Below are 264,960 nucleotides of genomic sequence, written 5' to 3'. Positions count from 1 at the left end.
TGGACCGATGGTCGCTCTTTCCCCTTCTTTGTTTCAGGGCTCACTGAGGTGCTTCTCTGCAGCTGCACATTTCCCATATCGTGTCTTCTATATCATCCTTTGCAGCTCCATGTTTAGTACAACCTAGCCTCACTAATTATACTTCAAACACCGAGGCATCTCTAGTCCTCCTATACCAAGATCACATGCCGTTTTTTTCCACAGCAAAGGCTTTTTTGGCCCGGTGGGATGGAAGAATATGCATGCGACACCCGCAGATGTGACACCGCCAGCTGTGAAGTATGCTCGGCAGCCCTATACATCTGTACCAAGGCAGCCTCCTTTAGCTACATACTTCCAGCTCATTGACGGATAATGTCTTTCCAGAACCTCGCATCATGGTTGAACCTAAAGCCAAATTGATTGGAGACAGCCGTGAGGGGAGAACTACAAGGATGTGATAAATCCTAGGCATCTCTCTTGCAACTCTCATCCAACAATTGTGCTATTTCCTCGCATAAAGCATGAAGTTTGCCTCGGCTGTCCTTCTGGCACTCAGTGCTGTTTCAACTGCACTTGCTGCTTCGTTCACCAACCCTTTGCGACCAAAGGATGGATCCGACCCCTTTGTCGTCTACTCTGGCGATGGATACTACTATCTGTTGACGACTGAATGGACTAACATCCAGGTAACCAGGTCTAAGACTCTCGGTGGACTCAAGACTGGTGAGACCAAAGTCGTCTGGCAAGACAGTACTGCCTCTCGCTGTTGCAATGGTATGTCACTCGTATGATAACGTGGTTGGAGGCCAAGTGCGCTGACCCATGACAGTATGGGCACCTGAGGTTCAGTGGATAAATGATGCATGGTATATCTACTACAGTGCATCTAACAAAGATGACCTCGGTACCCAGCGTATCCACGTTCTGAAGGGTAAGAACTCCCCAATGGCGCTGTCAGATTGCCAGAGATGACCATCTACACAGGCGGAGCCAACATCTTCGATAAGTACACCTATGCCGGTCAACTCTTCAACGAGTGGAGCATCGACGGCACTGTCCTTCGCTTTCCAGACAAGAACTACTTCGTCTACTCCTGCCAACGCACCGGTCTCCAATCCCTTTGCATTGCCCCCATGAATTCACCCACCTCGGCCGGAACTGCAAAGACACTTTCACAGCCTACCTTGCCATGGGAGAAGATTGGCGAATTCCCCGTCAACGAAGGCCCGGCTGCACTCTATCATGGTGGAAAAACATTCTTGACCTACTCTGCGAGTTACTGCTGGACCAGCTCTTACCAGCTCGGTCTCTTGACGTACAAGAGTGGTGACCCCACCAACGCTGCTAGTTGGACCAAGAGTGGTCCTGTCTTCAGCTCTGCCAACGGAAACTACGGTACCGGTCACAATGGGTATGTGTACAACCAACTACAGACTTTGATGTATTCGTGACTGACAAACTCCATAGATTCTTCAACAGCCCCGACAACAAGGAAGTCTGGAACGTTTACCACGCTACTGCAAACTCGGCAGGTGCTTGTGGTGGCAACAGATATACTGAGGCCCAGAGAGTCGACTGGAACGCTGATGGCAGCCCTAACTTTGGTAAGGCAGTCAAGCTTGGTGCGACTCTCAATGGTCCTTCGGGTGAATAGGTGCCGACGAAGAGGATATATCCAATCGTATTTCGGTTCTAGGTTTGAGTGTTGAGAAGTGTCTCGCTCCGAAGGCTTAGCACATAAGGAGTATATCTACAATCGCAACTATACTAAGTGCTAAGGCATTAAATAGTCTTGACTACCTATTAGCTGTTCTTAATAGATAAAATTAAGCTCGACCAATCCTTCGTTGATCGACACCCAGATGGCTGGAACGTGGATGTTGGCCTTGGCACTACTGGACGTTATACCACTCAAACAATTTTGCGGTTCGGATATGGATACGGTACTAAAGTCTCGGATCTCCTCGTTCCAGAGTCCTACAGTCCCGACACATGCTGTACGGAGAAAGCACAAGAGATCCAATCACTTCACTCATTCGACATGACGTCTCCCGAGGATACACAGTCTGCTGTTCAAGAAGACTCGCTGTCTTCAGCGCTTTCACGATACCGATCGCGCATCTACGCATTGAACTGTAAAATGCTCGAAAGACTGCTCCAGAACTTGCAAATCGAGCCAAACAGTGATAGCACTGCCGACATGCAACGGTTCATCGCAAAGGAATGGTTAGATGGTGAAGAGTTCGACCAATCATTCCACGTTCCGAATGACATATATCTCGTCCTATCTGATGGCACATCATCACCGTTATCGGTCCATGAAAGAGATGAGCTATTTAAGGATGTCGAGGACAACATGAACAGCTGGGTAGACCCGGAACTTCGTCCTGTACAACTTCCAGCGGATTTCAAGGCTCTCTGTGGCCTTACGAACTCACTTACTGGACCGGGACTTCCACGATCGAACACTGCCGATGTCCCACAGCCGTTTGCTTCATTGCAGTATCTGTGTGGCATCTTTGGCGAGCCAATGTATGGTGGCTGTCGGAATCTGGAGGAATTTGCAGAGAAGATCAACCTGAAGGGGTATGAGATTGCAACAGGTGTTCAGACGGGAGATCTCGAAGGTGATCAAGGTGGTACCTACCTATGCCTGTGTCGCAATCAACATGAACCAGAGAATACCTTCAAATGGCGCTGGATAACACAATTCGATGTGACTGACATCATTTACAACAACGTCGTGCAGTTGCTAGAAGAGTCCTGGAAGGATTTCTTGAATATGCTCACGTTGAGATACGGTGATCTAGGTCAGGACGAGATGTAATTTGGCTGCACCGGGGTGGTTACGCAGACATTGTCCAATTTTTGGTGAGGAACCCCTACGTGCTGTCAATCAATTTTTCGGCGGTTTTCAAAACGTCCCGAGAAGGAAGGTGCTGCCGATTGAGCTTCACCTACTTTACGTGGCCCTCTTTCCCACTTACTATTGCGAATAGATAGCGAGGTCATCAACACCTGTAGTAATACTCGAGAGATCCCTGATATCAGGCCTTTCGTCTACTTCCTGGCTATAGTGCGCATATAGAACTGAAGTCAATGATCGACCATACTGTGCCACATCCTTCGGGAACTCCACGAGGACAGCTGCATGAACTGATAAAGAACGGCAGATATAATACCAGCGCTTCCCCTCATCTTTGCAACTTCTGCGATCTGGGAAAATAAAAAATAAAAACCATAAGATCATCGTCTCCAAAACGTGTCCATACGAGAAATCATGGCGACGACAACCCTTACCAGCGACGGCCCCTTTGTCCTCACCCGCGCAACAACGCCCTCAGACTTCACCGCCATTATCGCCTGCGAATTCCGCACCTTCACCGACCCTTTCATCCGCGACATCTTCATGGGGCCTGACACACCCACTAATCAAGCTCGCCTTGCATCCTACTATCAGTCAATTCTCCACACCAACCCAGCAGATGTATGGATAAAAGTTACAGAAAAGGCAACTGGAAAGATAGTGGGTGCGAGTAATTGGAGAGTGCATATGGGAGCAGTGCCTGAGCATGAAGAGGAAGATTTAGGCTGGGAGTGGTTGGAGGGTGATGAGGAGAAAACGAAAAAGGTTAAAGAGGTGATTGGGGGCATTGCGGAGACGAGGAGGAAGTTGTTTACGGAGCCTTATTGTCGTAAGTTGGGATCTTTTCTTCCTCATAATCTGATGCGTACTGTGCTGGTGGTGATCGTATTTGAATGATTGACTGGAGGGCGTCTTTACTAATACGATCGCAGAATTGCACATTTGCTTTACAGATCCAGAGTATCAGCGCAGAGGCATTGGGTCCATGATGCTACAATGGGGTTGCGATCTCGCAGATCATTTGTTCCTACCTTCATGGGTAGAGGCGTCTCCCACAGGCAACTTTCTGTATCGCAAGCATGGGTACAAAGATGTTGATGTGAAGAAGGGTGGAGACATGGCAGGAAGCTTGATGAGAAGAGAGGTCAAGGTGCAGTGCATTGAGGGCGGAGTAGAGGGATCAGTGGGTTAGTATTGATGGAGGTGATGTATTCATCGTGTATCAAGCATCGTGTATAAATTTGGTGCCAGAATAGATTTATATTCAGTCTGCCGTAGCAATGCAGAGCGTATATGGACGACCGTCTTCCCGAATGTACAATCTTTCCTATGAATACTTTGTTCAGAGCCTCTCGCCGCTGCGAACAAAAAGTCCCTCAGAAATCCTATGACCAACTCCGATGTTTTAGAATTCAGATACCTCTTATCCCGGGTGTTCTCAATATCACCGTGCACCTTCATTTCCAGGCGCCACAGAATCCTCTTTCATTGCTTCCGGCAAGTCGTGGTGGCGTTCAATCAGGGTTGAATTGCTGAAAGTTGTGGTTTCAAACAGATGTTTCACCCCTTTGCAGAGATGCAATGTAAGTGTCGATATCCTTCTTTCCATCGAGCGTAACAGGGGCCTCCCACATGGTTTTCGAGAAGTCGTATCTACTGAGACTGCGTCTCCACTTCAATTCATGCAAGTATTGTAGATCCAGGTGTTCGAGAGCAGGCAGCTCAGTAGACATCCACTGAAGCAGATCGACATAGGTGCCGCTGACCAGTCTGCAGGAGTGGAAGGATAGCTTGCGAATGGTACTGCCATATCTTGTAAGAAGGCCAAGCAGAGGCTTGTAAGACAGAATGGTGCCTGTAAGGATCACCTCGGAGAGACAGTCAGATTTGATACTTGAGAGGATCGTGCTGGCCCTTTCGCGCTCTTCGTCTTTACCAACAGTTAGCTGTTGAGCGGGCTCGGGCTCAAGGAAATTGTAGGAGTGCGCAGACCAGGTATCGTCTTCGTGCTCCGCTGCTGGGTTGAACTCGAATCTTTTGAGATGGTTGGTCAACAGCAGCAACCTTTTTAGAACAAAGGTCGAGTCTCTGTAAAGACGAGTCCCGAATTTGACGTTCTGAATTGCCGAGTACCTTGGATACACAGCTTCTTCCATTTTCGTGCTTCGGAATGAGGGATAGTGCAGGAAATGTACAGACGTGAGGTAAGGACCAAGTTGCGAGGAGCAGAGGGCTGCGAGACGCTCAAAATCGTTGGCGGAAGGGTTGAGGCAGAGAAAACCGTTCCTCATTGACAGTTCGGCGAGCGCTTCAGTGGCGTATGGTAGGAACTCTTTGCAGACGAGGCGGAGTTTGGCGCGGTCATCCTGGCGTAGTCCAGAATCTTTGTGAATCTTGTGCAATAGCTCGGCTGGCAGGGTAAGGAAGGAAGGCATCTCAGGTTTGCTGGGTTCCTGGAAGCACGCGTCAGGGTGGGCAAGATATGACGGAAGCTGTTTATGTGAACGAACCTCTTGAGGTGTGACTGGTCTGTTCAGAGAAGGACTTGGAGGTTCATCGCTTTCGAGACCACGATCGTGGGCCATTTTTGTTAGCATTGATGAGGCACAGGAGGACTGAATCGCTCGGGTGGTGGTCTGCAGAGGAGAGGAGAAAGCAGAGCAGGAGAATGCGATGGTTATCAGCTTATTCCAGGTGTGCGTGACATGTGTTGGCATTCACACTTGTGATGAAAACATAGCTTGCAACACAGGTCTTTGGTCCACGCAATGGTGAAGCTGTCTCTTTCTAGGTGGTTCCAAGACAGAACAAAGGTGGTGTTGCATGTACCTACCACGACACGGAGCGAGTTGGATCACAAAGACATAAGACAGAATAGAAGATAGCGAGGATAGCAAGACACCGTAGAAGCACAGCGTCTGGCGAGCCGATTAAGCATGATAGGTCGAGTCCCAGCTGTAATGTTGTGTTACTTAACCCAGGCAGGCATCAGAGCTGTAGAGTGCTGCCGTGATGGACTGACGATGAGGTCTACGCTTCAGTCTGTTTGTACACCGGATGGTGCAATTATTCTCGAGAGGATCCAAGTCAGGTTGCCTGAAAGGCGAACTCGAAGAAGCCGAAGTTCATAGCATTTTCAACAATTCGGAAAGACCGCGGCGTGATGTCGCCGTGATGGTGGGGGTTTGTCGGACGATCGGGAATTGGGCTGAACAGTTTCCGTGCCCGTCAGAGCAAGCCACAAGATGTTCACGAGACGATATGACAGTGAACGAGAACAGCAGAAGAAGCGGATCGGCAATTTAGGAGGAAACATGTCAACACGACAAGAGAGCAAAGCAAAGGCCGAAGGGGGAAAGTCAAATCAGGCTGAAGGAAACAGCGAGCTTGTGACGTCAACCCATCGGATGCCCCACACTGGACAACATCATCGGCGGGCTGGGAGAGCTACATCTGCCTGAACAACCTCTTCTGCTCTTTTTCTCTCCTAACAACAATCATCCCACTCGAATAATATAACCCTTTCCCCTTTCTCAACCCCACAGTAAGTTCATACCACTTCTTCAAGATACCACACAAGACACTAACCACTCTGTCAGCAACCCAAAACACCTTCAGTACGCCAATCCCGCCCTCCTCAACGCATTTCTCCATACCGCGATCCTAACACAACCTTACAGCAATGTCTGCCCCCAACGCCGGTCGCCAGTCCCCCGAGCCTGAGAACCAGAGCTCCAAGCAGCAGTCCGCCCCCACTGCCGGCAACCCCAACCAGCAGGGCGCCGAGCCCCAGCAGGGTTCCCAGCAGGCCTCCAAGGACCAGCTGGCTGGCCTTGAGAGCAACCCCACCGGCCCCCTCGACCAGGCCGCCAAGGACAAGACCTCCAAGACTGTCAACTAAATCCTCGCGCCTTTCACGAATTCGATCCCGCCAAAATTCTGCGCATGCACCATGGCGGAGGAATGTTTATGACATGATTATTTCCTCATCCGCGCTCGGTGCGGGCTCGTTACTCTAGATACCTTGAATGTATACCAAAATCAATTCGGTCTCAACATTCTTTTAGCCTCATCAACTCGTCATGTCTGAGCTGCGTCGACCTCGGGAGTATCTGGAACTGGCGTCGGGCAGGCTCAAGATGTCTTGGTTTGGGTCAAGTCTCCGATACTCAGGCGAACTTGTCTGAGACCGAACAGCCCTCTCAGTCTTTTCCTTTTCGCCCGAGCATGCTGACTCGCTCCTCATGTTTCTGCCTACTTCGAGATACCTTTTGAATCCGTGCATTTTATCAAAGCCAAACCGCTGCAGCAATCGCACCACCGTCGTCGTGATCCCAACGTATCGTGCGTCGCATTGACGTATTGTCGGAACTTCCAGCGGCTTGAATCCCTGAACGTAGATGTTGTATGTCCACTGTGGTCCCTGAGGATCATCGAGCCTGCGCGCTTCATATACTTTGTCCAACTGCAGTCTCTGCAAAAGGAACTTCAAGGCCCGGTGTGCAGTTGTGTAGGTTAAGAGATCTAGTGTGTTCTTTGAAGCTTGTGGTGAGAAACAAGTCTTGACCCTGGCTATCTTAGCTTTCGACTCGTAAGTGTCGACCACTCTAGCCAAAGCGCTGATATATGTTCGGGCAGACGCAGAGGCAAAGAGCTTCCACTCAGGTACGTCCAGCCTAATATAGAATGAAGCGCCAGGTCGATCGTCCAACATGCTCAACTTGAATCTCGGATGTAGGCCATACCGTGCAGCCTCCTCGTAAATCTGTATGTCGGCTTAGTATTTGTGCAAACTTTGGTATGGATCATCACCAACCGCCATAAACTTTCTTGACGCGATCGTGCCTTTGTAGATGCTGTCAAGTTTGCCATCCTGGTAGAGCCTCGAGACCAGTGCGATATTCGAGTTGCTGATGGCCTCTGGCTGTGATATATCAGTCTCGACAAACTCGAGAGCACACCTGGCTCAGACTTGCCCGATTACAGCCATAGGAGACTACCTTCCGCAGTCCCAATAGAGGAACATGGACCTCGGAAATACATTCGAATACTTTTATCCTGCCATTCGTCTGTTCTTTCACCTCAAAGGCCGTCCCGGGCTGACAGTCGCACCAACGCTCAACGAACTTGCGAGCTGTGAGAAGACCGCCAGGATCAGAGTCTCTGAGTGCCTTTGTCCATTTGTGCCAGTACGCATGGGTTGGTAGGATCAAATTCGCTCGCCACTCTTCCACGGCTCTCATAGATTCGACGGAGTCAATCCTCGCGCTCTGCTCAGATGAGCCCTGGTGTTGAGCCCATTCGTTCTTGAGAATTGTCTGGAAACTAATCGTCCCAGAACGTCTTTTCGGAACATCCACATGCTGGATATTGAATCGCCGGACAGAACCAAGTCGATGGTATCCACACAATCCTGCACCATGTGTCGTTTGAGGGGGGATTGATAGTATTGACAATTTTCCAGACGCGGTAGTCGCCCGATTTGCGGCACGAGAAATGAAAGTGATTATCACTACTTGAAGCCTTTGAGGTCACAGAGATGAGGATGCTTGCCAAAACAACGGGAATGTGATGCCAAGATTGGTGGTTTGCATCACTCGCGCGCGCGTGAGTCAGCGAGAACTGGCATGACTCGCGGCACAACTTGCTCTTCCTCACTTCTAGCACCGTCCTTTCAAATATTGTGTTGAGCGAGACTTTCTGGAAAACATCACGTATGCAAGGCCGGAATCACAAGTGACGATCTCCTCGCGCTCGCATCAAAACTCTGTGAACCACGCCAAAGACGCTGGATGTTCTCAACCTGCATCATCATTTTCAACTGGACTTCATCACTGTTAGACTGGACTTTTCCACGTACTTTGCCATCGCTCTGTAGTGTGAATCCAACATCTGATCAGTTTGTATCATCTTACACACTGTCTTGAAGGATCTTCAAGAGGGCTCTAGACATGGACGCCATCACACCAGCAGTGCTACTTCTAAATCTGCCACCCTCGGCTCTGGGCGGCATGGACCTACTCTCCTTCACCACAACCCCCAAATTCCAAGGCATCAAAAACATACCTCCTGGATTGCATTTTGTCTTTGTTGGTTCAACCAGCACACTCTCTGTACGACATGGCATCTGGATCAAGGTGACAGCACAATCTTCCGGACCTCCAGATTTGTTCATCCGCAAGTGGGATACCGGCAGCGAAGAACTATTAGCAGAGACCAATGTCGCCACAATCTTACAACAACGAGCCAACCTAGGCAGGATCTGGAGAGATAACTTGACGCCGTATCGACAAAGCGCTTCTCAGGACTCTGTAGCTTCAGAAGAGACGAATAAATGGGTGCAACTAACAGACTGTATATCTGAAGCACTTCTGGCGCGTGTGTTGGATACAGATCCCCAGACTTGGACACTCACGTCATCCTCAAGCGCCAAACAAGACTTCGACGACATCCCAGGGCTCTCCGCCTCCGATCTCACTGGCAACGAGCGTGAGTTGCGTGTTCTACCCGTCGACCTCAAGCAAACATGGCGAGCAGGAGCCACCGGACGTGAACGCACCGAAGCCGCCCAAGATCGCTCATGGGCACTCGCGGACCTCAGCGAACGCTTCTGCAACAACGACATGGACCAAATCATTGGCGAGCTACAATTCTGCTTCGCCATGGTATTGACATTGAACAACTATTCATGTCTGGAACAATGGCGCAGAATCCTCGATCTCATCCTCACCTGCGTGAGTGCAGTGACAAAACATCCAAACTTCTTCGTCCGCGCCCTTGCAACGATAAAACTTCAACTCCAACACGGTCAAGATGTTGAAACCGGTCTTTTCGATCTCAGTGACGACGGCGCCACATTCCTGAAGTCTCTTCTGCTACGTTTCAAGAAAGTCTTAGATCGACTTCCAGGAAACGCACACGAGGATGTGGTAGACGAACTCGACGACCTCCTTGCCTACACCCAAGAAACTCTAGGCTGGCAAATTCAACAAGGCTCTTTCGCGCGAACAGGAATGTTGCATCTCGAAGACGGTGAAGAGGTTGAAATGGACAATACAGCCTTTGACGAAGACGATGAAGCTGGCGAGTATGCGCCAACTATCGTCGAGCTGTCAGCCGAGCAGATGAAACTACTCGGTATCGATGAATCGGTACAGCAAGTCATGAACGGCAACAAGACGCCTAATCTGCGTGACCGCCTGCAAAAGGATCAGTTGGATGCCGGGCGTGATAGCTATCAGTATGAGGTGCAGAGTGACGAGGAGTCGGAAAAGGAGGTCACGAATTTCGACGATGATGACGAAGAGGAAGAGTTGGATCTTGAAGACATGGATGCTAGATACTGAGTTCGATGCCACGAGCAGTCAACAGCTTACCCGAACTGCATTTCGTGCAGACTTGCCGCCAGACATGAGATGTAATTGCCAAAGCTTATCTTCGAGCGAACCTCGCCTCTTTTGTGTTCACATCACCGGAGAGGGGTCTGCTCATAAGAGTCTGCTCAAGGCATCATGATCATCAAATGCAATAAGTCATGAGAGCAAGTGGAAAGATTATATCTGGAAAAAAGGAGGTTTCTGCACTCTCTAGTAGAGCCGGCGAATCTATACCTGTGGCACAAAGTATGTATCTAGACTACAAGCCGTTGTTCAGCCTCTGTGAACAAGCCCCCATTTCCCTTCTCTGTCATCATCGCCAGTGCTTTTGCACATATTCATCCCAGCCAGCGCTTTATACAACCAACGCCACCAAACTCCATGTGCTGATGAACAAGAACATCTCGCTCTTAGTAGGCACCAACGTCACCACCAACACGAGTGAGCACCTCGAAAACTCTGGGCTGCAACTTGTACTGGATCAAGCCGGCAAACACCATAGTGTCCTTGGCAACCTGCAAGATATCCTCAGCCACCTTTTCGCGACCGCGCTCTTCGAAGCCCGAGGGTGATGAGCGGAGGTACTCGCGCTGTTGACCACAGCAAGTGATGGTCCAGATGAGCAAATTACCGATGTTGCGAGCAACAGGAGGAGGAAGATTGCTGAAGGCATTGGCAGAGGCGCGGATGAGACTCATATTGCCGCCTGCAGAGATGGGGAGGCAGTTCAGGCTGTTGAGAGCGTCGAGAGCGAGGGCCCAGCGGCCTTCGGCGACGAGGGATTTGGCCTCTGCCATGCCAAGGAGGAGGGTGCAGGATTCGCGGTTGACCTGCTTGATCTTGGCGGCGTGGAGTTGGTTGCTCTCGTACAGTGCGCGCATGTTGCGAGTCAAGGTGTAAGGATCCTCGACAGCAGTCAAACTGAGAGATGCAGATGTCTCGACGGAGGTGGGATCGCGGGGTTTGAGGGGAGTGAGACGCAGTGGTGCATCGCCCAACTCCACGCTGATTGCTTCCGACAGAGCCTTGTTGCAAATGGTGATGACGTTGTCGTACTCCTCGGCCAGGTGGTAAAGCAGAACGGCATCAGTGACACGACCGTTGTCGTCGGCGATCTGAGCGGCGCTGATTGTGATGTAACGCAAGAAGGACTTTTCGTCAGCGATGCGGATGATCTTCAGACGCTGCTCAATAGAGCCAGGGATGCGCTGACCATCAGAACGAATGTCTCCGAGCAACTGGGCGAACTCGCGGGTCTCGAGCACAAGCTCGCGAAGGCCATCGTGGCAGAGTGCAACTTGACGTTGTCCGATCTCTCCACCCAGGTCTCCGTTCAAGCATATCAAAGCGATGTAGTCAGCAGCAGTAGTCGGCGACTGAGCGCGGAAGTCCTTGGTGTAGTAGCCAACCAGGTGAGCAAAGCTGATTTGCGGACGTTGACTTGTAGTGTATGACAAGAGGTCCTCGGAATTGCTGTAGTCGTTGACACGCAAGAGGCCGTAGTAGTTGAGAGCAATGGCGAAGTGTACGGCACTGAGGTAGTTGTTGGGGTACAACCAGGCAATAGCGCTCTCAAACTGACCGGCCAAAATCTGAAGGAAGAAGTAGGTGCCATATCCGGCGGCACCCTCGGCACCTTGGACGAAATGCCTCTGACCGACTTCGTGAATGACATTTCTGACATCCTCGAGGCCGAAGACCTCAGAAGCAGTCTCTTCGACACGGTTGACTTCGCGGGCAAGAGCGAACTGTAGCCAGACCCAATCTTCCATGTTTTGGTTGATGCCATCAAGAGTGCGTCTACCGAGCTCGCAACGACCGATGATCTTGAAGCAGGCCATGCGGTAAGGGTCGACACTGTTTTCGGGAGCGAATTGTGCACGTTGAGAGTAAGTGTTGTTGATTCTGATTTGTAACTCCTGAGGCAGACGGCGGTCGGTGCTGCGAGCATAGCTGGCAAGGAACAAGGGGAAGTTGCGATCGCAAGCCTTGATAGCACGTTCATTGTCGGCGACATACTCGGCAGCCTCGTTGACGAGACCGGCACGCAGAAGGTAGAAGATGAGGACCCAGGGGTAGTCGTCATTGATCATTTGTAGCTCGCTGGTGTCGGGACCGAGCTCCTTGCGAGCAGCACGTAGGCGAACATAAGCACGAACCTTGTTGATGACCGAAGGGACACCTCCCAGAGCAGCCTCCTTGGCGTTCTTGAGGATGGCCGTCTCGAGCTGGCCGAGGAACTGCTTCTCGAGGAAACGTCTGGAGCCATCGATAATACGTTTGCGGAGGTCGAAGGCGTTGCGCGAGTTGGGCGCCTCGTCGAGGTAGTCCTGTGCGAATTGGCGCTCCTTGATGGCGCGGGGGTCTGATGAGGTTTGGTAATCAGGGCTTTCACCAACAATGTCGGCGAGAGCCTTGTAAGCATCGACAAGCTTTGAGGTATCTTCAGCCGAGGGCTGAGACTCGACGTCGACAAAGTTGTGCAGGAGCGGGTATAGACGACCCTCGATGCGAGCAATGTTGAGCTCCTTGACCTTGTTGGAGTACTTGTCCTGCTTGTCTCTGAGCATGCGATTGTCGCTGACGTTTTGCAGGCCAGCAGGGACCTTCTCAGCCACGTCGGTGAACTGGCTGGCTCTAGAAGTCTGTCTGCCAGTAGCACCAAGCACAGACTTGGAGCCCATCCTTGAGGCGCCAGCTGAAGCACCAAAGGGAGCTCTGCGGCTGGAACGGCCAAATGCGCCGCGTGCGCCATCGGTGGTTGTGCCCTCGAAGCTGGCCTCTGCCTTGTCCGACTTTTTTGTGATGCCAAAATGCTCGTAGATTTCCTTGCGCTTCTGCTCCCAGTTGCATTGCAGATTGTCCTCGATGAAACGGTCAAAGTCCCTCTTGGAGTCCTCCATGAACTCATCAAACAGATCCTTCTTTTCCTTTTGGTAGAGACTCTCGACATAGGTATCGAGATCACCGTACAGGGGGTCGTTGGCGGCGATGGGGGCAGGAGCCTTTGCGACAGAGCTGTTTGTGAAGAGGCCGAGGTCGCGCAGAGCAGCGCCTGTGTTGACGCCGGAGGCAGCGAGCAGGTAGTGGGCCTTGCTGTCGGGTGTGTACTGTTGGCCCAATCCGCGCACCTTCTTTTGGATGTCGCCCAAGCCCAGTTGCAGTGTAGGTAGCTCTCCGAATGCGCCCATGCGTGCGGTTGCGGTAGCGTCGGCTCCCTGTCTCTTGATGCTGCGCTCGATCAGGTTGTCAAAGTAGACGGGTCTGGCGTTCTGCTCTTGCTGTTGGGCGGGTGCGGAGCTGGCTTGGTTGTTGGCGCCAAAGGCAGACTGCTGGTTGTTGGCTGGAGCTGAGGGATTGTTGGTCGAACCGAACAGACCACCTCCAGAAGTGTTTGCTCCACCGAAAAGACTCGGGGCAGTGGTTGCGGGCTGCTGAGTAGGGTTGGATGCGCCGGCGAAGAGGGTGGAGCCAGTGTTGGCGGGTTGAGCGGTAGGGTTCGAGGTCCCAGTGTTAGCATTGTTGCCGAAGAGCGAGAGTGTAGGCTTGTTGTTTTGCTGTTGCTGGGAGCCAAACAGACCTCCAGATGAAGGTGCAGCGCCAGTAGCTCCACCTTGCGGCGTGCCAAACAATGATGGTGTCGATGGTTGGCCTGTCGCAGGCGTGGATCCTGCACCTCCGAAGAGACCACCAGTGCCGGCAGGCTTGTTGTTGCCACCGATGTTACCAAACAGCGACATGATTGGTCTCTTTGTCGCGGTGGTAAATGTCGATGGTGATGGTGAAGGTGGAGGGCCTGTTTCTTCTCGACTAAACGCGAAACTGACTCGAGCTGGCAGCACGGGCTTCTTCATGACTCGCGCAGTTTGCGGCACTCGCGGCATCAGCATCCTCCGAGGCGTCGTCGTGGACATCACCTTGTCTTCTTCCATCGCGTTTTGCACGCTTACTTCTCTTGTCCTCGCGTTTTGTATTGGTGATTGGAAGCAATCAGTTCGCAGGACGCAGCGCTGAAGTTTCTACATGCGGTCCACGCTCGACAAGTCTCGGCATGCTGTGTCTTACAGCCCTGGCGGTTTACAGCGCAACCGCATCTCTGGCGATTCGTGTTGCTTGAGCATTCTCACCTCCTTTGACAGACATCTGGTGACGTTTGGGCGACAACAACACCCCTGGTCTTGGTACTGTTCATCTACTTGCCTACCACAATGGCTTGCATGTAGGTCTCGTCTTCGTCTAAGCTCTCGCGTCAGCATAAAACAGTCTCACTCTTTCCACCAACTAGCAACATCAACAATGCACAATGCCATTGAACAATTGCTTTGTTCTCCGGAAGATGTGTCAAAGCTATGTCTTTCTGCTTCTTTGGGCCTTCTTTGTCCATGTTCTCATGACTTGTTATGGCTTCCGATGCCAATAGTGCTGAGCATTGGGTTGCTGTTCGATTTTGTGTAAAGCAACTCGTTGATCTTGTTACTCTGCTTCTCCTCATGCGAGGAAGTACTTCTCGGCCTCAACAACGATATAGTCACCTGCCTTCTCTACTTTCCCTCACTGTCTTCAAATCCATCTCGTTCTTGTCCGCTTCTCCTCCTATCAAGCACCTCTCGCTGGTCGAGATCAGTGCCCACCTTCTTCATCTGCTTCTTATCAGTTGGGTTTGTTGTTCACCATGAAACAAGATCCATCCCTTCTGTCGACCGCATACTCTAATCGCGACAACATTGCTCCCTCTAATAGCCACCGTCGCTCTCTATCCCTGTCGAACTCCAGCATGACAAATCTCAAATCGCAGCACGAGATTGAAGGCGGATCATTCTCCAGCAACAACAGCGATCATAGCTCTACCTCAGTACAGTCCATGTCTCCTCGCACCACGTATGCTGGTTGCAGTACCGCTTCCGCTCGCAACACTTCATCTGTTCCTCCCTCTGTGGTTGGCGACGGTGCAAATCAGTTCTCGCCAGACCAGTGGGTCATATCACCAGAGGAGCGCGCTCTCATGACCAACAGTGCGCACTTTGCTCGTGACCGTCGTCGCCGTCGTACTGCTATTCAGCTCGAAGCTCCCTTGAAGTCACCTCTCCATTTATCATCGTCACCGCCCTCTTTCCCTCGTATTCGTTCGCCTGTTTCTCCTGTCGCACCACATCACTCCCCGGTTCCTGACGGTTTTCGCAATGACGGTTGTTCAGATGTTGCTCCTTCAACTACTCCGGATACTGACAGTGTACCTCCTCGTGGTCGTCTGCAGCGCTCATTCACACCCTCCGAGCGTAAAGATGCTGGACCCGCCATCCTACCCGGTCTTCTGCGTCGCCTGGGCCGCCCATTCTCTGGCCCATGGCGAGGCCCTTCATCACTACTTACTTCTATTCCCGCGACTGATACACAGGCAGCAGGTTCTTTGTCGCGTTTGCGTCGTATGTTCTCTCGTCGTCGCAGGGGTTGAAGGTAATCCGTGTGCTTCGCTGCATATTGTTGTATCGCTTTTGTTTGCTTCTGCTGGTGCTGGGTTGCTTTTGTTTCGCTTGACAGCCCGATTTCTTTCCATTCTTCCTTCAAGTCACAAGATAGTCTTGTTTTTTCCCTTGTCAGCTCTCGGTCTCTCCTTGCAAAGCTCAAGTAGTAAATGTTTTCATAATGATAGCACCACGCAATGAGATTTTCATCCATCAAATCGCAAGTACGATGAAGAACAAGCAGAAAAGTGACTGCTACGATCAGGAAGAAGTGATTTGAGAGAAGCAGACATGTTGTTAGTTCAAGATTGAATACTATACGAAAGATAGAATCTCCATGTACAATCCCCTCGTCAATCACCGGCAGCACTCATTGAGAGCAAAAGTCCCTATACAACTTTAGATTTCATCCTGTCCGTAAACGTGCGTCTTTTCTACCGAGCCTCCAACCTTTGACAGACTTTATCTTCAGCCATCACCCAGCCTCTCAATCTCGTCGTCACTCGTCCTTGTACCTTGCTATGTTTCGGCACCCACGGGTCCGTGGGCACGTATTTGTGCCTCGTCATGGCAGCAGAAGTCCCGACTTGTATTTGCCAGTGCTCATGTCCTGGAAGCGCTTGATCTTGAGCTTGCATGTGCAGATACCAGAGTGCCAATCCAGCTGTCATGGTCAGAGGGCCATAAGGGTTTGTATTGTTGTCCCTCAAAGGTATGCTGTCCGTGACTTCGAAAAATCCGAATATGGGGATGTGATGTGAGGATGTAACGTGGGAAGAAGAGAACTTTGTCTGGGCTTGTTCGCGCTCGGCGTCGTAGATTGTATCGTTGCCACCGTATCGTACGCACACCAGTTCAATCTCTGTGATGATGAAGCCATAGCGGCAGTTGTTCTCACGCAGCAAGTGCTGCAGGCGTGCTAAACCGTGTAAATACTTTATTCTCTCGTTCGAATCGCCAACTCGCATCTCGGTCTTCCACTGTAAATTAGGCAGTATCAATCCGACAACACGATTGTTCCCAGCAGGACTGAGCTCATGACTAGTGCAAGATGTAAAATCTGGAGTCGTCAGAGAGGCACCTCCGTGACGACTGTACATTTGCAGGGCCGGTTGAGTCATTGATGACTTCAAGGCCGCATTCAACTTGACTCCATAATAGTCACGATATGCGAGACGCAAATGCTGCTCTGTGGCCGGCTTGTAGGTGACGGGAGGAGGTGTTGGGAGCTCATCACATAGTACTTCTCGAAGAAGCAAAGATCGTAACTCTGGTACACCCAGCATTGTTTCTAGTTTGAAACTAGACCAACAGCGTACATTACGCACGTCAAAGAACCAGATCTTATTGCTGGGTAGGTCCCCAATCCGCTTCATTTTGTTCGGGGCAGGATTGAGCAGACCCAGGTATCGTAGTAGAGTTGTCTTCTTGGTTGATATGGTATACGAATACTGACTCGGACCCGTGTTAATTGATGTTGTTATCTGGGATAAGCTTGGCAAAGCGGTTTGAGCCAAGGCATGCATGGCCCTCGGGCGCGCAGAGGGATACATGCTGGGACGACTTGTTTCCACGAGCGGCATAGTCGTGCGAGACTTGTTTGCAAGAGGTGAGTCTCGAAAATCTTTGTAGGATGCAAAGGAGGGCAAATCTTGTCCATCATAGCTTAAGTAAGAATTATCAAGTTGATCGTGAAGCAGGCCGACACTTGACCCATAGATCAAGGGAACATAGTTGCTGTGGTCTTCGGGCGTATGCGGCAAAGGGTTCGATGGGGCAAGCTCGGAAGAATTGAGAGGAAGGGTGACATCCCGGAACTGTTCTTGAGTAAACACCTGTTGGGTGAAAGAGTCATACAGTCCATCGGTGGCCGAACAAAACGATGCAATGGTCTTGCTGGGATCCGTATATCGAGCTAGTGGTGAATTAGACGACTGATGACCTCCGTTGGCTTCGTGCTTCGAAGACGGCATTGGTGCAAGAAAGCGATCTTGCTCCCTGATCTTTGGTAACAAGCGTGGACCATTGTAGATTGGAGATGACCCAGGGGAATCCTCACTAGCGGCTGTGTCTTGCACATCCCACTCCGCGATCTCAACGAAGTCGTCGATCTGAGGTTCGATAGATTGAGGTCCGATATACTCTGTATCCGAAGGAAAGTCTGGATTTTGAGTAAAGTTCGTCTGTGACCAGAACTCATGATTGTCCGCAACGTCAAGCAACACACTCATCGCTCTGCAGGTACGCTGGTGGTATGAAGTACTCGATGTGATGCCGTGCAGATTTAATGATGGAGTGCATCTGTACATAAGACCAGGCAGGTCATCTTATATTTTGTGCTTCCGAGCCGACCGACGGCGGGCCGAGTGTAGGCTGTATAATATACCACGAGGACTTCTACCAACCCAGGGTGGTTGTTGCAAATCCAGTGGTGGAGAGCATGTCGATGCTCACAAGGTCCGCTCCAGAGTCAATCAGGGATTCGTGCGACACAACCTCTCTTCAACAGAGCCTGGAACGTGATCAATTCTTTGCCGCATCACAATCGATAGTTCTCATTTCCGTAGCAAGTTCAGACACAGATAAGGGTGCATCGACAAGCGCGAAGCGCTTAGAGAAGACGATTAATTGGTCGAGATGTTGCATCAATATGCAGAGCGGCAAAGGATCTACACTTTATGCTCTTGGCCCATCACATGGCTGTTGGTTTTACTTGCCATTGCTTGCGTACAACCCTGTAGCGGGACATAATTTTCTCAGCGATTCAACGTTCTGGAGCTTCTCAGAGTTTCCACAAAGAGGAGTGCTTTGATTAGCGGATGAGAGTGTGATTGTAGAGATAGCGATCAGACATCAGACTGCAGTTGGGTCAAGTGGGTTCTCCTAGGACAGTGGGAAAACGTTAGCCGTAACGTTGTCTGGCAAGACTCTTTAGCATTTCCATGGTCTTGTCTTCTTTGGCTCTGTGGTGTGCAAGTCGCTCCTCACGTTCGGCCTCACGAGCGCGAAGGATTTCCTCCTTTCTCAATTCACGTTCCGACTTTTTGCGCTGGGTGGCTTGAAGATGAGCCTTGATGCCGTCCTCGCCACCGATCAGCTGGCTCTCGCCAACTTCTTCAGCTCCAGGAGACTTTTCTTCGCGAAAAGCACGATTCGCACCAGCCTTCTCACGCTTCTTTTCGAGTTGGCGTTCCCGAGAGCCTGGCTCAGCGCGTGGGTTGAGTTCTTCTAAGCGCTCTTTTTGCAGTTTCCGATCCATCTTCCGGTCGAAGCGCAAGTCTTGTCGGCGTGCAGTTTCGTCTTCCTCGGCAAGTTCTATAGAGTGTAAGCCCTAAGTGGCATATGTGCACATGGTCAAGGCGTGAGCGTACCGTTCCTGTATTGCAGATCTTGGATGGATGGTACTGTAGGTCCAACGCGGCTTAGGTTAGTCGGCAGCGACGGCGCATACTCGTCTTCACTGTCGTCATGGTCTGCGAATGGCTGGCCAGCAGCCACTACTTGCTCGTGCTCGTGCTCGTGCTGGTGATGGTCTTGTTTTGGTTGTACGGCTGATGGTGGACTGTGGCGTGACGTTTTGGCCCCAGAGGTAGCACGATCTGCCTTCTCCTTGGTCACAGGGTCATACCAACCTTCTGCTAGTTCTGCGCGGTTCCTGTTGGGTGTCAAAAGACTGCATTGTTGGTACAATGGATAGGTTGAACCACTTACCACTTGCCCAAGAACGACTTCCACCTACCTTTGATCTCGGTCTCGTCCAATTCATCTATGTCGATCTGCTTCTGAATGTCAAGATAGAGAGCGAATAGTCTCTTGAAACCCTTCAAGTCATGTTTGACAAGGGCACGCGCGTTCAGTGGCAGCTGGATTGGGGCAGGGGAGCGACTCCGTCGTCGCTTCTGATTATGGTCACGGACTCGTCTCGAGCGATCCGGCGAGCGTGATCTCTGTCTTGAGGAATGATAGCGATCATCAGGCATGGTCGTAGAGTTACGATAAGATTGTTCGGATCGTTGTATGGTAGAATCGGAGACTCTGCGTCTTCGGCGAGAAGAATCCCATGCTTGGCGACCCTGATGTCATTCGAATTGGGGCAGCCGCGACCTCGGGGTATCTTGCCCCACTCCCCTCACCCTTGTCTCTCTACGAACACGATATATCGTTGGAGCTGAGCATCCCATCAGCCTGTCAGGACGGGAGTATCACTCTTCCTGACAAATACTCGAACCATAAAGTGCCATTGGGCTCCGACTGGAGTCTACAAGATCTTGTAGTGACCGATGATGTGATGGAAAGCTTCTGGAGTTATAGCGGAGATAGGCAATAAGCAGACGATGCCATCAGGCTAAGGTAAGAGGTAATATGCTATCATCGACGGCTGGTATTTAATTCAACATTGCCCCTCCCTCAACCGTCATCTTTCCCAAGTCTGAACACCTACACACATACAGCAAAACCACAATGACCCGCGTACTTTTGACTGGAGGCTCCGGCTTCATCGCCGCCCATGTTCTGGACATCCTGCTTGAGCATGGCCACTCGGTTGTGACGACTGTCCGCTCGCAGGAGAAGGCCAACAAGATCAAGGAGGCCCACCCTGATGCTTCTGAGAAGCAGCTTTCGTTCGCCATTGTCGAGGATATTGCACAAGACGGCGCTTTCGACAAGGCCGTCATCTCGGACCCTCCCTTCGAGGCCGTCATCCACACCGCTTCTCCCTTCCACTTCAATGTTACAGACATTCAAAAGGTCAGTCACATCTTTCTCCCCTTCGAACTCGGTCACAAGGACCATATGCGTGTCAATGCATGCTACCCTCTAGCTGCAACGGCCATGGTCCTGTACCGATGTGAAACGCTTTCGTGCGGTTTACTAACTGCGTTCCAGGAACTTCTCGACCCTGCTGTTATCGGAACCACCGGTATCCTGAAGTCGATCAAAAAGAGTGCACCATCGGTCAAGCATGTTGTCATCACTTCCAGCTTTGCCTCCATCGTCAACCCCAGCAAGGGCAACTGGCCTGGCCATAAGTACACCGAGGCCGACTGGAACCCCATTACCCACGAAGAAGCTCTTCAGAGCCCTCCTGCAGGATACCGTGCTAGCAAGACATTTGCCGAAAAGGCGTCCTGGGACTTTGTTGAGAAGGAGAAGCCCAACTTCACCCTCTCAACCATCAACCCTCCTCTTGTCCTTGGTCCCATCGTCCACTACCTGAACTCGCTCGAGTCGTTGAACACCAGCAACCAGCGCATCAGAGACATCTACCAGGGCAAGGCCAAGGATGAGATCCCTGAGACTGGCACTTTCTTGTGGGTTGACGTCCGCGATCTTGCACTCTCTCACGTCAAGGCGATTGAGGTCGACGCAGCCAAGAACAAACGCTTCTTCGTAACTGCTGGCTATTTCTCCAACAAGGAGATTGCCCAAATCATCAAGAAAGAGTACCCTCAGACCAAGGACTTGCCTTCCGACAGCACTCCTGGTGGTGACTACCCCAAGGATGGCGTCTACAGCTACGACAACAGCAGAACCAAGGAGGTCCTCGGCATTCAGTTCAAGTCACTTCACGACTCCATCAAGGACACAGTCAAGTCTTTCCAGTCGGTTGGTGCATAAACATGGGAAGGCAGCAATGAGCTTGCATTATGATTAAAAGGCTAGCTAGATTTATATCCCTATGATTGCAATGATGATGCCTGTACACTTTACAATGTTAGTCGATGTTGTGAAATTCAAGTAACAATGATTGAAGAGGCGAATGTTGTGCTGTGAATCAGGCTGTTGAGCTTTGTTGACAATCACGAAACCTCAAGTGGGTGTTTGAAGTCCATTGGTCTTGAGGCTCCATGGGTTTGCGTCCCGAAGGAGGGCCCATGGAAAGTCATAAGTTATCGTTTGTGGTGTTCATCATAGAGAGCATGTGCGGGACGTGATGAGAGAAGCAGACTTACAGCGTCGATACAGCTGCTGTCACGGTGCCTGTAACCGATGACAGCAGCGATTGTTGATGTTTGGCGCAGTCGTGAAGAAATGAAAAAGGGAAAAGCTGGTTGGGCCTTATATAGGGTGACGGAATTCGCCGAGGCTCTGACAGCCCCACCAACAACACAAGAGTCGACGACGCTCTGCTACAGGTCGAAAGCTTCCACAAGCCGCATACTTTTATTTCTTGTTACTCTCATCCTTTGCTATACACCTCACATCACAATCCGCCAACATGTCCGGTAAGTCTGCGCTATTCTCGAGTGTTCTCGGACAGCGAGCCTCCCCCTCCTCCTGCTCCTAAGCGCCTTGGGCCTACACGCGCAACAAAGACTATGGCTGACGCAGACCTTGAACAGACTTCCAGAACATCGCTGGTATTACCGACCCTGAGCTTTGTGTTGCGCCGCCTCGAGTCTAATGCGACCTACAGAGCAGTTCACTCAGTTCTACTACAAGACTTTCGATGAGAACCGCCCCGCACTCGGTGCCCTCTACGTACGGAACCACCACCAACTATGATTTCCAAGAGAGAAGAGCATGTCCTGATATATTTGGAACACACAGAAGGACCACTCCATGCTCACCTTCGAGAACTCGCCAGTTCAAGGCGCCGCTGGCATCACCGAGAAGCTCGTCGTATGTGTCGCAAATCCTGGTCCTTGAGCATACAGAAGAGAGAGACTGAGCAATCACACAGAACCTGCCTTTCGAGAAGGTCCAGCACGAGGTCTCCAGCTTGGACGCTCAGCCCTCCAACGACGCTGGTGGTATCTTGGTCCTTGTTGCCGGAAGACTCCTTGTACGTTGACCGCAGGCTGCGATTACACACTCGCAAAGACTGACCACCCCACTTCGTAGGTCGACGAGGAGCAGAGACCCATGAGCTACACCCAGTCGTTCCAGCTCCTGCCCGACGGTGCCGGCAGCTACTACGTCTTCAACGACATCTTCAGACTCGTCTACGCTGCCGCATAAGCGGTTTAGCCAGTATGATGGGAGAAACAGGAGGAGCGAGAAGATGCACCTGTGTCATGTAATAACCCCGATCTTCTTTATGCACAGCAGGCCATGTGGCCGACGGGCGAAGGAGGGAACTCCAATTGATGAGCCGATAGTTATAAAATATCAGGCCAACGATCTCTACGACTCTCGACCTTTCAAGATATCGCGTCCACTGATGAGACCGTAGCACCATCTACGTGACAATACATTCTGCGCTGAGACCAACAGGGCACATGCCGACCCTGTGGAACTCGGTAGCGAAATGAGCAGTGCAGTGTCTTTGGTGTTTTGTGGTATAGATGGCAGTGCACTTTCAAACATGAGACACGAAGATCAGACTTTAGCGGGACCCTGAAAGTGGTCTGTTTTTGGCAGCAGGTCGGTCGGGGAAAGCTGTCGGTCTTGACGCCGGTCGTTCCTGCTGTTGCGCGACGCGCATCACAACCGCCCTGCTCTCATTCTTCGTAGGCAACTGCATTTCGCTCTCCTCAATACAAGACCTTCTTCCTCCATCCATCAGGTCCTTGACCCTATCTCTGTGAACTTGACGCTGCACGACACCCAAATCAAACTTACAAGACTCTCGTCACCGTCCAAACGCTACTAGCCTGGTCCGAGCCATTCAGCACCTATTCCGAACAAGACAGCTTCACTATCAGCTTTGCAATACAAATTCCGCCGTCGCGACAATACAAAGCCCGCCAGCTTCAGCATTTGCTAGACTGACAAGATGACTATCGCAGAAGAGCTCCGGTCGCGTAACTTCAGTGAGTCGTATACATAAATCACACCGCCAGACAGACGCGCTGACTCGCGAATAGGTATATACGGTCAATGGTAGCATCCACCACGCAGCATGAACAGCGATCGCATTCACTAATCAAATACAACAGGGCTGGTATTATCAGCATGGTGCTGTGCTTCGGTCTCGGCATTGGCAACATCTTCCTCTTCCACTGGGTCATCCTGTTCGCCGTGATATGCCTGTGAGTAGCAGCCAGACGTGTGATGCTCACCCGCGCTGACATGATGCCTAGTATCTGCTCGTTCATCATCCTCTTTGTCGAAGTGCCTCTCCTCCTGCGCGTCTGCCCGACCTCGTCCACTTTTGATACATTCATCCGCCGATTCGAGACCAACTACATGCGCGCCGCAATCTACCTTGCCATGAGTGTCATCCAATGGATCTCGCTCGCCGTCAAAACCACCAGTCTCATCGTCGCCGCCATCGTCCTGCTTATCACAGCACTCTTCTACGCATTGGCTGGTGTTAAGGGCCAAGGTTTCGTTGGAAGCAAGACTTTGGGTGGTCATGGTGTCGCTCAAATGATTGTCTAGTGTGTCTCTTTACAGACTAGCATCATTTTGCGAATACGTAAAGATGGGAATCGGAGATGGCACAGCCACCCAAGAAAATCGGTCGCAAAACAGCACTGGTGCTGCTATGCACCTGGAAGAGATGTGTCGAGCATGCAGCAAAAGATCGCCTCGACAGAGAGATCAGGTGTATTTATACGAAGACTGCCTTTAACGAAGATATCTAATTAACATGGGAGTGCTCACTGCATCTGTGGTGATAGCAGGTCTGCTTGGCTGAGATCGTCAACATGTACAAATTGCAGGTGGTATGCACAAGCGCTAAGGACATCAAGTGATACAGTCAAGTAGCTGCCAAGTAACAGCATGAGAAGAGTGCTTACGACAGCAGTGCGTGGCGCATTGCAGATGGGGGAAAAGGTCATGGTTCCACGGTCATACCACCCAGCGATCGAAGATGGGCATACGAGAGTTTCTCAGACTGTCATGAACTCAGATGATGCCGTGACATGTTAGGCACCAAGTGACGGTCGAAAGGGCAAGTTTATAAGCATGACACCAGGAACCTGTTTAGCGAACATGTACCTGAATGGAGGGGCTCCAACTTCCAAGGTCCCGTCTTCTCGAATTGTATTGTGACCGCGGGGACGGCAGGTGTGGCACTGTGGCTTGGATGTTCCGAGGAAGCGCATCATGAGCAACCAGCCAGCCAGCCTGAGCCAGAACGGCATCTGAGCGTTTCCATGTCGGGCTGCCTGCCTGGCAACGTGTTGTCAAGCAGGTGTTTGTATGCTTGTAAGCCAGAGATAAGACGGCATGGGCTTTGTAGAGACGATGAGGGATATTTGCAAGTGGAATTATCTCAGGCATGCCTCTGTACCGTGACCATGCGGGCGGCCAATGACATGGCGGGTGTAGCTAATGGGCCTTCGTCACGCCTTTAGCGTCGATTCCGATCGGGGGCCAGTTCAGGTTGTCTCTTCAGACTTTCGTCACCAACTTGGACCTGTTTTCTCCTACTGTCCTCGTCTCACTAGTCTTTGTGTTCTTTCCGAGTCATCCCAATTGTTCCTGCTCTGTGACAGCAACAGCACACACGTTTTATCCCATACCCATACCCCGTACCTCGGTCTTGAGAAGTCGATAGCGACCATACTCGGGCCTACTGATTCCAGCGTGGTAAGTTTGCATGCATGCATTGGCTTATCGCACATGGCCGGATACAGCGTGGCAGACAGTCTCATTGGCGAGCATCTGCTGCTGCTGAGAAGGGCACTGTTCAGTGGGCCAATGAGACGTGTGCATCTTTTTGTAGTACCTATCTATCTATGCCCACACCCCCTTTAGCACAGAGACTCGGGTCGCAAGGCCAGCAGGACTGATGAGTTATTGCAGTTTCTCCTTGCGTCCAACATTTTCTTATCGTCTCACCTGATCCCAATATGAGCGCCGAACAACCAAAGGTGCCTCCGCGTCCAGCTCGCACCCAGGAGAGAGCTCCGGATCCGACCATGAATGCTCCAGTAATTCCTCCTCGTCCTCAGCGTCGTAACGACAGATCTGTCTCTCCCATGAGAGGAGAGTACACCCGTTCCCCTCTGAACGACATGCCTGCTCCGAGTCCCAACGCCATTGGCAAGATGTACAATCAGAAGAATCTTTCGGCCCAGGACCTCCCTCCTCGTCCCCCAAGTGTCAGCCTTCCCTCGATCGGCCAGGAAGGCAGTGAATATGCCAACCTCCAGGAGGAAGAACAAGCTGCTGCTGCACAGCACAGAAACATTTCTCCGGACTTGCCTATGCATGCTCCTACGGCATCTGTGCCCCAATCGACTGCCAAATCTAGAATCCAGACTGTGACCCGTACCGACTCTAGTCAGGCTGCATCCCATGGAATTGGTTCGCCTGGGGACGCCGTACATCCTTTGAGGGCAAAGGCGAGTTTCAGCCGCTCCAACCTGTCCTTGTCTCATGAGCCAACCGAGGAGGACGAACACGGCATTCCCGAGATTGGTCTCCAGGTGCCCATGTTGAAGTACGCTGGTGACGTTCAGGCCCCTACTCCGACTCCGTCAAAGGCTGGTACACCGAGTATTGCCTTCAATGATGCCGCACCTCGTAACCACCATCGCAAGCGTAGTTCGCGCCAGGACTTCCATGGTCCCCCCGGTAGCTACGGTATGCACGGCCATCGCGTGGATCCCACGGATCAATTCGAGAAGGCGTGGTATGCCAAACACCCCGAAGAGCTCGTCAAGGAACATCGTCCTTATGATCCTGGTCACGCTCCCGGCGACTGGGCTCTGAGCAGTGACGACCTCAACAAGCTGGTCCACCAGAACTCTGGTCGCGGCCTTGGCATGGGTAAGCTATCCTTTTACTGAGTCTGAGTGACTGGTCAAGCTGACTTAGTCATGTACAGGCTCCTCTCCTGCTGCCATTGGCACCCCAGACGAGTCAATTGGCTTCATGGCTTCCGAAGCTTACACCTCCCGTATGAACTCACCCAAGCCATTGTCAAGTCTGAGCAAGCGCCCTTCGAGTGGTGCCCCACCCGCAGTTGAGTCTCCCCTGAGAAAAGAGTCATTCACTCAGAAAGAGCTTGCGCAGAACGACAATGCTCTAGAAAGCGAGGCCGAGGACGAGGTCATTCACATTGACCCCCCAGCCCATCGTCACAGCAAGATTCACGGTGGCGGTTACGATCCTCCCACTGTGGATCTTGGCCCAGAGGGAGGGAATACCGCTGAGCGTGGTGGTTGGGTCGTCGAAGATGGTGACGGCATTCCCATCTTGGCCTCTGATGAAGTCGCCAAGAACAACCCTGAAGCCGTCTACTGGCAGCCCGCTGTCTCGCCTTCCAAGGAGAGAAAGGGCAACGATTACTACGATGCATATGCCTCGGATTCCTCAGCCACTGGTCCAACCCGCAGACGCAGCGGTGAGAAGCTCAGAACTAGCAGTGGAGGTGAATTGGCAAGATTCAAGTCTCGTGAGGCTCATCCTTCTGGTACTGGCACGCCACTCGAAGAGATTGAGGAATATGAGCCTCTCTTCCCTGAAGACGACGACAAGCCCCAGCCGCCTCTGACTGTCGCCGACAAGCTCAAGCGTCCCGATCTGGCTCGTCACCACTTCCCTAGCCAAGATATCTGGGAGGATACTCCCGAGAGTCTGCAGTACCAGACTGAGGTCTCTGGTCCCCAGGAGCCCGAAGATCTCACAAGTTCTGCTACTTTCGAGCCTCCGCAGAAGGAACAGGCACGAAAGGAGGGTAATAACCCTGAAGATCGTGCCGACTTCCTATCGGCAGAAGCTAAAAGGATGGCCAAGACCGGTTTCAAGCCTGGTGTTGCCGACGATATGAGCCGCCCTGCTTACAAGAACCGTTTCCCCAGCAGAGATATCTGGGAAGACTCACCTGACAGTCTGCAGCTTGAGACCACTGTTGAAACGCCACAGATGGAAGACGAGGATGTGTCAAGTCCTGCTGAAATCAAGTCACCTGTTATTCCTCAGCGTCCCATCCGCTCTTCGAAGCTCTCTGAGGTGTCAACCCCCGAACCGGAGGAGAGTGCTAAGCCACAGGTTGCCGCAAGACCAGCCGGTAACCAAGCTCCTGTGATTCCCGAGCGACCCAAGCCTCAGGTCCCAGCCAGACCTGCAAAGACGGAGAGCGCTCAAACACAAGATGGTGCGTCGACCGACAGGGGCATGTCGCCTCCAGCCGTCAAAGCCAAGCCTGCAGTTCCTGCAAGACCAGCAAACAACAAGTTCGCCGCACTCAAGGCTGGCTTCCTTGAGAACTTGAACGCACGTCTAGGTTCTGGCCCTCAAGCTCCTCCCAAGCACGAAGAGCCTGCCGAGGCACCTGTTGAGGAAAAGGCCCCTCTCGCTGATGCTCGCAAGGGCCGTGCTAGAGGTCCTGCAAGAAGAAAACCTGCTGCTGAGTCTGCCGCCGTTCCTGCTGCTCCGTCAGGGGTATCAAGTCTGTCCATCGGTACTACATTTACCATCTTCCAGATCAACGATCACGGAGACTTGTCAGTACCCACCGACAAACTTCCTCCTTCGCTTGCCGAGGGCGCCCAGGAGATGGAGAAGGTGGCTGCAGCAAACACCGAGGGTGCTGCCCCTGCCTCTTCATCTTCAGCCGTTGACGACGAGAAGACCATGCTCTCTGGTCTTCCCGCTCAAGCCATTGGTCACATCGGCGACACACCTGATCCCAAGCTGTCACAAGCGACCATGGAGCGTGCAACAGCCATTCAACCTGACTTCGAAGCAGCGCTAGCCGACTCGGTAAAGCACGGCGAGCAACCTGCCGACGGCGAGACGGACGTTGTTCCTGCGATGGCTGAACGCTCGTCCGAAGTGCCTATTCCAGGTCAAACCGCCACTCAAGATACCAGGGAACCAACAGGACTCAAGCGCGACGTCGAGGAATTTGAAAACACATCTACAGCCCCCAAATCTAGCAGCACCGAACAGCCCGACGACAGCATCGTCTCCAAACTCAGCCAATCCGTCAACAATGCCGTCAACTACGTCTCTGAGACTGTCTCGGAAACCGTCCAAGGCACCACCGCCTCTACTCACCAAGATACTGCTGCTCAGCACGAAGCGTCTCGAGCCAAACCCCAAATGACAGATACCAGCGTGCAAACCGGCCAGCAAGACATCACCATTCGAAGCCCCACTGGACAAGAAGAGAGTCTCACGTTGCATCTTGGCGGTCGTGCGCCTCAAGAGGGTAATGTGGTTGTCAAGGATGGACAAGAGATTGTGGGGGATATGGATGAGAGACATCGTACTGCTACCATTGGGCATGGTATGTAGAGAAAACAAGTGTGATTGCAGAGGATGAGGTAGAGAGACGAGATGAAATACAAAAGCAGGGTTGAGAGGGTCGTGTTTCTTTTGAGTGGTGCAAGGGTAGGTATACAGCAAGATTCGTACAGAGTAATACACACAAGAGTGCATTTGTTCCCAAATGTGTGTTTGTCTACATGAGTCTGTCTACACGTCCAGTTTTGCTTACGTTGACACTTCTACTTGATTGTGAGTGCCGCGAAGAGGCTTTCTTCGCCTCGGTTGAATAATGATCGGGGTTGAGTATAAGACGCAAAGCAGCGTCTTTAGTCCATGTCTGTCTGGCCGAGTTCTCGCCGTGAGGATATCAGGATGTGAATCCAGACAAGTGTAAGGTGATGTAGCTCGGGTAATTTCGAAGCTAAGGATTGCAAGAAAAGTATGGCATTAAATGACGGTAGGGCTCATTTGTACGAAGCTGGAGAGTAGACAAGAAAAGAAGAGGATGCGGCGTATGCAGAAGTCGGGGTATCGTTCATAACAAGCTGTAGAGGAGGATATGTTCATGGAAAGAGTCGGTCTGGGGTGGAGGCAGGCTATTCGCGGTCGACGTAGGTGCTAGCCAGACGGCCGAAGAAGGGAAGCTCGAATCGGTCAAGAGTCTCGGCTAGTTGTAAGGATCAGCACAAGAGATAGTAGTAAGCAGTGTAGGCCATCTCACCATCCCTATATGCTCTGAAGACAAGGAGCACAATCAAGCCAAGGTCGCCGATGAAAAGCAACCAGGACAAGAAACGCGACCAGGAAAGCAGCAGATGCAAGACGAACAAGGCAGCAAAGACCAGACTCGACTGCCAGGCGTGGAATCTAAGGGTATGTATCAGCACACTGCTCTCAAGCTCCAATTCCACCTGTCGTAGCGTGGGCATGTGCATACCGTACGTAATCGCTCTTCCTCTCAAAGATCAACATGGCGACACCTCCAGCAGGTGGTAGCAGTAAATATGGCAGACAAGCCTCTATGTCCATGCGAATCCCCAAGCTCGTTTCAAAGACATAGTAGCCATCTCCTCGTAAGCGTGAGGATTGGGTTGTGTCGGCGGCTTCGAGGTCATCGTAGGCCGAGGGCGAGGGTAGTTGAGAGACACGGGACGCAGCCCATGGATCTTCGATGCTTGATTGGGCGCGGCTGACTTGTTGAGGACGAGGTGACGAGGTCGATGTGCGGAGGGGTGGTGAGAGAGCGCGTGTTGACTCGGGAGGACTGCTTTGGTAGGGTGCGAAGTTGTGGGCCATGTCTGCGTGGTTGGTGTGGGTCAAGTCTATCGGAACTGAGGATGTTCGTCGCAGAAAGAAAAGTCGCAACAGAGGTTGTTTGTTTGTTGCTGTCTATTCAGCTATTCGGGAGCCTCGACTGCTCCGTCACCGCTGCTTGTCTCGCCGGAGCCCGTGCCGTCTCCAACTTTGCTGAAACCCACCGCTCCTTCTTCTTCTTCTCCCTTCTTCACCAATTCTCTGCTTGAGTGCTCCGGTCGGAACGCACAACTGACTTCAAGTCTTGCCTTGCTGTATTGGAAGTGTCGCTTCGTAAACCATCTGTCACTATCCCTGGCCGTCAGTCTCGCTGCTTCGCGTTCGGCTACGTGACCGTCAACTTCGACCGAGCCACTCCCCATCGACGCTTCCTGCCCATCTATACCATCGAAATGCACAATGTAATCAGTCTTCATGCAGAGTCCAGAGAGATCAAGTCGCTTTTCCTTTGCAGTGAACATTCAAACCCTCCTCGCTTCAAGGTCAAGTCCGTTCACCTTCCAATTACTCCTCACTCCAATGAGTTCACCTGGATTTGGCTTCACCTGCCTCTTGATTCATCTTACTCAGTCAATCAGGTAGTATATGAGTCCTCGCGCAATCATCCTCTCTCTCCCCTCTACTCACCACTCCGTCTTCATCTGTAATTGCTGTCTACTCCTACCTTCTACCACTACTATACACAGCCATGGCACCTTTTGACGAGGTCATCGAGAGCACTCGCACTACCAAGTTCGAAGGTCACGAATGGCCATGCTTCGTCTTCCCCGATCACTCTGTACCTGACGGCTTGATTGAGCCCAGGCCAAGCAAGCAAGCTCTACCCGTACTGATTCTCAGACGACACGAGTTCGTATGGCGCAATCGCGACGAACTGGCTGGCTTCGATCCCTGCGAACCTGAGATATTCGGCGGCGAGCGCAGAAAGGCCTTCCAAGAGGCTCTTGAGTACAGGAACCTGGACTATTACCACAAGTTGGTCTGGAGCAAGCAAGCAGCCATGAATCTGGCGTCCGAAGATGAGCCTATCGTTTTGAGTGACGACGATGACAGCGATGTCAAGCCACACAAGCATAATGGCTACGGTAACGACCTCGTCACTCCGATCACTAAGAAACGCCCGTACTCCTCAGCATTCAAACGTCCTGGTCTACCCACTCCCAGCTCAACACCCGCCAAGAAAATCAAAGCATCATCCAAAGTTGGTTTCTCCCTTCCCTTCGGTGAAGACGACGACAGCGACGTCGATCTTCCTCATCCATCAACCTTCACTCCCACCAGAAAGCCAGTTTCTAAATCAGCTTCTAAACCGGCTGCCACTCCATGGAAGCCGAGCGGGAAGAAGCACAAGATTCCAGAAGACTATGTCACAAAAAAGCAGCTCCAACTGGTTATGACGAAGAAGGGCAACGGCGAACCATCCCCTGAGGAATTGAAAGTTGTAGAGCCTGTCAAAGAGTGAGTCCCCTTAATTCACTATCATGGCCCCCTTACTGACCCGTTCGCAGCCCTCTGAAGGTCAACGTCTACGTTGGCGACGAGAACAAACTCTTCATCCTGGATCGAGCCGTTATTCAGAAGTATCCTTTGATCATGAAGTACATCACCGGCGACAACAACAATGGCTTCGAGATCCGTAACGAGATCTTCAAGAAACTCAATCCAGCAGCATTTGAGTCTTTTGTATCATGGCTTACAACAGCCGATTACACTCCTCGTTTGGTCCAAGGCGCCTACCCTTACCTCGAAAACGTCAAGAGTGCTGCCCAGTTCGACGAAGCTGCAGAAACAGCAAGCATGCTCTGGAACATCGCTCACAAATTCGATCTTACCAATCTCCAGCAACTCATCTACCGCAAAACCGAGGTGCAGTCTCCTTTGGCCACCAACTCGCTACTCAAGCTGACTCGCATGGTCTTCTGGAACTCGCCCAAAGAAATCGAGATTGATGAGCAAATGCGCCAGATGTTGAAACTGAACATCGCTGCTCGTCTGCAAGAGATTCTCGAGGAGGAACCTTTGCTCTTCAGTAGAGTCGTCAAGTCTGACACCGAGCTCGCCAATTACATATGGTTGTATCAGGTCGAGCATCCTTGGGAGGACACTCCCGAGCAGGATTCGGAGGATGATGCTGATAATGCTGAGGACGATGATGATGATGATGATGATGATGATGATGATTGATAGCACGAGCAATTGGATCATCTCACGTCGCAGATATGAGAGAAGCACGAGGTATACACAGGTCGCATCGACACTCAGGTCCCGAACGATGAAGCTATCGGGTCTCGAGGAGATAGGACCATGGGTATTCAGACAATTTGACTCAATGATTTTGACGAGATTCCAAGACTTTACGATCTCTCTCTGGACAGTGTTGATATGTCAACTACATTGTGCACTTTTATAGCTACTTTTGATGCTGTCATGGCAAGCTGAAGTGATCTTCAAGCACGGATGGTCAAGTATCCGGCTGTTCCTGTCGATGAACGCACCGATCTTTCTTCTTCTTTCTTCCCGACACAGCCACACAGCACCGTTTGGGTGCAGGCATGCACGATGACACGCATGAGCGATCTTTTCAAAGTGTCAAGCGCTCGTGCCCAGCAGCAATGAAGACAATTGACGCAGAAATGTCAACAAAGAGATGAGTCAAGGAAAAGAAGAAATGCAGTGATGTTGTGAATTCCCCTGGTGCCTTGCATGCAAAAGAAACGGCTGATTTGAACTGCTCGCATGCGTCGGTCGCGTGTGGTGTTCTTTTCTTCTTTGACAACAAGAAAGAAATCTTTTGCTCCGAGCCAATCGGCAAGCACGAAAACGCCTATATGCACGCCAAGGGCTGAAAAGCGACAAAAGGATAGACAAAGAAGGAAGGAGGATCCCTTTCTCGAGACTTTTCAACAGGCTTCAAGCCATGCGGAACTCATGGGGACGCCCCGACGGCTAGAAAGACCTGAAAGAGACGCATGGTTTGGCCGAAGAGCTCTTGTTTCGTTGTACGGTTGCTGGATGTTGGGGAGTGTTTCTTTTTATAGAAGCCGATGAAGTCTTGGGAAGCTGGGGGTATGGATGTAGATACAAAACAAATGTGATGTTGCTATCGAACAGATGAGTATCTATACGATCTGTTGAAGTGTATGGCTGTCATGGTACACATGGTTCATGAGCGAGCGAATGAGCATGAGACACAGCCTAACCTAGTTGCAGTGGAAATTAAGCCGCAGGGTTTCCAGGTACACGTTTTCACAAAAGCATGTTGCAGCAGCAAAGTCAAGGACAGATGTTATACGGCGCGTGTCGGATAACGAAGCGGGAGTGGCTGATAACACGGGCCGCTAGAGAACCGCGCGTCAGATGAAATGATGAATGGTGGGCAGCAACATTTTTGGGGTTCGTCATGGACCGTGGAGTGAAGGGAAGGGTCTTGAAGATCTGGAACGAGTGATGACCTCGCTGGCAGCCCTGGTGCCTTGGGATTGTGTTTTCTGTTTCCTGTTCCTGGTTCTGACTTGTCTTTTTGTACCAAACTCTCCGCTGTCACACGCGCACATCACAAAGTGTTGAGTGTCTGAACTTCTTTGTCCTACTCGTCGCAGCACTGTCTTCAATCGTTTCAGACTCGCGGCGGCCTTAAGCAGCATACGCCCGCCTCTCGACTACGGGTCCATTTTTCTCCTGCACACACTCGCTGCTGTTTTGATGCTGCAAGCCACCTGCGTTTGGCCAGCAGTGCACATCTATATCTCAGCCTTATACCGCTAAGCGCGACCGGTCGCCATGGACCTGCCGGCAAGAGCAGCCAATCTGCTCGCCCGCGACAAGCTTGATGACTTTGTTGATCTGCTGTTGGATCCCTTTGCTCAGTCGGCAAGTGCTCGCTCACATGTATGGCTAGGGTTCGTGTGTGGCTGACTGTCTCCTCTGCAGATCGAGAAAACGGCCTTCTGGTCTGCCTTGGGCACTTCAATCGGTGGCTCTGCCTTGATCGCCTGCCTGTTCTGTTTCGCTCGCCCGTACAACAGTGTCGTCTACGCTCCCCGCTCACGACATGCGGATTCCAAACACGCCCCACCGCCGGTCGGGAAGGGTGTCCTCGATTGGATCGCACCCGTGATAAAGACAAAAGAGTTGGAATTGGTCGACAAGGTCGGACTCGACGCCACCATATTCCTACGCTTCGCAAACATGTGTCGAAACATTTTTACCTGCATCACTATCGTCGGCCTGGCCATCCTTGTCCCCATCAATCTGTACGAACACCGCAGCTCCATCGGCTCCACCGACACGCAGAACTTCTTCATCCAGTTGACGTCCCAGGGCGTTCAAGGCCGTTATCTGTGGGGCTACGTCCTGCTCGCCTGGTTCGCCAATTTCACCATCGCCTTTTTCCTCTGGCGCAACTACAAGAGCGTTGCTCGCCTGCGCAGAGCTTACTTTGACAGTCCCGAGTACCAGAAGAGTCTACACTCTCGTACCCTTCTCATCACCGAGATTCCTAGAGGTCTGAGAACCGACGAGGGACTTGTCAAGATTGTTACAGAAGCCAAGGACACCGGCTCAAACCCGCGTACAGCCATTGCACGCAACGTTAAGGATCTGCCAGAACTCATCGACGAGCACAATGAGACCGTCAGAAATCTCGAGTCGGTGCTTGCCAAGTATCTGTCCAATCCTAATAAACTACCAGCAAAACGACCCACATGCTCCGTGAACAAGGCCGACCAGACCTATCGCAAGGGCCAGAAAGTCGATGCTATCGAATACTTGACTGCCCGCATCAAGGAGCTCGAAATGCAGATCAAGGAGGTCAGAGAATCTATTGACAAGAGAAACGCCATGTCCTATGGATTCGCTAGTTATGAGTCCATTGCCGATGCTCATACCGTCGCATACAAGACACGCAAGAAGGGTCCTCAAAAGACTTCGATTCGTCTCGCCCCTAGGCCTCATGATCTCATCTGGAAGAACTTGCCAATGACAAGCAAACAAAGAAACTGGCATACCTTCGTCAACAACATCTGGGTTGCTGTTTTGACTGTTGTTTGGGTTGTCCCTAACGCCTTCATCGCCATCTTCCTATCCAACTTGGCCAATCTGGGCAGATTCTGGGATGCCTTTGGAACCGAGTTGAAACGCAATCCCAAGACGTGGGCTGTCGTTCAGGGTGTGTTGGCACCCGCCTTGACGTCTCTTTTCTACTACTTCCTGCCCGTCATCTTCCGAAGATTGAGCAACAATGCGGGTGACTTGTCCAAGACCAGCAGAGAACGTCACGTCATGCACAAGCTCTACACTTTCTTCGTGTTTAACAACTTGTTCCTGTTCTCGCTCTTCGCTGCCATTTCGAGTTTTATCTTTGCCGTCGTTAAAAGCAGTGAACAAGAGGACGCATGGTCTGCTATCAAAGATGGCCAACTGCTGCAAAAGGGTATGACAGCGCTCAACGGTGTCTCGACCTACTGGATTACCTGGCTTCTCCAACGCAATCTCGGTGCCGCTGTCGATCTTGCTCAATTTGTCAACCTTGCCTGGGGATCGTTCTCTCGTCACTTCTTACACCCTACTCCCCGAGAGCTGATCGAACTAAGTGCGCCGCCAAAGTTCGATTACGCTGGATACTACAACTACTTTTTGTTCTACTCGACGGTCGCTTTATGTTTCGCCTACATTCAGCCCTTGGTGCTACCTGTTGCGGCTTTCTACTTCTGGGTCGATTCGTACTTGAAGAAGTATCTGCTTCTGTACGTCTTCATCACCAAGACGGAGTCTGGGGGTCAATTCTGGAAGGTCCTGTTCAATCGATACATTTTCCTCACCATCCTGTCTGATGCTCTGGTGGCTTTGGTCTGCGTTGGTAACACCACTTTTGGCTACACCGAGTGGCTGCCCAAGGTCTGTGCTATTGCACCTCTACCCGTTCTCATGTTGGCTTTCAAGTGGTGGTGCGCAAGCCACTTTGATAACAAGCTGACCTTCTACACGACTGGAGTGACTGCAGCGGACACTGAGAACGCAGCCGAGTTGAAGAGCAAGCGTACAGACCGTGTCGGCGTTCGCTTTGGACACCCCGTACTTTACAAGCCCCTCATCACCCCCATGGTCTCGGCAAAATCGAGACATCTGCTGCCGACCATCTATTCTGGCCGTACGGCAGAGGTCGATATCCCCATGGCTGGCTACTCGGACATGTATATGGATTCGATGTCGCACGACGAGCCTGGTAAGACAGCAAGAGGCGAGGCACCGGCACCATTCGAGTTTGTGTCCGAGAACCAGATGGACTTTGAGTTCTATAAGAACCGCCCAGAGTTCAGGGATGTGGCCGGAGGAGAGGGAGAGCTCTACGGCAAACCTCAAGATTTAGTGCGCAGAGGATCGCACGGAACACTGATGACACAAGATGGCACGGTCATGACGGGTTATGACAGTCGCAGAGGATCGGGTGACTCTGCAGCCACTCGAACAGGTGACGAGATGGGCACGACCTACCCTCAAGGCTACCACAAGACACCTGGAGCACTTCGTGATCAAAGCCCGGCTAGTAGTGTACGCTCGATGGACATCGGTAATGCCGGTCGCCATGCTGATCACGAACATCTCTTGTCGAGAGCAGCACCTATGTCGAGAGAGGGAGTGCCAGCCCCGACACCTGGAGGATACGGACCTCTGCGTCTGGGAGAGATTCACACGCCTGGCGAAAGCGACCAGGAAGACACGAGTTATGATTATTTCCGAAGAGGGAGGGGATTGAACTAGGTAGGCGATGTACCTAGGATAAAAATTCATGCATAGATTGGTTATTGGGGGTTTGCATCGGTAGAGGATAACTCTAATGGCTGGGGCTTTATAGACATGATACACGGAAAGTGTTCTCGCAATGATGTTGTTCTCAACCGAAATGTGCTACAACACATGATAACATATGTCGGTATGGCCAAGTGAACTTGAGGTCACAATGTTGGTGCATGATGACAGCACGGGACATGTTTGGCGTGACCCCAGACTTTTTGGCAAGACATGGACCCTTGGACGTCAGTCAGTTGTCAGTCGCGTCTTCCTGAAGCTGCTCAGTGTCATCGGCCAACATTCTTATCGCATGCCTAGAGACAGCGAGGGGAAGAAGAGTTTCTGGCGGGCATGTCATTAATAATCTATGTCGCGCACTCGGGCAACAAAATCGTCGCCGAGCCGACTAAGATCAACAACCTCGACGCTCTCCGCGCCTGGGTCCACCACACCGCTCACATCCCCGTAAACAAACAGGTCTTGCTGACCGCAAAGGGCAAGGCCGTGAGACCTCAGACACTGCTCACCGAGTCCGAGCTCTACGTCTTCGACTCCAGTTCCTTCTCTCCCACCAACACAAACCTCTCGCTCATCCCGGACCCGTCTCCTCTGAACCCTGACACGGCTCCCGACTCGATCGCCAATCACGACCAGCTCCCGTCATGGCACGATCTGTTCCGTCGCCGTCTCGACTGGGCAAGAACTCTGCGCGATCAGTATGCCGACTCAGTCGACAGCACACAGCGACATCATCAAGAGCAAGCCATCATCGAGCAGAGTGTCAACGTCGCCGTCACGAGCCTGCAGCTCCACGTTCGTTCTACAGAGCAGAAATACCACCAGGAGGAAGAGTGGCTTGATAGATTGCTTAAGCAGCAGGAAGCACACGTCGACAGCTGGGAAAGAGACCTTGAAATTCTACACCACATCCCAGCCAACCAAGACTTTGCTCGATACATCCAATCTCAGACTGTTGTACCCTTGCACCAGTTCGGATACGAGTCTACTGTCACTCTGCAACACTTCGTTCAAGTCGAACACGTCAAACAGGCCGCCTCATCGGCCCAGAATATCATGACCAACTTTGCACAAAGAGTCCACAACATCCAGCAGTCTCTTGACACAACGGCGAAAGATGGCGATGCTCTCCTTGAAGCTGTTCAGACCGTTCATCTTAGTCGCATCGACAATACAGATGAGCCATCTAAGCTCCTCGAAGAGGTCGATATCATTGTAAACAAAATGTCCAACGACTTGGAACATGTAAGATCCTTGCCGAACAACGCCCAGAGTGCTGCCAGGGCTTCCAAAATGGCTCTGCTGCATACTAGAAACTATCTGCCTAGTCTAGATGGTTTATGCCTCGAACTCAATTCATTGGTTCGTCAGACAGTCCAGCAACGTAACGGCGCTGCTCGAAACTTCCTACATCACATGCAGACTCTCTCCAACATCGAGTCTCGCTTGGCTCAAGTTCATTCGAACCTCAAGACTCTGAGTATATCGCAGAGTGACGAGCATGTCTTTGACACACTCAACGTCCTGTCTAAGCTCCCATTCGTCTATGGCTCTCTCATGATCGAAGCTGTGCGTCGTCGCGAATGGGCTGACAAGATGAAGTCCGACTCCGCTACACTCGCCGAAGAGATGGCTACTTATCAGGAAGAGGAAGAGCGTCGTCGGACTAAATGGCTGAAGTCCGTTGATGATGTCGTCAAAACTGAAGCTTTCGAAGGAAAACCTCTGAGTGTCGAAGTCAATCTCCAGGCAGATGACCTCGAGTGGCCTGTCGTCGAGAGACAGTCTTTGCAAGACTACATTCAGATATTGACTGACCTTGAGTTTCCCAGCTCTACCGTACAGACCCTTTCAACTGCACTGAAGGATCTCGATCGTCCTACCAAGAAGCAGATCAAGCACGCCAAAACATTCAAGAATGGAAGCATGCACGAAGCTGCTTTTGGGACTACATCTCTCATGCTTCGTGGTGAGGACGAGTACAAGGTCCTCAGAGAAGCAAACAGCAAGCTAGAAGAAGAGATCAGAGGACAGAAAAGCCGAGTGCGAAAGCTGGAAGACATCCTTCACCGCCACGCCCACATGAACCGCGTCACGACGGGCGATAGTTTCAAACCGTCGATCGAACTGATTTCCGACATGGTCAGCCCAACTCCGCCTTCACCCAGACCCTCGGAGGGAACAGTCAGGCAGACTACTAGCTCGAGACGTCCGTCCTCGAGTCTGGCCGCAGAAGAAGGTAGACTTGCAAAACGCATAGTGTCGCTCGAAGCCGAACTTCACGCTGCCAAGGAGCAAAACTCGAATCTCGCAAAAGACGCCGAAACCAGAAAGCAGAAGGATGCCGATGGCCAGCGCGAGATTGAAGAAGCTGTCTCGACCAAAAAGGATATCATGCAGAACATGGAAGCTCAGCAAAGAGAGTTTGCGGATGAACGCAGGGTCTTAGAGCAAGACCTTGACCAAGCACGCCACAGGATCGAAGAGCTCGAGGACGAGATCGACAGATTGTTGGGTAGTCGTGATCAAGAGGTTTCTGGTATCGATGCTAGGGCCAAAACGCTGGAAGCCGAAATTGAGAAGATCAAGCAAACGGCGGAGGAAGCTCAGTCGAGGCATCACGCCGATCTCGAAGATACCAAATCCTCTTTGAAGAAACAGCAGGAAGAGAACCAAAGATTGAAGGAGCAACTTCAAGCTCTCGAGAAGAACCATGAAGAGCAACAGCAGTACGAATCGGAAAACGTCCGAGTTCTCAAAAACACTCACAAGCATCTTTCACCAGAATCTTCGCCTCCCGAGAAATTTGTAGATCTGGTTACTGCTTTAGAAGGCCTCGCACAGAAGTCAACGGATCATGCTAGAGAGTTGAGTGACGCCATCGCACTCGCAAGGTCCGAATCAGATTCGCTCCGGTCACAAGGCAACACTCAAAGAATTGAACTCAAGACTGCCAAAGCAAAGCAGGCTGTCAACGAAACCGAGCTCATTCGCTTACAAGACGAGATGGAGGCAGAAAAAGCGCATGCCGAGTCGCTAGCAAAGTGCCTCGAAGACGAACGCGAGCAGTTGCGCAAGCTTCGCTCAAAGTTCGCCGACGGAGAGACTGGCGCAGATGTACTTCGCCAGCGTGTCTCAGAGGAAGAAGGTAGAGTCATTCAACTCTCGGAACAGCTCTCGGATGCTCAGACCCATGCCGCCGGTCTCGATGTGGAGATCATGAGGGTACAGAAGCAGTTCAATGATGCGAGATCCACAGCAGCCTCTGTGGAAGAACAACTCAAACAGCGTGGTACTCGGGCAAAGGAGATCGCGCAACGCCTGTATGCTCAAAATGCACGTCTTCTGCGTCTACTTGAAGCTCTAGGCTTTGTCGTTGCCCACAAAGATGGCAACATGATCATCGAGCGGGCTTCGAAGGTCACCGCCAGCACCACTTTCGACCCGACTTCAAGTCTCACTCGCGCGATATCGATGTCATCACCACCTCCGACACGTAAGACGTCTGCGGCTTCTGATGATGCTTCGTCGCTCGCCTTCCTGCACTGGACCGAGGCTAGCAATGCAGCTGAGGAAGAGTCGCAGTATGCTGACTACATAAATCACATATCACTCTTCAGCACCGATATTTTCAGCGAGGCCATTGGTAAACGCCTCCGCGATTTCGAGTACACGGCTCGCAAATGGCAGAAGGAGGCACGTGGATACAAGGAGAAGAATACGCGCTTGCAGGCCGAATCAGCTGCCAAGATTGCGGTTAGAGACTTTAAGGAAGGAGACCTTGCCTTGTTCTTGCCAACCAAAGGTCAGCGCACCGGCGCGTGGGCCGCATTCAACATCAATGCTCCACATCACTTCCTGCGTGAACGTGAAGGCATGGTTCTCAACCGTCGTGAATGGCTCGTCGCTCGCATATCAAAAATCGAAGAGCGTGTCGTTGACTTATCGAAACCAGCCGCATCGTTCGATGGACGCAGTATTGGTTCAACCAGCGTTGACGCCGCTTCCCTGGATGAGATGAACGACAACCCTTTCGACCTCTCTGACGGACTGACATGGTATCTAGTACATGCTTCCGAAGACAAGCCCGGTGCTCCCAGCACACCTGGTCTAGGCAAGAGCACCGTCGCCAGTTCATCCGTTGATGCTAGAGGCAGCATACGCATGAAGAAACCGAGCGATCTCAGCGAAGCAGCAAAGACACTTAACAAGAGTCTGGACAGCCGGCGCAGCAGCTCAAACTCCAAAAAGGGACTCACGGCAGGCTTCCTTGGTGAATCCGTGAGAAGAGGGGAAAGTGGGAATGGTGTTGCGGATGAGTCGTTGAGAAGAAAGGCCAGTGAGAGGGGGTTGGGTATTGAGTCTTCTACTGCTGCTACTGCTGCCACTTCGCCACAGCTGGAGCAAGAGCAACAGCAACAATCTCAGGTGCGCAAAGATTTGCTTTGGGGTCCTTGAGGCTTACATTCGCTGTATGCACAATTCATTTCACTACACTATTGCTTTTTTTGCTTTCCTCCTTCCGCATCTTCGTTGTCCGTCTCGCGCTCTATATGCTAACATTGCTGTGTGCGAAAAGTCCCTCTTCATCTCTCCTTCCAACCGCATAGCCATACCCCTTCCACCCACCGCCGCACCCTCGACATCCCATGCTCGCTCACTGAGTCCATCGAAAAGTATTCGTTCGCTGGCCCAACACCCTCAAGGTCCCTCCATGTCTATTTCACCGACTAAAGGTTCGCCAGCTAAGAGCAGAGTTGACATCTCATCGCCGAGAAAGAACATCGTCGATGATGCAGCGCAAGAGGATCGTGAAGAGAATGGTATGAGTGACAAGGCGAAGAAGAATAAAAAGGGGCTATGGAATCTTTTTAATGCCGAGTATGAGATTTAAACTTGGCAGAAGGAGGTTGTATCGCAGATGGAGGATCTGTAGGATCAGGGAGTGAGGACGGGACGAAAGTGTTCCAGGTTTTGTACGATGGGATAGGATATGCCGACCCCTAGCAAGTATTCAAGTGTTTGTTCCTGTGCCTGAGTGCCTCTCTTCTTTCTTTTGGCTTGAGCGTGATATGGACAGCATTTTTTGAATTGATACGAGGAGAAACCAAAAAAGGCAAGAGCGGAGAAGCGAAAAGAATCAACTGCGAGGGTAGAAAAAAAACAAGAAAGGACGAAATAAAAAGCAGTTGCGACTCTCCAGTTGCTGGTTGTGGTCTGTGTGCTCAGCACTTCCCATCCATCACCACTTGACACCTACCCCAGCAATAATCTCTTCGAACACAATTGGACAGCCCCAAAAAAAAAAAAAAGAAAAACTCAAAAGAGAAGACAGTAAAACGATCAAAATCCATCAGTAACATCAAGGGCCGTCAATCTTTACGGCACAGCTCTGCACCTCTCAACCCTCTATCGAAAACACAACATTTTGCGCAAACCGCCAGCTCCCCTCTTCGAAGCCGACTTGACAATCTCAGCCTCGAGACCAACGATCTGAGCCTGAATGTTCTTGTTGTGACTGCACAACAGCCCGTTGATCGAGGCGATGTTCTCAATCACAGTGCTGACATCTTTGTTGAAAGCGACCAAAGACTCGAGTTCCTTGCCAAAGTCATCAGGCTTGGAAATACGTTTGCCTTGCTGGCCAATGCTGCTTTCTTTTGCGTGAGTTAGGGTGTTTTCGTACGCGGCTTGCAGCTTGTGGAAGGAGTTTGTGGTGTCGGTGGAGAAGACGCGAGATTTGCTGATCAAGACATCATTGTGCTCGAGGACAAAGTTGCTGGCGTTGATGAGCTGGGTCTCTTTCTGAGCCAGGGCTTGGTGCTGGTCGATGGCGCGCAAGCACTGAGCTTTGAGTCGGTTGTTGCTTTCTGAGATACCCTTACAGAGTGAGATCAGACAGTTGTATCTGACACGTGAGGTGCTGATGGCGGCGAGATGGGTTTCTGTTTGGTCCATTGCAGTTCTGAGATTGACAGACAGGGTCCATTTGGTGAGCTTTTGGTCTTCAATATAGACTTCTTGCCATGTGAGGTCTTCGAAGGGCATGGTCTCTGTAGGTACTGGAGGTCTGACTTGGACGGTGCTTGCTACAGTCTCTTCCTGTGCGATCGAGTCGTTGGATACCTTTCTGATGGTCGGGGTAGTGGGGCTCTCAGGGGTGATGTCGTAAACAATCTCTGGTTGGGACGATTGAGGTAGCAGCGGCAGCACTTTGTCTGTAGTGAGCTTTTGCAGCTTCTCTGGTAGTTGGACTCTGGGCATTCTAGTGAGAACAACATCTGCGCTGCTCTGTCTCGATCCCTCTGGAATCGTGATCAAGCCCGAGTGCAAGAGACGCAAGTGTCGTGGTTTGGGAGATGTGGGGCAGCTGGATGCGCGGATAGGAATGCGCTGAGTAAGTTGTTAGGACGATAGTTCATGAAGTGTGAACAGTGACTTACACTTCGAGGTGAGGATGAGGTTGGCATTTTTGCTGGTTGCCTCCTCAGGAGGTGGAGTGAGATCGGCGAGTTTAACAATTCTTTGCTGCCTCACGCCGATGTGATGGAAGCTTTTGGTGATGGGTGAAGGGCCGTCTGTGACTGAGGGTCGCGTGAAACCAGTTTGTTGTGATGGATGTGGAAGAAAAAACCTGAGAGACGTGTTCAGCTTTGTTGTTAATATATTGCCATCCTCGGCGTAACGGGGTGACCCAGCAACCAGACGACCAATTCTCCGAAGAGAACTTTCCAGGTTATAGGAAGTCGATAAAACATCAAGCGAGCTTTGTGAGTGGTCAGGGAAGACCAGGCCGTGTTCTCGGCTTGAGCAAGATACATCCTTGGGGAAGAAGCTGGAAGATAGAGCCTCCACGTCGATGTTCATATATATAGAGCCCGAAGAGGCCCTGGATTTGAAAACGGCTGGGAAGGTGCGGGTTGTGTGTATATATTGCTGTGAACAAGACTCACTTGGCTCACTAGATCAACTAAACTCAGGGGATGCGAACGAAACAAATTCAAAGGGGATGGTGAACAGGCAGAATTGATGGCCGTGACTCTTTCGTGTGGAAAGGCAGAGACATAGTGGATAGGAAAGGCTGTTTGCTACATGCAAAAAGCATGTGTACGAAGAAGAATGAAAACTACCTATCTTACCATTGCTGTATCAACCACACCCGTTCAGGAAGCATAAACCCGAAACTACTCACCCTCTGGGAAGATGCACAACAACGAACCGTTTTCAAAGTGCCTTTTCGAAGCACATCTCTTCCAAGCAACGGCTACAGATCCTTGGTTACCATTTTGCTTTGTGTTGAGGCACGCTACCAGAGACAACATGTCTGTATGATCTCAGAGAGATATTGCTCTGCTCATACATCGTTGTGCAGCAAATCGAAGTGTTGGGTATCCCCGTGTGCCTCTGGAGACACCGACATGACGACCCAGTCTCCACTCAGGGGTCTGATATGGAGTCAAGTGTAGTATAGAACCGTCAGGTAGACAAGGCCAAAAGTCCACCACTGGTAAGTGTCTCTGAATCTACTATGACCTACTCTGACTGGCACGACTTCGGCTCATCCCTTGTGAAGGTAAGTGAGCGTAGTTCTCCGTGACTGTGTTTGTATCAGTTTGTTATACCAGCGCACGGACGATTAGTCGCCGCGACATATCACTGCCGATTCACAAAGGAGACGCCCTATGCTTAACCAACATGGCATCTGCAATGGAGCAAATTCGCCTCGCAGTCGGCGAGCTTGAACAGGGCAACGATGAGGCTTGCATCTCCACACTACAAACACTCCTTCTCCAGCCACGACTCTCTTTATTTTGGCGCATTCATGCACTTGCGCTGCTTGCGCACTCGGAAGATGGTTGGCTCGAGGCCAAGGTAAGTGCATCTTCCCGAACCCAGGAATGGGAACCGAGTCCAGTGCTGGGTGTAACAAGTCTGATCATGATATAGAACTACCAGATACAGGCCGAGATGCTTTGGCGACTGAGTCGTAGACTCCTCGCACGGGGTGTCGACGACGAGTTTGACAGAACTCTGCAGATCAACCGTGGCTTTCTGGACCAGATCGCTGTGATGATGGTCAACGAGATGCCCGACGAGCTCAAGGGTTCACAGGAAGAGGCCGAGACAGAGATCCAGCAAGGGTCAGATGGGGATAACGACAGCTCTGACGGTGATGAAGGACCTGGCGAGGGATTCGACAACGGCCTCAGCAATGAATCCGAGGACAGCTGTGGTGAACGTGGCGACGAAGATGAGTTCGATCATGAAGGAGACGAACAAGAGGTCGAGATTTTGGAGATCAGACACGGTTGATCACCACACACCCCTGGAGGAACTACTTAGCATCTTGACGACGACTCTCGCAGCAGATATCAGATGAGAATGGAGGTTGGAGTGAGCCAGAGTCAAATGCTGGGGAAGAACATTGGGTAGAGACCGGTCAGAAGCCGATTTGGGGAGGAACCATGGCACAACTTTGCATCGATCATGGTCTCTTCTCTCCAGATATATCCATCGAAGTCCACCGAGCGAGAAAGCAAAAGTCAATCTGGTTCTGCTCAGCTGGAAAGAATAATCAATCCAGTCCTTGTTACCAGTGCTATCAATCATGTAGTGTGCACATAATGTGGCAGAAGTCGACTGAATATGGTGATCTCGGTCGTTAATCTTCAGGAGATCCATGTGCCTGATAGCTTGCACTACTGTGGCACATTCGGGCGTTGTGTTCTGGACATTTGATAATCGATAGTAAGAGGGAAGAGAGAAAGCCTCCTTGGAACGAGGGTCGAGGTGGCAGAATGTTGAATAATAAATACTCCCGCCGAGATTGTCCCGTTACGCAGAAGACATTGTATTCTCCAAAATTTTGCAACCTGCCATCCAACAGCCACAGAAAGCGCAGCTTTCACATCTTCCGTGGCGCAATTGGCTAGCGCGTTCGACTGTTAGATTTGCCTCTGGCATCTCAGCTATCGAGAGGTTGACAGTTCAAGCCTGTCCGGGAGAGCTTATTTTTGGTTTGTTCCTTGCCCTTTCGACGTTCATCGAGGATGTATGTATGCTGTCTCGACCTTTTGTTGTGTGGTTTTTCGTCTTCTGGTCCTCTTCTCACTGCCATAGCCTTATAACAGTCGAACGCACTGGCCAATTGCGCCACGGAAGATGTGAAAGCTGCGCTTTCTGGCGGCGAGACTGTTCGCATTGTCGCAAGCGACAATGCAAGCCTGCATGGATGTAAAAGTGGTCATCAGTCGCCCGTTCGGTCTGACCGAGGTATAGAATATCCAACATGGTTTCAAACTCGACTCGGCTGTACAAAGACCGAAGAGGCCTAACTGACCTCACGCCCTGTTGCTCCCCCGCCTTTCGCGAGGTTACATTCTCCTTCGTATGCAGCGGCGACGATCTTTCACTGGCATCCTACAACGCATACTCTAAATTGTCCTCTATTTATCCGTTCTTTGGTATTTGCCTTGCTTTCCTCTATACGGGAAAATTCACACCGGAGTTGTATGTCCATCAAGAGGGGTAACTTTCCATTGCCATCCACTTACAGAAGGCGGTCACTCGTTCATGTCTTTCTTGCATAGGTCTGAAACGAGAATGATCGTCGAGAGTATGCGAGATGCATACATACGTACGAGAAGGGCACGTACAATGGAGTAATAGTAGGTCTGGTGCACACTTGCTGCTGATCTATAAACGCATCTCTCCCCTCTATCATACTCTCGATCTTCCAGTGTTATACTACTGCTCTCACAATGAAACTCCCTCTCTTCCTCCTTCCCATCTTGGGAGCCCTGGCCCAAGCCAACCCCATCACCTCGCAAGCCTCATCATGGCCCTACGCACCCTTCACCACCTCAGGCCGAGACATCAAGAACAGCCTTGGTCAAACTGTCAACTACGCCGGCGTCAACTGGCCCGGTGCAGCCGATGTCATGATCCCTGAGGGTCTACAATACCAATCCGTCAAGACCATCATGTCCAAGATCAAGTCCCTCGGCATGAATGTGATCAGATTGACTTATGCTATTGAGATGATCGACGATATCTATGGAAATGTGGACAGCAGTCTCAAGACCGCTTTCATCCAAGCACTGGGACAAACGAACGGAACAAAAGTTTTGAAGCAGGTCTTGGCTGCCAATCCATCTTTTACTGAAAAGACTACTCGTCTGCAGGTATACGATCCTCGAGACATTATATTGTACACCTGCATTATCTAACTGTTGTATCTCCACAGGTCTTCGATGCCATAGCCGCAGAAGCAGCCACCCAAAACATCTACATCCACCTCGATAACCACGTCTCAAAGGGAGAATGGTGCTGCAGCCACACAGACGGCAACGCCTGGTTCGGCGACACCTACTTCAACGTGGCCAACTGGAAACGCGGACTGGCCTACATGGCCTCCCACGCCGCCTCATGGCCAGCCTTCACCTCAATGTCTTTGCGCAATGAATTACGCACCACTGCAGACGGCACTGGCGATAACTGGGTTTCCTGGTATGCGAATATGATCCCTGCAGCCGATGGCATCCACAAAGCGAATACTTCACCCCTAATCTTTTTTTCGGGCTTGAGCTACGATACGCAACTTGCTACTATCGTCAATGGCAACGACATTGGCAACGGCACTCACTTTTCCAAATCCTCTCACTCCTACGCAAACAAAATCATCTGGGAACTGCACAACTATCAAAACAGCGCTACCAACTGCAACGATATCAAGGGAAGCTTGAGAAACCAAGGATACAATGCCATGGAAGGCGACTCGGCTGCCGTCAATAAAGCTCCAGTTTTGTTGACCGAATTCGGTTTCGATCAGAATACTGGAAGCCAGAGTGTTTATGCGCAGTGCATTGAAGATTACTTGACTACTCTGCCCGGTGGTCCTGGCGGTTGGATGCAGTGGGTGGTGTCAGGAAGCTATTACATTCGTGAGGGCGGCGAGGACAAAGATGAGTCTTGGGGTCTCCTGAACCACGACTGGTCGAACTGGCGCAACCAGACTGCAGTCGATTACACCAAGAGCTTTGTCAAAAAGACTCTTGGCTAGGGTATATAAGATCATATAGTCCGGCATATCACATCGCACTTGGAAGGCATATATGTTTTTAAATTCTTCCATTCTGGACGAAATAGTCCATCCAAGGGAAAAATGTTTTTTGAAGCGCAAAAGAACAACACAAAATAGCCCATGTGTGCAATAATCCATCTGGAAGACCAAGAAAGAAAAGAGCAACAAGATGCTAAAGATTGGTTGGTGAAAACATGAAGACGAGAAAAACAGGTCGAGTACCGAATGCATCGACACAAAAAAACAAATTGCTGTTTGAGGTATCTGTGAGTTTAAAAAAAGGCCAAACCCGGCGCCAAAACAAAAGAACGAAAAAAGGCAGGCAGCAACGGAGGAAAAGATAAAGCGAAAGGACGAAACTCAAAAAACAACATACTCGAAACACGCAAAGCATGCAAAACGCCTGCTATAAGCAAGTCTATGGCGTCAAAGCAGAGTGTATAGGACGATTGTTTTGTTGCTTGTGGGCTTGAATTGTCGCTTTTGAGGCGCGTGACGCGCTAGAATGACACCAATACTCCATGGTATAATACCTGCCGTTTGCTTCATAAGTCATGCTGACATGGGTTGATCATGTTGCGTGGATTGTGATCAGCGACGGCTGAAACCGCCTCTGACGGGACCCTTCTTCTTGAGAGGGGGACTCTTTGTGAGAGGACTTGTAGTGGTCATGGGAGAGTTACGTGCTCCAACACCCTTTGCCTTCTTCTTTCTGAGAGGTGTGATGGGTGTGTTGGCTGCAGCGCGACGACCGGTCTGCATGGCGTTCGTCTCGGACAGGGATGCTCTGAGGGCAGGGTGAGAAGGCAGAGATCCTACGTGTTTGGCGAACTGTTGGTTGCGGCGGAAGGAGCCGACAACGCCGTGGCGGTCGAGATGAGCAAGCAGATCAAAGCCACCAGGTTGAGATGATGTGGTGTTGGTGACTTGAGATGAGAACGATTGAGTAGTGGGAGAGGCGGCGTGATCAGACTCATCGTTCATGTCTTCATCCACGTCGTCGTCGTCGTCGTCGTCGTCGTCAAAGTTCAAGAAGCACATAGGGTCTTGTTCATCATCAGCACCAGGTATGGCAGCATCCTCGTCGTGGATGATGGCACCAGAAGCAGTGACATCAACAAACGGAGTAAAGGCTTCTGGAGGACCAATGACTTGGTCGGTACGAAGAGCACCGAATGAGTCGAAGAAGTCATTCTCTTCACCTATGCTCATGGCATCGCTCTCGCCGGAAGGCGTAAGCTGAACTGATTGGCGGGGGCTGGTGGTACGACTAGTAGCACGGCTGTTTGTGTTGCTCAGCATGTGCATACGTTCCCACAACTGCTTGTCGGCAGCAGATTGGATCTTTGCAGGCCACAAGGTGCTCTTTTGCGATACACCGACACCATCGATGGTGAGAACAGGGCGGTGAGGGTCTATGATGAACGTCCCCATCTTGGGTTGTGTAGGGGTGCGCTTGTTCTTGTTCTTGCGGAGAGCTAGCTTGATGCGAGTGGAGCTTGCAGTAGAAGGGCGAGGAGTGGCGAGGGTACTGCTTGGGCTTGTAGGTGCGGTAGAGGCTCTCTTTGGCGGGGGAGGCATGGGTTCTTCGTCAGTTGTGTCGCCGTCATCGGCTTTGGGAAACTAAGTGTCAGCTTGGATGTGGTCAAGTCTTGTGTCAGCGGCCAGGACATACATTCGTAGCCGCTAGAGCCGGCCGACGAGTCCGATTCCTCCTCTTCTTCTTCCATGAGTAGCATTCTCATCTCGTCGGCCTCAAAGTCCCATTCAGAACCGGCATTGCTACTGTCGTCCTGGTACAACTCGTGGTCGTCATCCTTCTCTATCAAGCGTCTGAAGCGGGGGTCGAGGTGGTCTTGTTGGATGAAGAGGTCGGGGAAGAAGTCGCTGTCGTTGTCCGAGTCTGTTTCATCAGACATGTCGGCTCTCTCTTCGAAGCGTACACGGCGTTGTGGAGGCACAGTCTGTTCGCTCTCGGTCCTCGTGAGGGGGGTAGCCTCACGGAAGAATTCGGGTGCCGCCATGATCTCGTCGGCGTCGAGCCAAGGCTGCGAGAAGGGGTCGTCACGTAGGAGGTAGTCATCGTTGAACTCGAGATAGGCCAGCTCGGCCTGGTTGCTGTTCTGGCTGGACAAACTAAGTCTTCGTGCCAGAGCTGCATTGTGCTCGTCGTCGTCATCCTCGTCCTGAGCCATGAGCTTCTCTTCGGCTTTTCTCATGCTCTTTTCTTCATCATCGCTGTTGCTGATCATGTCAACACCGTCGTAGTCGTCGTCACTATCGAACGACTCTTCCGGCGGTCTCCAGCCACTAGCTTGGAGCTCCGACATTTTGCGTTGAAGAGCACCTGACATGTTCACATGTGTGTTCATAGCAGGTGCGTTTGTGTCTGCGTCTTCCTTAGGACCGCTCTTGTCGCCATCTGCCTCTTCGTCGACTCCGTCTGTTGACGTCTGAGTTTTCAGACAGCTTTTTGTTGCTTTCCGAGGGCTGCCCTGGCTAGCAGCCTCGTTGTGGGTATTCGTTGGGGGTGGCATAGGTGTAGCCTGCATGGTGTTCAGGTTGATTGAAGCGGCCATTGTATATTGTTGAGTTGAATCAATATCGTATTGGGTATGTTGTAATGATGATGGACTCGAACTGGACTCAGGTGGGGTGGCCTCGTTCGGTTTGGACTCGTCGTTGTATGTCTCAACGGCTGTTAATCTTGGAGCCGTTTCCTTTTCAGAAATGTCGCGGGGTGAGTTGTTGGTAGGGGTTAATGGAGTAGAGACAAGCGTATGCTTGGACTACTCGTGGTAGGTGGTGTCTTGTCTTTTTGTATACAAATCTCGGTATAGAGCTCTTGAGAAGGACCGGTGACTAGAGGGCGCCGAACGAACAGGCGCCCCCTAGCGGGTGATTTAGTGAGCAGCGGCGGCCGGTGACATTGTGATAGACGAGTAATATGTGAATGGTGGTTGAGATTGGGTGGTAGTGATGGGCGACGTCTTCGTCTTGTATGAAAGCAGTTATTGACAGGAAAAGAAGGAAGCAAGAGAAAGATGTTTAGAGAGGCAGTCGTCCGTCTCCGTCAGTCGTCCTTGGCGCAGACGCTAGAGCCCTGCCGAACTTTGACAGCAAGAACTTCTCTCCACGCGAGCTCAATCTATTGCACTACAACAACTTTTTGCTGTCCCGTGTCTTTGATGTGCCTTGTGCCTATTCGCCCGTCTTCTACGCTTTCTTCTTCTCATCCTTATTGCTGCCTTGAGTGAAGAGTCATCCTGTCCGGGTCGTCGCTATACGGAGGCCTCCGCCCAAACGGGCCTTGCTTTACTTGACCAATCGCCGACTACCGCCCTTAGCGCATACCTTAATGCCCATGCTGTCATTCGTCAAACGCCCCTCACCACCACACAGCAGTCTGTGCACTCTGTTCCCTGAACCCAGAAGATTTTCTTTTCCATCTACCCCAGATAAAAATTGGCCTGCTCGACAAACAAATCATCACCGCCCCACTTTAGATAGATGCATGCCTCGATGTCTGGCGATGCATCGCCTTGTATCGGACAGCCCGCTCGACGGCGTATTCGCTCGTCTGTCCCCCCTGGACATGGTCAATGTGAGTCCATCCTATATCTTCACCTGACTGTCGAAGCGTTTCGCGTCTTCCTGTCTGCAACCTGCGGGTCCATGCGAGAAAACGTTTTCGTTTACAACTTCTGGCCTGACCGTCTCGTGACCATGGTATGGAGACGTCGGTTCCTATCCGAGTCTTCGAGGTCCAACATCGGCTTTATTTGCCAGACACTTTGACTTTGACCATGACACGTTTGTCAAATCTGGACCCTCGGATTGCCGGCCATTCGCTTTCTTTTGACAAAGTGGGTTAAACTGTTTGACCACGCCTACGTACGAAGCGCTTTATCGCATCAAAACATTGATAGAGCACATCACATGTTGTCATCCGAGATTAACGGGACCATATCTATCATACCCTGTTCAGTCCACGTCTCTCGTATTATGATCTTCAATGGTCGGGGCACGAATTGAGTCAACGGATGGTATCATCGGGCATCATCTGACGAGCAGACAACGCTGTATCCCATAATATGGAGTCGCGCCCGACTCCTGCACAAAACCCGGACAAGCAAGTTTCATAGGCGCTGACCATACATCTGACTACCAAACAGCGATCAGCAGAGGGTTCAAGTCCACGTCAATGCTTGAAGCAGCGAGGGCGGGTCACAATCAACTATAGAAATGAACATTTACTTCAGAACGGTCAGTTCAGTGACTACCTAGGGAGGTTTGACGAGCCGGAAGATGTTCCTCCCCCTTCGAAGGCTGAGAGCGCTCTCCCCGCTATAGGAAGGCACAGTGGTCTTTAAGCCAGAGATGTGACCAAAGACAGCCGTAAGTATGTCGCTTCTCGATTGATACTAGCCTGCTCCTCAAAGCTCTAGTACATCTTTCCAGCCGTACGTGCTAGATATCTAGCAAACAGGGAGGGAGAGAGGCACTGTTACGTACTGTTGGTATGGAGCCGCAGATGAAGAGAACAGAAATATTTTGCTCCACATCTCGCTATCCAGCAGAGTGTGTGCTATCGTAATAATGTACATGAAACTTCCTTCGTCTTTCAGTGCTGCTTCTTTTTTGTTTTCCCAACGCCGTGTTTTCAATATATCACAGAGGGGAGAGAAAGGGTGGAAAGCCCAGAGGTTGCGCTGCGCAAAGGGTGCAAAATGTCGAGATCTGTACAAGGTGCTGAGGAGGAAGGAATGGGAATCTCGAATGAACGCCGCGCTGCTTTGAAGATATGCCGAAATAGTACAGTAGCCTCGGAGGGGTCGAGGTATGAAAGATCGAGGGCGAAGATGGGGGTAACCTGGCGGAAGGCTGTTTTAGGCGACGTAATATGCAGTGTATGTGGGTCGAGAGGGTGGACGAGGCCACGCTCATTGCTGCCATGGTTTCAGCAAAAAGGTCCAACTGGAGAAATCATCGGCCTTTGTAAACCTTTGGCTTCCATCCTTCCGCCAACTCTGCTTCCCTCTCCGCCGCCCTCGCCGCCTCTCGCACTTCCATCTCAATTCTTTCTCTTGCTCTTAGCACCTTGCTCTGCAGGTAGAAACTGCCTCCCTTCTTGGGATCGTTTTGGTCGAAGAGTTTCTTGAAGCGCTCCGTCACTTGTTCCATGTTTGCCTTGCCGCCCTTGGGAGGGCCGACATTGAGGATCTTGCAGGCTTCATCCAGTGTCAGGCCTGCTCCGCCGGTGCTTCCCTTGATTCCGGTTGCGGCTTGGTATTTTTGTGAGGCAGAGGCGTGGCGCCAGGCTTCCGAGACGGCGCGGCCGAAGACGCGGGTGCCAGTTATGAAGACTTGGGTTACTATGCGGTGCGCCTATGAGAGAGAAGATGTCAGCGACTGCTATGGATATGCGCGACAGGGATACGCACCATTATTACTGTGTATTGGGTTTAGTGAATGGTAGGGAAGATGGTCGTGACAAGAGCGGCGAGTCGGCGACAATCTTTCTCGACTCTTCCGAGACCCTCCCAATCCAGCCCGCATCTCGGACTTGGCAGCCTCAAAACAGGGTCGTCCCTATAACAAGTGCTTCGAGACACATATCTGCCATTTCTACTCGGCCTCTGCCTCGATAGCTGTGTCCTGCTCCTCATATCTTTTTTTGGCCTCTAGGATGCACAAGATACTAAAAGACCTGCTTTGTTGTGTCATCTACGGATGTGATGTCTCTTTTTCTATGTCATCAACCGCTCACACAGCTGACAATGTCAACACCACTCAAAGTCGACCGCCTTTCGCAGCTATAAAGACAAGTGACACTCAACAATAAGATGAAGTCGTAAATTGATAGAACTTGGCTCGACAGTAGATGTTGGTTTTCTAGGTGTATCGCTATGAAACCATGTAGCGAGAATCGATATTGTGTCGCCCGAACAACTCCTTGCTTTGAAGCTTGTCAGCCCCGCTTTGTTGCCAACCTTCCTCCGACTCTCTATCTGAACACTCAGCCTCCAGAAATCTCGAGACACGCTGCGCGCTCGTGTCAGAGCCACTGCATCGCGATGGACTCGTACGAGACTCAAAATTAGCTTGTTGATATCAAAGTGAGGCTCCCGCATGTCGTGACAGGTCAATCAGGCAACAGCGCAGCCCCCCACGGCTCGCGTCAACCAACCATAAAACAGGAGCCAGACCTCACCTCTCAACCAGCTACCATGCTCAGAGCTATCGTCAACTAGTTTACAATGGCCAGCATTGAGAGCGATATCGTGATCGACACCAATTCGGCACTTGAACAATCCCAGTCTGCTCTCTTTTCGATCCTGCCTGGCGAGATTCGAAACCACATCTGGAATTACGCTCTTGCCGAGTACCAAGACGAGACTCAGTTGTACGACGACGCCACATGTTACAAGCGACCAGAGTACTTCGCACCCAGTAAGATCGAAACAGTGTTGCTGCAAACATGTAAGCGCATCTATCAGGAAGCATGGTTTCTACCATGGACCAATGCTGAGCAAGTCTTCTACCTTACCTCCTCGGACCGAAGACCCGCACGCACGACCACTCCGGCTGCTATGCAGAAGACTCTACTCGCCATCTCGAAAACGCAGACCATGCCAATCATACAGCATGTGCGTGTCTTTCCTCAGCTGTACATGTTGGAGAATGGACGTAGACTTCAGGAAATCCTCGACCTGAAGTTCTTCTACCCAAAAGTCATCACGATTACCATCAGACATACCGACTGGTGGTTTTGGGAGCGCGATAATAATCTCCACCTCGATGCTAGATGGGTCGACTTTTGCAGATTTCCAAATAGTCTGACAGAGCTGCGCATGGCCTTTGAGAGTCTCGAGCGGAAGAAAGACCAGATTGATGATGTAGTCAAGCAAGCCATGGAGGGCTGGGTCTTCCGCCGTAAAGACGATACTGAACTGTCGGCCAAGAATTGCAAGCCTGAGATCATGAGATGGAGCGGAAGTGCAACATGGGGACACCAACGTTGGCTCCGTGATGAGACTGGCCCAAACAAACTCGATTACTACGTCTCTACTGTTACATGGAGACCCAATAGATCAAACAACGACGAAGAGGCCGCTCCCGCTGCTCATGTAGCTGAAAGTCGACAGTGTCCGAATCTGGATGCCATCGGATATCCACAGCTGGACGATCCGACACCAAGCATTCACACCAGTTATATGCGAAACGCTGACATGCCTCTTGATGCTCCGATCGAGGATGTTCGTCGTTTGCTCGTACCAGTCTCCGTCGAAGAAGATGACAGCTCGGAGGATGAGATTGATGCACAAGAGAGCGATGCTGACTCTGGAGATGACGAGTTTATGGACGTCGAATCTGAAGAAGATGACCATTGAGGGAATGCTGCCGACGATCAACAGGAACCAACCAGCGTTTGGATACAAGCAAATCACATTTAACCATAACTCCACCGGAGAGCAACTGTCCCCTCAGCAAAACATATATTCTGCCAAAGTGTGAGTGATTGACTTGTGCCGCTGTCGGCCAGAGGCTTGCCGTGATGTAAACACAACTATGTAGCCTAGTCTGCATGGTTCCTGCTGATCGCCAAGGTCGTCTTGGTTGGAATGCTTGTCAATGGGCTTGAAGAGATCCAAAGCCACCCGCAATGCTTGAGCCTCGAGCGATCTCCTCACGACAGATCAGGCTATCGTCTAGATTCAACCCCAGCCAACTTAGATGATGTGCTCGTACAAGCTGTTATGCTCAAGAACTCAACAACAAAACTTTAGGCTAAATGATTGAGAAAGATCTGCTATGGACATCATCTTACTCGCAGCATGCACCTAAAAGCACCAAATCGATAGACACCATGCATACCGTGCCGTGGGTCCGTGGACGATCAGTCAGTGTGGACATGGTTGCGGGGTGGTTGCGGGGGAAGGCCTGTATACTCGTCCGTACTGATCCGAGAATGCTACCATTTATGTATAAGGCACAACGAATATCCGGAGTCCGTTGACAAAGCAGCATACAGGCAAAAACCAAAGGTACTCCGGGTCAAACGAGACCATGCAGAATATCACGAGGCTGGTCAGGAAGAAAATGAGGGGTCGACAACAGGTCTAGAGCTGGTCAAGAGAATATAAAGAGAAGCTCTTGCTGTAGGGAAACAAGACGTTTGACCCGATCACTTTCCAGCGGGCAACTGGTCAACATGCTCTCTACCTTGTCTCTGTTCTCCTCAGCACTGCTGGCGTCCACTGCTTTGGCATGGCCAAGCGCAGTTCCTGCCTCTTTCGTTCAGAACACGACCGTCTTCGTACCACCAGCAAACTGGCCAGACAAGGGAGGAAGCTATGCTCGCTCTGTCATGCTCAATCAGGACTGTGAGCAAGGTACACCCACCATCTTGGCCACTGCTGCCTACAACGCTCCTGATGGTCAATACTTTTTGATCCATAAGAGCACCGATTACGGAGCCACCTGGTCGGATCTCTCCAAGGCATACTTCAATGGCAATGCCAGCGTCACAGGGGGCATTATTCTGCAACCATTCCTTTACGAACTAAGCCAGCCGTTTGGAAAGTACCAACCTGGAACCATTCTATTGTCTGGTAACCGTATACCTGGGGACTTTTCGAGCACCAACATTCAGTTGTATGCCAGTACGGATAAGGGGTATGTTTTCTATGCACAGAGTCGTGTTTCCAGCCTGACATGTGCAGTGTATCCTGGGAGTACGTCTCGACGGTAGCCTACGGTGGTCCACCCAACACAGACAACGGCGCAGTAAGTTTGAGGTTCTGGTCACTCTGTGGCAGTGTACCATCTGGCACCCAAGAAACATGCTAACTTGATTGTATAGCCTTGTGTATGGGAGCCTTTTATTCTTGCATACGATAACCAGGTAAATGTGTTCTACTCGGACCAGCGCGATCCCGCATATGGCCAAAAGCTCGCCCATCAGTCCAGTGGGGACTTGACATCCTGGGGTGATGTAGTCAACGACGTCGCCTATGCAAACTACACCCAGCGCCCCGGCATGATCACCATGGCTCAAATCGGCAATGGAAAGTGGATGTGTTCCTACGAAGTCGGTCTCTGGCCAGACGAATCCGCACCTTACGCTACCCACTACAAGATCGCAGACTCACCTCTTGAGTTTGGCTCTGTTGGCGACAACGAGTTGAAGACTCCTGAAGGCATCTCCAGTGCTGGACCTTACACTGTCTGGACTCCTGCTGGTGGCCCCTCAGGTACGATCGTTGTGAGTGACTCTACATACGATCAATTTTTCCTCAACACACAGAATGGCGATCCCGGCGCTTGGAAGAACGTCAGTAGCCAAGGTCATGGCGTTGGATACACTCGCTCTTTGAGAGTCTTGCCTGGAAACGGCGGAAAGACTGTACAAGTCTACAATGGTGGCATGTACGGATCGAACATGACCGAATTCACTGTTGGTGACTTCATTGTGCCGGGACCTGCTGGTCATGGCCCTGGAGCTCAAGGTTTCCCTGCTTGCAATCACAACAGCGGTGGCTACGGGCATGGCTGGGGATGGGGTAGCCCTTGGTGGTGAAGCAATAATGGTATGACTTGAGAGTCAAGAGATGAGGTCGGTAGAGATGAAACGTGCCAAGCTCGCGTGCATTTGCCAAGAATATATTCAACCTGATATTAACCAACCTCATTCCATACCATTATCGCATCCTCATGTTACTACGAACAGAACAAGGTGACATCTCGGTCAGTTCACATGTCCTTCCAGACGTATCTTCTCCTGAGAAAGAATGTCGTCGACATCAGCTTCCCAGCCACTCTTCCGGGCCACAATCAGCCGAACCACGCCTTGATGGCTAATGTGCTCCTTGGCAAATGGGCGAATTCCGCATGAGTACGGATTATCATGCAGATCATATCGGTCACATTTTCTCCATCCAACGACCCCGTGGGGCAACGGAGTGGAGTTTTTGTGGAGTTGGTACGAACAAACCGAGGTCGGAAGGTGCGAAGGGTAAAGTTTCCCACCGGACACTCATGTTCACACGAAAGATCTTCGACTTGGCATCTACGAGCCCTGATGCATACTCTGCTGCGGATGACTACCAAGCAAAACTTCACCCGAGCATGATGCTGCTTATTGTATAGAAGAACGGTCTGTGTTGACTGTATAAAGAGAGGTAAGACCCATAGCATAGACAAACTCATCAAGCACACTGCCTAAACTGTACACTCCATCTCTCGACACATCCTAGCTCCTCATCCACTTCCGTCATCATGTTCTTCTCAAAACTAGGCCTCTTTGTCCTCAGCAGTGCATCTGCGGTTCTTGGTGCCAACTACTCCAACCCACTGGAGCCTAAGGACGGTGGCGACCCTTCCATCGTCTGGCACGATGGATACTGGTACTTCACCGCAACCAATTACCGCGATATCAGCGTTCGACGTGCAACAACCCTCGAAGGACTCAAGACTGCTCTGCCAAAGACTGTGTGGGCACCTTCTGCCGAGTTCCCATCTCGCCAATGCAACATCTGGGCACCCGAACTGCACCTCGTAGACGGCAAATGGGTCATCTTCTTCAGCGCAGGCGGCTGCGAGACCGATTCAATCCAACAATCTCAAGTCCTGCAAGGCGGAACCTCTCCATGGGACGCCTTCGACTTCCACGGTACCATCAATGCACCCGCATGGTCGATCGATGGCACGCCCCTGACGATCAATGGCCAAAACTACTTTGTCTACTCCTGTTTCCGCGACGACACCGGCGAAAACCTACAATCTCTTTGCATTGGAAGAAACTCAGACATCCTGACCATCGGGGAAGAACACCTCCTTGCCTCTCCCACCGAAGCCTGGGAACGCAATGGACAAATGCCAGTCAACGAAGGTCCCTTTGCCCTCTACAACCAAAACCGCACTTTCCTATCTTACTCAGGCTCATTCTGCTGGGATCCCTCATACTCGCTAGGTCTACTCGAATATGTCGGTGGAGACCCCTTGGAGCAAAGCAGTTGGGTCAAGACTGGCCCTCACTTTAGCCAAGCAAATGGCATGTACAGTACTGGTCACAATAGCTTCTTTAGCAGCCCCGATGGCACGGAGACTTGGATGGCGTATCATTCGTCGCCTAACCCTGCTGGCAGCTGTGGAGACAGGTATTCGAATGCGAAGAAGATTGACTTCGAAGCTGATGGATTCCCTATTCTTGGGGCTCCGATTGCTGAGGGTGAGGTGCTGTGTGGTCCATCGGGTGAGCCGCAAGCATAGTTATGGAGCAATAGAAGACAACTTGGTTCCACAAATAGATAGCTGTATCGACCTCCGATCTTAATGATAAAACAGAGCGAATGTTCAGCTCTAGGCCTGCGATAATAGCCCACCCTGTATCGACAACAAATAGTGGGTGTCTATGCTATACAAATGCACAGTATACTTACCAAGGTAGCTGTAGTCATGGAGACACCTTGATATGGCCTCTCTATTGACGCCAATCTATCCTGAACAGCATTATGCATTTCTGTGGCTAAGAGTACTAGACTCCAGACGTCGAGGTGCCGCAACTCTCCCAAAGGCTCCTGAGTTGATCAATTCCTAACTATCTCTCCTTCAACTTTCTTCACCTTAACAGTATCATCCGAGTTCAGCACTAAAGGTGGTATATCCCTACAAAATAGCTCTCTCTTGACCCTTCCAAAACTTCCCTCCTCTTCCTCACAAATATCTTCCAGGTTACCTACACACCACCATTTACACTGTTCCCTCAATCGTATAGTAAACACTCCATCCCCGTATTTACAAAGTACAGTACCAATATCCACATATCTGAGTATCGCTTGCCCAGGCTCCAAGGTAAGCAGGTTTTTAGCACTGGGCCGCGGGTCTAGGTTTCCTCGGGTGAGACCCATGCAGCCTGGGCGGGGCAGGTTGTCTGCAATTTCCTCTCTGGTCGTCGCATTCGTGATCGAGAAACCAAAGGACGAGAGTGGTAAGTCTGGTGTTAGGGTACGGTGCAAATGGGGTCGAGTAGTTGTGCGATCGCCGAGCAGATCTCTGGGTTGGAGGTATAGTTGTGGACGACCACGTGGTTCTATACTCAGAGACTGTGTGCTCATGTTTGTTATGCTAATTTGAAGGCAGGCTGGTGCAGTTTCCGTTGCTTGGACGAGATGTAGGCGTGTAGAGACTTCTGGTGGCCAAGGGAGAGATTCTACGACTCTAAAGCCAGCATGGCCGGCTGAAGGTCTACTGTTGACTATCTTTGCGGTCTCGGAAGGTCTCGATAGTAGATCTTCATCGATAGGAACTGAAGGATCATCAAGGTAGGTATACCATTTGATACCGAGATCCTCGCTGGCAAGATTGATACAATACTCCTTGCCTGGCAGAAACAGAGAGGCAAGCTCACTGCCTTTGTCGACAGGATGTTCGAAAACTGTAAAGCAATCTTTGTAATGTCTCGTTCTGCCCACTGGCGAAGGCAGTGTAATGTAGCGGTTCCCTTCTTCGACTGCAGAACATAAGTTCATATGCTTCAATCTCTCCTTGTCTCTTTGAAGTGTGTTGACGCCATGTGAGATCAGCAGCTCATTAGCAAGAGCATAAGGGACATCTAAAGCCGAGCCAGAAACATCGATGATCAAGCTCCTGGGATCGGTATCGTCTGGTGAGCGGCGACAGAGTCCGATATCGATAGTAAAGGGATGTTCGCCTGTTGCGTCAAAAATTCGGTAACGAGCTTGGATAAGAACATGAACCTTCAGTTCGGTCATGGACTTGATGCTTTGTGTTTGATATGCATGGAAAGTGCTTACACGACTGATATGATATATTGAAGGAAGGAGTGATGTATGACTCAGAGTGCATGCTTACCATTGGTCGTTGAAAAAGAGCCGTGTTACCGAACGCTCAATCATGCATCTCTATTGATCGATGAAAGCATGCTAATGTACACCACTGTAATCCACGCAGTATTGTTTGATGAAGAGTTATAGATTGAGGAGGTCAGCCGCGAGTGGTATGAGTGTTTGATAGCCGTTTAACCGATACTTTGGAACTTCGACGCACCCGAACAGAGCATGTTCAACAAATACGACCTCGACAATATATATCCTTCCTTATGCCGAAGTTTATGGCTCTCACATTCTCTTCAAACTTCTCCCGCGAAGGTAGAGAGAACGGCGTTCACTATAATAAGGCACAAGAGTTTCTGGACTAGAGACGATACCGAAGGAAGCCTAGAGCACACAGTCTCAGGATGAACACTATTCGGTTGACCGGAACTATTGTGAACTTCTACAGCTGTACGCACGACAAACTTGAGCACACAGGGAGGGTTGATGAGTTCGATCCGAACAACATTGTAGCGATGGTTGGTGCAATCTTTGCCATTGGCGACTTTATAGATATCCCAATCCTTCACCAGCAATGATCTCCAAATCACTCCTTGTACTCCAAACCTCAGCACCAGCTCTGCCGAGCACTTCAAGCCTCTTACCAGCACCCAACTCATAGATTCGGGTGATGAGATCTCCGTCAACAATGCCTCTGGCACCAAGTCCTTCGCTTTCAACCGCACGGTAGGCTCGCGGGTTGAGTCCAGCCGAGTGTTCGAGGATGCTGGATAGTGTTGTCTGCAGGGCTGATAAACGACGGTAGGTTGCTTCGTCAAGGGGTGTAAGCAGTGCAATACTGCCGGTTTGTGTTGTGATGAGGATGTGGTTGAGAGCGGATGTCTTGGATGGTTCGCTGTCGTTATCTGCCATGTCTTCATCCGGGTTCTGCTCGGTGAAGGGTGATAGGGTGGAAGGGAGCAGTGTCATCGAGGTGGGCATGTGTCCAAGGTGAAAGGTGCTTCTGTGCAGCAGACGCTGACCAGACAATGATTTGGGATCTATAAAAGTCAGCACAATGGCACATTGAGGAACACCGGGAGATACGTACGCTCAGGATCGTACTGCAGCACATGGATGTCAAGGTCTGCGTCAATGATAAGGATGTACAGCTGGCCTTCGAACGGCAGGAACTCAGCCGACACGACTTCCATCTGAGAGCGTGATTTTCCAAACAACGAAAGCTTGTAAGGCTCCTCCTATAGATGTGTTAGTGATACTTTTTGCGATGTTATCTTCATGATATCTTACTCCGAATCCACCAAACCAAAGACCCTTCCAAGCATCCGCAGCGATCCAGAGTTTGCTGCTTGCCAGCGTCTTCAGTGATGAGATGTAACATTGCGCATCGAGGAAGGCAACAGGTAAACACGAGCCATCTTCTCTCAGACCACGAATCATGAGTTTCTGTCCTTGAGCAGTGCCGACAAGACCGGCTATGCCCATCAATGCCGTGATGCCACTCTTAGTTTCTTCTCTGCCAAAGACACGGAACTTCTTGCCTGTCTCTGGTTGGCCAGGCTCTGGCACAACGTCGATGATCTCAAGTGTGTAGATGCAACCCTTGGCAGCGTAGTTTTCTGCTCGCTGTGAAATGGTACCCAGGGCGACCAGCAACCTATGCTGATGCGTGATCTCTGAGACTTCGAGAGGCATGACCTCCATCGAAGTGATCAATTCGTACGAGGGTATGTCATATGTGTCAATGAGTCGATCTGCTTTCGCGTCATACAGATGTACACGGAACTGCAGTGCTTTGGGCCGAAGTGTAATTTCTAACAAGACATGTCAGTGCTGCTTCTACTAGAATGTCTCAGCAAACATACCTTCGTCCGCGGCCGGGTGCCTCGGATCGTCTTCAGGGGGATAGAAGTCAACCTCCTCCTGCGTCGTAATAACATAGACGTCGCGCTCTGAATGGTAAGCAATCTTCTGGACCTCGATGTGCTCTGAGAAGGGTGAAAATTTGCGAACAGACCATCCATTGGAAGCAAATCTCGTGTTGGTTGGGATTTGCCCTTCACGTAGTGTACCCTAGTGCTATGGTTAGTAATGTCAAGAGACTCGAGAGTTCTTCGACGTACAGTAGTATCGACCCATGCAAATCCAGCTTCGCACTTGCGGCTGTTGAGTCCAGAGAGTCTTCGGACGCCCTCACCTCGCAGACTGACAATCCGCGGCAGGCTCGAAGCATCTTTGATCACAAAGCTTGGCGAACCACCTGCCATGAAGACGGCCGAATACCCTCCAACATTCGGTAACAACTTCATAGCAGCAGGCTTCTGGAGAGAAGAGTCTTCGTTGAACTTAGGCATGTGCAGTCCAGGTACTTTGCGGAATCGTAGATTTGTGGTGAATGGTGAAGGAGATGTGGAAGGAGCCGCAGGATGATGGAAAGGCTCGTAAATGATAAGGTCGTCCGCCGATGAGCGTAGCTAGATATGTTTATGAGCGCTTGATTCTCGAGTTCCAGAGAAAGACCTTACGATTAAATATGGCGATTTGGCTGTTTCATCGCCCAAGTCTGCGAAGATAAGCTCGGCCAGAGTCTCCTTGCCAACGTTACGGCGAGGCGCGCTCTCGTTTGAGACCACTGGCGACAAGACCGAAAGACTAGGAGCTTCATAAACTGGTCGATCAAGGTTGGGAAGCTCGAAGACCTGTAACATGGATTAATGATGTATATTCGTTGACACAAGCCGACACTTACTGCGAGACCACCTTCTGCATTGAGTAAGAAAGCTAATGTCTTATCGCCAGTCTTCTCTGATTTGTAGATACTACCAGACAACCATTTCGAGGCCAAAGCAGCATCACCACGCTCTAGTTCGTCTAGGTCACCACTCTTGTCGACTTGCAGAATCTGCAGGCTCGAGTCTTCCCTGAGCAATAGAAGGTAGGGGTCGCAGAATGACGAGTGTACGACTGTGAGCTCTGCATCGGTCTCCTCATCGATAATTGGGAAAATTTGTGAGAGTCCAAGATCTATGAACACAATGGTCAGTACACGAATTTAGACAGACGGATGTAGTGGCAAGCGGCAAGCAAAGTGAAGATGACAGATTTGTATTGGAAAGGCTATAGTACACTTGGTGACATATAAGACATCCTTAGTGTTGACGTCCATGAACGACTGCGCATCTGAGATACTCCATGAAGTCGCTGCTTCCAGATGAAATGCCCTGAAGCCGTGTTGAATGGTAGATGGACAGGAAGAATGCTTGAATATGGGCAATGTGGTTTGTGGTTGGGAAGATAATTTTGAGACTTACCTGCGTCGTAACTTCTGACTTCATGCTTCCTCACCTGGACGATTCTTGTGCCAGAAGCTAGGATTCCGACATCCAGGGTCTCACCTTCAACCTCGAATTCGGTTCCAGTCACCTCGGCGTAAATCGTACTTTGATCACCTTGTTTTGTGTCGGCAATCTCGTTATCAATCTTGAATACCTTTGAGCTTTCGACACCGTCTTCATCAGCGTGACAGCTGATCAAATACTGATCGTATTGCATGTCAGATGCAAGCTGAGCCTCAGAATTCTGGACGTCGTCTGTAGACTTTGTTTGGCCACGAGGGGCTGCTGCCTCCACACAAGCGGTCCAGACGGCTTGAGCATGAGATATATCCACTGCACGAACCGGACTCGGGGTTAGTTCACGGTTGATGAATGCAAGCTTCGACGCTCGCTCCCGACCGACGCTTGCGAGGAGCGAGAGTTGAGGCTGTACATCGGTGTCAGAAAGCTCATTCGCATTGGCATATTTGCCCAGACAAACATCCTTGATGGGCCCCAGACTGAAGAGGTTATCGTGCACTCTGAAAGAGTAGCTGTCGGGACCACTAGAGTCGGCAGCCTGTGAGGCCGCTTGCTTTACCACTGGAGCTTCGTCGGCGTACAGGTCGTCGTCTGCATCATCATCAAGGTCTTCCTCGTCCAGTGAGAGTTCGGCGTCTTCGGCGATCATCTGGGCATGACTACGTTTCCGTGTCTGCGCAGTCTTCTTGGACCAGCCAATCAGAGTGGAATCGCCGTCCTCACTGCCCAGGAACAACCTACCACGTCCCAGAGAGGCAGCGCAGTTTGCAGCGGTCCTTAAGTGATGGCCGCCGTGAGCGGAGTCTACCAAATGAACGGACAGACCAGATACTGAGCGACCATCGATACGGAATGACAACACTGCCAGACGGCCGGTGTTTAGAACGATCAGCATGTTGCCGTTAGTGTGATCCAAAGCCTCGACCACGCAGTCCTCCAGGCGAAGACCCAGGTCGGATTGATCAGCCATAGCGAAGTTGGAGCTTAGCTTGGCGAATTCGTTCACAGCAACAGCATTTGTTTTTCCAGATTGATCAACATGTACCAGCTCGTTTGCGCCAACGAGAAGTGCGCCGCCGACGGGCAAGGGAAGTGGGACGACACGGAAGATGTCGAAAGGCAAGCCTGTAACGGAGAGCAAAGTTGTGGAGGCGCGCTGATCCAAATCTAGAGTGAAGACGGTGTAATTCAAGATGTCCTTGCGCTCTTCGAGTAAACCGTGGCTAGGAGCTTTGTTGGACGAGACAATGCCAAAAGTGGGTTCTCTGTACTCGTGCAAGAAAGCGAGATGCACAGGATGCGTGAGAGCGGGATCGAGAGCGGTCAAGGGCAAGACGAACGAGGCCGAGTAGGGAGTCTCAGCTTGGGCGTCGGCACCAGTAGCAGGAGCTTTTGTAGGTGGGGGCGTGTCGAGGTCATCTTCTCCAGCCAGGTCGTCTTGCGATTGACGGAATGGGATGATTGCGAGGTGTTTGGTGCCAAATTTGAGGGCAGCGCATCTGCTGCTTGGGTCGACGCTAAGGTAGCTGGGTGTATCGGCAAGGGATGGCCCGAACGGCAGTGTGTTTGTTGTTTCGCGCTCGTAGTAATGGATAGACAAGGTCGAGATGCGGTAGTTGAGAGGATCCCATTCGATCAGACTGATCTTCGCGTCCTGGGTAGACACCAGTAAGGCTTCGGCGCCGGTTTTTGTGTTCAATGCCTTGACTCGCTGTAGAGAAGTGATGGTTCCAGACACGGGATACTCGCCCAAGAGGACCAGCTTGGCAGTGTGCTCGACGCGATGAATGCTCTCAGAGCCCTCGAGCGCAGCCGTGTCGCCATTGGGCGCCAAAGATGGTGGTTTGGCTTGGGATATGATGGTCTTGAGAGTGAAGACTTGGAGCAACGAGGTCTTCGCGACAATCAAGTTAGTCGCGCCGGGAGCGGTGAATGGCAGAGCGACGGCGTTCGACACAGCGGTCGGCGCCACGAGTTCGGTATAACATTGCATTATGTATCGTCGCGCATTGCATGCAATCTCAAGGACGGTATTGTTTAGCTGGAGCAAGCTCGCGCCTGAGACCACGCGGAGCTGCAGTTGCCGAAGTATTTCCTGCCTATATCAGCGCACGGACGGCCGAGCTGGAGGGAGATCGAGACGCCGAACGCCAAGATGACGTGTGCCTTCCAATCGTGGAGGGGGCTTGGAGAGAGCAATCAAGGAAGGAACCTTGGACTTGAGAAGTTGCCGTGTGAAGTCTGAAGCTCTCTCGACCTCCTTCACCTCAACAGCCTGTAATGCACCGTGTGTAGAGGTGCCTCTTCTTCACAATAATCCCTGTGTCGCCAGAGGAAGCTTTCGTATAGCTCCTGCCTAACCAGCCATGGCACTCATCCAGACTTCCCTTATCTGGGTCGCATATGCTGTCGCACTTGCAATCCTGCTGGTCGTAGCATCCATCTTCGTCTACCTCTACCAGGCCCCTCGCGAACGCTCTGCCGTCGTCTCCATCGTCTGCATCATCACCGTGCTCTCTCTACTGGCTACCGTCCTCCTGCTGCCCGTCGATGTAGCTTTAGTATCTTCGACTACTTCATCTAAGCTCGGAAAGAAGAAAGACTGGGCTACTCCTGACGCTGTCGACAACATCCTGTTCCAGCTCAAGATCGTCTACTACACTCTTTACAGCCTTGACGCTGTCCTTTGCTTGATCGTCGTTCCCTTTACCTACTTCTGGTACGAAGAACGTGATGAGGTAGCTGCCGAGGAGGGCACCCAGACTGCTGCCGCCCGTCTTTGGGGTGCTTTCAAGTACACAATCGCCTTCATTCTGTTTGTTGTCATCATCTTCCTCGTAGGCTTCTTCGTACCTGTTGCCAAGAACAGGCCTCAGAAGCATCTTGACCTCGACTTCTTCAAGGATCTCTTGGCCGAGAATCGTAAGTCTTCCGTATTCAATAACTCTGAGTTTCCCACTAACTCGCCACAGATGGAGAACGTGCCTTGACTTTCTGCGTTGGTCTTCTCTTGACCCTCGGAACGCTTTTGTACTGCATCTATACGGCTCCTGGCTTGGCCCTCCTTCCCTTGACCCTCATCAAGACAGCTCCTCGCATCTCTGCCCCTACATTGGCTGCCAACACTTCATCTCAGCTAACACAGAACCGCGAGCGCCAGAGACAGCTCGAGAACCGCAACGAGGGCCGTGACAGCGGTCTCGACACTCGCGATCGTCGTGAACTCGAAGCTCTCATTCGCGAGGAACGCACGCTCGTTCGCCGTGAACGTCTCGCTGCTGAAGACATGGGTGAAGGCTCAAACTGGTTCATCCGTGTGTGGCTCAAGACCGAAGCCATCTTCAGACCCCTGAAACTCCTCGGTGGTCTTCTGCTCATCGTGATCATCCTCATCGTCTGGGCCAGCATGCTGGTCACCGGCGTTGACAAGATCAAAAACTCTGTGTGCAAGACTGGTTGTGGATATCTGCTTGGTCACAACAAGATCTTCCAGCCCATCAACTGGCTCTTCGTCGTCACCTCAAAGGTCTTCCCCATCGACTATGTCATTTTCCTTCTTTTGACCCTTCTATTCTTTGCCGGATCAGTTGTCGGTATTGCCACGATCGGTATCCGCTTCTTGTGGGTCAGTTTGTTCAAGATTCGCAAGGGTCACACTGCTCCGCAAGCCCTTCTTATGGGAACTGTCATGCTCACCTTGATCGTATTCGCCATCAACTACGCTGTCGCGATGATGGTCGCTCCTCAATATGCCACCTTCGGCCCTCAGACCTACTGCGACAGACCTACCCACCACCCCGATGCGCAGCCAGACTGTAGCAACCACCACAGCGCTATTCGCTCTTGTCGCGAGGCTGCTGACAACCCGGTCGCTCGTATGGTCTGCACGCCCTCGGTAGTCAGTTCCTTTTTGAACCGCATCACCATCAACTTCCCCTTCTTCGGACTTGTCGATTTCTGGGCTCAATTTGCTTTCCTTGGCATCTTCTTCATTGTGTTTGTCGTCATGCTGTTCCGCACTCCCCGTCTTGATGAGGAGCAACTCGACGATGACCTTGCCGAAGAGGAAGAAGAAGGCCTCCTTGCCAGCACTGGTCGTCGTTTCGGCGCCACTTGGTCTGATATCACCGGTCGTGCTACTGGTGTGAAGCGCGTCGGTGCCGATTATGGCACTCGTGGAGGGCCTTCTGATGAGTGAACCTAATATGTAATGTATCATCTGTTCTATGCTTGCATTACGTGCTTTTCTCTCATTTATCTATATGAGTCTCGCTTTCTCTTGGAGGAGTGAATCTGTTTTTTGTACTGCTTAAGGTGGCTCTGGTTGATTTCTGGCTAGTCACAAGGCAGTAATCGATTTGACTTCCTAACGATATCCTCCTCTGACTTGCGCTCATCCTACTCGGACTCTTCCTTGTCTTGACTTTGCTCCTCTTCGACCAATTCAGACTCTGCAGTTCCTGCAAACATCTCTTCATCGTCCTCTGCAGACTGCATTGCATTTTCTTCTGACTCCTCTTCATTCTCCACATGCTCCAAAGGTCGATGCTCCTCCAGGTGTGCTCTGAGACTGTCGAGCATCCCGCGCAGTTTGTTCAGCAGCCAATTTGTACTTTCATTTGCTGTTCCGACGGGCCACATAATACGGGCATTCCACCACATGTTTTCTGCGATCTGGAACTCCCTCTTTCTATATGTTAGACATGACACTTACCTGTATTCAAGTGAAAACTTACTTCGGCGGCGTACCAGTCATCTTCACATTCTGCGAGAACGATATGGCATTTGATGCGGTAGTAGCGCGGTAATTCTTGATAGCCCAGGATGGTTGCGATTTCTCTCTTGCAGTCTTCGAATCTGTTTTCGTCGAAGAGGGTGACGATGAGTCTGGTGCGTGCACCAAAGTCGATGATGGAAGTTGTGGAAGCCATGGTTGATAGTGTGTAGATGAGAGAAGAAAGATTGATCATGTTGGCGAAAAAGAATTGAGGGAGGTGGGTGTTGTTGCAAAGGATATCAGTGAGTGTCAAGACTGCAGTGAATGTGAGTATCAGTGAACATTGGACTCTGTGTCGTGTACTTCACTTACGAATCAGACTCCTGGAGGTTTCCAATTCTTGCTTCTAGCGAGACCTGTGAATCAAAGGCCACATTCTGATGTCTAGCAGCGGGTCATGCCAGTTGCTTTGAGGCTGCGGAGACAGCAGACCGAAACACTCTCTAGATAACTTCAGGTAAACCGAAAAGTGCTTGTCAAAGGCCCTTGTTCCTGACCTAGTGAAATTGTCGAATCGTGATTTCGAATAACAACGGGTGTCTCAGTGCCAAAACGATCTTATCACAAGGCCGTAGTCATCGAGAGCGACAGATCTGCCGAATGCGAGAGAAGAGCTCGTAATAATATCAGATAATCCTGGATTATGGTGTGTGCAATCTATGCTCCGGAAACATATCTTACTTGGATGTAAGATTCTGGCCATTTTTTTATTGAACATATCTCACCTTCGATCAACGTACCATGACCAAGCTATTATACTGCGTGGTCTTCCAATTGTATGGCTATCATTGTCTTATCAGTGAACATATGTCTTCTGTGTCCGGCAAGATGATGTCTGTGTTGGGTAATTAGTGGTGCCTGTGTGACGCCGTAGTGATGGATCACTACGATTTTTGAGGTTGGTGATCCATGCAGCCACAGACTATTTAGGTCAGGGCAGACATTGAGGAGCGGGGAGGAGGGAAGGAGCATGACGTCCAGTTTCTACATCGGGAAAAGTTCGGAGAGATCATGCAACAACAACATTATTCCTTTTCCAATGAACATCTCAAGACATAGAACCAATTCCGCATAATCCGCAAAGATATGCCTATTTCTCATGCTCTGAAGTCCTAGGAAACCATCTCGCTCATCGGAGGAAGCATTACAAGAAACATGGATGACCGTCTCACTACCTATCACTACATTCCATACGGCCGTAGTCAACCCCTCTCGATACGTGAAGGATTCTTCGAACCCATCTGCTGGAATAGAGGGGGATCATCTTGTAGCAATAGCGGTAGCCATCGAGACCTGCGGATTGTGGCTTAACGCCATCCGTACTGCGCGAACATCTTTTCCTGATCCTCACCTAGACAGTGCCTCCTTTGACGGCCCTTCATCATTCTTGCCCGAGGCTACAGATCGCGACCGTATTCAAAGGCTAGTACCAGTGTTGGAAACTGGTTGTACTGTTCCGGGTAAGCATCTTAGGTGGCCAAATAGGTACCCTTGAGATGCATGAAAGTGGGCTCTCCTGCTGGCTACCTGATGAGATTCGAGTCTGTATGTGTCCAGCAAGCCCTATATTTTGCTTTGGAGTTTATAACAATACATGTAGTCGACGCCATATGTGTCGTGCGTACTACATCACCTGCTCCTTGAAGGAATGGTAACCTACAGCCCGCAATGCTGATCAGATAACGACGTCCTCCGTCGAGGGAGACAGCTTCGCCGTTCCTACAGAAAAGCAAGAAAGCTCAGAGTTCCACGGATGGCATGGTGGTACAGACACTGGTCGGTGCTCGAGATATGTGCTGGAACTGTTTTTTAGTCGTAAGAGTTGCTCGACTACATGTCTGGGATAGAGCAATTGCAAACAGTGGACCAAGCTCTGAAAGTAAACAGAGTGACCCAAGCGAGACCATGCTAACAGAAAGACTAACGGACGAGACAGACTATCGCAAAATCTACGGAATAAGCTTCACCAAGCCTCCAGAAGAGAAGGAGCGCCAGTCCGCTGATCGTGGAAAAAGAACGGACTGTCATAGGTCCAACCAAGAATCTCGAAACAGGATCATTGTCACCAATAGCGCAAAATTGACAGCGATCGCTTGAGGACGGGGACGTCAGGCCACTGATGACGATGCTGTATTGTACTGTCGGAACGGCATAAATAGATCGAAGGAGACCACCCCTTCTTGCTTCATCCCAAGTTTCTCCAAAGACATCTACCAACAAGTTCTTCTTCACCTCTTCTTGCACGATGACTTACGCCGTCAGACTTCTCCTAGCTGCGACCTTGACTAGTCTTGTGGTATCATCTCTGCAGTACGATCCCTTCCTCTGAGCATCGTTGACCAGTGAATTGTAGCTCGGTCAAAGCATCACCCTCAAAGACATTGGCACACCCACTAGCGGCGGAAGTAGCTCTACAGTTTGCATTCCAAACTGTGAAATCACCTTGTTTGGAGCCGGCGATGCGTGCCCGGACTATAGCTCTGCTGCCTTTATTGGTTCCTGCAATGATCTCAACACTGGTGCGGAATCCACTATAAGCTTCCGTCCATATGGCGACTCTGGCTGTGATGATTTCAAGGTTCACTACAGTAAGTGTGCTTGACAAGATTTGTTATCATCTGAGGACATGATTCCCCCAATATGCACCTGCTAACTGAGCGAAATCTTAGTCAACCATCAACTGTTTGTCACTGGAAACAGTGGCCAATTCAATCTCGGGGTCAATATACTCAAATGTTACTTATCGGTAGAGTCAGGCCAGTGCGCTCCAAACTCGCCCCCGGATGGCGGATGTGATGTACAGTAATGTACAAGGGGTGCTTGTTCAAGCAGCCGTGAAAATGAAGGATCAGTGTGATGGATAATGTAGTGGTGGAAGTCAGAACGAGCTCAATAGCACTGATTTGGAATATCGTACATGTGGTACAGCATGAAGAAACCGAGCTATCAGGCCATTGTACTGTAAAGATTGCCGTCGCATCATGTCCTGTTTTTATGAACCAAGTGTCTTATATTACATGAATCGTGAGTGAGGATATCCTTATGGGATAGAGAAAGCAAAAACGAGAGTAAGAGCACGAGTTTAGTACTTCTCGCCCATGGTGCTCTCCTGATGAGTAACACTCTTCTTGCGCATGGCAGTGTTCTCAATGTCGGCAAGTGACTGGTTGCGAGAGGCGCCACCGGTGATATCTTGCACCTCCTGGAAGGAGACAGTGGGTACGAAGCCTTCTGACTGCCAGGCCTTGGATACCTTGCCGTAGAGCTCGTCGACCTGCTCCAGGGAGAGCCCCTTGGTCTCGTAGATGAAGAAATACACAAAGAAGCAACAGCACACGCAAAAGCCTGCCCATACCCAGAAGACATTGGTGTGCATTCCGGATACCATGTAGGGGGTCGAGTACGCGATCGCCCAGTTAAGCAACCAGTTGGAGGCGGTAGTCATCGAAAGGGACTTGGCTCTGACTTTGAGGGGGAAAATTTCGCCGGTCACGACCCAGGCACAGGGACCCCAGCTGCCTAAAACGGAGGTATGTCAGCGTGATTTGATTAGACTGATGCTGGACAAACTCTGGGAACTCACATGCAAAGAAAAAAATGTACAAACACACGAAGGCGACGAGAGCCTTCTGGGCGGATTGGTTGGCGACTGGCTCGAGACCGACTCCAGCAACGATGAGTTGGCAGACAGCCATACCAATGGCTCCGAAGAGCAGGAGCTTTCTTCTGCCCCATCTATCGACCAAGTACAGACCAGGGAAAGTGGAGGCGACGTTGATGCAAGAGGTGATCAAACTGATGGTGAAACCGTTGGCGATACCAGAGTTCTGGAAGAAGGGAGTTCCGTAGTAGAAAATGAAGTTGACACCGGTCAGTTGCTGGAGAGCCTGTAGACCGCAACCGGTGGCGAGACGCTTGCCAAGGTTACCCTTGAAGCAGTCGACGTAGGTGGCCTCGCCGAGGGACAATTCGTATTCATGGTTGGCGGTGATCTCAGCCAACTCGGCCTCGATCGCAGGGTGATCGACGTCAAGACGTCTTAGTCTGGCAAGCGAGCAAGCGGCTTGTTCGTGCTTGCCCTTCTTGATGTAGAATCTAGGAGTCTCGGGAAGAATGAGTAGACCACTGAACAGGATGATTGCCCAGGCGAACTGAACAGCAAGAGGAATGCGGTAGCATCCGGTGTCAAGACGGCCCTTGGTAGCATTGCCAACGATAGAGGCAAGCAATAAACCGATAGTGATCGCGAGTTGATAAGCACCGCTATTCAACGAGTCAGTCGCATGTACAGTGGATCGTGGTTATTGGTACTTACACGATAGTACCTCTGATCCACTTAGGTGCAGTTTCGGATTGGTAGAGAGGAATCAGAGCCGAAATACCACCAACACCGAGACCAGCAATGGTACGGCCAGCGACGAAAAGTGGAATAGAAGTCGATGCAGTCTGGAGAATGACACCAACGGTGAACACAACCAACCAGGCCATCAGACCCAACTTGCGACCGAGAAAATCACCAGTAGGAGCAGCCATGAGAGCACCAAAAAAAGTACCAACAGAAAGCAACGAGACGATCTCAGACTGCTGGCCTGCAGTGATGTAGGGCTTGCCAGCAGCATCGGTGTGGGTAGCGAACAACCTCAACCAGTACGGCATGGCAAGGATGTCAGAGATGGTACCCTGCGTTGACTGTCAGATCTATTACATCTTCAGGAGGCATCATCTGTCCATACCGTATCGTAACCATAGAGAACACCACCGAAAGCAACGAATGCACCGACAGCGATGGCGGGCCAAACGGCACCGACCTCGCCTTCAGGCCTTCTAACAGCGAAAGGCATTGTGGTGTGTGAATCGGGTCAAGAGCCCTGTGTAGATGAAAGTAGTGGGAGTTGGAAAGAAGAAGTGATTGACAATGATGGAGAGAGATGAACGATAGATGGGCATTGGTGTTTATATAGCAGGAACAGAAGGTAGGAACTACCAGCTCACCCCATGGGCTCGACTCCTCCGTGCATGCTCTCCAGGCTCTGGATTGTGGAGACCGGCATCTTGGACGATCCGGATACGGCAAGGAAAGTCGAGGCGTGGGGAGCTAGGTAGGGGTTGGTAAGGAGGGTTGAGCTTCGGCATGCCGCTAAGGTACTTCTGACTTGCCGTTTCGCGACCCGATACATGAACACGTTGGTACGTACCTCGGACACGGAAGCTGCTGCTTGATGACGGGAATATGCCCGGCCCGAATTCAGCTCATGATCATCTTTGACCTGTATTTAGACAGTCTAGACATCACATGGCGACTCGTATCTCACTTCATAATAGGACCGTATGTGAAAAGAGCGAGACTTCGAACTCCCGAAGCAAAGAATAGAACACACAAGCATGGACGAACGCTTCCAAGCTCATAACCAAGCCTTGCACGGTCTGGGGTCGCGTGCTCTGAGGAGGACTAGTAGGGTTCCAGCCACAGCTCGGCGGTTCTCTGCACGAGTCGCGCCGAGCACAAAAGCCTCCCCGAAGGATTCATCTTCTGGCGGCAGACATGTTGAATGGTGGAAATAGTGTACTGATTTGTACGACTGTGTACCCCTCAACTGTGTTGATGAGGTACAAGCCAAGCACAGTCTTGTGTGGCAGAAGGAAGAGCGAGATGCGAAGAGAGCCAACCCAAGATCTTGCAATCGCCTGACGATCGTTCTTTCTAGTGCCAGGCTAGAAACTCGCATGGGTCTCGCGAGTCCACTTCGCACTGAGCACATTGTTGCATACGCGTGGCCATCTCATCTCCATGTGTCACCCCAGAAAGATCTTCGCCATCAGTCCAACGATACCCCATGTAGGTGAAGGATTCCAGACTCAAAAGTCCTGCCATCTGTCTCGTTCGAACGAGCATGCATCCTGCATGAGAAAGTGTGGCTATAGTGAAGCCTGTCCAACCTTGAGGTGTAGTTGGCTTGCCATCTCGGTCCGTGACTTTCGGCCGCAAGAAGCAAGCCTTGCGCAAGCCTTCAGACGCCTCCTTACAAGATCAATGACACGAACCCGCAAACCGTTAGAAGTCTTGGTAGAAGCTTAAAGCGCCGCGATGATGCCGGACCGAATACAATGCCACTACTGCAGGTCTGACACCAGTGCGTGCGGCATCGCTGTCTGGTAAGCCAGGATCATGCTATCATCTCGCGTGCCCCCCACTATGCCCCATGGAGACTCTCCGCTTCGATGTGAGTGGGGAGAGAGGTTTGAGCGATAGCAGTCAATGTTTACGATGGATCGTTGATGAGGGATTGCGGGATGCGTGGGTAGCAACAGCATCACCAGCGGCTCGGATACGGGACTGCCCATAGAATCGGTCTTGACCAGTGACACTTATCCGATTAATGAAACAGCTGACGAGGTCACCATAAATCGATCATCGGTAAATAGGATTGGACAGCGAATAGGACTGATTGAAGGATTAAAATATGCTATCATGCTATGCTATGCTATAAAATGCTGTGTCGTTAGGGCGTTGAGTTGTGATCATGTGTTGTAGGTTTGCGAGAGGTTTTTGGAGTATATATTGGCATGTCCTCGGCGTATTCTTTCATCAGCTGATGCTGTTGTTTGATCTCTGGAATACCAATCAGTAAGAGTCCTACAACAGTGACAGACAATGCAACATACCTTCTGCGCTGAGATCCAGGGGGTACCCAAAGTCTGGTTCTGGCTTGAAGAAAGGCGACGAGAGAAACTCGAGGGATTGTTGCATGTTATTGGTAGGTCTGTGGTACCCTTGGTCGGCACCCAGATCAATCCATTCCACGCCTAATGCATTTTCCACCTTCTTCAGCTCTAAATCGTACTGCTCAAGCAAGTCGGTAGAAATATGAGAGTCCCACAGGGTTGCATACTGTATGTCTCGCAGAAGTTTATGCCTCAGTCGACGCCGACAATCCCCGAACGATATGCCACTGTCGCGAAGCATCTCCCAAGCTCGGCGGGTGTCTCCCGAGTCGGCCATCATCTCGATAAATGAGTAGTCGCCTCTGAGTTTAGCTTCACATTCGCTGAGTGAAGATACCACCTTGCCGGTGCTCAGACGCATGGGATTGCCCTGCCACAATATCCACTCTTTCCAAATCTCGTCGGATGCTCTGCAGCGAGACAACACCACAAGCCATCCATACAACCCAGACCATTCACTTCGATCGAGAAATAGACCTAGGTGATGTTGGTCCTCTGGAGCAGTGTCTTCGAAGCCAAGAAGGACTTGCAGCAGATCGCGACGTGACCATCTACCATTTCGTATCTCACCATACCCATTACTTCCGACACTAAACTTGGCGATGATGGCCCTGAACAAAGTTTTGGCGATGGGGAAGTCCAGTTCGACATGCAGCTTCAGGTATCTTTTCATACCAGGCAGGCTGCGTGTACGGGCAGCAAATTTGATACCGACGGCCAAGAGGTGGCGGCCAATTGGTATGTTGACTTTTCGGAAACGACAAATGATTGTTGTTATGGCACCGAAAATTTTGTGGTCGGTTGTGGTGTCTCGGGCACGATAAAGAGCTCTCACGATGCAAGTTTCCATGGAGGCCAACTCACGGGTGGTCTCTTTATGCTGCAAAGCTACAGCGAGAACGCGCATGACATGTTGAACAGTTTGACATCTCAGGAATTGCTCCCTCATGAGTCTTCGGCGATACTTATCGTTCCACTTGACAGCCATATGTCTAAGCAAGTCAGCCAAAGCTCATGATACTTACTACACCAACTCAGGCAACAACAGAAAAAACACGAGCCTGGGGTGTTCGGACACATACTTTCGAAACTGATCGCTATCGAGCATTTGGCCGTTGATGGGAAAGTCAATTCTCAGAGCATTCTTGACTAGTGAAGATAGGTGCGCCTGTCGATACAGCGGGCGAGAATCATTTATGAGAAGACATGCCAGAGTGTCGACAGGAGATTTCAGATCGAGCTGGTGCTGGATCGAGTCAAGTTCGGCACGATCAACAGTAGGTTGAAGGCAAGTGGCGTGGGGGCGAGAGCAGCGGCGGAGGCTAAGAATAGGAGCAAAGCGAGTAGATATCTTCGTAGACAGAATCATGGCGCGGTCTTTCCGAGCTGTACAAGACAGTCGCCATGCTGAAGTCGAAGAAGATGCAGTCAACATATATGGATGAAGTCGGTATGAGGCACGGAACTTGTGTAACGTGGGGAGGCTGAAGCCGGACGCGGTGTTCTCTAGCACGTTGTTCTCTACGAGCACGTTTTCCCATGGAGTTGACAACACCACAGCGAGATCTAACTGTTGTCAACGAGCTGCTCTCATGCACAAAAGCGACCTGCGATGGTTGCATAAGATACCTAGCGTCCATGAATCAGGAAAGGCCGTTAGCTCCGCGTACGCGAGTAGAATTGACGCAACTTTCAGCCCAATATCTTTTCTCTGCGACTGCTCGCGACATTCTTTTGCCTTGTACATAACAACATCGATCATGTCGTCAAACGAGTCGCCAGCAGCAGCTCTGGAGCCCGCTCACACCTTTGCGCCAAACCAAGGATACGAATATGTCAACAACGACCAAGAACAATCTGGTGGCGTCTTGCTAGACGAAGGAAACAACCATGATGAAGAGGACGACTACTACGACGACTTGTTCGAGGATAGCGCCGATGAGGTCAACGACTCGGAAATCACCTCGTCCAATCCTGCCGACTTTACCAAATCATACAACCGCCAACGACAATTAAACGACAACCAAGTCCCTTCATCTCAAAAACCAAAGACCAACCCCGCTGGCCACAAACCCACTGCAAACACTCGCTCTAGCGTCGACGATCAAGTTCAGAGTTTGGCTCAGCATGCGTCCAAGCTACGTCTCAACAACCTCGACGGTGGCGGCAAGCAAGAAAGAGGAGGCGGCGGCAAGGACAAGAGCGATCGCGCCACCAGTGAACAAGTCCTGGATCCCAGAACTCGCATGATTCTCTTGCAACTGCTGAACAAGAACGTCGTTTCCGAGATCAACGGTGTTCTTTCCACCGGCAAGGAAGCCAACGTCTACCACGCTGCAACCGTCCCCGAGTCCCACGACGACTCCGAGGGCCCTGCTGCTCCCCTCCACAGAGCCATCAAGGTCTACAAGACGAGTATTCTGGTTTTCAAGGACCGCGACAAGTATGTCACCGGTGACTTCAGATTCCGCGGTGGTTACAACAAGAGCGACAACCGCGCCATGGTCAAGGTCTGGGCAGAGAAGGAATTCAGAAACTTGCGTATCTTGCACGCCGCTGGCATTCCCTGTCCCGACCCTCTCTATCTTCGCCAACACGTCATGGTCATGAGTTTCTTGGGCAACAAGAAGGGGTGGCCTGCTCCTCGCCTGAGAGACGTCGATTTCCAACTCCCCACCGAAGAGGAAAATGCTGCAAAGTGGAGAGAAATGTACATCCAATTGCTCGGCTACATGCGCATCATGTACCAGACCTGTCGCCTCGTCCACGGCGATTTGAGCGAATACAACCTCATGTACCACCAAAACCGCATCTTCGTCATCGACGTCAGTCAGTCCGTCGAGCACGACCACCCACGCTCCCTCGAATTCTTGCGTATGGACATCAAAAACATTTCCGATTTCTTCGCTCGCAAGGGCATTGATTGTTTGCCTGAGCGTGCCATCTTTGGCTTCATCACTTCCGAACAAGGAGGCGTCGAAACTTCTCAAATGGAAAACCTGATTCAAAAAATGTACGAGACTAGAGAACAACAGGGAAACCAAGATGATGAGGAAGTCGACAACCAAGTCTTCAGACAACAATACATCCCCCAGACCCTCGAGCAAGTCTATGATGTCGAGCGTGATGCCGCACGAGTACAAAAGGGCGAAGGCGACGATCTAGTCTACAAAGCCCTTCTCGCAAACAAAACCGCCAACACCAATGACGACGAGGCTGAGGACGGCAGTGAAGCCTCAGGATCAGAAAGCGACGAGTATGACTCAGAAGATCCCGATAGGCCGCGTAGAAAGCGCAATGAGGGCGAGAGGCCTCGTGGCAAGCGCTTCGAAGACAAGGATACTAAAAAGGAACATAAAAAGGCAGTCAAGGAGGAGAAGCGCGAGAAGAGAAAGGACAAGATGCCCAAGCATCTTAAGAAGAAGCTCATCAGCGGTTCTTCTCGCGGCAAGCACTAGGTGATTCTATTTCATGTCTTCGTTCTTCAGCCAAATGATACCACTTTTTGACGATTCGCAATACGCTTTCCACTGATCGTTTCAATCTTTGCATTTTTACTCGTACTGAGACTCATTGTTGGAAAATGCAAGGTCGTTCCTTCTCTGTTTACTTCGATGCCTCCTTCCCGTTGACGATGTGTTTGTTAAGTATTTTGAATATCCCTTTGTATCCCTCCCGCCGGTCGTGCCTTCCTCCATTTCCTCGAATCCGCATCTTCTTTCTGCTTCTTCATGTTCTTGGCTTCGTGTGATTGAAGTTTCGCTTCAGCTCACAGAAACACTAGTGAGCCGCTCAGAGGTGGCGCACGCGACTGTGGAGTGTTTCAGACGATGAAGATAGGCTGCCAGACTGGAGAGCAATAGCTCTATAGTCTACGGAAGATTCAAGCTCTTGCGTAGGAGGGCGTGCGAGAGCAGAGGAAGGTCTTTGACAGTCTGATCGATCTTGGGCTTCTTCATGAGATTGGTAATGTCGTTTTTCAGAATCTTGATGATGACGTTGCGAAGGTCCATGTCGTTGTCGATGGTACTGGTGTAGATGACCATCATCGAGTTGGCAAAGCCGGCACTGGTGTGTTCGTAGGCTTCTTGATACTTGCTCAGAGCAAGATCCTTGAGGCCAGGGATACCGTATTTGTCCCATAGCATACATCTTGGCGTGGTCGATCAGAAGACCTTCTTTGAGTACATGAGCCTCGTCATAGTTCTCTTCTGTACGCTTCTTCTCCTTGACCTTGGCGGTCTCGACCTCAAGATAGTCTAGGTGGTAGAAGTAGTGGATCATGAGTTTGACGCACTTGGGATCATCTTCATCCGCATCCCACTTGAAGTCTTCGGGCTCAGTGGTATTGGCGTCAGTCTTGTAACTAGGAATCTCAACAATACCAGACTGAGCTTCCTTGAAGTCGCCTCCGTCGTCTGTATGTTTGCGACATGCGAGTTTGAAGAACTCAGACTGGGAGCAAACGATGGCTTTGTGGACTTCGTAGGCGTCAGAACCGCAGATGATCATGAGGTCGCTGTGATCACCACGATCCTCGAGACTATACGGTGTGTCAGCGGTGTTCCCATTCCAGTCCTTGTAGTCAAAGAGGTCTCACTTGGCCAAGCCTTTGAGAAGCATTTGTAAAGCCTTTTCCGCAACCATTTTGTGGATGAGATGATATGCTGTTGGATAGTTGGCCGGTTAGATGCGTACGGGGCAATGTTGAGAGAGCAAGTGTTGACAAGCATCCAATATATAGACAGAGTCCAAGCAGTACCGTTGTTTGTGTCAGTATCAAAGGTGTCGTTTGGACCCTTGTTTGACATCCATATTTCTTTGTTTGAGCTTCCCAAGAGATCATCCATGTCATCTTGAATAATCAACAACGTGCGTGGCCATTGTGTCTCACACACGGAGTAACCTTCGAACAACTAAAGGTCTGAGACTGATGAAGTACTGTTTCTGGAAGCAAAACGAAGGATTCCATGATCAAAGAAGTGGTTTGTTGTGATGGAATTGATGTTTGGAGGAAAATCAAAGACAACTGTTGATAGGATATGTGTCAACAGAGGAGACGATTTGCAAACACTATCGAGAAGTCCAACGCTGAAGGAGAGGGAGCGATTGGGCTAACATAGAGTAGGTGCTACCAGAACTGGTTTGTAAAAATTTGATTGACTATATTTTATGTATGAGAGGGCAGAGTGAAGTTGATATGGTACCAGAAGTCGATATTGAGACGTGTCTATGAGAAAGAAGGGACCACCAAGCAGACATTAACAGAAGCGACGGCTTTGTCCCAAGCTGGTATCTCCACATATCCTGTAGAATAGTCGATATAGAAAGAAACCAAGACAGTGCAAACAGGTAGTCTCGTGAACTCTAAGATTGGACTGATTTACAACTTTCGATGGAATCCTTGCGGCTTCTCGAGATCATGGTGCAGTTTTGTAGTTGTGAGCAAGGCCTGATGTGTACCAGAGAGCTGATGCTTGTTGTCTGCATTGTGTACTTGTCTGCTTGTGATCCTCCCAACAGGACACAAGGCAATAGAGAGACCAATAAAATGGCACAGTGACTTCAAGGACGGGGATGCTTCCAGTGAGAAACAGGTGGTGCAAGCCTTTCAATGGATATCTGCCATTGTCTGGCTATCTCTGTGCATTTTGATAGCTGACATATCGCCCTGTATTCTGTTAGGAGAGGTGGTTCAAAGCAGGGGACGGGGAATCCTCGGAAGCCGAACCAGATATACAACCTCCTCAAGAGCAACCACCATCAATCAGATCAGCTTATAGATGGATGTATAGCAGCTGAGTGTAGCAGAATACACAAAAGAAAAGGATCGGGTTTACTTGTCTAAGTAAAGGTACATAATGCCGTGAAAACCGTTCCAACGGAAGAAAATTGATAGAACAACGCCCATATTTACACCACCAAACACTCCACGCTCTCTACATCTCGTGGATACTCTTTCTTGACTAATAACTACCTGTCTACCTCACCAAATACTAGGTCCATGGTGCCGATGATGGCGACGGCGTCAGCCAACAAGTGACCTCTTGAAATTTGGTCGAAGCATCCCAAGTGAGCGAAGCCGGGAGCACGGATCTTGCATCTGTAGGGTCTCTCGGAACCGTCCGAGACGACAAAGACACCCATCTCGCCCTTGGGGGCCTCGATGGCGGAGTAGGTCTCACCAGGAGGGACGGTGTAACCCTTGCTGTAAAGCAAGAAGTGGTGAATGAGAGCCTCCATGTTCTCCTTCATGGCAGCACGGGGAGGAGGAGCGATCTTGTAGTCCTCGACCTTGATGGGTCCAGGGGTGATCTTGTTCAGGCACTGGAAGATGATGCGCAGCGACTGGCGGAACTCCTCCATACGGCAGAGGTAACGGTCATAGCAGTCACCATTGACACCGACGGGCACGTCGAACTCGACCTGGTCATAGGCATCGTAAGGCTGGGACTTGCGGACATCCCATGGCACACCAGAACCACGAAGCATGACACCAGTGAAAGAGTAGTTGAGAGCGTCAGCAGCGGAAACAACACCAACACCCTGGGTACGGCCCTTCCAGATGCGGTTGTCGGTCAGAAGCTCCTCGGTCTCGTCAATGCGGTCACCGAACTGGGTGGCCCACTGGTAGATGTCGTCAAGGATACCGACGGGAAGATCCTGGGAGACACCACCGGGGCGGACGTAAGCAGCGTGGAGACGGGCACCAGATACACGCTCGTAGAACTCCTGTGACAAAGTGTGAGTAAATCTATCAAATCAAACTAAGCACTCGAACGTACCATGAGCTTCTCACGCTCCTCGAAACCCCACAGGAAGGGAGTAAGAGCACCAACATCCATGGCGTGGGAGAGGATAGACATGAGGTGGTTCAAGATGCGGGTGATTTCACCGAACATGGTGCGGATCCACTTGGCACGCTCGGGAACCTCAATGTTGAGCAGCTTCTCGACAGCGAGAGAGAAACATTGCTCGTTGGTCATCATGGAAACGTAGTCGAGACGATCAAAGTAGGGCAGGGCTTGGAGGTATGTCTTGTACTCGATCAACTTCTCGGTACCACGGTGCAACAGACCGACGTGGGGGTCTGCGCGGACAATCTCTTCGCCATTGAGCTCGAGAATCAAACGCAACACCCCGTGGGCGGCGGGATGCTGGGGACCGAAGTTGACAGTGTAGTGGCGGATCTTGCGCTGGTTCGGGTCCTCGTCGGCATCGTTGGCCAGGTTGACGTTCGAGTTGTCGGCATTCTGGGAGCCAGGAACGAAGTTGGGGTCTACGGGGATGAGGCGAGTGGCATTGGGGTTGTCGACGGGGGCGGCGAAGTGACGGGGGAGAGAGGTCGACAGCGAGCGGAAGGTGGTCGAGGGGCGAGGCAGAGCCGGGCGCTGGTACAGTCGCCTGGACGCGATACGAGCAAATGAAGCTGACATTGTGGCTCGTAGAGAGAGGCGGACGGGGAGTGGAGAGGATTGAGGGCGGACGCGAAGGGTGCAGGCGTGTGCTCGTCGACTCTGAGAGCTGCGGGCAATCAACGACGCATCGACAGACTTTCCTTTGGTCATCACTCGTCCGCTCCACTCCGCCAGCTTCCAGCCACTCCGCTCCGCCGCTCTGGTGCTTGGCAGCCTTTTCCCGGGCCGAGCTTCCAGAATTTCTTCGAGCTTGACTGACGCTGCTTTGGAGAAAAAGTCCAAGTCAACCAGACATGTCGGCCAGATCATTCAAGCAGCCCTCGCAAGAGGAGGTCGAGAAACGCAGAGTACGCGATTCACACAATACATACAACTACCCGCTAACATCTTTATAGCTCGTGGGTATCAACCCCGAAACCGTCTCAAATGTCGTCTCTACCGATTTTCCTGGCCACTATCCCGGTGAGGACAACTCGTGGAACCTCGACGCCTTCAAACAGGTACGCCCTGCCTCCTCCGAGTCCGATCGCATTCCTTTCTGACCTTTTCTCAAGAAACTTCAAGTGAACTTCCACAAGAATGACCAATACGACTCGGTCTTCTCGCTCGTCGGCATCGACGCCTCTGTCGCAAATGCATACCGCCGTATCATGCTCTCCGAAATCCCCACTCTGGCCATAGAAGACGTCTTCGTCTACGACAACACTTCCATCATCCAGGACGAGGTTCTCTGTCACCGTATCGGTCTGATTCCCTTCACTGGTTCTCGTGAAGGTCTCCGCTGGATGCAATGGTTCAAGAAGGGTCCTCCCAAGGACGATCCCGCCCAACAGCACATTTTCCAGCAGTCTGGCGAAGTCATCGATCCCAACGCTTCCGTTCCTCGCGACAACAACACCATCGTTCTCGAGCTGAACGTCACTTGCGAATGGCGTCAAGAAGGCAAGGGACTCGCAAGACAGGGCGAGCGCGATCCCAACAAGCTCTACATCAACAGCTCCGTCTACGCACACCAGTTCCAGTTCCATCCTCAGGGCCAGCAATCCGAGTACTTTACCGGCGACGAGGCCATTCGCCCAGTCAACCCCGATATCCTGATCGCAAAGCTGAGACCTGGTCAAACTATCCACCTGCAATGTCACTGCATCAAGGGTATTGGAGCCGACCACGCCAAATTCTCTCCTGTCGCCACTGCTTCGTACCGTCTCCTGCCATCCATCAACATCAAGGAGCCCATTCTCGGAGCAGACGCAAAGAAATTTGCCCGCTGCTTCCCTCGCGGTGTTATCGCCCTGGAGGACGACGCCGCCTCGGGTGAAAAGAAGGCTGTTGTTGCGAACCCAATGAAGGACACTGTGTCGCGAGAGTGCCTCCGTCATGATGAGTTCAAGGACAAGGTGCAGCTCGGCCGTATCCGTGATCACTTCATCTTCAGTGTTGAAAGCACTGGTCAGATCGACAGTGACGAGGTCTTTCTGGAGTCTGTTCGCGCACTCAAGATCAAGTGTGAGCGCTTCAAGAGAAATCTCAACGACTTGATGAGGTAGTCTGAGTGCTAGCTTCGAGGATTAGGCGTTCATGGGTCTGTAAAAAGAAAGGGTTGGGTGTTTATTTTGACGGGTTTCGCGCGCATAGCATTGGCGTTTTCATTCTGAGTGATGTATATTCACGCTGTTCCGAGATGTGGACAAAAAGGTTAGGGAGATTTCTGAGTTATCATCTTGATTCGTTACTCACTGCTTGTCATGGCATGAATCACACTACTCGAGTACGTGAAATGCCTAGGTACCCTTGGAGGTACTTAAGTAGTCAAGGGCGTCTAGTCGGACCGAGATGGATTCATGCTTCTGTGGCGACCCTGTCATTCTAATTGGTTCTCGATAAACCACGTAAACCGGAGCAAGAGTGAACATTAGGCCATACAAATTGTCTTCAGGGCACAGACTCATGACCTGAGCTGGGCAAGTATACACATGATCTGTTTTTGAGGTGGTTGCTGTGAGAAACGCAAGAGTGATGTATTTTCAAGAAGCACATACCAAAACCCAAGGTTGACCAAAAGGTGGTGATCGGTCGTTATGTTCAGACCAAGTCGAGAGGGCCTCCTCCTTTCTTGGTCTAATCTCGAAGTTAATAGCCTATCACATACTGTATAGATAACTTGTGCTATCAGCACTTATGAAGTGGCCCCTCAATGTGACGGCTGCAGGTTGGAGGCTGAGAGATGGGAATGACATCGGACCGTTAAGCCGGCCGCAGGGTATGATAACAATAGGACGAGAGATGCGACAATGAGAAACAGTATCAGATGGCAAGATATCGGCGTACATCCTGTCTCACGATACAACAGACAGTTCTACCCCGTGTCCAACAGTCAGTTCGTGTCTTATTAGGCAGCTGCGAACCAGACCGAAAGTGCTTTTTCTTCGGATCAGGTCTTTCTTTTGTCCTCGGCCAAAGCGTCCCCAGACAACGACGCTAGGGCTGCGCGTGCATCTTGCAGTAAACACCGCACCCAAACAACTGCAACCTGATCTCATCCCCGTCAACACCCAGCGACCCCTCGGCGACACCCAGCGATCGATTCAGAGCGACCCGAGAGAGACGGCGTCGCGATTCTTGCCAGAGCATTCTTACAACGCCCCTTACATCTCACCAATATCCTCACTGCTGCCCCGCCTCTCAACAAGCCTGGTTGCGCAAAGTCTCGACAGCGCAATCGTTGCCCCTCAACACCGCACACCCGGATATGACATCTTGATCTGCCCGCAACACAAGCGTCAACGATATGAGCAACCCGCCTTCGTCACCATTCCGCCACGGCACTACGGTCGATCAAGAACTAGCCTACTACAAGGCACAATATGAACAGCTGGAAGTCGAGTTACAGGAGTTCCAGCAATCTAGTAGAGAGCTCGAGGCCGAGCTCGAGAAAGATGTCGAGGCGTCCGAAAAGAGAGAGCGGAAATTGAAGGAGCGCGTCGAGAGTCTAGGCTTCGAGGTCGACGAATGGAAGGTGCGATTGCTGGCCTTGTGCCCTCTCTGTATGCCTTTGCTGACTGGCCGGTATAGACCAAGTACAAACAATCAAAGGCTGAGGCGAATGCGGCGCAAACCAAACTGCAGAAAGAGATCACAACCATGCGCGAAACCACCCGGACGCTACAGCTGAAACTCCGAGATATCGAAGTCGACAACGACGATTACGAGCGCCAGGCCCGCAACACAACATCATCGCTGGAGGAACTCGAATCAAAATACAATGTCGCAATCGAGAGAGGCGTCCTGATGGAAGAGGAGATGCGCGCTGGTGAACAAGAGCGAGAAGACTTGCGCATCCAGACACAACGACTCCGCGACGAGTTGTCTGACCTTCGCATCGAGGCAGACATCACTCGCGAGAAACTGCGCCTGTCCGAATCAGGTTCTCGCCGCTACCGCGATCTGACCCCCGTACGACGCCCGTCTGCACTGCACGCCCGCTCGCCCACTTCATCACGCACTGCTGCGTCCTCGCCCACTGTCTCCACCCCTCCACCTGTCAGATCCGAGATGTCCACACTCTCAGACACCCCCACACCTCCATCTCCGCCCCTCTCCGATGCGTCTGGCAATCCCATGTCCAGAATGCTTCCACCACCAAAGAAAAACCCGCTGGTACCAGAGCCGACTTCGACTCCTCGCGCCTCTCTCAACCCGAACACCATTAGGCCTGCACGCCATTCACGCGGTCCATCCTATGCGACTACTACAACCCCCTCAACGAAACGACGCACCACTCTCCAATCACGACCTAGCGTCGGCTCGGAAGGTGTACCGAGATCGGGCTCATTATATCAGATCAAGGGCTTAATTGGCAGAATGCAAAAAATTGAAGAGAGAGTGCAATCAGTACGTTCGAAGCTGCCACCACCAAACGCAAACACTCCGAGAGCAGCGAACACACCAAAGGGGTCACCACGAATCGGCGCGCTCACTGGTGGCTCGTTCATGGCCAATAGCATTACTGTTAGAAACAGGAGCAAGCACACAAGCAACAGCACGAGCTCATCTACGAGGCAAGAAGACAGCCACCTGCCACCTCCCACGCCGAGATCGACGAGCGCAAGTGGACACGTTAAACACCTATCATTTGGAGGTCAACGACCACATCCACTGGAAAGAGCAAGCACATCCATCGCATCCATGTCCACAGCCACTAGAGAGTCTAGCCGACCAAGCAGCCGGGCCAACAACGTGGGGGAGACAGGATCGTTCGCTAGACCACCCTCGCGCTCGGGCAATGCGCCATACGGTCAGTCGCAAAGCTCAGTCCTCCCTTCAAGGCCTCGCACTTCGATGGGAGGAACATTCGCCTCATCACAGCGCAATCGTGTGCACCGACAGTCTAACAGCGTGTCCGAGATGAGAGAGGCTGAGGAAGTAGTCACTCCTACGATCAAGAGAACAGTAGTCACCACGACCGGTGGAAGTGGGATTCCAACACCAGGCTTGAAACGGCAGAGCGGAACAGGCTTCGGGAACAGCGTTTCTGGCCGCCGGTCAAGCCTCGCGCCAAGTCATCAATCGCAACAATCGTATGATGGCGCGGCGTCAGACAAGTCATCTCGCAAGCTGAGCGACTTGGGAGAAACGTTCTAGTCATGATAATATTACGACGTTGGTCTTTTACGTTTCACGCATGATGTTGCTGGTGTCAGAGGAGGCTGAATATTTTATTTCTGTACGTGTCGCTGCTGCACACTGTCGATATGGCGGTCGCATTTCGAATTAGAAACTTGCACGAATTAATGCGCCCATCCACTTTCTTCATCAGACAGTGGTGGGAAATTCTCCGAAACATGCATTCCCGAGATATCCATTTACCGTCCGTTCCCAGTGAGTTGTGATCATAGAGTTAAAGCTCCGAAGCCTGCCAAGCTTGATGGTCGTGGGACAGCATCTAGACGACGGACGAGCAGCCACGGTCCCACAAGCGGCAATGCCGATCCAAGACGAGCGATTTCCCAGTATCATGGATAGGAAGGCTGGACCGGGAGTAGAACATGGCAAATGGCTCGTCTTTGAAGGCAGGAAGTAGACAATAGAAAACTCGACTCAGAGAGACATCTTTCATGGCATGTTCGGCTCTCCACGAGGGATTCTCGGACCCCGATAAGCGTCGGTCGGGAAAGGGACTGAGATCAAGCCAAAATTCTCCGTGCCTTGCGGTAAATTGGTGCTAAATTTACTGACCCGCACACTATGTGAGACGCTACTGTGAGCTTGTAGTCGGGGCTTATGTGGACATGCTACTATCATTTTTGAAGCAAAGAATGTCTTGAATACTGTCGAGTGCGTACGAAGGATGGTGTTGGGAAACGTCTGCCTACTTTGATGGCTGGAGAGATAACAGACCAAGCCTTGCGCGCGTATTACATTGAGATGCAGGCTATCTGCGTGTGTTGGTTGAGTTCTTGACAGGTCAGCTAAGGATCAACAATATGTTGTCCCCAGGCATGCAGTCCGAGACCTCAACACATGCACCGTCTGCGTGTCATCAATGAATGCCTCTTTGAGAGCAAGAGGCGTGCGGGCGGCCCCGTACTCTTGAGTTACCGGGAGCAAGCATGGGTGATGGAGCTCCGGACAAAGATGGTGAGCTAGCGCTTGTTGGCACAGCTCAACTGGTCGCCCCCTCGTGCCGAAGGCGTAGGGGCATAGATAGGTGGTGAGGGTAGCACACCATGTACAAGTAAAGAAGCACTCGCTCTGTCCCATTGAACCGACCTCTCGAACCTCTCCTTTCCCTCTCCGTCCCTCCGTCGCCTTCTCGTCGCTGGTCGAATTACCGTGGAACCAATTTCCCAGCAGCTCCAGACTAGCCTCTTTTCAGTTCCATGAGAGACGCATAGACTCGGACAATTGCTAATACCAGCCCCAACACTCGCTCCACGCACCAACGCCGCCGACGAGGTATTTGAAGAGCACAAGGCCGCTGATCATCACTCACGCGACCTCTTTCTTCTTTTTTGCTCTTTTTGTTTCTTGATACCCACACGGTCTCTTGTTCGGAGTTCTCTTGCTCGAGAACAACTGGCCTCCGAGTCCCGACCAGCTCAGTAGCGGGCCGGCCTTAGCTTCTTCTTTCTCCGCACTCTCGGCCCTCTTTTCAAAGTTCCCAGTTCAGATCCGTGAATGGGCCTTCTAACCACAAATATGGCGGACGCAGTGGGAGGAGCGTCAGCGGTAAATGGCAACATGAACGGTCAATCGAGTTCCTACGCCTCCAAGTTCAACTTGGCTCCACACTTCATTGGCGGCAACGAGCTTAGCCAGGCTCCTCCTTCATCGGTTAAGGATTTTGTCGCTGCAAACGACGGACACACAGTCATCACCAATGTAAGTGACAGACTCCTCCAGGAGCCTCCAGGGGTCTCCAGGGCCCCTCAGAGATCTCCAGAGGCCTCAATGCAAGCTTGCAAGCATACTGACGAGCTGTTTGTAGGTCCTGATTGCAAACAACGGTATCGCCGCCGTCAAGGAGATCAGATCCGTCCGAAGATGGGCATACGAGACCTTTGGCGACGAGCGCGCCATCCAATTCACCGTCATGGCCACCCCTGAGGACTTGGCTGCCAACGCCGACTACATCAGAATGGCAGACAAGTACGTCGAGGTATGTGACACTCCAAGACTCGAGAATTCGGACCTACGGAGTGGCGGACTGACATTGGTTCACAGGTGCCTGGCGGTACCAACAACAACAACTACGCCAACGTCGAGCTCATCGTCGATGTTGCTGAGCGTATGGGCGTTCACGCTGTCTGGGCTGGATGGTGAGTCTCGCTGTAGCAATTTTTACCCCTCAGGCCAAAGCTGACACATTCGTAGGGGTCACGCCTCAGAAAACCCCAAGCTGCCCGAGTCGCTCGCCGCATCACCAAACAAGATTGTCTTCATTGGTCCTCCTGGCTCTGCCATGAGATCGCTCGGTGACAAGATTTCCTCGACCATTGTCGCACAACACGCCGGTGTACCCTGTATCCCCTGGTCAGGAGAGGGTGTCGCCGAGGTCGAGGTTGACGCAAACAACATCGTTACCGTCAGAGATGAGATCTACGACAAAGGTTGCGTCCACTCCGCCGAGGAGGGTCTCGTCGCAGCCAAGAAGATTGGTTTCCCCGTCATGGTCAAGGCCTCTGAGGGTGGTGGTGGTAAGGGTATCCGCAAGGTCGATAACGAGGAGGAGTTCGCTGCCATGTACAAGGCCGCTGCGAGCGAAATTCCTGGTTCGCCCATCTTCATCATGAAGCTTGCCGGCAACGCCAGACATTTGGAAGTCCAGCTGCTCGCCGATCAGTACGGCAACAACATCTCGCTGTTCGGTCGTGACTGCTCGGTCCAGCGTAGACACCAGAAGATTATCGAGGAGGCTCCCGTCACCATTGCCAGCTCAAAGACTTTCCAGCAAATGGAGAAGGCTGCTGTGTCTCTGGGTCGCCTGGTCGGTTACGTGTCTGCAGGTACCGTCGAGTACCTGTACTCGCACTCCGACGACAAGTTCTACTTCCTCGAGTTGAACCCTCGTCTCCAGGTCGAACATCCTACCACCGAGATGGTTTCGGGTGTTAACCTTCCCGCCGCCCAGCTGCAGATTGCTATGGGTCTTCCTCTTCACCGCGTTCGCGACATTCGTCTTCTCTACGGTGTTGACCCCCACACCTCCACCGAGATCGATTTCGATTTCTCCAAGGAGGGCAGCACCCTCAACCAGCGCAGACCTCAGCCCAAGGGCCACACCACTGCCTGTCGTATCACCTCAGAGGACCCCGGTGAGGGTTTCAAGCCTTCCAGTGGTACCATGCACGAGTTGAACTTCAGATCCAGCGCAAACGTCTGGGGTTACTTCTCGGTCGGTGCTGCTTCATCCATTCACAGTTTCTCTGACTCGCAGTTTGGTCATATTTTCGCATACGGCGAGAACAGACAGGCTTCGCGTAAGCAGATGGTCGTCGCCCTCAAGGAATTGAGCATTCGTGGTGACTTCAGAACCACTGTTGAGTACCTCATCAAGCTGCTCGAGACCCCCGCCTTCGAGGACAACACCATTACTACTGGATGGCTCGACGAGCTGATCTCCAAGAAGCTCACCGCCGAGCGTCCCGACCCCATCCTCGCCGTCATCTCTGGTGCCGTCACCAAGGCTCACATCGCCAGCGACATCTGCACAACCGAGTACCGTGTCAGCTTGGAGAAGGGTCAAGTCCCCTCCAAGGATGTCCTCAAGACTGTCTTCCCCATCGACTTCATCTACGATGGCTCGCGCTACAAGTTCACTGTCACTCGCTCTGGCCTTGACAGCTACACACTTTTCATCAACGGCTCGAGATGTTCCGTTGGCGTGAGACCTCTTTCCGACGGCGGTCTGCTCATTTTGCTTAACGGCCGCAGTCACAACGCCTACTGGAAGGAGGAGGTTGGTGCCACTCGTCTCAGTGTCGACGGCAAGACCTGCCTGCTTGAGCAGGAGAACGACCCTACTCAGCTCAGAACTCCTTCGCCCGGTAAGCTCGTCAAGTTCACCATCCAGAACGGCGAGCACGTCAAGAAGGGCCAGGCCTTCGCTGAAGTCGAAGTCATGAAGATGTACATGCCTCTGATTGCCCAAGAGGATGGTATTGTCAACCTCATCAAGCAGCCCGGAGCCACCCTCGAGGCTGGTGATATCCTTGGTATACTGTCTCTTGACGATCCCTCCAGAGTCAAGTCGGCCCAGCCTTTCCTTGGCCAGCTCCCTGAGATGGGTCCTCCCCAAGTTTTGGGTAACAAGGCCCCTCAGCGCTTTGCCTTCCTTCACAACATCCTCCAGAGCATCATGCAAGGTTTCGACAACTCGGTCATCATGCAGGATACCCTCCAGGAGCTTATTGATGTTCTCCGCAACCCTGAGTTGCCATACGGCGAGTGGAATGCCCAGGCATCTGCCCTCCACTCTCGTATGCCCCAGAAGCTCGATGCTCAGCTGGAACAGATTGTTGAGCGTGCTCACAGCCGCGGCTCCGAGTTCCCCAGCAAGCAGCTCCAGAAGACCTTCGCTCGCTTCCTCGAGGAGAATGTTGCTCCCAGTGACGTTGACACCCTCCGCGCTGGACTTGGCCCCATCCTTGATGTTATGAACAAGTTCACCGACGGCCTCAAGGGTCACGAGTTCGCTGTCATGGCTTCTCTCTTCCAGCAGTACTACGACGTCGAGCACCTCTTCGCTGCCAGACAGAACCGTGACGAGGAAGTTGTCCTTGCCCTCAGAGACCAGAACAAGGATAACTTGATCAAGGTTGTCCACACTGCCTTGTCGCACACTCGTGTCAACTCGAAGAACAACCTCATCATCGCCATCCTTGACCTGTACCGTCCCAACAAGCCCGGTGCCGGCAATGTCGCCAAGTACTTGCGCTCTTCCCTCCGCCAGCTTGCCGAGCTCGAGTCCAGACAGACCGCCAAGGTCTCATTGAAGGCTCGTGAGCTGCTCATCCAGTGCGCTATGCCTTCGCTTGAGGAGCGTACTTCCCAGATGGAGCACATTCTTCGTTCCTCAGTTCTCGAGTCTCGCTACGGTGAGGCTGGTTGGGACCACCGTGAGCCCAGCTTCGAGATCATCAAGGAGGTCGTTGACTCGAAGTACACCGTTTTCGATGTGCTCTCTCAGTTCTTCGTCCACCCCGATCCTTGGGTCTCATTGGCCGCTCTCGAGGTCTACACTCGCCGCGCTTACCGCGCCTACCAGCTCAAGACCATCGAGTATGTCACCGAGAACGACACTCCTTACGTCTTGACCTGGGACTTCTCCCTCCGCAAGGTTGGTCAGTCTGAGTTCGGTCTGCCTATCGAGTCATCACACCCCTCCACTCCTGGCACCCCTGCTGGACCCGGAGCTTTCAGCCGTGTGCACTCTATCAGCGACATGAGCTACCTCAACGCCCGTACCAAGGACGAGCCCACTCGCAAGGGTGCAGTCATTCCCGTTCAGTACATTGACGAGATTGAGGAGTACCTGTCAAAGGCACTCGAGGTCTTCCCTCTTGCTGGCAGCCACGCTGGCAAGCAGCGTGGTTCAAACGCTGCTCTGATGGCCGACCTGTCCAGACAGCGCAAGCCCGCTGCCCCTAAGATCGACTCCACTGATGAGCTCACTGCTGTCTGCAACGTTGCTGTTAAGGATGCTGAGTCCCTTGATGATCGCGAGATTCTTGCCCGTCTCGTTCCCATCGTCAATGAATACAAGGACGAGCTTCTCGCACGCCGTGTTCGTCGTTTGACATTCATCTGTGGTCACAAGGATGGCACTTACCCCGGCTACTACACTTTCCGTGGTCCTGCCTACGAGGAAGACGCCAGTATCCGTCACATTGAGCCTGCTCTTGCCTTCCAACTTGAGCTCGGACGTTTGTCCAAGTTCAACATTGCACCCGTCTTCACCGAGAACCGCAACATTCACATCTACGAGGCCGTTGGTAAAGGTGTCGAGAACGACAAGCGTTACTTCACCCGCGCTGTTGTCCGTCCCGGTCGTGTTCGTGACGACATCTCGACTGTCGAGTACATGATCTCGGAAGCTGATAGACTCATGACCGACATTCTTGATGCTCTGGAGATTATCGGCAACAACAACTCCGATTTGAACCACATCTTCATCAACTTCTCTCCCGTCTTCCCTCTTACCCCCGGGGAGGTCGAGGAGGCTCTTGCTGGATTCCTTGACAGATTCGGTCGTCGTGCTTGGCGCCTCCGCGTTACTGGTGTTGAGGTTCGCATCATCTGCACTGACCCCAACACTGGCGAGGCCTACCCCGTTCGCGTGTTGATCAACAACACCTCTGGTTACATTATCCAGGTTGAGCTGTACGCTGAGCGCAAGTCCGAGAAGGGCAATGACTGGTACTTCCAGAGCATCGGTGGCAGCACCAAGATTGGTTCCATGCACCTGCGTCCTGTGTCCACTCCTTACACCACCAAGGGTGCCCTGCAACCCAAGCGTTACAAGGCTCACATCATGGGCACTCAGTACGTCTACGATTTCCCCGAGCTGTTCAGACAAGCCATCGAGAACAGCTGGAACGTAGTCACTGCTGCCCACCCTGGCCTCAAGGACAAGCAGCCCATCTCAGGCGAGTGCATCGAGTACAACGAGCTTGTTCTTGATGATACCGACAACCTTGCCGAGGTCAACCGTGACCCCGGAACCAACACCATCGGTATGGTTGCATGGCTCATCACCGCCAAGACTCCCGAGTACCCTCGTGGCAGACGTTTCATCATCATCGCCAACGATATCACCTTCAAGATTGGTTCATTCGGTCCCGCCGAAGATAGATTCTTCCACAAGTGTACCGAGCTGGCCAGAAAGCTTGGTATTCCCAGAATCTACCTGTCCGCCAACTCCGGTGCCCGTATCGGTATGGCCGAGGAGCTCATTCCCCACTTCTCAGTTGCATGGAAGGATGCATCAAGACCTGAGGCTGGTTTCGACTACCTCTACCTGACCCCTGAGAAGAAGGCCCGCTTCGAGGATGGTGAGCTCAAGCACGTCATTACCAAGGAGACCACCGTCAACGGCGAGGTCAGGCACGTTATCACCACCATTGTTGGTGCTGAGGACGGTCTTGGTGTCGAGTGTTTGAAGGGCTCCGGTCTCATCGCCGGTGAGACATCGAGAGCTTACGAGGACATTTTTACCATTACCCTCGTTACTTGCCGTTCCGTCGGTATCGGTGCTTACCTCGTCCGTCTTGGTCAGCGTGCCATCCAGATTGAGGGCCAACCCATCATCCTCACTGGTGCTCCCGCCATCAACAAGCTTTTGGGTCGCGAGGTCTACACTTCCAACTTGCAGCTTGGTGGTACCCAGATCATGTACAAGAACGGTGTTTCTCACATGACTGCTGGTGATGACTTCGAGGGTGTTTCCAAGATTGTCAAGTGGATGTCCTTCATTCCTGACAAGAAGAACAACCCCATCCCCATCTCACCCTCGACCGATTCTTGGGACCGTGACGTCACCTTCTTCCCTCCCCAGAAGCAGCCTTACGATGTCAGATGGCTCATCCACGGTAAGCAGGAAGACGATGGCTTTGCCTCCGGTCTGTTCGACAAGGGCTCCTTCGAGGAGGCTCTTGGCGGCTGGGCTCGCACTGTCGTTGTCGGTCGTGCTCGCCTTGGTGGTATCCCTGTCGGTGTCATTGGTGTTGAGACTCGCTCCGTCGAGAACGTCACACCCGCCGACCCTGCCAATCCCGACTCGATCGAGCAAGTCACCAACGAGGCTGGTGGTGTGTGGTATCCCAACTCTGCCTTCAAGACCGCCCAGGCTATCAGAGACTTCAACAACGGTGAGCAATTGCCTTTGATGATTCTCGCCAACTGGAGAGGTTTCTCTGGTGGTCAAAGAGACATGTACAACGAGGTTCTCAAGTACGGTTCATACATTGTCGATGCCCTCGTCAAGTACGAGCAGCCCATCTTCGTCTACATTCCTCCCTTCGGAGAGCTTCGTGGTGGTTCATGGGTAAGTTTTGACAATCACACTCCTCATATCTACAAAATGCTAATAAATATCACAGGTTGTCGTCGACCCTACGATCAACCCTCAATACATGGAGATGTACGCCGACGAGGAATCTCGCGGTGGTGTCCTCGAGCCCGAAGGTATTGTCGGCATCAAGTTCCGCAAGGAGAAGCAGCTCGAGACCATGGCCCGTCTGGACCCCACATACGGCGAGCTCAAGGCCAGATCGGTTGACAAGTCGCTGTCTGCCGAGGAGGCACGCGAGGTCAAGGCCAAGATGACCGAACGCGAGAAGCTGTTGTTGCCCGTGTACATGCAAATCTCCCTGCAGTACGCCGACCTGCACGACCGCGCCGGCCGCATGAAGGCAAAGGACACTATCCGCATGCCCCTGCAATGGCAAAACGCTCGTCGCTTCTTCTACTGGCGTCTGCGCCGCAGACTCGACGAGGAGTACGTGCTCAAGGCCATGGCCCAGTCGTCGTCCAAGGAGCTGGTGTCGCGCACCAAGAACCTCCAGACTCTGGAGTCGTGGTCAGGTGTTCCTCAGTTTGCCACCGAGGACCAGAAGGTCGCCCAGTGGTACGAGGAGAACCGCGCAGACATCTACTCCAAGATCGAGGGACTCAAGCAGGAGTCCATCGCTTACGATGTTGCCGCCATGTTGCATGCCAACAAGGAGGGCGGTCTCAAGGGTATCGCTCAGATGTTGAGCATGCTTCCTGTTGCCGAGAAGGAGGAGATTCTCAAGGTTTTGTCGTCGGCATAGAGGTGGTGATGACACCTTCTTTGTATATGTACATACCCTTGGTTCTTGCTTCTTTTCTTCTTTTTTTACAATATTCGGGAAGATGGGGTGTTTATTACAGCATTCTGTTAATGATTTTTTACTCTTTACATTATGTTTTGGTGTCTTTCGTTCAAGCATGTTTTTGCCTTTGTCGCATGATTGATTTTTCCATATCAACTCTACTCTACCCTACCCTCTTATACATAAAAAATAGTTAATCACTTTTCACCTTATTCTACATGGATACGTCCTCACAACTGTTTCATTGTTCCGTCCCTGGCACCTCATATTTCTCAATAGGGTCTGTTTGTATCAGAGCTCGAAAGTGAGCGATCCAGTGAAGTCGGTTATAAGTCCTGCTATTAACTCGTTGATGGCGAACGAGGGAAGGAGCAGAACCTCCAGTTGATCTCGAGGAAAGAGCAAACAACACAATTGGTAGCAGACAACTCGCCGGCGCCAGTCGATCGAGAAAACCACTACAACTCGGCAGCCAAGGTAAGTACAATAACCATCTTCCACTTCTCTTGACAGTGGTTCGCTGCATGGCAGTACCATACTGAGACTAGGATGTTCTGACACAAGCATAGGGCCAGTTAGAATTAATCCTCAACATTGACTGGGCATTGCTTGGTCGTGCTTGCTCCAAGTGAACTCGCATCTCAGCACATATCACTCACTTGCTCCTTCCGCTTGCAGTATCAAACCGCTCTCCCGCTTGCTCTTCTTCTTGACCGATCTCCAACCACTCTTTCTCTCTCGCAGGTATTTACAAAGGATCTTCATCAAAGTATGCCACTGACAACTACATACAGCACATATCAAGGCATTCACGATGACGAGTGACTCGATGAACATCAGTAACCCAGCAGGTGCTGGATCTTCTGCAAGCGAGACCACTCAAGCTGAAGCCACGCGATCTCATGCGTTCAGTCTCTCACTCACTGCTTATGACGACCAAACCGGAGACAGATCAGACAAGCGTGTCTTTGCGGTCGAATCCGTCAAGAAGATGGCAACTTCAGATGCCCGCCTCGCAGCCATAAAAAATGCAGATCCAGAGACATTGCCCAGCCGCATTCCCTTGAACGAGGAGCTGGAGCTCAATACCAATGACAAAGACACAACCACCGTCGTGTGGGTTGGAATGCTGCCATCAAGTACCGATCTAGAAGAGAAGACCAAGATGGCGAGCAGCAGAGGCTATTCTGTCAACAGCATAAACGACATCAAGCCCATCGAGATGGATCCAAAGGCAATGCGAGCTGTCTGCCCACGCGGAGAAGGCACTGCCGTCTACTACGCTTTGGTCTTACAAGACCAGAGACCAAGCTATGCACAGGAATCATGACTAGCGTAGACTCAGTCTTCTTCTTTCCGGAATTCAGGGACGACGATGCCACATCTGTCCAGAAACGCAAGGATACTTGGGGAGCAAAGGTCAGAGAGGCATGCGATAAGAGCGAAGATGCAAAGAGCGGAATCAAGCATGAGTTCGATGAGATCGAGGTCGAAGACCGTCTCTCAATCTCAGCTGAGATAATTGATCTCGCGTAAGTACCCCCATAACGAGTCACTACTTATGAAGCTCTGCAGACAACTACTGACGACTACACAGCCAAAGCTACGAGAAAACTGACGACATCTCATACATGAAAGAGATTGCTCGTGCTGCTAAACAGCACGTCTTGCTGATGACAGAAGACGATGAGGGTTACGTCAAGAAATCGGAACGTCGCAAGGTCGTCAAGAGAGAGTCTGATTCGGAGTGAACAGTACTTGATTTATGCTACGTCAAGTTACACGATCACGTCTTGCAGGGCATGATAGAATCGAAACAAGTAGCCTTTGACCTGACCTGGAAGACATCAAGTCACACGATGAAAGGGTTGTACCTAATACAGATTGAAACGAAAGCCCCTCGAGTTATCAAACTCTCAAACTAGTCATGTTATAGCCGTGCTGAGCCTTGCTAGTTTGCAACGAAACACAAGTGAAGAAAAGTAATCTCGAGAGTGAAGGTCACCAGGAAGTGATGAACCAGGGGTCACATCTGATCACATTCATATCGACACGCCGGAGCTCGCCTCATCCCATCATTGTATGACTTTGCCAAGGCTTTTGGCCTCGAAGTTGAGAAGGCCAGACCGGTTAAACAAGAAGAGTCTGAGCAGAAAGCCTGGATGCCGAAGAAGTACACACCTGTACGCTTCCAGGATGGCCGTGAGTACCATGCTGTCTTTTACAGCTCTCGACTGAGCTGACCCAACTCGAGCAACAGAACCTGTACTCGACGACAAGACACAGAAAAGCCCTGCTCAAGAACTTGATTTGTCAGACTCAAAATGATCTCGCTTCGTTCAACGACCAACCAACAAGCTCTGATCTAAGCAGTGTCCCCACTGCGATTCTGGCTCGTAAAGAAACACCCAGCATTGAGGAGAGACCGAGATTGAGACAAAAAGCGCTCACAGAGAAGGAAAGAAGGGAATTAGCTGAGGATATCGACTGTTGTTCCTGAGGCATGGTCACTAGAATGCTAAAACTTGACAAAGTTGATGACTCAAAGAACATTTTCTCTCCATCTGTGAACCGGGCCACCTCCTTGAAGGTTGCCAACGTGTGACTCGATATTTGGTAAACCAAAGACTGCCTGCTCTGACTCCAACTTCGTAGTGTCTCAATATGCAGGTTTTTGAATACAAAGAGAGCATGGGACAATTTGATTGGGTGCTTTTGCAAAAAAGCATGCTGGGCAATTGGGTTCGATCACAGTTTGTAGCACGACTGCATTACATTAATTCACGACCATACCTTCCTCGCATGAACACCATCACTTTTGCTCGATCAAAACCATTACACTCTTCCCAACTCAGCAAGTGCATCTTCAGCCAACTCAACATATCTCTTTGGCTCAAACCTAGCAATCTTCCAGCCTCTAGCTCTACCTTCCTCGATTTTGCTCAACTTCTCTTTCATCTCTGCCTCTTCATCCTTGAAGCTCCAGAAGCTACGTGACTGAGGCAACTTTGTGGTGCTTTGCATGTTGCTGGTGGATCCGCTTTGACGGCGAGCACGCTCTTCTTGTTCAGTGATAGTGGAATGCTTCAACTCGAGCAGATGATGGAGATGAGTGGTTAGTTGAGCGTGGATGGCGGTAAGGTGAGTCGAGTAAGCTGCATGAGCGCGTGATGCAGCAGTAGGTTGGACGGATTTGCAGGAAGGTGTTGGGGATGGAGGATGAGGTGAGTCGAACGAATCTGTGCTGTTCTTTGCCTTAAGATTGCTGGTCTTGATGGGAGTGCCCTGGGCTGATGTTGCGGTACTTGATGGTTCGGAAGGGGAGATTGTGAATGGGTCATCCAGCGGAGTGTCCATGTCTTTACAGACATTGTATTGGATGGCCTTGACTGTTGCGCAGGAGAGGGGCGTGAAGGTGCGCGGCCAGCTGAAGTTGATGCGCTCGGCGCGCTTGCTGGAGTTACTGTGTGATCGCTCAAGTCCAGGACCGAGATGAACAAGGGATGGTTTGCTGTTTCTCTTGCGCACACGAATTTGTTTCGACGCAGCAAGCTGAACCATGGGCTGATCGATGGCGAGACCTGGCATGGAAAAGGTCGCGCTCTCCACAAGGCGGTGCTCTTCTTCTGAGCATACGTCCATTGCTCTGGTGTAGGCGGACTCGGCTGCAGCTATCTTTGGTAGCCTCCACACCGAGTAAACGTGCATTGTTCTGGCAAGTCCTTCATGAGACAGTGCGGCATAGAGGTTGAGGAAGATAGCATGCGCAGGTTCTTCCTGTAATGCAGGTTAGATCAAGCTATCGACGTAGACTGTTACGGTCAGCGATGGCAAAACGTTACCTGATTGTGAGTAAGCAAGTTCTCGCATCTGCGTGCGCACTCTTTGTATTGATGGTTCAGGTATAGTGCTTTGATGTGGTGCAGCTCGAAAGGGAAAGACAGTGTAATGTGTACACGTGGGAGCGAATGTTTACACATGTTGAAAGCGCATGCTGTGAGACGATCACGTCGTCGAGGGCAGATATGGATATGCAGAAAGGATGTGTAGTTTTGGAAAGTGTAGTGTTATGATGGATTTGATATTGTGCTCGCGGGACGAACGACACGAAAGCGATGCCTCCCAGCGTGCAAAACACCTGGGCGAGCATACTTATCTGTAGACTTTCTAACCTGCTCCATGCGATCGTGTCTCTGACCTGGACACAACCGTGCATGGCGATGGTATCAGAAGGTGATGACATGCGACGAGAAATGCTCGACACTTTTTGAGCGTGCCCCGTCAGGTCGAGCCATGGCCGTGTAACTCGATCTCTTGGTCTCGCATCGAAGTCAACCTGAGCACTCGCATCAAGGGAAAGCAGAGAGGATGAGGTTGGCTGGAGTGGCTGAAAGGCGGAGACGAGAGCGAGTCTGTTGTCTTGGCATCAACTTTCTGGAGAGAAGCGTCACATACGGGAAAGAAGCACCATCTTCTTCTGACCACACTCTTACCCTCTTACCAAGGACCCAACGTTGCGCGCAAACTCCTCGTCGTTTGCAAATACTGTGTATTGATGACCCCTTGAATGTCCACAAAGCGACATCACCATGTCTGACGGTAAGCCCAGCAGTCTTTCCACAACGCGCCGCGCCGACACTGACGAGGCAATAGCTGAAATCCGCCGACTGCAGCAGGAGCGCGCCTCCACCAGAGCCAACCCGACCAAGCAGTCGCTCACTGATAATGCCGATACCGAGCTTTACGGGAATGGAACTGTCGACAAATATGCCGGATACAACATGTCCATCGCCGTCAACGACGACGACATGGACGATGCCGATGGCGAGGACCAGAGCAGAAGACTGGTCGGCCAGTACACCGCTACCACCGAGCAAATGAATGAATACGCCAACGGAGAAGGCGACATTCTGGTTGATCGCGAGAAGCAGGCCCAGATCGCCAGTCGCGAGTCGGACTACCAGAAGCGTCGTTTCAATCGCCAACTCAGCCCCGACGGTCAAAGCTACAAGGAGGTTATGAAGCAGCGTGAGATTGAGCGCGAGGAAGAGCGCGTACACAAACTCATCGAAGAGAAGCAGGCAAAGGGCGAGGATTCCACGGATGTCGTTGTCGAGCACAAGCCTACGCTAAAGGCCGACGTGGAATCGACCGATGTCGTTGTTCCCCGCAAGCGAAGGCAACGATGGGACAGTTCGGTCGAGGACAACGCTGAGAAGGATGCCGTCGCTAAGAGCGAGGATGCTCCTGAAAGCAAGCGCTCCCGCTGGGACTCTACACCTGCCCCGGCAGCTCAGGCCGAGCCCAGAAAGCGCTCCCGTTTCGATATGGCCCCTTCGCTGACCGCCGCCACCCCTGTTGGTGGAAATACAGGGCTTGCTACTCCTATGCACCCTTCTCAGACCCCTGCCGCTGGAGCTGGTTACGGTACCGATATCTCTGGCAGAAATGCTCCTCTTTCAGACGAGGAGCTCGACATAATGCTTCCTGGCGAGAAGGACGGTTACCGCGTCCTACCATTCCCCCCTGGCTACGAACCCACACGAGTACCCGCACACAGAGTTCCCAGCACTCCTGCTTCGCTACAAGGTGGCTTTATGATGCAGCAACCGGTCGACCCTCGATCACTTGGCAAGGATCTTCCGAGCGAGCTACCTGGAGTCGGCGAGCTTCGCCTAAAGCCAGAAGATATGGCATACTTTGGAAAGCTTGTCGATGGTGCCGACGAGAACGAAATGAGTGTCGATGAGCTCAAGGAGCGCAAGATCATGCGTCTTCTCATTAAGGTCAAGAATGGAACCCCTCCCATGCGTAAAACTGCGCTGCGTCAACTTACTGACAACGCTCGATCGTTCGGTGCTGGCCCGCTTTTCGATCAAATCCTTCCTCTGCTCATGGAGAAGACACTCGAAGACCAAGAACGTCATTTGCTCGTCAAGGTCATTGACCGTATCCTGTACAAGCTTGATGATTTGGTCAGACCTTACACCCACAAGATTCTGGTCGTCATTGAGCCATTGCTGATCGACCAAGATTACTACGCACGTGTCGAAGGTCGTGAGATTATCTCCAACTTGGCCAAGGCTGCTGGTCTTGCACACATGATTTCTACCATGCGTCCCGATATTGACCATGCAGACGAGTACGTCAGAAACACCACTGCTCGTGCCTTCGCAGTCGTTGCCAGTGCTCTCGGTATCCCTGCTCTCCTTCCCTTCTTGCGCGCTGTATGCAAAAGTAAGAAGTCATGGCAAGCGAGACACACTGGTGTTAAGATTGTGCAACAAATCCCTATCCTTATGGGCTGCGCTGTGCTTCCTCATCTCAAGGGCCTCGTTGACTGCATAGGAGACAACTTGAACGATGAGCAGACCAAGGTTCGTACCGTTACGGCATTGGCTATCGCTGCTCTTGCCGAAGCTGCCAACCCTTACGGTATCGAGAGCTTCGATGACATTCTCAACCCTCTGTGGACTGGAGCTCGCAAGCAGCGTGGCAAGGGTCTTGCTGGGTTCCTCAAGGCTGTCGGTTACGTTGTGCCTCTGATGGACGAAGAGTTCGCCAACTACTACGTCAGTCAGATCATGGAGATTCTGCTGCGTGAGTTCTCATCACCAGACGAGGAGATGAAGAAGGTAGTCTTGAAGGTCCTGTCACAGTGCGCCAACACCAATGGTGTCACTGCTGCTTACTTGAAGGAGACTGTTCTCGACGACTTCTTCAAGAGCTTCTGGGTGCGAAGAATGGCACTGGACCGACGAAACTATGTTCAGGTCGTTGAGACCACAGGCGACCTGGGTCGAAAGGTCGGCTGTGGTGAGATTGTGGAGAGAGTTGTTGACAACCTAAAGGACGAGAGCGAAGCGTACCGAAAGATGACAATGGAGACTATCGAGAAGTCCATTGCCAGCTTGGGTGCCGCAGATATCAACGAGCGTCTCGAAGAGCGCTTGGTTGACGGTATCTTGACTGCCTTCCAAGAACAAACAGTGGAAGACGTTACCATTCTGAACGGATTCGGAACAGTGGTCAACGCCCTCGACACTCGATGCACACCATACCTGCCTCAAATCGCCAGTACTATTCTCTTCCGCCTCAGCAACAAGTCAGCCACTGTCAGACAACAAGCTGCAGACCTGGTATCACGAATTGCTATTGTCATGAAGCACTGCGGACAGGAGAACCTTCTGGGCACGATCAGCATCAACCTGTACGAGAACTTGGGTGAAGAATATCCCGAGGTTCTTGGTTCAGTACTTGGTGCATTGCGCTCGATCGTCACCGTCATCGGAATCAATCAAGTACAACCACCCATCAAGGATCTTCTACCACGACTGACTCCTATCCTTCGTAATCGTCACGAGAAGGTGCAGGAGAACACAATCGACTTGGTCGGTCGTATTGCAGACCGCGGTCCAGAAAGTGTCAACCCTCGCGAGTGGATGCGTATCTGTTTCGAGCTTCTCGACATGCTCAAGGCACACAAGAAGGGTATCAGACGAGCAGCCAACAACACATTCGGTTTCATTGCCAAAGCCATCGGTCCACAAGATGTCCTGGCTACACTACTGAACAACTTGCGCGTCCAGGAACGTCAATCGCGTGTTTGTACCGCCGTTGCTATTGGCATCGTTGCGGAAACTTGCGCACCTTTCACAGTCCTGCCAGCTCTGATGAACGAGTACCGTGTCCCTGAACTCAATGTGCAGAACGGTGTGTTGAAGTCATTGTCCTTCCTCTTCGAATACATTGGAGAGATGGCCAAGGATTACGTCTACGCCGTAACACCACTCCTCGAAGACGCACTCATCGACCGCGACCAAGTGCATCGCCAGACCGCTGCATCAGTCGTCAAGCACGTCGCCCTCGGTGTCGTTGGCCTTGGCTGCGAAGACGCAATGCTCCACTTACTCAACCTACTCTACCCCAACATCTTTGAGACTTCACCTCACGTTATCGATCGCATGATTGAGGCCATCGATGCCGTTCGTGTGGCAGTGGGTACCGGTGTCGTGATGAATTACGTGTGGGCTGGTCTCTTCCACCCTGCACGCAAGGTCAGAACGCCATACTGGAGGCTCTATAATGATGCCTATGTACATGCTGCTGATGCCATGGTGCCTTACTACCCAAACCTTGATGACGAGGCTGTTGATCGATTCGAGTTGATGGCCATCTTCTAGACGTAAGAGAGGATACCATCAGGGAACAGGAAGATGGGAATTGCTTTACAGCGGCGTTTGTTGTTGCGTCGATATGGGATAGGGTCAGATAGTCTGTAGTTTTGCCGGCGAAGATACTTAACTCGATTTGGTTTATGAAAAAAATGAAAACTTTCTACAACACCACTTCTCGTGTGAAAAAAACCCAGACTTGTGTAGCCATCCAACTGTATGAATATTTTTCACTTGGAGAGAGCGTCCTCTTTCTGAAAACGACTCTAGTTTGAGAAATCACCATGTGTTCTATAAGATTGTACTTGTTGGTTCAGTTTTCGTAACAGAATAAGGATTTCGAGATGGAAAAAAAGATAGAGAATTGATATATACGAAGAAACAAAACAAAGAAAACCCCCCATCTCAGGGAAGCAAGAAGCTGGCAAAGTCGTCCTTTATTTCCAATTGCCCTCGTTTTTCCCCATCAAAAAAAAAGAGACACACAGATGATGGAAAAGAAGAAAAAAATAAGTAAAAAAAAAAACGCCCGCTTTCATTAATACAACAAAATCAGAATTGTGTTCTCATGAGTAAAACTGGCCCTTCTGGAAACTCTCAACACTGAGATCTCCAGCTTTGCCTTGCACACTCGGAGGCAGAGGCACCTCTCTAGGCGCCCCCTTGACGAGTTCCTTTTCCCTATCCACCATGGTGTTCGATCTGCTATCTGCACTGTTCGTCGTCATGGTCTGAGCGCGACTGCCCACAGGACTTGCTCCACTGGTAAGTTGCCCTTGAGCGGGGCGTCGTTGAATAGTTTCCAAATAAGGGGCTGGGAGGTAGCCTTTTCTGCCGTCGCGGGCGCGGCATTGCCACCATTCTGAGGGGTTACCCAAGGGGTCGGTTTTGCTGAGGACGGCAACCAAATCGCCTTTTGCGACTGCAAGATCCACGCCTTGGACACTGTTGGCGTTGGCTTCTGGGTTAAAGTCGTAGAGCACACGGCAGAAATCTAGTTTCGATGGGTCCAAGGGTTGCTGGGGTCCCTCTGCTGCGATGCGTCGTTGCTCTTCTTCTTCCTGGCTGCGGGCGAGGGCGCGGATGAGTTTGCCCATGAGGTAGGGGAGGCCGAAGACGGCGACTATGAACATGACAAATGGCTTTTTGCTGGCGCGGGGAGGAGCGGGGGAGCCGTCGGGCAGGCGGCCGTTGAAGGAGGCGAAGTTGGCGGGAGTGAGGTCGGTGCTGCTTGCGGGTAGGGGACGGCCGGTGAGTTTGGCCATGGCGGTGCGGATCCAGCGGATGATGGTGAAGATGCCTAGGACTTGGCCTAGTGTTTGCCGTAGGTTGCCGAACTGTTCTGCTACAGAGACCATTGCTGAGAAGTTGTTAGTACAAGATAGCAGTAGAGATGGCAGCACGGGACGTACCAAAGAAACTCGAGTGGGTAGCCATATACGTGCTCTCGAGCATCTGAGCAAAGCCACCAAAAGCACCAACAATGCTCTCGATGAGCTGGAAGGTATTCTGGGTGCTCTGGCTAAACGTCTGCGTCAAGCTCTGGCCATTGGGTCCGCCCATGGGACCGCCCATGCCACCGTAGCCATTGCCGTACATGCCGCCCATGCCTCCCATGCCGCCATAGGGACTTCCGCCGTACATGCCTCCACCTCCATACATGCCGCCGCCGTACATACCTCCACCATAGCCAGAACCGTAGCGCGAGTAGGGCGACGACATTGTGCCACCGCCGTAGCCGTAAGGCGAGGATTGATAAGGCTGGGCGCCGGCGAAGTTGGAGGCGGTGCGGTCAACGACAGAGTTGAGCGACTCGGGTCGCGATGGTAGCGCAGGTGTCGCGGCAGTACCGGTAGGGTTTACTGATGAAGGGGTAGGGGTAGCAGCGGTGGCGGATGTGGGTATAGCGGGCGAGGAAGTCAAGGCTGTGTCATGGCTTGTCAGTTTGGAAGTGCGGGCGGCGCTGGGCAGGGCAGGGCGATGGCATAAAACGTACCCGACGACGAAGCGGCGCGTCCTCTTTCCCACGGCTTTGGCGGTGATGGCGTCGCCATCTTTTCACCAGAGAGTTATGTCTGGTGTACGGGTTCGATAAGCCAGGCCTGCGCTTTTGTGAACCCCGGAGTTTTGATGAGAAGGTCGAATGTGACGAATGTCGTCGTTCTCACAGCATGCCGAGGCTGTTTATCGCCCGCTTGCCGCCGCCGCCGCCGCCGCCGAGATCCTTCCCTCGTTCACGCACGTGAGTGGGCACAGGACGTCTTTGTATTATGATTTCTCGTTGCCTTCGTGAACGTGCCCTCTAAAGGCCGATAGCCTTGATGAAGCCTCTTGTTATAATCAATACCTACTTCTCCGGTCTGCCATGTGTCTTGCTCGCTATTGCTGTTTCGGACTGGATCTCCATCCTTGGACATTGCCGAGGGATAACCGCATTTTCCAGGGTCTAGTTTGACCCGTTCCAAACGTCCTCCGCTTGTGTAGCTACAACAACACCCAATGGCTCAAGAAACAGTATGGAATCTATCGACCAACCATTTACTACTGGCTCTCTCAGAGCACATCTGTGGCCTAGACACCCTTGTGTATCTTTACAACGAGGACGTCGCTCTAGGCCTTCGTGCGAAACAAGGGTCCACAACTTACATTCCATTCCACCCAGCCACCTACCAAGCAAAGAGGCAAGAAAATACTGATGTTTGATGCAATGTCATTCTTCTGGAATTTTCGCTAAGTACAGTTGTCGCATGCTAATCACTAATTTGTGCAAGATCCGCCAACAACACCCATCTTCCCACGCCCAGCGCGTATGAACAATCCAATGCCTTTCTGTGCGATTTCTCCTCAAAAACAAGCTGGAAAGAAAAATTAAACAGTAATGGAAACATGACCTCGTCAAGAATGTTATAACAATGACAAAGAGAACTGCTTTGCCACCCCATCTATGCAACAAGAGCGAAGAGGGAGTTCAAGGTGTTTTGGATCAAGCCAGTTTCGCATTGGCTGGAGATCCACGAAGCATCGAGGCTGGTGGGGAGTTGGTAGTCGTTGTCGAGGACCTTGATGTGCATGTTCTCGCCGTTGAGGAGAACCATGGCCTTCATGCTGCCTGACACGGGACGCTTGAAGTAGTCCGAGTTGCCACCCTTGATGTTGCTGTGGAGAGTAGACTTGCAACGAAGATCACCAGGGGCAAGAACCTCGAAGAGATCGAACTCACCGCATCCGGTGGTCCAGCAAGAGCACTCGGCCTTGCCGTACTGGAGGGTGCGGGGGATCTGAGCGTTGAGCATCCAGATGGCGGGCATGTCGCCGTTGGTGGCAGCGTCAGTGTTGCCATCAAGAGGCATCTCGAATTCGAAGAAGAAAGCCTTCTGAGCACCAGCGAAACCGTGGTAAGCAACCTGACCATCACGAACGTAGCCACAGTCGCCATCGCACTCCTTGTCGGACATGATGATGACCTCGTCGTTGGAGGCGAGCTGGGTGTCGGCGAGGACCTGAGGAGAAGATGCACCAGCATCACCCTTGCTGTTAGAGTAAGAGAGCGAGTTGCCGAAAGTGTAATCGAAGACACCAGAGCCCTGACCACCGTTGTGGTTGAGGAAAACGACGTTGTCTGCGGAGCCGGCCTCAGAGTTGTAGTATGCCTTGCGACCCCAGGATCCCGAGCTGCCAGAGGAAGCAGAAGACGCAGAGGAAGGAGCCGATTTGGACGAAGAACTCGAGCTCGAGCTGGAAGCCTTGGAGCTGTATGCGGCTGGGGCGTTGACCTTCAGGAGCTTGGGCGCAAAGTCAGCAGAAGCAGACTCGGTGCTTGCAGCAGCAGGGGCAGCGGCGGTCGAGGTAGTGGCTGCAGGGGCGGGAGCAGCAGTGGAAGCAACACCAGACCACTCGTTGACCCAGGACACGGCGACTCCATCGATGATTGCGGTTACCATGTCGCCAACACCGCGCTTCTCAACGTTCTCGTCACGCTTGTGCTTGTGGACGTGTTCGTGAGCGTGGTTGTGACGGTGCATGGCACTGCGCTTGGCCTTCTTGGAAGAGTCGGAGGAGTCGGTGCTGGGTGAGAAGAAAGCGAACTGCTTGATCTTCAGAGGACCACGGAAATGGAGGGAGACTTCCTCATCGAGAGGAGACATTGATCCAGAGTAGCCATAAGGAGTGGAAGAGCAAGCACCAGAATTGCTGTCCATAGAGGTGATCTTGTTGTAGGAGCCCTTGCCCAACATTCCAGTGTAGGTGATGGCATCAACGGCCTGGCAATACCAGTTGCCGCCGTCGTCGACTGAACCTTTGCTGCAGAGATCGGCAGCAACTCCAGAGACGGAGGCAGCCAGGATGGCGCTGGCAGCGATAATGTTCTTCATTGTGATATATGTGGATTGCTTGGTTTGGCGTAAAAGATGCGCACTCGATTATATGAGGCGAAATAGCAGTAAAGCAAGGGGGTATCAAACGCGTGTTCAATGCAAACTGGGTAAAGATCGTGGCAATGTCACTAGGACACTTGAAAGAATGACTGCAGCGAATGACGAAGTAAAGGAATGGAAAGCCCTCGAGGCCGCTCGGGGGGCTGGGGCCTGAATTAAAGGCGAAATCGAACACCCGGAGTATTGAACAATGCAACCAACAAGGCGCTTGGAAGTTGGGGGTCCTGGTCGTGGCACGCCTAGAGTTCGTCTTTCCTGACAAGCGCCGTTGCAGTCGAGTCGCAGGGTGGGTCACAATTTCGTCCAACATTAGCGCGGACGCATGTGGCTTGATGGGTTGCCCTTGTGCTCTATTCCTCTAAACATATGTCGCGCGACAGCGAACAACGAGCGCTATTGTTCTTTGACCAAGCCAAAGTAGTGTTTAATGAGGTGCGGGTGCTCTTAATTCTTGTCGCATCACAATCTACACTCTGTACATTATACAAGACGATCATTGGCAAATCAGTTACCGTGCTTCATCTTGATCGAGGAGGATCTGACCATTCCCCAACTTGGTCCGAGGTGTAAGAAGATGCACGGCCGCCGCAGGTCCTCGACGTTTCACCATGGAACTGACTCTGTGCGCCACCCTGCATGTCTGTCGCGCCCGAGACTCAGGAAGCAGGCGAGAGACTACCAACGCTTGTGCTTTGACTGGGTATACGAGCCTGACATCAGATGCCTCGACGAGCGGTCGCCTGCTTGCTTGCGGATATGTGGTCGCGAGAATGACAGCCTTCTGTTGCTGCTGTCTCGGCTGCTGCAGGGACACCCGCAAAATCCAAAGCATCTGGAGATTTGGTTCCTGCAGATCTCAGATTATCAATTCATATCCACTATCGCGCCAATGCAAACATGGCCATCCGCCCTCCAAAAGCATGACACGGATATAATTCTTGTATCCGACGGCAGTTGATGCCTACCTAGGTGCAAGATGTGGCTAGCTTTTCTCTCCGCGTGCGTTGCATGTACGTGGGTACCTATAGAAATGCACAAAGCTTTCAGGAGATAGGATAGCATCGATCGAGAGACCATATACTTGGGGCGGCTCTCTTTGGAGACCGCTCTGTGTTGGAAACCACTGTGCCTTTTTATAGTGAATTCGTCGCCCTAGCTCTTCCTGGGAGGAGTTTCGTTTTATCTCTCAGAACGATGTGCACCTCCATGGTGCATATGTGACAGATCCATGCGCACGAATAGTGTTGAATTGGTGTGGGTTTGAGAAAGACGGGAGTAGAAAATGGCTGAATGGGTGAATGGATCATGGCACTGAGTCAGGAGTCAGAGCACCTCACGTTACTCAGATCCAAGTCTCAACGGCGCGGATAGCAACCCGATGCTGTGTTCCCCAATCAGGATATTCTCCGAACGGCCATACCGTCGACTCGACCCCGTGGGTACAAATATGCACGACCAGTTAACAAGGCTTTGTTCGCATCTGCCGTGCTCAGATAGGCGCTCGGCATAGCACAGATAGTAAGCACAGGTCATGGGCGTTGGTATGGCAAAAAAGTCAAGTAGCGAGAATATTAAATGTGGAAATAAAATATTTAAAATTGCCAGAACGCGTTTGATAACAACCAAGAATGCCATGCAAGAGAAAACTCAAGCCAAGATAAAAGGAAATCTAAAAGACAAATACTGCGCCATACCCAGAAGCCAAGGACTTAGCAGGGGTAAAGGGGCTATGAGCGTGTGCAACACTGAGCCACACCGCTGCCGAGGGCTTGTATACACGAGGCAGGTTCAACTGTTAGGTCATTCTGTCTGCAAAAGTCGTTCGTCAGCCAGATGTCTGGGAAAATGAAGCGACCAAGATGCATGGCATAGTTGGATAGATCAGAAGTCCGCTAAGATCATCGAGACTCGTGAGAGTCTCTGACATAAGAGGTACCAGAAAAATAGTAATTGACAAAATTCATCATAAAGAAAGGTGATAGGGATTGTCAGGGAAAGTTGAGTCTTACCAGTTCAGATGCTGACAGCGCCTGGAGCTGCACACGAGCGGCTTTGCACTCTGATTTAGAGCGCTCGCACGCTCAGCGAGCTATCAAGCACTGCCGAAGGGTGTCGTGGCTTGTATACAAAGTGTGATGAAAACAGTTGCGTTTGGTTGAAAAGAGAAGGTCGCTGCAAAGCAAGTGAAGCGCAGAAGTTTTCGCTAGAGGGACAACGGAAGAAGCTCGGGATGAGCCGCCCACGGAAAAGTCTTGGCATTCTCCGACGCCGAAATTGAATCTCAGCTTTGCAGACCTGGTGAAGACTTCGAGAACGACGAACGAGCATCCGACGACCCTTCAACCGACAACTTCTACTCCACACCGACATTCAAAATGGGCCGTCTTCATTCCAAGGGAAAGGGTATCTCCTCCAGCGCCATCCCCTACTCGCGCGCTCCTCCCGCATGGCTCAAGACCACTCCCGAGCAGGTCGTTGACCAGATCTGCAAGCTCGCCCGTAAGGGTGCCACCCCTTCGCAGATTGGTGTCGTCCTCCGTGACTCCCACGGTGTCGCCCAGGTCAAGGTTGTCACTGGTACGTTCCGCCCGTCGCATCGAGAGTCAAGTGCAGCCAGAGACTAACACAGCACGCAGGTAACAAGATTCTGAGAATCCTCAAGTCCAGCGGTACGGTCCACCCCGTGTGAAAGGAAGAAAAAGATGGAAGAACCGCAAGAAATTGCGACGAACCACATTTTCGAAACACATCAACTCTGCCTCTGTTTGGTCTTTGACTGACGGAGTGACTACAATAGGCCTTGCCCCTGAGATCCCCGAGGACCTCTACATGCTCGTCAAGAAGGTTTGTCTTGCACTCTTGCCACAACATCTCCGTCCGGCTGGCTGACACAATTCTCCCAGGCTGTTGCCGTCCGCAAGCACCTCGAGCGCAACCGCAAGGACAAGGACTCCAAGTTCCGCCTGATTCTCATCGAGTCCCGTATCCACCGTCTGGCCCGTTACTACAAGACCGTCGGTGTCCTTCCCCCCACCTGGAAGTACGAGTCCTCGACCGCCTCCACCATGGTCGCATAAGCGGCTTTTGACTGAAAAATGTCAAACGGAGGAACAAGCATCGATACCACATGGCGTTCACAAGGGCATGTGTATTTGGAAGGTCGCCAGGGTTTTCACTAGCTCGTTGCACAAGGATGAAAAAGTAAATGAACGATAAGGGAGCCACGTTTTGGACCCTTCACCAACAAATCATGTGTCTGATGCCATTTTGTCTTCGTCCTGTCTTCTGTAACCACGTTCGGTGTGATGGTGCTACTCCATCTCGACAATTGTAATGAACCTTATGAACTCCTTCGCTATGCATAACCCATAAAGTCCCATGTTCCTTTCCCATGCCCAAGTAATGACGATTAACCCTCAAGCTCGGCGCTGCGCTTCAAGAGAAACTCGCCCATCCACTTCAATGGCTTCTCGGGCCTGTAGACAGCGAGATACTTCATGCCCTCCATGAAGTACATGGCGACATCGTTCAAGTAGATTCTGGTAGGTGAACCGTGTTGATGGGCCTTCTCAGGTGGCAGCGAAACTGCAGGAGGGATCGAGGATGGTCTGGTTGGCGCAGGCGAAGGGGATGGTGCCAACACAGGCAGAGAAGCGGCGGGTGGTGGGATTGGCGCAGAGGCAGTGGCGGGCAATGGCGATGCTGAAGGAGCTTGTGCGACTGGTGGAGGTGCGACTTGACTGGCTGGCGCATCGTTCGAGTGGCCGTTGATGATGCCTTCCATGCTTGACGAGCCAGACTCGGGGTTGGGGGCTTCGGTGGTAAAGGACTGGTTGATAGGCAGACTTTCATCGCCCTGGGCGGCTCCTGCGACTTGTTCTGGAGCAGAAGGGATGCTGTGTACAGAAGGCTGTTGCTCGTTAGCGGCGCATTCGAACTTGTCTATCAACAAGTCTTACCTCTGCCACCTCCTCCTTCATCTCGATATCGTTGTTCGATGGCACAGCCATACCATTGGGTAGTTCGGCCATGTCGATGTTTTGTCCTTGAACGTGAGTCGTTTGCGAGAGCTGAGCAGATGCTTGATGCTTGGATAGAGCAGTAGAGTCGCTTCACCAGCGCACGGATCTCATGTCCGTGCACGGTCCACCCGCATTGGTATAGACATCGTCCAGGGCTGGCTGCGTTCTTCTCTTCTCGTTCCATCAACTTTCAACTCATCAGCCGGCCATGTGTGTGTGCTTGATACATGCTATAGCCATCTTCAATGGCGAGCTATCGCTCGTGTCTCCAAAGTAGGTCGTGAAAACTGATGTCGAAAGGTTTAGGAAGGTACCGTCCAGCTTTGATCTGGTACACAGAGTCACTTCAATCATGAAGACACAGAGCTGCGCTTCTCATGCGGTGCACAGCATGTGCGCGGTCGTAGAAAGTTACGTTATTCATGAGATCAATGCCACCTTCCAGAGAGCATGTTGCGGATGTTTGATATGCCTTGACGGAAAGTCAGCCACATTCTTGACCCCCAGCCAGTACAAGACATACCTCGCAGAGCATTGCACGCGTTTCTTTGCGTCGAGTGTGCCTTGGAAGGAAATCGTATCAGTCCGGTCACCTCGTTACCCAACCTGCAGAGACGCTTTGTATTCTCCCTCAGCAAAAAGAGGAACACCAGTAACAGATTCGAATCCACGCGCCAAGTACCCTACGTTCGACTGCTGCAAAGATTCGGCCTATCAGAACCATCGTTGACCCCGACGACCTGATTCCGCGGCTGACCGTGAGCATCCGCACCATTCGGCTTGTCTTGGACTCACCTCTTCACTTGACAACACGAACGACGCAGTCAAAGGTCTCAGACTTCTCTCACTTCTGTGCTTCCTTTTGCTACTTGCTCCCTTTCCACTCTTCTGTTCCTCCATCCTTCTTTTCCGAACATCAACACATCCAAGGCAAGACAGCCCAGCACTCTCCAAGTCTTCCAACCTCTACCAACCTCTACCAACCTCTACCATCTTCAGCAAACACGCACAAAATGCCTCCCAAGGGATCTGTAAGTCATCTTCTACACTTTTCTCAGTCGACTCTTTGCCTACCCCTACAGATCCTCCCTGAGCACGTGCCTCGGGTCGATGTGTCGTCGCGCACCGGGCACACAAGATCTCCCTTCCCTCCCTGCCTTTCCTTGCCCCTTCCCCTTCCCCCTCCACTATACCTTTCCTCTGAGCTTACACCCCGGGCCCATGTGAGCTTGCTCATCGGGTACACGAGATCTCTCTGGGTCCCTGTGAGCTTGACTTTCACCTCTGCATTTCTATGCTATCTTTCTACTGCTCCCGTCGATCCGGGATAACCTCGATCTTCTTCGTTCACTTCTTCTACCTTTAATCATCCACTCTTCACTGCCTATCTCTCATCTCTCACCTCTTACTCCTTACTCCTTACTTCTTACTTCTTACTTCTTACTTCTTACTTCTTACTTCTTACTTCTTACTTCTTACTTCTTACTTCTTACTTCTTACTTCTTGTCTTCTACTTCGCACTCCATTCCCTCCACTCTTTGACTTTGCTTTGCACACTTCGACATTTGCCTTTCATCATCTGTCATCTATACTCTCTTACTTATGCGTTCATCACAGAAGAAGACCGTGGTTCCTGCCACTCCCAAGGCTGAGTCTGATGAGGAGGTTCCTCCCACCCCCGTCACTGAGACCAAGAAGACACCCAGAAAGAGAGCTCCCGCCAAACAGTTCACCCAGCTCTCCAGTACTCTTGGTGCCGGCCCCGTTGATGTCAGCTACGAGAACGAAACCATCCATGGCAAGGTAAACGAGCTCAGGTTCAATGCTGTAGCAATTGTGACTGACAACACACAGGCTCTGGCCAAGGGCGCCGGTTTTGGTCAGAACATCAAGCTCGTTGCTCCTCAGCAATTCGAGCTTGTCGGCTCGTTCATGCTTGAGAATGGTCTCCAGGCCGTGATCATCAAACCTAGCCCACCCTTCCCATTCTTGAAGCTCCCTCGCATCGTCCGTACCAAGATCTTCCAGATGATCTTGGACCCTACAACCAACAAGGGCAAGATCGAGATCACTACTGAGGGCAAGAGTGGCGGAGCCAAGGCCAAGGATTACGCCAAGGAGTTCAAGCACAGAACTGCCATCGCTACCCTCAACAAGCAGGTGAGCATATTCCGTCCACAGTCCTTGTTTACCACACATACTGACCGCAATAATCTAGCTTGCCAGTGGGGCCCGTATGATCCTGTACGGTTACAGACTGCGCTTCGACAACACTACCACTCTCCTCAACTTTCTCAGCATGATCGGAGACGAGGCCCGCAAGGCAATGGTTACTATCACCATCACCAGCTACGTCAAGGCTACTGCTATGCCCTGTATGAACTTGCTTGCAGAGTGTCGCAACCTTACCAAGATCAACATCCTCAACGGTGTTGGCGCCAACTCCACTCCCCAAAAGACTGCTAAGTCCTTCTTCACCGAGGCCAACCGCCTTCTCCAGACTCTCGTCAATACCGCTGGCGGCAACAAGGATGCCGCGTTCAGCATCATCATCTTTGGTAAGGGTTGCCTGACCACCAAGGAGGAAGATGAGATCGTTGCCTGGGATGATGATGAGTCGGATGACTTCGTCAAGCAGATCACCGACAAGCTCAAGTAAGCGCACCCTGTCACGCCCTGAGCACAACACACCTCCCAAACTCCACACTCCACCTGCACCTCTTCTTGTTGCTGTTTTTGTTTCGTTTCGCCCTTGCTATCCAGTCATAGAACGGAGCTTGGGCGCATATTCGAGCAGAATGGTTCACAGCACAGCACACACAAGAAGCAGATCGGTCAAACACGAGATGTTTTTCCAAAGGTCTTTGCAGGAAATGGAGCATCAACGGCCTTTTTAACAAGTTTTCCTTTTCACGTTTTCCATCAAGCAGTCATCGGTTCTGCAGAATCCCCTTTTCCTTAAGTCTTCAGAGAAGCAGCCCCAGAGATACATACTTATCCCCCGAAAATCAAAAAGTCATCTCATCAATCGTTTGTTTTGTCCTTCTGCTAAGTCTTTTCTTTTTCTTGTGTTGTAGTGAAAGTAGTGATTTGCCCACCTGGGCTTGTATCTGTGGCAGTGCTGGCCTTGTTGGTCATTGCTGCAAGGAAGTCATGGCTTCGAGGATGGATGTTGATATACCTCCTCCCGTCCACCAGCGTGTTCTTGCTTTGCGTATGATGGATTAGTATTTGTCTCCAGGGCCTATGGCAATGGTTAAGCCTTGATGAAGATGAGATGCAAGACCTTATTTCGTTCGTCACGTCAGAGTTGTAGTAAACGATTAAGAGCTTTGATCCAAATTCTGTTGAGCCTTTGTTTGTATTGAACCTGTCACTCGTCGGCTGTGTCCAATCTCATCTGAGGGTCCATTCTTTATTTTGTCAAACATCAAGGAAACGAGAACATCGCATTGCTCAGATACGCTGAGGTTCACAGTTGATTAAATCGGGGTTGTTAGACTTCCCCCCATTCCTCAAGTTGAGAGCAGCAAGGATTGGTGTCCACACATGGTCGCTGCCATCCAACGAGCCACGTTTGGAGGCCCTCCGTCAATTAGCATGACTCATTGACGGGTCATGGTTGCAATGGTTATAATCAGTCGCGTTTATGACCCTGGAACTCAATTCTTCCATTGAAATTATAAAGAAGACATCCTTCGGGCAGGCTGCAAGCCTCCGACTATACCGCAGCTGAGCTTCCCGCTTGCTCAAACCCCACCAGACAGTGTGGCTGTTGTGGCTTCACTGGCATGCAGAGAGGTACTAGGGGTGGTAGACTAAAGCCATCATCGCTCGTGGATCGCCCAAATCGACACTCCGTCCCTCCCGTTTGGTGAGTTTCTATATGCGCCACGTCGCTTTTGAGCGCCCAAGGTCAACACTGCGTTTTAGCCGCGCGAGGCAATGCGCAGCCCCAACACCATATAAAGGCAAGAATCGCGAACGTGGCATGTTTCTGTAGATCGTCCCCAAACACTGCTGCTCTTCGCGCTTCACCAGTGAGTTTATCCACAACGTTTACATCGAATCATGGACGTGGCAGGCACCGCGGTCGGTATCGCTTCCCTTGGAATTCAAGTCTGCCAAGGCCTGCTGTCCTATTACGATGCCTGGAAATCATACCACCCCGACATCAGCAGCACCTATGAAGCAATCATCGACTTGAGCAAGACGCTTACGGTACTCAAAACCACGCTCCAACAACAAGCGGACGGAGAGAGAGTTGAGCGAGTGAGAACATGCGTGAAGGGTTGCGAGGATGCCCTTCGCCAGCTCGATGAGAAACGGCGCAGTCTGCAGAAGTTCACCGCGCCCGAGGGGTTTCGCCAAACAGTGCGCTCCGGACTACAGAGGTCCTGGTACCCTTTCAGGAAGGAAACTCTCGAGGCGCTGAAAACCAATGTCACAAATGTTCAAGAACGTCTTAAGCTGACGCTCCAAGTGCTACAGCTGGAAATCGGCACAGAATCGTACGAAATGGCGCTTAGGCTGTTGGATCAGACCACGGCGCAGACCAATTCCATGGCACAGATTACGGCGCAGAACCAACGCATACTAGACGTCCAGGGATCCGATGAGTTTCGAAAGATTATCGCTTGGCTCGGATCGCCCGACCCCATGACGAACCACGCTACCGCTCGCCAACGTCACGAGAGTCAGACAGGCACCTGGTTGCTTAAGTCGTCCCAGTATCAGAGCTGGAAGACTGGTGCGGTCAGTCATCTATGGCTCTATGGCAAAGCTGGCTGTGGCAAGACCATTCTCTGCTCCACAGCCATTGAGGACATCCGAAATACTTGTGAACAGGACACAGACACTTGCTACGCATTCTTCTATTTTTCTTTCTCAGACAACCGTAAACAATCCGATGGCGATCTACTTCGCTCGCTCGTCGCCCAACTAGGGTGGAGGGAGCCAGGTCTCTCTATGCTCCGGCAGGCGTACGAGGACTCAAGACGCAGCCCACCGGGCCCAGCCGAGCTAGAATTGATTTTGCTGGCTTCTATAAGGTCGTGCAAGACAGTTTTCCTCCTCGTAGACGCACTTGATGAGTGTCCCGTAGACGATGAGACTCGTCAAGGTGTACTACAACGGATTGGGAAGTTAGCACAGGATTCTTCAAACCTCAAAATCCTTGCAACTAGCCGCGAACAGGACAGAATACGAAAAGCGTTGCAAGCGATGACATTTAAACCAGTTTCGGTGGCTACGCGTGATGTGGATGCTGATATCCGGATCTACTTGTCGAACCAGTTGTTGAGTGATTCGAGTCTTCGCGAGCTCAATCCAGAAATGCGTACTTTGATCGAGAATTCCCGTGCGGCGAAGGCCGATGGCATGTAAGTATGCTACTCATTGATTGCCAGTCTTGTTACCATACTGAACTTGGACTTCTGCGTTAGGTTCCGGTGGGCGTACTGTCAGCTGCAGGAGCTGAAGAACCTTGAGTCCTACAAGCCCAAATACGTGAAATTCGTCCTCGAGAGCCTTCCACCAACCTTGGATGATATGTATACACGGATCCTTACCAGAATCAAAAAGATGTATCATACGGAGGCAGTCACGCTTCTCCATTGGCTAGCTTATGCACGATCACCCCCAACGTTGGGCGAACTTGTCGATGCTGCGATTATCGATCCGGCCAAGGAGAACAGTATAGACACAAGCGAGCGTGGCCGCTTGCGTGACGCACTCAACATTCTCTCCGGACTGGTCATGGTTGACAGTAGCGTGTCTGGTGGTTCCGCGTTATCTCCATACACCAAGGTAAGGCTTGCCCACTTCTCGGTGAAGGAATACCTGGAATCCGAGCGAATACTCGAAAGCGAAGCAAGAGGTTTCTATCTCGAAAGTGCGATAGGGCACGTGACTATCGCCCAGAGCTGCCTGATATATCTACAACATTTCGCTATGAATGCCGAGAAAACCTCGAGAGAGCAGGATCTCGAAGTTTGGCCTCTTTTGAAATATGCGGCTGAGTCATGGTTCTACCATTCTGCTTTACAGCCAAGTGGTGGCACAAATCGCGAGGTATCGTTACTCTTACTGAACAACGCAAAAGACAATTGGCTTCGCATCTTCAATCCGGAAGCTAGTGAGAGGGTTGTTGGAGCGTGGGGAGGTTGTCGACTCGCGAGGCGGTGCTTTTGGTAATCCTCTGCAAGCTGCCGCTTTCAATGGACACATTGAAGTTGTGCGAATATTGCTTAAAACTGGAGCCGACAGCGGAGCTGATATCAACGAAGAATGCGGAATATTTGGTAGTGCTCTTCAGGCTGCCTCGTATGGGGGCCACAACGAGGTGGTGCGGCTGCTGCTGGAAAGCAGGGCTGACGTCAAGTCTTTGAACGGCAGATATGGCAGTGCTCTTCAAGCTGCGTCGGCACGGGGACATACAACAACCGTACGACTTCTCCTCGAAAACGGCGCTTATACAAACTCTCGAGGGGGCTTCGCTGGTAGTGCATTGTATGCTGCTTCGGGAGGAGGCTTTGCAGAGATCTTGAAGCTGCTACTTGCCCACGGAAGCCAAGCCAAGAACGACGAGGTAGATTTTGCCAATGCCCTCCGCAAAGCCTCGTATCTCGGTCATGTCGAGTTTGTCCAGCTGCTCCTCGAAAGCGGAGCCAATCCGAATAGCCCGACATACAATCGTACAAGAAGTTTTGCCCTCGAGGCTGCTTGTCTCGAAGGTCACACGCAGATAGTGCAAGCACTACTGGACTATGGAGCCAATACCAACACCACAGGCGGCGTGTATGACAGTGCCCTTGAGACTGCTTGTAGCCAAGGTCATGCGCAGGTGGTTCAGATGCTACTGGACCATGAAGCCAATGTCAACACCAGGAGCGGCTCGTATGATAATGCCCTCGCTGTCGCTTCTTGTGGGGGTTACAAAGCAGTAGTACAGCTGTTGCTTAGGGAAGGCGCCGACGCGAATTACAAGGGTGGTTATTACGGCAGTCCTCTTCAAGCTGCTGCTAGATTTGGACACACGGACATAATGCAGATATTGATCGATGAGGGTGCCGACATCAATGCTCGAAGCAGAAAATTCAGTAGTGCCATCCAGGCTGCCTCATCCAATGGGCAGACACGGGCGGTGCAATTGCTGCTAGACGCAGGCGCAATCGCTGGTGCTCAATCAATACCATATGATATTGCGCGTTTTCTGGTGCGTCGAGAGGACGACTAACATCCCGGGTCATTGTATTCAACGTCAGGTTCATAGGAGGTCTCACGGGTAGAGTAGATAGGATACAAGTTGGATAAGTTTTGTGACAAGACAGACAAGATATTGTGATTATGGATAAACGTAAAGACAAATCATGTCATCATTTCCACCTACCAGAGGCAGAAAGACGCACTCACCTGTACGAGAAGGCACATAAAACCATTAACGACAACCGTTAAAAGCGTCTCTCAGATCCTCCATCCTAGCAGCTTGATTCTCGCGCCTTACATGACACAACAAATCCTCCAATCTCGCACCCCAATCTGCAGCAGTCTCCATAGTACTCATTTGCTCCACATAACCCTCCAACTCCCTGATAACACTTCCACGCTGTTGCTCAAACAGTGTCAATCCAGGGTGAGGATCAGGCAAAGCCGCAATCTCAGCATTGAGGATATCAAGATGTCTCTGGAGTAGATTGATACGAGAGAGCAACTGTTCTTGCTCAAAGAGGAAAGTCTCAATGGTTTCGGTGGCGAGATCCAAGATTCTGATGGCAGTAAGAGGGGGGTTTTGGGAAAGGTGCAAGTTGATGTGGCAGCGGTAGGTGACGGCGGTAGACATGAGTTGTTGGTGACGTCTGGTTGCGCGATAGAAGGCGATGGCTGGGATGGAAGTGCCGTCGTAGTCTGCATCGCGCAGTTCAACCAGGTTATACGAAGGTGAAGTGCCAGTTCATTCATGGCATCCTCATAACTAGGTAGTTCGTCGGCAGCACCAGGGAGGTTCTCGATATTGGAATATGATTCGTAGGCGACGGGTTCGGGATATTGAACTCTTTGGACGTCGACGACAGGCTTGATATCAGAAAAGCCAGGGTGGGTGTAAGGCTCTGGATGGACGTCGTCAGCGTAACCGCCATCATCTGCTTCGGTCTGGCAGGTTTGGCAATAGTGTCTTGAGGGTAAACTAGAGATGATCGGGTCCGGGCAGATCGGAAAGTCGACTGCACATACCTCGTTTTCGCAGCCTTGCCAGTTGACTTGAGTCTCCTCGCGGCAGATTTCGCAATATTCTCGAACACCCCAACACATTGCCGATATTGATGTGGGTAAAGGATTGGGTTACTGTTTCTTTGTTAGCGAGACCTGTCTCTACTTGCTGTGTATTGTTGTTGATCTAGTCTGATCTTCTGCAAAGGCATCTCGGAGGGTGTTCATATAGATACAAGGAACAATGCATTCAACCTCTTTGTTTGGGAACAATGCTGAATGGAACAAAGGCGTCGTGTACATGTCAAAGAACGTCGAGAACAAGTAAACCCAAAGGGACATAGGTAGATTAGACAAAGAGGTGGCGATGACAAGTCAATGGGCAAGATAGGAAGCGGTACAGTGGTTTGAAACGTTTGATTTCCGTCGTTAAAGTCGTATCTCGATATACATGAGGGAGGGCTACTTTCACAGCAGCCATTGCATCCTCAAGAAGTATGGCTCTTGCCATCTCCTTTTGATCCATAGCAGAAGATTCCTCTATTGCATTGGTCGTAAATGATTTATGCCCAGGCCATCGATTGATGAGTGGGAAAAGTATCGAGGTCGTGATTTGGTTTGAGTGGGGTCAAGCGAGTAGCTTAGGAAGAGTGCTTCTCGGCCTCCTTCTCGACGAAGGGCTCCTTGTTACCACCCTGGCCGGTGGAGGTGAGCTTGGCGCCAGAGAGACCGCCGCCGGAGGCGTTCAGGCCCTCGATGCTGTCACCCTTCTCGATCTCGGGCATGGGGGCAGCCTTGTCGCTGCGGTCGACACCGGTGGATGCGGCCTGACCAATTGTGTTAGCTTCTTGATACGTAGCAAATGAAAAAGCATCAGAGACTTACACCGCCAGCATCACCGTGAACGATGTTGTGACCGGCCTCAATGGCGTTGTCACCAGCTCCAGATCCGTCGCGAGGCATGTTTGATATGTGGTTTGGGGGGTTGGTGGTTTTGAAGAGAGATTGATGGTTTTGCTTGAGGAGAAGTCTGGCAGGAGAAGAGGATGTCTGGTGCCTTTTGTTCTTGCAAACTGAGTTGTTGTCGATCGAGCTCTTTGCTCACAAACTACCTCATCGGTGACGTCAATTTCTGTCTGCATCCCGGCGCTTTTGTGGAGAAAGCCTCAGAAAGCTCGTACTTGTCTCCCTCTTGGCATGCCTTGCATCGAGATGCTCGGTTGATGGAAACAAGTGCTTTGTAACAAAAATCTGTCTTGTTCTCACGACACCGCATAGGCGAAGTTGAAGATGTCAAGATATACAGCACGTTCTAGGCCGTAGCAAAGTCCGAAGAGAGCGGATAAGATCTCGACTCTCAGTGGATGCTGCCTGTCTGATAAAGACACTGTGCACCTCTACAGCTGCTCACGCGACCGACCCTGTGCAAAGGGGATTACGATATTACTATGCCAGTATCCCGAAGGACATATCTTAGCTTTTAGAGTTGTACGATGGTCGCAGGAACGCGTATGAAAAGCAAAATGAGAATATGTAAGGGTATAGACAGTATTATTATTAGTGTTTAATCTTTACTAAGAGTACACATGCCTAGCACTCGCTAAAGGCAAAACATGAAGTGATACTTCGTTTTTTCAACTCATACATATTCATGAAAAGCATCAGAAGATGTTTATCCACTCTGGTAGAGACCGAGAGCGACAACGTGGGGGTTGATCATGGTAAGGTTGAAGGGGGTCAGGAACATGTCGGTGTCGGTAAGAGCAACGAACATGGTACCGTTGACAACGGGAGCACCGCCACCGTAGACCTCACCAGCGGGCTGGTAAGTGTAACCAGAGTTGTTGGAGGTCTTGATGAGAGGAGTGTAGGTCAAGTTGAGCTGGGCAACCCAGGCAACGAACTGAGGCTCACCAGCGACGGGGTTGACCGAGGTGGTGTAGCTGTTGTTGGGGCCGACAGCGAGACCGGGAGCATCCCAGGTGAAGTTGACCTGCTTGCCGGGGAAGGAAAGAGGCTCAGAGCGGTTGCGGGAGATAGCAGGGCCACAGCCGTAGCCGGTGACGTTCAAGTGCTGGCAGCTCTCCTCCTCGGGGATGGTGGAGATGCTGGGGTCGGAAGTGCGGTTACCGGTGACCTCGTAGTCAGCGGTATCGTTGGCAGACCAGCGGTTGATGTTGGGCTGGTTGACGATGTGGAGGGCGGGGAAGTTCTGCCATGCGAGGCGGGTGGTGTTGGCAGGGCAAGACGAGATGTAAGGAGCGAGGAAAGACCAAGCCCACGATTGAGGAATACCGGTCTCGAACCAGACGGGCATGGGGAAGAGACCACTCATCTGGCGGAAGGCCATCTGCTGGCGAGCCTCAGTGGCAATGGACTGAGCGAGGAGCTGACCAACCTCGCGGCTGTCAAGGTGGTTGATGAAGCCCCAAACACCAGACTCACCGTAGCGGGTGAGTTTCTGGTTGAAGTCGAGGAACTCGCGAACAGTGGTGTAAGGGTAGTTGTAGGTGCACTGAGGAGGAGCAGTGTGACCGAGCATGTTGGTCAGGAGAGTAGCGTGGCCCTCCTCCTGCTGGGCCATGAAGCGGATCAGCTCGCGGTCCTCAGCAGTGAGACCGGCAGCGATGAAGTCCTCCTCGGAGAAGGTAGCGAGACCGTTGTTGAAGGTGTCGAGCTCGATCCACTCCTGGTAGAGACCAAGGGTGATGGACTCGTAATCAAAGTCGGACTCAACCATGTAGCGGGGAAGAGAGCCGTTGGTACCAAGGCCACCAGCGGGAGTGTAAGGAGCAGGCTCAGGCTGAGTGAGCTTGCCATCGGTGTTGTAGTAGGTGGCAGTAGGGTTGAGGGGAAGGGTGGAAACGGTCAGGCCAAGGGTGGCAGTGGTGACAGCGCCGACAGTGGTGGGGGTGCCAGAATAGGGACCGTGGGTGGTCGAGCCAGTAACCAAGCTGCTACGGAGAGGGTAGCCAGCTCCAGAGGCAGTGCCGTTGGGAGCAGCAGTAGCAATGGCGTTGACTGCAGAGTTTGTGCCGAAAGAGGTGGCAACGTTGTCGAGGTCGACAGAAGCCGAGTCGGACTTGTAAGGAGCGTCGGCACCGGTGTAGGCAGGAACCTGGCTACCGTACTCGGACGAGGCCTGGGAGGCGTAGACGTCCTGAGGAGCGGCAGGGGCAGCGTAGGCAGCTCCTGCAAGCAGGGCCGAGGCGACAATTGACTTGGAGAACATCTTGTCGATGGTGTGAGAGTTCAATGGTCGATGGAAGAGCAAGCAGAGTCGAGCATGGCTCTACATATATATATTCTGTAGCGTCTCTGCAGGAACGACATTTTCGCCATGCAGCGTCATGTCTGGCGGCACCGTGACATCAACACTCTCGACAAAGGCGGTGCTGATCTGGGACTGGCAGGTGCCGCACCGTTTGCCCTGCGAGCTTCGATCGAGGATTCCCGCTCGGTTGCAACCATTGGGGTAGTTTCCGGGCGTGCATCAATAAAGATTGGCGACTAGGATGAGCCGCACCCACCATCCAAGGCTCCGTAGCAGATGCCTGATCGATTCGTTCGACGCATCCAGTAAGGAACATGCCGGTCTCCTCATTCCTCGTGCTTCGGAGTACTTGGTACCTACATTTGTCAAGTTTACGACGGCAATTGCCCTCTCCGTATTGCCTCTGTGGTCTTGAAAAAGTGACATGCCATTGAGGTTTGGACCAAAACTTTGCGGCGTGGCGCTTATGCGGCTGAGAAGTCTCAAAGAGCCTCATTTTCACAACGTCATGCCATCATGATCGCGATTCCGCTGTCAGGCCGTGCGCTCCCATGCAAAATATATCGACATGCGAGTCGTGGAAACAGCACCAGCAATTTACTTCAACCAAACCTCGATATCTTGTCTTACGTTTGGCATACACAAGCCTACGGCAATGTCTCCGCTCATCTAGTTTCTCTGTGACGTTGGGGAGGTGTCGAAACCAAGGATCTTATCTGATTGACATCTAGGTACCGATATCACGTTGGAGCCGTCGGAAGGAAGTGGTTCTCTGCAATGCGGCTTCTTAACCTCCATCTAGAGCCTCCAGAAGAAACCCATCTCCGGGCGCACTTCACACGGCATGACTGTGTTGACTATCACAATATTGCTGTGTGACACAGTCCTGCTTTGCTCGTTCTCGACAAGAGAGGCCTGGTGTAGCGATATTTTCTGCTTATGACGACAGTAGCGGTCATGTCAATAACGGATATCTCTCCGTGTCTCACTTCGTCTGCGTAGAGTGCGAGCTTACCCCAGAGAAGATTGGTGCTTGGAGCCGCGTTCCTGATCCGTCCAAAAACGAGCGTGCATGGCCGCACGACCTCGTTGAATTCAATGTTTTGGCATGCCAAAGTCAGAGACACCAGTTTGCCAGTATCTCCCTTTGCTGGAACTTGCGTCCATGTTTGGACCAAGAGCGTCGATGGCACGGCTAGGGTCACATCCGACAATACAAGCTACCCATGCGATCCTCAGACCTTGGCAGACATGGGACCTGGCGTGAGCCGATCATGTTTCCGAACATGATGCCGATGGAAAGAGCCGCGTACAATTCTGATCGTGTATCATGATCATTGCATCATTGCCCACCTCCATGTTCGGGTGTCTCCCTGCCGCGGTGAGCAGCATACGCACTACGCAGGCTGCGCAAATCATGCGAACCACGCGCTCCGAATTGCCTTGAACATCGTCGAAACTGATCTCTACTGCGAGGTGTCGCCGCCGCTCACCGGCCGGAGAATACGTCCGATCTTCGTGCAGGAGCCATGACATTTCCTTGTTCATGAGATGCATACATAGTGCGGTGATTCCCGCAAACAAAACCACGCTGGTGGATCCTGTCACCTTGTTTTCTGGGGCCTGACAGGCCTCAACCATAATCTCTCACTCGTCTGCGTCGGTGCCTCCTTCGTCAGAAAGAGCCTCGTTCCACGTGCGAGAGTGCGATCACTTCCTTGATGTCAATCTTCAATCTGCTTAAACCAGGCCATCTATCTGATGGTGACCTAGCATGTTCTTGTTCACTTCGGTATTTGCACACGGCATCTTCGTCTGGAAAGCTCTCCTTATTGCCGATCAAATGTCGGATGGTGTTTCTTCGAGGTCTCCTCTCGACCGAGCACAGTACAGGGGTCAGTTTCTGTCTCAGCACTCTACGTCCTCCCCGTATGCAAACTTCCGTCACGCTGACAACCATAGAAATGCACAATCCTCTTAGTGGAAAAGAAGCATCCATAGAGAGCCCACGAGGGAACCATGTTACTGGGGGCTCTCAGTGGCTGTCGTTATCGTCTATAAAAAAAATTGTGCATCGTGATGGCTTCAACTCCGCCTTGTGGTTGATGTGAGAGTAGGTAGTAGTGACAAAATCCAGCACATGGGGAGGATGCGATACTCAATAATGCCATGCACAACGCTTTGTTAACTATATGAAATAAGAATTCCCTTCCGCCTTTTCGTAGCCAAGACGTTGCTGTGAATAATCATCCATGGTCAAATAGCCTGGTCAAATATATCGAGTTGTAAGCTTCTCTCATCAATAAATCCCAAAAAACAGAACAACAAACCGCAGAAGCAGCACAACGCACTTGATACCACTTGATCAAATCCCTTATACACTCTAAACGTACTCAGACTACTTTCAGGCCAAAAAGGAACCGATATTAGCATCGGTACTCGAAACAAAAGATATGGAATGATTATGACCGGGTGCTGCCCTCAGCAAAGAAAAAAGCAATAAAAAGAAGAAAAAAGAGCTGGCCTCCAATATTGTCACTCCCACCCCACGGGCCGCTCTCACGTCAACACAAAGGCGCAACTGGTGCTGTAAAAATGCACAGCACCTGCAGTGCGACTAGAAGCATCCATAGAGATACGGTGACATGAGGACTCTCGGTGGATGGCTTCCTATCTTCTATAAGAATTGTGCAGTTATATAGCACCCCGCGTGATATATTGTCGCGCCCAGAGTATCCTACTCGCATAGCTCACACAACAAATACAAGATCAGATGGAAAGAAACAATATCATTTGGTCGTATAATAAGAGATGATGGAGGGGTAAGGACTGTATAAAACATGTCCAGATCATTGTCTCTGTAACGCCAAATCACCTAAGGAAAACACTTCTCAATCTTCTTCAGCTTGACTTGTTGTCGTGATCAACCTCCGCCTTTCTCCCCTGTGTTGACTAATGATGGGCACGTTGCCAGAGCTTTTAGTTGTTCGATCCTGCAAGGGAGCTGGCATCGGCGCCGTCAGGATAGTAGAAAGCCGAGACACTGAAATAATGTTAGCAACTGATTATATGCTGATGCAAGAATAGGTAACTTACGCAATGATCACGTAGGCTGCAATGAGTAGAGCACCCTCCAAGTAGTTGCTTCTGCCGTCGAGAACCAAGAAGTTGACGACGAAAGCAGTAACGAACAGACTGATAGTCTCAAAGAGAGTGAAGTAGAGAGACATATCGCGGCCGATGATCCAGCCAAGAATGACTACTAGAGGAGTGACAAACAAGGCAATTTGGATACTGCTGCCGACACTGACACCAATGGACAGATCCATCTTGTTCTTGGCGGCTACCGTGACGGCTGTAACGTGCTCGGCAGCGTTCGAAACGATGGGCAAGATGATCAGACCGATAAAGGCCTGACTGACAGGAGTCGCCTCGATCATCTCAGGAATGGCATCGACCATGAACTCGGCACAAACAGCGACCAGAGCGGTGGCGATGAGCAAAAGAACGACGGCAGCAGTACGAGACATACGGCTATGCTTCTCCTCGTCTTCTTCCTCGTTCTCCGGCTCTCCATCAGGAGTTCTCGGGTATGGAGGCAGGTTCTCCTGCTGAGTTGAAGTGGGAGTATTCTGGCGGTTGAGACGGTCAGGCAAAGAGTTAGTTCTACGTATAGCGCCCACTCCAGTACGAGGTACCATGGGTGCACCAGGGACAGGAGAGCCAGTTGTTGGAGGTGGGGAGACGAAGACGTTCTGGGACAGCATCTTCGGGAGGGTAGGACGAGGGAATACCTGTCGAGAAGACAGCTGACGGATACCGAAGGGCTTTCTAGGCGAGTCGGTGGCGGCAGCAGGAGCGTATTGCACATCGTCAGAGAAGCCCACCTTAGGGGAGGACTCCTTTGCGGGTCGCTTGCCCTGTTTACGAACTGAGGAATTGTCGTCGACGGACTGCTTCTCGTCATGGCTGCCGTGACGTTTGTAATGATGTCTTTTCTTATGCTTCTTCTTCTGCTTGCGTTCAGGCTTGGCGTCCTGAAACTGCAACTGCTGTTGATGTTCGTCGGAGGGCCCGTCGACGAAGTCTCTCACAAGAGGGTGAGCACCACGCATCTCTAGGTCACCATCTGTGTCGGCCTCATCACCACTATTGATGGCACCGAGAGCAGATAGACGACGCTGAGGCTGGACGATGTCGGATTGATATGAAGGAGCACGCTCCACAGAGGGAGCACTAATGACCGAGGGAGTGGTAGTAGTGCTGGCACTCGACTTGCGGCGTCTGCGGTGTCTGAAGGCGCGTCTGATGCGCTTTGAAGTCGTGTGCGATGAAGAGTCCGAGTCGGAAGAGCTAGACGAACTCGAGCTGTCCGACGAGCTAGACGAGCCGAGCATATCGGCCAGAATACCAGGGTGAGACTCCTCATCGATGATCTGCTGTGGAGTACTTTCGTACAGGTAGGCATGCGACTTCAACTGGAAGAGAAGATAGAGAACGTAGATAATCAGCAGAATGACACTGGTGCCTCTGCTGACCTTCAAAACTCTGTCGTCGGCAGTGGCGCTGTCCGAGAAGGAAGCGTGGAAAGCCGTAGGCAAGACCAGACTGACGACACTCAAACTGAGAAGACAAGCACTCATTTGAGTGATGGTGCTGTTGTAGATCTGCTCTTGGAATCTGAGACCACCGAGTAGGAAGGCCATGCCCATGATGAGCAGGAGGTTGGAGAGGATGGATCCGACCAACGAAGCCTGGACAATACGAATCTCATTCTTGACCAATGCAATGACGAAGATGATGAGCTCGACAGCATTGCCGAATGAGACGTTCATCAAAGCGCCCAGCGTATCACCAAGGCGTGAAGCAACGACTTCTGTTGCGTAGGCCAGCATGCCGGCCAGAGGGATAATGGCAACGGCATTAAGAGCGAAGACAACCGAGGGGTTGACGTTAAGAGCCTTGGCGATGATACCAGCAGGGACAGCGACGAGGAGGAGATTGATCCAGCTGTGGGTGAGGGCATCGTAGGTATGGCGAAAGAACCTGACGGATCCAGCCTTGGCTCTCTTGGGTATGGATGGTTTAGGAGCGGGCACATTGGCAGTGCCGTCTCCATCTCCTAGGGTGGGTTTGTTCGATGATGCATACTCCGACTTGACGTGTTCAGGAGGAGGGGCTGGTCCAGGCAGAGCAGGCGATGTCTTGTCTGCGGTATTGTTGAAGGTGGTATTGTCATGGTGACTTGTGTTGAAGTTGTTGACATGGTTGGTACCATTTGTAGGGCTCGTAGAGGGTCCAGCCTTCTCCGCGTCCGGCAGATCTCGGGTCGTGGTAGGTAGGGTAGGGTTGTCACTGCGCTGTGGCGTATTGTTGTTGTGGTGCTTGGAGCGGTCAGAGGCGTGGTGTTTCGCCCATGAACGGATACGGTCTAATAAAGAAGGGTCAGAAGGTTCTCCCATCGGCGTATAATCCACAAGGATGATTGAAAGTGAAGTAAAGGAGGAAAGCAAAGTAGCAGAGAGAGTGGCTAGGCAGCTGGCAAGGCATAGATAACCATCATTCACTCAGGAATACCAAGGCACTAGCAGCCACCGGCGCGCGGCTTCCGATCCGGGGATGGATCATAGCAATCGCGACTCATCATCGCGTGCCGCAGTTCGAGACCTTGTAACTTACGCATTTTCGTGCTTAAGAACACCCTCTGCTTCAGAGCGTGTTAGGGGTTGTCGATGAGATGTTGATGCTATCCAATGGATGATAGAATTCCTGCTGAAGCTGTCGAAAAAGGCCTCCCTTTGCGTGTCAGTTAAAATGTTAAGGAGGCATATGGCTTTGGCCACAGTCACAGCAATCACGTACGCCAAGCGTTTGATCAACATCGTGGAGAGCGCTTGGTCTGGAAGCCCGTAGCACTTTCTCACAGCAAGCATTTTAACGTGTCGGGATGCAAGACTCAACAAGCAAGCATTCACTTCTTGGCCACATCTACATTCACTTCTATCTGCATGTCGTAGGATCTCATTCGTCACTTGAGGACCAGAAGGATTAAGTCGTAGTCCGTCAGCTCTGGGTCTCCGTAGCATGTATACGCAGTACGCTGCTCCTTACATCCGGGGCGAGATTGCCAAAGCTGTGGCGCAGCAGCACCGTCTCCTACGCACCTGATCATTCTTAGGACCTTACGCCCGAGTTGTATCTCTCATACATCGGCTCTATTATTACACACTCTAGTGACTGCTATGGGTAGCCAGGTGCTTCTATGCTACGCTCTCATCTCTCGTCATTTCGTTGCACCTGTGGCGTAGCAGCGTAATTGAGTCACTGCAGATTCAAGTTCACAACAGCAACAAATGCAGGTGGCCCACTGTGGCTTGCTGCAAACGCTGATCTATCAATCACGACAATCTGATTGCCAGATAACAAGAGTAGTACGCCAGTCAAAGCCTGAGCAACCGCAGCGCACCTTGACAACCGGTAGGCACCCGTGGCAAAAGCCGAGACAAGAACCTGATTTCGCAAGCGAACCCTTTAAATCCCCTCCTACTGGCCAATCCTGCTAAACCGTGCTGTATCATCATAAATACAGTCCCCACAAGTCTCAATTTGCACACGTGTAGCCTCCTGAAGTGCCGTAAACTTGTCCGCCCAAGTAACCTTACAACCGATGTCGTCCTCAACGGCAACAGGAGGCAGCGAGTACGAACACAGGTCCAGTCTCATCTTATCCCAAGGCAAAGCATAATCATGCATAATCCTCGAGAGCTGGAACAAAAAGTGCTTGTTCGCATCACTCATTGCTTCCAGTTTGATCTTGCAGGCTTCATGTAGTCCTGCAAGTCGTTGATTCGCATGGGTGATTGTGTACAACTTGATGAAATGGTGTGCTCGGGTGACATTGTCTCGTTCTTGTTGTGGGAGTTTTGATGGACGGGCTCGACATCTCGCATCGTGGCAGTTGTATTTTTGTTGGAGATAGCGGCTTTCGATGATGTCGCATAGATATCTTGCTTGCCCTGAGATTTGTCGGCATAGAGAGATGCTGTTTAATGTTCGTTCGAGCTTCTCCCCTTGAAGTGTATCCACGAGCACAATTTTGTATCGAAGTCTAGTGGTGAGCTTTGTTGCTTCGTAGGCCGCTGTGAGGGGTACCACCTCCTCGTAGCAAGGGGTCTGGTGGATGAGCAGAGACTTGCTCATGGATGAAGTGTGAGTCTGCCAAAGAGCATAGAGACTCTTGCATGTTCTGAACAACGAAGACATGTCCCTGAAGCTGTCTTGAGCTCCAAAGATGGTCAATAGCACCTCTGAGGGGAGGCTGACCAGAGAATCAGAAGCAAGGTGTGAGGTAGTCATATGTGCAAATAAGATACAGGTGTATACAGACAGGTTAGAGAGCTTCAAAGCACTCGACAAGAAGACAAAATGGAGTTTCTACAATTCAGAGAAGCTTGGGAGCTCGTCTTTACGATCCATCATGTGGACGTTTTCTCGTTGCTTTTGGCACCGGCCGATTCGTCATTCCTCAGCTGGCTTGGCTGCCATGATTGGACCATCAAAGCATGACTGTTATCAGTATCGAAACGAAATAATTGATCAATGGTATAGACCATTAAGGTCGAACGATGTCTTGTGAAACGGTGTAACAAGCGAATTGCCATGCGTGGTCCACGGCAGTCGATGCCGAGGGCTGCACCTGCACCGCCGGGTCTCCACCCACTTCCGAGCTCGAGTTACACCTGCGGACTGTTTCTCCATGGGCACTATCCTGTTCTCGAGACCATTGCGCATTTCTACAGCTACAATGTAACGTGCATACCCAAAGAGAGCCCCTGATTCATCAGCTTTCTCTGGACGTAGCCCTAATTATGATGCTACTATGCATTTCTATACAGAGCTTTAATTCTACATGTGCCCAAGAGAGCCATATGCTCTTTTGCCCGCCCTCTATGCAGAGGTATAACACGCAAGTAGCCACCAAAATGCTTAAAATTCCCTTGCGCGGATACGAATTAACCACTGAGATTCATACTATGATTGTCTCTCTATGGATTCGTCTACCATGTAGAAAGAACTGAGCATTGCGTAGCTTCACTTCCGCCTGAGTATACTCGTGAGAGTGTGTGAGAATGATAGACTTTAGTACACGGACAGGATATAGCCATCAAGTCACTCGTGGAGTGAAGCCTCAAACGAATCCAGTAGAGCATACAAATGAAGATGCGACCTTCGGATCACCTCCAACGAAACGCTGAACAAGCGGATACTGACACAGCTCTCTGACAGTGCCCTTTCCATGCTGATCGAAGGCTCTCAGAGTGTCAGGAGCGATGCCCTCCTCAACCCACCTGACCAAGTCCTTATGAGCGTCTGGCACAGGTCCAGCTCCTCCCGCGCAGTGCGCGACACCCGGAGCTTCGAAATATCTGTAGAAGTCCGAGACATTCGAGGTGGCGGCAAGCACTTGGTCGTAGTAATGTGAGGTGCCGTTAGGTGGAATACGGTCGTCGGCAAGACCATGCCATGTGATCATCTTGCCGCCTGCATCACGGAACTCGGATAGATCAGGCCAATGTGTGCCGAGAATCGAATCATAGTCCCTCTGTGAGGCCTTGAGGACGGAGAAGAACTCTGCGTCTGTCATCTTTGTCGTGTCGTACGCTGGATCTTTCTTGACAAACAGACTAACCCATTCCTCGGGAATGGTCTTGCCTCTTGTGCTGCCGTTGCCGACTACATAGGTATCTTCGGCTGATCGAAGGAGTGCATCGTGGTTGACACCAAACCAAGAGGCTTTGCCATCGGCATCAACGGGCCCGCTCCATGCTGCGTGAGCTATGGTAGCGCCTGCAGAGGTGAGTTCCTTGACGTTGTCGCAGTCGATTTTCTTGCCAACAACAGAGTGTGGATCGAATTGGCACAGACCGGGTGCTCCGATGATGCCGTCGGCCAGTCCATCAAGGTCATCGCAAGCCTCGACGGCGGCGGCTCTAAAGGCCATGAGTTCGCAAGTCGATGGGTACACCTTTATCTGGTTCATGCGTTGCTGGGCCCAAAAAGCAGAGGTGACAAAGGTAGGCCAGTCAACAGCAGGAGCAGCTGCTAGAATGCCATCGAGCAAACTAGGGGAACGCTGTGCAAGCATGAGACCCTGTCTACCTCCCGTCGAGCATCCATTCCAGTAGGAATACTTTGGTGCAGTATCATAGAAAGATGTCGTGACGGCTTTGCCAATGAGAACCATGTCGTCAAGCGCTCGGTATGCAAAGTCTTGCAGTAGATTCCAGTTCACATTACCAGGACTTGTTAAAGCCCAAGACGCCGCAGAGCGTTCCAATCCATGACCACCATCGGTACTGGCAGCAGCATAGCCCAATTTGATCTGAGGGCTCAAATATGGGTGACCAGTGATCCAGCCTCCGCCTCCAACAGCCATGAACCTGCCATTCCATTCTTCGAGCGGAAGCCAAACCGTGACATGTATCGTATCGTGTTGTCCGGGATGAGTGTAAGTAACGGTGACGTTGCAAAAGTTCAAATCGCCCGATTCGCTCTTTCCCAACGTTTGTTCATCACTGCTTGAATAGAGATTGACCTCGCGAGCAGAAACATCAATGATCTTAGCTCCGAAGATGTCGGGTTTCGCGAGAGTCGTCACGGAACATCGATTCGAAGTGGGTTGAAGACTTGCTGGGCTGAGAGGTGCTTGCAGCAAAGCGAGCGTACGACCAATAAAAGACTTCATGGTGTATCGACTCTTTGAAACGAGTCCAAGGGCTGTAGGTACAAGTCGATGCAAGTTGAATGGGATGTCAAGATGCGAAGTCGTACGACGTGGGATTTCAAACGCCCTGCCACATTCAATCTATTTCCACAATCACGTCAGAATCTAGTGCGGCACACAACTAACAAGCGTAAAGAATATTCTCATTGATGTTAGAGAGCACTCTTGTGTAGGAGGTTCTTTTGATTGATTTGTGTCTATAATTGACTTTCTTAAGCATTTCTCATTCCACTGATACCAGATCGCGAAAAGCCACCCCAAGAATCCTGGGCAAAGAAACATCCTGCCCGCGACTGTACTAAAAGAGAGGAGCGCATTTCGGCATATTTTCCTCTATCGGAAGATCATCGCCTCTCTGGCAGGACCAGTACCGATCCACTTGACGCCGACACCGGTGAACTTCTCGATGAACTCGATGTATTTTCTGGCGTTCTCGGGGAGAGCTTCGTATGAGTTGATGTTTGTGCTGTTGGTCTTCCAACCAGGCAGGGTCTCGTAGATGGGCTCAACCTTGGACAGAGCATCGATGGTGCCGGGGAAAGAGGGAAGCTCCTTGCCGTCGACCTTGTAACCAACGGCAACCTTGATCTCGTCAAAGTCGTCGAGGATATCCAGCTTGGTCAGGTTGAACGAGGTGTAGTGGTTGATGGCGGCCGAGTACTTGAGGAGAACAAGGTCGAGCCATCCGCAACGACGACGGCGGCCAGTGGTGACACCGACCTCACGGCCGATAGTCTGGAGCTTGTCACCGATCTCGTTGATCTGCTCGGTGGGGAAAGGACCACCACCGACTCTGGTCTGGTAAGCCTTGACGACACCAATGACCTCCTTCAGCTTGAAGGGAGAGAGGGCAAGACCGGTGAAGACACCGCCGATACCAGTGTTTGAGGAGGTGACCATGGGGTAGGTGCCCCAATCAATGTCGAGGAGCAGAGCGTTTGCTCCCTCAACGAGCATGGGGGTGTTTGTGGCCTCGGCCTGCTGGATCATGGGAACCTGATCAATGACATACTCGGCAAGCTTAGGGCGCCATTCGTCGTATTCCTTGATCTCAGCCTCGACGTCGTACTTCAACAGATCGCCGTAGCGCTTCTGGAAGGCGGCAGCCATGGTTCTCAGCTTCTTGTCCATGAGCTCCTTGTCGAAGATCTCGCCGATTCTGATACCAGAGCGAGCGGCCTTGGTCTGGTAGCACGGGCCGATGCCCTTCTTGGTGGTGCCGACGGCGCCTCTGCCGAGCTCAATCTCCTCGAGGCCATCGACGAGCGAGTGAAGCTTGAAAAGGGCGTGGGCACGATCACTGATGAAGATGCGGTCCTTGTATTCGAGGTTGTGCTTTTCGAGCTGCTCGAGCTCGTGGAAGAACTGAGGGACGCTGACGACAGTTCCGGAGCCAACAAGGTTGACAGTCTCGGGGTTGACCAGACCGGAGGGGAGGATGTGGAAGTCGTAAGTGACACCATTGACGACGATGGTGTGGCCAGCATTGTGGCCACCGGCAGAGCGAGCGGTGATCTTGAACTTCTCAGACAGGAGGTCGACGAGCTTGCCCTTGCCTAGACGTTGGTCAGAGGAGCTCTGGTTGAGCGCGGCGCGGTCTGAGTCACAAACATACCCTCGTCGCCGAACTGCGAGCCGAGTACTACGGTTGTAGACATGACGTTTGCTGTGTGATTGAATTCGTCCAATTGGTATTGAACGGAACTGGACAGTGAAGGCCAATTGCACTCGAAAGCACAAAGCGGGCGGTGACTGTTTAAATATTGTGCGGGTTGCGATTGCGACTGGGTCCGATGGCGGGGCGAAGGCCAAGGCCCCACGTCTGTTGAGCGCCCATCAATTACGCCTTTTCATTGGACCTCTTTTCCAATCCAACCTCTCACAAAAGCACAGAGGGCAGTGCTCCCTGTAGGAATGCACAGTAGTTTGTGAATCGAGAGCGCTGGACACTCTCTTGTTTGTCAAAAGTGCTGCGCATCGTTACAGCTACGTGTGTTACAGACTATTGCATATGGAGAGAGCTCTATGGCCAAGTGCTAAGGTCTTCATATCCTCTCCTTCTAGGAAGGTCTAGGGACTATGACAGCGGAAAGATGATGGGGCCACGATCATGCTTGTTGTTTCGTTTCCTCGCGCTATGTTTTAGTAAACAGTAAAGTGAAATGTAGTGATAGGCAAAAGGAGGTGTCAGGGTTCCCCAGAGATGTGTCAGCGGATTGCCGAGGGCTCCCCATGACAGGAGCTCACATGTCAATCGCGAACTCAACTCGCCTGCTCATCCAAACCGCTGCGGTAATCATCGACCAATCTACACTCGATCGCGACCAGCCCTCTACATCTCATTCCAACCAACCCACGTTCTCAGAACCGGCTCGGTCGCGTATTGACCCAGCGCCCCTACAACCATCATGGCACCCATCACGACGGCATCAGACGAGAGCAATCACATGGCGCTCCTCGACAAGCTTGACATGCAAAAGATCCACAAGCCGTTCCGCAACCCACGATGGAAGCCTGCTCAGCGCCGCAACAAGACGGTCAAGCAGATTGTTTCCGAAGCTCAGCGCAAGGAACACCAACTGCTGCAGCAGTCGGTCCAGCCCACGCGCAACAACAGTGCTGCCGCCACTCCTCAACCAGAAGCTGCTGCCCCTGATCCGCTGCCTGCGCAACCCATCGTCACCCCGACCTACACGTACACGTCCATTCAGGCCGCGCCGTCCTTCAAGCCCAAGCAGAAGTACTGCGACATCACCGGCCTGCCCGCCCCATACAGCGACCCCAAGACCGGCCTGCGCTACCACAACATCGAGGTCTACTCGCTCATCAAAACATTGAGCACCACCCAGGTCCAGGAATATCTGGCTGCAAGAGGCGCACACACAATCCTAAAGTGATTGGAACATTTGCAAGAGACACGATTTCCATTCGTCTACATCATGGCACAGCTTCTATTCTTCTATATCAAGGCCCAGCTATGAGCTTCAGAGGCAGCGACATACGTGTATTGCATGTCAGTCCAACCAAGTCAAGCCCACTCCACCCACACCGACCCTTTCGAATCGGCGCTCAAGAGTGCGCTCCGGCTTATTTGCGAACGACGGCATCAAAAAGACACCTTTACTCTTCGCCTTTGCAGATACCGCGAATCTATTTCTCTGACGAGAGATACACAGTTGCAGCTAGCTGTTGCTAAACTGCTGCATAGCGAGCCTACAAGAGGAGGAGAAAACACGTATACTTAACCTTGGCTGGTCGCGCAACCGCATTCTTATGATTGGCAAGCAGTTCAAGTGTCTCTCCGTCTCGATACGCGCGAGGTTTCGAGAAAGTCGCGACGCTGATATCGAAGAGCAAAGATCCGAAGCGCAAACAATAAGCGAGCGCTTTTGCAAAATCTTCGGGACTGCTCAGACTACCGACGTTCTTCCACTGAATAGGTGGGACCATGACGCTCGTTCATCAGTGACTGGTCGAATCACTAGGATATAATAGCTACTGAATTGTTCAACATCTGTTCTTCTTACATCTGAGTATTCCTCCTCTAAATAAACCTACTCACGCGCATCACTTGTTCATCTTGCTGCACCATGTCCAAAAAGTTTCTAGCTGCTCCCAAACCAGCTCCCGAGCTTGCCATACCGCAATCTGACAAGTTCGTCAAGGTGTCGATCATTGACAGGTATGAACACAATCACCAATACCCTCATGTGTGCGAAATTATGTCACGAGTAGCTATTACAATGCACAATTCTTTCCATATGGTAGACGCGTCCGCAGAGAGCCGATGATATCATGACTCTCAATGGATGCTTCCTCTTCACTCAGAACACTGTGCATTTCTATAGCTGCTCGCGCGACGTATCATTGCACATGAAGAGGTCGCTTTTGAATCACAATCTGACGCGGTACCAGCACATCCTATGTCGATCTGCCAATTGGACTGTTCCTAAAGCCTACTTATAAGGGCCACGATTCATTAGCCGGACCAACCTTCTCTTTCCTCATTGAACACGACTCTGGCAAGCGCATCTTGTTTGACCTAGGAATCCGCAAGGATGCTGACAATATGGCGCCATCGATTGTCCACTCCATCAAGTCGAAAGGCTGGACTGTAGGGGCCAAGAAGAACACGGCCGATATCCTGCAAGAAGCCGGCTTCGATGTTCAAGACGGTGCCATTGACAGCGTAATCTACAGTCATCATCACTTTGATCACGTCGGAGATATGACGACTTTCCCAGCATCTACCCAGCTTATCGTTGGTCCTGGTTTCAAAAAAGCTCATCTTCCAGCGTATCCCATCAACCAAGAATCGCCCAATCTGCAGAGCGATTTCGAGGGCCGTGAGGTTCGGGAAGTCGATATTGCACACGAGGGAGCGGGCCTGAGGATCGGACGCTTCAATGCTTATGATTACTTTGGAGACGGCTCGTTTTACCTCTTGGATACCCCCGGTCACGCGGTTGGACACATGTGTGGTTTGGCTCGGACTTCTGCACCCTCGGATACAGCAGCCACTTTTGTTCTGATGGGGGGTGATGCTTGCCATCATGCTGGAGAATTCAGACCGTCGGCATACCAGCCTTTGCCCACAGAGATCAATCCCTCGCCAGAGTCACTGCCTCAGCCGATTTGTCCCGGTCACCTTCTGCAGGACGTACACTGCAACAAGAGCGCCAACGAGCCTTTCTACCAAGTCACAGAGGCATTCTGCCACGATATGAAGCAGTGCCACTCTACCGTCGAGGGTATGTCGGAGTTTGACGCTTCAGACGATGTTCTCGTTATTATAGCGCATGATGCAAGTTTGTTGGGGACTCTTGACTTTTTCCCAGACTCGTTGAATAATTGGCGAGGAAAGGATTTGGATGCAAAATCGAGATGGAGATTCTTGGGCGACTTTGGCGAGGCTGTTGGCAAATAGTAGAACCTCCTCTCGTGTGCTAGAAGTTGGTAACACAATAGCTTTCAAATATACGGCAATGTTTTCGAGAACTGGATCGTGACTGTCGAGATAGAGTGTTCTCACGCTCTCTTTGGATACATCTCTGATCTCGAAATCACTGTGTCTTTTTCCAGCGAGTATTGCGCCCTATAGCTTCGTGAGAGAGATGAGTGTGGGAGACTAAGAGTTACAAACTTCAGCACATGGATTGACCATTGTAGATATCAAACTCGATTAGTGGTCAAACATTAAGCTGAAACGATAGTCGTCCAACTACCGAAAAAGAATGAAGCAATATCAAACTAGACTGCAAAGTCGAAAGCAACCAGGCCTGAGCCAAATCCTATAGCATCCCATGAACCCATGCAACCAGTGCCACAACGCCTCTCAGAGTCTTCCATGTCTGGCTTTGAAGATAGACACCTTGTCATCATAATAGAGAATCTCCCGCAGTCTCAATGCTGGTAACTCCTTTTCATCCGCAGAAGAGTCGAGGTCGCTATCCTCGTACGAGTCGCTCATGTCTGAGTCCGTACCCTCGCTGTCATCATCGTCATCGTTGTCGGCATCTGAGCCATCTTCATCTGCTGAGCCCTCGTCATCGTCTTCTTCCTCGCTCGCAGAGTCATCTCCGATGCCACGTCCATCGCGATTTGTGTTTCCAGAGCCTGGCTTTTGTTCGAGGACTTCGAAGCACTTCTTCATGATACCGACGTAGCAAATCTCCAGTTCTGGGCGAAGGGCCACGATATCCACGACCTGAAGGGCGTATTCTCGGGCATCAAATCCTTGGCTGTAGTTGACGAGGTAAGGTATGTAGAGCGATCGGAGCTTTGCCAGACTCGGAAGGTGCTGTAAGAAGAAGTGCTGACAAAACAGTTAGTGTTGATTGCGTAGAAACTCGTCTTGATCAAACATACCCAGTCACGCGAATCCAGTGCGGCTCCGAGCTCTTTTAGACAAGGCATCTTGCCCAAGAACTTGATCGTCTCACGATTGAACATCCATTGTCGCCAGATCACGCTAGCTCCTGGTAAGCTTTCGCTTCCTCTCTCACCGCTGTCAACCAACAGCTTCCTCAGGCTAATCCGATGTCTACGTATCACACCGTTGAAGATGGCATCCAGTGAAACACTCGTAGGATCAGATGAGCTGTGTAAAAAGAAAACTGACTCCAAGCTGTTTGGACGAAGTGTTTCCTTGATGAAAGAAATCAAAGAATGCGATACTGTGTCTGTGTGTATGTGCTTCAGATTCAGCTTGAATGTCTTGTCCGAGCTTGAGAGTTTGCGCGTAGGTTGCAAGATTTGTCCTGTTGTTCCAGAAACATATCTTTGCTTGGTAGGAGACGGATCAGATGGGAACTGGCGACGCAAAGCTTTCCACAAATGTTCATGATTTAGGCAGCGGAGCAATGTGAGAGTGGTCAAGACACTCCAATCAATCACGTTGAGCATGATCGGAACTGACAACTGCACATCTTCGAGCTCGAACGTCTCCAACGAGAGTTTTCGCGATGGTGAGGTTTGCTTTCCTTCTTCAATAGAAGACTTGCCATGTGTGTCTGCAGCATCTCTGACGCGAATCGGTAACATAGTTTGTGTGTGCTCCGTGGCAGGACTCAAGTTTCCTGGAGGAGTTGAGTCGGGCGACGAAGCTTTGGGAGTGGCTTGTACATGCTCAACAATGGTACTCGTTTCGTCGTCCACATCGTCTTCTGAGGATGCTGTGCTCGTCGTGCTTGGTGCCACTGTTTCGGAGTCTGGAGAACCAATATTGGCAGCTGCAGCTGATGATGTATCCGACGAGCTCGATATACCATTGAGATCACTATTTACTTGTGAAGTGCCGATTGTCGCGTTAGACCTTCGTCTGAGCCGATTTCGTCGTCCGGTCTGGGGATCAGCGGATCGCAAATCGTAGATCATGCCTGTCAGTGTACCAAGAATACCACCGAGGCGCTTTTCGCCGATCGTTATGCAAGACATGACCGGGTTGGCTTGATCGACCTGCTCAAAATTATCACCTTCCCAAACAAAGTTGAACTCTTTGTGTTTGGCAAGGCTTGCAATTCCGATGCGCAACTCACGCAATTTGTCGACTGAGCGATGGATCAGGACACTTAGCTCGTCAAGGTACTGAACCTCATCGATGTCAAGCACGCTGAGGCTCTTTAGTGCGGGCAAGATGGAGAATGATGGATTCTCGACATGGTTTATAGCACTCAAGGGGGGATTCAGGTTGCCTGCTCGATCTCGAGTATGAACGGGAGGGCTATGAGGATCAGCATAGTTGTCGTGCCAGCGAACCGCGACTCGCTCTAGGCGGCATGGTCTGTTGTCCTCGTGGTCATCTAACGAAGAGAGGGAATCCCAGACGGCACTTAGTACGCCTGTGGGCATGTCCCATGTGAAAGACTCGAGACTTCGCATCCGAGCGATAGCTAGCGCGACGAGCGTACCGAGCATTTTGCCAGCCTCTCTGGTGATGAGGTCTGTAAAAGACGATGTTAGCATGCTTATGGAGACATTACAGCTTGAGCTTGAGGATTCGCACAGTAGCACACATTGACTTGACCCAGGGTCGAAAGAGTTGATTGACAATAGATCACCGAAAGCATAGGAAGTAAACTTACAGTCTGAGCACCAATCCGGCGGTCCATTGCCTAGCGAGAACTTCTTGGTGAAGGAAGCGAAGTGGTTGCCACGACGTCGTTTGACCCTCTGCTCCATAGACTGGTTACGACGGCTGCCGAAGATCTCCTCGGCCATTACCAGAGTCGAGAGGCCATAGGTGAGAGCATCGACACCGGCTCGCGGCTCCGGACCGGAGGCATTGTCAGGCCAAACGATATCGAATCTGCTGTAGATAAGAGGGATGGCCAGAGTATGAAGTGTCGAGTGGCAGAGAGCAAGAGAAGTCAGGTCGTTCGTGTGGTTTAGCTATTGCAACAAGTCAGTTGACAAGCACCAATACTGCTGTGAAACGACATGCCTCTTTCAAGATGGCATTCAGGATCTCTACAGGCAGATCAAGCAGTTGCCTGGGCCGTGTCGCCTTGTCGGAGTCTGCAGTGACAACGCCATCGACATCCTGACCGAGCAAAGAAGGCGCATGGTTGGTCATAGTCGCAACATGCGGGCGTCCACTTTGGTGGTTCGGAGAGGCTGCCATGGGCTTATCTTATGAAGGGCGCATGCCAAAACACCACTCTAGGGTTTCTGTGCTCGTGTCTAGAGCAATGGGGCGCACCGCAGGCCAGGAATATTGTGGTACACAACCAAAACACCAATCCACATGTGAAAGAGACCAACACAGACCCTTGGACGCTCATTAAGGTGGCCTGCGCACGGACAATTGTGCGGGGACCAAACGGCTCGGCTCGGGTGCTTGTTTGCTACAAACCTTGAGAGACTCGTGTCACCACCACCTCACTACGAATACTCTATTGATCCAACGCATCTACATCCCATCTTCTCCAGACTCCAATGTCGACCGTATCAAGTGCGTCTGTGAATGTCTCAACCTCAAACAACTCCCTTTCGGAATCCATGGGCGTGAACATGCGTTCAATGACAAGCCATATGTTACCCATCTCTTGTGGAGCCAGATCAATCTCACCTGTTCGCACTCCAGCAGAAGAATCGCTATACTCACCGTTGGAGCTGGCGATCAAGATGCGTCTCTCAGGGCCTGTACCAATCTCCAGTGTGACCCGAACCATGCTTCTTTCTCGACTTTGACCGGCCTTTGTAGTCTGCTGTTGGCCAGTCTGCTGCACTTGCTTAACGAAAACATCGAACTTGGTGAGACGTCTGGGTGCGATTGGCGCTGCTAACGCGCGTTGCTGCCCTTGGAAGGTCGCTTTGGCCCAAGCGTGTCTCAGTCGTCCTGCACCTTGCCGCGGCAGTAGCGAAAGTTGTGTAGCCACCATACTATCAACTCGCAGCTTGAAGTTTCCCCTCTGACCAGCTTCAAATGTAGAGCAAATTATCGTATAGGCACCCGCGTCGAGCTCTGCATATTCTGCCAGAGCACATCCACGGCGATAGTCTTTCGAGTCGAACACAATGTCCTTCGATCGCACAGCTTGGACTCGAGCGCCTCGGCCGTGTACCAATTTTACGTGGACATGCAATTGCTCCACTGATGTTTCGAGAAGGAGCGCAATTGACGTCTTCGTAGGAACCACAATTCTGAACTGCGGATTCTGTGAGTATGTCGGCGAATGGGCATTACCACCTGCAGTCTCTTCCGTCCACGCTGCAGAGATTGACTTGTGACAGGCATATTTGCTGGGTGCCTCGTCAATGGCGATACGTGCATTGGCGAACACTGAGAGGGTGAATGTATGGGTGGTCGGTGTAAGGTCTTGCTCAACAGGGACGACTGTGTATTTCTTGTTTGCTTCCAACTTATCCAGTCGCAGGAGAGTTTGTGGGGAGTCGACAAAGGGTCCGCGTTGAACAGCGCCGTCACTCAAGTAAACCTTTGCGCCGTTGTTGTCGAAGACATACAAGCTGATGTATTCAGACGGATGGGCATCCTCTTTTCCATCTTTGAAGTGATGACTGAGTAGAAGCCACACAACACCTGAAGCCGACACGGAGACTCGGAATTGCTGGTTGTTGCTGAAACTCTGGTACTTGTTGCTTGATGACAATGCGGAGAGGTCCCAGGCAAAATGGATGTCCTGGCGATATTTGAACAGCCCTGGGTTCCAGTTCAGGTAGATGGACTCAAAGTACTGCATCACACTGTTGAGGTCCATCCAAAAAGTCCCAGGAGTCAGCTTATCGTCTTGGTTGAGCAGATCTCGTGACGATGGAAGAATTTCTTCGTCTTCGTCATCTTCGTTGTCGATGGCGGATCTAGGGATGCTTCCGCGCCATGACATTCCTTCACACCAGGGGTTCTTGACGAGCATCAATTTCTGGCCGTCAACTTCTCGCATATCCAACACAGCATAATCGTGCTCACCCGCAAGACCAATCGCACGCTCGGTGCGGCTAGAAATCTTGCCAGTACCCATAGTTATCAAGACGTCGCCATACTGGTGTGACTTGAAGATGCGCCTCCAAATATTGTTTGCGATGGTGTCATCACTAGATTACGTTAGTAGGCAGATTTCCCATTAGAATGATGGTAACCTACCTTTGTAAGAAAATTTGCTCTGGAATCCATCCACTGAGAATCCAGAGATCGGTTCCCGAGTTGCTGCCAGGAAAGTCGTAGCTGCCTCTAACTTTGAGATATGCCTTCTCTATCAAAGCAGGCCATAGAAGACTCGGGTTGTGACGGTCGATGACATGCAGCACCCTCGGAGATTTCGATACGGGCAGACGTTCGTCGATCTCGACCCTTCTGTGGGTTCCGTTGAAGTTTAGCTTGAAAACGTACTTGCCGTTCGGAGACATCTTGGGCTGTCCCTCGTTGACGTCGTACGGGGACATTATGGAGCCTAGAATCTGAGGAGGCGTCAACTACATGTTTTATGTCATATCCTCAACAAGGATATATACCTTCGCATGATTTCTTTCACCACGAGCAACCAGAGCACATAAACTTGCAACCACCGAACAATCGGTGGCAGCATCTTGGACCAGGTCAATGGTACGCGAAGAGCTCATCGTGGGTCCTGCTCGTCTTTCCTGAGGTGGATACCATGCTGGTGGTGGGAGAGCCTCGGCTGCACGCTTCCAACCATCAAAGACTTTGAGCTGTGCAGCAGAGAGGCGCAGTTCCGGCTTGTCACTGGGCAACGATCAGTATTGCTTTTCACGTAATTATACCAGCTAGGCTCACGTGAAACGCTCTTGACCATCCAGGAGGTGGAAGTCCGAATCTTGTGGTGCTTTGGTCCATGGAGGGAATTTGAAACCATTGAGTTGAGAGGCTTTCAGGAGTAGGATTTGTTCCGATGTGGGCAGTTTGCGATCTGACTTCGGTTCGACGAGCACGGAGATCTTATGGCCATTGCTCTCGAGTTGGGGTTTCCATTCGCTAACAGCTTTGATACGTTGTGCTTCGTCAAGGAAGAAGTCACTCTTCTTCCTCATGAACCTCTGAACCTCTGGAGTTGTTGATAGCCCCATACCACCCATGGCGAGCTGAGCGGCTTCGATCGCCATGTTAAGTGCATCATCTCGGGTGGTTGCAGATGGGATCCCATTCTCGAGTGTCTATCACCATGTCAGCATTGTTAGGCGAATTCAATACCTGGAGACTTACCTGAATCTTCGCCTTCAAGGTCGAGATTTCTTCAGAGGAAGTCATGTTCGGAACCCATCGGCGACATAAGATCTTGAACCGCACCGATGTGTTGATTTCAACTTGATTGGTGCATGTGATGTTGACGCAAGGTGGGGGCGTTTTTGGTTATTGAATCGCGCGGCTTTAAGCTTGGAAATGCCGCGCCCCCCAGATTTCAAGAATGAACTCGCGAGTCGCGGCGACCTTGAGTGAACCGCTTTCTTTGTGAAAAAACATTCATCTTGTTGCTCTCTTCGTTTCTAGAAGATGCCTTCTGTACAAGTTGACATCTCGGTCACAGTGTCCTAGTTCCGGAACGAGACCACTGTCTTCTCGAACCGAGGAAGAAGGCGGAAGTCATCTTTGCGTCAGTTCGCAACGATGTCCGCAACATGTGAAAGAGTAGCCGAAAGACCTCGGCAAAAACATTGATTTTGGCGGGTGACATCAAGCAGGTTATCACGCCGAGCTCGCCATGTATATCATTACGCTTTCTGCTTTGCCGACAGACCTGTGCTTTCAGATCAGAAGACTACTGCAATTGATTCCAGGGACCGAGTTGGAGGAACCAGTCTTCGAGGAATCCACCAGTCCCCTCACGCGTACCGAAACTCTCGCTGCTGCGTCTTTGTCTGTCTTATCGATCAGCCAACCTCACGAACCCGTTCGATCGAGTGATGGGAGTCCAATCCAAGGAAGTGATCCCGCCATGGGGGCTGGCAGTTGCTGGTGCAAGTGGTGCCGTTCTCGCGAACGCTCTGGTATATCCGCTGGACATGTACGAAGCCTGGTCTCTCATCAGAGATGCCTTGAACGCTAACCAGCCGGCAGAGTCAAGACGCGTCTTCAAGTCCAAGTGAAGAGGAAGCCCGAGGAAGTAGCAACAACTACCAACGATCGACATTACGACGGCGCCCTGCATGCAATCGGCTGTATCATTGAGGATGAGGGCCTGGCCGGTCTCTACTCTGGCATGTTCGGTTCGCTCCTTGGAGTTGCAAGCGCCAATTTCGCCTACTTCTACTGGTACTCTGTTGTCCGAACTCTGTATATCTCACGACGCGCCGTTCCCGGACCGCCATCCACAGCTATCGAGCTCAGCTTAGGTGCAGTCGCTGGAGCATTGGCACAGCTGTTCACCATCCCGATTGCAGTTGTTACCACGAGACAACAGACACAGCCCAAGGGAGACAAGAAGGGCATGTTGGAAACAGCAAGAGAGGTCATCAACAGTGAAGATGGGTGGACAGGCTTGTGGAGAGGCATGAAGGCGAGCTTGGTCCTCGTTGTGAACCCGGCCATTACATACGGTGCATACCAAAGACTCAAGGATGTTATCTACCCAGGCAAAGCCAGCCTCAGACCTCACGAGGCATTTTGTAAGTCGAGACTGGTGCGTCGCTACCAACCAGCAGGACACTAACATACGTAGTGCTCGGCGCAATGTCCAAGTCACTAGCAACCATCGTTACCCAGCCGCTCATTGTTGCAAAGGTTGGTCTGCAATCCAGACCGCCGCCCGCCAGAATGGGCAAGCCCTTTGGTTCTTTCCTCGAAGTGATGAAGTACATTATCGACAACGAAGGTCCCTTGGGACTCTTCAAGGGCATTGGCCCTCAGATCCTGAAAGGTCTGCTGGTACAGGGACTTCTGATGATGACAAAAGAGAGATTGGAACTCATGTTCGTTCTTCTTTTCAGATACGTGCGCAAGCTCAGAGCAGAGAAGCTACAGAAGGTTGCAGAGTACGCAGCAGAGAAGGCGAAGAAAGTCGCTCCTGTCATGATCAAGTAGACGAACTTTATGGGTGTTGGGGCCATGGCCGTATCTTTAGGCGTTTGTACAGACAGTATTTGATCATCGTACTTTTGAGGGTTTCGTCAGATTTTCCGGGCCAGACAGAAAAAGTGCCAATCTTGCGAGAGCAATGTGCGCAGATACAGTCATGTATGACTGTGTAAGGAGTATAGCATCGGTCTCGGCAAATGAAGTCCCCTTGAGGAGCCCGTCAAGTTCTGAGCCCAGAAGGTACGTGAGATGGTATTCTGTGACGGAGTTTGATGAAGAGCCTGACGACGTGCCTTCGCGCAAATGCAAGATGGTCTTCGATGAAGGACATTCATCGGCGAGACCGAATGGTTTGACCAGATCTGATTTGGGTTTTCCGAGGACCCAGGCCAGCTTACGAACCACATTGAAGCGTAGTCGAGAGAGGATAATCTGATCTACCTGGCTAGGCCACTGATAATCGTTTCGATGCTTCAAACCGAACTTGAGATCTTGGCCCAGTAAGCGGTGCCAGTTCTTCTTTTGGCCAAGACGGATCAGTAGTTCACGAGAATTGACAGCATAAGCGCGTGAAGTCTTTCGAGATTCGTCGACAGGAGCGAGATGTGGAACGAGCTTGTCGTTCTCATTCCGCCGGAAGATGGTAGCAAAAGGAAGCAAATGGTGTGAAGGTAGTCTGGCGCCCGTGTAGTTGCACTGACGAACTGGTGTAGCTAATGCATTTGCATAAGGGTTGGCGGCTACTGCTTTGCGGAAGGGCGTCAGAGATTCCAGCGACTGTTGCTCACGAGCAGGTTTCTGATTTCTTGGTTGCAAAGCAGGAGATACGGGTAGGCCATGCCGGTTTGTGAGAAGTGTACCTCGACCAGGGTGATTGGCAGGCGCAAGGTGAGAATTCCATCTACACCATTGTTTGCTTGACATTGTAGGATGAACCGGCTGAGTATATATAGATGCAGAGCCGTCGATTGGAGATTTAGAGGACGGGACTATGTCACATGTCACATGTCACGGATGGCCGACGGGAGCCTTTCCCGAACGGGTTGTTTAGAAAACAAAGCTCCATGTCGACTTTCGCGTCTGTGTGTCCATAGCTGTATATCGCTTTGCATTTTTCCACCGATCCATATTTTGTTCGAGTCGCATCCGAGTGATCGCGTCTGAGCCCAGCGCCGACTAGCCCACCATGGCTTACAACTTTGTCGACACTCCGCGCACCGACATGGCCGACTTGACGCGATTCGATGCCGATGCTCTGTCCTTCTCCATGGAGCAGCCCTTCCCTTCGCCCTCCAAGGATCCAAAGAATGACCTCGTACGCCAAATGAAAGCTCGGCAAGGCGCCGCACAGTCTATCAAAACTCCGCGCGCACGCAACAACCTGGTTAATGCCAGGAACGGGCCGTCGAAGAACGAGTTCACTCCTTTACTAAAGAGTGCCGCACACAACCGCTTCCGCTCAAGAGAAAACAAGGAAAATCACAACGACTTGCTCAACAGCGTTCTGAGTGGTCGCGCCCCTGCCACGCCTGCTTACCTCAAGCCGGGCTGGGTCGAGTCGCACACTCCGGGACTGCCTGTCAACAGCAGTATCATGGATCACGATCACACTGGTAGTTCGCAAGGCGAAGGCACACCAGTTCCACCCGCTATCGCAAGTAGTAGTATCATGTCTACGCCCATGCCAATGCTGCCACACAGAGACGGAGGCTTGGTCGACCAGGGAAACGTTCTCACGCTACGAGAGCAAGAAGCTGTATGTCCAATGTCTACGTGAAATCGGCCTGCGACAGGTACTGACCTTCGGTCATCTAGAAACTCGACGCCGTAACGAAAGAGAACTTCAACCTGAAGCTCAAGATCCATTTCCTCGACGAGAACCTGAAGCGTACTGGAACCGAATACCAACAAGAGGTCATCAAGCAGAACACCGAGCTGAAAACCGACAACACCCAACTCTCCCACGAGCTGAAGAAGCAGCGAAAAGTCATCGAGCGTGCCGAGATTGAACTAGAGCAATACCGTCAACAACTTCGCGATTATGCTGAGAAGGTCAAGAGGAAGCACACGGATGACATAGTCAAGGAAGAGATGGAGCGCTTGCGTCAACAGGCCGAAAAGAATCAAAACTTGGCGGACGAGCGAGAGGAGCAGATCAATGAACTACAACACAGACTCAACAATGCTGGAAGCTCCTCGAACGAGAAGGTCAAGGATCTTGAAGATGATGTTGCCGACCTCGAAGCGGAGATCCGTGCAAAGGAGATCGACCTAGACACAAAGGACGAGCAGATTGAAAAGCTGCAACAGAAGTTGAAGGAGGCACAATCTGATGATGGTGAAGTCAACGGTCTGCGCGACGACATTGCCGATCTCGAAGCCGACGTACGTGCCAAAGAGGAGGAGCTTGACTCGAAGGACGAACAAATCGAAGCCTTGAAACAGAAACTCAAAGAAATTCAAACCGACGACGAGGAGCTCAATGGTCTGCGCGAAGACGTCGCCGCCCTTGAAGCCGATCTCGAAACCCGAGAACGCGAGCTGCTGGAGCACCGAGAAGAAATTGAGGAACTCAAACAACAAGCAAGAAGCGCACAAAATACGGACCGTTCCACGAAAAAGCTACGAGGTAGTCTGGAAGAATTGGAGAACCAGCTCAGAGACAAAGACCAAGTCATCGATCAGAAGCACAATGAGCTGCGTGCGTTGGAAAAGCGACTCCAGAGTTCAGAAGCTGCCCATACCGCCGAAGTGCGCGAGGTCGAGAGCGAACTACAAGAGAAGGATTACTCGATCGAGCAGAAGGACGGTGAGATCAGGGCCTTGCAGGATCGTTTACAGACAGCAAGAGGTAGCTGGGACGCCGAGGCGATGCAGACTGACGCCCGTTTGCAAGAGAAGGATCAAATCGTCTACGAAAAAGAATCGCATCTCCGTGAAGCTACACGCATGATCGATGAGCGGAACCGCGAGATCTCGGACCTAAAGCAGAGTCTCAAATCCATCGAGAACGACACCAGCGCACAGGCTCAACAATATAGGCAGCAAAACGAGCAGATTCGACAGCTCCAGGAACGCTTACGATCAACCGAAACCAGTGCAGGTGCCGAGCGGGATGAAAAATCAGACATCATCGCCTCGAAGGACCGCGAGATCCGCAACCTGCAATCGAGACTTCGTAGCCAAGAAGGAGACGAGAGCAATGAAATTCGACTGAAGACGGAACACATCGAACAGCTCGAGAAGGACATACATCTGAAGAACCAGCAGGCCCTGCAACTAAACACTGAGTTGCGTGCTCTCAAGGATCGCGTGGCTGGCACGGAGTCACCGACAAAGAAGAACTCTATGCTTAGTCAACAAGCAGAACAGATTCGTAACCTCCAGCAAGCTCTTCGCGCTTTGTCTGGCGAAAAGGATGCTGAGTTGAATGAGCTTGAAAAGCATTTGCAGTCCGCCGAGACTGAACTGGACGCTCATACCAAGAGAATTCAACAACTGCAAGAACGTCTCAGATCAGCAGAAAAGGACCAATCTTTCGCCGGCCACATGGACGAAGATATGCAAAAGAAGCAAAAGACTATCGAGCAGCAAGAAGACCAGCTGTTGGACCTGCAGACGAAGCTTCGCAAAGCCTTGCAAGAGAGGGAGTCTGAGGTGATCACCTTCGAATCGCGTCTCCGCCAGGCCAAGCAAGAGGCTGAACAGGAGAAGCAACAGCTCAGTCACGACCACGAAGAGGCTTTGGAAGCTCTCGAAGACGAGATCATTGTTCTGGAGTCGAATGTTGAAGAAGCGCAAAGCGAGAGATCAGCTTTGCAGCAAAAAATCCAACTTCTAGAAAGAGATCTTGTGGCATCGAAGCAGAACGGCACACCAGTACGCGAACGCAACGAGCTGCGTTTGAAGCTGAGAAACGCCGACATGGAACGACAGAACCTGAAGAGTCAGATACAAGATCTCGAGCGCGAGCTTGATGCAGCCTGGCAAGCCAAGGAGAATGGCACACCCGTACGTGAGCGTAATGAGCTACGATCGAAGCTAAGAGAGTCGCAAACCGAGATCTCCAAGCTTCAAAACCGCATCCAGTCTCTCGAGTTTGACTTGGAATCCGCCCAAGCTGACAAGACGATGGCCGATGAGCGCATGGACCTACATGAGTCTCTCAAGGAAGCCAAGATTGAAGCCGAAGACCTACAGCTACAGATTTCAGATCGCGACAAGAAGATTGCCGCTCTGTCAAAGAAGGAGAGCGAGGCCAAGATCCACCTCGACGAGGCACGTTCGGAGACGGAACAACTTCAATCGGAAATCTCAGAACGTGATACCAGGATCTCAGGTTACATGGCCAAGGAAAAAGAACTTCGCACGCAAATTCAAGAACTGAGAGAGGCCAAGGTCCAACTCCAGGAACTAGAACTTCAGCTTGGTGAGCGCAAGGGTAGCAGTTCTGGACATGCAAGACGCGAGGCAGAGCTCCGTGTCCAACTTCGCGATTCCAAGATCGAGATCGAAGACCTGCAAGTCCAGCTCTCGGAGAAGGAAGAGCGTATAGAAGCACTGTCCCTCAAAGAACAGGATCTCCGCAGCAAAATCAAGAAGAGCCGCACAACATCGGACGACACGCACTTTCTTGAGCAAGATCTTCGCGCGCAGTTGCAGGATGTGGAGGACGAGTGCGAGAACCTGTACAAGCAACTCGAGGAGAGAGAAAGTCGTTTGCAATCATCTCTCAGCCGCGAGAACGAGTTGCGCTCCAAGCTCAAGAACGTTCGTGGCGAAGCTGATGATACACGCACGATCAACCAACGGGAAGTTCGCAGTCTGATAGAGACCAAGGAGAAGACGCATGCAAGCGAGCTCAAGGGACTTGCCAAACAGATCCAATACATGCGGGCCAAGTGCGAGCGCGAGGAAGCATTCCGCAAGGATTTGGTGTTTAGCAAACGCTGGTTTTTGATGCAGGTGGAGATGTATGGTGCATGGTAAGTTCAGCCCTCACGCTTCAACTGACTAGTAGAATATGTACTGACTTCTTCTACAGCAACAAAGCAGATCTCAAGCTACTGGAGGAGATGGGAGTAACACCAAAGACCAAGACCAAGGAACACAAACCTAGTCTAAAGTCGGTGGCATACATGATCATGGCTACCGTACGCATGCGCAAGATGCAGGAAGCGTGGTCGGGCAACAAGAAGCTGCACGAGACGTTGATGAAGAAGTTGGATGGCATGAGACGGAAGCAAGGCAAGACGCCGCTACGATGATTGACGAACATATAGCTTGTTTTGTGACGAGCACTGGTGGCAGTTCAATTTTCTGTGCCTATTTTTGGTTTGAATGGTGTCAAGGCATGATATGCTGGTTTTGGAGTATTGTACGGAGTCTTGAGCCGCCCAACAGGCATTGATAGCGACTGCCTGCATACGGATCACATGGTTTCATTTGCTCAGTATCTTTAACGGCATGTCACCACATACATGTCGCCTCAGATGTATTGTAATGATGTAGAATGTGAATGTGCTGTTTATATTATATGAGTTTGGAAGTAGACGACAGACACGCCAAGGCCGAGAAAGACGGAGAAGATTTGGCTGGCCGGCCGTCAGTCGTCAACAGCACGCACAGAATCTTTACGCCGTCGAGATCCACATATCACCAAAACTCACAATCATACCTATACACAACATGGGTGTCCCCTTCGACTACGCGCCCGAGAGGCCAGAGCACATTGATGCCATCCTGAACGGACTCGACCGCTACAACCCCGAGACCACGACTGTTTTCCAGGACTACGTCGTGTCGCAATGCGAAAACCAGACCTACGACTGCTACGCCAACCTGGCTCTGCTCAAGCTGTGCGTGCCTGCTCTCTTCTGCAGCGACTGCGCACCCTACATATGCGCATTGTTGGCCTTCTAGCGACCATCTTTACTGACTTGCTCCAGCTACCAATTCAACCCCCACCTCGGCCGCGAAGAGACCATCACCAACATCCTGGTCAAGTCGCTCACCGTCTTCCCCTCCCCCGACTTCAGCCTGTGCCTGGCTCTCCTCCCCCCTCACGTCCTCACCCCCAACCCCTCGGCCAACTCCCTCGCCGAAGCCGTACAAAAGCTCAACACCCTGCACAGCCAACTCATCGGCGCCTCCTACGACCAATTCTGGTCCACACTCGACGGCGATGACCTTTACTCCGATCTCACTGCCGACGTGCAGGGTTTCGAGGAGCTGATGCGCGAGCGCCAGGCTGTGGTCATCAGCCAGACTATGCAGAGTGTTGAGCGCGGCGTGCTCGAGTCATGGTTGAACTTGAACGGCGAGGCGTTTGAGAAGTTTGTCAAGGAGGTCTGCGGGTGGAGTGTTGAGGGCAGCAGTGTCACTATTCCTCTCAACAAGGAGAATGAGGCTAGGGGCACTGTTGTGCGTGAGAACGTCAAGTTTGATCGTAAGTTCCATCACCCTGGAGATAAATGGAAATCAAGAAACACAAAGGACTGACTTGACTTTGTACAGAATTCTCGAGAATGATCAAGAGAGCATACGAGCAGCCCGCCTAGATCAACAATGCGGAGGCATAGTACTTTACCTGACACGAAAGCACGGCGGCGTTCTACGGAAATTTCTCAAGACAAAAAGGGGAGCCTTGATGCACGGCAAAAAGCACGAGGCATGTATTGAGTGGAAAGGGGACACGAAAAGTTGCATTCACTACAATGACCGTTTCGTATCTCGTGGCAGTAGAGAGAGAATGGATGACATAAAACGCACATAATGTTGTTTCATATGCGCTTTCTTCTCCAAAAGGCAAAACATTAGAGGAACAAGAAGGACATGACTGTCAAACAAACCTTTCAAAATATCCTTCTGATGCTGTGCATGCATGTCTCAAAAGCTGAATCCATCATGGCCTCCGTGTTCTTACTTCTTGCTGCTCAATTCCTCCCATTGAACACCAACCCACTCCTCAACATAGCCAACCTCTCCTTCCTTCTGACCACGCTGCACGCAATCCTTGGAGCACACACCTAGGATGATGGTACCCCACTCCATGCCCTCCAAGCCCAACTCCTCAGCCTCAAGCTCCACAATAGCATAAGGCGTCAGCTGCAACTCAAACAGTCTGTCTCCGCCACAGTTTGTGCACTTGGGCATACCCGACTTGGCAGCCGCAGCAACAGTCTTGACTTTAGCATTCGCATTCGCTCCAGAATCTTGATGCGGCGCCAAAAGCTTTCCCACGGCGTCAGTCTTGCTGTACAGCAGAGGAGACCCGGCGAACTCGTAGCGCAGGATTTGCTCGGGGTTCTGGGACATGCGGTCTGCAAAGCGTTGGAAAGCTTTGTCCATTGATGATTCAAAGGCGTCTTTTACATCCATGTCTGCACCGCCAGAGGCGCCTTCGCCGGCGTCAATGTCCATGTCTACGCGTGTCTGGGCGGGGATTTCTGGTTTCTCGGCATTAAGGGTTTCGTAGTCGGCGTCGAGGTAGTAGGAAGGGTAGGGGGCGGGGAAAGAGGATTGTTGGGGCCATGGCTCGCGAGGGCCGGTGGGTGCAGAGGCGAGAGTGGGCTCTGGACTTGAGATGCGGGCTTTTGAGGCGAAGGTCTCGGAGAGAGATGGGGTGGGTTGTGTGGGTGCTGGTGTGGGAGCTGGAGCTGGAGATGAAGAGAAGGGGTTTGCAGGGCGTGATGATGCGCCGCCTGTGGCGAATGGATTGATGGCAGCGGAGGAAGCGGTAGGCGGTTTGACGCCGAAGAGAGATTCGCCTAGATTGGTCTTTGGCGCAGCGGGGGCTGGTGTTTCTCGTTGTGTTTCCTCTTGCTTGGGTTGTTTGGGCTTCTCGGACTCGGCATGGATGGCAGAGGCGCGAATGGCTCTGAAAGCCCTTACGCTGCCAGCTTTCCTTCTGCAGGCCTTTCTCTTGCATGCCCATAGGTAGAGTCGTCGTTCGTGGCCGGGGAAGCGGTCGGGCAGGTCGCCGTTGAGTTGCAATAGCAGAGTCAGGAGATTGTTGCAGTTCTTGCATTTGGCCAGGTCGCCTGGTGGTGCTGTCTTTTCGTCTAGCCATGTCTGCGCAGTGTGTGTCAGTGGGCGGTTTGTCTGGTTGATTGGGTTCAGCAGCATACTGGGTGGCCGCCCAACTGGCTGGTTGTGTCGTCGGCTACATCCTTTGTCGCATAGCCGAGCAAGACATTGGTCTCGGTAAAGTTCTCGTCGTCAAAGTCCGAGTCGCTGTCGTATGTAGCCATCTTGTCTAGTGGTCGTGTTGGTTGTCTTTGAGAAAAATTTCCCCAGTCGCTGAACGACCTGCGTCATGAAACTTTGGGCTGGCTCGGCGATCTACTCCGACATTTCACTGTCACATGCTATTGGAGATGCTGCAATTCGTGTTGGGTATTCATCATTGTGATTGTGTAGAGATGAAATTGCCTGAACGCCTTGCTATGCTTTGTGTAACCACCTTCCTCATGGGTGCCATTTAAGCATCCTTCTCGCGCTCCTTCAGCATTTGAGCAACCATCTGCTTGGCTTCTGCAATGAGCTCGGCTTCCTTGTCAAGACCGACACTGTTGCCTCTCGAGTTCAGCAGGCCAACATCCAAGGCTCCGAGACCGCCATTGATGATGCGATCACCGTCTTCGCCAGCTTGTCTCTGTGCTTGTCCAGCCGGTCCTCTTCTTGCCAGACCTGCTCCCTCAGGCGCTGCTCCCGTGGTGCTCAGTGTCGGTGTCTCTGCAGCAATGATACCTGCCTCCTCCAAAGCATATGTCTGACGCCGCAGTCGAGCCATGATTGATTGAATGTACGTGAAATAGGCTGTTGTGTTCTTGGTAAAGGCCTCCTTGTGAGCGGCCGGGGAGTTGTCGCCTTGCACATCATCCATGTCATGGCCATCGGTCGAAGAAGCAGTCGGAGGGCGGTTGGTCAAGGCATTGATTGCTCCTCCGGCGCTAGACAGCATGGCGGGCACGTCGGCGTTGATAGCCAGCAGTTCGCGAATGCGCTCGGCGGGAGTCACGACAGGCGGGGGCTGTGACTGCGACATTGTGATGACAGACTGAGCGTACTTGCTGGCCTGCTTGCGACTGGTCTCTCAGCCCATCTAGGGTTTGAAATTGCTGCTCGAAAGAGAGGTTGGTCGCAAGGAAACAACGTTTTGAGAGGGCCAGAAGCACTCACTCCACGCTTCACGTTCCAATCTTGGCGCGTCGCTCTTTCCTCGACCACTTTCCGTCGTCCCTCACTGTCGCATCTGTACGAGTATTGTCGCCTTTGTCGCATCTTCACTCAGCTCATCTGTTCACTTGCGAAATATCCTAATATGTCAGGACCACCGCCTCAGCCGCCGAGGACGGCCAGTGTTGGACCGCAAAATGTTCCTCCCACTCCTTCACATCAACCACCACCTGCGCAACCGCAGTCACAGCAGAATCTGAATCAAATTGTGAGTACTCTATTTCATTACCGTATAGTTTATTCATGAGTTCTGTCGAGGGTTTGAAAGCATGGATGTTTTGACCTTTACCTTGTCACTCTCTTGCATACCTATATCAAACAAAGAAGGGACCACCGCGTTCGCGTCTACTTCATATAAGTTTGCTTGCTTGTTTGAAAACTATCGACGTCTTGTCGTGGCGGTAGCTTTTGTCTGAAATCTTTCATTGAACGCTTCTCGTACTTGATATACATCTACTGCATCCACTCGCAACTTTCCCATCATCACCATCACCCATCACGAATCATGCGATCCTTCAACTCTGCTAGGCGCAGGACTGACGATGCTCAGGTACTCGAGTATCTTGCCAAGAAAGGCTACAACAAGACTGAAGCCATGCTGCGAAGGGAGAGCGCTCATGCAGATGCTGATGGTCGACCTATCATCCGCCGTGCCGAGGATGCTGGCGGAGAAATGTACGAGAAAGCCTACGAACTATTATTGAGATGGGTCGAAAAGTCTCTGGACATCTACAAGGATGAGCTCGGTCGGTTACTATGGCCCATCTTTGTGCACTCCTTCCTCGCACTGGCTGCAAACTACTACCCTCGTCAATGCGCCAACTTCTTCAAACAATACCGAGAACAGTTTGAGAAAGAACATCCGGACGATATCCGCGCTTTACAGGCCATCAGCTTGCCAGAGCATGTCCAGACTAATCACATCGCCAAACTCTACCGCGAAAACCACTACAGACTCACAATTACCGACCTGGCGTACTCGGCCTTGTTGCAATTCCTAGAAGCACACGACACCGAGGGAGGCTCGGTCATTCTTAATCTACTCACAAATCACATCGAATTGAAGCACGTGGACCGAGTGGCCTCAGGAGCAGAGCGCAGTCTTGCAAGGATTCTCGCAAAGCAAAGAGGCATTTCAGATGTGCCTGCTGAGGACGAGGGCATTCCTGGACACAATCCTGGTTCGGCAAACACAGACCGCAATGCACCACCAGTCTTGGCAAAACTTGCGCTTGCGCCGATGCCCATGGAGGCAGACTTGATGGAAGACGTCAAAGCAGAGCTACAAGAACACGATTCGCTACGTCCACCTCCGCCAGGCCGCAATACGCTCGTCGAGGAATTCGAGCAGCGCATCAAGCAAGAACCCAACGACGACGCGCCATCGCGCGATCAAATTCCATTCCCACCTTCGCTCGCTCGCGACGTCGCCATGGAGGTGCAAAGGATCAAAGAGAACCGTGATAGATTCAAGATCGAAAGCAGAACAGACGGTGTCGGTCCGGGCGTTAGCGTGACAATGTTCACCTACCACAACACCTTTGATAGGTATGTTTGTTATTACCTCTTTGGTGGTTCTTCGAGCTAACAGTATACCAGTATCAACTGCGTCGAGTTTTCGGGAGACGAGAAGCTTGCAGCAGTGGGAACAGCAGAATCATACATCCGAGTCTGGTCGCTTGACAACAAACCTCTCGTCTCTCCTCTCGACCCTCCTACACAACAACCTTCTTCCTCGCGACGACTAATAGGACACTCCGGACCCGTCTACGGTCTCTCATTCTCGCCATCGATTGCTGTTCCCTCGGGCTCCACGCAGGCCAACGGCAGTACCGACAATGACTCTCAAACATCGCCTTCCCACCCCCGCTACCTCCTTTCATGCTCCGCTGATAGCACCATCCGCTTGTGGTCGCTTGACACCTTCACCAACTTGGTAGTCTATCGCTCTCACACTTCTCCCGTCTGGGATGTCAAGTTCTCACCCTTCGGCCATTACTTCGTCTCAAGTGGCGCCGACCGAACAGCGCGTATGTGGAGCACAGCACAGATCGCGCCTCTGAGACTATTCGTTGGCCACGATAGCGACGTCGAAGCCATCTCATGGCACCCCAACTCAGCCTACGTCTTCACTGCTGCAGGTAGTCCAGATCGCAGTATCCGCATGTGGGACGTGCAGCGTGGCAGTGCCGTGCGTTTGTTCACTGGACACACCGGCAACGTGACGAGCATCGCATGCGCGCCCAACGGTAAACTTGTCGCCAGCGCTGACGACCGTGGCGAGATCCTACTCTGGGACCTGGCAACCGGTCGTCTGGTCAAGCGCATGAAGGGACACGGCCGCGGTGGCATCTGGACTCTCGACTGGAGCATTGAAAGCACCGTCCTCGTCTCCGGTGGCGCAGACTGCACAGTCAGAGTCTGGGATGTACAACCACCTACCGTGTCCAGCGGCAGCGATGCAAAGGCACTCGCCGACGGCGGTCTGAACAACAGGGACGGAGGCGCAGGAGCTGGAGGTGCGGCCAACAACAAGAACAAGAAGGCAAAGGACGTCGTTGTCTCGCCTGACCAGATCAGCGCCTTCCCTACCAAAAAGAGTCCGGTGTACAAGGTCAGATTCACACAGATGAACTTGGTCATGGCCAGTGGCGCCTATCTGCCTTGAGAAACAGTACTATAGCACATGGGAAACCGAAAAAGGGTTCATATGGACGGCGTTTTCGTGGTAACATGGATTGGAGGATTCTTCAGCTTTTGCTTCTGACCGCACAGAATATTGCTTCTTGCTGTAGCAGCAAAGTGCCAAAGTCTATACAACAGATTCAATGGGACATGCGAGTCAGTCCACATATTTTGCTGTGACCTTCTCATGCACACAAAGTCTGTGTAGTTTGTTTCAAAGTGTATCAAGAATGCAGAAACCACGAGTTGATGAGAGCAGCACATCACTAACACCAAGCACAAGAGAAACAAACCAGCAGCGAATGAAGAGTATGCAGTTATGATTATATCTGCTTGGTCATCCACATCCCATCTCAGGGAGTGGGTATAATAAAAAGGGGACGTGATGAAGTAAAAGTAAACATCAGAAGAAGAAGAGTGTGCTCATCAAGTCCTTGATAAGGGTTGGAGGCTGACAATGAACAGCCTGAACCAATCTCATGAAAAAGCGCCGTGTGAATGAGGTAAACCCCCCTTGTACCAGAAAACCCACGCCATGCATCAAACGTTCCCTCGTCGATATCGATATATTGTGTTTCTGTCGTATAATGTTGCCGTGCCATGCGCCATGGAGAAGAAGCAAAGAGTCCCAGAATGGTCAAAGAGTGTGGGAGATAAGAGAGCGTTGAGAAACAGCACTCAGCTCTCAGACAAACTCGTATTCTGCGTCTTCAGCGTCCATGAGCTTGGGCTTAACAGAGACATGGCCAAGGTTGTGAGCCTCCTCTTCGTCAGCATCGAGGATCTCGTACTCGTTGCGCACAAGCTTGATGGTTTCCTTGTCTTCGTATTGCTCGATGGCCTTCGCGAGCGCGGTGTTCAGGATCTGGCTACCGTGCGAAGGGACGCGAGGAGAGTCAAAGCCGTAGAGGATCTCGGATGGGGTGACAGTTTCATCACCCGAGGCACTGCTGCTATCTTCGGAGCTGACGGCGTACTCATCGGCGGCGGCGAGCATATCTTGCTTGCGAGCGATCTTTGCTTTGGTGGGGACGTAGACAGGGCAGAAGAGACCGCTCTTCTCGGCGTGACGGAAGGATTGACTGCATCTCACTGATCAGTTTCTGTCTCGTCCGCAACACGGTATGGTGCAGGGTGACCTACGTCTTTGATCTCTTCACGGGTATGGGATTGTCGCCATGGCCCTTTGTGAAGGCGGCGCCCATGCCCCACTTGGCTTTCTGGTCTGCATCGCGCTTGTAGTCCTGAGCAGCGCTGCGAAGGTCGGATTCAGGGAATGTCTGCTCAGAAGACATGGCTGATGATGGTTGTGTACCGGTATAGAGTGAGGGGGTGTTGTTGGGGCGGAAGGGTGATCGACGCAGTGATGGTAAACAAAGAGGCTGGAGAGGTGGTGAACGGATGAAGCAGGAGTGAGGTGTTGTAGGTGAGTGAGTGTTGGAAGTAGGTATCAATGACGGAATGTTTCAAACAAAGGAAGTCAAACGGGCAAACAACAAGGAGGAGGGAGTGGCAGTCAGATGGCTCCCGGATCGCTCCTGACTCACTGGGGTAAAGTGTGGAGTTGGTGAATACCCGAGTGGAATCCGATGATGAGATAAGGGCTATGTCCGCGCGCGGCGCCGTGGTTCAACGGCGTCAGTATAGAGTTTAATACAGCTGAGACGCAATAGATGGACACCGCAAATGAGTCACTGAATGAGGTTCAAAGAAGTCCCGAATAGATCACAAAGAACGAGTCTGCAAGGTTGCTTTGATGCCTACTGATGAAGACGACTTTGGTCACCGACGCTCCTTCCAGACAGGCTGACTGCGGGGAGTGGGCGATAAGAGAAGCCACGTTCGTATGTTGGCGAAGGTCATGCGTGCCTTGATGCGGCGTCATGTTTCCAGGCGCGGCAAACAGATCAAGATCCACGGCCCACGGGGGGTTCGTGACTGGTTGTGGGACAAGTTGGCGGCGGCCGCCGGAAACGGGCACCTTGTTTGATGTTGTTGTGGTCATCCAGGCAACAAAGCGCACGTCATGTCTCGGCGATAAGCTCGGCTTTTATTCGTGGCAGGTGCCTTTGTGCTCGTTATGCATATTATGCACGGCGTGGATAGCACATGGCTGCTCTCGTTGATCATTCTTCGTCCTCTTCGTCTTGATCATCCTCGCTGAGGTCGCTTGGAAGTCTGTCAGGGAACCATCCGTAGGTTGTAAAGTCGATCGTGTATTCTCCGAGTGATCCTCGCGTCACTTGAACTCCTTCGGCCTCTAGAGCAGTTGCCTGTTGACGAGCTCCGTTCACTCCTCTGCATGTGGTCAGATGTTGGTCATCATGCATCCGAGATCAAGGACGTGAGCAACCTTGGACTGATGGCACCTTTGGAGTTGATGATCCTCTGCCATGGTACATTTGAGTTGTTGTAGTGAGCATCTGGCTGTGCTGTAGCAGATAGAAGTGCCTTCAAAGATACACCCACTTGTCTACCTCAAGTCAGTCCGCTGATATCTAAATCAGAAACAATATGCTGACCTTGGGCATTCAGCTGTCCAGAGTGTCAGTAACCTAGACTCAGATAATGGTAGCAGGAGGAGCAGCTATACTTACGCTTTCCAAGCAGACGAGCAATATGGCCATAGGACGTGACTTTCCCATACGGGACTTCTCTCACTGCATTGTATACAGCATAAGTCCAAGCAGCGGCCTCTTCTGATCGGGCCATTGTAGTATGTGTTTACACGCTAAAGCTATAAAGCGGTGACATGTGGTTCGGAGGGCATGTGGTTTTATGCAACGCCAAGATTCGAGAAAGTGCTTTGGTCCGTCATCTTTCAGACCTGACCGAAGGCCATCCGTTCAGCTCACATCTACGACATGGGTCTTGCCGACTACTTAGCACAGAACTATCTATCCGCCGACAAATCATCCAAAGGCAAGAAGCGCAAGAGGAAGCATGCCGAGGACGCGGGCCTAGTCATCGCCGACGATGATGTGAGCGGCCTGAGCAAACCACGAAATGGCGACGATGACGAAGACACACCCATGTTCATCCCTGGAGGCGCAAACATCAGCAAACGAACAACGACATGGAGGACATTTGGCAAAGCCGCTCCCTCCAACAACGAGCAAGCTGCAGCTGATGCGATCCTCGCCGATGCCGCCGCCGAGACTCAAGCCCGTAATGCCGAAGACGAAGACGCGCCTGCTGTCGTAGGGGAAGACGAAGAGATGGACTACTCGGGACCAACAATGGCCTCAGGCGCAATGGCGGGTTTACAGACGGCGGAACAAGTCACAAAGGCTTTGAAGAGAAGAGAGCGTGAGGAGAAAAGGGCAATGCAGGAGATGGGCATGGATCCTACGGGCAAGGCACAAGAGACAATATACCGTGATGCGTCTGGTCGCATCATCAACGTCGCCATGAAACGCGCCGAGCTACGACGTCAGGCCGATGAGGAAGAGAGGAAGAAGGCAGAGGAGGCCGAGAACAGACGCGGCGATGTGCAAAAGAGAGAAAAAGAGGCGCGCATGCGAGAATTGGAAAAGGCAAAGACAATGTCTCTGAGTCGCTACGCAGATGATCGCCAACTCAACGACGAGCAAAAGGAGCAAGAACGCTGGAACGATCCAGCCTTAGCTTTCCTCAGCAGAGGTGCGACTACGAAAGGGACCAAGACCGCCAAAGGAAGGAAAAAGACATACACGGGCGCCTTTGAGCCTAACCGTTACGGCATCAAGCCCGGATACCGATGGGACGGTGTGGATCGTAGCATTGGCTTCGAGCAGAGATGGTTCGAGGCGCGCAACCAACAGCAAAACATCAAAGACTTGAAATACGCTTGGCAGATGGACGAATAGACGATTCATGACACTTGACTTATATTACCACAACAGCTCAGCGTCCACCACGGGCTCTAGGTCATCGTGGTCGTAGTTCATGCCAATCATCTCGAGCCGTCTTCGGTGCCAGTATTGTACAAAACTAAGAGCGGCGTCCTCCGTGTCGAAGCCAAAGAGATGGGACAATTTGGCCTTGCTTCTATCACGTCTCTCGCGAGGAGCCGATGATCTGTCTTCCGCCCCGTCTCCCGATTCGTGTTCCGATTCGTGTTCCGGCTCGTCCTCCTCGAATTGGTTGTTCAGCTCAGAGATTTCTTCGAGTTCGTTGAACCAGTCATTCTTTGAATTGTCTTGAATCTTTTTCTCAGGCTTGTCCAAGCGGCTTCTTCTGTCTAGCGGCGAGATGTTTTTTGGTTTTGGCTCACGTGTTCGATACGACAGTTCGCGAAACTCGCGGTTCCAAGGTACCCTTCGTGCTCGCTCGACCTGCATCAAGACGCCTCTGATCAAGGAGGCGGGTAGCTGAGGACCTTCCAGCCGTACCAAGACAACGTACGGCTCCTTGAGAGGGCCTTTGACAATATCCGGATAGCCCTGATTGTGTATGATGTCGACTACTGATGGCGAAACTTGCATGGGTAAAGGCACAAGATGGAGGAAGCGGGATGGTGGGACAAGGGTGTAGGTCTGCAATTGAGCATCGATATCTTGGCCCTCAAGATGATGCCCTGGTGGAGGAGGTATAGGCGATGTCAGACTGGATTGGACATGCCTTGAAGCAAGCGAGTGTAGACTCATAACGTGTGTACGGTAGGCGTTCATAGCGGAGCGTGAGTTGAAGAGGATAAAGTAGAAGTTTTCACGCTCCAGAGTACTTGTGTTGCGTCCTGGCACGACCTTGATGATATCGGCTTTGTCAAATGTCCAACCTTCGATATGCAATCCTTGGGGGATCAGTCTTGTGAAATCGTCTTCGACCAGTGTGGTGCTTGCGTTCCGGAGCATAAGTACACCTTCGACTCGTCGAGACTTTGGCATGTCTTGTGCCGGACTCTGCTCTGATGCACCGGGCTCAGTCCGATTCCCCCGGTTCTTGCCGCTCGATTGTACTGTCCTAACAACGTCACCTTCCTTTGGCACTGGTCTCCGAGTGGTAGATTGGGCTAGGGAGGCTTGAACATCTAGTCGCGGAATATCGCGTTCCTTGGTTTTGGTCGAGGATTGAGGTTTGGCCTGGGCTTCTTCTGGGAACAGCTCTTCCAGCAGAGAGGGCTTCTTCTCCTGTTTTCCTTTTGCCGTGGCGAAGGGGCTGAATCTCTTGGTACCGTTCGGGGCCCTGGAACTCGCGTGTCTTTGACCTCTCAGATCGTTGGCTGTGTATCTCGCATGACGTCCAGGTCGCAAGAAGGCAAGTCCAGCGTTGGTCGACTCGGAGCAGTGTCTGCTTTCACGAGGGAGCCATCTCAGGCATGACGCTCGTAGACAGACTGGTTGTGCCGCCAGCATGAATTGTCGCGCCTCGAATCTTTGGCAGAGTTGGCTTTGATTCCCTCCAGGCGTCGCTTGCATGTGAAATGTCCATCCTGCCCGCACTTTTTGCTGACTCAGCAGCTGTCTATACACAAGCATGCCAACCAAAACATGCCAGATTGATTCTGCAACAATACAGTTCTGATCCCGGTGCAAGTCCTGTTGTGAGCGTGTAAAGATTACTATGCCATGTACACAATCTCACACTTGGAAGCATAGAGTGATAGACAGACTACGGAATTGCACAAGATCATTCGGAACCATTTGAGCAATGTCCACCAAGGGCCACCATTATGTTGGCCCTCCTGGGGCACATCCCTAGTCAGAAATTAACTGTGCATCTCTTCAAGTATAAGTGCGATGTGATTTTCGGACTTAGCAGTCACTACCTTGATTCTGATTCACTCATCGATCTATCTCGGCTGACTAAGCCAAGACTTCTATACACTTGAATCTTGACAAAAAAAAATATTCGTCCGCGCAGATCGCGAAACGACAGCACTACTCGCTGAGTGACACCATGGTAGACTCCATATTATTCACTGTGAGGCCTACGCCTCCTACCACTTCCTTGGATGGCGCATTCCGCGTGCATCTTACAGCAAAAGACCTCGATATTCTTGGACTCAAACTGGGCGACCTTTGCATCTTGCATTCAGGAGATGGCTCATCTGCAGTCGGCATCGCTTGGAGATCCATGGATACAAGCGTAAAACCTCAACTTCACCCCGTCAAGCTATCTGAGGCCATGCGCGACGCCTTTGGTTTTAAGCTTGGTAGCCAGATCACCATCGAAAAAATCAATGCAAAAATTGTCCATGCTGATCGCGTTGTCGTTATCGATGTTTCCGATAGTGAGAAAATTGACCTTAGCAAGGACGACAAGAGCTGGAAATGGCGCTGTGGCATGGCTCTTGGTAATGTCGAGGCAATCACAACTGGAGTGGCTTTTGAGGCCTCATCCCGTAAGGGCCTGAGAAAGCGCTTCCTCATTGAGCACATCGAATCGAGCGAAGCGAGTAAGACTCCAGCCTTGTATCTATTCGATGACAGAAGTCAGATCGTTCTTCAGGATGAGGAGTCTGCTGTCACGCCTGAGGCTGCCCTGCCTCGTTCGATGGCTGTGACTCCAGAAGGCATTGGTGGTTTGAACAAGCAAATCGAAATTCTCAACAAGCGCCTGTCACGTTTGATCGGTGACATCAGAGGAAAGAGGCTGCCACCTCAAGTCCAGCGCAACGGAGGTATTCTGCTCTACGGTCCTGAAGGAACCGGAAAAACGTTGTTACTCAACCATCTGTCTACTCAAGCTCCATGGAAGAAGGTTGTCAGAATTGATCAGAGCTCCCTCGCCGGAACATCTAGCAAGAACCAACAGTCTGTACGCAACCTCTTTGCCGAAGCAGTGGCCCATCAGCCCAGTCTGGTCATTATGGACAACCTCGAAGCAATCGCTGGTACGCAACAGCGCGATTACACTGCAAACAATCTCGCACCTGCTCTGGTCGCCGAACTCGACAGACTACGAAACACACATGTCCTGGTCGTGGCTGCAGCACACACTCCCAACGACATCGACAAATCACTGCGTACACCTGGACGACTTCGCTACGAGATCGAGATACCAATCCCCGATATGAGAGCAAGAATTCAAATTCTCAAGGTCATGCAGGGAGAGACTGGTACTGCTGAGCTGGCCGAGACGATTGGAGAGCGCACCCACGGTTTTGTCGGACAGGATCTCGAAGCCCTTTTCAACAATGCCCTCGAGCATGCTCTCGACAGATATCAGGAAAAGCCTACGAACTGGCTTCCCATTCAGCGCACCGGCGACGACGACGAATCACAGCTTACTTTGGTCAACGGCATGCAGAGCTGCAGTATTGCCGACAGACCTCGGACCGCCGACACCGATGATACAGATGATGGCGAACTCGAAGTGACACTTGCAGATTACGAGAAAGCGATGTTGGAAGTCCGCCCGACAGCTATGCGCGAGATCTTCCTTGAGACTCCCAAGGTATTGTGGTCGGACATTGGAGGCTCGGGTGATGTCAAGAAGACGCTCAATGAGGTCGTTGAATGGCCTCTCAAGTTCGAGCAACATATGGAGGCTTTGAGCCTGACTCCCCAGAAGGGTATCTTGTTCTACGGACCTCCTGGATGTTCCAAGACTTTGACCGCCAAAGCTGTCGCAACTGAGTCTGGTCTCAACTTCATTGCTGTTAAGGGCGCCGAGTTGACTTCCATGTACGTGGGCGAGTCTGAACGCTCAGTACGCGAAGTGTTCCGCAAGGCTCGTGCAGCTGCTCCTAGCATCATCTTCTTCGACGAAATCGATTCTATTGGCTCAGAGCGTGACTCATCAGGTACTAAGGGTCTGAATGTCCTTACGACCCTGTTGAACGAGATGGATGGTATTGAGAGTCTTAAGGGCGTACTCGTCCTAGCTGCTACCAACAAGCCCGAAGTGCTGGATCCTGCTCTGCTACGTCCCGGTCGCTTTGACAGTCTCATCTACATCTCGCCCCCATCGCAATCCGCCCGCAAGGAGATCCTGCGCATCCGCACTAACAAAGTACCTCTGGCCGACGACGTGGATATCGACGACCTGTCTGTCCGTACAGATGGGTTCTCTGGCGCTGAAATTGTCGAAATCTGCTTGAACGCTTGCCGTGCTGCCATGCGTAGAAGAGTCACAATCGTCACTTCTGACAGCCAAGCGAACGATTCAGATGCCGAGCAGATGAAAGTGTCAAAGGACGACTTTGACACTGCTCTATCAACAGCAGTACGCAGAATTACTCCAGAGATGACCGAAAGCTATGAGCACTGGCGTGATGGACTCACCAAGAAGTTGTAGTGGGACAGCGACATTGATGCATGATGTATGATAGCTCTTAGCTTGTAGAAACCCGATCGCGAATCTATCTTCTGAATTCACTTCCACTTTTCTCCTACAAAACGATGTGTAGACTGCAAAGAGACACAGTAGCAATTATAACCAAGCCATGTCCAGAGAAAGCCGACCGAACGATGACTCTTGGTAGAAGCTCTCGAGTTCTCGACAGTATTGTACACTTGTTATGGCCATACGTTTAGCAGACCTCTGCCTGCATATGGGACAGACATCGAACACCATGCGACGTTGAGTACGGAGTACCTCGATAAGAATGTATCAGTAATCAGTTCATATACGACAAACGAGAAGGAAGAGAGCTGAACATTTAACGCCCATGCTGACAGCGCCATCAACGTTTGCATGCAGAAACCTCCACGGAACAACCACCGATTCGACAGCCACCGCCAAACAGACGCGTGTTTCTGGAAACTCGAGCCTCGAGTTGTCTCGCAGCTCAACAAGTTGCTCTACTTCATTTTCGGTGGCTTGTGGACTTTTGACCGGTTAAGGGAGAGCAGTTTCCCAGTGTAGATAAAAGTGCGAGGCTTTCAGCAGCGCCTTATATTGATTATAATTTCGTGGCTCTCGGCTTGGCCAAGGAACAAGCACTATGCCATGGTTACCGACATATTACACCTTCGGCAATTTGAGCGGGCCTTCTTCGAGAAACACCAGCAGGCCGGGAATATCGTGTGCTGCGGCGTACCTGTTCTCACCGTGTCCTCCTCCGCTTCATAGGCGAAAGGAGTGGTGGAGTGATCAGCAACCCGACGGACACGGCTGCTTGGTATAGCCCGTGTTGCGTGTGGAAGGATGAAGAGCATGACGATGCAAGTCAGTCATCGATGTCTTTCTGCACAATCCTTTGATCGCATGTGCCCTGCTGACGCGGTTGTGCAAAAACAAAGGGAACGGCGAGACGGACACGCCGACGGTCAGGCTTGCTCCTTCCTCCACCCCCCCCCCCTCCGACTCAGACGCCACAGAATCTCCGAGCTAGCCAAACGCAAGGCTGAAACGAGAAAATGATTGTGATACGTGAATGCCTCATTGTGGAATTTTTTGCGGCACGTTCGGAGCGATAGGGTGAGGATGTATAAGTAGGTCGGTGATACAAGCCATTTATTCAGGCTCTGGAGAATCACTACCGAACACTCTACATCAGGCTTCATCAATAACAGCGAACAAAGAACTTTTTGATAAGAATAGCTTTGCTCTGCTACTTTCAACCGGTCAGGGATATCTAGTCGATATGGACGCCAAAGCGAGCTCTTCGAGCCCAAACAACCGAAACAACTTCTTGCTTGTAGGTCGACCATCTCTCAAGCATAGCCTTTTCTCGACTAACATATAGAACAGCTTGTCAGAGACAACTTCTCCATCACAACGTGGTTGGCCATTGGAGCGCTAGCTCAATCCGCCGCATTCTCTTTGCTCGGCCGAACAGCTTTCTTACCAGCCGCTTTCCTGTTGCTGTACCGCATAGCAGATGCATATGCCATCAAGACCGGTCTCAAGCACAACCACTACCTGGACGGTGTCATCCTGGATCACTACTCTGCTCAGTTCCCTGGAGAGGCCAATGATGGTTTAGAATCTCCAGCAGAGTCGGATGTCTGTGTCTTCCTCATCGGATCAAAGGTCAACCAGTATGTTGGATCCATCTCCCATAAATTGTATGAGTAATGCTGACCACTCTCTAGCCCCTTCGGACTGTTCGCACCTGGCTACAAAGAGATGGGCTCACAGTTTGCAGGCATGGTCAAAGAGATCGAAGGTAAGCAGACCCTGATCCTTCCAGAGTAACAAGAGACTTACAAGGGCCCAGCGGACAAGGAAAAGCACGGATTCTTAGGATCGAGAAGTCTCGTTGGAGCCGAGTCAGCGACCAACAACGAAACAATGACAATCATGTACTTCAAGTCATCCGAGCATATCCAGGCATTCGCAACAGGACCACTCCATCGCAAGTCGTTGGCGTGGTGGGCCAAGCACGCAGCTGAGTACCCTCACCTGGGCATCTTCCATGAAACGTATCAGGTCCGGGCGAAGAACTATGAGACTGTTTATGCGCACACGAAGCCAATGTTGGCAGGAGCTACACAACACAGGGTGCAGGGAGGGTTTTCGGAGAAGGGCGAAGAGGAAGCGGTCTACAAAAACTCGCTGGTTTATGCAAAAGGAGTTCTCAAGACAAGTCTGGGCCGTATGGGTAGACTGCCGGGCACTTTTGATCGAAGCGCACTGGAGGTGAAGGAGGCTGGCAAAGCGGGACCCATGGATGGGATAATTGTGCTGTGATGACACTACTAATGATTGTGAGTAAGCAGATAGATACCAAAACTCATGATTCGTCTCTGAGAGCATAAGAATGTCCATTATTGAGGAGTGTTGCAGAGATACGAAGAAGCAACTGGAGAAAGCCACCAAGACGTCAATGGACTTGGCGTGTTCCGGGGCTGTTTGATTCAAGAAGTTTCAATTTAGATAGCGACAAACGCGACAGCTCCGAAATCACTCCCATCTACATTTCCAGGTCTTCTCAGCTGTCTAGAAAGGGTCGCGTTAGGACACAGAATGAGATAGTCGCGACAAACATGGCCGACATACAAGGAACCAGCCGCCCGACCGTCGACGACCTGACTGGCGACAACCACTATGCACAGCTGGCCCGCAAGCACTGGCTTAACAAGACCAAGCAGCCAAAGGTCCAGCGCGATGTGATTGAGAAAGAGCTGTGGACACAATTGGAACAAGAAGACTTTGGCTCGCTGCTATTGCTGGAACAACTGCAGCTGCTGGACCTATACCTCTGGCCTGGATACACCGACGATGCCTCGAATCACCACGTTCTGCTGCTGGTTATGCTGGTCAATGTGAAGCGCCGCGAAGGTCTTGCCGTATGGGACTGCTTCCAAATCTACTCGGAGAACTTCTCGTCCTTGTTCCGTCGCGTACTGTCCATGACCATCGACACGACCATCCCAACCACCCTCCGAACACATCTCCTCACCTTCATCATCATCGCATACCAATCTCTCGATAGTGGTATTGTCAGGAAGGAGTGCGCCCCGCTGGTCAATATCGCCGTTTGGCACAATCTGCATAGCGAACAAGCAAGAGATGCACACTTGGAAAAGGCTGTACAACTACAAAAGGCGTGGAGAGCGGCGAACAAAAGATATGATGCTTCAGATGCTCCCACTCAAGCTCGCCTACGCTTTGAGAGATCATGGCTGTACTCGTTGACCCTCGACTTCTTCGACCGCCTGTACGACACAACCTCCAAATCTCGTTCAGATAACATCCTTTACTGTGAGCGCTTTATTGAATTGCTGTCCGATCTGCAGAGTCAATTGCCAACCAGACGTTTTGTCAACACTCTGCTACAGGACCTCAATGCCTTGTCCGTAATCAAGCTCTCACCCATGTACGCCGATGAGGGCAATGCTCTTTTACGCGATCTTTACAACCTTCTTCAACATTACACTACCTTCCCCATCGAGGACCACAGCGGCCGACAGTACACCCCTCTCGAATTCAATCAACAACATCACGCCGCTTTGACGAAACTGCAGAGAGTCTCGTTCAAGCACTTCCAGAACAAGCTAAAGATTTTGGTTCTGGCCAACTTTGCCTCGTTAGCTACCAGAGACGATCTACAGAGCCATTTGACTTCTTTGTCTGACGACGAGGTCATTGAGCTATGCCGTCTGCTCGGCTCCCGGACCGACTACCCTAGCTCAACTCTCGTCACGCGCGACCGTACCTTCTACATGGAGATCCTTCTTTCTGCCCATGAAAGTGTGCCCATGTATCAGCAGATCATGCAAAACATGGCTGTCGTTCCTACTGAAAGTACAATCTACGATTCCGCCTTTGTTCGCAACGAGAGCTATAATGGAACTAGACCGTTGGCTATTCCAAAGTTGAACCTCCAATATCTGACCATGGGAGACTTCTTGTGGAGATCGTTTGTCTTGTACAGAGCGGAAGCCTTTTATCAGATCCGCAAGGATATTGAGGACACTGTCAAGAGGTTACAACCTAGAAAAGCCGGACCAACCACCAAGTTTGACGGCTTCTCCAAGATGGCTATCCCCATCACGAAACCTGCTCTCATTGATGTCGCACCTGCCAAAGTTTCGGAACTTCATCCTTCTAAGGTAGAGGTGGAGGTGACTCTCGATGTAAGCCGCTTGGGTCCCAACATTCGTAAGGAGTGGGAGACACTACGGTCAGGCGACGTGGTGTTCTTGGTGTCCGTCCAGGTTGCAGACACAACATCAGTCTTCAGTAATGGTGGATCTGAATTGGCCGATGTAGCAGACAGACATGGTGTCAAGCATGTACGTTCTGCCGAAGTTATCAATGTGCTTGACGAGAACGGTCGCGTGCTGCGCGAACAATCCCAGGCTCAAACTAACGGCGCGGCTTCGAGAGGCGGACGTCAACGAAGACTTCTGCTCAAACTCGATCCTGTCGCGTATCAGCAAGACAAAGAACGCACAGACAAGGGCAAGCCGGATGTTCTCGAGACTATCAACCTTCTTGTGCGACGCCAAGGTCGCGAGAATAACTTCAAGTCTATTTTGGACTCCATCAAGCATTTGGCTTTGTCTGATGTACCCGCTCCTCAATGGTTGCAGGAAGTGTTCCTTGGTTACAGTGATCCGGCTGCTGCAACTTACCAGCGCTTGCCAAACAGACTGAGCTCTATCGACTATCGGGATACGTTCCTGGATTGGCAGCACTTGGTTGAGTCATTGCCTGGCAAGACTGTCGAGCCGGATGCAAAGCTGAACTCGAGCTTTCCTCCGCCATATGTGCTCGAGACCACAGTAGTACCACCTGCAGAGGCTAGACCCAGTAAAAGGCGCAAGCGTGAACAAGTCGAAGCCACGCCAGCTCCTGCCGTGGAAGCTGTCAAGGTCGGAACTTACAAGCCTGCAAACCCTGGTCCATACCCTGTTGATGCACCTAAGTTAAACAGTGTACGCTTCACACCTACACAGATCGAGGCAATCACATCAGGAACTCAACCGGGTCTGACTGTCATTGTCGGTCCTCCTGGAACCGGCAAGACTGATGTCGCAACACAAATCATCAACAACATCTACCACAACTTCCCTGAACAACGCACATTGCTTGTTGCACATAGTAATCAAGCGCTCAATCAGCTTTTCCAGAAGATAACAGCTCTAGATATCGATGAGCGTCATCTTCTCAGACTCGGACACGGCGAGGAAGAACTCAAGACCGAGGCAAGCTACAGTAAGCATGGCCGTGTTGAGTCTTTCATGGAGAACGCCGGTGTGCATTTGTACGAAGTCAGTCGACTGGCTGCTAGCATCGGCGCCCCCGGTGCTCACGGCAGCAGCTGCGAGACTGCCGACTACTTCAACCAAGTCTACGTCAAGCCCGCCTGGACAAAATACTGGGACGCCGTGAACGCAGGAGCAGAACCGCAACAGATTATCGATACCTTCCCTTTCCACGCATACTTTGCCAACGCCCCTCAACCACTTTTCCCAGCCACTGCCTCTCGCGAAGAACTGGTCGATGTAGCCTCAGGCTGCAACAACCATCTCGACCACATCTTTGCCTCTCTCGCCGACACCCGCCCCTTTGAGATCCTGCGCACCGCCCGCGACAAGGCAAACTACCTCCTCATCAAAGAAGCCCGCATCATCGCCATGACATCTACTCACGCCGCCATGCGCCGCCAAGAAATCTCAGACCTGGGATTCCGCTACGACAACATCATCATGGAAGAAGCAGCCCAAGTCACCGAGATTGAGAATTTCATCCCGCTCGCACTCCAAAAACCTCGCGATGGAGAGATGAAGTTGCAACGTGTAGTGCTTGTGGGAGATCACCTGCAAAACTCTCCTGTAGTGCAGAATCTGGCGTTCCGACAGTATGCGAATTTGGAGCAGAGTTTGTTTTTGAGGCTGGTGAGGTTGGGTGTGCCGACCATAACTCTCGATCAGCAGGGTCGTGCGAGACCTTCGCTTGCTGAGTTGTATAAATGGCGATACCCAAGCTTAGGCAACCTGCCTCTGGTAACCTCCTCACCGCAATTTTTGCAAGCGAATGCTGGGTTTGCGTTTGATTATCAATTCATCGATGTTCCTGATTACAAAGGCAAAGGTGAAACTGAACCTTCTCCTCACTTCATTCAGAATCTGGGAGAGGCAGAGTATGCGGTTGCTATTTACATGTACATGAGGTTGTTGGGTTATCCAGCGGAGAAGATTTCGATACTGACGACTTATGCGGGTCAACGCGCGTTGGTCAGGGATGTGCTTAAGCATCGCTGTCAGAGTAATCGTATGTTTGGGTTGCCGGGCAAGGTTAGCACGGTGGACAAGTATCAGGGCGAGCAGAATGATTGTAAGTTGCCTTCGCCTTTACCCTGCCAGAACAAAAGGAAGGAATGAAGGGAAAGTGCTAACAGAGTAAAAACAACAGATATCATTCTCTCACTCACACGCACCACGCAACCTGGCTACCTCCGCGACATCCGCCGCTTGACCGTCGCACTCTCCCGCGCACGTTTAGGTCTCTACATCCTGGGTCGCCGCAGCGTGTTTACCTCTGTACCTTCCCTCTCCACAGCCTTTGCTTCTCTGCTTTCCCGCCCTGCTGCCCTCACTCTGTCTACGGGAGAAATGTTCCCTACTCAACGAGCTGTGGAGCAACAAGGAAATATCGCGGAAATGGAGGGAGTGGAGCATTTGGGGCAGTATGTGTTTGAGATGACGAAAGCAAAGGTTGAAGCTATCAAGAGGGGCGAAGGACAATTGCCGCCGGTTAGTGAGAATAGGGATCAGGAGATGGAGGATGAAGATGAGGAAGTTTATGCTGAGGATGAGGGGATGGCTGATGAGGAGGAGGATGTGGAGATGTTGTAGATGGAGAGGAAGGGGGTTTTGTATAGCTGTGAAAAGTACAGTTTTCTCGTGTCATGTCTTTTTCTCACTTGAGGAATGATTTTGTGCGCCAGCTTCGCTGATGATTCGAGAAGTTATTGATGCACTTAATTGAGTGGACATGTATACTCGGATCAAATTTGTGTCCGATGTTCTGGAGTGGAGAGTCTCGTGCACATGCGTCGTCATGGTCTTCTACAGTAAAGTCTGTGGAAGGAGCTTAGAAAGGAAACGAGTTGGCAAGAGCAATCAGCAAATAGGATACATGAATGTGTCTCTGTCAAGTAGCCATAGTAGCAATCGCCTTCTTGAGCATATCATCATCTTTCTCAATTCCTTCTCGGCGATATCGTCTCAGAGCAAAGTGCAGACTGCCTTCTCTGGCCCTCAATGGCTGTAGCAAAGTCTGTTAATGGAACTTTTGAGCGGTAGCAATGTCGACATCAGTTCATCATCGGAGTAGGTTGCTTCGTGTGTGCATTGGTGGGTTGATAGTTCAACGTCCGTAGTCGACTATGATTGTAATGGTCAGTACAAACTGTTATGGTTTTTCAAATCGCAATGACTGACCAAGATCTCCTTGGGCTTGGGCTTGTGTTTGTTGAGATGCGTAGGCCGATCCTCTCAGAGACTCATACTGTGAGGCGAGGTGCTGGAGGAAGGGGCAATACTTTCTCCTCGGGATGGACCCATGGTAGATGTGCCATCCTACGTGTTTAATGGAGGTGGGAATATGTGAAAGGACACGAATTACGAGCCCGGTGACTAAGGGCAGGTTCTCAAGATCACTCGCTCCTCTGATTGGAGGATCATTGGGACTGGTCGTCAACTCGATGAAGATTGAAAGGATCCAAAGTGACTTGAGCTTCAGCAGTACCTCCAAGCCACAGACTCTGAGCGTCGCATCGGTACTGGTGTTTATGCTGAATTTAATATGGAGATCCTGAATCTTTGCAATCGCTAGATCGTGAAGACTAGACATGGCAAGTGAACAGTCTAAAACGGTACTAAGTTCCGCTTGTTTAGGAGGGTGCGCAAAGGAAACTTGCCAGATCGCTTTCCAGAGCCACAAGCGCTGAGAGATTTCATTGTAGATTTGTTTTGAACATCTCAACAGGCCGATTCCCACCACTACAGGCTTGGACTGAGGCTGGACGGGCAAACAGAAGTACTGTGTGCCCCGCTTCTTTGGTACGCATAGATCGTATATCATCTCACGCAGCTCAAGTGGCAGGTCGAGGAAAGAAGTGCCGCCAACTTCGGATTTCTCAGCAGGATTGACAGTGCCAGTGGAAGATGGCTTTGGAGCAGACATGTCGACTTCAGATCTTGCCTCCTGTGGTCCAGAGAGTTTTCAGTGCTTGGGGACGAAGGATGCCGAGGAGTGGATTCGATTCGAGCCGGACAGCAGTTGCAGAGTGTGATCGAGGCTGAAAGGGCAAGACGGAAGAGGAAAGTTTGATGTGCGGAAGAGCGTACTGACTGAGGACGCGAGACGGAAGAGAGAACTCAAGAGAGGTTGAGGAAAGTTGAGAAGAGGAAGTTGAGATGGAGATGCTAATGTAAGTGGAAGGGACGCTAGTTGAAGTTGAACTTTTGAGATGGGAATTGGCTTTGGGTAAGGAAGGCTGAACTGGCACTTACAAGCAAAAAACACGCATGTGATCAGCGATCGGCGAGGAATATTGAAAGTCGCATGTAAACAAGGTGCATCGTCCCTACCTCTAGAAGGCCGCGCAGTCAGTGTGCCGACGACTCGCGCTTTCTGCTCCTACAAATGCTTGGTCAACTCCACAACAGCACAACTCAGGAATGCAGGTAAGAGACTAAAACGAAGAGTAAAATCATTCCTTATTTCGATCGTCTGTAGAAAGCACAGCTCCTCATCCGTATCTGCCACCACGCAAAAAAAAATCAAACGCTGCCTCGTTGAAGATGCCATAAAGTTCGTGATAACAGAAAAGAAAAACACCGTCCGTATGCAAAGATCTGCCATGGCTTCGTTCGAGAGCCAGGCATATGAGGTCGTTGAAGACCCGTCGCTGAAAATGGAAAGCAAAACAGTTAAAGATCAAGAAGGAGAAGATTAGGTAGGCATGGGTGCAGCGGCACCGGTCATGTCTTCGAATGTCTCTGCAGGTGCGCAGGTGCAGAAGAGGTTCATGTCTCCGTATGCTACTTCTGGTCAGTCATGTTTGCAAAACCACAAAACATCAAGTTTTGACTTACCATCATCAAGTCTGGTGACACTAGGCCAGAACTTCTTCTCCTTCAGCCAAGACAGAGGATAAGCTGCTGTCTCACGAGTGTATGGTCTCGACTCCCAGTCGGAGGTGATGATGTCCTTCATGGTGTGAGGTGCCATCTTGAGCACGTTGCCGTCTCTGGGCTGCTTGCCCTTTTCAACCAAGGTGATTTCCCTGCGGATGGAGATCAATGCGTCGCAGAAACGGTCGAGCTCCTCCTTGCTCTCGGATTCTGTGGGCTCAATCATGAGTGTGTTTGCAACGGGCCAGCTCATTGTCGGCGCGTGGAAACCGTAGTCTTGAAGGCGCTTGGCGACATCAATGGCCTCGATACCGGCAGACTCCTTGAACTTGCGAATATCCAGAATGAACTCGTGGGCGCAACGGCCGTTGTCGTTAGTGTAGAGAATGGGGTAGTGAGGGCGCAGACGAGAGAGAATGTAGTTAGCGTTGAGCAGGGTGATCTTGGTGGCATGTGTGAGACCGCGAGCGCCCATCATCTTGACATAAGCCCAACTGATGGGCAAGATGCTGGCACTACCCCAAGGTGCACCACTGATGGGTGCGATGGCCTGAGCGCCACCGGTCTTGACCAGAGGATGACCGGGCAAGAAAGGCGCGAGATGCTCTGCGACACCAATTGGGCCAACACCAGGGCCACCGCCACCGTGAGGAATACAGAAGGTCTTGTGAAGGTTCAAATGACAGACGTCAGCACCAATCTCACCAGGTGAGCAGAGACCAATCTGTGCATTCATGTTCGCGCCATCCATGTAAACTTGGCCGCCGTGCTGGTGAACCAAATCGCAAGCCTCCTTGACCTTGGGCTCGAACACACCGAAAGTGCTAGGGTAAGTGATCATGATGGCTCCAAGTTCTTCCTTGTGCTTTTCGCACTTGGCCTTCAGGTCTGCCATATCCAAGTTTCCGGTACCGGCCTCGCATTTGATGGTCACAACGCGCATGCCGACCATGGCTGCACTAGCAGGGTTGGTACCGTGAGCAGAAACCGGAATCAAACAGATGTCACGCTTCTTGCCTGGTTGTTGCTCGAGGTACTTGCGAATGACACGAAGACCGGTAAACTCGCCCTGGGCGCCTGAGTTGGGTTGTAATGAGACCGAGTGGAAGCCAGTGACCTCAGCAAGGTCAGCCTCGAGCTCATCGATCAGGGTCTTGTAGCCCTTGGTCTGCTCAGTAGGGGCGAAAGGGTGAATGTTCGAAAACTCAGGCCAGGTAATGGGGATCATCTCGGTTGTAGCGTTGAGCTTCATGGTGCAAGATCCGAGGGGAATCATGGAGTGAACGAGAGAGAGATCCTTGGACTGCAAGTGGTGGATGTAGCGGAGGATGTTGGTCTCAGAATGGTGTGTGTTGAAAACAGGGTGCGTCAAGAACGAGCTCTTTCTGCGGAGCTCGGTAGGAACATGAGAGACAGCATCGGCTGCTGACAAGCCGATCTCCTCGACAAGGCTGTCGACAGTAATATCGGACGACTTAGCAGCACCCGAGAGCAGATCGACGATAGCCTGGAGGTCTTCCTTCTCGACGGTCTCGTCCAGAGTGATACCGATGCGGTCCTCGTCAATGACTCTGAGGTTTGTCTTGTACTCTTGCTCAGCCAGCTTTGCAAAATCGCCAGCCTTTCCAGAGATGGGTCCTCCTGAGAGAACAACAGTGTCGAACAGTGGGCCAGTAGTTTCGATCGTATATCCGCTCTTCGAAGCAGCCTCTGCAACCACGCGAGTAGAGTTGATGACTCTGTGGGCGATCGCCTTCAAACCTTCGGGTCCGTGGTAGACAGCGTACATGGCACTCATGTTAGCCAACAAAGCCTGAGCAGTGCAGATGTTGCTGGTAGCCTTTTCACGACGAATGTGCTGTTCACGGGTCTGCAGAGCCAAACGAGCAGCCTTGTCGCCCAGTCTGTCCTTGGAAAGACCGATCAGACGACCGGGAATCTTGCGCTTGTGTTGTTCGCTGCAGGCAAAGAAAGCAGCGTGAGGACCACCAAAGCCGAATGGTACGCCGAATCTCTGAGCATTTCCGAAAGCGACATCTGCACCGAACTCTCCTGGTGGAGTAAGAACGGTCAGAGCCAGCAGATCGGTGGCTACGGCGAAGGTTGCCTTGAGCTTGTGTACCTTCTCGGAAAGGTTCTTGAAGTCCTGAACACCACCAAGAGTGTCAGGGTATTGTCCTAGAACACCAACCAAGTCTTCACCAATCTCTTCCACTCTCTTGCTTCCATCCTTGAGAATATCATCAACCTCGATCTTGACACCGAAGCCTTCTGCGCGAGAGGCCAGAACGGCGATGGTCTGAGGGTGGCATAGGTGCGAGACAAGGTAGACCTTGTTGGGACGCTTCTGACGTGCTGAAGGAAGGGCGTTGATGGAGAGTGTCATGGCTTCAGCTGCGGCGGTCGGCTCATCGAGAACGGATGCGTTGGAAATTGGCAGTCCAGTCAGATCGGAGACCATGGTTTGGTAGTTGAGCAGAGACTCCAATCTTCCCTGACTGATTTCAGGTTGGTAAGGAGTGTAACTCGTGTACCAGGCAGGATTCTCAAGGACGTTTCTCTTGATGACTTCTGGCACACGGGTGCCTGCGTAGCCGCAACCAATGTAACTTCTCACGACCTTGTTTCCACTAGCAATCTCTCTCAGTCTATCGATCAACTGACTCTCTGAGAAACCCTCTGTACTCGTCTCTTGAGCTTGACCCTTGATATACTTTGTGGGCCCTTCAATCTTGAGATCGCGAGACGACAGGATGTCTCCAGGCAAGACTTGGGTGACAAACTCGTCCAAGGACTTTGCTGGAGGATCCAGGACCTTGAGCATCTCAATAGTATCATCAGGCGAGGGACCGATGTGTCTACGAGCGAATGTGTCTAGAGGCGCAAAGAGAGTGGATTGGGCATTGCCTTCGCTGTCGATTTTTGTTTCGGCGGCGGTGCTCGAGTAGAAGGGTCTAAACTGCGCAGGGCGGACATGCTTGTTGGACTGGAGTACTTGTCTTCTGGCAGACAAGTTGAGGCATCGCCTGCTCGCAATAGCGGAGACTTGGCCTCGGCACAGTGTGGTGGATCGTAGCCTTGCGGCAGCGACCAGTGATTGCTGCATACTGGACTGATGTCTGTCAGACTGCGTTCTTGTTGGAAGAACGACCAGAAGATATACCTACTGTCTTTCGCCTCTGCGAATATTACAGATAGCAAACAAGCAATCGTGTTGGAGCAAACGAGTGTATGACGCGAGGCCTCGGCTCGAGCTTGCTTCACCCGAGTGGTTGGTTTGAACAAAGAAATAGAAGTAAGACGATGCAAGAGAGACAGAAGAAAGAGTCATTGATCTGTCTACGCCAACATTTTTTTCACGAGACTCGCCAAACGGCACCACATGCAGGTTGAGCCACCTTACTTTCTTGGTGCTCCTTCAGATAACGAAGTTTAATGGCTGAATGTGCAGGGCGCGCGACTCGTTCGCCGGGACACGGGCCGAACAGGTGCGTTTCCCGCCCCACATTCGTCGATAAGAGAGGGGTCCGGGGACCATCTTACTCGATCTTTTTACCCTTGAAAGGAAGGTCGGCGCGAGCACGAGAAACGAATTGCTTGTAAACCAGTTGATCAAATTGCGCTGAGATGGGTATTTGACGAGTACAGAGAAGAAAACAGAATCCGACATCTACTACGAAGAAGCCATGTAGTGGCCAATCAGAGGAATATGGCTGTACAGCGCGTCGTATTCGCGGCCAACCCATCCGCCAACTGCACCGCCGCGGCCGACGATGCCCATACCGCCAGCGAGCCAGAGTGCACTGACTACAGCACTGACAGCGTTGACGACATACCATCTTCTCTTCCTGAGGAGTTGACCCTCTGGTCCTCCCTGAGTGACTTGTGATGGTGACCAATTGAGCCACTTAGCCCAACCCCAGACAGAGTGGAAAACTCCAATGGTGACAAGAGCGCCAAAGCCGACAAAAGACACGGCGGGGTGTTTGGCGAAGCCGTGTGAGACATAGCCTAAGTTGATGCTGCTAGAGCCACCCTCGTACCACAGAGGGATGATTCTATTGACAAAGGCGTGGCCAAAGACCAGTGGTACCAAAGCGTATCCTAGGGCGCTGGTGCCGGACAGTTTTGGCCATGCGACCATGCGCCTGTCTGTCCTGTTCTCTGCGCCATATCTCCTGAGGTTCTGCTTGCGACGGTACAGGCGGAGGGCTACACCGCTACCAATGTGGGCGATCAAGGGCAAGACAACAATGAAGGGCTCGGCGATAGGCGACTGGTAGTAAGGACGAGTGAGCAGGAGATAGGGTTCGGAGCTGGCGACTGAGCGTGTGGCAAGGGGGATAAGAGCCGTGTTGGCGACATGGAAAGCGGTGAAGACGGAGAAGGCGTAACTCGAGTACTTGTGGATGCGTGTGAGATACCAGACAGGCGAATGTGCATCCAGACCTAGGGTAGAGGTCCGTTGGATTGGCTTGATTGTGTCATGGTCGAGCGGTTTGTCATCCGAGGCTGGAGGAAAGTAGGAATTTGAGGGAAAGTCTTCCTCGATGGGCGAAGGCTCGAGTTCGAGCAGAGACGGCTCCCGCTCGAGGTCGTTGACGTGCGTGTTCATCTTGCGTGAAACAGGATGGTCCACGAATCAGCGTTGCACATGTTATTGCTTACCAGCTGCACGCCTTATCTTATCTCTAGCTGCATCTGCGGATCTATCTGGGCTTCGGCCTCGCGATTGAGCTTTGGCTTCGTGTGCACGACAATCCTCTTCCATCTCTAACAACAAGCACATCAATCACTCGTCATGGGTCCAGTATGTCTAATATCTGTCGCATAATGTATCGGGTAGCTAACATACTCGCAGCGATCAACCGCCCTGCCCAGCGCGCAGGTACACCACCTCGTCCCCTCTCGCATTCGTCCACCCTAATCGTCGTCGCAGACCGAAAGCGCTCGCGAATTGCGCCGCAACTTTTACTGCGAATTGTGTAGCAAAGGCTACGACAGAATCACACAACTCGAAGTCCACGAAAACAGCTATGAGCACCAACACCGCAAGCGTATGAAGGAGATGAAGCAAATCACCAGAAACCCCACCGCCGCTGTTCGCAACTCACGCTCCGAGAAGAAGCGATCAGAAAACTCCGACATGATCAGTCTCAACCTGAACAAAGACAGATCAGATGGTGTCAAGAGGGGGTTCAAGGATATTGGACGCGATGCAAGCCAACAGCTACGGCCAACGCCGACAGCACCTGTGCCCGACGTCGTCATGAAAGACGCACCCGTCAAGGAGCAACAAGAGGTGAAAAGACCCCTCAGATGGGACGATCTTACACAACTATCATCTGTACTGGACCCGTCGACTTTACCTACTGAGTGGCAGCAGCAGGTCCCCAGTGCCACACAAACCTACTTCGCCAACATGGCTGGCGCCGAGAAGCGAAGAGCATACTTTGATGACGACGAAGATATACTGGACGAGATGGGTATTGCAGACGACGAATGGCACGCCGATGAAGAAAACATTGCGGACGAGAATGACATCGACCAAGACTGGGAGGACTTTATGCAATCTGACGATTGGAAGAAGCAGAAGAACTCGGCAGAGCAAGCACGCAAAGAGAAACTCAACCGAGCCTGGAAGGAAAAACGGATCTTGCAGCAGTCGGTCTGATACCATGATGTTGAGTCCGTTGGTTTCACTTTCACTTGCATTAGCGTCGGCGTTAGGTCAAGAGGGTATTTAATTCAGCACTTGGTGGGACGGAGTCAAAAGCATGAGTACATCTAAATCACAGTCCGTCTTCTCACTACCTTGATCGATGACAAATGATTCCGCGGCTCATTCACCATATGGAAATACCTTCTTGAACACACAACGCCAATACACTCTAATCATAAGGATGACTGTCGACAAACAGCATTGCGCTACTAACTTCGCTGCTGACCTCAGTCTTGACCTCTCAATTCTTGCACCATCCACCTTCGACTTGTCGTCCGTCAACAAATTGCCACCGCGCTGACGACCACAAGCAGACATGTCATATAGCCGTGGTGATGTTCATGGTCACTATTCTCACAAAGCAAGAATGGTACAAGAACACTTGCCAGGCAAGAAAGTCATCAGGCCCGTGATATGCAGGGCACGTCTCTCGAATTCCCCAGTGAGTACCTAATCATTGAGAAATAAATACAGCTCTGCAAGCCCGGAGAGCATATTCCTCGGTGCAGGCCCATGTACCTGGTTCTTGAGTGTGCTCTGGATCAAGCACGAACATGATTCATTCCGCACAGCGAACTCTTTTAACGCAGCTCATTATCTTCGGTGTCGTCGAAGAATGCCATGACTCGTTCGACATTTTGTGATCCTTCATGAGACCCCTGTATCTCACGCCTAAGATAATCACTTATCATTTTCAGCTTGTTGTGGATACATGATCACACTTTTGTGGTCCATGGACCCGAGGCCCCCCTCATCTCCGTTCTTCTCTTGGTAATTTCGATTCGAGACTACATCTCAGTAGCAGCACCATCCGGACCGAGTGTGGCAAATCCCTCACGCTTAGCTTCTCAATCTTGTACACGCCACGGCTGTGACAAGGGTGCTGGAGAGACGGCATTGTGATTCTGCTTCGGTATCTCAAGCGCTCAACGATGGGATGTAGATGTAAATATGGGTACTCATACTCGCCGTGTACAACGCATGTGCATCGATAAATTCTACATAGCCGCGAGACCTAGATTGTTACGTATCAGCATGTCCTTTAAGAGGCTTCTTCCTGGGTTTTGGTACGGACAGAGTTTGCGCGTTAGCCTATGTGGAGAGAGTGGAGAGGTAAAGGGTTGCTAAAAAACGTCTTTTTGGGTCTAAATGTTGCAACAACTATTGCTCTATACGCTCTCAGTGGTAGGGTCGAGTTTAGCCTGGTTATCCTCGCGCATGCTGACTTCATCTGGATTGGAATCTCTGACGTTGACATGCAGCACGTCAACGTGCTCGACGCGGCCCTCCTCAAGTACTCCGGCTGTCCTACGCTTCGGACGGAGGTTGGCTCGCTGTTTGATGGGATAGAAATAGGCACCCTTTTCAAGACGGTCGCCAGTGTCGTGCAGAGCGAGAGCGACCGTATCGGCATATGCGTTGTCGGCGTCACCGGCCTGTTGGTATGTCTCGTATTCACGGATACGCTGGAACAGGAAGAAGCTTTCACCGTCTGCCTCGTTGTCGTAGAGTGAGGGGTCGTCGTTCTGAGCATCGTTTGTATCGAACTTGCGCTTGATGCCACGGACTGAGCTTTCGTCCTCTGCCAGGAACAAGTCGTAGTCCCACTCGGGCAGGGGTTTGGGCATAGTTGGGTCAGCTTTGTGGGCATCCATGCGCTCTTCGAGCAAGGCGAGGTCTGCGCCAAGTGGTCGCAATAGTGCTGTATCGAGGCGGTGGTCGTAGGAATCTGATTGGGCGACTGGGTTGGTGCTGAACTTGACGATCTGGTATTCGCCAGTCATGGGTAAGGCGTCCATGTCGGGAAGAAGAGGGTATGAATCCAAAAGGGTCAAGTTGGGGTTGGTAGGGTGTTTTGGCTTCTTCCAAGCACTTCTGTCGGCTTCGGTAATGGGAGCACCACGAATGTTTGTTTCCGAGTCGGGGCCAGTGTAAGCATCTTCAGGGTAGGCAAGGTCAAAGCCCTTGACGAGGGATCTGATGATGTTGATGGGGTCGTCGCGATTGACGGTCGGAGGCTTGCGGCGCTTGGGATCGTTGCGCACACGCAGGAGATCTTTGGAGGTACTCGACTCGAAACGTTGGACGGCGGCAGCGTTGGACGAGATGTATTCTGTTCTGCGAAGGAAACTGACACCCGAGTTCATTGCTGTCGGCTTTCCGAGTGCTGACAGGGGCTTGAGAAGTGCTCGGTCTTTGGGGTGAAGCGGCGGCGGAGGATCTTGGGCCATGATAGCTGTGGCACGTCAGTCTGAGTCTTTGTGCTCGGGCAAAATTCGACTATGGACATACCGCTCTCATCTCCATCAAAGACACCTGGCAGACCGACGAGGTCAATGGGCATTCCAAGCTCGGCATCGGCCTCGATGTTGAGAGGCTGCTCTCGCGCAAGCTTCAAGGCATAGGAAGCTGATGTGTAGTTGTTCGAGGCGATGCCAGTTCCAGGGATGTCGAGAAGCTTTGGCGGATTCGGAGGTGGTGGTAATGTGTTGGAGTATCTGATGCGCGCAATGTAGTCTTGGTGATAGACGCGTTCTGTGCGTCCAGAGGCCATCTTCACTGCAACGACTCTGATCTACACTCGGAGTGGATGTATGTGGTAGACGTCGAGGATGTCTTTGAGAAAGTCGCAATCAACTTCACTTGGTTGCGACTGCCATAAAGTCGCGATGCGCCGACACCTGGAGGAGTTTCTATTGAACATGTAGTGAATCTTATACGACGCCAGCCCGCTCTACTGAAGTTATGATGCACATGCTATGCACAACATCAACTCAACTTATTAGTTCTATAGGAAACATGTCGCTACCGATGTGTTTTTTGTAGGATCACAATGCCCTTCGAGGCTGTGTTATATGTTTATATCTGCAGAAAAAGTGCAAAGGTCAAGGATGCTTGCAAGTCCCTCTGCCAATCGCGCATGCCAGATCGGTGCCAAGACAACGTGTCTTATACTGCGAGCAAACAGGCCAACTCCTATCTACCTGGGTCCATGTCACTCACTCTTCTTTGTAAAAGTGCCGAATCCTTTCTCCAAAATGCAGACTGTCATGTCTTGACTCTCCTTGTCACCATCGTCGGGCAATAACTCACTCTAATTGTACATCAATTGCTGCAACCCCTCTCGTTACCAACAACCCAGAATATATGGCTTCTGAAATGGCTTCAAATGCTTCGGACACTATGCGGGACATCTTACGGAATACAACTGTACCTGTCGTGCCATCTGTGCCTCCCGGTACCAACCCGCCATCTGTTACTTCGGCAGCAGGCTTGATCTTGGCCATCTTTACCACCTTGCCCAGCCTTCTTTTCTGGTTCATCGCTTTCTTGACCATCACTCTGCCGACATGGTTGTTTACTTTTTTGTCTACAAGTCTGACTTTGACCGTCAACATGACTACTGTCGTACTCATTCTCATCTTCTTCGTCTCGACCGCTAGTTGGGTCGTCCGCTATCGCTTCCTGAATATGTACTCGCGACTACCTCCGGAGCCACAACGCAAAGAACCCCAGGTCGAAGTCTTTCCAGATACTCAGGAGACAGACTCCAAGCAGGGTCTGGCCAACTATCTCGATGAGTTTTTGAGTGCTATCAAGGTCTTCGGTTATCTCGAACGTCCCGTCTTCCACGAGCTCACTCGCACTATGCAAACAAGAAAGCTCATTGCTGGAGAGACTATACTACTGGAAGAGGAGAACGGCTTCTGTCTGGTCGTGGATGGTTTGGTGCAAATCTTCGTCAAGTCGAACAAGGACCGTGACGAGGATCCATCTACTGGCCGGACTAGTCCTGAAGATACCAGCGTTGATGACGAAGGGCACATACACGGCAATCAAGGATACCAGTTGTTGACCGAAGTCAAGAACGGTGCGCCCATGTCTTCATTGTTTTCTATCCTGTCTCTCTTCACAGAGGATGTCAAACTGCGTCACGATGAGAAGGATGGTGATGTAAGCTCCAGCGTACGAGATAGTGCCCAGCCTCAGACACCGCGCTCGACTCGTCATAGCGGTGCTGCTACTCCTCTATCGCCGATTGTAAGCCCCAACCTTACTGCCGCCAGTGCAGAGCCTCGTTCTATCCTACAAGGACTTGATGCTGCATCCTTTGCTCAAAGTGCAGTCCCCTCGTTCTCATTGAACGATCCAAACGAACCAGCTCCTGAGCCAAAGTCGAGACAAGCTAGCAGCCATGGCTCTCGCAAGCCATCCGCAAAGCACATATCCGCGCATCCTGACATCGTCGCAAGGGCTTCGGTCGATACCACAATCGCTATCATTCCTGCGACTGCTTTTCGGCGACTTACCCGTGTCTACCCCAAAGCAACTTCGCATATTGTTCAAGTCATTCTCACTCGGCTTCAGCGTGTTACAATGGCGACAGGTCACCAGTATCTCGGCCTTACAGGCGAAGTCCTACGTATCGAGAGGCTTATGGATGGCTATACTGCATATGATCTTCCAGACTTCTTGAAAGGAGACGCCATGGAGAGGCTGAAGAGTAAATTTACCAAGGAAAAGGAACGCACTGGACCAGAGGAAATTACCAAAGGTATCGCTCTGCACAACCCGCGTGCTGGTCAAAGAAAGAAGACAGCAACCGGTCTACGAAAAGAAGCCGTTCTCCATGCACAGGCTGCGCCTAGCAGTCGTCGTGGTGGCGGAGGCAGAAGCGAGTCTATCCACACGCCGACGCGCAGCAGTAGACTCGGGCAAGAGCGAAGTCCTGGTTCGCCTGATCCAGAGAAGGACAGATCTGGTATCAGTGCTGGAGACCTGCTGACCAATAACAACAATGTCGCAAGACAAGGCGGACGCAGAAACATGGTACCATACTCGTTGCCCTTCCAGACCCCAAGACCACTCGGAAGGGATGGCATGAGCCCTCTGGCCAGCAAGAACTTTAATCCTTTCGATGCTCACATCAAGACTCTACGCCGTCAAGACTCCATAGACGAGGACATGATCTTCAGAGAATCCATCCTGGATTGCATGTATAAGGCCATTGGACTCACCAACGCAAAAGACGGGCTTTCGAGAACGGACTCCCTTCCACAGTCACCCAAGCTTGTGTCTTATGATTCCAGACGACAAAAGGCTGTCTTCAACAATGCATTCGGCTTCATCGATCCATTTGATCCTAATGATGGCGAGACTGATTCTGTCGCATCGACGGCCTTCAGTGCGGCCGGCAATATGCACATCTTGGAAGACATGAAAGAGGAAGTCGAGATCGTCTTCTTTCCCAAAGGGTCTGTTCTCGTTGAGCAAGGGGAGCGTAATCCTGGACTCTACTATGTCATCGATGGTTTCCTTGACGTCAGTGTACCTCTCGAGGAGTCTGAGGCTGCAGAGTCTAATATTTTTGGTACCTCAGCTGGTATCGATTTAGACAACGAACCTCAAACGATCAGATCAGCGGGTGGCAGAAACATGGGCACTGTCCGAAGACCTAGCTCGCTCAACCTCAACCCAAACCCTCCACCGAAAACACGCAATAGGAGACAGAAGAGTCTTTTCTTGACTAAGCCTGGCGGTCTCGCTGGTTACCTTGGAACTGTCTCCTCATATCGCTCGTTCATCGATGTCACCGCTAAGACAGATGTTTATGTAGGTTTCCTACCAAGAGCTGCTGTAGAGAAAATCGTGGAGAGATTCCCGGTCGTGCTACTTACCATAGCTAAGCGTCTTACTACTCTGCTTCCGAAGCTCATCTTGCATATTGATTTTGCTCTTGAATGGGTACAGGTAAATGCCGGTCAAGTCATTTACAACCAGAAAGAGGAAAGTGATGCGATCTACATCGTACTCAATGGCAGATTGAGAGCAATTCAAGAAGGACCTGACGACAAGATGAGAGTGATTGGCGAGTACGGTCAAGGTGACAGCGTGGGAGAGCTTGAAGTTCTGACTGAATCCACCCGACCGGGTACACTGTTGGCCATCCGTGATACAGAGTTGGCAAAGTTCCCCAAGTCGCTCTTCAACAGTCTTGCTCATGAACACCCTGGCATCACGATGAAAATCTCAAAAATCATCGCATCTCGTATGCGGGCACTGATTGAGGATCCTAACTCTGAACACGGCAAGGACACGAGCAGGATTGCCACTCGTACTAAGGCTTCTTCGACTACGAACTTGCGCACCGTCGCAATTCTGCCCGTCACTGCGGGTGTTCCTGTAGTCGAGTTCGGTCACCGTTTGCTCAATGCTCTCAACCAGATTGGTGCTACACCACAAAGAACCACTTCGCTTAATCAGGCAGCTATCTTGAATCATCTTGGTAGACACGCATTCACCAAGATGGGCAAGCTAAAGCTTTCTCAGTATCTGGCTGATCTTGAAGAGAAATTTGCGCTGGTCCTGTATGTCGCTGATACGAACGTCAAGTCACCCTGGACGCAGACATGTATCAACCAGGCGGATTGCATCCTGCTTGTGGGGCTGGCAGAGGGCTCGCCAGCCATTGGTGAATACGAACGCTTCCTTCTCACGACGAAGACCACGGCGAGAAAGGAACTCGTCTTGTTACACGCCGAGAGGTATTGCCATCCTGGACTTACACGCAAATGGCTGAGAGATCGTTCCTGGATCAACGGAAGTCATCATCATATTCACATGTCTTTCCGTGACAATGTCGAGCCTGTTCATCCTCAACTAAGAAGGCTTAGTACGGCCATCAAACAGCGTGTCCAGGTCATTCAAGCCGAAATTCAGAAGTACACTTCCAGGAAGGTACGACAAACGCCATTGTACTCGGCCGAGACTCCGTTCAAGGGCGACTTCCATCGCCTAGCTCGCCGTCTTCTCGGCAAGTCCGTTGGTCTTGTGCTCGGTGGTGGTGGCGCTAGAGGTATTGCTCATGTAGGTATCATCAAAGCCATGGAAGAAGCTGGCATCCCTATTGATATCGTTGGAGGCACTTCCATTGGTAGTTTCATCGGTGCACTCTACGCATGGGATGCCGATGTAGTCCCGATGTATGGTCGAGCCAAGAAGTTCTCTGGAAGAATGGGTAGTATGTGGCGATTTGCTCTGGACCTGACTTACCCATCGTATGTTTACCTACCTACGATGTGTTGAATACTGCTGACGAATCGACTACAGTGCATCTTACACAACCGGCCACGAATTCAACCGAGGCATCTTCAAGACATTTGGTGACTCCCAGATCGAAGACTTCTGGCTCGAGTACTACTGCAACACCACGAACATCAGCAAGTCGAGATCTGAGATCCATACAAGTGGCTACGCTTGGCGCTACGTTCGTGCTTCCATGTCTCTTGCTGGTCTCCTACCCCCACTTTGCGACGAAGGCAACATGCTGCTTGACGGTGGCTATGTCGACAATCTGACTGTCGCTCACATGAAGTCGCTCGGAGCAGATGTCATATTTGCTGTTGATGTGGGAGCTCTCGACGACGATAACCCGCAGGCCTATGGAGATTCGCTATCCGGGTTCTGGGCCTCCTTCAATCGTTGGAACCCTTTTTCCTCATTTCCCAACCCACCCACGCTTTCCGAGATTCAGGCTCGTCTGGCATATGTGTCTAGTATTGATGCGCTTGAGCGTGCCAAAACCACTCCTGGATGCTTGTATCTCCGTCCTCCAATTGACAACTATGGTACGCTTGAGTTTGCCAAATTTGACGAGATCTACCAGGTTGGCTACAAGTACGGTCAAGACTTCTTGGCCAAGTTGAGGGAAGAAGGTGTGTTGCCTGTGATGGAGGAGACGGAGGAGAGAAAGAACTTGAGAAGAACCATGGCACCCAGACGCGCGAGTATCTAAGCTTAGTTCCTGGTATGCTAGCGATGATCATATAATGCAGCGCTCTTACAGGCACTCGTTCAAATTCGCTTCATGTTGAAAGTGAAGGACTTCATCACAATAATCAACGTTTTAATCGTCAAAATGCAAGTCTGAAGATGATGTTCTCTCCGTAAGTACCGATCACTTTAGGTATCATTGTGCTTCTCAGTCGCTACACTATTGACATTTCTTGATCACGAAGATGTTTATCCAACGAGCCCTTGCGTATCAGATATCTGGCCGATAAATGCCTCGCTGCCAGACCTTTTTGAAAACGCCCAGGTTCTGCTGAGCAATTTCATGGGTTGCATGTGTATCAACAACGCGTATGTCAAGCCACAAGCAGCGTGAAAGAGGAAGCAACGAGTCCAGAACACCATGAGATTAGGGCTGTTGTTGCCATGAAGGCCTCAGGCTACTCTTCCAATAGCTTGATCAAACGGCAAAGTCAATTCAATTCATACAAGCATATCTTGCATAATTTCTGCACAAGAAATCTGGCTGACATGGTCTTCTGGGTGACACCGCATGTGCTGTACATCGCGTGAACGGAATAGGCACAGGCGGAACAAAAACACGCAAGAAGGGGGCTGGCAGTTCAGGAATGCAGAGCTGAAAGGTGGAGAGAAACGTCACTTGCCCATCCATTCGCAGCCACGATTCTCCCTGCCAACGGGCGTATTTGAGGGGCTCTGCCTGCCAAGACTTCAGTATGTCTGCTTCTTGGCGACCATTCAAGGGCAAGAATACTTCTGGATTACGATTTTTACGCGTGTTTGCATGTTATAGCATCGTGAAGAGACAATTCGCATGCCATACAAACGTGTTTGCCGTGAGATGGACGTGTCAATGGGTTGTATCAAGGTTTCATTGTTGCAAGCGACCAAGCTTGCGCGCGATCGGCTCATGGAGTCACGTGCAGCAGCTTGCGGAGGCGCTGCCAAACTGTAGGGTCTCTAAGAGTCCCCTCACCCAACTTCGCTGGAGTTCTCTCTACTGCTTCTCTCACCAAAGACCTCTCATACAAAATGTAAGTGTCGCGCTGCGCGTCTTCCCGGCTTCAAGCTGGCTCTACTATCAACAGCTTCACAACCATATCAAAAAACCACCTTCATTTCTTTCACACAACTGGAAAGAAGGATCCGATGGCTCCTTCAGTCACTCGTCTCGTTCTATTCCTTGCTTCAGACGCGCTCTCAACTTCATCCATCGCTGTCGTCTCTCTTCGCACCAAAGACTAACGCAATCGCTTTAGTCGTTCTCTACACAACCACAACACATCTAACTCTTTCAATCACATCGGTATGTCAATCTTCCTTCCAATCGACGCGTCGGCGTCCTCAATTGCGCCCGTGAGACGCGTCTTTGGAGTTGTGGTGTTTCCATCCGGCTCTCACCAAAGCGCGTCTCTCACTACTACATCAACCATCCCATCACCTCACAGTTGTCGCGTCACTCCAATTCAAACGTCAACTTGCTAACCTCGACTTCGCGACTCAGATTAAACCAAATCAACATGCCTAAGGAAAGAGCCACCACCCGCAAGACCGCCAAGAAGGACGGCGGCAAGAAGAAGAAGGGTATGTTTCTACTGCAATCGCTTCACTTTATGATCGCGCATCGTGACTAACTCAATCGCCAGACCCCAACGCCCCCAAGCGTGGTCTTTCCGCCTACATGTTCTTCGCCAACGAGACCCGCGAGAAGGTTCGCGAGGACAACCCCGGCATCAAGTTCGGTAAGTTCGGCATTACTCATTCGACCCTCTTGCAGAAGACTAACAAGATTCACAGGTGATGTTGGCAAGATCCTCGGTGAGAAGTGGAAGGCCCTCAACGAGAAGCAGAAGGCACCCTTCGAGGCCAAGGCTGCTGCCGACAAGAAGCGTTACGAGGAGGAGAAGGCTGCCTACACCGCCGTAAGTTCCTCTTGAGCATCTCGTTCATGCTTGACAATCATGCTGACTTAACTCCAGGGCGGCGATGCCGACGAGGAGGAGGAAGAGGAGTAAACCACTCACTTTCCCTCACATCCCAATGACATGATCAAAGTCATCAAACGTCACGTCTAATTTTTCGTTCATGGCCTTGTCTTACTGTTTATCACATGGAATTGCTTTTCAGTTTTTATCATTTTTTCTTATCGCATGTCTTCTACAACGGATACGAACTTCAAGGGGGGGCAAGGGGACAAGGCTAAGGGAGGGTTGCAGCTGGAGCAAAGACAATGAAGCGGATTTTCATGACGGTGCTAACTTGTGGTGTTCTTTCTTATCGGAAATACCCTCAGCGCAATTCATGTTTAGCTACTACTATATGCGCCTCACTCGATTGGAGGATGACGAGGCCTGCGGCAATTCAAAGCTCAATTGTTCTCATGATTTAAGATTCTCTCAGTTGATGTCTTGTGTTGTGATCTTTGCAGGGGTGGTTCAGGACACTACGACCTGTAGCCATTCATCAATTGTTCGCCCTGCTTGGCTCGAAGAAGCATGCTTGCAACTCTTCGCACCATTGTCCTAAGTCTAGTCGTATGCGAAAAGTAAATGTCACAAAAGACTTCAAGGCAACTATCGGGTATTCTGCAGTAGGACATAGCGTATGCTGCAGTAGGACATGGCAGCTCTGTTCCATTCAAGAAAAGGCATTACTTTCGAGTATGTGAGCCACCCAAGAACTCCCTCTTTATAAAATGCACTGACACGCTTTCTTGCTTTCTGCTTCCCACTCCTTCTTGTTTTCTCCCGGCATATTATTCCCTCTGGAAGACGACCGTCAAGCCCATGAACGCCAGCATCACGGTCTTGAGCCAGGGATACTCGGCCAACAGAATAGTAACGTAACCCACAAAGGGAATGTAGCCGACCACACTACCCACGACGTCGGTCTTGCGGTTCAAAAAGTCTTGGCCGCGAGCGTAGAGTTCGGTGTCGTCTGCTGCGTTGTTGTCGCCTTTGGTGAGGAGTTGGAGGGGAGGTGCTTTGGGACTGTTTTGCAGCATACCCACATTAGCATTTACCCCTTCTCAAAAACGACAGATGAAGAGAAAGAAGGGGAATCAAACATACCCACTACCACCACCAAACCTCCTGACAACCCTGTGCACGATGGGGATATCCTTGCCCCTGACATTGTACACCACCACCTCTCCGACTCTTGTATCCTGCCCGCGGTTCCAGAGGAACAGCAAGTCGCCGCGTTGGAAAGCTGGTTCCATCGATCCAGAGAGGACTACCACGATGGGCGACGAGGAATCGGTGGCGATGGACAGGCCCTTCCAGAGCATGAATGCCGTGCTGAGGACCAGGGCGAAGTTTAGGATTTGGGTGAAGAGTTGGCGGGGTTGGAGGGAGGTCAGGGAGGAGAACATTGTTGAAGGTGTTGACGGTGTGTAAGGTTTGATGTGAGGTGTGCGGTGTGCGTGGTTTCGCGGGAGGTTGTGTTGCTGCTACGGAGATGACAGCGGTCTGGGTGTTTGGGCGTTTGTCGTGATGTGGGTGGATTCGAGAGAGTGCAAGGGTTGAACGAGTCCAGCGTTATCTTGTCGGGCCTTGATTACAGCCTCCTTGTGTCTCTGGTCTGCTGCATGCGGGAGTGAGATGGTGGCAGCGCAGTTGCGGTTGTGCTGATTACTATCCCGAAAGTCAAGCTGTCCAAAGAGCTCAGTCGCGATCGGGGAAACTGCGGGGTCGTGCGCTGGATGTTCATGTCTTTTTGGAGGCTCTCAGCACCCTGACCTCAATTTTCCATCATCCATAAATGTTCGACAGCGAGGCCGGTTGGAAATTTGATATGCCCTACCTATAGCTTACTGATATGTTCTACTTCTCCAGGTCTTTATGGCGTGAAACCAGTACGGTGGTGGTCTCATTCGACATTTGAGATTTTGTGGATATTATGAGCAAGCTTCAACATCAGACATGTGAAATGGTCATCGTGTAACTTTACGATACTCGACTCAGTTGTTTTAAGAACGATTGTCTGTACACATTATAGCGTAGAAACAAGGGCCATATGTCAAGGCTGTCGAGTACATGAGCATAGTGCTCGACCTGATATTGGAACTATTACGGGAGTCAAAGTTTAGTGCGATGGAGCGTCTCGTGTGTATTCATAGGCATCCACAAAACCGTTGCACAAAGCTGGGTCAAGCATAATCGACTAGAAAGCGCCTATGATGTTCATGGGAAGAGATACATTGAGAAAGGTGAGCATGGTTGACAATAATAATGCATCAATTCAAAAGCGGATTATCTAGTAATACATATATTCATACAGCCTCAAAAGTCGAACATGGGTATAATGACTATGAGAAGCATTTACTGAGCAGCACCAGCAGAGGTGCCGTCCTCGGCGCCAGGAAGACCCTTTCATTGATATCAGCAAACCAAACAAATTATGTTCAGATCATAACATGAAACTCACCTCCTCATCGCCAGGCTCGGTGTACGAGCCCTTGGGCTTAGCGGCACCACGGGTGCGCTCGTCGAGAATGTTGTCCTCGTTCATGGCGGCCTTCTCGTCTTGCTCTGAGAGATGTGTCAGTATTGGTCTTTGGTCTGAAGGTGGTAAAAGGCAAGTCACATACCAAGAACCTTGTCGGAATCGGCAGTGTCAGGGTCAATGGGGTCCTCAATGCCAGCCTCATCCTTCTGGACGGGGATCTCGCTCTGGCCAGTACGGCTGGCGTAGTCGTTGTCGGCAGCGACGCCAGTGGAGGTCTCGGGGGTGTACTCGGCAGACATGTTGATTGTGTGGTTTGGAAAAGTTGAAGTTTGGGAAGTTGTTGTAGTGTAGTGTAAAGTATGAGATGGAAGATTGGAATGGTAGAGGAGAAGGAAAACAGCCAGACAGACCAAGATATTTATACCTTCCTGCTGCTGCTCATCTATAGGACAGGAGAGCACCTACCATGGATTCAGACCGATGACAAGCACTACCTCATCGTCGTTTGTTGTGATGCTCTCAATTATCGATCCCAGGCACGTCACACCCGTCATCTTCGCGTTTGGCAAGACGTGTCCAAGCAGCAATCAACAATACTGACATCAATCAAGTATCGAAAAAGGGAAAGTGCAACTTGAAAATCGGACCCTTGGGGTTCAAAGTGACGACAGATCAACGGGCGCAGTTCAGCCTCTCCAGATCGTTCTATGCACGATTCGATGGACGAGCCAATTGACTTTCTGCCATGTTCCTGTCGCGAGCAGCAACCATCGTGACGAACACGCGATCGTTCGTGCTGCGAGCGTGAGGAAGTGAGATCTTGTCGTCATTTTCCAATAGATGTCCCCGTTTAGGTAAAGCGTCAGATCTGGCGTACCTTGCATCGAGCAGATCTGCGAGATCTCTATCCAGATCTTCTCCACAGATGATGCTGTTTCACTAGCCTCCTGCATGCATCGCACTGTTATCATCGAGGGCACTGTGGAGATTTGGTCGTGTTGTTGTGGTGATGGTGGAAAAGGAAAGTTCATGTTTGTACTATCCATCGTTGACGTCAGAATAGCTGCTATTGCTCTAACGGTGATGATATAAGCATGCTTCCGTGCACTGCATTGATGGTAGACATTACAAGCGATGCGAAGAAGAAAATCATCATGTCGTTGGCCGTGCATTAAAATTAACAGTGAACCCATAACGCCATTCTTTGCATCGCTAAACCGAAGCCTGAGAAAACAACATCGTGCCAGAACCTGTCTGAAAGGAAGGGTATAAAACGTGCCAACATAAACATGTAAACAACTGAGATGCGTGTAACGACGGCGTGCAGAATCGAGAAGGTCCAGACGGGGGACCTCGGCAGCATAGATCAATGAATTCATGCCTTCTTCTTAGAAGCGCGCTTCTTCTTGGGTGCGAGAGTAGGCTTCTCGTCTTCCTTGACAGCTGCTTCGGGCTCCTCAGCGGCCTCCTCAGCAGGCTCAGAGGCGGGCTCGGTAGGTTCGTCCTCGGACTTGACAACCTCCTTGGACTTGGCTGTCTTGCGATGTTTGGCGGCAGCCTTCTTCTTCTTTTGAGGAGCAGGTTCAGTGTCGGATTCAGCTTCGGATTCAGCAGCCGGGATGGGCTTCTTTGCCCTGGACGACTTTCTGGTAGGCTCCTTGGATTCGTCGGCTTCCTCGGGCTGTTCGACCTCAGACTTGACTGCCTTCTTTCCTCTACCCTTGACAGCCTTCTTGGGAGCAGGAGCAGCAACGGATTCTTCGGGCTCGTCAACATCAGATGTTTGTTCAGCCTTGACCTTTCTGCCTCCTGCGGTCTTTCTTCTGGGCTTCATAGTCTCATCGACGTCGGAAGTCTCTGCCTTGGCAGCCTTGTTGCTCTTGGAGGCCTTCTTCTGAGGAACAGGCTTGACGTCAGGCTCTTCAGTGTCGACATCGGCGTCGGAAACCTCGGGCTTGACTGCCTTCTTTCCTCTGGCCTTCTTAGGTGGGGGAGCCTCAGCTTCTTCATCGTCGGCATCGGCCTTCTTGCGACCGCGCTTCTTGGGAGCCGGTTCGGCGGCTGAGGAGCTGGGAGCGTTTTCGCCTGCAGCTTCAGCGGCAGCGGCAGCCTAGATGAACAGTCAGTAACGAGTGAGTACGAACAAAACTCGAGATGTAGTGACCTCTTCTTCTGCCTTCTTCTTCTTTGATTTTCTGGGACCAGTGCCGCTCTTTCCAGGAACATTGTAGGCAGGATCACCCTTCCAGTCTTCCATGTCGACAGTGCCTTGGTCCAGAGCACGGTAGACCTTTTCCTGGAGATCCTGAGAAAGTTCTTCGTAGCCATCGACATAGTCCATGTCCATGCCGCACTCGGCCTTCATGTTTTCGAGGATCTTGGGAGTGACGCAGCCCCTAGAACGTGTAAGCGACGCGAGCAGCAAAAGAGGAGAACAAGACTTACCAGTGACGGTAGGCCCAACTCTGGTGCTCTTTGATGGTGACCATAGTAGCCTGGCGGAACTCGCCCTTCTGGATCTTGACCTTGCCAACGCAATCGGTAGCCTTGCAGAAGGCGCGGTTGTTTGGGCTGATTTCTGTAGAGATGTAAGTCTTAACAAGCGGCAAAGGAAGCGGGCAGAAATACCAATGCGATAAGGCATTTTGATGAGAGACTCTGAAATGGAAAGAAGGAGTGTGAGAGGAAATGATTGTGCTTGGAATAGACACAAGGTGAGCTTATCGCGGACAGCGCGGTGATCTATTGACAAGACGAAGAGAATGGAGGTGCTAGGCGAGATAGACGTGTCGCAGACAGTCGAAAAGACAAAGTCTCTCGGAAGGCAGAGAGTGTGATGCGAAGGCAGACGCTCAGTCAACGCGAAAGACGCGACGAGGTTGCTGTGACGTGGGCCAAGACAGCGAGGGTCGGCGAGTCGGGGAAAGTGGATTTAGGATTGTTGCCATCAAAAAATGTACGACATCAAGACTCGATACGGCAAGAGGCAAAGACATAGTGTATAACTGTTCAGACACCAGGCCCTCGTTCACGCAGCAGCATAGAATGCTCCGAGCAAACCAATGCAAAGATGCTGCGCCCGGATAGCAGGTCTGAGGACATTTGCCTGCCGCAGCAATGCCCTCGTAACCAGGAACAATTGTCTGCATACGAGTCTCGCTCAAGGTCGCCCTTTCCTCGCGCACCGTCAATACGCCCAACACAGCGACCACTTGCCCTCTCGCCGTCACCACGCCCTTCATAGCCCCGCTCTCCTCCACTCTCGACAAGCTCATGATAGTGCTGCCCCATCGACACACGACTTCCCAGGCCCAGACCATGACCATGACACGCTCGTCGGCGCCGACAATGATACCTTTGAAACACTCGACAACGCACTGAGAGGCCGGTCGCGCCAAGGCGCCATCCGACATCGAAATGCAATGCGCCCCGGTGGCTTTGCATTCATCGACCCGTCCAAACTCCCTGCCGTTCAACTCAGGCACAAGATCAAGAACTGGATGCCCGCTGTTGAGGCTGCTCTGCCTCGTCATCTGCGCGACCCCGGCACCCGGAGAATGACACGCGACCCATACTCAGCCCAAGATATCTGTCGTCTCATCCACATCTCGTCTTCATACGACCTGGATCTATTGGATCATTTGGCTTGTGTTCTAGACCGTCCCAAGGCCGCTGTGTGGCTGGCCTCGACCGCCATTACCCACCTTCAAAAGCCCGACCTACTTTCTCCTCGCGACACCAATGTGTGGAAAACCTGTCTGCCTTCCTCGACCTCTTTGTCCACATACACCCTGCATCAAGACCCCGTGCAACTGAACCCGCCTCGACGCAATCCCCAGAATGACCCACCCCCCGCTCCTTCGCTGGACCACCTTACCGCAGAGCTACATCCTCTCGACGAGCCGCTTCCCGAAATCTTGCGCCATGAAACGCTCGGTCAGATCTGGCTTAGTCTGGCCGCAATGATTCTCAGAGACGCCACTCTTGCCAACAAGGGCAGAGTCAACCAGGCCATCAAACCCGAAATCCTCGAGATCATTGCCATGCTACACCACTCTGGTGCCATGCCTTCGACCATCTACTCGTATTCACCCCCAAACGATCCCGTTTCCTTGTGTCAGCCTCCGACTTTGCATCTACTATCCAACCAGATCATCACATCCCTGACAGACGCCGCTTGGAGGGCTCACGAGACCAACGTTGTTGAAGACGCTAAACAAAGAGGTGGCTTTTACGAGTCCCTGAGACCCGAGATCCCGGGTTCCATGTACAAAGTCCGTGTTGCTGGCCTAGGTCACGAAGTATGGCTCGAATTGGTCTTGTGGGCAATGCTGTATGGCCGTTTTTACAAGCAGGGCATGATCGCTCTTACACGTTTGTCACAATTGCCCCATGACAACGAATGGTCTGTATTATCTTGGAGAGAGCTGGCCAACCCTATCATCCAGTCTGGGCAGGAGAAATCTATCAACTGGGATGAGGTCAAATACATCTTCAACACGGGCACCTCTGACACTGACCAGATCGACAATAAGAAAAAGGTTCGCAGAACTGTAAGTGCAGAGGTTATTGCTTCGATGGTTGATGCCGCTGTATCTCATGTCAGCGCTGGTGTTGGCTCGCGAGGTATGTCTCCCGGGAACCCAGCACGCTTCATCAAGCAGATGAAGTTATTCTTGGAAAGAAACAATATGAGTCTTGGCTACACCTCATGGGACGCCATCATTCTCCGCTTCTTCGAGTCAAGAGGTGTCGATTTCGAAAAGGACCCACAACTAGCAGGCAAGATTAGCTCAGCGACTTCTATCTTCGGCGACGACATCTCTACTGCAAACGCTCCGACTCGTGATCAGCTTTGGCAACCCACTCCAGCATATGTCCTGGATGGTTCTGCAGCCAGCATTGGCTACTACCACCGCCTTCTTAGAGCTCATATCAAGCTTGGAAGTCTACCAGGTGCCATGGGTGTAGTCAAAGATTTGCAAAAATTGACTGACCTCAACAAGCAAAACTCGATACAAGAGTTCTTCGCAAAGCAGCAAGACGCCATAACGCAAGACGAAGACGACGAAACGTCTGAATTCGGTTTTCATGGCCGTTATGGCGGTATACATTACCCCAGCTTCTTTCCTCAAATACCAGTCCCAATTCTGGCCGATCTCGTCCACCTGGTAGTTGACGCTCAAGCCCTCGAACTGGGCTCATGGCTACTGTACTCTGAGGATCTGGATGGTCCACTTGTCCACAAGGGCTTGTACACTGATCCTATCATGGCCGCGCCTCTGATCAGACTTGCCGCTAGTCTTTCTGACGAGGTTCTCATGGCTGAAATTCTCAAGTATCAGAAGAAACATTCGCAAACAGACCATTCCGAGAAGGTCTTGGATGAGATTCTCGATCAGCAGGTAGAGGCAGGGAATTGGCCTCTTGTTGACAAGGCTTTGGAAAGCTTCGCCAGACTACCTGGTTACAGTATCAGTACACACACTGCTGCGACCATGGTTCGCATGATCTTACGCGAGGCAAAATCTTGTACTGGTGATCTCTCGGCTCTCAAGAATTCACCATCTGCAAAGGCTTTCCAAAAAATGTCCAGTTTTCGAATGAGAGGTATTATTCGAGGAAAACGAGGATACGATAAACATGATATCTTTGAGCTTGGAAGCCGCGTTTGGCGCCTGCTTGCACTCATCAACGATGATTGGAGAACCTACGCCTGGAAGGTTTATCCTAACATGGCCGGATACAATCATGTCAGCTTCATACCTAGGACATTCAACAAGATCCTCAGTGGCGTCGTCGATACCTATGGTTCTGCTGCAGGCAAGCAGTATCTGGGCAAATTCTGGCCTAACTCGCTTAAAGAGGAGCCTTCTTCGACATCGAGAAGGGACAACGATTCAGGTGGTGTACCCCGCATGCCTGCAAGTCGTCACGACACACCAATCTTAACTTCTCCCTATGCTGAAGAGGTTCGTGGCGAACACCGGATTCGCATCCAAGGTCCAGGCAATAAACACGCCGCGGTAATCGTTTCTCAGCGCTGTGTGGATCTCGCAACAGTTCGCATCATTCTAGACCAAGCGCTGAAAGAAGCAGATGGTCAAGATGAACTCGTTCGCCAGGAAGTCGACTGGGCATCGCGAATGATGAAGAAGATGGGATTGCCGAATTCGCATATTCAACAGGAGCTCAGAGGTGTGGCTGGACTTGCAGACCAGCCCGAGCCCAGCCCTCACGACAATAGGCCCTGGCAGTCAGCATTCGAGGATGACGTTGAGGATCCTCCTCCCGAAGAAGACGATGATTTCAGTGATATTCCTGATCGCGCACCTGCGATATAAAGCCTAGTCAGGAGGCGAAGATCACGTACTTAAGACAGAAGGCTTAGACTTGTACATTCTGATACCCCAAGCAGCGGACATTTAAATATTGAGTCGATTACGATGGCGTATAGAGGAGTTGGGAGCCTTTGTAGAATATCCCAGAGGTTGATTTTGTATATATTGCATAGCGGATTTGATAAGTACTGTAACATATCACACATTTTTGTTCATACTAAGACACCATCATCCTTCTCTCTTGTGCGTAAAGTGCTGTTTTATCGTTGCCGTATTTCTAGATCATGCCTTTTTCTGCAATAAGATATTTTCCAAAGGCGAGATGTCGATTGCGCCCTTGCGTCTCTTCTAACACGAAAAGAGTGGCATACATATACCCAGGTGCGGCTTATCCAACGTGAATGCAACTCCTGCAGCCAATGTTTGTCACGGATCGCCTCCGAAATTCGAGTGAAGGAGGAAAAGTGGTCTTTGACTCTGTGCGAGCGACGAGCTCAAAACAACGCTTGGGAATCATCTTGAGGTGTTTTTTTATTCTTGTGCTTAAAAAGAATGAGCCAGACCCATGGAGCATTGTGTCTTCATCAGATACTCCTGCTTTCTTTCCGTCATCGCTATCTCTCCCTATCAATCACATAGGCTCTCCCTGGTGCTAGGTGTGATAAGAGACGATTAGCATGGTCTTCTGGCTCTGAGCTTTTGACGCCTTGGTTGTACCATCGGAATCTGTTGCCCGACGTATTGTAAGAGTGTAGTGAAGAACACGACTACAGCAATTCTTCTCATTCTGTTTGCCTAGAAGTCTTTAGCCAAAAGGACGATCCTGTCATCATTTCTTGCAAATGTCAATAGCTGGAAGAAAAACAGATTTGGTTCCCAAATGGGAGCAAGCGGGAGGAGAGGCAGTAGTAAAAAGCAAATCTGATGCACAATCAAGGAAGACGGAACCGTAGATTAAACTGAGTGAGAAATGGCAAAGATCAAGAGGCACCAAGGACATTTTGAAGACTAATCCATGCTCACAACTTCTCAAGAAGAAAAAGGTGTCAAGCGAGCGAAACAGGAAGAGGCGACAGACTTGTATATCTTGTAAGGAATTGGTCAGGGCAGAGGGCGAATGAAGAAGCCTCGAAGACGCTTGAATGAGGAAGAATGATCGATGACTACACTCAGATATGAATGATCGATGACTACACTCAGATATGAATGATCAAGCATCGAGAGAAGATCACTTGAGATGCAGCCAAAGGGAGGACGAGGAAGGATATTGAGCAGTGTAGGGGTGGTCGGGGTATATAAGGAGAAAAAGTGAGCAGAGTACTAGAAGGAGATGGAGTATCAATGATCATACCGAGATGAGGATATGTACATGGAAAGCAACGTGCAATGCGTGATCACGAGAAGTAGCGATAAATGTGTCAAGGAAGCAGCAATGGATGATCTAAGGAAAGAGGAATAGAGATTTCAAAGAAAGGGCAATGGAAGTACGAGAGATGGAAGAGTAAGAAGAAGAAGAAGAAGAAGAAAGCGCATTGATCAACACATGAAAAGGAAAGCACGATCAAGATGTGAGAAATACAAAAGATGGAGAGAAAGAGATGAGAACAACGCGGATGCCGAAGAGAGACAGATGCTGCTGGAAGATAGTGCCTTTATATGAGCTGGAGGTAGAGATTACTGTGTTCAGACCTTGAAGTTGAGCTACTATACAACGATGCTACTGGCAAGACCACCTAGTCTGCAATTCTATAAGGACCGTGGATCAAAACCAGCCCATCTCAACAGTCATACAGCATCCAGATGCTCAAGACACCGATGTGATCAAGTGCTTCAAGTCATACTAAGAATAAATACCGTCTCGAGATGTGCTCTCTGCACTATTGCAAGAACACAAGATAAGAAACCACGACCAGCACCAGTCACCGCACGTCACCAGAAGATGGCAAAGCAGCCGGCCCGTCAAACTTCTGTTCGGCCACAAGACGGCATGCTAGCGAGCCGGCGGCAACAGGGCGGGATGGCCGGCAGAAGAACCAAAGAATACGAGAAACTTTGCCATCACATCATACTTTCAATGGGCAAGTCCAGGAATCGATATTGGCTACCCAAGTTCAAAGAGCGTCGACGAGATCAATCATCAGTGGCTTGGTTCGTGAGCAAGTTTTCTCTCTCTCTCTCGAATGTGTTGAGGACTGATGAGATATCTCGATTGTGTGAGTAACCGGAAAGCGACGGATGGTGACAAGTTCTCTGTCCAGGCTTTTCTTGCTGTCGTTGCTCCGCTATGCGGACTCCACTGGAGTACGAAACCTGGGGAAGCAATGGGTGAGTTGTTGGGATGTTTGGTCAGCAGAAGTGGATGTGCGTGTGTAGCTCTGTGGAGCCGTATGTATACTCGCAGGTGTTGACAAGACAACATGTCGACATAAGTCACGTTAGCAATTGACTGATCATCATTGTAAAGTCAACGATGCGGTGCGAGCGACCGACCCGGAGCGCGAAGCAAGTGCGGATGGTATCTTGCTTTCCATCGCAGATACGCAATATTGATGCACGGAGGTTGTACACAAGATGCCGTGCCTTGCGTGTTCGTTGGGAGATGAAGATGAAGACGCCAAGTATGATCATGGCCTTGGTTCGATACGAGAAGGGAATAATAAGATGTATTCGCAATTTCAAGAGTCTACCGCGATCTATCGCATCAAAATTCGATCTTGGTATTATATGTTACGACCCGGATATATTGTCAAACGCTGCGCTTCGCCATTGTTCTTCAGAGAAGATGTCGCAGTTTGGCAGGTTCTACGCTGCCAAGTTTGCGCAACATTCAATGGCATGCGTGGCTTGTCTTGCAGAATTTGTGTGCTGTAAGCGCGACGAGGTTCCAGATCGCATCGTGCCCTGAGCCGTCACAAAATTGGTGCGAAGGTTGATAAAGTCTCAAGGAGTAGAAAAATACGAGGGATGACCGTTGTTGTCTCGGCTGGGCGCAAGACGTTCGGAACGATTTTTCGAGGACGGTTGAAAGCGAAAACGCGCTCCCTCCCGCGACAGATCGACAAGAATAAACCTGCGCCTCCCACCTGTGGCCGGCGAACGCCGTTACTCCTGTCTCTGATCTGGCGACAACGATACAGAATGGAGGTGTGGTCTTCAACGCGACTCAGGGGTGTTAGGAGGCATCACCTGTTGCCAACTCTCCAAGAGGCTGAATGTCTAGATCGCGTCATGCATCAGACGTTTTCTCTACATCTACCTCCTGAATCAGAACACCCAAACGACTACCGAGGAACACAACGTCTCACAGCTTACAAGACGCCAGCGAGGAGGTTTAGACAGTCGAGGATCGTGGATATTGAACAATTGCGATGACGATAGGATGTGGTTGGACTCGAACACCATCAAGGCAGATCAGCCAAAGATACAATCACAATATTGGCTGTCCGTGTGCCTTCGATCTCTCGTGACCAAAGCCACAAAGATGAAAATAATCATTCGTGATCTGGGGTAGCAATGTGAGGTCGTTATCAGAGCGGAGGGAAAGCTCGGGGTACGTTAGGTATCGCAGTGTCGATCTCTAGTAGAGCTCGCGAGTGCGTCGACCACTGTACAAGCACCAGTCGCACTGCAGATTGTTGTCAGCAAAGATCCTGGTTGATTTTGAATGTTGGAGGAAGAGACCGTTGTGTCTGTGGATGGTACATTGTGCTCGAGGCAGTACTCGTTTCGACAATCCTTGCACCGTCGAATGCATTCTGCTTTGCATTCTTCGCATGTGCGTCTGCAGACGATGCAGTCTTGATGTACACCCTATGAAGCGTCAGATCTGTGGTAGTTTGGCGGTTAAGGCACGATGTGGGTGTATGCAGGACTGCACCGAGACCAAGCCCTTAGATGTGTCGGCTAAAATTGACCAAATCATCAGATGACAGGATGTTCACCCTTTCAGAAGATGAAGCCCTCAAGCTCAACTTGACGGATAATGCTTCACCTGGTGTGAATAGCGGACAATCAGGTACATCGTCTGGGAGACTTGGTCTCGGTGAAACATTTTTGGGATGTGCAAGCTGTTTATCATCCCCACATGCCATCGGCCACGGGCAACATCTCGCCAACAAGGCAGGTTTCGATGCAAAGATTAGAGTATACCTTTACAGGAGCATTCGCGCTCAAAGCTTCCAAAGCCCATCCATCAGCATCCTGTAAGCCGTTCTCGGGCGAGTTGGGATGTTGTCGCTTCGCTCGTGAGACTGGCTCTTGATAACAATCCTCACACCACCACTTGTTACATTTTTCACACCAGCGCTCGCGAAGACAGTCAAAGCACCGAAGAATCAAAAGTGGCAAGTCAGCATCCTGTACAATGGGTCTCTGTGCCGCTCTAACCGTACTGGCATGCAGCGGCGGAGGTGACAGTAGAGGGAAACTGGAGTCTGCGTCTCGGTTGAAGACCGCTGGTTGTTCGGGACAAGAACCGCACGATTCGCAGCCTCTTGAACCAAGAGCGATGTTTGCGATGGCAGGCCGTAGTAGCCGGTCTGGCGTGGTCTTACTAGGATCATGCCTCGGACCGCGACAGAGGACTGCATCAAAGGCTATGATGCCTTGACATGCAGATACTATATCAGCCCAATCACTCGAAGGAGGACGATTGGCGTTGCCTTCGTTACTCCAAATCCTACCTTTGGTCCTCCACCAGTCATCCAGCGGTTGCTTCAGACCCAGCGACGCAGAGAGCGCCATCTCGGATCGCGAGTTCCACTCTGCACCGATCTGAGCACCCTCCGACGACATGACGCCAGTTGATACACGACCTGTAGGCAAGGCCTCGGCTCTGTGTATGAGTGTTGCTGACGTGTCTTTACGACCAAAAAGATAGAGGCCCTTTAGCTTAGGCGCCCTTGAAGCAGAAGGCCTTACGACGTAGCGTAGGACTGACTGTAGGCCTCTTTGATTCATGTTAGTGACGTCGCGGATGCTGAGGATCTTGACATTGAAGCGGTCTTCCAGAACAATCTCCCGAACGAGCTCCGCAGGTACGCTGAGACCATCCAGGATCAGTGTTTTGACATTCTGAAGCAAGTGTTGACGTTCGAGCTTCGAGAAGATACCTCGCAACGGGCCGGAGAAGAAGTCATCCTCTGTCAAAGACTCGTCCATGCGCTCGGCACGCCATGATTTGCCTTGCGACGTGTCAGTTTATGTAGCGGATCAAGCCTTGTGAAGTGGTCGCCTGATGATGCTATCTCCTTCATCTTTCGGTATGATACAGTACAGCCGTAGCATTGCACAAACTTGAAACAAGCAGAGGTCGTTGCCGTTGACAACTCGTCAAATGAGTATGACGGTATGTTACTCAATGGAACTCCCTTTACCTGAGTTTATTATGTTGTGATATTCATTTCATCAAGTGAAACATCGTTGAAGGAAAGGGAATAGGAGTGCAACGGGAAAGGAATATCCCAGTTTCTCGATGTGAACGATACACGACAATCCACCAGCGAAATGATTACGGATAGGGAGATAGGCATCAACTCACCACCACTGTCGATAGGGCTGGTGTCAGCTAGAGTAGCCGATCTGACCAAGCCGAGATTTAGATGGCGAAAGGTCTCTGGTGAATCGCAAATGGTATGTCGAAAAGCACGTGCCGTAGCAGACAGTGCCAAAACACTTGCGGCCGAAAGGTAGGGAGCCGTCTGGCGCCAGATGAGAGTATTGTTCAAGAGCTCCACTAACGTTACTGGCTGTGATTCAACAAGATTCTCTGCGTCCATCGCAATGTCGTCGTTTCCTAGACTGTCTTGGGGGCGTTCTTCCAAGACCGCAGCGGCTTGCTTTCCTATACGAGAAGACTCCTAGGTCCTTGGTAACAATTTTGGTGTGTTTCAAGCCGACCTGCGCTGTCTTCGATGGTCACGGGTCTAGGATTGAATGATGCAGTAAGTTGAGTGCCCTATTTTGGGAAGCGGTCAAGGTCCCAAGTTACGATTCAGCATGGTCAAAGCACGAGGGCGGTCGATCACCGAAGATCTTCCATCATGTGAGTAAGCTTTGAAGCCTTCTATTCCCGCGGGGCAATCATCTCGATTATTTGCCTCTTAAATCATTGATTCCAAATTTATTATCGTTGTGGCGATGTAGAGCACTGAGCAGCCACGCGCAGCTTGCATTGAGTGATTCAGACGAAGAGCTTTTCATCAGACTCTTTCGCGTAGAAAAAACCTTGTATAAGTTTTTAGAGTAGACAACCGAGTAAGGGTTCATGCACGGGGGTTGGGGATTTTTCCAGCCAATTCCCTATCAATTTCGGCCAGGCCGGCCGACCAGGGCTACACTAACTCCACATTGTTTTGATGAGGTTCGCGAGACGGTTACATCTGAGTAAATTAGATGTTCCACTTCTCAGGTACTGTACACAAGACATGCCAAGTGAGGAGAAAACACAAGAGAGAGTGAAAGAGAGATATGCTGATACAGGTTCTGGTAATTCTGATGGCAATCTATTAAACATTGCCCCCTATTCAAGACGCCCGCTATTCGAGCTGAAGCCGTGGCCAAATTGTCCTAGTTTTCGTCATCCAAGCCGTTTAACCTAGATATGCACAAAGAAAGGGAGTGATCGTAAACATCAAGAGGTAAAAAAAGATATGGTAAAAGGGCCGTGAACGAGTGCAAAGAAGCTGTAAAAAAGTGCCAAAAAGTGAAGAGAATTGAAGTAGAGCGAGTGGCAAGACAAGAATTAGGAAATTAGAGGAGGACAGCAGCCGCGAGACCCATGGCAGCCGCGGGGAGAGCAAATCCAGTCGGTGCGACGTGGAATGCAGCGCCCTTGGAGGCACCAGCGGTAGCGGGAGGGGATCCCTTGGTGGTGGTTGGCTTTTGCTTGATAACAGAAAGGTCCATTTGAGCCTTCTGCATCTCGAAAGTGACGTTCTGAGTGGCGTGGACGGTCTCGGTACCCCATTGAATCAGGCCAATGTACATGTCCGAGGTAAGGGTACCGTTGTTGACAAGGTATTCAACAAGCTCCCAGAGGTTGGCGTCGATGCCGTTCTGGTTCTCGGCGGGGACCCAGGAGAAGACGGCCTGCTTCTGGTACTGCTGGTTGAAGCCCGAGTAGAGCGAGTATTCGACACCGCCAACGGTGTGCTTGGGCGACTCGGCGTTGAAGGTCTGGTATCCAATGGGAGCGACACCACCCCAGACAGCCGACCACACCATGACTTCGAAAGCGGCGGCCGAGGCGTTCATGGAGGTGATGTTGTTGCCGTCAATGAACATGTCGAGAGCAATGTCGGCCTTGGCGCCAATGGCCATGAGGGCTTCGGTCTTGTTGGCGGCATTGGGGTCGGCAGTAGGGTACATGTCCCAGGCACCGCTGACGTTGAAGGACTTGACGTTGTCCAGTCTGCTAGGCAGCTGTACAGACTGAAGACCGACATTGGGGTACGAGTGAACCTAGCCGCGAGTCAGTGTGCTGCATGTAAACAAAGGCTGGTGGTGGGAGTGTCGCATACCCAGACATCGCGCTCCGTCCAGGACCACGTTACGTTGAAGGAAGCAGCATCGTTAGAGTCGTCCAGTCCGACCTGTCGCACACAATTGTCAGTCTCGCGATTCGTGTCACACGACCAGATCATGCCATGGACTTACGGTCATACACTGGGCACCACTGTCGTCCCAGCCCCACTGGTTCGAGCCGTAGAGGTATTTGCCAGAGTCGGAAGTTGCTCCCGCGAACTGGTCTGCAGTGGACGCGCCATAGGCGGCACACATGGACTTGTACTCATTCTTGGAGGAGGCGGCGGCGACTGGCAGAGGAGATAGGATGGCCAGCAAAGATAAACCTTGGCCAAGAAGACGGAGGGCCCTGCAGGAAGACATCTGGAGTAAACGAGTGGAGAAGAGTAGGCGATTCCTTGATTTTGTTTTGTTGAACGAGGGGAGGGCGGAAAGAGAGAGAGACTACTGTCGCATGTATGTCACAAGTATGCCGAAGGGCGCGAAGAGAGAATGTAAAAGGTCGGGCACTGTATCTAACATGAATCTAAAGCCAAATCATTGCACTGCCGCTTTTCCGCCACGTCTGCCAATTGGTTGGCAGGGGCGAGCGAGTAGGGGCCAGAGTCCAACGTCCAGCAACAAATATTGCCATTTGACTCAGCACTTAAGATTGCACCAGTACGAACCTTTCATTTGCAAGACCTCCCTGAGGTCGACTAAGACAGTCCTGGTCAACCGTATTTCTTATTAGGGACGATGGCCACCCATCTCGGCAACCTGTCAGCGTGAAACTGTCGTCCTGGGAATAATAATGCCTCGGAAACTTGAGGCCGTACGGTGCCGGTCGGACGGCGGGGGGAGCACGCGTAACCCAGCGCAGCAGCAGCAGCCGCAGCAGCAACAGCGACAAAACAGACCAAAAATCAACACGGACAAGGTCCAGGAAAAACCACAGGGAGATCGACCCTAAAATCATCCCAGCACCAGCTCACATCTCCATGCGCCGCACGACCAGCCCTCTTTTTTTCCTCAACCACAGACAGTGCACGGGGCTGCTGCATGCTGTAGTGCTCCTTGGCGCCGGGAGACCTGATCCGAAGGCCAGAATCGACCAACCTTGTCATTCAACCTCTTGGTGTCGTGTGTGCGAACCCGGGCCGGATCAGGCCGGTTCACGGATTTTGTTGTGTCTGTGGCCAAACCAGCAACCGGGCGGCGTTGGTTCTCAACTGTGCAGCGTGTTTGGCATGCGACACTGAGACCTGCCCCTCGTGCTAACGTCCAGATGGCTGAGCTAATCGTAACCCTGCCTCCTTTTGGCCTGGTGCGTCGTCGCAAACGCGTGCAGAGACGTAGACAGGCTGCCGAGTCGTCGCGACTCGCAGTGTGGCCGTTTTCCCGAATTCTGGTCGATGATGAAAGAGGAGCGGCGGCCCGCTGGCAAGGTAGGGAAAACACTTTGGCCGACACGAGAGCTTGTATTATTTTGATCCAACTTTCCCAGGGCTTTGAAACCACCACACGCCCGCTTGCAAATCCAGGCACCAAAGCCAACTGCCATGGGACTCTCGAAATAGAAACACCAGTCTTCCATTCGTAGGCGGAGCACGCCTGATCTACGAGATACACTGGGTGTTCTCGGCACCAATCTACCTGCTGTCGCGAACTCTTGCATTGACCCCCTCATTGGTCGTTGGTCGTTGGTCGTTGGTCGTTGGTTGGCGCTCGCTGTTGTGCGCACCGCCTCCCTAAGCTTTTGTTCCTGCAGGGGCTCCACTCATTCTTTCATCATCGGCCCTTCACGCTTGCAAAAGCCTTCCAAACCATGCCCTTCCCCCTGCGGTTGGTTGTCTCCGGGCGTTAACAACTGTTGGAAAACAACCTCGTTGGCAGTTGAGGAGGAGGCTGTCGAACTCCTGTCCCGACTCCTCCTATTCTGTGCTCGTCAATGTGTAAACGCGCCCCTGCCATGTGTGTAGCCCTCTCTGCCAATCGAAGCGCGCTTCTGCTGCAAGCAGGACCGACCCGTTGTATGAAACCCTGGCCATAACTTTTACACGACCTCACACGGTTCAGGCCAAGACAGTCCCAATCAATTTCCAATTCGCTCTCCCGTATCATGTCTGACCGTGCCCGGTCCGCCCCATGTCCCATCGTCTGGCTGTCAAATCTAAACTGGCCGCTACTGCAAGCCTGCGGATAACAAGACCGCTCGATATGTACCCAAAGATAGTTTGTGCTTTTTCCCCCAATGGAATCGACGTAAGTTGTGGAGCCTCTTCGCTTCGTATCACGGGATTTCTTCTTGTTCCCAATAACAGCATCGTTTCGCCGGTTGTTCTTATTCGTCTCGTGTTCCCCTTAGACACCTTCTCCTGCATTTTTCTACAACCTACCCCCTACGCCTCTACCGGCTCCTGCTGTGCTCTCAAGATATCCAGTCGTTACCACAGTCACCCCAACAACTTGAGCAGCTCGACCTTTTTTTCCACAACTCACCAAGGAGACTGGGCACTAGCTCCCAGCATTAAGCAACATGGCTCACCAAGGTAGCTACGACTACGAGCACGTCAACCCCACAAGCCCCTACGGCACACCATTCGATGGCACACCATCAATGAGCAGGAGGCCGTCATACGACTACCAACCCTCTCCTGCCGCCAGCACTACTCGTCTCGTTGGAGGACGTCCTGACAGCCAGACCGCTGGTGGACTCCAACGTCTACGACCAACACTGGATAAGAATCACTCCACTTACTTCAATGGCTCATCAACCAACCTGGCTACCGAGAACGATTACATGATCCCCGAAAGAGGATCTTACGAAGATGACAAGTCACCTTACAACGTAGACGAGGAGGATGCTTCGACCGTGACTGGTTCGACCCCTGAGACCAAGTCTGGATTCGACAACAGATTCTCAACCACCAGCTCTTTCGGCCGAGAGTACACAGATGCTGACTACGTCGTTCGCGAAATCGCAAAGCACGACGATATTGCTCTGATGAAGCCTTGGAAGAGAAAGTTGCACTACCTGGCTCCTCTTTTCACCATTGCTGCTATGGGTGGTTACTTTACATACTACGCTTTCCGTATCTACTACACTGTCGACGCCCAAAGGACAAACGGCACCGTCTACGCCATGGCCTGGTTCTTCATTGCTGCCGAGTTCTTGGTTGCCCGTAAGTTGACACACTCAAAACACAAAACACTCACATTCTTACAAAATCTCAGTTCCCTCATTCTTCCACCAAATGTACTCTATGCTCGCATTCAAGGGTCGCAAGCGACCTCAACTCAGACTCGTTGGAGAGGCCGTTCCTACTGTTGATGCTTTCATCACTTGCTGCAAGGAAGACGTTGACGTTGTTATCGACACCGCTCGCGCCGCTTGCGACGTCGACTACCCCCAAGATCGTTTCCGCGTTGTCGTTCTCGACGACGGTGCTGACCCGGAGCTGAAGAAGGCTATGGAAGATCTGAGCTACCAATACCCCAACGCATACTACTTCGCTCGTGTCAAGGTCAAGGGCCAGCCCCATCACGCAAAGGCCGGTAACTTGATCGGTGGTACCGATTTTGTTACCAAGCTTCCCGGTGGTCCCGGCGAGTACATTGCTGCTCTCGATGCTGATATGATTCCCGAGAGAGAGTGGCTCCGTGCTCTTCTTCCCCACTGTATCCGCGACCCCAAGACCGCTCTTGCCTGCCCTCCCCAGCTTTTCTACAACGTTCCCGACAACGACATGCTTGTGCAATCCCTCGACCCCTTCGTTCACGTTATGGAGCCCATCAAGGATTCTCTGGGTGTCGCTTGGTGCACTGGATCTGGTTACGTTATTCGTCGTTCTGCTCTTGAATTCATCGGTGGCTGGCCTACCGGTACTCTTGCTGAGGACACTTTCACCAGTTCCAAGCTCCTCGGTAGAGGTTTCCGCACTGCTTACGTTCACGAAGGTCTCCAATTTGGTACCGTCCCTGACTCCTACACTGGTCACTTGAAGCAACGTACTCGCTGGACCCTCGGTACGCTTCAGTCTGCCTTCCAACAGCGTTTCTGTCTTTACGGTGATATCTGCAGAGATATGACTTTCTACCAACGTCTCTCCGGTTTCGTCTTCACTGTCGACGCTTTCTTCAAGATCTTCCTCATCATCTCGATTCTCGCCATCCCAATCGTTTTGGTTTCTGGCGGTAGACTGGTCGCATACTCGAACAACGACCAGCTCCGCTGGCAGGTTCGCCTCGCCTTCATCTCTTTCTTCTTGATGCGCCTCCAGGAGTACGTCAACTTCCTCCCCTCTGGTTACAGACTGGCTCTTCGTGACGGTGGTTCCATGCTTTGGATGGCTCCTTACCACGCAAAGACCGTCCTCGTCTCTTTCCTTCTTCCCAGCTGGCTCGGTGGTAAGCCCATGGCTTTCACCACTTCCGGATCCATCAAGGGCGACATCATGGAGCGCGATGGCGCACACCGCGCTGGTGTTATTCGCCGCCTGAAAGTCATTCTCTGGGATTGTTCGGCTTACCAGCATCTTCTCTACATCTTGTTCGTCATTGCCGCCGTCACTCTCAGCACTGTTCGCGCTTTCATGGACAACGACACCGCTCAGGACAGGCTCATCTACCTCTTGACCCACGCCATGTTCCCTCCTATGCTCTGGTTGATTTGCTGCACCGCTTTCGCCATTCCTCTTCGTTACGCTCTCCACCCTCCCACCATGCCCGATCGCGAGGAGCTCCTCGACAGAGACCCGAAGACCGGTGTCGCCCACCCCAAGGAGTACTGGAAGAGTCAGCGCTGGGGCAAGAGCCACTTCTGGCACGAGTTCGAGGTTCTCTTCCTCGTCGCCTACGCCATTTTCATTTTCGTCATCACCTTCATCATCAAGGACTCTCAAATCGATGGCTACTAAACGCATTTCCTACAATCTCACAATTTTGTTTATTTGGGTCTAACTTCTTTCCTGGAGCGTTTCGCATCTCTTGTCAAACCTTTTCTGCATATTTTCTTTTTCGATAACCTCTGAAGCTCTGGGATTCAATGGAACGGCCTACATTAATGCTGTCTAGAAGGAGATAGGGATCTATTGGAGTTTGGGATATGGGCCTCCCGCTCGCAAGCATGTATGCAAAATCACATGACAACTATTATATTCCTGTACATAGCCGTGTGTTTTTTTCCTGTCTCTTCTTTTGTTCAGTCTGTATGGAACAACACTCAAAAAAAGTGTACATTTTACATCAACTCTGACTTCCGAACCATTGCCGCTTCCAATCTCGATTTCTGCCCTGTGAATTGCGTTGGGACGCCCGAACGAAAATTCTGCTGTGCTTCCCTCTCCGAGAGATCTGCGCGACTTGTTGTTACCGTGGTATCTCCAAAGCATCCCCGCCCGCAGGATGCCTCACATGCAGACGAACATGCATGGGTAGCAAGATATAGCAACAGAAGTCAGAGTTCGCATTTGGCGGTGCCGCTGTCTCACCCATAGCAACCATTCGGTCATTCGTGGCTCTCCACCTTCAATGCCTCACAACAACAACAACAACAACAACAGATTCTGGAGAATCCTTGTCAATGGGAGGAAGCTCCACCAAGCCACGCCGGACACTTCGGAGTTGCAACGCACGTAACATCCACAAGGCAACGAAACAGTGTCAAGCTGACTGCATCTCGTCCTGCAGTGGCAGTTGGGAAAAAATTCATGCATACATGTACACGCGATGCTGTAGATCTCGCATCATCCTACGTGATTTTCGTGTGGCGTAGAAAGACCTGGAGCGCAAGTGGCTCACTCCCCGGCATGCATGTCTTTCTCCCGTGACCTTCGCTCAGACGAAACAAACGATGCCCTGTTCCATGAGCGAATTGTTGATTCGTCGCATTGATATCACAAGCCTCTTTTGTTGCCAAGCTCAAGAAGGCACACGCCCATAAAGATATATGTAGCAACAACAAGATTCTGGTCGCAAGTAGATGCGAGATAAGGCATGTTTTCTTGCACTGCCTGGACATGGCTTGGTCGCGAGTAGGGCTCGACCAACTTCTCCATCTACGAGCCTTCTCCCTGCACGATACGAACACAACAGCGGTATATGCATCTCCTGGCGACCCGTAAGGATATAGCAGGTGTTCTGTTTATGCGGATACCCAAGCAGCCGAAGCAGCCGAGCGTGGAGTCTTCCTCGTCTTCTTGCTCGGCATGTGTTGAATTCCGGTCGTCGTCGTCGTCGCGTTCTCAACTTCGCACGGTCTGTCGCTGTGACGACTCCGGAGCTGCTCCAAATCCCGCGAGTCATCAAAAGCTTTCGAACCATCACTTTTCTTGCCCTTCCTTGGTTCGCATAGCGAGGAAGCGGCAGCATGCAGACGACACCTGTCTCATTGATCGATTATCCCGCCCGTCTCTCAACAGTTTTTTCTAGAAGTTCGTCAGTGCTGCGGTTGTGCTTGTGTCGCAGGGCTCGAGCACTCTCTCGTACGCGTTAGTCACTAGTTTCTGCTATAGCACTTGCTCAGCCTCGCTCCGTGAGGCACGACTCTGAAACACATATGCTGAGCCAACTCCAAGCCACAGTGCTTGACTGGCGTGAAGAGTGACGTCTAACCGCGACTCTCGTATTCAATCCACTATCAGCCGAGCTGGTTCATCATATGTGAACTCCGTATATGTTATCATACTATATATGCCGCAAGCAGTAGCGAGCTATGTCGCTCTCTGTTGTTCAATGAACAGGACAGACATTTTGAGGACAGAGCGACTCGTTACAGATCCGGCGCCTTCCTCGAACGCGTGCTACAGACAATATTCGATCTGGCTGGAGAATTGTACAGTCGTCAACTCGAATCATACAAACCAACTCTTAGTCCCGCCGGTCCAAGTACTTTTGCAAAGCACAGTAAGTAACTCTTGAGCGAACATGAAGTCAGTGTCAGAAAGGATCTAATCCAAGATCTTGTTGGCCTTTTGGATTGCAGTATATCACCTACATGTGCGCATGCGGATTCCAAGGCTTTTCGCTTCATCCTAAAGTTAAATCAGGATTTCGCAGAAAGAGAATGCCAGGAGTTATGTATGTCTGGGTGACTAGACACGAGATTTTCAAATGGAACGATAATATACAATGTAAATGTGAACATGCAACAAGACGTGAAGAGGCAGCGATGCCGTAGTGTTTCCCTAAAGACAGAAGCACAAAAGGAAGACCGTCAGATAAGGTAAGCAGACAGCGATTTATGATTTGTGTCTCTGAGTTTCTTCACGACTAGATTGCAACTGGACAGCAATCCCTGCGTAGCTTCTTGAAATACGTAAAATCATCCAAAACCAACCATCCACGATATGCAGATGTGGTCTCATCTCTTCGAGATAATACAGCCATGATGTTAGCGTACCCCGTGACCAGAATTAACTCGCGATCAGTGCTCCATCTTCTCGACGATAGCAGCATCCACGTCAAGCGTGTTGAGCACCGTAGCAGCTCCTCTCTTTTCCAGACTCTTCTTGACAGGGTTCTTGGCCTCGAACACCTCCGAGAGTTCTTCCAGAGTACGGTCTTTGGTCTCGGGCCAGTAGAAATAGATTACACCGAACTCAACAAGATCCCAGAATACGAATACAAGGTAGAAGTAAGCGCCAATGTTGGCAAAAGCAGGACCTGAGCCGTATTGGATGACGGCCGAGCTGACGTTCGAGGCGAAATTGCCTACTGCAGTACCCTTTGCGCGTGTTGAGGTGGCGAGCGTTTCTGCGATATACATGCTTTGAAGTGGTCTGGTGGACATTGTTAGCACGAGGCGATAGCGGGAGTTGGAAAGAACACCAATGACTTACGTCCAGCCGAAAGAGAAGACGATTCCAAACAGGTAAATGAAGGCGATAGTAGTGTTAGCTGCTGACTTGTTGCCAATGTTTTCCTGTGCGAGTTTGCTCGTGCCACAGATTATGGCAAAACAGGCCGAACAGAAGACAATCGAGTAGAGCAGCAGCGGTCTGCGGCCAACAACATCTGTCATTCGGGCTCCGAGGATTGCTGCGAAGAAGCAGATGACAGGGTAAATGCCGTTCAACATGAGTTTGGTGCTCTGAGCCGTGATGCCAGCATTTTCAAGCATGACAGGAAGGTAGTAGGAGGTTACGCTGTTGCCACTCAGTTGGCCGAAACAAGCCATTCCAAGGACACATATAAGTCTGCGGCGGGCGGAATGTGTGTTGACTAGCTCGGAATAGTCCCATGCCTTCTTGTCGGAAGCATCTTGACGGATTTGGTTTTGCATCTCCCTGAGCTGGAGAAGGACAATTGGGTGCGATTCATCACCTTCACCGTGGTAACGAGCCAGAACCTTAGTAGCTTCTTCCATACGGTCTTGGGCACAAAGCCATCTGTAACGACTTAGTATACGTCATAATACCTTGATAGACAATAACGAACCTCGGGCTCTCTGGTATGAACCAGACGCCAATGGCCACGATGACAGAAGAGACCAGCTGACACCACAGCGGGATTCGCCAGCTGATGTCCGTCTTCACGTGCTGTGCACAGGCGTAGATCACCCATGAAGCAAGGATGGAGCCGATATCTGACGGATCTACTTAGCAGGCATGAATCATGATTATTAGATAGCTTGGACTTACACCACGTGCAGTTGTACAGCCCAGTCAACGTGCCTCGCCATGCAGGATGAGCCATCTGCGAGTATGTCAGTCGGCCTACTCAACTGAGATTGAAGATATGGCGTACCTCAGCAACGTAGCATGGTGCACTGACGCAAGCGAACGACACTCCGAACCCCAAGATGAAGCGACCAGCCAGAAACATACCTCTGTTGATAGACGGAGCTTGAATACATGTCCCGATGACGACAATAATTGCACCCGTGAACATGCCGGCGCGACGTCCGAAACGATCATTGACCGGACCGCTGAACAGAACCGCTGGGATGCTTCCAATGTTATAGATCGCAAATGTGATACCGGTACTGCTACCAGCCGAGTCCCTGTTGACATTAGTATCGATGATTGCAAGATGCTTTTGAGAGGAGGCGTGCTGACATGTTGAAATATTTAAGGTAAGTGTCCATAGCATTGAGGCCTCCCATAAGACTGCCTAGCCGGGCGATCAGCAAAACTCGTGGTGTCGCTATAGAGGGACCTTACCGTCGTATCCGTTGAGGCAGCCGCAAAGGTAAGCAATAGTTAGACAGCCATAGAGCTTCAGCATGCTCGACGTCCAAGGACTTTGCTTGACGTGTACAGCGTCTTCTGACAGCTGAACAGCGACCTTTGCATCACGGAACTCATGGTCCAAGTCGTCGACGTGCGTGACGCCGTCTTTTTTGATGTCCATAATGGATTGGAGCGGAGATGAAGTAGATGGCGAAGAAGAAATTGAGATATCAAACTTGTGGTCATACAGGCGCCTACCTGCTTTTTATACGTTGCCATGGCGTGCACCAAGTACTCAATAGACTGCAATACACTTCCACCTGAGGACTTTCATCCGGCGACTGTCTAAGACCTGCTGATCGTCGAGTGATCCTTCCTACCTGCTAGATACCGCGGGGAGAAAATCTGGAGATAGATTGATCTGCATGTCCGGGGTAAGTTTGGGGTATGGTTGCATCGCAGGATTGATGTTATACGAGACGGTAGCATGTGCCCCCGCCGGCGAGGTTGTTGACAGTTGAAGAAGATTGGATTGCCAGAGCTCGTCAACTGATACTCCGAGATTCCGTTGGACAATTGATTTCTTGATACCCCGCAGATGTTCCTCTAATTAACCATGGCTTTTCCGATTGGCCGCGATTGAACCGAGCTCGGGTCAGGTAATGCCGCACCCAGGACCTCCCCGTGTGCTGAAGTTTGTAACGCGTACAGCTACGGAAGTGCACAGCGACCTCGAAGAAACGACTGGTCTCCATCAAGAAGCGACATCACGTCGAATCTCTGTGGATAAGTCTTTCTGTTCCAAGCAATCGTGTATCATATGGTGCAGACTACGCTATATACTTTGGCGGGAGGAGTGTAGGATGAGTGTGGAAGTTACAAACTTTTAGCACATAGATAGGATGCGACACTGCGCCTTCCTTCCCCTCGCCTTGGCTGCTTCCTTCGCAGAGGATCGGTGGCTTGTCTGCAAGTGCATCAATCGGCGACAAGACGTTTTGGGAAATGTGCTTGTTCATCATCACCGGGGTTGTCTTGGGTGTCATGCCGAAGAGGGCTCAATCTACCGAGAGGGGTTCGGCGCCTGTGAACTGGTGATAGCTTGGAAACGTGAAAGTCAGATGATCTGGCCTGTCATATCTGGTCATAGAGCTTCACCACAACTATCATCAAACACTCAGAGTCTTGTACCATGTCTACAGAAAGGCAGACCCTTACTCGGCTCAGCAGTATGGCTCTGCCCGTAAGCTTGACAGCAGCCGCAGACCATCACTCAGGACAATCGTCGGACCTCGACATATGCAACCCGAAGATCGTTCATCGCAATCGTCTCCCAGCCCGTTCGTACTGGATACCAGAAAAGTCCCTTCTCTTGAATGGCACTTGGGGTTTTGTCTACTCACCAACCCCCAAGCATGCGCCTCATCCTACCTTATACTCCGACGGCCTCAGCAGCCTCGTGGATGCCCTGACGGTTGATGGGAATGAAGGTCAGACTGCAGACATCAAATGGTCCTCTATCACTGTTCCAGGACACTGGCAGCTTCAGGTAAGATTGTTGATGCACTCCTAGCAAGCAGTACACTGATTCTTGCAGGGCTATGGCAAACCTCATTACACCAACACAGTCTACCCCTTCCCAGTATGCCCACCTTTTGTGCCTACAGAGAACCCTACAGGAACCTATCGCAGGAACTTTTTCGTTCCTTCCTCCTGGTCTGAGGATTCTCAGATTCGACTTCGTTTCGATGGTGTCGATAGCGCATACCATGTTTACCTCAACGGACAGAAGGTTGGCTATTCTCAAGGCTCGAGAAATCCAGCCGAGTTTGACATCACCGAATTCGTAAACCGTGGGGAGGATGTTAATCGTCTGATTGTCACTGTTTACCAATGGTCTGATGGCTCCTATATTGAGGACCAGGATCAGTGGTGGCTTTCAGGCATCTTCCGCGATGTACATCTGGAATGTTTCCCAAGTAAAGTACGCATCGAAGACGTGTTCATCAAGACAGAGCTGGATGGTGACTACAAAGATGCGAAGCTGCGCGTTGAATTGAGCCTCACGATACACGAGGCTACCGAAGCCATGCTGTCTCTGCGGAGCCCGAATGGCTCTTCCATCATCAATGAGAAGATACAGCTCTCTGCCGATGAAGCGCTTAGCTCGCATGTTTTCAACGTGTCGAACCCTGCCAAGTGGACTGCAGAGGCACCTCATCTCTACACTTTCGAGATCAGCCTACTGGGCCCAAAGTCTGACACCATCCTCCAAACGGTCAAGCAGCGGGTTGGGTTCAGATGTGTTGAGACCATCAAAGGCAACATTTGTGTCAACGGCAAGCCACTTCTACTGAGAGGCGTCAACCGTCATGACCACCATGCATTGTTCGGTCGAGCCGTACCTTTGGCTTACATGAGAAGAGATCTGATGATCATGAAGCAACACAACATCAACGCTCTCCGCACTTCTCACTATCCCGCAAACCCAAAGTTATATGAGCTTTGTGACGAACTCGGTCTCTGGGTCATGGACGAAGCAGATCTGGAATGCCATGGATTCTACGATGCTGTTGAAAGACCTCAGAATCTGCCTCCAGACATGGATTATGAGGAACGCAAAAAGTATACCTTTGACAAGGCAGCCAAGTTCACCAGCGATAACGAAGACTGGAAGATCGCCTATCTTGACCGCATGGTGCAGATGGTAGAGAGAGACAAGAATCATCCGTCAATCATCATGTGGTCTCTCGGCAATGAAGCTTTCTATGGCCAGAATCACGCTACCATGTACGAGTGGGCCAAATCTCGAGATCCAGAGCGTCCGGTCCATTACGAGGGAGACGTCAATGCAAAATCTGCCGACATGTTCTCCTACATGTATCCTCCTATCGAAAAACTTATCGGTCACGCAACAGAAGAAGGTGATGACTTCAAGAAGCCCATCGTGCTCTGCGAATACGGTCATGCCATGGGCAATGGACCAGGTCTTCTGGAGGATTACCAAGAAGCCTTCCGCAAATATCGCAGACTCCAGGGTGGCTACATCTGGGAGTGGGCGAACCATGGTCTTCTCAAGACCGAAGGTGACAAACAATTCTATGCCTATGGCGGAGACTTCGGTGACGTGCCTAACGACGACACTTTCGTCATGGATGGGCTTTTGTTCAGCGATCATACCCCAACTCCGGGCCTGACAGAACTGAAGAAAGTCATTGCTCCTGTCCGAGCTTGGATTGAGGATAAGAAGTTGGTTGTCAGGAACGAGTTCGAATTCATCTCCCTGGGCCACTTGATCTCTGACTTCAAGGTTGAGGTGCTTGGCATCCGGTAAGATCACTTTCAATGCTGGCTCTGGCTCATATATGAAGGTTGACTAACACATTATAGACCTGATCGTGTACTGTCTGGACCCATCCAGCTACCTCACATTGAGCCTGGTACGGAAGTCAAGATTGATCTACCTGAAGAGATTTTCAAAATCCAACGTCCCAATGGAACAGAGGTGTGGTTGACTGTAGACTTCCGTCTCGGTGTCGCGACTCCATGGGCCGAGGCTGGTCACTCGATCACATGGGTACAGGAACAGCTCTCTGCCAAGGACGACGACCATAGCTACGGTATCGAGAGGCCCATCATGTCGAGTGCCATCACCGCCAACGAAACTCAACTCCACTACCGCTTCGTTGGCTGTGATTTCCACTTCAACTTCTCCCGAGCCAGAGGAACACTCGTCGAGTGGATATACGGTGGCAGATCAGTGCTCAAGAAGCGCGAAGCACCAGATGACCCCCTGCTGGCCCTAGACTTCTGGCGCGCACCAACCGACAACGATGCCGCCTCTATGAGCAAAGAATGGAAACGCTACGGCCTTGACGCCATGACACCCCAGCTCCGTAGTCTCACGCTCGAAGAAAATGGACCCGACAAAGCTCGCCTGACTGCTGTCTACTACTACAGCCCTCCAGTGCTAGCCTGGGGTTTCCTCGCAAAAGTTACCTACGAGATCTCCTCCGCAGGTCAACTATCCATAAGAGTCCACCTCGCTCCTCAAGGCCACGCTCCCAGCACACTGCCCAGAGTAGGCTTGAACATCCAACTCGACTCTTCCTTCCAACAAGCAACCTGGTACGGCGCCGGTCCCGGTGAATCCTACTCGGATAAAGCAACCTCCCAACAACTAGGCATCTGGAACTCGACCATCGCAGCCTTGCAAACCCCCTACGAGGTTCCCCAGGAAAACGGCAACCGCATCTCCACACGCTGGGTCAAAGTCCTCAACGAGCAAGGCTTGGGAATCAAAGCAACATATCTCCCAGGACCAAAGGAAAAGGAGTTCTTTCAATGGGCATGTTGCTTGCATGATGCTAAGGAGTTGGAAAGAGCCAGACATCCTTGCGATTTGGTCAAGAGGGAAAGTCCGCTGTGGAGGTTGGATGCTGATAACGCTGGCGTGGGGACTGCAGCTTGTGGGCCGGGTGTCAAGGAGGTGGATCAGGTCGAGTGTAGAGAGAGGGAGTTCACGTTTGTTTTGGAGCCTGCTATAGATTTCTAGACGAATGGGTAGATATGCGATGAGCTTAGCTATAGTGTTCATTTTGTGTTTCTTGTTGACGGCTTCCTCTTCGGAGAATCGTTTTCGATTCACATCCTCATAATTCCTTACATTCAACTTCTCATCATGTTACTGGCGTTTATTACCACGTTTTTAGTCGCGAACAAACTCCGAAAGGTATTGCTATACATTGGTACCAGGCACAGAAAGTACCAGTTGGGCAGGCATGTATTGAGGTCAGGGTGACATCCTGGACAACACGATTTTGCCTTTTCTCCCCATTTCTCTCTATCTTCTCCGCCTCACTGGCACATCAAATGTTCCATGATGGAAGGTAAGTAGAGTGCAAGCGTTAGTAGAGGCTTGTTGATAAAACATGTGCAGAACTCAGAACTACTGGCGAAACGCCTTGAATACTCTACTATTATCACCGAAGCACCCAGACGAAGTTCAGATCACAAAGTAGACGAATCATACACATCGTGAACGTAAGAATATCATCTTGATTAATCTGCAATGTAGCTATAACAGCTCTCAAAGCATCGGAAATACGGGAATGTGAATACAAATAAGAAATGCACAATCAATGTGCTGATCATATGAAGGCCGGGGGAGAATTTGCAACCATCTGTGCTTTCCTCGAGTTCAGGAAGTCGTCCACCATTCGCTGTCCAGGCGAAGATCCTTTGCTCTTCTTTGTGTCCTGCGTCGGCGTATAGAATGGAGGGATTGTTATGCCATCAATCATGCCAGTGGGCCTTGGGGGTGAGATGTTCTCTTTGCTGTCAGCAGCGTAAGGGCCCTCCGAGATCCGACGCAAGGTGTCGTCGAATGTGGTTGGTGCCACGGCTCTACGTCGAATGTTGATACTTGAAGCTTCCAAACTGCGGTTGTTCCGATACATCACGCGCAGGTCTAGTGCCGACTTTGGTGCCTTGACAGGTTCTTCTCTGCCAGCAGAGTCGATTTCTTTGGCTGCCGGACCATGACCATGTCGCGCAGAACGTGTGGCCAGGCTTGATTTCTCGCGTGCAAGCGCGCCTGTCGATTGACGTTCTCGGAGCGTTGATGAAGACAGCGTGGACCGGTCTGCGTCAGGCCGCTGACTTGCTTTGCTAGAAGTCCTTTCCATAACAGATGTCCCAGAACCTGAAGCAGATCTCTGGCCAGAAGACGTGCTCGAAGGATTGGTACGACGACCTGATGCTCTGCTCGATGATCTACCGGTCTCGATCAAAGGATATCTCTCGTTCATGATGCTTGAAGCTCGAGAACGTAGCTCAGGACGGCTCTTCGAGGCTTGGAGCATTGGTGAACTCTGTTGCAGGCTTTCGCTTGAATCGTGAGAGTTGCTGTTATTCATGAAGTAGTCAAGTCCGATCGCAACAGTATCCCCAATAGGTGCAGGTGTCATGGTAAAGTCTTCGATTTCTTTGCTGAACCAGGCTCTCCACTCATTACTTGGTTTGGGTGCGTAGGTGGAAGGTCCATTCACAGGTCGTGGGGGAGATTCAAGAGGATATCGCTTGACCTCGCGCCCGGTAATCGTAACAAAAGTGCCAACAGCATCAGGAGTGATGGACCTCGAGTATATACTGGGCGAAATGACCTGTTGTTGAATGTCATGAAGATCCGCACCGTTGCCAAACGTCGGTGCAGCAGCGTCGTAGGATTCGTGTCGGACAGTAACAGGCAAGCTGGAGCTGTTGACGTTCTCCAACGGTCGCAATTCGTATGCATTATCTCCCTTGATGCAATAACTGAGGGCTTGTGAAACAACGGGTGAGCCTTCCTCCAACGCAGCTTGCCAGCGATTTTCTAATCTCTCCACACGAGAAGCAATCTGCTCATCTGACGGCGCAATCGGACCTGCTTGGCGGCGCTTCTTCGAACGGATGCTTGGCGCGATGCTCCACCACGACGACTTCCGGGCGATTTGATGAGGTGGGTTGGGAGCTGGACGCGTAGGAGATTCGGGAACAGCAGGTTCTGGGGCGACGATCCGGATCGTCTCGGAGGCTGGCGATAGCGGTGGAGAGTCGTTAAACAAGACAGCAGGCATGTCAGGTTTGACATCCTCGACGACAATGGTCGGCATATCAGGGCCATTGATACGTTCCTGTAGTGCATCATACAGGCGCTTACTGTCCTCTGACTTACGTTGGAGGTTGGATTGGCTAGGTCGGCGAAGTGGAAGACGCAACGCTCGACCCAAGAAAGAGCCTGTCGATGGTTCCTGTGTAGTATAGACAAGAGCTGGTGTGGCTGTAGTCTCCTCAATCGAGGGAAGGCGTTTTCCATGACGTGAGACAGTCGAGTTGGACCAACTCGTGATTCGTGATTGTGTACTGGAAGAGGCACCTAGGGAGGAGAATGGTGACCTGGGCAGAGAGACTCCAACGTCGGGTCCAGCCGAGAAGCTGTCATCATTCGTCTTGTACACATCGAAATGCAGATTCCTGGCTTCTACATGCTGAGCAGGAAATTGTGACTGGACTCGCTTGGGTCTCGAGAGCAGCTTCTTGAATCTGCCTTTCAGCGAGTCCGAGACAGTCCGTCCTTTCTTGAGCTTTGCAGGAGCTGCCGACTTGTCCTCGGACTTGACCTCGATGGGCAGAGCAGTAGAGAAGATATTGTTGGATTCTTCGACGAAATTGTAGGGTGGTACAGACGTGTCAAACTGAATGGATGGTGCTGGAGTCGGCGATTTGGAGAAGCGTTTTCTTAAGGGAGCGGCGAAAGACTTTCTCGCGCGAACCTCCTTTTTGTGAAAGCCTTGCAGATAGGCATCCCAAGCAGCAGTCTTGATCTCGTCATCTGTCTGCAGGTCACGAGTCTGTCGTCTGGAGGTAGTGCTAAGTTGTGACTCTGACACATCCGTCAAGGTAACTGTAGGGTCGTTGGAAGCCTCAAGAGCAAAGCGATAGGGTGTATCCGGTAAGAGAGACTGCCGGTTTGCTGGACGCACAGGTATAGTTGCAGGAGCAGTCGCAGGTCCAGGGAGAAGACGAGGACGTTCGAGACGCTCAGGCTTCTGGGTAGATTTGCGTCGGTTGTCATCAAAATGGCTGCCCTCAGAGCGACGAGAGCGACGACGTTGAGGTCGGTCTCCTTGAGAGTGACGGTATGCGCGTGTGTAGGCTTCTACAGCTGCGACTTCTGCATACTTGGGCTCATTCGATATCGATGGCTCGAAGGGCCTATGGCTGCTCGAAGATGATTTGGCCCTACGTAGGCGTAGAGCAGCATCACTGTTAGCCCGAGACAGCATCGGAGCTTCCTTCGGGGTTGTTTGCTATGAGTTGGTGATGGTTACGAGAAAGCTAGGAAGACGTATGCGGCGATACCAATGCTTTGGTATGAGATGCATTTGTGTAATTGGTTTGATCAGTCATGAAGAAGGCAGAGGTCACCCTGTATTCTTTCGTGCCTGCACTTTGCAAGAGGCAAGAGGTCCTTAGATGCCCCTTCCCTTTCACCAAGGAGCTCTATACACCTCAAGGACTTACTTCCTGACAACAACGACAAAGTCACAATACCGTATTCGAAACACATACCTATGTATAGATTGTGTGATATACTCACGATTGGACAGTTGAAGTTCTCTTCATATATTTAGGAGCCTTGCACGAGTATGGGCACTCGAACGGCTTCAGAGCCAGGAAGACTATGTTGAAATTCTGCTGTCGCACCTCATTCTCAGGTCAAGGATGGTTCACATCCGCGCTATGCAATGGAACTTGTTGAACATCGAGTTGGTGGGGTCAATCCTGGAAGGACGACCTGTGCCAAGGAGCGGTGGAATCATTCATTCATGGCCGGATAACATTTCGCCGAGATGACCGAAAATGACTCGAAGCACAGGCCAGCCGTCAAGAGCTCTCCAGCCGAGGCACGTGAAGCTGGCTCGAAGTGGAAGGTGGCTGGTTTCGTGACGCACATGACGCCTCATCATCACCCTAGCGATTCGATACCCACCAGCCACTTTGAAAGACAGGACAAGTTGTTGTCTGGAAGAACCATCCATAATACTATGGGGTTACCATATTAAAGTGTATACATAATGAAATAATAAGGGATATGCAGCTGATTATCCTCCGTAAACCATGACAAAAGAAACAAGAGTATGCAACACATCAGAAATCGATGATATGTCGAGCCGTACTCCAATGCAATGTGGCTCCACCGAGGACGCCATACAAGCTCATTCAGTCATGCCTTGAGCGTCTACTCCGAAGATGCGAGGAACTCGTCAATCTCGGACTCGAGCTTGGCAGTGAGTCTGCTGATCTCCTTGCGAGCAGCCTCGAACGACTCTCTCATGTCCTCACGGATGGTCGAAGCATCCATCTCCTGGACCTTCTTGTAAGCCTTGTGGGCAGAGTCGGTCTTGGTGATAGCCTTGAGCTCCTCAAGACCGTACTCGCGCTGCGAGTTCTTGACCTTGTAGCCTCCGGCGGAGATGACCTCGGTGTAGTTGGCAGAGCCACCACCGTTCCAGGCAAGGATCTAGTTCGAATTAGTACAGAGCTGAGGCACGAAAAGATAGAGTTACTTACGTTGGCAGTGTCTGAGGGTACATCCTCGAGAGCACCAACAGTGGCGATGGAGAGAAGATCAGCCTTAAGCTTCTTGGGAGTGATTTCAGCAACGGCGTAGGCGGAGTTCTTGGAGGGCTGAAGGGACAGGAGGTAGGCGAGAAGACCAGCGATGTGGGGAGAGGCCATCGAGGTACCGGAGATAACGTTGGTGGCAGTCTCGCTGCCGATCCAGGTGGAAAGGATGTTGAGACCGGGGGCGAAAATGTCGTTGCACTTGCCGAAGTTGGAGAAGTAGGCACGCTCGTCGGCGAGAGTGGAGGCACCGACGGTGACAGCCTTCTCAGCAGCAGCAGGGGAGTATCTGCAAGAGTCGGCGTTGTCGTTACCCGCGGCAACAGCGAAGTGGATGCCGGCGTCGACAGCAGCGTTGACAGCCTGGTCAAGGAGAGCAGACTTGCCACCACCCAGACTCATGTTGGCAGCGCTGCCCTTGAAACCCTTTCTCTTGCCCTTCTTGGCCTTCTCGACCTGCTCGATGTGAGACTCGGCGGCGTACTCGACACCCTTGACGACATCGGACATTTGGCCTGAGCCGTTGGAGCGGAGGACCTTGACGGCCTTGACGTGGGCCTTCTTGGCAACACCGTACTTCTTGCCAGCGACGGTACCAGAGCAGTGAGTGCCGTGGCCGTTGCCGTCCTTGTCCTCATCACCCGAAGGGATGGTCTTGCCCCAAGAGGCACGGCCCTCGAAGTCGACGTGGTCAACGTTGGTTCCGGTGTCGATAACGTAGACATCGACACCCTCACCGCCGTCGGATGAGTAGAGGTACTTGTTGAATGTGCCGAAGGTCAGGCTGTCGCGGTGAGAAATACGAGCGAGACCCCAGGGAGCGCCCTTCTCGACGGCGGGGTCCTCGGACTTTGCGAGTGTGTGCATGACCTGGTCCTTCTCGACGAAGGCAACCTGAGAAACGACATGTCAGCAAAGCTCTGTTGGGCCGAAGGGGGTCAGGTGAGCGTAGGCAGCAGCTTAGAGATCGCCACAGAACTGGAGCAAACAGTTCGAAAACAAGTTTGGCCATGTTTCCGCGCCGTCTCGTGCGAAGCTGAGGAAAAATGAAAGAGAGATCGTGGGATCATGTGTACTTACATCGGGGTGCTTGCGGATGGCGTCGATGACGGACTCGTCAAAGTGACCTGAGTAGCCCTTCAGGCCTTCCATGTTGTATGTGTGCTTGAGACCGTCAAAGACAGTCTCGAGGAAAGGAGCCTGCGATCTCTTGCGGAGCTCGAGCTTAGAGTTCAAGGTCTGCTCGTGGATGTCCTGCACCCAGTTGTGGTGAGCGGCGGCGTCATGGTGGTCGACGTGGTCCTTGAAGGCGATAAGGTACGAGTCGGGGATGGTCTCGGCATCAACAGATGAGATGAGAGGAGCAGCATCGTTGTTGATGCTCTGGTGGCCAAAGGTGTCTGCCTTGATGACAGGCTTTGCAGCTGCCAGCAGCGGCAGGAGTGTAAGACCTGCGATACCCTTCATGATGAAGAGTGGATATGTGTATGTAGTTGGGAAGTGGATGCAGAAGAGAGGATGATAGAGAGGAGGTGGATGAAGGAGGGATGGAGTCGAGGATGAGTCGAGTTGATGAAGGACGAGGACCACCAGAGTGGGCGGCAGCTTGCCAATCTGGGGTCGTTATCGGAGGCCCGTGCTTACGCCGAAAACGTCATTTGACCTGATGGTCACGTTAACCACAGTTACCACACCATTGTTTCCACACTGGACGCTCAGTACTGGGCTCATGAATCACTGCAGACGCAGGGATAATCTCAATCAACTGGAATCTATGTATTGTAATTTACTTGTAGATAGAACACAAAGGAGCAAATAACTTGTAAAGACCGCACAAGGCAATGCTATCGGTGACTCGGGGGTGTCGTTATCGTCCGTCTGTCGCCTTGGAAATGTGGAGCTATCTGGCGCTAGTGCAAACGACTCTACACATTCGTCTGCGCGTGTGCCCTCTTCCTCGATTCACTGTTTAAGGCATCCGGTGCTGCGAAACATCGAACGCTCACGTGCGCCTCCACTGCAGTCGTTGTACCTGGCAACCTTACTGCTGCTATCTTCAGAGCCTTTCCAGCCTAGGTCTTCGGCCCATCCCTTTTGCTATCTTCTTGGCTGGTGTATGCTCCACCTGCAAAGCCGCAGTCAAGCAACCATTCTACTTTGCGGGGTCGTCACTTGACTGCTTGATCGAGTCCGGAGAGAACGCCATCGGATTCCGGATTACCTGCCCCTTGCGCAATCACAGTCACTTCCGGAGCAATGACATCGTTAGCTGTTCACTCTGTATATATCGATCAGGACCGTTAATACCAAAATGGACAATCGATCTCCCACCCCCCGCCGGTATAGATCATCTACCAGCAACTCCAGTCCACCAACACAAGTCAGGACAAGTGCTCTCGCTTCACTTGTTCAAAGATTATCGAACCTCACGCACATCACTGCTGAATCGCTACGGAGTGCCCATGATGATCTCATCAGACTGTCTATCTTCTTTGATGACAATGACCAGAATGATGTCCAAGACCAGTTTCGTCAGATTCGAGGCTTCCAGGCGATTCTTCAAGTTCTAGAGTCAGCGGTCCAATACGCAGAAGCACAGGGAGAACCGAAGAACATCTCTTCGGAAGAGAACTTCGTCCAAGTTGGTGTCGATGTGCTAAATATCTTGACCCAAGCACTGCGTCGGCACCATGGCAACTCTCGCTACTTTACCAAGCGAGTCTCTGGGGGAGGATGGCAAGCTCTACGCCACCTTGTTCAACACGTTTCTTCCATTATCGCCAACTCTGTCTGTAACAAGAACAGTTTTAACAATTTGCTGAGGCTGTTTGGTGCTACACTGGCATTGGCGCTTGGAGACAATGCGTGCAACAACATATTAAAGCCTTTGTGGCTCGACAAGCCGGACGTCATGGAGGCGGAGCTGAATGGAAATGCATCTCAAGCAGCTGAGGCCGCCGCAAACACATCAACGCCAGAGAGAATGCAGAGCCTAGTTCGTGATTGCTTTGACGAAAATGAGCGGCTCCTCAACTCAGAGGCTGTGACCATCATGTCAGACTTCTATGCACTATCTCGGGAAGGGACTTCGAGCAAAGATTCAGCTATCTTGCCGATTGCCGTCTTGACTGTCCTTGATTGCCTCGTTGGTACAGCAGAAAGCAACAGAGTTGTAGTCCATGACGCCGGCACTTTGTCGGTCCTGTTGCCTTACTTGACTGGCAAAGACATGGATAAATACGAGGCTGCTCTGCTACGAAAGCTGTGCAAATCGTTACTTCCACTTGGAACACGTCGTCTGGAAGAGACAGCTCAAATATTCAAACTAGCTTGCGAAGATGATTCGGCGAAGGAAATACTGCTGGAAGTTTTGCAACAGTCTAAGCAGCCTCCCGCTATCCAATTCGACTTGTCACATTCTGGACATTGCTCAATCGAGCTCGCGTCATTGCCACGGCCCTTTCCTCCTACTACCGGATATACGTTCTCGTCCTGGATCAAGATTGACCAATTCGACTCGGACTGCCACACCACTATATTCGGAGCATTTGACGCCAGCCAAACATGTTTTGTTCTCGTCTATATTGAGAAGGAAACTCACCAGCTCATATTGCAGACGTCAGTCACTGCGAAGAGACCCAGTGTGCGCTTCAAAAAGTTTAGATTCGGAGCCAGAGAGTGGTACCATATTGCCATAGTGCATCGCCCCTCTAGAACAAGCGGCTCAAATCCAGCTATACTATATGTCAACGGACGGTGCATAGAAGAGCAGCATTGTCCGTACCCAGAAGCGCCTCCGCTGATCCCGGAGGTTCGTGCTCCTGTGCCTTCTCAGGTCGTTAATACCACTCGAAGACCGGTCCAAGCTTTCTTTGGCACGCCACAAGACCTTGCTTCTCAAGCAGTCGACCGTGTCTTGAGGCTGAAGTGGTCATTGGCAAGTGCTTACTTGATTGACGCGTCCCTTTCTCCGGAGTTGGTCGCGGTTCATCAAAAACTCGGTCCTCGATATTGTGGCAATTTCCAAGACTGCGTGGGACCTTTCTTGACTTATCGGGCTTCTGCCGAGCTCAATAGGTACAACGAGATGCTGCACGCAGACAAAGACGATAAGTCCCAGATTGTCAAGGCTACGCAATCTCAGGGTAGTGAACTCCTCCCTGAAGGCAAACTCTTGATCAGTATGTCGGCTTCGATGATTGTGGACATGAACGGTCTTCTCGCCAATGGTATAAACATTGTAGATATGCTAAGTGACAAGGCCGCGGCACATCTGCAGTCTCTCACGCGCAACGGCAATCCGCTATTGCTCAACGCGGCCCGACCTACCATCAACGAAGCTATCACGAGGTCTTACGGAGCAGCTGTTGTTACTGGTAGCCCTATCCTGACTCTCACTCGTGGCTTGGATGATGGCAGTTGGCAGATCGGTGGCTGTTTGCCTATCAATATGAAGATCATCCAGAGTGCATCAACTGCCGACTCGCTTGTGACATCAGTTGAGATTCTGTTCCAATGTGTATTGGACAACTGGCGAACCAGCGAAGTCATGGAGAAAGACAATGGTTTTGGTATCCTGGCAGTTTTGTTACGAGAGAAGCTTGGTATATATACCAATGGCCCTGGGAGCAATAGGAGTACCCCGGTAGCGAAAACCATGCAACAAAGGGAGGAGTTGGCAGCAAGGCTCCTTGAAGTTGTGCTTGCCTTTGTCGGCTACGACGTTAAGAATCCTCACAACTCTTTGCTCGTCAACCCCATGGCTTACCGAGTTCTGCTTGTGGATTTCGACACCTGGCGCACGATAAGCATCGAAACTCAAAAGCTCTACTACCAACAAATAGCTGGATTTGTCTGGAAGAACAACAATCAGACCTTTAACATGAAACGTTACAACAAGATGAGAGTGGTGCGCAGGTTTCTAGACGCCCTCAAAGTCGATTCAATCAGTTCTGAGGTATTGCCTGAGATTTTGCATGCTTTGCAAGCTCTTAGCTTATGTAAGACGGCACATCTCAATCATCGGGATATTGCTACCTTCATCACCTATGCGTTACATGACAACAGAGCCTTGCAGTCAGCCAACCCATTTCTGAGATCTCCCCGCAACAGATCGACATCAATCAAGCTTTCATCTCCTAGATTAATCACGCCCGAGGCGCTTAGCCCTAATTCGGGGTCGCCAGGTATAGCTAGGCTCAGTCAATTGAGTCTTGGTGTCAGTGTCGTCGAGACCTATTCAGAGGTGCTTTGTGGTTTCGAGACCAACACACATATCAAGCGTTTTGATCAGCAAGTTCCTACACGCTGGATCCTCCATCTGTTGGCAGAGCCTGATTCTCGCGTTGTGGGCTCTGCGCTATCAATCATATCAAGAGCAATTGTGGAAATACCAAGCTTCAAGTCAAAATTTGCCGAGAAGAACAATGGCTTCACGACACTACAAGCCAGACTTAGGAGCCACTGGAGATCTCCAAGGGTCTGGATGGGATGTTTTGCTATCCTATTCGGTCGTCCATTCGTCTCTCAACACGACCCTGGAGAGCTCACCATCTTCCACCTCATGGAAGCATTCATGCAGCAAGGAGAAACCGAGATCAGGCATCCTGAGATCTTCCCAGCGATAGCCGGTATGTTGGAAGCAAGTCTGAGGACCATAGTAAAGGACTCAGCAAATCCAAACGACAACGAAAACTTCCCTGAGTTGCACTCGATCCCAAAGACCATAGTCCAGTTCCTTACAGACGTACACTCCCGGAGTAAGTCGTTCCGAGACTTTGCCGTCGACTCCCACTATGTACAGGAATTGCTTTTTGTACTGTTCCCACTCATAACAAGTGCGGATCGACTCAGTGCATCCGCAGAACTGGCTTCCGAAAGCCCGCTGAACTTCCAAGGACGGGAAGTTGTTTTACGACCTCATTCCAATTCACTTGGTGAGCGACCGGCTGTACTCAGAAGCGGTTCAAGCAGAACGCTGCCTACCCAAAATCGCCCGAACCAACTTCAGATTCCTCGCAGGACATCGTCTTTCGTATTTGTCAATCCTGGCGCGTCAGAAGTCAAACAGTCTACTGTATCCACACGTTTCAACGCAATAATGTCCCCCACAACAAGCAAACCAGTCAAGATCAACGTCGGCAACGCGGTTGTCGAATCGTTGCTTGAGCTTGTAGTCATGGTATACCTCGAACAAGTTTCCCAGCGCAAAGACTTTGCAGGCTTTGGTCTGTTTCTCAAAGTACCGCCAGGCTTCCAGGAACACCAAGCATACTTTGAATCATACGTTCTGCTTCACACCATGCATCAATTATGGAACCATCTTCAGCTAAACCAAGAATTAATGGTTGAGCCAAGAACTCTAACGAACTTAGCTCGATACAGCTTGCATATGGCAGAGGCTGTTTTTGAAGGCTGGTTCATTGAGGGAGCCCAGCCGCTGCTGGACTTTACAGGCAAGGCACTGGAGTATCTGCAACAGCCAGCCGTGTCGTCGACAAAGGGCGTACGACTGTGTTCACAAGCAGTATCAACACTTCGTTCAGTGTTTCTTCGCGTCACACTCCTTCGCCTGTCCGAACTCGACGAAGTTGAGGATGACACTGACGCTCTTGACTTCCTGAGAAAGATGACTTACTGGCAAACCATCCTGTTTTCACCGCAGAACCAGGAACTCCCTTTCATCAGGCTGATTTGTTATCTACTGTATATCAAGATGACCTCGCCGTCGTCTGCGGTGCGGCATGCTGCAGCTTCGTTATGGAGAATGCTGCTTGTGCAAAAGCCGACAGAAGCCGCGACTATTCTCATACAGAACGCGGACCCGAATCAACGACACATCTCCACAGGATTGATCAAGCTTGCTGCCCACGACGACGACGAACTTCTGCAATGGATTGATCAGAATCGAAAACCCCTCGACGAGTTCTTCCATGAGACTATGTCGAGATTCTGGGATGAGTTTGTAGGCTCCGAGAACCAGAAGACCGAAGAGTCTGCCAAGAACCGCCTTGCTAAGCGTAAGGAGAAGCTGAAACAATGGAAGACGACCGAAGCCGAGCTTGATAATGTCGCACATCGATTTGAGGTATCCACCAGGCATTGGCGGTCGAACATCCATTCTCAGGAGCGACTGAAGTATCAGGGCGCGCTTCAAGACCAGCAAGAGAATTTGAACCACATACAAACGGTTATTGCTAGACTGGAAAGTCTCTTGAAGCAGCCCTCGGGTATATTCCCTGAGAGGGAACCGTTCAAATGGCAACTCGACCAGACCGAGTCGCGCAATAGAATGCGTATACGAATCGTGCCAGATTTACGACGGGATCAAGAAACTTTTCAGCCGAAGCGTAAAGGTTCTGAGCGTATCTCGCAAACGAAGCTGAAGATTGACACACGGTCTCGCCAAAGTTTGTTAGAAGACATTGTTTCGGCGGAGCCTACCCCACGGACGCCTGCTAATTTCGACGCGCCACATTTCGACAATGCTCCATTGACACCAAGGGATGATTCTATCTCGAATTCTGCACTGCTCGACGGCGAGTTCGAGATGGTAGACGACCCCAAAGATGGCGAGGAAGGTTTCGAAGACAAGAATCGTAAAGTCCTCAAGAGCTTACAGCGCGGTGATCGTGTACAAAACATTTGTAACGTCTCTCGTGTGGTTGGTCTGGAGGCTTTCGAGGGTCTCTTGATCATCGGCAAAAAATGCCTATATCTTCAAGACGAAATGTTCCAAAGATCCGATGGAGAGATCGTCAGCGTTGTTCACGCCCCCGACGAAGAACGTGATCCTTATGTTCAACTGATCTCAGGAAAAGAGGTCAAGACCAAACGAAAGCAACGCGCAGAGAGAGAACCTGCAAGACATTGGACCTGGCAAGAACTATTACACATCTCAAAACGTCGCTTCCTGTTCCGAGATGTCGCATTGGAAGTCTTCTTCACCGATGGTCGCAGCTACCTCTTGACATTCATGACGCCTTCAGCACGCAACGACGTTTACTCGAATCTCGCAGGAAAATCGCCACTTGTATACGGCTCACTGTCCTCTCTGCCTGCCGAGGACGCTTGGAGACTCGACTCGCTGAGAAATCCGGAAGAAACGCCACAGAGCTTCGGCTCCAAGTTTGCCAATGTCTTCAACTCAACATCAACCAACGCAGCGACTCGACGATGGACCCGTGGCGAGATATCGAACTTCCAATATCTCATGCTTATCAACAACATGGCCGGTAGAACTTTCAACGACCTCACGCAATATCCTGTGTTCCCTTGGATTCTTGCAGACTATACTAGCGAGGAGCTAGACTTGACGGACCCTCGAAGTTTCCGAGATCTCTCCAAGCCGATGGGCTGTCAACACCCTGCACGCGAGTCCGAGTTCCGCGAGCGTTACCGTGCTTTTGCTGAGATGGGCGACGAACACTCTCCACCTTTCCACTATGGTACTCATTACTCGTCGGCCATGATCGTTTCATCATATCTCATTCGATTGCCACCATTCGTACAGTCATACTTGTTGCTCCAAGGTGGCAACTTTGATCATGCAGATAGATTATTCGACTCGATTGAGAAGGCCTGGTTATCTGCATCCAAAGAGAACATGACTGATGTTCGTGAATTGACACCAGAATTCTTCTGTCTGCCCGAGTTCTTACAAAATATAAATGGGTATGACTTTGGCCAAAAGCAAGGCAGCGGTCAGACTATCAACGATGTCGTTCTTCCACCTTGGGCTAAGGGTGACCCACACATCTTCATCGCCAAGCATAGAGAGGCACTCGAAAGTCCGTATGTCAGCCAACACCTCCAGGAATGGGTTGATCTTATCTTTGGATACAAACAGCGTGGAGAAGCAGCACTCGAAGCCACGAATGTGTTCCACCATCTTTCGTATCAAGGTGCGAAGGATTTGGATTCTATGCAAGATGAAGTCGAGAAGCTCGCGACCATTGGTATCATTCACAACTTTGGACAAACGCCTCACCAGGTCTTCCAGCGTGCGCATCCAAGAACAGAGGAAGATAAGCACAGAGTGGAGAGGCTTGACACTATCGCAGAGTCCTTGATCAAGCTACCGTTCCCTTTGTATGAGAGCCACGAAAAAGTCACGGCGTTGACGTATTCGGCCAGCCAAGAGCGTCTGTTACATTCTCCTCCGTGCAAGCTCAACGTCCCACCAGCTTGTAAGAGCTATCTCCAATGGGGCTTTGCAGATAACAGTCTTCGATTCTTCACTGCCGATAACAGAAGAATGCTCGGTCTGTATGAGAACCTACACATTGGACAGATCAGCACCGCTCTGTTCGCAGACTCAAAGACACTTATCACGGGAGGAGCGGATAGCACGATTGGCGTATGGACCATCGGCTTCAGCTCAGACTCGGCAGACATCCAGTCAAGGACCTACCTCTTCGGCCATCGCACGCCTGTTAGCGTCCTTGCAGCCTCACGCGCTTTCAGCACTCTGGTATCTGCGTCGGTTGACGGTCAAGTATTTCTCTGGGATCTCAATCGCTTTGACTGCGTGCGTGTGCTTCAGGAAGCGAACAACGGCAGTCGTACAATTCAGTGTGCCCAGGTCAATAACTTGACTGGACACATTGTATTGTGCAGTGGAGCATTCGTACGCGTACTAACATTGAATGGACACCTTCTTGTCGAACAGAAAGTCTGCGATGCTGAAGATGACGAAATCACCTGCTGTGCTTTCTACGAAGGCGCTGCCAATGAGTGGGTAGAGCGTGTGTTGCTCTTCACGGGCCACAAACGTGGCATTGTAAATGTAAGTCTCCAGGCAATGTATCGAACAGGCTTGTCAGAGCTAATATTGTCATCAGGTCTGGTCACTCGTCACACTTCGTGATGGAGCATGGCATCTTCAACTCATCAAAAGGTTGATGCATGTTGAGCCCACACGCGGTGAGCCAAATGTCCAAGTTCCGACAATCACTTGTGTTCTGCCCATGTCACAAGTTGTGTATACTGGTGATGAAGATGGTAAAGTCGTAAGTTTGTAGATTGATCACAGATGGATAGCTTGATTACTGACTTTTCTTCCTCAGTACGAATGGAATTGTGTGCAGAGACATGGAGCCGGGCCTTTTGCTGGCTGGCGATGAGTATAGAGATATAGACTCCAGAGATACAAGCGACACAGACCTGTTGATCAGGTTGCAAAACAGCAAGGGAAGGTGGAATGGGGTCATTGATTATTCTTTAATACGTTGGAAAAGTTACCCTTGGAATGGAGTTCTTGCCATTTCTTATTTTGGTTGTTTTCGTACGTTGACACTTTTCTCTCCACCCAAGGAAGGTGTCAGTCTTTTTATTGCGCCTTCCTCTAACAATCGTGGACACCTTTTGCTCATGACCGCGTCCTCCTCCATCCCACATCCAAACATTTGTCCCGTCACAACATCATCCTGTTCCTCGTCGTTATCATGCAACCTCTTACCTGATGAACACACATCACCCACATATACTCAGGCCTCCATCGTTCATCCAACATGAATGTCAATGTGATTCTGCTTCGAATTGAGGCGGTGCGAAGACTTGCAGAAAGACGGCGGAACGAACTTCGCCTCGAGCACCAAGCTGCTTTTAGATACCACCCTCCTACTCATAATGAGAGCGTCTCGCCCAAGACAAAAATGTCCAACGTTGAAGCCTGGCGTAAACATTCTGCCCTTCAGTACGGTTCTCCATCAACGCCCAATCCTCCCAGCAGTCAGAACTCTCACCATCGTTCGTCAGAGACAGTTGGTCTCTACCGCCAAAATCATCTTCAGCATGTTCACAAACATTTTACATCGACCAAACGCGGCTTTGAGCAGCCATCTATAACCCAACCCGCCAAGAGACCCTGACCTGACCCTGGAGCCTATGCGTTCAAGCACAGTCTGACCCACTTTGACAAAAGCAACATCTGCTCTGACAGTAGTGAAATCACTGAAGGAAGCGAGTATTGCGATCGAGCACTATAAAGTAGTGGTGCATCTCCTTCGGAATGTTATATTCATGTTGTACGACAGACTCGGAAAGGATTATATCTTTATGTGGCTTCTCTTGTCTCGCTTCTTCTTCCTTTGTTACTAGATAGCAATCAATAATCTGACTGTACCCATATCGTACGTTCTCTCGGACGGCTCGAAGGACTCAACGAAGAGCCTAAGACGCTGGGGAGGTCTGCCAGAGTCAGGATATTGTTCAAATTCAACTAGATTGATGAGCTATAAAGTCTGGTCTCTATCTACATAAGCCACAGCATAGCTCCAAGCACAACAGACGGAACCAACTTGACCCAATCTGATGACCACTTGCCAGCGTCGTTAGTAGTCTGTTGAAACGGAGGTGCGCTGCCAGTGACGGTGCCATTCGAAGGCACACCTCCAAACGCAATCTTGAAGACCCAACTGTACTCATCAGCAGCGACAACAGCATCGCTGATCGTCAACTCCAGACTTCCATTACTCAACAACCTCGATGGAACAACACTACCGCTCATATTGCCGCCCACAATGGTGACTTGATCGCCAGCAACGTAGGGAACAGGGCTATCCAGAACCAGCGTAGCGTTGGGCGCATACAAAGTCAAGATGTAGAACGCATCCGGCGTCTGCGTAAACCTCACAGTCTCTCCCTCCTCAGGAGTGATGAACCAATACGTCGTGTTGAAAATTGCCTCTCCGTGCCCTTTGATCCACTTACCCGCCTCCCTGAGATTTTCCTTTTCGATATCCACAATAGTGCCATTAGCCTGAGGGCCAATATCGAGCAGGAAATTGCCGTTCTTGCTGACGATATCGATGAGAGAGGTTACGATTTCAGTAGGGGTGATGTAGGCGGAGATGGGTGTTGCGCGGTTGTAGCCGTAGGAAAAGGGATCCATGCCGAGGTTTGACTCCCATTTTCTCATTTGCACGGCTTCGTATTTGGCGTATTCCGGGGTGTCGAAGTCGCCGGGGAGGCCGCAGCGGTTGTTGATTAGGACTTGTTTGCCTTGGGCGGCCATGTCGTTGAAGTATTTTGACGAGAACTCTGCAGTCAGGTTGGGGCCTCCGATGTCACACCACATGATTTCTGTGCCCATCGAAGCCAAGATTTCCATCTCGGGGAGAATGAGATCAGAGACAAAGTCGTCTACATACACGTAGCCAGTGTAAGGAAGTGTCTCGTTGGTGTAAGGATTAGTTGCATTGCCGCCAGGCCATGCAGCGCCTTTGGAATCGCCGAACCCATACTTCTTGTAGTCGGGATGGAACCATTCAGGTACCGAGAAGTAGGTGGCTTTGTGGAGATGTGGCTGATATTCATCTGCAGCATCGAACAGCATCTGCAGCAAATTCTTGTGTGGAACTTGAGCCACGCTGGTTCGCTTGGTGATGTTGGCCGGGATGTCGAAGAGAGCATATCCTTCGTGATGCTTCGATACTTGAACGAAGTACTGAGCACCGGCATCGGCAAAGAGATCAACCCATTCTTTGGGATCGTAGAACTCTGTCGTGAAGTTTTGGATAAAGTCGTCGTATACATGATCCGGACCGTATGTGTCAAGGTTGTATTGGTAGAAACCTGCATCGTTCGAGCTATCAGGGCCTTGGTTCATGTACCACCAATACCACTCGGCATATTGTTCTGTCATTTGTCAGCGAGGCTTATCGTCAAGTGACCATTTAGGATAGATTCTTACCCTTCTCGCCAGAATTGCCCCAACCGGGGACAGCGTACACACCCCAGTGGATAAAGATGCCGTACTTTCCGCCTGTGTACCAAGAGGGGCTTTCATGGGCGTAGATACTCTCGTATGTTGCTTCGTAGGAACCGATGCCAAAGGTTGCGTTGAACGTCGAACTCGCCTGCACACCGGCACCCGTGACACGTAAAGTGGCTTCGCCAGTGCTACCAGGCTCTGTCCCGTCGGCATTGACCACCCCAACACGAACGGTGGCTCTGTCTCCAGGACGAAGTCTATTGATCACCCCAGGTTGTACAGTTGTTATGCCTGGGGCTTCGACTGCAACTTTGACACTGTTGTTTGCAAGAATCCAGTCATCTCCTGTGTTCACCACGATGGCCTCGAATATCTGAGTCTTGTTCGTTCCTTCCATCCAAAGTTGTGTCGATCGTGCTTGCTGAATCTCAAGACTGATTCCGGCACCATTTGCCGTGACGAGCGAAACTGAGAATATGTGCAAGCGAGTGTTTTGTGCAGCACCGCCCGGTCCAGTTGCGGCGCCAGAGGTGACATTTGGAAGTGTGACACTAGAGACTTGTTTCGTAGAGTCGAGCCAGTTGACGGACTGGTACACCATTGAACGATTATAGTCGATGGTGCTGTTAGTGAGATAGTACGGGAAGACTACATCGCCGCCGTAAGGATAAGGCCATGACCAGAAAGGGTCTACGAGGATGGGTCCAGAACTAGTGGTGTTGTCCGTGTAGGTCACGTTAACGTAACCAGTAGCCACGGCAGATTCCGCAGCTACCAGCATAGAGATACTGGAGTAACGACCCTGAGGCGGAGTGATGACTTGTCCTTGAGCAAGCACATTGTCATGACCGGACTCGTTGTACTGCGGGAATATGTAGTTGACACCTCCATAGGTGAAGTTGCTATCGGGCAAGTACTGGGCAGGGTAGCCGGAGTGGATGCCGTCGAAGTCGGCATCGCCAGGCGTCATGGCAAAGGCACGATTATTGACCAAGGGTGAGAGATCGATTGGTACAGATGTAGCATGACTGCCGACTTGTAGACCTGCATTTTTGGGATTGATAACCAGGCCTCCTTGACCAAGAGCCAGAGGGACGAGGCCAAGCAAAGCAAGCTTCAAGGGAGTTGAAGCAGACATGGTGTGTGTGTGTTGTATCACATATGGAAAGAAAGCAGCCGCAGGACTATATACTTGTAACTTATCTTGAAGATGGTCTTGATGAGCAAAGCATGGCTAAATGCATCGGGTATCATGTCTCGAATGAGTTGATCGTCGGGCATGAAGCATAATTGAGGTAGCATAGTCGAGTGGGGGGCGGGGTAGGGAATAGAAACAGATGGATGCGAGGACGGAGGCATAAATGTCAAGGTAGCATTCGAGATGACCCCAGTCGAGGTAGCATGCAGAAGTATGATATGATAACCCACATTGATTGCCGATACGATAGTCTAGTAGCATTCTACAAAGTCAATGGCGGAGATATGGATTGTACAAGGCAACAAGGCACGACCCACTGGCCGCCCGCGGCCCACGGCGCCAGTCTATCAACGGCCAAAGTCCGGCTAAACTAAACGCGTCCAACGCGTACTCTCCGGAGCGTGTCACCAATCTTGCATACCATTACCGCCCGCTCGTACGTACATGCCGGGCATTGCTTAATTGGCGACGATGCATATCAAACAGATCATCATCCAGGGCTTCAAAAGGTATGCCTTCCCGTGCTTCTTTCGAGCATGCGTATGTTCTGACGCGATGCCCCTGCAGCTACAAGGACCAAACCGTCATCGAGCCCTTCTCGCCAAAGCACAATGTTATCGTCGGTCGCAACGGTTCTGGCAAGAGTAACTTCTTCGCTGCTATCAGATTCGTCTTGAGTGATGCCTATACACAAATGGGCCGTGAGGAGCGACAAGCTCTTCTACACGTACGTTTGCGCCGCCAGCATTTACTTCACAACCTGTTGGTTTGACACATGTATAGGAAGGCTCAGGCTCAGCAGTCATGTCAGCCTATGTAGAGGTCATCTTCGACAACACCGACGGCCGTTTCCCGACCGGCAGAGAAGAACTTGTCCTGCGCAGAACTATCGGTCAGAAGAAGGATGAATACTCGCTCGATCGCAGGAATGCCACAAAGGCCGACGTCATGAACTTGCTCGAATCTGCTGGTTTCTCACGCTCAAACCCCTACTATATCGTTCCCCAAGGACGCGTCACGACCCTCACCAACATGAAGGACGGCGAGCGTTTGAACCTGCTCAAGGAAGTTGCTGGTACTCAGGTCTACGAATCGCGCAGAGCAGAATCCCTCAAAATCGTCACCGACACAGACAACAAGCGCGCAAAGATCGACGACCTCCTAGCATACATCCGCGAGCGGTTGGGCGAGCTGGAAGAGGAAAAGGAGGAGCTCAGAGCATACCAGGAGAAGGACCGCGAACGACGTTGTCTCGAATATGCCATCTACCGCAACGAGCAAGAGGAAGTTGCAGACTGGCTGGCCCGCATCGATGAGGAACGCCAGAACGATGTTGTCGGAGCGGATGAACACAGCCAGGACTTCCTCCAAGGGGAGGAAGACTTGAAAGAGATGGACAGTCAGATCGGTCGACTCAAGCAGCAAATCGAGTTCCTGGTCCTCGACAGACAACAACTCGAAGACGAGCGCAAGGAGGCTTCTCGTGAAAAGGCAAAGGTCGAACTGGACGTCAAGGCACTTACGGATGGCCAGTCTGCAGCACAATCGGCAAGAACTCGTCATGCCAATGATCTGCAACAAGTTCGTGCCCAGATCGAGCAGCGTGAGGCCGAGTTGGCCCAGATTCTCCCCCAATACAACGCACAAAAGGAGCAGGAGGCCACCATCAAGAACCAGCTTGTCGAAGCAGAAGGCCAACGCCAGAGATTGTACGCCAAACAAGGACGTCAAACGCAATTTAAGAGCAAGCGTGACAGAGATGCCTGGCTACGCAAAGAAATTGCAGAAATCAACGTCGCATTGGCCACAAGAAAGGCCATTGCTATGCAAGCATCAGACGATGTTGCAGAGCTTGAGGAGGAAATCTCGACTCTCGAATCCGAGATTGCAGAGTTGAGAAGTCGCATCGATAACCGCGGCGACGAGACGCAGACCATGGCTGCCGATGTACAAAAAGCCAAGGACGAGCGAGACCGCTTGATGGACCAGCGCAAAGAGTTGTGGCGCGAAGAAGCAAGGCTCGATTCAGTCATCACAAATGCTCAGCAAGAGCTCGAAAAGGCCGAACGTTTTCTTTCCCATATGACGGACCACAATACGAGCCGAGGGATTGCTGCTGTTCGTCGCATCGCTCGTCAACACAATATTCCAGGTGTATACGGCACTCTTGCTGAGCTATTCGAGCCCTCATCAGAACGATACAAGACTGCCATTGAGGTTACCGCCGGAAACAGCCTGTTCCACTACGTGGTGGATTCTGACGACACCGCCACAAGAGTTCTCGAAATCCTTCAACGAGAGAAGTCAGGGCGTGTAACATTCATGCCGCTCAATCGCCTCCGACCAAGACCCGTCAACATACCAAATGCTGCTGATGCGGTGCACCTTCTCACCAAGATTACGTACGACAAGAAGTACGAGAAAGCATTCGAACAAGTTTTCGGAAAGACTATTGTCTGCCCCAACCTCGCAACTGCTTCACAATACGCTCGTAGTCACGGTGTGTCTGCCATTACGCCAGAGGGTGACCGTGCAGACAAGAAGGGTGCTCTCACTGGTGGTTTCCACGATCCGAGATCATCACGCCTTGATGGTATACGCAATGTTCAAGCATGGCGAGCCAAGTACGAGGAACATCGCAACCGTGGTGATGAGATTCGCCGCGAACTCGAGGCGCTGGACCAGCAAGTTACCAGGGCTGTCAGCAATTTGCAGAAGATTGATCAAAAGCGTCTACAAGCGGAGAACAGTTATGGTCCCCTTCGTCAAGAGCTGAGGAGCAAAACGAACGGTTTGCAATCTAAACACGAAGAGCTCGACAAAAAGAAGCGCTCTCGTGACAATGTTGAGCTTGCAGCAAGACAACTCGGAGAACAAGGCAGTGCCTATGAGACAGAGTTGAGCACCGAGTACAGGAAAGCGCTCTCGGCAGATGAAGAACGTCAGCTCGAGACCCTGAGCACAACTGTGCAAACCCTCCGAAAGCAATTCTCGGACCTGAGTTCTACACGCTCAGAGCTTGAAGGTCGCAAGGCCAGCTTGGAAGTGGAGCTTCGTGAGAATCTTCGTCTGAGACTTGACCAACTCCAAGCTCAAGATGCTGAACTTGGTGCTGGCGGTGTCGCGGGTGGCAACGCACGCCTCGGAGAGAAGCAGAGGGAGCTCGAACGTGCAGACGGGGCTTTGTCGAGCGTTATGAACAAACTCGAAGAAGCAGAGGCAACGCTCGAACAAGCACAATCTAAACTTTCAGAAGCCAACACATCGCGCGAGGAAAAGCAACGTCAACAAGAAGAGCTTGCTCGCTCCATCTCTAAGAAGAAGAGATCGATGGAGAAGAATACTGCCAAGCGTGCTACACTCAAGGAGAAGGAAGAGGCTGTGGGCATCAGCATCCGTAACCTCGGTGTGCTACCTGAATCTGCCTTCCAAGAGCCTTATATCAGCATGAACTGGGATAAAGCAGCCAAGAGATTGAACAAGGTCAAGAATGCCCTCAAGGGCTACGGCCACGTCAACAAAAAGGCTTTCGAACAGTACAACTCATTCACTCGCCAACGCGAAAGTCTCGAAACTCGTCGCAAAGAACTCGAAAACTCGCTGTCAAGTATTCAAGAGCTCATCGATGTGTTGGATCAACGTAAAGACGAAGCCATCGAGCGCACCTTCCGCCAAGTCAGCAAGGAGTTTGCTCGTATCTTTGAGAAACTGGTCCCGGCCGGTAAGGGTCGCCTGGTGATCCAGCGCCGTACCGATCGCATCGCTCGAGGCGAGAATGATGAGGAAGACAGTGGCGAAGATGGTGAAGGCAGAAAAGATGGCGTCGAAAACTACACTGGTGTCGGCATCAGTGTGAGTTTCAACAGCAAGCACGACGAACAGCAGCGTATCCAACAACTTTCCGGCGGACAGAAGAGTAAGTTCTTTCCCCCCCTTGCCGCCTCTCTTGCCTTATACTGACATGATAACCACAGGTTTGTGCGCTCTTGCCCTCGTCTTCGCCATCCAAGCTTCGGATCCTGCACCCTTCTACCTCTTTGACGAAATCGATGCAAACCTCGACGCCCAGTACCGTACTGCAGTCGCTCAAATGCTGTCTGAGAGTTCCGAGAAGGGGCAGTTTATCTGCACGACGTTCAGACCGGAGATGTTGCTCGTGGCCGAAAAGTGCTACGGTGTGAGTTATATCAACAAGACCAGTAGTATCGATGTTGTGTCCAAGGAACAAGCATTGGATTTTGTGGAGGGACAGATTAGCGGCAAGTAAGGAAACGAAGTGGTAGGGAAGGTGTGGAGCGTGGCGTTTTATATCATTTGCTTGAGGGTATTCTATAGTCTATCAGATGAGGTTGCATGGCTTTCTTGCCGTTGCTGTGAATGAAAAGAGTACTAGTATAATGACACGTCCTCTCCAGCAAAAGAAGTGTTCAAGTTGAATGTTCAGAGAAGAAAACCAGAAGATGCCGTGTTTCAGCAAAAAGGGGTATCATAGTTTTGGGAATGAAGCAAAAGAGACAAGAGGTGACAGAACGAAAGATCAAGCGATCTCCTGCAACCTCTTCTGCCTATCCTCGGCTCTCTTTTTCTCCCTCTCAATCTCAGCATCCATGTCGGTCTGCGCCGTACCCAACATGTCCAACATCTTCTTCTCCAGCTCTCTGCTCCAAGGCAAAGCCTCCGAACTTCTGTCGGGCAGGTTTGCAGTGGGTTCCCTGCCACCTTCATACTCGATCCTCGCGCCCCTCCCCTTCGCACCTCTCCCACCCTTGGCGCCACCGCCCTTTTTCTGCAAATGCGCAAACTGATCCTCAGCCGTCATCTTTGCGAAAAACTCGTGCGACGGCTCGTTAAACTCTACAATCTCACACGTCTCAGATGTCACCATATTAGCATCCCTCTGCAATTTCTGCTGCTCTTCACTGCCATACGGCTCCAATCTCAGTCTATGACTTCTATACTGTGCTTTTTCTCCGCTGCTGCTGTCAAAGTAGAGTCGCATTTCGATATCGAATTCTCCGTAGCCTGTTTCTTGGATTTGAAAGGGAGGGGCTTCGATTGTGCGCGAGGGGTCGGCGTAGGTCATGTGGAGTTTGAATTGGACTTTTTTGAGCCAGGTGTCGAGGGAAGGGCCGGAGTCGAGAGCTTTTACGTAGACGCGCCAGCCTTTTGTGTGGCCCTCTGGGATCGGGGTGGTGGGGGTTGTGGTGGGGTCGAGGTTCCAGGCTTGCGAGCCGATTACTGTGTGAGGTGTTAGTGAGGATGTGGGTGGAGAGGGAGGGGCAGGGGATGGTACTGAAGGGACGCGAGACGCGCGTGTTTTTGACGCGTTTGTTGCTTGCTGCGGCTGGCATGGTGCGGTTGCGTTGATGCGATGCGACAAGAGGGAGTTTGCTGATGCGAAGGTAGATTGTACAGAGATGGAAATGACAGGGTTGGAGGGCCGGAGGAGAAGACAGCTACACAACCAATCGGGTTGGTTCCTAGCCGATCGATGGCGCTAGACGCGGGTGCACGTCATCAATCATGCCATGACCATCGCTTTTGCATGTGAATCTCGAGACCAAGAGAGCTTGCAGAGCTTCCACTCTCTTCCAATCCTGAGATCACCCAATCGTTTCTCTATACACACAATCGATCATGTCGACAAAAGCAGCCACAAAGAAAATCGTTGTTGCCGGCGGCAATGGCTTCCTCGGTACATCTTACACAATTCCACCCGGCTATCACTCAAGCTAACACATCCCATCTTAGGTAGCCGCATCTGCAAAGCAGCCGCCGCGCGAGGCTGGCAAGTCACCTCTATCTCGCGCTCTGGCGAACCCACCTGGTCCTCCGTAACCTCCTCGCCCGTCGCACCCACCTGGTCTTCAGACGTCAACTGGGTCAGCGCCAACATCCTCCAACCCTCCACCTACTCCCAACACCTCCAAAACGCCGACTCCGTCGTCCACACCATGGGAATCTTGCTAGAAGCCGATTACAAAGGCGTCCTCACCGGCAAAGAACCAATCATCGGGGGTTTGCAAAAGGCATTCAGCAGTACAAAGCAAGGAACACAGAATCCGTTGGAGAGAAAAGAAGGTGAAGATGTTAGCCCACAACACGAGGGAGGTCAAATCACCTATGAGGTTATGAACAGGGATTCGGCGATTCTGCTCGCCAAGGAGGCAAGTGCTGCTGGCGCTTCATCCATGGCTTACATTTCTGCTGCTGGAGGCGCACCAATCTTGCCGGCGAGGTACATCAAAACCAAGCGTGAGGCCGAAGCATCCATTACTTCAAACTTCCCGACGCTGCGAAGTGTGTTTATTCGTCCTGGGTTCTTGTATGATTCGTCGCGCACGTTTACCGTGCCCATGGCTGGATTGACGTTTATGGGTGCCATGGCCAATTCGCTGGTTGGTGGTCGCTTGACTTGGTTGATGGGTGCTGGTGGCGTGGAGCCGCTGAAGGCAGATCTGGTTGCTGAGGCTGTGGTCGAGGCTTTGGCTGACGAGCAGCTCAAGGGCCCTGTCGAGGTCAAGGAGATTAAAGAGCTCGCTACTCGTGCGTGGAGGAGAGGTATGCTGTAATCTTGCTCTGTAACACCCGTTTCTGTACCATCATCACTCATTACTCGTCACCCCTTTGTATATAAACATCATAATGCATGTCATGATATCCTCACCACTCGATCTCCTACTTGTTCTGCTCGCTCTTTCTTCTCTCTTCAGATGCCGCGATCACCTCTTCGACAGCATGTTCCGCGGGATGTTCATCGTCATGCTGAGATCGTGCTTCAGCTCCGCCAGTGGGAACGTCCTCTGACCTCTCAGACTCGTCCAACCTCGTGCCATTCGGCTCCCCAGGTCCCTGGAGTGGCTGTTGCTCTACCTCACTCCGGTGCACCATGTCCGTCTGAGGTCCTTGGATCGGCTGCTGTAACAGTTCCTCTGGGTCGACATTTCCCGCCTCAGGTCCTTTTAGTGGTTCCAGTGTCTCCTGTTCGCCGTTCGAGTTTCCTGGGCTTCCGTTTTGCGACATTGGCTCCTTTTGGTGGTCCTCAGCTGTGTTCACATGCTGAGATGTCACCTCCTTAATCTCACCTGTTTGCGCAGTAGCAGCAGCACCAGCAGCGGCAGCACTCGTTTTCTTTGCCTTTTCCAGTTCCTCGCCATACAGTAATCGGAACGTCGTCGCCACAAACACTTTTCCGGTTTTACGGCTCTTGAGCACAAATCTCACGGTATGCGTACGGTCATTGATATATTTCAGCACTCCAAACGAGAAACCAGGGAGTTTCAGGGCGTAATTCTTCCAGTCGATGTAGCCGTTGTGAAAGTCAAAGGCATAGCAGCGTCCTTTTTCGAACTTGAAGTCCTTGCGTTTTTGCTCGTCTAGAAAATGTTTACGGCGTTGAGTTTCTGCGGTTGGGACGCTGAGGTCCTGGCGTACTGCAGTGTCGTCTGAGAGACCACCTTCAGCGAGGATAGCCGGAAGCTCGCAACTGCCTTTGGAGCCAATGCTGAAGGTTATGGCTGATGAGCAGAGGATGGGTCCGTTTACCCAGGGTTGATCTGCATCAGGGTCGCACTGCAGACTCGCGTCTACAAAGCGTTTGACGATGTTGAAGGCAGTGGTGATGAAACGACCAGGAATGCGATCGCGAATCGGGTTTATGAGTTCGATACCCCAGACCAGGTCGTTTGCATTGATATCTTCCTCGGGGATCCAAGAAACAGCTATGCTATAAGTATCATGGGCATGTGCTTGGTCGTCAAAGTATGGAGAAGTTGCTGGTGAACCCTCGGGCAGGCCTTGGTATTCCTTGATCCGGACAGCGACTTTCGCATTCTTGCTCAACTGTGTGGGAGCGCCATTAATGATGACTTGTTTGGCTTTTGAATCTTCAAATGAGGTTCCTGATGTTACTTGAATAAAGTATTTGTCGGCATCAGCGCTGTCGACGTCCGATTGAGCACCAGTGATCTTCTCTTTGAGGTAGGAAGCCATGGTTTTGTCTGTTGAGTTAGCGAAAAAGGTCAGCACATGCTGTTTATAAATCGTCCTCGGTACACAAGGTTTCAAGGCTAAGTTGGTTGCTGTCGTGGCCGATTCAACGTCGAAGGTAATGACGTCGCTGAGTGAGCGTGGGGAAAGCTGCGATGGAGACGCGCAGGTGGCGTCTCCTTGTCCTTGCTCGACTGAGTCAACTCTCCTACAGCCTATGAGAAGACCGCATTGCTTTATGAGTAACACATCAGATTAGAAGGATCAGTCAATAATATCTACGCGGATACTATTGGAGGAGAGCAGGCGTCAGGATACAACAACAGGATCCAGGAGCTGTACATATACTGGGACCGGACGCAGGAGGAGTCCACGCGGCAACCCTCTCTTTGTAAACTTTCTCTGTAATGCCCAAAAAGCACAGGCAGACATACCAACCCAAACCAGGCTCGAACTATGTTCATCCCTCCCTCGGGGGCAGTCCTCGCCCAAACGAGAGTGCTCAGGAAAAACCTGTGCTATCCGTCAACGAACGTCTCTCAAACCTGAGGCTCGCCCAAAGATCCGCAGCCTCAACCGAAAGAAAGCGTCAGCTTGCTGAACTTTCGAATCAAAGGTCATTACCACCGAGTCTGGGGCAGGGCATTCTGGGCCAAGCTGCTGTAGCAGCGCCGGCTCCAAGAAACAGTGCTTCTCTGAGATCGAGAGTTCGGCTGAGAACGCCTGGCCCTGCCCCTCCGCCTAGTTGGGTGTCGAGACTAACAAGTCATAGACAAGCATTGGAAAACCGCTATTATCCGGCAAAACGACAACCAAGGACTTTTGGCCAGAATGGTGCCCCGACGAGGAATCTACCACATGGACTGGCCCGCTTCTTGAATATGGCAAACGATAACCCTGTTGTACCTGGTAGTTTATTGGACATGTCGTTGAAGGTAGCTGCACAAAACTGGACAGATATCGTGGAAGACTGCGGCGAATGGCTCGACGTGATTCCACCACATCTACGTGTTGTCTTGCTCAGTTACATAACCACCATGGGACCTCCGGAAGGAGTATCAATGACAGGCCTTCAAGCTCTGTTCCCAAATCCTTCCGAAGCTTCTTCCCTGGACCTATCGGGATTAGTAGGCTGGGGTTTCAGTCTCAAAGAACTCAGGAAATGGCTTCATAAGTCGGCTGGAGATGCCAGAGACATGGCGGAAAAGTCCAAAAGGGAGAAAAGCGATGTCGCGGATTCATGGGACCAGGACACATCCTCGGACGACAGCGACTTCTTCATTCCTACATCACTTAACAACGATCTCCGACACTTGACCAAGCTTTCCCTGGCTCAACCTCCCTCCTCGGCCTCTTGGACAGACCTTCTACTTCTATCCAAGGACCTTAACACAATAACGCATCTCAGTCTCAGTAACTGGCCCTTCCCGACACGGACTCCAAATTCCACCTCGCCTTACGCTTCTCTCGATCGTGACTTCGAAGAGCCAGCTCTAGTCCTTCGCATGCTAGCCGAGAATACCTACTGCCTTCGCTGGCTCGACCTCCAAGGTTGTCACTCCTGGCTATCCGCCTTGACGTATCGCTCATATGCCCTTCCTCAACCGACAGATTCAGACGATAGTGACAACGACTGGTCACAACAAACTCAGCGACTCAAAGGTCCAGATTGGAACGGAGCTTGGCGCCACCTCACCTACCTAAATCTCGCTCAAGACGCCAACACATGGTTTCCCGCCAACACGAAATTTCTCAAAACCTCTTCGTTCCGCCAGAAGATGGCAAAGACTTATTTTCGCATTGGTGTCAAGCATCAACAGATCATCGATGACTTGCGCGATTACATATCTCTACATCCAGAGAAAAGAGAGTTTCAAGTCCAACATTGTGGCGATTGCCATGCTTCTGCTGATCTAGGAGATTGTTGGGCAGAATGTGGGGATTGCAACTCCTACCATGATTTGTTTGTCGGTCTGATGGCTAGATGGTTGGAAAGAGAGGCTGAGGCGAGGACAGTGGCGAGAGGTATCATTGCTGCTAGACAGGGTACAGGTTTGAGGTGTGCCTTTGATCATGGGTGGCAGAGTAGAGAGAGTTATCCTGTCTTGAACTGGTCCTAGAGGCACAAGATGTTATTTTCTACCTTGGAGGATCAGCATCTCGAGATTGCCAAGGTTGCAAGTGAGACAACCCAACCGTTAATTACGACTGCTCGACATGCTCTTCGTTGTCAAACAGCCAACTTGTGTGGAAGCTTCGAATTGTTGCGCATCACACAAATTTCTGTATCGCATGGGGAACTTTGTTATGTGGCCGTCGGCCATGCGAGGTGCCGAATATTCTACAGTTGTTCCACCGTTTCCTTCTAGCCGTAACGCCAACCACTCGTGGCATACCGACGCTGATCGATTGAAATATCCGAAGCCTAGCACACGAACGTCTACACGTGTGTGAATCAAACGACTTGATCGTCGTCATTACGACAAATCAAAGCCATCGTTCTCCTGGCCTGCTGTGTATACTAGCCTCACGCTGCCCAATGGACGTGAAGGTACCTTGTACATAAACGGTATGTCTTTCCGTGTCTCAGACGATGTGCCAACAGCATGGGGCTGAGAGTTTCAGGACCATAACTCCGGCCCTTCAGCTTGCGGTCTTCTTACCTTCTCTTCTTCCTTGGCCCTACAGTTCCCGTCGGCGGTCTCACATCATTTTGAATTCCCTATCACCGCGGAGGACTTTTTCTGGCTTTAGAGCTCAGATGTCTGAGGTGTATATCGCTCATTTGTGTAAACCTTCTAGAGTTCTGTGCAAAGTTCTTGTCTGCGTCACTCAATGAACTCACTCGGACTGGCCGTGTTGTCAAATCAAGATGGATCAGGCATATATAAGATGGAGGCCTTTGCTGGTCGAAAGGTGCCTCTCATAGTCAGACCAATTTTACCTCGGAGTATAGCTTACCCAAGAAACCTAGCTTTCCAACCTATAACCAGATAATCATGCTCATCAAGCCTGTCTTGGGTTTGGCCGGCCTCGGAGCGACAGCACCATCAGCACCCTCATCATCCTTGGACATCTGGGCAAATACATCGAACATGTAAGACAACAACATCTTAGTAGTCTTCCGCTCTTCAGAGACTAACTATGATAGCATCGCGTTCGGAGACTCTTATTCATATGTCCTGGGCACAGCAGGACGCCAGAATTACAGCTTCATCGGAGACTATAATAGGTTTGCCTTTTCTGCACAGAAGCTTTTGAACAACAAGATCGTGCAGAGTCAGGTATGTTCTTGTTCTCGACAACTTACCACATCCCCTCACTGATAGATACAGACCAGCACAGCAGAAGGTGGCCCAAACTGGCTTGAGCATTTGACTGGCTGCGGAGTCAATCCTGGAACCACCTCACCGTTGGATTGTAACATCCAGCTGTGGGACTTTGCTTTTGCAGGCGCAGATATTGGAACACAATAGTAAGTTTGCTCCCTCCTGGCTTCGCTTTCCGTAAACACTCTGCTAACACGCCCTCTCAGTACACCCAGACACAAAGCCTACACAGTGCCCCTCGTGAACCAAACGCAGCAATTCCTCACCTACGCCCAACCAGCGCTCCACAACATCACAACTCCAGAAACCACCCTCGCCACCTTCTGGATAGGCACAAACGACATATTCGACACCTCTACCTCAAAGGTTCCCATCGACACTCTCTACACAGATATGATAACCACCCTTTACCAATCCATCCAAACCATCCACGATGCAGGCTATCGCAACTTTCTGATCATGAATCTCGCACCATTGGACAAAACGCCAAAGAATGTTCGCAGTATACGTCCTTTACCTAGCAAAAGCATGGTGAATCGCTGGAACACCATCCTCGCCTCTCAAGCCGCCGACTTCCGAACACGCAACTCTGACTCCAATGTCGTGGTGTTTGACTCCAACACTTTCTTGAATGAGATACTGAAGAACCCTGCGCCTTATGGAATCAAGAATACCAAGGACTTTTGTGCGGCGTGGAATCAACCTAATGTTGTGGCTGATGCGACGCAATATGGGTGTCTGCCTATGGATCAGTATTTCTGGTTCAACACGGCGCATTTGACGACGCATACTCATGAGATCTTGGCGGCGGAGGTCAAGAGGGTTTTGAGTGGTGGTTCGTGAGTCGGGGGGGGGATGCATTTGGATTATAGCGTATGGAATAGAAAATAGAGGTTAGATTGTGATTCAAAGCATGCATAGGGGTTTTGGCGTGCGGTGTAGAGGATCAATAGCGATTATCTATGAAATTCCGTTACCCTAACTCTTTGATCCAGGTGCACATGGGGCTCCAAGTGCAAGTATGTTCGAAGGAGAACTTTGAGTAGAAGAAGATGGGTCCCCTTGCACGACAGACTCCAACATGCGGGCATCGATATTCTCGACACACACCCCCGAAAGCAAGTAAGTCGTTAATCATTGTAAGCTCGGTAGAGCTGCATGCATTTCCCCCTGATCATCCGCAACAGACAGTGGGCTCCGAGATACCCTCTGCCTCATTGCTTGGTCCTTCAACTCCATCTCCCACCAGTGGCAGCCTGACAACCATCCAATCGCACAGCACCTTCCCAATGAAAGCACCAATAACGATCGAAATAATGATGAAGCCGTTGAAGTACATGGCCAACAACATGATGATATATCCCAGTCCGAACGTAACAGCATGAATCGCACCTCTAGTGAGCTGTTGAGCAGGCGAGGCGCGGAAAGTGATGTACTGCTGTCTCGGCAATGTAGGAGCACAAGCAGCATCTGGACCACATCCACCCTCGCTATACTCATACGCACTGTTTGTCTTGGAGTTGTTGTACGAGTCGCGAGCCACGTGTCGGAGACTGGCTGCTCGACGTGTATATTGGCGAAGTATATAGACGTCGTATTCTTTGCCCATGCGTCTGAAGAACTCGAGGGCAACGACTAGGAGGATGACACCAATGCATGACGCGGCGAACATGCCCTTTGTCTTGATGTGCCAGGATGAAGCGAGGAAACAGGCATCGATGGTGTACCAGTTCCAGAGCATCTGGGTTGTGTTAGTGGTTGCTGACTTGAATAGGAGGAGTGAGTCGGATTGAACTTACGGATATCTTGCATGTTGCTCCTGAGCCGCCACCCATATCCATACCGCCGTGCGACATCTTGTGCGATATTGGTGAATGTCGTCTGAAGAATGTCTGAAGCAGAGTTGTGTTTGGAAGGACAACGGGATTTTGTTCGAAATTGCAATTGAATGGAGTTGTGTATAGGAAGATACGAATGTTGTTTGACTTAGATATGTACTACACTTCGAAGAGCAGAGAATGCGAGAAGAGCCATCCTGTTAAAGGGGCCTACTCGAACCCGTTCACATGTTAGCCAATTCGGTATGTAACATCAACAGAGTCGCGACTCGTCGTTTGGATCTTTCATCTTTCTCAAACTTGCTCAAAGCCGCTCGCACTAAGACGCTATATCTGGGGTTGGGAACGCCATTCTCTTGGCGATCCGAGCGGAGGATTGCTACGATTGGTCAGATCATGCCAAGATCTCCGGAACTCCATGAGCACCATGCCACGCTTGTTGAACGTGCCTCAGCATCTCGCGAAGCGTGCATGGGTCGTTCAGCTCTATCTGCACATCCGTCTCGACTTCATCCCAATGTGCTTCTAGACCGGAGATGATTGCTTGGAATTGGTACATTCTGTCGCTCCACGTCTCATCAATGTGACAAGTCCTCCCGACTGCTCCGAATACTTGCTCAATCGACTCCACTTTGTATCGAGAACGCTCCAGATATTGGCTGTAACCACCCAAATGTACCGAAATCTGGTCTCCAACGCTATACCGGGCATGAGCCTAGAGTTCATTATCGTCGGAACCACGTTTCAACAGCATTGGCCTCACGATGTACCATGCCTGCCAAGAAGGTATGATTTTGCCGATGACCTCCTGCTCTAACATGTATATTGCCGTCTTCGCTGTCTTTCACCAGAAGCAATTGAACCTATGGTATTGTGTTTCCTTCTTCATCCTTTTCGCATATTTTGAACTCGGCGTATCGCACTGGCATTGTGCTTCGCCTCTCTCATCCTCTCTTCTTTGTACACTCATCGACATATACCTGCCACACGTCGAGACCATGGTAGTCCACATCCAGAACTTTACCGATGCGAGCAACTTGGAACCCCATTGGGGGTTTGGTGGCCGGGTCGTTCCTTGCACCAACGACAAGGGTTCTTGTGAATATCTCGCAGATATCTACCACAGTCACGATCTGTCAATGATATTCTCTGGTGTCATCTGGCTGACTATCGCTGGCATTTTGTTCGTCTGGACGTTAGCTCGCCGCCTGCTACCCTCCAGACGCGCCGACGAAGAGTTTCTCGTCTCAAGGCGACAAGTCTCGTCTCCAAGCGCATTGACTCGATTCAAGCATGCCACCCTGGCGTACTCACGTCGCTGCCTTCTACCAGACTGTGCGAGACCCATCTTCGGACGCACCACACGGTACCAAGTCTTTGTGCTATTCTCCCTCTTCAGTTATGTCACAATCTTTACCTTCGTTGGCATCACGTATCAGATCTGGAAAACGCCTGTAAAGAAGTTTCCTGGCCTTTTCAACACACGTTCGGCCTTGGGTCCGTTCTCGGATCGTATCGGTGTAATGGCTTACGCTCTCACACCTCTGTCCATCCTACTCTCTAGCCGGGAATCTATGCTTTCTGTCATGACAGGTGTACCCTACCAGAGCTTCAACTTCCTCCATCGATGGCTTGGCTATATCATCCTTATCCAAGGCGCTATCCACACCTTTGGCTGGTGTCTCATTGAAGGCAAGCTCTACCAGCCTCAGCCAGCTGTAGCCAAAGGCTTCTTCCCGCAGACGTATATCGTGTGGGGTATTGTCGCTATGCTGCTCATCATACTCCTGTTCGTTCTCAGCACGCCTTGGGCAATTCGCAGAACTGGATATGAGTTCTTCCGAAAAACTCACTACGTTCTGGCTATGCTGTATGTAGGAGCTTGCATTGCGCACTGGAAGAAGTTGTCTTCCTTCTTGATCCCTTCCCTGATTGTTTGGATCCTTGACCGTGGCGCCCGCCTCATACGTACTGCTATTCTGCACCACACCATTTTGCCGAACGGCGAGACCAGTTTTGGACCTTCCCAAGCTACCACAAAACTCTTCCCAGATTCTGTCAATGGCGATGTTGTCCGTCTAGACTTCACCCATCCTCATGACGCATGGGCCATTGGTCAACACTTCTACTTATGCTTCCCTCAAGGAAGCATCTGGCAGTCTCATCCGTTCACCCCTTTGAGCCTTCCTATCCATGACGAGAAGTCTTGTGGTGTCCAGCACTCGTACATCTTCCGCGCCAAGTCAGGCGAGACGAAGAAGATCGCGCAGCTAGCAGCCGCCAAACTCAATGCGGCCGAGAAGGACGCTCTGCCGTTGACATCGGTCATACTGACAGGACCGTACGGCGAGTCCACCACTACCCACTTGACCCAGGAAGTGAATATCCTCTGCATCGCTGGCGGTACTGGTATCACCTACGTGCTCCCCGTCCTCTTGAACCTCGCCCAACAACCCAGATCTATTGACAGAAAAGTCACTCTTGTATGGGCCGTCCGTCAAAAGGCAGATCTGGCCTGGGTGGAACCTGAGATGGCTATCATCAGACAACTTGCCAAGTCAATCGACATCACCATCCGCATCTTCGTTACGAGAGAAGCAGAGGGTCAGTTGAGCATGAACTCCTCCAAGTCAAAGATCACAGATCCCGAGTCAAAGTCGGGAGCAGAGACAACAGCCACTGAGATGCCTCAACTATCGGATTCGTCGTCATCCGTTGCTTCCACTTCTGCCGCATACCCCTGCTGCGGCCCACCCACCGACTCCTTCACCATCCAAAAGACAGCCATCCCAGCATCAAACCCGCATGCCGAACCAGAGCACAGACACCCCGAGCTGAACCTCATCGTCAACGAATTCATCGACAACACCGTCTTTGGCAGAACAACCGTGTACGCCAGTGGTCCTGGAGGCATGATCTCAGATCTGAGAAGCATTGTTGCGAAATGCAATGATGGCGCAAAAGTATGGCGTGGTGAGGAAAGATACGATGTTGAGCTTGTTTGTGACGATCGTTTGGAATGGTAGAAATGGTTGCTACTTTCGAAAGAGCTGTTAGAGGCTATGCATTGTCTATGTATCTTACGAATTCTATGATGGATTTATACTCGTCTCTCTCCTTCGCTTGAGTTGTATATGCTACTGATGCAGTCGCACCCTAACGCTTGTTCGCCATCACTCGGCTCAACGAAGACGATGATATGCCAAAAGTCGTAGTAACTCGTGACTGGATCGAGATGTCGACTGGACGTTGTAGCGTCATTACTAGTCTGTGAGATGCTTTCTGAAAATCAACCGGCATGGCAACTTTTGTCAGAGTGCCTAAATGTACTAATGGTCATCTAAGCAACGATGTCGCGGCCACGCCTTCCTCGATACAGTTTCTATCGTCTTAGAAGACCACTTGTTACACGACTTGCCGATCGCTCCTGACAGAACCAGATCGTCCTCAGGAAGAGCGGGGTGGGTAGATCAAGGATCAACTCCATGTAATCAGTCTTCAGAAGGAGTGGTCCAAATAAGGTGATGGACGAGCTGGATATAAAATGCTACCACATAAATTACAAGAATAAGTCTAAACCCCGCATGCATATAGTCACCCCTGCCCAACCCCCCCATAGCGCCAGCAAGAAATCAGGTCATGCGTAAGCTCATAAATCAGTCTTTACGTTGCCTCCATCGCCATAGTTCCACTCTTTGCATTTGCCCACATAGTTCCTTCTTAGACACTTCTTGTGTGATGATGTGGGCTTGGGCTTCGACTGTGTGGCTGATGGGTCAACACAGATCAAGCCAAAGAACTCTTTGGACGTGCACTCATGCGAAGCAGTAGAAGTGTCTGCTGATGAAGTGCTTGTTGCAGATTGCTTGATCGAGGTGGTCGAGTCATGGCAGCCGAACCAACCTGGTGTTTTACACGTGGTACTGGAAGTCGTGCTTGTCGCAGTCGGGGAAGACGAAGATGAGGATGCGACCGTCGAAGTTGTGGTGACAGTAGGCGCGGGAGCGGGTGTGGCGATGCTACTGGTGATGGTGGTTGTCTCGGTTGTCGTAACTTCGTCTTTACATCCGAACCAGCCGGGTGAGAGACAGGTCGTCGTGGTAATGGTCTCTGTTGTAGTCACAGGTACGGTGATACTGCTAGTCTCATCTAGACAACCCCACCAGCCAGGCGTCTTGCACGTTTCCGTCCTGGTACGTGTGGTCGACGTCGAAGTAGAGGAAGAGCTAGTTGTGGTTTCGGTGCCATTGCTTTCGAAGAACTTCCACTCGAAGCAATCCATGCAGTCTTCCTGTTGTTCGCATTTGGGGACCTCGTCGTACTTCTCAATCACACTGTGAATGACATTGCCAAGTTTATGATTGCCAACGCCCTGTCTCCATCCAAAGTCTTTGACTGTGTCATAGGTACATTCGCTACCAGTGTGACATTTTCCTTGAAAAGCGTAACCGGCGATTGTGCAACCAGAAAAGGCAGTGTTGCAAGTCCCGTCGTAAACGGGATCTGCAGTATGACCGAAGTGATAGATACCGGTATGAGGACGTTCCTTGTGGTTGCCAATGTGGTAACCCGGAGGTGTAGGAAGACCCAGGCGACTGGCAGCAAGTGCTTCGGGGAATGTCTCAAATGTGACGGTAGGTAACCCAAAGGTTAGACCAAGGAGCGATGTGACGACACCGCCGAGGGAATGACCGGTCAACCAGATATCAGCATTAGGATAGAGTTCGGTGACATTGTGGTATAGGTCTTGAGCAGCTTGATAGTAGTGGGCTTTGTTCCGCAGATTCTTAACCAGACAGGTCGAATTGCAAGTATAGGCTGAGGTCTGACAATCGCAGACTTGCTTCCAGGTAGCCCAGCCACCTTGGCCGCAGCAACAGCTTCCAAACAGATTATCGTTGAGCTTGTCGTTTCCAGTGGTATCTGCTCCATCGAAGACAGCGAGAGAGGTTCCTTTGAGACCAATGACGACAGTCTTGTTGTTGGTATCGGCAAAGATGTGGCCGCGTAGACCATCGGCCTCCCATCCAAAGTCTTCAGTGTAGTTGAAGCCTCCTCCGACGTCGACCCAGTCACCAGTGTAGGGCTTGGTGACGTAGGCATTGTAAGCCATACGAGCAAGACTGAGAACAGTCTCCTTGTCAGTGATGTTGGGGGCATGTACAGGATCCATGGACCAGGCAGAGGAGGGCAGAGAGACAGCCTCTCCACGCATGCGACCAGCTTCCAGCAAGCGATCGATTGTTGAGCGGCGGCGATCGGCGAGACGCTCTATCGTCATGGGAGCCGAGTTGGTACGGTAGGAGTCGGTGGGTGAGAAGGCGATAGCATAGTCGGGGTCGTCGTCGCCATCTTGAATGTGTTGGAGGGACAGGGCAGGAGTGATGTCGACCTTGCGGAGGAGATTCGGGTATTGGTGCGAGCCCTTGTGCACAATGTGCCTCAAGGTGAAGTCATGTTGTTCTGATAAGCTTGGGGCGTCGGGTATGGAGATGGGAGGTAGCAGCAGTGCGTCTTGGGGAGACTGGCGGCGGGCAGCTGCGGCGGGCGCGACAGCAAGCGGAGAGAGGGCGAGTAGGTGGACGAAGAAGTCGAAGCTACTTCTCATTGTGTGTATGTGTGTGGGCGCAGAGTGAGGAGGGGCTCGAGGTGTTGGTGGACGGCGACTATGACATATCAGGTAGGAGGGAGTGTAATGTTGGTGGCTCTGTGATTGCCTAGTGTCATGCGGACGACGGATACATTGGTGGAAGGCAACCGCATACCATCTGGGGAAGTACTTGGCATCCGTCATGGATCTGCTGTTTAGCCACACTTTAGCCTTTTGTATGCCCGCGCGTTCGACTTCGTGTGGCTGGAGATAGACGACGCAAAGGTGGGGTTTGTTCTACTGACCACTTGCTTCAAAAGAGTGCACAACGTCTGAACCGCTTGTTTCAGGAGGGCCCACGACTGGAATTCCACTTCACCAGTCTGACTTGTATATTCATCAACCTGTCCCGACTCCCCGACGTCAGCTAGACTGCTCTTTCCCTTGCCCGACATCTGCCGTCAGTGTCCAGAGCTCACCCGTCTTGGACAAGTCCCTCGACCCTGCAGATCATCAACATGTCCAATTCCTCCTCCCCAACACAGGCCCCACGGCCACGTCCTCTTCATGTATCCAGGTCTTTCACTCGTCTCGAGCCGAACCCGGCTTCCCTCCCGCCCTCTCCATCCCGTGCGAGAGCGAGCACCATCCAGACCATTCCCGAAGCAAAGGACATGACCTCCTTTTCCCACAGCGATGTCTTCGAGGCTGTCGACGAAGACAAGCCCGAAGAACCTGCCATCAACGTCCCTGCCACCTTCGACCAACTTCCTATCGAGATCCGAAGCCTGAGCGAGCGTTTCCTCAAGTCTCTTTCCGTAAAGACCCACGCGAACCCCCTAAATATCGATACCATCTCCGAATTATTCCAAGACTTTTACGAACAAGCCGAGTCCCACATCTCTACCCATATTGCAACTCTGTCCATCCGTCTGTCCAGGGAGAAATCCCCCTCGCGCTCCGCTGCGACAAAGGCCCTGGGCGGTGCACTCAAGGCCAGGAAGCAGAGCGCTGATCTGTCCGCCTCTCCAAATGGTCAGGGCGAACAACAGATGCTGACAGCCTCCGAGGTCGCTGACCGTCGAAAGGCTCGCCGCGATCTGGAAATAAAGAGATTGGCTTTGGAAGAAGCTGTTGAAAGAGCTGTGTGTGAAAAGGTCTACGATCGCATCTACAGACACAGAAGTGCCGATGATGAGGAACGAGACGCAAAGCTTCGTTCGAGGACTGCCGCCCTGTCGCTGGTCGGCATCGGCTTGAAAGAGCTGCATGTCGACATTGAACCAGCAAAGGGTAATGGTCTACCGACCGACGAACAAGAGCTACATGAGGAGATATTCAAGCTGCTTGCACCAGCAAGAGAACATCTTCAACGCATGGATGATCATCGTTACCCCCTCGGGAAGCTGCAAATGCTGACCGAGGCTCACAAGAGCATCGTCGAAACATTATCTCGCATCTTCCCGTCAACTTCATCTGCTGACGAGGTTCTCCCTACCCTCATTTACACTCTGATGACCTCGTCTCCAGACACCATCAACGTCATCAGCAACCTGCACTTTGTCCAACTCTTCCGCGCTCGCGCAAAGGTTGACGGCGAAGCTGCTTACTGTCTGGTCAATCTCGAAGCTGCCATATCCTTCCTCGAAACTGTCGATCTATCTTCTCTAAGGGCTGATGAAGCTCCACAAGGCGGTATTCATCTGACGTCTCAATCTGAGAAATCCACCAACATCGCACGCCCATCTAGCCCCAAATCTTTGGCCCCTGACTTGACAACGACATCAGCCATCTCCGCCGATCTCAGTCCAGGAGACACTTCCATGAAGCCCTTGCCGTCTCAAGCTGCTCTCAGTAATCCCCAACGACCTGGCTTTACACAACGACGCTTCTCGTCACTGATTCAAGCACAAGCTGAACGCATTGAAGCTGGTCGAGATGAACTTATGAATTCTGCTGACCAGGCCTTTGACGCCATCAACTCGACCCTCGAAAACAGCTTTAAATTTTTGTTCGGCCGTATGAAGGAGCAAGGCGCCGGAACTCAAGATTCCGGCATCGTTATGCCTCGAACCCTCGAAGACGCTCGCAAGCTTGTCAGCTCACCACCTCTTGTACCTATGGACAGTCATCCGAACTTTGCCGAATCACTTTCTTCGAGCCCTACACAGGACCCACCGTCAGCGCCTCGAGCCGACAACACTATGCTCAATCTAGTCGGTGGTCGTCTGCGCGACCGCAGTGTAGACAGCAGTCGCAGCACAGGCAGCGGCAAGCGCGTGATCTTTGCCGAGAAACCAAATGGCTCCGCCACCACACTCAGCAATAACGCCATTTCATCTTCTCTGCCCACCCAATCAGCCGTCGAGTCCATGGGCAACCTCATGAATTCCATCAACCCTTTGTCACGCTTCGGGGGTTTTGGCAAGTTCGGGCGCTCTGCATCTGCCAGTGGTTCTTCCACTCCCAACACACCCGCCGCTTCGTCAGCTGCCATGGCTGAAAAGACCAAGCAGTTGGGATATATCCCCGAATCTGAGAAATCTCCTGCTCAAAACGGTAACGTGCAGACAGAAGCTGATTTGGATTCCATGGAAGCATTGGCACAGCTGAAGAAGGCGCCGCCACCGCTACAAAGGTTTGTCGATGCAAAGAGTGCTCAGGAATTGAGGATCGGCGATGTGGAGGAGTTGTTGAGGGAGTATCAGCGATTGGCTGCTCTGATCAAGGAGACTGTGAATGCATAGTACCATATATCTCGACTTTGCTGTTTGGTGTTTTACGATCGGCATGGATGGCGTTGGTATACAAGGCGTTGAAAATGAGGGAGAGTTATGGACATGGGCTTGGAGGATAAGGCATGCACGACAGAAGGTCCAGGGATGATACTGCTCAGTTGGAATGTGTAACACAGAAACTCCATGTAGGCTATATACTGTACGAGATGTTGATATATCAACTACATGTCAAGTTTCGTATATACTCATGGGAAAGTGCTCTTTGCAATCTTTGAGAGAGAACAAGATATATGAAGATCAGAATATGAGATTTTTTTCTTTCTGGCTGTGAACAAGATGTTGCCTTGTACGGATTGAGCTCTCAGATTCGTCACAAAGATCCATGCATTCTCGTTTCACGTCCAATGTCAGTTCATCCAATGTCAAGTCAATTTGAACTCCGCCATCGCCTTCTCAAACCCACCAACACCTTTTCCTTCTCTTGCCCCATCATCACCCAACCCCACCACCGCATCCACCAAATCCAATTTCCTGTCTCTGGCCTTGTCGCTCCTCAGTTCATGCATCGTGCACAGATTGAACAGCAGCGTTGGAAAAACAATCTCATCTCGTGAGACCAGCGCTTCTAGCATTTCCGAGGCGAGGACGACGTTGTTGGTGTAGAGATGCGTAATGGCTAGGTTGTGGGAGATTAGGGGATGAGAAGGGTGAGTGGCTGCCAAGGAAGAAAGGGAGGATAGGGCGGTGGTGGGAGAAGAGGAATAGAGGGAAGATAGCGCGGTGAGGACTTGAAGTTGGATATCCAGATCTGCGTCTGTTCTTGCTGCTGCAGAAGAAGCAGAGGCGAGACATTGCTCAGCTGCTCTTGTATCGCCGAGTTTGAGCAAGAGCAGAGTTTTGCGGATACACATTTTGACTTTTTCTTCTTCTGCGTCGATGTTGGAGGTGTCGGAGGACAAAGTATCCAAATGCCTCTTTGCGGTTTCCAATTCCCCCATTTCGAGTAATTCGCCAGCGACACGGAGACCTAGGTCATGTAACCTCGCTTTCCACATTGCAAAACTTGCATCGTCGGACTCGGCTTTTGCTTTTGCGGCTAGAGTGCGGCATTCGGTTGATAACGCATACAATCCCATGATTGTTCGTCTATGCACATCTGCACCTTGTCCCTGCAATTTAAGCAGCAAAAGACGCAATGACCAAGGAACCTGCGAGAGAAATACTTCTCGATACGGGCGTGTGTAGGTGGCGCTTTCTCTTGCTAGCAACTCGATCAGGGGTTTTGCTTCTTTGGCGGCTAGGGCGGTCTGGTTGCAGATGACTAGACAGGAGAAGCGTGTGTAGAGCAATTCGAGGATTTTTGGAGTGGAGGAGGGGGAAACGGAGCCAGAGGTTAGGATATCGGTTGCTTTGTCGGCGGCGTGGATGAATCGTCGATGTGAGAGCAGAACTTCTAGATCGGTGTCGGGGGCTGGTTGGTGTGAAGCATCTAGAAATGGTGCTGCGATGTGGGCTGTGGGTACTGGAGCGTAGAGTGAAGGGCGAAGTAGAAGCGAGAGATCGAGTTGCATGGTCCGGGACCCTGGACTTTTCGATCGCGTTCTTATTGATTGGTTGTTCGCTTGGGCTGGAGATAGTAGAGACGAGGCAGGTGAAGCTGTTCGTATTGGCATGTTTGTGGGTGCTGGTGAAGGTGGTAATGCGGTTTGGAGGGCTGGCGTTGGTGGTTGGTAGGTCGAAACAGCTCTAGCTTGTCTGTCAGGAATGCGATGCTCTACAGAGACATGCGTACAGTGACTGACGATATATCCTCGTCCAATGGACCCTTTGTGCTACGCCGCGGCATTGCGACTGGAGCAGTGTTAGCTTGATTGCTTTCGCGATAGCAGAGTCGAGGGTCGCATACCACGCCTAGTATCGCTAGAGGGATGCCGGGAATTTCCCTGCTCAGGTCTCAATGGTGCCGCCATGTCTTGTAGTCTGTGATGAAGGTGTGGAAGATGCTATTGTCCAAGACGTGGGTGACGTTTGGCGCGCCTAAACTCCTAACTCCGTCTATACCAGAGCGGACGTTACATGGAATCGGTGGAATTTCGGCTCCATGCCATGCCATGCCACTACTTCTAGCTAATACAACATTCCATGTCAATTATCTAGTGGAATAATTCCAATGCCAACGTCGTCGTCGTCATCACTGCGACCCTGTCCTTCTGAGGGGTCACCCTGTCTATCCACATAGTTCCCTTATTCTTCTTGTTCGTCCTATTCCTCCTTTACGGTCTCCTCTCCTTCCTCTATAGGTAGATTAACCCTCTCGAAGCAGAGGTTCTTCTACTAGTTCTTAAGGCACTCGATATAGCTAAGATTAGTAGTAGAGAGGCTTACTCGGTCCTATGATAGCGTCCTTCTATAGCCACTAAATACCCTCTCTAACTCTATAGACATTAGATTAATTAAGAGGATATTAATAGCCATCTAAGCGAGGTTCGGGTAGTTAAGTTGCTACGTTAGTTTAAGCCACTACTATATAGCGTCATTAACAAGGACTAAAGGGCTCTTAATAAAGTAGACGAACTCCTCGCCTATATAAACTAAGCTTATATGCCGTAAAGAAGCCTACTACT

General features: G+C 51.3%; 106 protein-coding genes across 106 annotated transcripts; 51 read left to right on the top strand and 55 right to left on the bottom strand.

Moving 5' to 3' along the window:
* Window positions 1–503: 503 nt before the first annotated feature.
* M436DRAFT_85794 (arabinofuranosidase) lies at window positions 504–1,636 on the top strand (the record flags this gene model as incomplete). Its single annotated transcript, XM_013567905.1, has 4 exons — window positions 504–756; window positions 812–913; window positions 967–1,393; window positions 1,450–1,636. 4 exons carry the CDS (start codon window positions 504–506, stop codon window positions 1,634–1,636), a joined length of 969 nt encoding a protein of 322 aa, XP_013423359.1.
* A 387-nt stretch (window positions 1,637–2,023) lies between these two features.
* On the top strand, window positions 2,024–2,809 carry M436DRAFT_56988 (uncharacterized protein; the record flags this gene model as incomplete). Its single annotated transcript, XM_013567841.1, has 1 exon — window positions 2,024–2,809. One exon carries the CDS (start codon window positions 2,024–2,026, stop codon window positions 2,807–2,809), a length of 786 nt encoding a protein of 261 aa, XP_013423295.1.
* A 561-nt stretch (window positions 2,810–3,370) lies between these two features.
* M436DRAFT_9848 (uncharacterized protein) lies at window positions 3,371–3,947 on the top strand (the record flags this gene model as incomplete). Its single annotated transcript, XM_013567772.1, has 2 exons — window positions 3,371–3,733; window positions 3,756–3,947. Coding segments are annotated over 2 exons (555 nt in total), but the record flags the coding sequence as incomplete, so codon positions are not given.
* Window positions 3,948–4,395: 448 nt separating this feature from the next.
* On the bottom strand, window positions 4,396–5,433 carry M436DRAFT_67557 (uncharacterized protein; the record flags this gene model as incomplete). The annotated part of the gene is made up of 1 exon (XM_013567865.1): window positions 4,396–5,433. One exon carries the CDS (start codon window positions 5,431–5,433, stop codon window positions 4,396–4,398), a length of 1,038 nt encoding a protein of 345 aa, XP_013423319.1.
* Window positions 5,434–6,524: 1,091 nt separating this feature from the next.
* M436DRAFT_57034 (uncharacterized protein) lies at window positions 6,525–6,749 on the top strand (the record flags this gene model as incomplete). Its single annotated transcript, XM_013567848.1, has 1 exon — window positions 6,525–6,749. A coding segment is annotated over one exon (225 nt), but the record flags the coding sequence as incomplete, so codon positions are not given.
* A 171-nt stretch (window positions 6,750–6,920) lies between these two features.
* M436DRAFT_67556 (uncharacterized protein) lies at window positions 6,921–8,091 on the bottom strand (the record flags this gene model as incomplete). Its single annotated transcript, XM_013567864.1, has 3 exons — window positions 6,921–7,613; window positions 7,665–7,772; window positions 7,810–8,091. 3 exons carry the CDS (start codon window positions 8,089–8,091, stop codon window positions 6,921–6,923), a joined length of 1,083 nt encoding a protein of 360 aa, XP_013423318.1.
* A 708-nt stretch (window positions 8,092–8,799) lies between these two features.
* On the top strand, window positions 8,800–10,194 carry M436DRAFT_56703 (AAR2 domain-containing protein; the record flags this gene model as incomplete). Its single annotated transcript, XM_013567796.1, has 1 exon — window positions 8,800–10,194. The coding sequence occupies one exon, from the start codon at window positions 8,800–8,802 to the stop codon at window positions 10,192–10,194; it is 1,395 nt and encodes a 464-aa protein (XP_013423250.1).
* A 440-nt stretch (window positions 10,195–10,634) lies between these two features.
* On the bottom strand, window positions 10,635–13,415 carry M436DRAFT_56673 (nuclear pore protein; the record flags this gene model as incomplete). The annotated part of the gene is made up of 1 exon (XM_013567788.1): window positions 10,635–13,415. The coding sequence occupies one exon, from the start codon at window positions 13,413–13,415 to the stop codon at window positions 10,635–10,637; it is 2,781 nt and encodes a 926-aa protein (XP_013423242.1).
* Window positions 13,416–14,896: 1,481 nt separating this feature from the next.
* On the top strand, window positions 14,897–15,676 carry M436DRAFT_85787 (uncharacterized protein; the record flags this gene model as incomplete). Its single annotated transcript, XM_013567904.1, has 1 exon — window positions 14,897–15,676. One exon carries the CDS (start codon window positions 14,897–14,899, stop codon window positions 15,674–15,676), a length of 780 nt encoding a protein of 259 aa, XP_013423358.1.
* Window positions 15,677–16,120: 444 nt separating this feature from the next.
* M436DRAFT_57054 (uncharacterized protein) lies at window positions 16,121–17,239 on the bottom strand (the record flags this gene model as incomplete). The annotated part of the gene is made up of 1 exon (XM_013567849.1): window positions 16,121–17,239. The coding sequence occupies one exon, from the start codon at window positions 17,237–17,239 to the stop codon at window positions 16,121–16,123; it is 1,119 nt and encodes a 372-aa protein (XP_013423303.1).
* Window positions 17,240–18,588: 1,349 nt separating this feature from the next.
* On the bottom strand, window positions 18,589–19,666 carry M436DRAFT_85785 (uncharacterized protein; the record flags this gene model as incomplete). The annotated part of the gene is made up of 3 exons (XM_013567903.1): window positions 18,589–19,001; window positions 19,058–19,341; window positions 19,398–19,666. 3 exons carry the CDS (start codon window positions 19,664–19,666, stop codon window positions 18,589–18,591), a joined length of 966 nt encoding a protein of 321 aa, XP_013423357.1.
* A 481-nt stretch (window positions 19,667–20,147) lies between these two features.
* M436DRAFT_56837 (NAD(P)-binding protein) lies at window positions 20,148–21,305 on the top strand (the record flags this gene model as incomplete). The annotated part of the gene is made up of 2 exons (XM_013567821.1): window positions 20,148–20,435; window positions 20,574–21,305. 2 exons carry the CDS (start codon window positions 20,148–20,150, stop codon window positions 21,303–21,305), a joined length of 1,020 nt encoding a protein of 339 aa, XP_013423275.1.
* Window positions 21,306–21,906: 601 nt separating this feature from the next.
* On the top strand, window positions 21,907–22,649 carry M436DRAFT_85783 (putative nuclear transport factor NTF-2; the record flags this gene model as incomplete). Its single annotated transcript, XM_013567902.1, has 6 exons — window positions 21,907–21,913; window positions 22,031–22,048; window positions 22,105–22,169; window positions 22,239–22,310; window positions 22,372–22,473; window positions 22,533–22,649. The coding sequence occupies 6 exons, from the start codon at window positions 21,907–21,909 to the stop codon at window positions 22,647–22,649; spliced, it is 381 nt and encodes a 126-aa protein (XP_013423356.1).
* Window positions 22,650–23,406: 757 nt separating this feature from the next.
* Window positions 23,407–24,014, top strand: M436DRAFT_56848 (uncharacterized protein; the record flags this gene model as incomplete). Its single annotated transcript, XM_013567824.1, has 4 exons — window positions 23,407–23,443; window positions 23,498–23,513; window positions 23,570–23,662; window positions 23,714–24,014. 4 exons carry the CDS (start codon window positions 23,407–23,409, stop codon window positions 24,012–24,014), a joined length of 447 nt encoding a protein of 148 aa, XP_013423278.1.
* A 1,421-nt stretch (window positions 24,015–25,435) lies between these two features.
* On the top strand, window positions 25,436–28,832 carry M436DRAFT_85781 (uncharacterized protein; the record flags this gene model as incomplete). Its single annotated transcript, XM_013567901.1, has 2 exons — window positions 25,436–26,357; window positions 26,416–28,832. The coding sequence occupies 2 exons, from the start codon at window positions 25,436–25,438 to the stop codon at window positions 28,830–28,832; spliced, it is 3,339 nt and encodes a 1,112-aa protein (XP_013423355.1).
* A 569-nt stretch (window positions 28,833–29,401) lies between these two features.
* On the bottom strand, window positions 29,402–30,101 carry M436DRAFT_56802 (uncharacterized protein; the record flags this gene model as incomplete). The annotated part of the gene is made up of 3 exons (XM_013567814.1): window positions 29,402–29,472; window positions 29,527–29,672; window positions 29,743–30,101. The coding sequence occupies 3 exons, from the start codon at window positions 30,099–30,101 to the stop codon at window positions 29,402–29,404; spliced, it is 576 nt and encodes a 191-aa protein (XP_013423268.1).
* Window positions 30,102–30,807: 706 nt separating this feature from the next.
* Window positions 30,808–31,581, top strand: M436DRAFT_56780 (uncharacterized protein; the record flags this gene model as incomplete). Its single annotated transcript, XM_013567810.1, has 1 exon — window positions 30,808–31,581. One exon carries the CDS (start codon window positions 30,808–30,810, stop codon window positions 31,579–31,581), a length of 774 nt encoding a protein of 257 aa, XP_013423264.1.
* Window positions 31,582–32,012: 431 nt separating this feature from the next.
* M436DRAFT_56718 (uncharacterized protein) lies at window positions 32,013–32,324 on the bottom strand (the record flags this gene model as incomplete). The annotated part of the gene is made up of 2 exons (XM_013567800.1): window positions 32,013–32,143; window positions 32,225–32,324. 2 exons carry the CDS (start codon window positions 32,322–32,324, stop codon window positions 32,013–32,015), a joined length of 231 nt encoding a protein of 76 aa, XP_013423254.1.
* A 1,575-nt stretch (window positions 32,325–33,899) lies between these two features.
* M436DRAFT_67544 (DUF221-domain-containing protein) lies at window positions 33,900–36,878 on the top strand (the record flags this gene model as incomplete). Its single annotated transcript, XM_013567863.1, has 2 exons — window positions 33,900–34,007; window positions 34,050–36,878. 2 exons carry the CDS (start codon window positions 33,900–33,902, stop codon window positions 36,876–36,878), a joined length of 2,937 nt encoding a protein of 978 aa, XP_013423317.1.
* Window positions 36,879–37,259: 381 nt separating this feature from the next.
* Window positions 37,260–41,384, top strand: M436DRAFT_85777 (uncharacterized protein; the record flags this gene model as incomplete). Its single annotated transcript, XM_013567900.1, has 1 exon — window positions 37,260–41,384. The coding sequence occupies one exon, from the start codon at window positions 37,260–37,262 to the stop codon at window positions 41,382–41,384; it is 4,125 nt and encodes a 1,374-aa protein (XP_013423354.1).
* A 951-nt stretch (window positions 41,385–42,335) lies between these two features.
* Window positions 42,336–43,396, bottom strand: M436DRAFT_85776 (uncharacterized protein; the record flags this gene model as incomplete). The annotated part of the gene is made up of 2 exons (XM_013567899.1): window positions 42,336–43,319; window positions 43,370–43,396. 2 exons carry the CDS (start codon window positions 43,394–43,396, stop codon window positions 42,336–42,338), a joined length of 1,011 nt encoding a protein of 336 aa, XP_013423353.1.
* A 1,237-nt stretch (window positions 43,397–44,633) lies between these two features.
* Window positions 44,634–45,239, top strand: M436DRAFT_56700 (uncharacterized protein; the record flags this gene model as incomplete). The annotated part of the gene is made up of 2 exons (XM_013567794.1): window positions 44,634–44,798; window positions 44,874–45,239. 2 exons carry the CDS (start codon window positions 44,634–44,636, stop codon window positions 45,237–45,239), a joined length of 531 nt encoding a protein of 176 aa, XP_013423248.1.
* Window positions 45,240–46,687: 1,448 nt separating this feature from the next.
* Window positions 46,688–47,988, top strand: M436DRAFT_76405 (glycosyl hydrolase family 5 protein-like protein/cellulase; the record flags this gene model as incomplete). Its single annotated transcript, XM_013567898.1, has 2 exons — window positions 46,688–47,110; window positions 47,173–47,988. 2 exons carry the CDS (start codon window positions 46,688–46,690, stop codon window positions 47,986–47,988), a joined length of 1,239 nt encoding a protein of 412 aa, XP_013423352.1.
* A 612-nt stretch (window positions 47,989–48,600) lies between these two features.
* M436DRAFT_76404 (uncharacterized protein) lies at window positions 48,601–50,588 on the bottom strand (the record flags this gene model as incomplete). Its single annotated transcript, XM_013567897.1, has 2 exons — window positions 48,601–49,622; window positions 49,685–50,588. The coding sequence occupies 2 exons, from the start codon at window positions 50,586–50,588 to the stop codon at window positions 48,601–48,603; spliced, it is 1,926 nt and encodes a 641-aa protein (XP_013423351.1).
* A 2,407-nt stretch (window positions 50,589–52,995) lies between these two features.
* On the bottom strand, window positions 52,996–53,456 carry M436DRAFT_67538 (mitochondrial import inner membrane translocase subunit tim-16; the record flags this gene model as incomplete). Its single annotated transcript, XM_013567862.1, has 2 exons — window positions 52,996–53,397; window positions 53,454–53,456. 2 exons carry the CDS (start codon window positions 53,454–53,456, stop codon window positions 52,996–52,998), a joined length of 405 nt encoding a protein of 134 aa, XP_013423316.1.
* Window positions 53,457–54,320: 864 nt separating this feature from the next.
* On the top strand, window positions 54,321–55,094 carry M436DRAFT_14560 (uncharacterized protein; the record flags this gene model as incomplete). Its single annotated transcript, XM_013567778.1, has 1 exon — window positions 54,321–55,094. A coding segment is annotated over one exon (774 nt), but the record flags the coding sequence as incomplete, so codon positions are not given.
* Window positions 55,095–56,224: 1,130 nt separating this feature from the next.
* On the top strand, window positions 56,225–57,592 carry M436DRAFT_67536 (BNR/Asp-box repeat domain protein; the record flags this gene model as incomplete). The annotated part of the gene is made up of 3 exons (XM_013567861.1): window positions 56,225–56,688; window positions 56,736–56,799; window positions 56,876–57,592. 3 exons carry the CDS (start codon window positions 56,225–56,227, stop codon window positions 57,590–57,592), a joined length of 1,245 nt encoding a protein of 414 aa, XP_013423315.1.
* Window positions 57,593–58,290: 698 nt separating this feature from the next.
* M436DRAFT_76400 (Arabinanase/levansucrase/invertase) lies at window positions 58,291–59,283 on the top strand (the record flags this gene model as incomplete). Its single annotated transcript, XM_013567896.1, has 1 exon — window positions 58,291–59,283. The coding sequence occupies one exon, from the start codon at window positions 58,291–58,293 to the stop codon at window positions 59,281–59,283; it is 993 nt and encodes a 330-aa protein (XP_013423350.1).
* Window positions 59,284–59,600: 317 nt separating this feature from the next.
* M436DRAFT_56729 (uncharacterized protein) lies at window positions 59,601–60,785 on the bottom strand (the record flags this gene model as incomplete). The annotated part of the gene is made up of 1 exon (XM_013567802.1): window positions 59,601–60,785. One exon carries the CDS (start codon window positions 60,783–60,785, stop codon window positions 59,601–59,603), a length of 1,185 nt encoding a protein of 394 aa, XP_013423256.1.
* Window positions 60,786–61,412: 627 nt separating this feature from the next.
* On the bottom strand, window positions 61,413–66,215 carry M436DRAFT_85768 (uncharacterized protein; the record flags this gene model as incomplete). The annotated part of the gene is made up of 8 exons (XM_013567895.1): window positions 61,413–61,906; window positions 61,957–62,104; window positions 62,157–62,680; window positions 62,732–62,939; window positions 62,990–63,340; window positions 63,392–63,565; window positions 63,616–63,890; window positions 64,178–66,215. The coding sequence occupies 8 exons, from the start codon at window positions 66,213–66,215 to the stop codon at window positions 61,413–61,415; spliced, it is 4,212 nt and encodes a 1,403-aa protein (XP_013423349.1).
* Window positions 66,216–66,588: 373 nt separating this feature from the next.
* Window positions 66,589–68,420, top strand: M436DRAFT_67533 (uncharacterized protein; the record flags this gene model as incomplete). Its single annotated transcript, XM_013567860.1, has 2 exons — window positions 66,589–67,144; window positions 67,195–68,420. The coding sequence occupies 2 exons, from the start codon at window positions 66,589–66,591 to the stop codon at window positions 68,418–68,420; spliced, it is 1,782 nt and encodes a 593-aa protein (XP_013423314.1).
* Window positions 68,421–68,620: 200 nt separating this feature from the next.
* Window positions 68,621–69,153, bottom strand: M436DRAFT_85766 (uncharacterized protein; the record flags this gene model as incomplete). Its single annotated transcript, XM_013567894.1, has 2 exons — window positions 68,621–68,908; window positions 68,959–69,153. The coding sequence occupies 2 exons, from the start codon at window positions 69,151–69,153 to the stop codon at window positions 68,621–68,623; spliced, it is 483 nt and encodes a 160-aa protein (XP_013423348.1).
* A 2,928-nt stretch (window positions 69,154–72,081) lies between these two features.
* M436DRAFT_76394 (high affinity glucose transporter RGT2) lies at window positions 72,082–73,840 on the bottom strand (the record flags this gene model as incomplete). Its single annotated transcript, XM_013567893.1, has 4 exons — window positions 72,082–72,518; window positions 72,583–73,262; window positions 73,315–73,679; window positions 73,733–73,840. 4 exons carry the CDS (start codon window positions 73,838–73,840, stop codon window positions 72,082–72,084), a joined length of 1,590 nt encoding a protein of 529 aa, XP_013423347.1.
* Window positions 73,841–75,499: 1,659 nt separating this feature from the next.
* M436DRAFT_56653 (uncharacterized protein) lies at window positions 75,500–77,091 on the bottom strand (the record flags this gene model as incomplete). Its single annotated transcript, XM_013567785.1, has 3 exons — window positions 75,500–75,609; window positions 75,663–76,714; window positions 76,805–77,091. The coding sequence occupies 3 exons, from the start codon at window positions 77,089–77,091 to the stop codon at window positions 75,500–75,502; spliced, it is 1,449 nt and encodes a 482-aa protein (XP_013423239.1).
* A 391-nt stretch (window positions 77,092–77,482) lies between these two features.
* On the top strand, window positions 77,483–79,180 carry M436DRAFT_56760 (Serine/threonine-protein kinase Rio1; the record flags this gene model as incomplete). Its single annotated transcript, XM_013567806.1, has 1 exon — window positions 77,483–79,180. One exon carries the CDS (start codon window positions 77,483–77,485, stop codon window positions 79,178–79,180), a length of 1,698 nt encoding a protein of 565 aa, XP_013423260.1.
* Window positions 79,181–79,594: 414 nt separating this feature from the next.
* On the bottom strand, window positions 79,595–80,369 carry M436DRAFT_85762 (uncharacterized protein; the record flags this gene model as incomplete). The annotated part of the gene is made up of 3 exons (XM_013567892.1): window positions 79,595–79,790; window positions 79,873–80,265; window positions 80,323–80,369. The coding sequence occupies 3 exons, from the start codon at window positions 80,367–80,369 to the stop codon at window positions 79,595–79,597; spliced, it is 636 nt and encodes a 211-aa protein (XP_013423346.1).
* A 1,326-nt stretch (window positions 80,370–81,695) lies between these two features.
* M436DRAFT_76390 (putative NADH-ubiquinone oxidoreductase 49 kDa subunit) lies at window positions 81,696–83,435 on the bottom strand (the record flags this gene model as incomplete). Its single annotated transcript, XM_013567891.1, has 3 exons — window positions 81,696–82,454; window positions 82,508–83,151; window positions 83,429–83,435. The coding sequence occupies 3 exons, from the start codon at window positions 83,433–83,435 to the stop codon at window positions 81,696–81,698; spliced, it is 1,410 nt and encodes a 469-aa protein (XP_013423345.1).
* Window positions 83,434–84,687, top strand: M436DRAFT_76389 (RBP11-like subunits of RNA polymerase; the record flags this gene model as incomplete). The annotated part of the gene is made up of 3 exons (XM_013567890.1): window positions 83,434–83,487; window positions 83,536–83,640; window positions 83,695–84,687. The coding sequence occupies 3 exons, from the start codon at window positions 83,434–83,436 to the stop codon at window positions 84,685–84,687; spliced, it is 1,152 nt and encodes a 383-aa protein (XP_013423344.1).
* Window positions 84,688–85,928: 1,241 nt separating this feature from the next.
* On the top strand, window positions 85,929–87,781 carry M436DRAFT_56745 (uncharacterized protein; the record flags this gene model as incomplete). The annotated part of the gene is made up of 2 exons (XM_013567804.1): window positions 85,929–86,156; window positions 86,213–87,781. The coding sequence occupies 2 exons, from the start codon at window positions 85,929–85,931 to the stop codon at window positions 87,779–87,781; spliced, it is 1,797 nt and encodes a 598-aa protein (XP_013423258.1).
* A 1,557-nt stretch (window positions 87,782–89,338) lies between these two features.
* On the top strand, window positions 89,339–96,453 carry M436DRAFT_85758 (acetyl-CoA carboxylase acc1; the record flags this gene model as incomplete). Its single annotated transcript, XM_013567889.1, has 5 exons — window positions 89,339–89,521; window positions 89,628–89,798; window positions 89,864–89,958; window positions 90,014–95,684; window positions 95,740–96,453. 5 exons carry the CDS (start codon window positions 89,339–89,341, stop codon window positions 96,451–96,453), a joined length of 6,834 nt encoding a protein of 2,277 aa, XP_013423343.1.
* An 856-nt stretch (window positions 96,454–97,309) lies between these two features.
* Window positions 97,310–98,246, top strand: M436DRAFT_85757 (uncharacterized protein; the record flags this gene model as incomplete). The annotated part of the gene is made up of 3 exons (XM_013567888.1): window positions 97,310–97,741; window positions 97,801–98,027; window positions 98,093–98,246. The coding sequence occupies 3 exons, from the start codon at window positions 97,310–97,312 to the stop codon at window positions 98,244–98,246; spliced, it is 813 nt and encodes a 270-aa protein (XP_013423342.1).
* A 1,084-nt stretch (window positions 98,247–99,330) lies between these two features.
* Window positions 99,331–100,475, bottom strand: M436DRAFT_67522 (uncharacterized protein; the record flags this gene model as incomplete). Its single annotated transcript, XM_013567859.1, has 2 exons — window positions 99,331–100,272; window positions 100,338–100,475. The coding sequence occupies 2 exons, from the start codon at window positions 100,473–100,475 to the stop codon at window positions 99,331–99,333; spliced, it is 1,080 nt and encodes a 359-aa protein (XP_013423313.1).
* Window positions 100,476–101,084: 609 nt separating this feature from the next.
* On the top strand, window positions 101,085–104,678 carry M436DRAFT_56966 (U2 snRNP component prp10; the record flags this gene model as incomplete). The annotated part of the gene is made up of 1 exon (XM_013567838.1): window positions 101,085–104,678. The coding sequence occupies one exon, from the start codon at window positions 101,085–101,087 to the stop codon at window positions 104,676–104,678; it is 3,594 nt and encodes a 1,197-aa protein (XP_013423292.1).
* Window positions 104,679–105,235: 557 nt separating this feature from the next.
* M436DRAFT_67520 (uncharacterized protein) lies at window positions 105,236–106,723 on the bottom strand (the record flags this gene model as incomplete). Its single annotated transcript, XM_013567858.1, has 3 exons — window positions 105,236–106,029; window positions 106,082–106,531; window positions 106,666–106,723. 3 exons carry the CDS (start codon window positions 106,721–106,723, stop codon window positions 105,236–105,238), a joined length of 1,302 nt encoding a protein of 433 aa, XP_013423312.1.
* An 888-nt stretch (window positions 106,724–107,611) lies between these two features.
* M436DRAFT_56675 (uncharacterized protein) lies at window positions 107,612–109,042 on the bottom strand (the record flags this gene model as incomplete). The annotated part of the gene is made up of 2 exons (XM_013567789.1): window positions 107,612–108,392; window positions 108,480–109,042. 2 exons carry the CDS (start codon window positions 109,040–109,042, stop codon window positions 107,612–107,614), a joined length of 1,344 nt encoding a protein of 447 aa, XP_013423243.1.
* A 2,438-nt stretch (window positions 109,043–111,480) lies between these two features.
* On the top strand, window positions 111,481–112,182 carry M436DRAFT_85752 (uncharacterized protein; the record flags this gene model as incomplete). The annotated part of the gene is made up of 4 exons (XM_013567887.1): window positions 111,481–111,682; window positions 111,742–111,774; window positions 111,903–111,949; window positions 112,009–112,182. 4 exons carry the CDS (start codon window positions 111,481–111,483, stop codon window positions 112,180–112,182), a joined length of 456 nt encoding a protein of 151 aa, XP_013423341.1.
* Window positions 112,183–112,514: 332 nt separating this feature from the next.
* M436DRAFT_76381 (uncharacterized protein) lies at window positions 112,515–113,136 on the bottom strand (the record flags this gene model as incomplete). The annotated part of the gene is made up of 2 exons (XM_013567886.1): window positions 112,515–113,015; window positions 113,065–113,136. 2 exons carry the CDS (start codon window positions 113,134–113,136, stop codon window positions 112,515–112,517), a joined length of 573 nt encoding a protein of 190 aa, XP_013423340.1.
* A 1,004-nt stretch (window positions 113,137–114,140) lies between these two features.
* Window positions 114,141–115,786, top strand: M436DRAFT_85750 (uncharacterized protein; the record flags this gene model as incomplete). Its single annotated transcript, XM_013567885.1, has 4 exons — window positions 114,141–114,158; window positions 114,745–114,930; window positions 114,982–115,287; window positions 115,346–115,786. 4 exons carry the CDS (start codon window positions 114,141–114,143, stop codon window positions 115,784–115,786), a joined length of 951 nt encoding a protein of 316 aa, XP_013423339.1.
* A 4,779-nt stretch (window positions 115,787–120,565) lies between these two features.
* Window positions 120,566–121,437, bottom strand: M436DRAFT_67514 (uncharacterized protein; the record flags this gene model as incomplete). Its single annotated transcript, XM_013567857.1, has 3 exons — window positions 120,566–121,032; window positions 121,062–121,278; window positions 121,360–121,437. The coding sequence occupies 3 exons, from the start codon at window positions 121,435–121,437 to the stop codon at window positions 120,566–120,568; spliced, it is 762 nt and encodes a 253-aa protein (XP_013423311.1).
* A 539-nt stretch (window positions 121,438–121,976) lies between these two features.
* M436DRAFT_76379 (uncharacterized protein) lies at window positions 121,977–122,298 on the bottom strand (the record flags this gene model as incomplete). Its single annotated transcript, XM_013567884.1, has 2 exons — window positions 121,977–122,162; window positions 122,221–122,298. The coding sequence occupies 2 exons, from the start codon at window positions 122,296–122,298 to the stop codon at window positions 121,977–121,979; spliced, it is 264 nt and encodes an 87-aa protein (XP_013423338.1).
* Window positions 122,299–123,007: 709 nt separating this feature from the next.
* M436DRAFT_76378 (uncharacterized protein) lies at window positions 123,008–124,567 on the bottom strand (the record flags this gene model as incomplete). Its single annotated transcript, XM_013567883.1, has 1 exon — window positions 123,008–124,567. One exon carries the CDS (start codon window positions 124,565–124,567, stop codon window positions 123,008–123,010), a length of 1,560 nt encoding a protein of 519 aa, XP_013423337.1.
* Window positions 124,568–127,588: 3,021 nt separating this feature from the next.
* Window positions 127,589–130,071, bottom strand: M436DRAFT_56847 (calcium/proton exchanger; the record flags this gene model as incomplete). Its single annotated transcript, XM_013567823.1, has 3 exons — window positions 127,589–127,652; window positions 127,706–128,436; window positions 128,497–130,071. 3 exons carry the CDS (start codon window positions 130,069–130,071, stop codon window positions 127,589–127,591), a joined length of 2,370 nt encoding a protein of 789 aa, XP_013423277.1.
* A 1,081-nt stretch (window positions 130,072–131,152) lies between these two features.
* On the bottom strand, window positions 131,153–131,965 carry M436DRAFT_67511 (uncharacterized protein; the record flags this gene model as incomplete). The annotated part of the gene is made up of 1 exon (XM_013567856.1): window positions 131,153–131,965. One exon carries the CDS (start codon window positions 131,963–131,965, stop codon window positions 131,153–131,155), a length of 813 nt encoding a protein of 270 aa, XP_013423310.1.
* Window positions 131,966–132,797: 832 nt separating this feature from the next.
* On the bottom strand, window positions 132,798–134,354 carry M436DRAFT_85744 (putative feruloyl esterase; the record flags this gene model as incomplete). The annotated part of the gene is made up of 1 exon (XM_013567882.1): window positions 132,798–134,354. One exon carries the CDS (start codon window positions 134,352–134,354, stop codon window positions 132,798–132,800), a length of 1,557 nt encoding a protein of 518 aa, XP_013423336.1.
* A 372-nt stretch (window positions 134,355–134,726) lies between these two features.
* M436DRAFT_56927 (adenylosuccinate synthetase-like protein) lies at window positions 134,727–136,051 on the bottom strand (the record flags this gene model as incomplete). The annotated part of the gene is made up of 2 exons (XM_013567832.1): window positions 134,727–135,949; window positions 136,009–136,051. The coding sequence occupies 2 exons, from the start codon at window positions 136,049–136,051 to the stop codon at window positions 134,727–134,729; spliced, it is 1,266 nt and encodes a 421-aa protein (XP_013423286.1).
* Window positions 136,052–136,801: 750 nt separating this feature from the next.
* On the top strand, window positions 136,802–137,290 carry M436DRAFT_76373 (uncharacterized protein; the record flags this gene model as incomplete). Its single annotated transcript, XM_013567881.1, has 1 exon — window positions 136,802–137,290. The coding sequence occupies one exon, from the start codon at window positions 136,802–136,804 to the stop codon at window positions 137,288–137,290; it is 489 nt and encodes a 162-aa protein (XP_013423335.1).
* Window positions 137,291–137,983: 693 nt separating this feature from the next.
* Window positions 137,984–139,320, top strand: M436DRAFT_76372 (Metallo-hydrolase/oxidoreductase; the record flags this gene model as incomplete). The annotated part of the gene is made up of 2 exons (XM_013567880.1): window positions 137,984–138,075; window positions 138,309–139,320. The coding sequence occupies 2 exons, from the start codon at window positions 137,984–137,986 to the stop codon at window positions 139,318–139,320; spliced, it is 1,104 nt and encodes a 367-aa protein (XP_013423334.1).
* Window positions 139,321–139,728: 408 nt separating this feature from the next.
* On the bottom strand, window positions 139,729–142,392 carry M436DRAFT_12343 (uncharacterized protein; the record flags this gene model as incomplete). The annotated part of the gene is made up of 5 exons (XM_013567776.2): window positions 139,729–140,208; window positions 140,262–140,875; window positions 140,963–141,835; window positions 141,977–142,283; window positions 142,318–142,392. Coding segments are annotated over 5 exons (2,349 nt in total), but the record flags the coding sequence as incomplete, so codon positions are not given.
* A 394-nt stretch (window positions 142,393–142,786) lies between these two features.
* On the bottom strand, window positions 142,787–145,445 carry M436DRAFT_56913 (cysteine proteinase; the record flags this gene model as incomplete). Its single annotated transcript, XM_013567830.1, has 4 exons — window positions 142,787–144,446; window positions 144,496–144,809; window positions 144,864–145,095; window positions 145,147–145,445. The coding sequence occupies 4 exons, from the start codon at window positions 145,443–145,445 to the stop codon at window positions 142,787–142,789; spliced, it is 2,505 nt and encodes an 834-aa protein (XP_013423284.1).
* An 825-nt stretch (window positions 145,446–146,270) lies between these two features.
* M436DRAFT_85738 (mitochondrial carrier) lies at window positions 146,271–147,387 on the top strand (the record flags this gene model as incomplete). Its single annotated transcript, XM_013567879.1, has 3 exons — window positions 146,271–146,371; window positions 146,425–146,972; window positions 147,026–147,387. The coding sequence occupies 3 exons, from the start codon at window positions 146,271–146,273 to the stop codon at window positions 147,385–147,387; spliced, it is 1,011 nt and encodes a 336-aa protein (XP_013423333.1).
* Window positions 147,388–147,450: 63 nt separating this feature from the next.
* M436DRAFT_56680 (uncharacterized protein) lies at window positions 147,451–148,305 on the bottom strand (the record flags this gene model as incomplete). The annotated part of the gene is made up of 1 exon (XM_013567790.1): window positions 147,451–148,305. The coding sequence occupies one exon, from the start codon at window positions 148,303–148,305 to the stop codon at window positions 147,451–147,453; it is 855 nt and encodes a 284-aa protein (XP_013423244.1).
* A 262-nt stretch (window positions 148,306–148,567) lies between these two features.
* M436DRAFT_56814 (uncharacterized protein) lies at window positions 148,568–152,648 on the top strand (the record flags this gene model as incomplete). Its single annotated transcript, XM_013567817.1, has 5 exons — window positions 148,568–149,137; window positions 149,197–149,766; window positions 149,857–151,663; window positions 152,093–152,366; window positions 152,426–152,648. 5 exons carry the CDS (start codon window positions 148,568–148,570, stop codon window positions 152,646–152,648), a joined length of 3,444 nt encoding a protein of 1,147 aa, XP_013423271.1.
* Window positions 152,649–153,069: 421 nt separating this feature from the next.
* M436DRAFT_56650 (eukaryotic translation initiation factor 3 subunit K) lies at window positions 153,070–153,941 on the top strand (the record flags this gene model as incomplete). The annotated part of the gene is made up of 3 exons (XM_013567784.1): window positions 153,070–153,239; window positions 153,330–153,829; window positions 153,898–153,941. The coding sequence occupies 3 exons, from the start codon at window positions 153,070–153,072 to the stop codon at window positions 153,939–153,941; spliced, it is 714 nt and encodes a 237-aa protein (XP_013423238.1).
* A 361-nt stretch (window positions 153,942–154,302) lies between these two features.
* On the bottom strand, window positions 154,303–155,633 carry M436DRAFT_67501 (uncharacterized protein; the record flags this gene model as incomplete). Its single annotated transcript, XM_013567855.1, has 2 exons — window positions 154,303–155,454; window positions 155,511–155,633. 2 exons carry the CDS (start codon window positions 155,631–155,633, stop codon window positions 154,303–154,305), a joined length of 1,275 nt encoding a protein of 424 aa, XP_013423309.1.
* A 230-nt stretch (window positions 155,634–155,863) lies between these two features.
* Window positions 155,864–156,430, bottom strand: M436DRAFT_56765 (uncharacterized protein; the record flags this gene model as incomplete). The annotated part of the gene is made up of 1 exon (XM_013567807.1): window positions 155,864–156,430. One exon carries the CDS (start codon window positions 156,428–156,430, stop codon window positions 155,864–155,866), a length of 567 nt encoding a protein of 188 aa, XP_013423261.1.
* Window positions 156,431–156,706: 276 nt separating this feature from the next.
* M436DRAFT_56711 (transcription initiation factor TFIID, subunit TAF5) lies at window positions 156,707–159,289 on the top strand (the record flags this gene model as incomplete). The annotated part of the gene is made up of 3 exons (XM_013567799.1): window positions 156,707–156,829; window positions 157,172–158,169; window positions 158,221–159,289. The coding sequence occupies 3 exons, from the start codon at window positions 156,707–156,709 to the stop codon at window positions 159,287–159,289; spliced, it is 2,190 nt and encodes a 729-aa protein (XP_013423253.1).
* Window positions 159,290–159,991: 702 nt separating this feature from the next.
* M436DRAFT_56752 (uncharacterized protein) lies at window positions 159,992–160,601 on the bottom strand (the record flags this gene model as incomplete). The annotated part of the gene is made up of 2 exons (XM_013567805.1): window positions 159,992–160,361; window positions 160,450–160,601. 2 exons carry the CDS (start codon window positions 160,599–160,601, stop codon window positions 159,992–159,994), a joined length of 522 nt encoding a protein of 173 aa, XP_013423259.1.
* An 831-nt stretch (window positions 160,602–161,432) lies between these two features.
* M436DRAFT_85730 (DNA binding methylated-DNA--cysteine S-methyltransferase) lies at window positions 161,433–162,018 on the bottom strand (the record flags this gene model as incomplete). The annotated part of the gene is made up of 4 exons (XM_013567878.1): window positions 161,433–161,604; window positions 161,660–161,779; window positions 161,829–161,841; window positions 161,904–162,018. 4 exons carry the CDS (start codon window positions 162,016–162,018, stop codon window positions 161,433–161,435), a joined length of 420 nt encoding a protein of 139 aa, XP_013423332.1.
* Window positions 162,019–162,170: 152 nt separating this feature from the next.
* On the top strand, window positions 162,171–163,154 carry M436DRAFT_56979 (uncharacterized protein; the record flags this gene model as incomplete). Its single annotated transcript, XM_013567839.1, has 1 exon — window positions 162,171–163,154. The coding sequence occupies one exon, from the start codon at window positions 162,171–162,173 to the stop codon at window positions 163,152–163,154; it is 984 nt and encodes a 327-aa protein (XP_013423293.1).
* Window positions 163,155–163,178: 24 nt separating this feature from the next.
* On the bottom strand, window positions 163,179–164,423 carry M436DRAFT_10903 (uncharacterized protein; the record flags this gene model as incomplete). The annotated part of the gene is made up of 1 exon (XM_013567774.2): window positions 163,179–164,423. A coding segment is annotated over one exon (1,245 nt), but the record flags the coding sequence as incomplete, so codon positions are not given.
* Window positions 164,424–165,186: 763 nt separating this feature from the next.
* On the top strand, window positions 165,187–167,529 carry M436DRAFT_56997 (putative AAA family ATPase; the record flags this gene model as incomplete). The annotated part of the gene is made up of 1 exon (XM_013567842.1): window positions 165,187–167,529. The coding sequence occupies one exon, from the start codon at window positions 165,187–165,189 to the stop codon at window positions 167,527–167,529; it is 2,343 nt and encodes a 780-aa protein (XP_013423296.1).
* A 1,291-nt stretch (window positions 167,530–168,820) lies between these two features.
* M436DRAFT_67493 (uncharacterized protein) lies at window positions 168,821–169,869 on the top strand (the record flags this gene model as incomplete). The annotated part of the gene is made up of 4 exons (XM_013567854.1): window positions 168,821–168,874; window positions 168,928–169,217; window positions 169,272–169,345; window positions 169,397–169,869. The coding sequence occupies 4 exons, from the start codon at window positions 168,821–168,823 to the stop codon at window positions 169,867–169,869; spliced, it is 891 nt and encodes a 296-aa protein (XP_013423308.1).
* Window positions 169,870–170,165: 296 nt separating this feature from the next.
* On the top strand, window positions 170,166–174,485 carry M436DRAFT_56690 (putative DEAD helicases superfamily protein; the record flags this gene model as incomplete). Its single annotated transcript, XM_013567792.1, has 2 exons — window positions 170,166–173,964; window positions 174,043–174,485. The coding sequence occupies 2 exons, from the start codon at window positions 170,166–170,168 to the stop codon at window positions 174,483–174,485; spliced, it is 4,242 nt and encodes a 1,413-aa protein (XP_013423246.1).
* A 514-nt stretch (window positions 174,486–174,999) lies between these two features.
* Window positions 175,000–175,818, bottom strand: M436DRAFT_67491 (uncharacterized protein; the record flags this gene model as incomplete). Its single annotated transcript, XM_013567853.1, has 2 exons — window positions 175,000–175,016; window positions 175,074–175,818. 2 exons carry the CDS (start codon window positions 175,816–175,818, stop codon window positions 175,000–175,002), a joined length of 762 nt encoding a protein of 253 aa, XP_013423307.1.
* A 771-nt stretch (window positions 175,819–176,589) lies between these two features.
* M436DRAFT_56779 (glycine dehydrogenase-like protein) lies at window positions 176,590–179,877 on the bottom strand (the record flags this gene model as incomplete). Its single annotated transcript, XM_013567809.1, has 2 exons — window positions 176,590–176,678; window positions 176,733–179,877. The coding sequence occupies 2 exons, from the start codon at window positions 179,875–179,877 to the stop codon at window positions 176,590–176,592; spliced, it is 3,234 nt and encodes a 1,077-aa protein (XP_013423263.1).
* Window positions 179,878–180,465: 588 nt separating this feature from the next.
* M436DRAFT_10393 (uncharacterized protein) lies at window positions 180,466–181,347 on the bottom strand (the record flags this gene model as incomplete). Its single annotated transcript, XM_013567773.1, has 1 exon — window positions 180,466–181,347. A coding segment is annotated over one exon (882 nt), but the record flags the coding sequence as incomplete, so codon positions are not given.
* Window positions 181,348–181,704: 357 nt separating this feature from the next.
* M436DRAFT_9071 (uncharacterized protein) lies at window positions 181,705–181,974 on the top strand (the record flags this gene model as incomplete). The annotated part of the gene is made up of 1 exon (XM_013567770.1): window positions 181,705–181,974. A coding segment is annotated over one exon (270 nt), but the record flags the coding sequence as incomplete, so codon positions are not given.
* Window positions 181,975–183,662: 1,688 nt separating this feature from the next.
* On the bottom strand, window positions 183,663–185,047 carry M436DRAFT_56881 (Paf1 complex protein; the record flags this gene model as incomplete). Its single annotated transcript, XM_013567826.1, has 2 exons — window positions 183,663–184,729; window positions 184,786–185,047. The coding sequence occupies 2 exons, from the start codon at window positions 185,045–185,047 to the stop codon at window positions 183,663–183,665; spliced, it is 1,329 nt and encodes a 442-aa protein (XP_013423280.1).
* A 629-nt stretch (window positions 185,048–185,676) lies between these two features.
* M436DRAFT_56941 (patatin-domain-containing protein) lies at window positions 185,677–190,288 on the top strand (the record flags this gene model as incomplete). The annotated part of the gene is made up of 3 exons (XM_013567833.1): window positions 185,677–187,144; window positions 187,214–189,551; window positions 189,604–190,288. The coding sequence occupies 3 exons, from the start codon at window positions 185,677–185,679 to the stop codon at window positions 190,286–190,288; spliced, it is 4,491 nt and encodes a 1,496-aa protein (XP_013423287.1).
* Window positions 190,289–191,950: 1,662 nt separating this feature from the next.
* M436DRAFT_56832 (high mobility group box) lies at window positions 191,951–192,242 on the top strand (the record flags this gene model as incomplete). Its single annotated transcript, XM_013567820.1, has 2 exons — window positions 191,951–192,047; window positions 192,103–192,242. Coding segments are annotated over 2 exons (237 nt in total), but the record flags the coding sequence as incomplete, so codon positions are not given.
* Window positions 192,243–193,060: 818 nt separating this feature from the next.
* M436DRAFT_56954 (signal peptidase complex catalytic subunit sec11) lies at window positions 193,061–193,678 on the bottom strand (the record flags this gene model as incomplete). Its single annotated transcript, XM_013567835.1, has 2 exons — window positions 193,061–193,287; window positions 193,381–193,678. 2 exons carry the CDS (start codon window positions 193,676–193,678, stop codon window positions 193,061–193,063), a joined length of 525 nt encoding a protein of 174 aa, XP_013423289.1.
* Window positions 193,679–194,627: 949 nt separating this feature from the next.
* On the bottom strand, window positions 194,628–195,053 carry M436DRAFT_76348 (uncharacterized protein; the record flags this gene model as incomplete). The annotated part of the gene is made up of 3 exons (XM_013567877.1): window positions 194,628–194,675; window positions 194,734–194,837; window positions 194,897–195,053. The coding sequence occupies 3 exons, from the start codon at window positions 195,051–195,053 to the stop codon at window positions 194,628–194,630; spliced, it is 309 nt and encodes a 102-aa protein (XP_013423331.1).
* Window positions 195,054–196,876: 1,823 nt separating this feature from the next.
* M436DRAFT_56799 (zf-PARP-domain-containing protein) lies at window positions 196,877–197,333 on the bottom strand (the record flags this gene model as incomplete). The annotated part of the gene is made up of 2 exons (XM_013567813.1): window positions 196,877–197,150; window positions 197,200–197,333. Coding segments are annotated over 2 exons (408 nt in total), but the record flags the coding sequence as incomplete, so codon positions are not given.
* Window positions 197,334–198,716: 1,383 nt separating this feature from the next.
* Window positions 198,717–200,207, top strand: M436DRAFT_56922 (uncharacterized protein; the record flags this gene model as incomplete). The annotated part of the gene is made up of 1 exon (XM_013567831.1): window positions 198,717–200,207. A coding segment is annotated over one exon (1,491 nt), but the record flags the coding sequence as incomplete, so codon positions are not given.
* Window positions 200,208–205,169: 4,962 nt separating this feature from the next.
* Window positions 205,170–206,872, bottom strand: M436DRAFT_76346 (uncharacterized protein; the record flags this gene model as incomplete). The annotated part of the gene is made up of 2 exons (XM_013567876.1): window positions 205,170–206,278; window positions 206,635–206,872. 2 exons carry the CDS (start codon window positions 206,870–206,872, stop codon window positions 205,170–205,172), a joined length of 1,347 nt encoding a protein of 448 aa, XP_013423330.1.
* A 973-nt stretch (window positions 206,873–207,845) lies between these two features.
* On the bottom strand, window positions 207,846–208,874 carry M436DRAFT_56823 (concanavalin A-like lectin/glucanase; the record flags this gene model as incomplete). Its single annotated transcript, XM_013567819.1, has 3 exons — window positions 207,846–208,556; window positions 208,616–208,687; window positions 208,752–208,874. The coding sequence occupies 3 exons, from the start codon at window positions 208,872–208,874 to the stop codon at window positions 207,846–207,848; spliced, it is 906 nt and encodes a 301-aa protein (XP_013423273.1).
* Window positions 208,875–211,401: 2,527 nt separating this feature from the next.
* M436DRAFT_56724 (glycosyl transferase-like protein) lies at window positions 211,402–213,517 on the top strand (the record flags this gene model as incomplete). Its single annotated transcript, XM_013567801.1, has 2 exons — window positions 211,402–211,783; window positions 211,836–213,517. 2 exons carry the CDS (start codon window positions 211,402–211,404, stop codon window positions 213,515–213,517), a joined length of 2,064 nt encoding a protein of 687 aa, XP_013423255.1.
* A 2,507-nt stretch (window positions 213,518–216,024) lies between these two features.
* M436DRAFT_67477 (general substrate transporter) lies at window positions 216,025–217,952 on the bottom strand (the record flags this gene model as incomplete). The annotated part of the gene is made up of 7 exons (XM_013567852.1): window positions 216,025–216,379; window positions 216,440–216,988; window positions 217,038–217,185; window positions 217,241–217,295; window positions 217,347–217,602; window positions 217,658–217,712; window positions 217,763–217,952. The coding sequence occupies 7 exons, from the start codon at window positions 217,950–217,952 to the stop codon at window positions 216,025–216,027; spliced, it is 1,608 nt and encodes a 535-aa protein (XP_013423306.1).
* Window positions 217,953–219,002: 1,050 nt separating this feature from the next.
* M436DRAFT_85709 (beta-galactosidase) lies at window positions 219,003–222,326 on the top strand (the record flags this gene model as incomplete). Its single annotated transcript, XM_013567875.1, has 3 exons — window positions 219,003–219,320; window positions 219,369–221,101; window positions 221,162–222,326. 3 exons carry the CDS (start codon window positions 219,003–219,005, stop codon window positions 222,324–222,326), a joined length of 3,216 nt encoding a protein of 1,071 aa, XP_013423329.1.
* A 595-nt stretch (window positions 222,327–222,921) lies between these two features.
* M436DRAFT_76341 (uncharacterized protein) lies at window positions 222,922–225,696 on the bottom strand (the record flags this gene model as incomplete). The annotated part of the gene is made up of 2 exons (XM_013567874.1): window positions 222,922–225,606; window positions 225,643–225,696. 2 exons carry the CDS (start codon window positions 225,694–225,696, stop codon window positions 222,922–222,924), a joined length of 2,739 nt encoding a protein of 912 aa, XP_013423328.1.
* An 857-nt stretch (window positions 225,697–226,553) lies between these two features.
* M436DRAFT_56681 (subtilase) lies at window positions 226,554–228,406 on the bottom strand (the record flags this gene model as incomplete). Its single annotated transcript, XM_013567791.1, has 3 exons — window positions 226,554–226,835; window positions 226,886–227,833; window positions 228,020–228,406. 3 exons carry the CDS (start codon window positions 228,404–228,406, stop codon window positions 226,554–226,556), a joined length of 1,617 nt encoding a protein of 538 aa, XP_013423245.1.
* A 1,762-nt stretch (window positions 228,407–230,168) lies between these two features.
* Window positions 230,169–237,063, top strand: M436DRAFT_56998 (beach-domain-containing protein; the record flags this gene model as incomplete). Its single annotated transcript, XM_013567843.1, has 4 exons — window positions 230,169–232,015; window positions 232,082–236,726; window positions 236,782–236,949; window positions 237,007–237,063. 4 exons carry the CDS (start codon window positions 230,169–230,171, stop codon window positions 237,061–237,063), a joined length of 6,717 nt encoding a protein of 2,238 aa, XP_013423297.1.
* Window positions 237,064–237,450: 387 nt separating this feature from the next.
* On the top strand, window positions 237,451–237,810 carry M436DRAFT_67473 (uncharacterized protein; the record flags this gene model as incomplete). The annotated part of the gene is made up of 1 exon (XM_013567851.1): window positions 237,451–237,810. The coding sequence occupies one exon, from the start codon at window positions 237,451–237,453 to the stop codon at window positions 237,808–237,810; it is 360 nt and encodes a 119-aa protein (XP_013423305.1).
* A 383-nt stretch (window positions 237,811–238,193) lies between these two features.
* M436DRAFT_56645 (glycoside hydrolase) lies at window positions 238,194–240,255 on the bottom strand (the record flags this gene model as incomplete). The annotated part of the gene is made up of 2 exons (XM_013567783.1): window positions 238,194–239,578; window positions 239,634–240,255. The coding sequence occupies 2 exons, from the start codon at window positions 240,253–240,255 to the stop codon at window positions 238,194–238,196; spliced, it is 2,007 nt and encodes a 668-aa protein (XP_013423237.1).
* A 72-nt stretch (window positions 240,256–240,327) lies between these two features.
* On the bottom strand, window positions 240,328–240,648 carry M436DRAFT_13727 (uncharacterized protein; the record flags this gene model as incomplete). The annotated part of the gene is made up of 1 exon (XM_013567777.1): window positions 240,328–240,648. A coding segment is annotated over one exon (321 nt), but the record flags the coding sequence as incomplete, so codon positions are not given.
* A 675-nt stretch (window positions 240,649–241,323) lies between these two features.
* On the top strand, window positions 241,324–245,119 carry M436DRAFT_56670 (putative chromosome segregation protein SudA; the record flags this gene model as incomplete). The annotated part of the gene is made up of 4 exons (XM_013567787.1): window positions 241,324–241,361; window positions 241,420–241,579; window positions 241,636–244,768; window positions 244,827–245,119. 4 exons carry the CDS (start codon window positions 241,324–241,326, stop codon window positions 245,117–245,119), a joined length of 3,624 nt encoding a protein of 1,207 aa, XP_013423241.1.
* A 270-nt stretch (window positions 245,120–245,389) lies between these two features.
* M436DRAFT_76336 (yeats-domain-containing protein) lies at window positions 245,390–246,203 on the bottom strand (the record flags this gene model as incomplete). The annotated part of the gene is made up of 2 exons (XM_013567873.1): window positions 245,390–246,090; window positions 246,146–246,203. 2 exons carry the CDS (start codon window positions 246,201–246,203, stop codon window positions 245,390–245,392), a joined length of 759 nt encoding a protein of 252 aa, XP_013423327.1.
* Window positions 246,204–246,489: 286 nt separating this feature from the next.
* Window positions 246,490–247,424, top strand: M436DRAFT_67469 (NAD dependent epimerase/dehydratase family protein-like protein; the record flags this gene model as incomplete). The annotated part of the gene is made up of 2 exons (XM_013567850.1): window positions 246,490–246,547; window positions 246,604–247,424. 2 exons carry the CDS (start codon window positions 246,490–246,492, stop codon window positions 247,422–247,424), a joined length of 879 nt encoding a protein of 292 aa, XP_013423304.1.
* Window positions 247,425–247,986: 562 nt separating this feature from the next.
* Window positions 247,987–248,844, bottom strand: M436DRAFT_11790 (uncharacterized protein; the record flags this gene model as incomplete). The annotated part of the gene is made up of 1 exon (XM_013567775.1): window positions 247,987–248,844. A coding segment is annotated over one exon (858 nt), but the record flags the coding sequence as incomplete, so codon positions are not given.
* Window positions 248,845–249,248: 404 nt separating this feature from the next.
* M436DRAFT_56952 (uncharacterized protein) lies at window positions 249,249–250,961 on the top strand (the record flags this gene model as incomplete). Its single annotated transcript, XM_013567834.1, has 1 exon — window positions 249,249–250,961. One exon carries the CDS (start codon window positions 249,249–249,251, stop codon window positions 250,959–250,961), a length of 1,713 nt encoding a protein of 570 aa, XP_013423288.1.
* An 879-nt stretch (window positions 250,962–251,840) lies between these two features.
* On the top strand, window positions 251,841–253,013 carry M436DRAFT_57010 (lysophospholipase A; the record flags this gene model as incomplete). The annotated part of the gene is made up of 4 exons (XM_013567847.1): window positions 251,841–251,938; window positions 251,993–252,125; window positions 252,177–252,316; window positions 252,377–253,013. 4 exons carry the CDS (start codon window positions 251,841–251,843, stop codon window positions 253,011–253,013), a joined length of 1,008 nt encoding a protein of 335 aa, XP_013423301.1.
* A 331-nt stretch (window positions 253,014–253,344) lies between these two features.
* Window positions 253,345–254,026, bottom strand: M436DRAFT_76331 (putative high affinity copper protein; the record flags this gene model as incomplete). Its single annotated transcript, XM_013567872.1, has 2 exons — window positions 253,345–253,911; window positions 253,970–254,026. The coding sequence occupies 2 exons, from the start codon at window positions 254,024–254,026 to the stop codon at window positions 253,345–253,347; spliced, it is 624 nt and encodes a 207-aa protein (XP_013423326.1).
* Window positions 254,027–255,006: 980 nt separating this feature from the next.
* On the top strand, window positions 255,007–257,034 carry M436DRAFT_56740 (ferric-chelate reductase; the record flags this gene model as incomplete). Its single annotated transcript, XM_013567803.1, has 2 exons — window positions 255,007–256,722; window positions 256,789–257,034. 2 exons carry the CDS (start codon window positions 255,007–255,009, stop codon window positions 257,032–257,034), a joined length of 1,962 nt encoding a protein of 653 aa, XP_013423257.1.
* Window positions 257,035–257,777: 743 nt separating this feature from the next.
* On the bottom strand, window positions 257,778–259,511 carry M436DRAFT_9128 (alpha/beta-hydrolase; the record flags this gene model as incomplete). Its single annotated transcript, XM_013567771.1, has 1 exon — window positions 257,778–259,511. A coding segment is annotated over one exon (1,734 nt), but the record flags the coding sequence as incomplete, so codon positions are not given.
* Window positions 259,512–260,116: 605 nt separating this feature from the next.
* Window positions 260,117–262,345, top strand: M436DRAFT_76328 (uncharacterized protein; the record flags this gene model as incomplete). Its single annotated transcript, XM_013567871.1, has 1 exon — window positions 260,117–262,345. One exon carries the CDS (start codon window positions 260,117–260,119, stop codon window positions 262,343–262,345), a length of 2,229 nt encoding a protein of 742 aa, XP_013423325.1.
* A 419-nt stretch (window positions 262,346–262,764) lies between these two features.
* Window positions 262,765–263,898, bottom strand: M436DRAFT_17573 (uncharacterized protein; the record flags this gene model as incomplete). The annotated part of the gene is made up of 1 exon (XM_013567781.1): window positions 262,765–263,898. A coding segment is annotated over one exon (1,134 nt), but the record flags the coding sequence as incomplete, so codon positions are not given.
* Between the last annotated feature and the right edge of the window lie 1,062 nt (window positions 263,899–264,960).

Source organism: Aureobasidium namibiae (assembly GCF_000721765.1).
Source record: "Aureobasidium namibiae CBS 147.97 unplaced genomic scaffold scaffold_22, whole genome shotgun sequence".
Lineage (NCBI taxonomy): Eukaryota > Fungi > Ascomycota > Dothideomycetes > Dothideales > Saccotheciaceae > Aureobasidium > Aureobasidium namibiae.
The sequence above is the reverse complement of the archived record's forward strand: the minus strand, read 5'-3'. Positions and strand labels throughout refer to the sequence as shown.